The sequence below is a fragment of the Strix aluco genome, chromosome 1 (assembly GCF_031877795.1).
Source record: "Strix aluco isolate bStrAlu1 chromosome 1, bStrAlu1.hap1, whole genome shotgun sequence".
In the NCBI taxonomy this organism is placed as follows: domain Eukaryota; kingdom Metazoa; phylum Chordata; class Aves; order Strigiformes; family Strigidae; genus Strix; species Strix aluco.
Genome location: NC_133931.1, coordinates 100,100,132 through 100,388,489, shown reverse-complemented (window position 1 = coordinate 100,388,489; position 288,358 = coordinate 100,100,132). Strand labels below are relative to the sequence as shown.

The following is a 288,358-nucleotide window of genomic DNA, read 5'->3' as shown; positions in this document are numbered from 1 at the left end:
AGATAAGAATGCCTAAATTCTTTGGATTTGCAAAGCTCTGTTGGCATCTTGTGAATTCATGTTTGCATGGAGTCTGGCAAATCCATTCTCTGAATTTCTAACATTGATATTTCCCCTCCCTCTGGTTAAGTGTAAGGGATGACCAAAAAAAAACAACCCACTTTGACAAAAGTTCAATGATGTTTCTGCATGTGAAGTTCTTGGCAAGGTGTTTCCTCACCATCTTTCCTGCTGCACCCTGGTCTTCATCATGGCTTTGCCTGGGGTTCCTGTAAATGCTGAGCACTCACTTGCCCGCTGCACTGCTGCAGATTGCCAGCAGCAATGCTCCTGGAGCTAAGCACGGATCCAAACAGCGTAAGCATCACCAAAGGACATTGCAGGTTGCTTTATCAGTCTCCTTTATTTTTTTCCTTACAAATTCCTTGGCTTTCCTATGACATAGCAATGTGATAGAAAATGTGCATATCAGACAAAAATCTCAGAGTAAAGTGAGGCATAAAATTTTAGAAATAAGTTTTCCACTAAATTCATAGTCTTCTGCTGTGGTAAACATTTCTGCTATGCTGTGTTGATGATGATTAATAGAGGACTTAACACCAAAACAAACAAGATATAAGAATGGTACTCATTGTCCTTCTTTCAGCATATTTTTCTCTAAGCTCTTTCCAGATTAGAAACTAAATCGTTTTTCAGAACTTAGGTATTTCCAGTTGTGGAATCAAAAATTATATGAAACAAATTATTGAGAAATACTGACAATAATCTCTGAAGCTACAGAAATTTTCAAGCTATGACTAAAAGGCGAGAGAGAGTTTTTTGCCTAACGAGAGTGTGAAGACACAGCCGCTTCTTTTGAAGGACAGTGTGAAAATTCAGACAAGCCTCCATCTTGCTCCAAATCAGTGCAGAACAACATACATACTCAAGATTTTCTAGGGAAGGGTATCAGAAAAAGTTGGAAAAAGAATCATCCTTCTGGAGTAGGGATAACTGGCTTTCTGAAGTGGTCTAAAGACAGAGATTGATTCACATCCCAAGGCAGTGCACCTGGACAAATATAATTTCCTGGATGTTAACAGTTAATAATGCCATGACTAGCACAGTAGCAGCAGATCACATCTGGCCATACTAGAGTAGCTGTGAGACAGAAGTGACAAACTTTCAGAGTAAAACATTTCATTGATATTGTATAAACTGGAGCTAAGAGATACTGTAAAACAAAAGGTGTTAACTGCTGGGAGACAAAGCTGATGAAAGTGGGAGCACCATTTGAACTGCACCCTCAAGACGCCTGGCCTCCTCCAGGAATCTTTAGACCTACAAAGAGTTTGATGTCAATTTATTTCCTCTTATATATTTTTTTGATCTCTCATCAGTTTTGCACTGAACCCAGTTTTGAGACACTCTTCCTGTCTTAGCCTGTGTCTGGAATAATTGTCTGTAATTTGCACTAAGAAAAGGGAAACTAATTTCTTGCCTCTGGTAGGAGACAGATGCTATGCAAAAGCTGTGTGACTCCAAGCACTCAGCCAAAGGCAACACCCACAGGGGTAACGACAAGAGAGAGAAATCTCAGGATCACTAAGAAAGATGAGAACATGGGGGAAACGGCTACTTTAATCTTTTTCCTTGTTTAAACAGCTGAAGGGACAACACTTAACATACTTAAGCCAGAAGAGACCTGAATGCTCATGTGGTCTGACTTCCCATGTAACACAGACTAAAGAGAAGCATCCACCAGTTCCCGCATCTACCCCAGAAACCTGTTCTGAGGCAAGAGAAACTTTTAGTTGGAGTAGCCAAACCCCTACTCAAACACAGAAAAGTCATTTTCCCAGAAAGCTGCAGGCCAGAAAGAAGGAGAAAAGATGTTTTTCCCCATCTTCAGGCCTCTTTGTCCACTTTCTCAGGTTCCTCGGGAGCTTATGAAGAAGTCAAAAGGCTTCTCCCAACTCAGGCATCTGTGGCATTAATGCAACACACTGGTTGGATGACAGGAAAAAAAATGTCCCTTTCCAATTCTGAGTTTTGTGTTCTCAGCAAGACATCCTTTCCTCTGCCACCTCCTGATACCCTCTCCTACTCCTGAAGCAAGTATTTATTTTTCTCTCCAGAAAACGCCTTGTCAATCAACCCCAGATCCCTTCCAGACTCTCAGTCCACCTCAGAATCACACAAAGGAGCATCCAGGACTGTGCAAACAACACTCACTACTCCCATCTGGTCATCTCTGTCCTGCCCCACACCCACCCACTAGTCCCTCTTCAGAGCAGCTGAAATCAGCTAGGGAGGCCCCAGTGCAGCTCTGAATTCAGTTTAATCTAAGCCTTAAAATTAGTTTCTGCTTGAAATGTATACCTGATTCAATGGGAGAGCTGCTGCATCTGTGTCTCCCAAAAGCTCTGGTTCCTTTTGCACAAGTTACTGTCTATGGGTCTTGCTCCTCCCTCCTCAGAGAAGTCAAACTGGCACCAGATCTCTGAGGATGCACTCACAGAATCACAGAATCACAGAATTGTCTAGGTTGGAAAAGACCTTGAAGATCATCCAAGTCCGACCATCAACCCAACATTAACGGCTCCCAACTACACCATATCCCTAAGCGCTAAGTCGACACCCTTTAGGAAAGTTGTTGCATCAGAGGCCACTTTGCTTCAGTCCTGACTTCACTGCCTGCACATACACACAGAGAGAAAGGACAGGTACAAAACACTTATGATTTCAAATCACTACACAAATGTTCCTGATCCTTTGCTTTAAATCAAATGCTTTCATCCTTAGAAACTTCTAGTGGTGACTTAATTTTGTAATACTGCTAACTACCATACCCAGAGTATTCAGGATTTGGGACCTAGCCGATCCTTCCCAACAAACACAGCAAGAAAGCAGCTAGAGCCCTTGTGTGATGTGTTTTCTCTTACTTTTTTTTTTTTTTTTTCCTGTAATAAAAGAGATAACCTGGGAGTTAACAGGAACTGAGGTTGATCTAACAGGCAAACACAACCACATATTTGTCATAGCTGTCATGTTATATCTCCCACATGCATATTATTGCTCCACTCACTACCCTTTCCACTGGTAGGAGGGAGAAACTACTGTCCCACCGTGATGTTACCGGTTTCAGCAGCATAAGATGAGTTTTTCATTTCAAGAAGAAATGATCCATGAATCCTTCTCATTTGTTTTTGGATTGCATGGGACCGTCTCTCTTTCCTCAGCAAAAGAAAAATAGTCACTATTCTTATTTTTCACCACTTCGATTATTGATTGTCTCCTTGCTGGGGAAAGAAAGGGATAGATTCTCTTCTGTAAAACAAGAAATGACCCAGTGTTGGAAGAAGTTAACCCAGGCATAAAACATGAATTGCTAAAGTTTCCTTTATCAATACTTCTTTCCTTTATCACTGCTTCTTCAGACAGGGACCTCCTGAGAGTCCCCTCATAGCTGGCACCTGAACCTGAGACCTCTGGGTACAAATGTATGAGCCCTACCTGCTGCATTAATGTAGGATCCCTATCAGCTGTCACTTAGAGTAGGCCTAGCATGATCCTTCAGGCCCCCTGGCTCTAGGTTAGAGACTGTTATAGCTTTGAGCAGTGGGAGCCCATGCTTGTGTATTTTATTGATCTGAGGACACACTTAGGCAACACTTTTTTTCTTTTAACATTTATTTTACAATTCCTTTCATAACCCAGCACAAAGGTGGAGGCTTGCTCTCATGTCCCCAAAGCAGATACAACCCTGAAACAATAGCAGACAACCCCTCTGCATGCCAGGGAACAGTGGGAAGCCTGGAGGTGTTTTTGAAGCACCGGTGCAGGTGCTAGGAGGATAGAGACCAGGAGCATCCCATACACTTGGCAGCCACCTTAGAGGCAACTGAGAAAACTTGCCAGATTGTGAACGTTCAATAACAAAAACATTCCTCTATTTAAAGAATGATCCCGTTAGTCACCTCAGGCTTGCCCTGGTAAAAATCTTGTCTTCTACTTTTACAGTTGGACTGCAGCCATACAGACATCACACACATGTTTTGCCCCAGCATTTTTTTTCACACATCTTTAAAAAGAGAGCTGCTTTAAATTGCTTTCAAGTTAGAGAGTATTTTGTCCCCCAGACAATACTTCAGTTTTCTATAATCACAGATAAATGAAGAAATATTCTGGTAATTATACTAGCAAAGAGCAGTTGCTTTCAGAGATAGATATTATAAAACGATCCTGGGAAACTGCAGGTGAAGCAAAGAGAAACTGTGCTCAGTTTGCTTCCCCCCTCCCAGCTCTGGTGAGGGTTGCAACTGCCCCATCTTGCTCAGGAAAGGCACCACAGGCTGTGGACAAGCATCTCCTGTTGCCCTTAGTGGAGCCAGAGCAGGGCTGGGCATAAGAGCTGCCCAGGAGCCAACCAGTGGGGCCAAAGCCCCCCACACCGAGGTGAGGGAGCAGGAGCGTCTTTGAAAGAGTCCCTTTGCAGGTGCTGCTTTGCATGTCTAGGCTCCCACTGACTTTCTCCCTCCCTATTTTAGCCAAAAAAACCTAGTCTAGTTCTGCCACCAAGACAGTCACCACCAAGACTTCCCCTCAGCTCTTCAGCGATGACTATTTTTCTGTCTGCACTACTGGGGAATAGCACAGATCTAGGCCCTGATTCACCCCATTTTGTACCCACAAGCAAATAGCTAAATGCTGCTATAGCAGCATGCAGCATCTTTACACACACCATGCACAAGTGAAGGCAGGACAGGAAAGGATTTGTAAGCCCAGACTCCCACAAGCTTCACTTTCAGTGAGAGGAGCCACAAGACATAGGAGGCTGCTGGTCGTCTCTCAGAAAAGCCAAAGCATTTGTTAAAAATGCTCAAAAATGCTGGTTTTGCAGATTTGAAGGGGAGGATGGCAGAAGTATTTCTGTCAGTCTCCACTGTCTCTGCTGAGACCATCTGTAACAGAGGAGTAAAAAAAGGAGGGCACATGAGATGCAGCCCTTGGTGCAGCATGTTATAATGATGCATCTCCTGGAGACACCGTTGCCTTCAGATGAGACGTCTCCCCAAGAACACTGTCATTTGCAGCTTACTGCAGGTGTCAGGTGCCCCGACTATTGTTATTATTATTATTAGATATTTGCAGAGTGCCAGCAGTGCACCTGGTGCTCATAATCAACTCAAACAAGCTGCCGATTTTTAACAGTGGGCCGACTTCATTTCCACTTGTGAAAATTTGCCTATTTGCTTCTTCAGGCACTATCTTCTCCAAGGGGAAATATGCAATATAGTTTTGTTTCCTTCCTCCAGGACATTTGGTACCTGTTATTTTTTTAAACACACAACAGCCCAGCTCCTCACCACAGTAAGCCAGTCTTTTTTATCTGTCATCTCTTCGGGATCAGATCGCTAATTCACGTACAGGATAAGACAACTGCCAAATTATTATACTACAAAGAGAAGATTTTCAGACACCTGTCATCTTGATGAAAGCAGCACCATCAACTGACCTTTGCCAGTTCAAGGTCGATAATGAGACAAGTCAGGCAGGAAGAGCAGCGTGTGCTGACTCCATTAACGCTGGCTGTGTGCACACTCAGTAGCACTGCGTCTCCTGTCAATTAGTGTGGGTAAACTAGGGACTGCTGATTGCCAGAGACATGGCATAGCGAGCTGCTGCTACCTTTACTTCTACACCCTGCTGCATTTTAATTAGCTCCAGTCCCCTGACTATTTCTTCAGAGCTTCATTACTGCTGTCTTCAAGAAATTCGAGGCAAGCCTTTTACGTTGCACATCGCTAATGAGAAGAAATGTGAACATCCTCACCATGGAGTTTGATAATGCCGGACCGTCTGCATGTGCGCGTGAGGGTGCATGTGAAGATTTAAGGAGCTTCTCAGCATAATGCAGCATAAACATTGCTCAGAGATGGCAATAGAATAGAATTGAGTCAAAGCTGACAAGGGAAGGTATTCCCAAAATGACCAAAATCACAGGATGGAAAAATGATGCACAGTCCATGATGTGTGCAGGTGAACGTGTGCGTGCCTGCAGAAGGTGACATTTCAGTAATGGTTATTAAAGACCACCCACATACACTACAGCTCAATAGCATAAGGTCATAAGTTTGGAAATAGCAAGTTCCCCCAAGGGGCACCAGCTCTGCCTCACACAGTCCACATAGAAGCCACCCATGTGGCAGCTGTGAGAGTTGGTGGATGAAGGACTGGAGCATTATTCAGTCATTTCCGAGATTTCACATGGAGCACCACAGATTTTCAATGGAAAGCCAGGTGTTTTATGGGATTTTTTACTGTATTTTTAACATTTTTGCAGTTATATTGATAGTATCAGCCTAGTTGTACTAATTTTCCTTGAGTTTCAAGTATATTTGAAGCAAATTGTGATTGACAACTCAGTCTCTATGGCCAAGTGCTGGACAGACCCACTTTCAAATAGCTTCAGGTTGAAATATTACGGTCTGTACAGCACTCCCTTCACAATGCACAGATGTGCTTGGTGCAGGTCAGCTCAGTGAGGGATTCATGTTGACGTTTTGAGTCAAAATCTTGGTTCCATTCTGTTTTCCCAGCTTCACCAGCTGACAACTCCCTCAGCATATGGGTGGTTCTGCTGCTAGTACTTGGCTCAGGCATCTATATATCCCAGTTATAGCTCAATATGAATATTACCCAAGTCCTACTCCCACCCTGTATGACCACCAGTATTCATTTCCTCCTTGCAGCAATAGCTATTTTAATTAACTTCTCTCATACATCACTCATGCCCTTACAGACTTGCAGCTAATGAGACAGCAAACATACGTTAGGATTGTCTTCCTCAGTGAACACTGGTACAAATCTTGTAGATGCAACAGAAAGTTGTGATGACAGCATACTTGCTGGAGATGTGATGGAGAAGTCACAGGACAGTCGGAAGAAATTCTGGTTTTTACATGGCTTCAACAGTGTTTGGACCAGAGGCCCGGTGGGAAAGGAATTAGGGTTTTATGGCTGACAGTCCTTTTATTCTCAGCCTGTCCAGAAATAAAGGACGGGTCTCCTCCTTCAGTTCAGTGGCTGCCTTTACTGCTTTAGAAGGACAGGTTCCTCAGAACAATTTGTCCCTGGGAAATCCCCCTTACAGTTAGTGACCTACTTTCATTTGTTGTTTATTGCTTTCTCTGCATTGAGCAAACTTAGACCTAGAGAGAGTTGTGGATTGAAACTAGCTTCAAAATCCTTTCAGTAAAGCTGCTTTGAACATGCACCAGCAACATCTGCTGTCCTCTAAGTGACTGCCCATACACCAAACCAGTCCTCCTGGAGGGGATGCTCCCATGACTGTGAAATGGAGGAAGAAAACGAAACCCAGAGAAGCTGGCTAGCCACAGGGGAAAGCTCTCATCATCTTGTAAGGAAGTGGCGCAGGACTGTGCCTCTCTGGTGAGCCTGTAGCCTTTGCAAACCAACAGCCCAACCTCTGGGGCTGTGCAACTGCATCCTGCTGCTCATCACAGAGTTGTTCTACAATGGCACACTCCGGCCTCAACATATATTTCCATCATCAAAAAAACCGACTCAACCACCAACCCAAATCCAAAACACTGCCTTCCCCCCACATATTACACCCTTTTTTTATTTCCTTTGAATGACTAAGAAAATAACACTTTGCACCCAGGCATGAAATATGGTTTGTAAAAGAAATATCACATCATCAAAACTGGGTTTGTTTTTCTAAAGTGCCTCTACCTGATGGGGTTTTTGTCTTCTCTGAAACAAGAGCCTGCTGTCAGCCTCCAGACAGCTCTGTGTATTTCCCCAAAGCTAACTGGAAAAAAATTGTCCTTTCTTTCTCAAGGCAAATAGCCACTATCCAGAAAATCATGGACACCCAGCACTGCTTCTCCTTCTATTTCTCACCCACGAGTGGTCAGATTGTTCAATATTCATGCTGTGCCATCTAACAAATGCTTGTTAGCCACCTGTGTGGATATCTTTAAAACAGTAACTTTAAAAAACACCCACCAGCATCCAAACATATGGATATGTGCCTGAGGGCTGAATACATTCTGTACATTCAGTTATGCTCATGCCTGATGCAATCTGATACTCTGTATATGCTGTTGCACGGACACGCCCCTGCATCCTCCTACAGGCCCTTATACAATGATTGGGGATCGGTCAATGGGTATCAGTGGTAGCCACAATCTAAATTCACTTTATCATCCCAGTGTCAGGGCTTTATCGTGCAGCCCTGATTGATAAAGATATAGTTGACACAAAGGAATTGTATTTCAAAGGAAACACAAGGAAGTTGTATGGACGACAGCAAGAATGGGTGCATGCCAGTTGCCACAGGGGAGCATCACTTCACAAACCTCTCAATGGAGCAGGTGAAGCCACTTTTACCAACTCTGGCTTTTCTATTAGAAATCTCTTTTTATTTATTTTTCATAATGCTCCAGCTGTGCATGTCTGCACAGCATAAGGATGACTTGAGGAGCTTAAAAACATAAGTTTTAAGGCTCAAAACCAGAAGGAAATCACCTCAGATCCCAAATTTCTTCTCTACAGGTGACAGGATCGCTGCCTAGTGTCCTGGTTTAACCAGGATAGGGTTAAGTTTCCCCAGCAGTGGGGGGGGAGCTCTAGCCGGGTTATTCAGATACCACGTGGATGTCACATCCTGGCGTGTCACATCCTGGCGCGGGAGCGCGGGGCTCGTGGTTTTATACATCTGCTCCTCTCACTCCTGTATTGGTAGATATACTTTGCTCTGTTCATTGTTATCACTGTTATTCTTATTGTTGCTGTTTGTTGTGTTGCTGTTGCTCTGTTGTATTAAAACTGTCCTTATCTCAGTTTCAGGGCTTTGTATTTCACTCCCTTTGTGGGGGAGGGGCAGTGGCCGTGTGGTCTCAGACCCTGGCAGGGGCTAAACCATTACACCTAGAAAAGTGCTTTTTTTCCATGCTTGATTAAAATTTTTCCATTAAGATGAACTGGTTTCTTGACAGAAAACAGTATCACCAGAGTTAAGCCTATTTCTTCCCCCACAAAATTGGTATATCTTCAAGGGGAAAAGAAATAGAAATTCAAAATCAAACTATTTTTGCTACATACTTCACTGAAAGACAAAAAAGACAAAATATTTCTGACATGTATTTCACTGAAAACCAAAATGTTTTGACTGCAAATATTGCTGAAGTGCCTCAAAGGCATGCTGGTTCATTGACTCTCTTTTCCCCCAAGGGGCAAGCAAGATTTGCTATAGCATGGCGAGGTGAAGGACTCCCATTTTGCAGCACCACAGCTCTTTGAAGGAGGATGTTTCCTGAGGGAAGATTTGGTGGGATGAGACAATGGTGACTATAGAAAGCACATAAGTTCCTCAGATGCCTGAACTGAAGTCCAATGGCAGCCTTTCAGAGTTGAAGTTGCTCTTCTGGCTCAATTGCTTCATCTGATCCTGGACATTATTCAAAATTCTACTTTTCCCACAGTTTTAAACAAAAAGAGAAAAAAACCACTCACATTTGCACAGACTCTGCAGTTTTGCCTTTCCTCAAGCTCCCTCAGACCATGTTTACTGGCAAGCCAGATAGTGGGCAAAGGGCATACCTTCTCACACTATGCATCGCAAGGTATCACAACAGCCATGAGAATTACATGTGAAGGACCAAGAAGTCAAAGGAAATATTCCCATAACTCTCTCCTAACTGGGCTGTACCATTTCCAGCCTGCACAACAGTATCTCTTTCCCTGCAGCACTGACAGGCAGGACCCACAGTGCCTGGACCACAGCTCTCTGCATAGCAGCTATTTTTCCCAAAGAAAGGCATCTTGGAGCTTTTCAAGCTTCACATATAGGTAAAAAATTGTGGATGTCTGTCACACCTCATGACTCACTCCGCGGCTCTGGCACATCCTGAAGTCTCCTCAGAAATGCCTGTCACCCTGCATCTCCTCTACTTGTCTGACAGCTTAGTAAGGGTCTGGATTCTAATAAACAGAAGATAACACAGCGGCAGCAGCATCCAACCATAGGTATTTACCGTGCCTTTAAAGACAGACACACATAGAAGGTTTCCTTCTTGATCATAATTAAAGACTATTTTCATTCAAAAAATAAGTGACAACTGAGGTAAAAATTTGCTGTCATATGCAGGTGTCTAAAAAAATAAAATAACAGGATTTTTGAAAGCATGTTGGTACCTACCGCCCTTTAGAAATAAGCTGATAAGATAAACAGAAGAAAGACAAAGCAATGATGATCAAAATAAAGGAAAAGAAGGATTTAAGGATTTATGTTTGCCCAGTAGTCAGCTACATAAATTGTCTGTGAATGAGGGTTTAATAATGTTTTAAAACGTGTTTGAGGCATATCTAGGCTTGCTTATTTGCCAGGGAATAATATTTGTGCCTTTCAATCTGTCCTGTTCTAAATCACCCAAAGTAGACTGTAATGTTGCTAGTAAAACAATATGAATCCAAAAAGAGCAGGAGCAGAAGAAAACATCCCCAGGTAAAGAAAGAAGAAAGAAAAGACATGGATGGGTTCTGAAGCTGAGAGTAGTTCCTGTAAACTAACAAATCACTAAACGCATGCCAAAGAAGCAGGAGAGAGAAAACATGTGGTGTAGTAACTGTTGTGTGCCTATAAGAGATTTATTTCAAGAACCTCTCAAGAGCCAGTGTTATCTGTCTGCTAGGAGCACAGGGATATTTAAGCAACATGAACCGTTAGCAAGGTCTCTCCAAAGACCCAAAAAGGAGAGAGTCCAAGTGGAAACCCGTATAGATTTTCTGTTTCTTCCAAGGTTTATCAGATTGCCCTGGGAAAAGATCCAGGAAAGAAGCAAACACGGCACTTTCTCAAAAAAAAAGTAGAAGCTGAGAAAAAACTGGCCTAAACTTGAGAGATTCAGGGCCAGGTTGTGACCATCATTTCATAGCTTGGTGCCTATGCCAGCTGCCCTTTATCCTGCCAGCCTGCGTGGGTTCACCTCTGAGCTCCCAGCTGCACATGTGGCTCTTGCTCAGCAGCTCCTTGCCCCTGCACTGCAAACTGGGCACACCACATGGGACGAGCCATGGCTGACCAGGTTTTTGCAGGTCAGGGTGTAAATGAACCAGCAACATCACTGACTGTCAGACTTGCTTCATCTGCCCTCAGCAGCAATGACATTGAGAAACAGCCCAGTAACCACAGAGCTGTAACATGCCCCTGTGTCAACATGGTATTTCACTTATCAACTCTTTTGAGGTTTGTTCACATTGGAAGAAGCTTCCCCCTGAAGATAAATGCAATCTTCTGTTAGTTCATTATCTACAGCTCATGGCTGGACTGTGTGAGAAAAGCCAAATTTCAGCATGTGTTATAAATATGAGGGATAATTCAGGATACTCACTTTCTTACCTCTGCCACAAAAATGAAAGCAATTTCTGCTGGGCTTGTGCTACAAACACCAGTTCTGTGCGGTATCTGCTTTTCTCTAAACTCACGTAAATTAATATGGAGCATCTCCACTCTTCAATCTCTGTCTATGCTTGTGTGCTACAGAGAAGGATTTGGCTCTACAGTTTTAAAGGTGCTGTGGGAATCACCATGCTAAAGCAACACAAACAAGAAATACGTGTGAAAAAAATCTCTTTGCTTTCTCTCTTCCCTGGCAAGGAGGTAAAATACACAGATAGCAGTCTCCCCAAAAATAAAAAGAAGAAAAAAACCACTAAAAGCTATCAAAGAATAGATAAATCAGCAGAAAATAAGAGGAAAAAAACCAGACCTCAAGACCCTAGTAGTGCTCACTATGCAAAGTGAGAATGGAATAAGTTTCCATTCTTTTACTTCCCATTAAAATGTGCTTTTTAGCACACTACTGACCATCTTTTTTTTTGGTTGTTTTTTTGTTTTTGTTTTTGGTTTTGTTTTGTTTTTTTGATGGATAGGTTTCTGTGATAATCACTGGTAAATCAAGAATAAAAGTCCACTTGGTCTCCTGGGCCTTGGCAGAATTATTTTAAATTCAGCAGAGCAGGGAAAAAGGAGGGAAGGTTCTCATTTTCTGTTTGAGTCTTGGATCTTCCTCTAGTATACGACAACCCTGCGTGGTTTCAAACATGCTCATTAGGTGCTGAGCTAAAGGTAGCTATAATTAAATGCAATTTTCCATCTACTGCCAAGGTGCACAGGTTTCCAGGGAGCCAGCTCCTTGTCACCTTTTCTGTGTACTTGTGGCTAAATATGAATATTAATGAACTGTCAGTTCTCCTCACCCTCCCTTTTCCCAATTTATTCACAACTATTCTGTCTTTCTGAAATGAAAGGAAAAAAAAAAAGGGCAAAATATAATTAGCTTCTCTATAAGCCCTCAGTCTGGTCTGGCATCAGTGACAGAGCATCCCATTTTGCCAGTGGACAATATACTGATGAAGAAAAGGATCTTATTAAAGATGGGGGTTTGATTATCTTCAGCAGCCCTGACAAGCTTCAGAGAGCCCTAGAACAAAAACAAGACTTCTTGCTCATGTTCCTAGCCATGTCATTCAGAGAGGATGTCCCCCTGCCTAGAAATAAACATTCTACCCAACTTGGTCACATTTCTTGACTGAAAATCAGCAAACTCTCAGAGGGAGTGAGGACAGAGGATTTGGTCTAAAACTACTGGTGCTAATAAGAATAATGACATCTCCCCTCTGCCAAGCCATTGCTTCTCTAGAGCTTGCAAATTAGCTTTAAAACTGGAGTGGAAATTCATAATAAATCAAGCCACGTCCTTGGTACAGCCTGCCAACACTGCACACACCAGCCCTCCAGGCAAACTCTCCTCTCACCAGTCCTAGGCCAGGCAAAGCCCCCATGCTAGGGCACAGCAAGCTGGTCTGTCCTGCCACGGGCTGACCCCAGTTCGAGAGACAGAGTCAGGGAGCAGATGTGTCATCACAGCCTGTCATCTCCTCCCAAAATTACACCACCTCAGAGAACCAAACAGCAGTGCAGCACTTCTCCCACCAAGGAGAGCAGGAGAACCTGTGATGAAAAAGCATTCACAGAATAAGGTGCCCTGACACCTACTGGGAGAGGGCTTCACGGTGACGGGGGAGGACACCAAGGACGCAGCCTGAAATATGAGTGGTTACTCTCACTAGCCTCACAAGGGGCTGCCACCTCACCAGGAAGGAGACCAGGCTTCCCTTTCTTCAGCCTGCCCATCTTTCCTGGGCCACATCACTGAAAGAACAGGTTGAGTCCCACCAGCTCTTTGGTGCCTGACCCTACTGAGCACCACCTCCACTGAGGCTCATGGCAGCAAGAGCTCCCATTTCCCACTTCCCCCTCACCCCCCAAAAAAACCTGGTCATAAAGACTGTTCTGAGGACCCTCACAGTGTGGTGATTCATCATTCATGCCCAGCTGAGTTAAATAGGCTGGTTCATACCATGCACAGGTACACCGCCAGCTCCCTCCAAATTGGGGCACGTATCACTGCATCTTGCACTCTAAAAGCACGCTCCCCTTTTCACACCCCCACAAAAGGTACAGGCTTTCACTGAGCATGTCTGGGTTTGGGCTGAAGAGCGTTCCCCAAAATACAATACAAAAAGCTGATTCCAGCTTTCTCCAAATTATTTTATATTAAAAATTAATTCCCTTTGACTGTGTTCACACCTCTGTGATGTTTACTGACTGAAAACATGATGGTAAATGTGTTTACTGAAGAAACATTCCCTGCACTGGCAAATTCTGGGCAAATATTTGTGGTAAGCAATTTTCAAAACTGCAAACCCAAATATTTATCCCAGAAAAAGGATTCTAGAAGTCCACTCAAAGGACAGAAACACACCACATAAACTCTGCCTCCCGCCAGCCGGATGGCTGCCCAGCAGCTCTACAGACAAAGAATCCTTCAGAGGGATGCTGGGGGTGCCTGATAAAATCCCAACTTGCTTACAGGCAGACCAAAACCCAAAGGAGAAGAAGGACAAAAATTTATGAAGCAAGCAACTCATGGCAATTATTTGTTCAGTGTGACCATGCCCATTACCTTTGCTGAGACAAGGAAGCACACTTGTCTGAGGGCCTGACACAGCTCCACCAAGGTTCAGATGAAATGGGGTCTATTCCCTTCTGTTTCTTTGGCAAACAAACAGCAGTGGTGCTCACTCCAAATTACATTTTGTAGGCTATGCCCTTAGAAGCAGGGACAGAAGGATGGTCGCCATTAGACCTCAATTATATATGAAAATACAATGTAGGAAGTTGTACATAGCTACAGAAAATGCCCTTACATCTGCATAAACCAGAGGAGAAAAAGGTAGCTTAGGAGGCAAATTATATACTAGATCCAAACCAAGCATCTATATGTTTTGTTTGGTATTTATACAGAATTTATCTGAAAACGAAGGTGCCTTAAGTTGCCAAGGGTAGCAGATATTTTTTCTGCAAACTACTGCCAAGAAGTAAGTTAAGGGGGAGAAGTGGAGAGGGAAGTTCAGCTCCTTCAACATGGAGAGCCCGGTGTCCAAATACTCCAAGTTGACCCACTCGCAATAAAATTTAAAATACTTAACCCAAGCGGCTGAGGCTGCAGCTGATTATTTTTAACCTCACCAACAGCACAACGATCAAATGTCTGCAGCAGAGTTCAGCCTTCCTAGCGTGTACCTTTGCCTGTCACCTACAAGTGATACATGGAAACGGCCAAAAAACCTACCCTGGGCCAAGACTGAGAAACTGCAGGAGCAGGATTCATTCAAGGACTTTGCCACTGCCTCCTCCAAATAAACTGAGTGGTTCAAGCTACCGAACAACCTGTTCCCGCAGCCCAGTCCTGCCTGACCAGCCCTCCCCAGTGCCCTTTCTCATACAGTCACCACGGAGGAGAGGGCTTGACCAACCTGTGGCACGATACCCTCCGAGTAGTGCGCAGCTCCTTCAAAATCAGTACCGCAATGGGAGCAGCGGGAGGAAACATACTGCCCCCAGCCCAGTGCAAAAGCCATGCTGTTCTCTTAAAAAACAAAGGGTTTTATTTTTCAGAGATTTCAGTTCTCAGTTCTCTTTCACAACCTAAAATTTCATTCTTGAAGGGATTCCTTGAAGGTGCTTTAAGCAGAACTACGCATAAAAAGCCCAAATGGCTGACAAAAGATCAATAGTGTTTTTCCCAATGAGACCTGTGAAAAACTGTATTTTTAATGTGCACTTTTAACCTCTCAGACTCCCTGTCTCAGTGACTACCACACAGCATATGGTTCTAGCAGTCAGAAGAATTAAGCAAGTATCTAAGATAATGAAGCAGTAAAACCCACAATAGAGATTAAACTCTCTGGAAACCTGTGAGTAACTGGAAAAGGTTTAGAATGATGCTTCATTGCAAATCAGAAAACAAACAGAAGACAATTTTGTTTTAAAGCAGCTGAGAATATGAAGAGACTGTGATATTGTGAAAGAATGTGTTATATACATAAGGCAAAAGAGTTGACCATCAAATATTGGGAGGACTAACCTATCCTTGTCAAGGGAGCAGAGGGTGACAGCAGCAACACAGCTGGCCAGAGCCTGCTGGGGGAATAGACTCTTGGGGCTGCAATGAGAGTTTGTCAAGGAAAGAGAATTGCCCAGTCTGGACTGGCACTCACACTCCTCCAGCAATGTAAGCACGGTAAAAAGTCCAATGCACCTAATGGGAAGCACCTGCGGCAGAAGATACAGAGCTCAGAGCTGAGACTGTGGGTGCAGAGGGCCTGGCAACTCTCTCCATTTTGTGAGCATGCCATAAGTAGCCCGATGAAGAGAAGGATTTGAATCCACAATGTTGTTTCCAGAGGCAGGCACAAGTCGCAGGACATGGTATCTCCACATAGGCCACATTTGCCCAAAATTCTTGTGGGGAGGAGGCTCCTGCCCACCGCCCTGGCACAGCCTCAGACAGGAGAGCACAATCTGAACTCCAATACAACTCAAAGTTGCATGCTTTCAGCCAGGATGCTGTTTCATCTGCAGGTACACCCTCTGAACCACAGCATGGCAGAGAGCATCTCAGAGTCTCCATGGATGACATGCGGCTGTGAATTGCCCTTGTCCTGTTGACCCTGGGGAGGGAGATGCACACAAGCACATTTTTCTGAAGATTTTGCAGGAATCCATTGCTGTGTAGCACAGATACTCGTGTGTCAGAGCACAGGCCAAGTTGCTAATTTCTAACTTTGCGAAGACTGAGAAGGCAAAGCCTGAGTGATCTAAGAGCAACACAAACTTCCCTACTGCAATATCATAAAAACTGTGCCCCTGATAAAGTCTCCCAACATTGTAAAGCCTTCCATATATTAATTAGCTTAATTATTTGTGAGTCTCTGCAGCCTAATCATTAATGCACCATAATTAATGCAAATACCAGTCACTATGGCTGCATCTATGTTACCTGCTGAAATATGTATCACGGAGTCTGGGGGACCTGGGGGATCATGGTATACACTGCTCTCACTGGGCCTGGGTTTCCCCTGCAGAGGTTAGTGTGCACCTGAGTTTCATCCTAAGAAAACATGCCCACAGGCTGAGGAACCAAGAAGTGCTGCTGCATTCAGTAATATGATGTATGTAAGGACAGAAAACTTCACTAGCTGCCTTATAAGCCCATGCAGAAAGGTGGACTCTCAAAAGCACCTTCTGTGGGAGGCCAGCTAAGAGAATAAAAATACATTTTCCTTATTGCTCCACAAGGGATGAAGACTGTTTAAAAAGAAGTAGCCAATAACAGTAGTAGCAGCAGACAGTATTTTCTGGAATTAAACTGCAAAGCAATATTTGCAGAAAACTACATATTGGTTCTAACTCTGCAAGCCTCAGAAACTTTTCCTTGGTGTGAGTCCAAGCTTCCACCTCTGCCCTACCAAAGCTGATCAAAATGGACAGCACAAGCTATTCAAGAAGCTCTTGTTTTCAGAAAATGAAAAATGACAGGAGAAACACTTATATCAGCACAATCATTTCTCTGGTTCTTTCATGTTCCTTCTCCAAACTCTGGCTATTAAATAGATCACTCTAGCTAGGAAGTTCTTCATATAAATTCCTTACCTATACACCACTCCTGACTGTTTGATGAGGCTGTCACCGTCCCAATGCCACAATGCTTTTTCAGAAAAAATGTGGGTATTTTTTCAGATGACATACTATTTAACAAAAGACAAGAAACAACAAACCTCCAACTTCAGATACTGCAGAAAACTATCATCCTGTGACCAAGAACCACAGAATGCCTGAGGTAGGAAAATACTATTTATTCTTGTAATAGATTTTATGAACAAATCAAATGAGGTGAGATGTTTCTGAAAATTTGATCATTCATCACCAAAGCCTTTTCCCATCTTGTACTCATCAGTTCTACTACCTGCCACTGCTGAAAATATGTCCCCTACATAGAAATAGATATAACACACACACAAACACTTATGTGCACACACACTCCAAGCAAGTGGCTGGCCACCTTTGGAAAGCAGCAGATTTATAAAGATGTGAGGAACATTTAATCAGTTGTTTTAATTTGCTTTTCTTTTAATAAAAAACTACTCCAGCTATGGAATGTGAACTATTACCTACTTCTTAGATGTTGGATTTAAACTATTCTCCCCTCTTCTTTGTTGTCCATCTCAGAAATAGTCTTAATATAGCTGCACAGGATATGCTTTGTATTTTTCAGGTTTGATTTTGTCTGTCAGAATAGAAATGACATTAGAGATATAAAAAAAATCCCAAAGGTTTGAGTAAACAGATAACTTAGATACCTTCAAGCATTTTCTGAGGCTTTGGGAAAGAAGATGCTGTGGTTATAAAAAAGCAGTTTTAATCCTGGCAAAGTTTTGCATGTGTATATACATGTTTGTATGTGTGTTTTAATGTCATGAAATACCAGAAAGAAGTTTTGGGGTTTGCGGGAATAAATTTTCAGCATTTTTGCTCATTTAAGGGAGGGCAGCCAAAAAAAGTCTATTCACAGAAGTTTGGCAGCAATCCCTCATGGAGACAAATAAGTACATTACAAGATAGCGCTGTTCCCTTTCCACTGTACAGCAATGTAGGATTTCACACTGTTCGCATTGCAGAAGATTGAATGAAATTTATCAGTGCTGAAAAGGATCATTAAAAAAAAAAGAGCAAAACCCAATCCTCACCCTGCAAGCACTTGAGGGTAGCAACTGCTGGTGTGGAGAGGTACTATGATGGGATCAAAGAATGGAGGATTTGTCTGCCGGGGCCGTACCATTGCAGGCTGGTTTGTCTCTTGCTCACCAGTGGTGTGGTCAGTCCTGGAGTCACTCCACGCCTTGCCCTTAAGAACTTTCAGTTTTTAAGACTAAAGGCAGATAGTTTTCTGCTGTTTGTGGCTCCTGAAAAACAAAACAAAAAAGTAGAGTAGAATTTGTCTCAATTACTCTTCACTTACTTGGGTGGCTGGTGATCAAACAAGGCAGTTGATAGAAATGGGTTTTGGCTATCTATCATCAGCCATTTTCAGGTTGAATGGCACCTCGCTCTGAGGAAGTAATTTTGCAATGATAAACAATTTCAAAACAACTTAAAATATTGTGAGACTCCAGCTCTAAAATTATTGCCCAAAAAATAAAACCACAGAGGTTATTTTTTAATTCTCTTACCCCAACATCGTCTTTTTTTCCCCTGCTCTGGAAGATGCTTTTCCTGCATCTCTCATTCTTCCTCCATTCTCACCAGCTGTTTTATCTCCCTGATGCACATGAACTCCTTCTCAGTATCATCTTACAAATTTTCTCCTCTGTCTGCCTCACAACAGTCTTAAAAGATACTCTCTCAGATATCAGTCTCCCTGGCCAGACCCTCTTCAGCTATCCTGCCCCTCCAGAGGCTCTCTGAATGTTGTGGTGCTTACAGGATATGCTGAAATGCATTGCATCTTTCTGACCCCCAGAGAAGCCCTGCACCTTCTGAGGTAATAAGAAAGCTGAACTGCAAACCTGGGAGGGAGAGCATCCTGGAGGGACACCAAGGTGGATATAATTCAACATCATTCTTCATATATAATAAAATTGGCTTTGCTAGAAGTCTCACTAAGTCTTACCCATCTTTCTGACTTTAATTTTCATAGAACTGAGACACAAAGATCTAAACTGAGAAAGTATTCAGGTTTGACTCTAAAATTGGTCATATATTTGCAGTGGTATGGCACTGCAAAATAACACAAGTGTGAAAATTTTTTCAATTAATGAAGCAGATTTAAAAAAAAAATTAGAACAAAACCCTGGGGTGACCATTATTATTTCCTTTAAAATCTCAAAGATATTCATGAAAACAGCTAGCTTGTTTCTAATGCATTGGGAAATTAAAAAACAAAACAAAACAAACAACTGCATATAAGACTTATCACATTAGGGTAGTTTTAAGAAAATGGACCATAACACTTTTCTGGCAAGTGATTTGGCTGTGAAAATACTTCTCTTGCTGCCCTCATACTGTAACATTATCAGGCAGGCTGGTCTGTTCAGAGATAATTGAAGTAGGGTGTTTTTTTTCCTTTTGTTTAAATGTAATTCTGAAGTGGTTTCACAAACACACTCAAATATTACCATACTGAATGAGAGGCAATTTCTAAAGTGTATGTGTTCCTTCCTTCCAGTGTTGGTACAAGAGGGACAGACGGGTTTGAAAAGGCACTTTGCATCCCCCCTGTGCCATGCTGAGATGAAGACCTAAGCTCACACTTCCACATTGCATTCAACAGCTTAGACCAAAGGGGCTTTATCTTCTTTTGTCTGTTAGTTTTTGGCTTTATCTGGGTCAGATAGTCTGGAAACAGCCATACAGGTTAGAAATAGTTCAGGAGATGAGCTACTGTTCTGGGAACTAGAAGGAATTTTTTAGGACTGCCATTTTTTAGCTGAAGTCATGCTGATTGTTGGGTTGGGCTTGGAAAGTCACTGCCCTCATGGCAGATCTCTCTACAATAGCAGCTACTGCTTTAGAGGAATTTGCTGACAAGAGAGGTTACATCTATACTAGTAAAATATGGATGACCAGGACCATCCTGGGGCAGCGAGGCCAGCTGGCAGAGCACAGCCTGTGTCCATACAATTGAATTCTCCTACCTTTACAAAACACATTCAAGCCACTGGTTTCCACAGGAGCTTTCATTAGCAATATTTGTTTCCCAGTACACACACATTATTTAAAGCACTTGTTCCTGTTGACATCACAACACCTACCAAAGGACAAGGATGGGCCAGTGACAGATAGCCTGGCTGATGGGTACCCAGGTGCTCTCAAAGACAGGTCCCTCATGTTGGCTCTCTGAAGGCCATCTAATGGGGGTGCAAGAAGAAAAGGGGCAGGAGAAACATTTGACTGTCACATAGCTAGGTCTAAAGGGAACATGGGTCTACACCCAAAATTATAAACCCATCAGGCAAATAAAAACAACAGTATTAGATGCAGCATAAATACTCTTACAATTTACCTGCTCAGAGAACGCTAGGGAAAGGCAGCACTAGGAAGGGCATCTCTTCAAAATGGTGCAAGACCACTGCACATGCAAGAAAGCTCTGCAAAATCGCAACAGACTCAAGGGCATTCCTATTTTTTAATCATCACAAAACACAACACCAAAGTGTCCTTCTAAGATAAATGTTGGGGTGTTGTGCCTTCTGGTTGTCAGTGGCAAAACTCTCACCATCATTAATGCAGACACAGTGTTGCATAACCAGTTTATCATTTAACTGTCCCCATGCTTTCTGCAAGCATGGCATCATTCTTGCAAGCTTCATCGACACAGATATTGTAGAATCACAGGAGGCAGAGCTGGAAAACACCTTGAGATGTCCCAAGGTAGGACAAGCTGTATCTCAATGCTGTATCTAGCAGATTCTTGTCTCCCCTGCTCTGAAAAACAGCTCACTGAGGATGCCTCCCCAGCTCCACAGAGGTTCTTGCCCAGTTCCTCACTATCCTCATGTTTCATATTCTTTCTCACACAGGTAGTTCTCTCTGCAGCTTATGACCACTACTTCTTGTTTTGCCTGCTGGAGGTGTAGAGAACAGATCATTCCCTCCTCTTTCCACTTGAAAACTGTTATCCTGTCCCATTTCCCAGACCAGTCTATTCTCCCTCAGAGTAAGCAAACCAAATCTTTGCCTTTTTTCTTCTTACACTATGTGTTTAGGTCACATTTTCTAGATATCTTAATCTTGCTTTACTCCATACTCTCCAACTGATGGATGGCTTTCTTGAAGCACAGCGCCTGACACTGGACATGAAATAGCTTTACCAGATTATTTCATGTCTTTGTCATTTACACATCTCAGGATGGTCTCTCTCCTTTTCATAACAGGCTGACATTGTTCACACCTGCTCAGATTGTGATCCAACATAGTTCCAAGATTCTTTCTGGAAGAAACCAACAGTTTCTCATCCCATATTTAAATGAATTACTTTATTTTGCCCACTAGCTTGCATGAGGCACTGTGGAATTTCATCCTATTTTTAGGAAAAGTCTTCAATTTGTCAGAATCACTTGTTGTGCTTGCAGTCTCTCAGACTTGTTTTATCCTCAGACATACTAAGCCTCCCATGATCCAGGTCATTAAAGAGACCATTGGATGAAACTGCACAGAGAACAGGCACTTGTGCACTACTCACAAGGGGACATTCCTAAAGAGCTGGCACTTTATTATAATTCCATAATATATATTTTGAAATTCCCGTCCCCCTTTTGATATCAACCACCACTCTTCTGGGCTGTTTCAAATTCACTCCTACACAAACACTGTAATAAGAAATTAAAAAGCATTTTTTAATTGATAACTCTGAGCTTCAGCCAGACAGATGAATCTGAGATCTTTAAATTATCCTAATTCATATCTGTGTGGATTCACATTGACTACTAGATATTTTATATCCCTTTCAACCAGCAAAAAGCTTGAAAATCCCATGACCTTCTTTCTGATGCTTTGCATCTCCTTGCTGAAGGTAAGTTTTGCACATATTCTGAATTAGCACTGTATTATTTATCTTTTACTTTTTGACTGGCACAAACTTGCTTCTTCTGTGCTGAATTTCTTGCAATCTGAGTCTCTGTATTTGATGCATCAGATCTGTATATTAGGGTTCTCTGACAGACAGGCAGCGTGCTGCTCCTGGGCTGAAGAGAGAACTGTGAGTCAGAAACTCTTTAGTTTCAACCCTAGGTTTTGCCATATAGACGGCTGCATAGATCTAGGCAGATAGTTTAGCTCCCTAACTTGTTTTACTGCCAGCCAGTGTTAAAACAACAGAACAAACAATGTTGTCTTCCTTGTTTTCAGTAAAAGTCTAAAATTAATACCCACAGTGAATTACACTTAAGTACAATTATTCTTTCAGATTTTCAGTGCATATTTACAAACAACATCTTGGAAATAGGCTACCAGATCTTCAGCTGGTACAACCGTGAGGCTCCACAGATGGCCAGGACAACAGTTCGTGAAGGCATTATGTTATCGAACTGTATTATGTTATCAGGTTCTGTAAATCCTATTTGACAAGATCTGCTATAAAAACAGTTTCTGCACCCATGAGCTTTACTGCTAAACACCTGCATTTAGACTTTTTTCTCTGCCCAGGACAAAAATATTTTAGAAGCTGAATCTCTTAATGGAATTGATGTATCAAGGAAGAGCAGGTGGATTTCTTAAAAAAAGATTTTAAAAGGCAAACAAAGAGAAGGGAAGCAAAGGAAGGAAAGTGTAGTTTCTATAGCCTTTCTGTAACAAAATACTAAAGAACAACTGTGAGAAATCAAACAGGAAAATTAGGAGCTACAAAAACTGGACATAAAGCAGAATTAGAAGTAAAAGAAGCAGAGCAGGAATACAATCTAGAAGGTCAATTGATAAAATATGTAGCAAGCGCTGAACCAACACCAATCAATACCGCTCAGTATGAACCCAATCGCAGCCTAATAACCACATCACATCCACTTCGTGGTACTATCTATCACAGCAGGAGGCAGTGGCAATTCAACTTTCTGCACACTCAGATGGACTGGCCTCATTCAGGGCTCCTGGTGCTGTTTCATGCTGCCATTAAGGCAGCAGGGCCTCTCCACAGCGGGTGACACCATCCCTCAGTTGAGCCTGCCAAATGGATGGGACAGAAAATCTGGGGTGGGAAATAGGCAGGAAGGTGAGAAAATGAATATGCAGCCAGTGGGATTTGGGCCCAAATGAGGAGTGGCTCATGATAGATTGCAAGGAGTTCAACACACAGACCAATGTGCAGGGGCGTGGAGCAAATGCAGAAAGAGGAAAGGTACATGAAGCGTAGAGGAACATACGCTACTGAATGGCTCAAAACACATTAGCGAGTGGTGGAAAATGGTCTGGAGGAGCAAGGTGGGATATATTTTGCCCTTGGTGCTCCATCTCCAGCAATGAAAAGTGACTAAGAAATGCAACACCACAGATCTACGCTCCCCAAAGCAAGACTGGGATAGCAAGAGCACTACTGAGTGCAATGCCTGCCAGACCTCCTGAACGGGAGGCAGCCTGCTCCCGGCATGGAAGCCTGAGTGAAAAAGAGCACCCTGCTGCAGTTTCCTCCTGTGCACCCCTCTGATCACCCCAGGAACAGCAAAGGAGTCTTAGCTTCACACCTTACTGCCCTCTGGGTTGATCCCAGGGTTCTCCTGCAGGCCCCATGTCCTAAGCTATATGCAGGAGGGCAGGGAAATCCCACTGCCCAGCTCTCCAAAGGGTTTCAAAAGGTCTGAGACTTCATCTTAAGTTTTGATCTAGCATTTAAAACGTTGATTTGCGTCACAGACTACTGTATCTTCCCCAAAACGCTGGTGGACCTCATTCAAAATTTTTAGATGGAAAGATAATCAGCAGTATATATGCTCCACAAAAATACTGCATTAATGCTCAAATGTGAAAGCACAATTGATATAGGCTGCAGTTACTACTCTGTACCCAAAAGGGACTGCTGAAAGAAAAAAAGGAAAAAGCAATCTGCTCTTTCTCCAGTTACCCTTATTCCAGAGAAGGATTAGATGTTTAATGTTTTCTTATCTATACAAAGCCACAGCAAATCACCTCTTCCATCCTAAACTCTGCCCTGAGCCTGGAGGCTCTTTAGGCTACAGCCATCATGGCATGCGGGTGCCTGTTACTAGCAGCGGGCGTGGGAGCAAGAAGGCTGGCACTGCCAACCACCCAGGCTCACTCCCCTGCCTGAGCGGTGCCCGCGGCACAGCCAGGCCAGGCACAGGGTCGCTTGGCATGGATCCGGAGCAAGTCTTGCACTCACACACCTGTGGATCCGCTGGAGAGGAGTGCAGCCCCTCAGGCACCACGCCTGCCAACGCAACACACACAGATGCTATCGAAGCAGTAGCCCTAGGAAAGACTGGGAACTGATTTCCTTGGTTTTCTCCACACCTTTTTCCTGTCTTTCAGTTGATCCCATGCCTGGGAACAAAAGTGTGGGTTCTTTTTTTTTCTTGTTTTGATTTTACATTTTGGAAAGGATAATCATCACTGTCTGACAGAAATATCAAATTAACAATTCTGAAAATTCTTCAGGTTAATTTCTTAAAAAGAAAATTAAATGCATTTGACAAATCCACAATGAGATGAAGAAGCCTCACATTTCAAAACATTTCATCTCACCAAAAATACCCTTCACAATCTTAACCTGTTTGAAGCACGACCAACCAGCAAAGCAGGCTTACAGCACTCGTAAACTAGTACAGTCCTTCATATCACAACTAAACTTTCAAGAAAGATGCTCTACCATATTTTTTTTTTACTTTCAGTAGCAATGGTGCTATATAACTTATGGGACACATTTTGAGAATACCATGTGTTGCTTATACTGGTATCACAAGTGTAAGGAAATAAACCTTACTGCATATATTTACAAAGCTGTTTGCAAGATTTTGGAATCTGATTAATCAGAAGTTCTCTCCAAATGAGAAAATTAAGAAATCACAGGGAGATTGAGAAGTGGCACAAGAGTGGAATTGTCTCAGGAAATTAATCAAAATGCAAATAATTTGACAGATATTATTTCTTCTAATTATACCCAGATACTACAGCTGACAGAGAAGGTAAGGTGGCTTTTTACATAACAGTAAAGCACAGGACACCTGTCACCAAAATCTATTCCATAGCTAGTTCTTGTAGTATCTCAATTAAGACAGTCTATGATAAGAATCACAGATAAATAACTCTGTACATTTCCTATTCTGTGGCTGTGCAAGCAAATGAAGTCCATAAGCTGCTAAACTGGAAAAATACTGCCCTGTGTGCTCAACGTCCTGTCCAGATGCAGGGAAAATTCCAGCTGAGATTGTTATCTTGACCCATGCCCAGCTTATGCTTGCAATACGCTTTTGTGGTCATGTTATCCCATGCTATTTGAAAACACAAAACAACTTTGTTGAGTTTCTAACACCCATTATTTCACCATGCCATGTGCTGTTAATCTTCAGTGCTGAGGATGGCTTTGTTTCGTTTCAGAGTCATCGAACTAAACTCAGTCCATTGGGATTAATTCATCACCAGCAACCCTGGCAATACTTTTATGCTGCTCCAAATACTGCCAATGTACAGTTCAAACACACTCGTATCTATGTTCACGCTTGCCCACACACACTTAAAGACATGTGTATATAAATATATGGGTACACACAGAAACAACTCAAATACAATTCCATCATGTTTTCCTTTAAAAATAATTTTAGCCAGTGGCATTGCAAAATCAGCCTGGCCTATAACCAGGAGCCTGCACCTGCACAGATCCCAGTTGCAGAACCCCTCCTGTAATTGTTAAGCAATTTGCCTGTTAAGCACCACTGGCAAGAATCTGGCAGATCCTATGCTCAGAAAAAGACATTTGTTTGGCTCATATGTTACCAAGACACTGCATTATTCTTCAGACTATCTTGAAAGCTGCCTGTTGCCATACTGGCAAAAGGTTTTGCTTTCCTCCTCAAATGGATTAAATGTTCCTTTATTTCCAAGGACCACAGCCCAGAAGTACCAAATCCTTCCTGAAATGGTGTTCCTATCCTACACGTTCTTCCTATATTTGGAGACGTAGGAAGGAGCAGGGCTCATCGTTCCCTGCTCCCACTCCTACTCTTCTATAGAGGCTCTGAAAAGGGAGATGAGGAACAGTTCAGGCTTTTTCTCTTGAAGAGAACAATTACTTTCCATTCCTCCTCACTTCACTCTCTTGACAGACTTTTTAGTTAGTCTTTCACTAATGTTATTATATCCATCCTGGTCAATGCAGCTGACATGGGCAACAGCAGTGAAAATGCACTGCAGCTCAGGCTATAATACATGACAGCAACCAGACTAAAGATGACCCACAGGCTGTGGGTCCATGCTGTGGTTCCTATGGCTCTCTGAAAACCTCATTGCTTGGTCTTCACTGGTACTGCCCTGCTAACATGTGCTACTTATTGCTGGCGTACAGAAAAACATACCAAAAGCCACTGGCAAAAGACATGGTGCGGATAAGCACTGTAACATGACTGCAAATAAGGGCTCTCAAGGAGGTCAGGGAAATGCTGGCAAAACAGATATAGAGGTAGGAGCTGAGAACCATTTTCCATTCATTTGATTCCCCCAGCTTCCAAGCAAGCAGAACTACTTATTTACAAAAACGTACAGAGAAGTTGCACCAAAGATGCCTGATTCAATCACTAGTTACTCCACATAATGTCCAAGGTAAATTTCAGCTGCCTGCTCAGCTCAAAAAGGAGCAACAAAAATTAGTCATATTCTCCATTTCCTTGAGTTTCCCTTTCTTGATTCCTCCTCTTTGGTCCTGTGCAGAAGAGAGAAAGAGGTCAAAAATAAGTGTGCAGATCTCTGGTGAGATTTCTGGTGGTAACCACAGAATCACTTCTCTTAAAATAGCTACCTAGCTCTATCTGTCTAAAAGTATATCTGCTAGCCTGAACCAGTTGTCCTCTGTAGTCAGTGGGGGGCAATAGGTTGACAGATTCACCCTCTAGAGTGAACATCTCAGACACATACCTTGGATAAGATAAAACAAACTTTGGGGATGCATGTCTCTCTCAATGTTAATTGTAGGAGGATCCTGGAAAACTTCAGTTTATGTGCATTTATAAGGGTAATAATATACAAATGACTGGCAGTGAAAGAGCTGAAGCTAGATCAGAAGGATCTGGCCTTTAATATCTTGCAGCCAACATAAAGCACACACAGAAAGGCACGTTGAGCCTGGAGTGCTGATTGCTATAGAAACCACAGTACCATTTCTGTGTCTTTTACCTTGATTCTTATTTCCGCTGTAAATTTGGGATAAATAAAAATCTGGGCTACCAGTCCCTTACTTAGAAAATTTTTTAAATAGAACAAATTTTGAGGCCATTCTTTGCCTTTCTTTACAATTTCCACACACACACCCCAGATGAAAAGCTTTCTAGCCATGCCATTAATCTGCAGGTACTTTAGTGAGGAGATGATGTGCAGGTTTAACAAACTACTGAAGATCAGTGCTTGAAAAATGAGGACCATTGTTATTCCATGCCTTGCAGATTATGAACTGATAGCTGTAGTCTCCATCCTTTGCTTGCGCTTCATAACTTGGAAATCTCTGCACATTTAGAGGAGCATTCAGTTAAAAAGAAAATGGATTTCTCTGTCTAATTAGTCTAAGTGCTCTCTCCTAGCCTTTGTCCTTGTCTTTCTGGGATCTCATTTACAGTGCTATTTAAAAGGAGCCACATCTGCTACAGTGAGCTGTCTGTCAACTAAACATCCCATATCAGACACAATTTTCTCTCACCTTTTACTTATAGTTTTCAATAACAAGATGATAGATGCAGATTTTAGTCAGCAGTTTTTAAAAGTTTGCCCTCCTTCCTATCCTCTTCCAGCTTGCAATATAGTCTTGATTTAGAGACACCATGAACACAGAATAGAAAACCTGGATTATTCTGGTCTCCAAGTTTGCTTTTCTTTAGATGACTAAAAAAAAAAAAATCATCTTGGTCTTTGCATGTTTTAATTGAAAAGCCTGTTAATCGCTCAGTAGCAATAGACATATGTCTCACTGTAAATTTTACATTCACCACTAGCAGTTGCAGCTGGTGTTGATTTAGTGTTACCCTGATAACCCTGCTGGGTGGTTTTTTACTTGATTTACATTCCCTGTGAAGAGTGGAGGTAACATTTCCAAGAGAGCAAAAACAAAGTGACCTTACAGCTAAACTCTCCTTCTTACAAACAGCAAAGCAATGGTTTTTACCATCTAACCTTTAAAAGTGGAATTCTATGGGTCATCCTGAGCAACACTGCTGCAATGAGTTTTGTTTTCATCTACCAGCCACAAACATTTAGGGGCAGCTTTGGATGTTTGTTCATTACTTTGTTTTTCTTGGTCAGTGTTTTTTGCACATGCATACAGAAACGTAAACACAGCCTAGGGGAAGGAGGCAGACCTTGTGCTGCCAGTTGGCTGTAGGCGTTTCAGAGCCCACCTCTGGATGTGCTCTGGGTGCACAAATCATGGCACCACACTAAAGGCTGCTATGCCACCTCCAGCCCCTCAGCCATGGTTTCCAGCCCAGTGCTGGGCAGAGAAGTTAACCAGGTCCTGCAGTCTCACCACGCTTAGCTCAGAGGAGTGCCCACGTCACCCAGCCGGGGGCTGCCACTCGGACTCTGCTGCACTTTTCAGGTTGGATGTTCTCCACAGCAGTGCACTGTGTTGCTTTTATGAGACAGCTCTTTCTTGTGGCTCTTTTGTGCATTTAAGCTATGAATTCTTAATATTGGTTATGCCTGGTTCATCAGCGACCTGGTTTTACTAGGTCTTCAGAGGCTCTGTCACAACACAAATAATGATTAATAGTAACAGTGAAAACCTTTGTCTGAAATGCCTGTGTCTTGTTTGTAATGGATAGCCGGTCAATACTTTAGTCTTTGCAAATTTAGCATCATACAGGGGAAAAGAACAATTTTTTTTTTCAAAATCCATTTTCTATCAGTGTGGCATCAGTTACTTGCTGCTCTCTTGTGTACAAATTCTGGTAAATCTGAAGTCTAAGTTTTAATCTAACATTGTAGTCTCAGTTGAAACGCAGACATTGCCCTTCCTGCATAAACTGTATATTAAAAGCCAGACTTAATATTCCTTATGAAAATCGTGAGAAGAGCGAGCAGAAGCAGGGCTCAGACTTTATAAAGACCAAGATGTGCCTCTGGTTGAGTGAAACATCTGTGATAAAAGGTGGGTCAGCATGCAGGGTTGCTAACTGCTTCTTTATGTCATTTTCCACCGTTTCCATTTTAGACAATAAAACTCCATTGGCACCAATTGATATTTAACAACTAATGATTTGAAAGGTTTGGTCTTTTTGATTGCAGAAGGATATAAACTAAATTTTGACACATCATCTTGGCATACTCCTTAATACCTTTAGCTCTAGTTTATACTGCAGGGTGGGTGTGGGAGATTCAGCCCTTATCTGATCGGACGGAGTCAGCCATAGAGCAGGAAGTCTTTGCTGCATTTTATCTTACAATACAGATACCTTCTCTTGGATTGTATTTTGGCTTTGCCAAGTTTAGTGTGAAGCACAGCATACAGCCAGAGGGAACAAAATCTATGTTTTTAAACAGTGTTCCTTAATGAGCCTGCCCCAAATTAAAACAGCCTCTGTTATAACTTCAAAAACCTTCCCGCTTCTCAGAGATACACTGCATATCTCTCGGAAGCAAAGTTCATGCCAAAGGGCTTTTTCCTTTTTTTTTTTTTTTTTTTTCTTTTAGCTTAGCTGCCAAATGCTGCATTAACTCACTAGCTGAAATGCTGATTCATCAGACCCTACTCGTCAGAAAAGCCTGTGTGCTCTCAAATAGAGATTGCTTTCTTTTCTGGGAGTTTAGATGCCTCTTCTGCGACAAGTTTTAAGCTTTATGGCCTCAAGAGATACCTCATCCTTCTTTGGTTCTGGATTGACACCATAGATTTAGACCTATTGGCTACCCTTTTGAAAAGTCTTCTGAGTGGAGGGGCATTATTTTTTATTAATTATTGTTATTATTTTATTAATATTTTTATTATTAATTATTGGCTCTTTTACAAAAGATCCTCATTTGGAAGTTGGATCACAGGTGTTGCCATCTGTCCATCTTAAGGGGGATATTTGTTTTCAAGGGACCCTAGCTCAGCAGGCAGACATTCTTTAATTGAAACTGAAGCAATTCACAGTGCTACCAGCTCCCTTGATTTTCTGATTTTACTAAAATCACAGGATTTCAGCAGTGAGCTGGAAGTTAAGAGAAGACAAAATTAACTCATGAGCAGAAACAATGAGAGAAGAGCACAGTGCAGTAGAAACTGGGGGGAATAGTACTGGGTTGGTATTTCAGGGCAAAATTAATTACTGGGCAGAGGCAGATGATGTGGCCTAGAGCGTGTCCAGTGGAGGGCAAAATCACTTTGCTCAGTAAATATAAAAGAGCTGACAGTACTAATTTTCTCATATGAATTTGGTAAATGTAAATAAAAAAGAAAATTACTATTATTTGTTTTTAACCTCAAAAATGCTACAAAATTTACAACCTGACTTACAAAGCTTAAGGGTCGGAGTCTGACTGAATCTTTTCAGAACAAACAGTTTAGATTAAATTCACTGCTAGGCAGACAGCATATAGGGCAAAGAACATGACAAATTTCATAACACTAAAAAAAAGGGGTTGTTTTTTTTCCCCCCATCTGATTCACCCAAATTGGTGATGAAGAGATTCCAGCAAAATTATCCTTTTGGATTCAAAGTTATCTGATTTTGACCCGATTCTGTTCAAATCCAGCTCCTGTTGCTATTTACAACGTTATCAAGTGATGGTGTTTTTTAAAACATTGTAATTCCCCTTGCACTGGTATTTTACGGGCTGAAATCCCATGATCCCTCATGCAGCTGTCAAAACCTCCAACTTTCCCAGGACAACTGTTACAGTTTATTTAAGTGCTGTCAGTGCCAAAATCTGGGGCATTCTGGAAATCTGAGGGTAGCACAAAATAAACTGAAGCTGAGCGTCAGAAAAAATAAAACAGGGAATATATTGCTCACTGACTGAGTTAATATGAAAATGAATTAGATAATGAAAACATCCTTTGAAAAGAAGGAGCCACCACCAGAATTTCTGTTTTTACTGCAAAATTCAGCACTGAAAGTCTGCAAAAAGTAGGCACTTCACCCCAGAACTGAGGGCTGGCTTTGCACCACTGTGCAAATATAGCTTTTGCCATAGGACAGGCATGTTCTTTTACAGCTTAATAAATATGGCAGTCATCCAGTCACGTCCCAGAGGTGCCAGATCTTTACTTTCCCCACTTAGCCCTCACTGTCAAATACTTGCAGTGACTTCCACAGGGCCATTCGCAAGAATGGGAGAGCTACCAAGATCCAACCCTAAAAGACCCAGGCAAGACAAGCAAAAAAATGGGTGAATCTGAGAAAGGTAAGAAAAGCAGGACAGAGATCATAACAAAAGATTACAGATGCCTCTTGCCTTTTCTCCTTGTATGTTCACAGGTGACTTGATTGAGAAAAACCTGGTCCATCCCAGCAGCAGCAGCACTGTGGAGGTCAGGTTTGGAAGGTAGCGATGAGATCAGCCAGGACCCAATGTATCATTAGGCTTTTCTGATGCATCTTTCTTTGTAGATTTGTTGGCCTGCTGGGCTGTGTAGGCTTTCTGATACAAAACGTAGCATCTGAAGAAAACACATTGATCAGTCTTAAGGTAAACGCAGGGTTACAGATTTAGTTTTCAAAGTTTCCTTTCAATTTATTTTAAAAAAATTAAATTGGTACTACCAAATCTAATGACAAGGCTACCCTGCTGAGTTTGGAGCCCAGAAAGCTATTGTCTCCCTGGTCTATGTATCCTAGACTGTGCTAATGTTTTCTATAATGCAGCTAATAACCAACCATCAGCAATAAATGCCTTGTCATCTCATTGTCGCACACAGCAATAGCTGGAGCAGTGATACTGACAAATGAACCTGCGTAATCACTTTAGATTTCTTTGTTACATTTCACAGTGTGAAGACTGCTTCTGCTCAGCACGTCACAAAAAAACAAACAAGAGCTATAGCTGTCTCTTCCATCAATCTCAGCTTATTTTTGTAAGCCCTCTGCCCATACAGCCACAACCCCACCACCACTTGTCAGCAGATGGGAGAGCCAATGGTTTGGTGAAGAGGAGATGGATAGTGGTTAGAGTGAGATGGATGGACCTCTGTGCTCTCCCTTCTCCTTTGTAAACAATTTTGCCTTGAAAGACCAAACATGCAGGGGGAAAGTGAACTTTTTTGTACTTTCCATGGCTGCTTCACACGGAAAAAAGAAAGGGGGGGGTCTCTCATTAAAATCCAGTGGAGTCTGCCATTTTCCCTTTTACCTTTTCAATCTTTTTATAGTTTCAAATCATTAACTATCAGCATGAAGCTCAAAGGTAGCGCTAGCCATCTATGAAACAGTGACACATTTGACAATAATGCTTTTGAAGAGCTTGTCACATCCTCTTCCCAAATCAGTCTCATTAATGCTCAGACTGTCTCTCTTTTCTCCCTGCTTCTTTTCTCCTGATTTCTCTCTAATTAGCTGGTTTTTTTATGCTCCCTCGTTCCACAGTTTGAGCTTAAAAAAAAAAAAAAAAAAAGAAAAAAGAAAGGAGGTGGATGTCATTTCCATGAACCCCAAGGCCAAGTTAATCAGCAAAATTAATGACTCTATTACCCATTAGACTTGGGGCTATGGTGCTTATATGGCAGCACCCAGTGTTCTCCAATCCCATGCTTCTTCACTTTGCTCTGACAAATGTAAACTTTTGCTCTCTCCTGCAAGCACGCTCCCTGATCCAGCCAGCCCACCATGCTCCCCTCCAGCCTGCAGTGGCTGCTGTGACCCAAGAGGGCAGCCTGGCAGCACTGTTGCCCTCAGTTAGCTCTGCAATGAGGAAGGTAGCAAAATTTAGCATCTGAAACAAAGGAGATGGGCAAAAATGAGGTGGTATTGTTTTTTCTTCTCTCTTTTTCGGATCTTATCTCCTAGCACTATGCCCAAGCTGTGTCAGTCCCACTACTGCAGTTCTCCATGTGGACATCTTGGGGCCCTGACCTGGAAAAGTGGCTGGCAGCTCTCAGTGCTTCAAAACCAGCATGAGGCACAAGACCCTGCAAAACAAGATGCCTGCAGGATTTTTCCTCCAAAGCGCTTTACCTTCTCATCTTCACAAACTGCCTGTGCAATGGGCAAAATGTCACTTGCCCTTTTGTGGAACAGAAATGGGAGCAGAAGGACAGGCTTCAATGCCAGGAGCAACCAAAGGGAAACTGCTATTGAGCCCAGACTTGAGCTCCTGATGTCCCTGTCACTGGAGGACATGACCACAAGGATGGCAGGGAAGGGCTTGCACAGGCTGGGAGTCCCTCTGGACAGGCAGTGCGTTCCCCAAAAACCTTTCGCAGGGTTTATTTTGAAAATCCTCTCTCAAGACCTCTCACAGCACAGTGTGCCTGAGCGTTTCTGGCCTGAGCTGCCAAGTCAGCTCCTTCATCGCTGGGGTGGCAGCGCAGGGGCACCCAAGTGCCATCAGCATGGGAAGCAACATTGCACTTCAACCTACTCCTCTCTCGCACTGGTCAGTGCGGCACTGCTGCGTAGACGAGGCTGGGTCTCAAACTGTGTCATCAGGGCAGCCTACTCTCAGTCTGCCTTTTCCCACTTTTGGCAGTACTTCCACCAGGGGACAAGGTAATGATATTGTTTGCATCACTGGAGGGAGAACGTGCTCAGACCCCAAGCTGAAGAGTTTCTCTTTTTGCATCACTGAGTTTTGCACAGAAACTTTGGGTTGTTTTTTCTTCTCATGTTCCAATTGCTTGAATCAATTTTAACACAATTGCATTGCTACACAAGCAAAATGCAGACAGCTCCTCTCTCCCATTCCAAGCTACCTCTGTACAGAAAACACCGTGTTTTTATGGTAAAAAAGGGATATGCTAAAGAAGGACTTCTCTTGGCTTGAAGAATGAGGGGGGCTTAAATTCATTTTAACACTTGCAACAAAACAGAAAAAAGCACAATCCCTAGGAATGATTTGCACACCTGCTCTAGTCTGCAGCCATGCAGCCTTAAAAATCAGCGTCATCTCTTTCTTGATCTCACTAGGAGTGAATCGACTACCAGCAAGAGTTTCCTGTTGAAACAGCACAGCGGGACATCATCCACAGGACTCAAACCTCCCAGAAGGCACAGGAGCTGCCCCGAAAATGTCTGTGTTGCTTCTGAAAACATCTCGATCCTTTTAGCCTGAATGATTCCTATACTTTAAAAGAAACAGAAAGTTGAACTTTCCCCTCATGTATATCCTTGTACCCTTTGCACGTTGAAGCGATCTTGCCAATACAAGTGCAGCCTCTCCACCGAGGTCAAGACCCCCTCTCTGCAGAAAGGTGTGGGATGATACCAAGCCCAAGCCACAAGACGTGTAAGCTGGTTTTGCAGCAACTAGCAGGGACATTTTTAACTACCAGAAATTAAAACAAAAGGCAAAAAACAAGTACTACACATACTACACATTGCCAATGCACCCAAAAGCATCCAGGAAAGACAGATACCATTTCTTACACGTACCGCTGTACTGGGTCTGGCTGAGCCAGAACTGGTTTTCCCCTAGAGTAGCCCTCATGGTGCTGTGTTTTATGTTGGGAGCTGGCAGGGTGTTGATAGCACAATGGTGTTGTGGCTACTGCTGAGTAGTGCTTACACAGCACCAAGGCTCTTTCCAACATTTCCCCCCTCCAGTGGGACAGGGTGGGCAAGATCTTGGGAGGGGACACAACCAGGACAGCTGACGCAAACTGACCAAAGGGATATTCCATACCATATGGCGTCTGCTCAAGTATAAAGCTGGGAAAAAGGAGGAAGGGGGGAGGGGTGTCACCCTCAGTCCTCCAAGACAACCACTACGCGTATCGGAGCCCTGCTTCCTGAGAAGGCCCGACATCAGCTGTTAATGGGAAGTAGAGAATAAACCTGTTTTCTTTTTGCTTCCACGTGTGGACCTTTGCTTCCCTTTGCTTATATTAAAACTGCTTTTGTTTTACCCACAAGGGTTGGGGTTTTTTTCCCTATCTTATTTTCTTTCCCCTCTTTGCTGCGTTGAGAAAAAAGGGAGAAGCGGGGGGAAGCAATAGAGCGACTTGGTGGGTACCTGGCATTTAGCCAAGGTCAAACCACCACAACCGCCCATTAGCTCCATACACACCTCTTACCACTCACACATCGCCTTGCTACAGCATGAGCGTAAACAAGGGTCAGCCAAGACTGAACCCTGCCTTTTCCTTCTTTGTTGAGCACAGGACTGAACTAAAGGGGACAAAATTTGGAAGAAGCATCAAAGTGGCTGCATGAGGCTTCCTGCCCCTCCAGAGAGTGAAAAGGCTGAGAGCATGACCCCTCCAAACTCCTATGGACCAGTAGGTTTGGTCTCTTACTGGAATTTTTATGTTATAACTTCATTACAGTCACCCTGTTTCCAGCTCTGTCCGTGATCGTTTCTCTCTCTGGGTGTTCAACAGTGGTGATTTCGGTGCCATGGACTCACCCCTGCACCACATCCTCTTCCCCTCAGGTATGAGGGTTTGTGCTGAGCCATGAAACCCATGCATGCTGCTTACACAAGTGCTGAGCAAATGCCACACTAAGCCGCAGTGTACCAGCTCCTTTCTATTAGCCAAACAGAGTAGTTTGCAGGATTAAAACCTTTACATTGCAGCTGCAGCATTGAAAATGAACTGATTCAGATGCAATTATACTTTATGCAAGCAAGCAAAATCACCACAAACAGTTCTGTGAGCTTGGTCACTCACTGGTGCAAGCCCTCTCCTCCTTCTCTCATAAACTAGGACATTGCACATGCAGCCATGCCAGGTTCTCTGATGACAAATGGAAAACATGGTTGCAAAAATACACAAGATGCATCTAGATGTTAGGAAGCCTCAATATCAACCACTCAGCCACTCTCCTGTAACTCATCACCATGGAATAACAACAAGCAACCAAGCATGTTCTCCACATCTCACTGCCTGTAGCTTTTCCCTTCTTTGGGGAGGCATTCCACACACTTCCTAGATGGCTCTTTTCCTTCTTCCAAATGTGGCCCTGCTCTGCAGCCATCCTTGCTTTTGTGCAGCCCTGCCACGGGAGGCTCTGGAAGGAAGGACAATGCAGCTGTACCAGGATGCTGTAGACAAACAGCTGCTCAAGAAATAAGGCTACAGAGAACGTCAGCTCCTCCACACAAGTTTTAACTGGCTGTTTTGGACACAGGAGTTATCAAACCATGTAAAAATAGCTTGAATGTGGATAAAATAAATGATAGAAAACTGAGTTGTTCTTCTCCTTTCCTAAATACTTGTTGCATCTCCTTAAAGTCATGCAGGTTCTCCCTGAAGGGTTCAATCCTCTGAAGCAAATGGGAGATGCATCTGAAATAGATTAAGAAATCACAGATCTGGCCTCTTTGACACTTGTCAGTGCTAGCAGCTGTGCCCCAACAGCACCACTGTCCTCACTACCAAAGTATCACCCAAGCCAGCTCTGGCAGTGTCAGTGGCAAAACATACCTGCTGCTATGTGAGTGCTCAGGGTGTCTCTCAGGTTGCAAACCCACTGGAGGTACTGCAGTCCTGGTGTCATCTTCCAAGGCTCAGTCCCCACTCCTTCACAGTCAGCATTGAAACCAACTTTGCAGGCTGCTGCACATGGGCACTCTGTAGAATTTTCTTATATGAATTTCATAATGCAGCAAAAATGTTGGCCTCAAATTTCCCTGCAAAATAGGAAGAAGTTATTTTAGCGGTCACTGGAAGAGAATAATAATCAGTGAAAAAAAGTAGGATAAAATCCATGAGTAAAAATCGAGAAGCAGGCTAGCCAGTGATTAGCATTAGCAATTCTCCCACATGGAGACATTATTTTGCCACCGTATTTTTCACGCACTGTTGTTTCAGATTCAGTGGACCGATGTGACTGAGCAATTGTTCCCCTCACCCAAAACTAAACTGACCTGAGAGAACATCTTTGATTTTATTGCCTTGCCTTGAATGCCTGTTCAGAATTCAGTGCTTCTTTAGATATATCTTTAATATGCACTTTTCTAAAGTGCTTTCAACAGTAAATATAGCAGACCAGGGATAAATTTGGCCCAACACATTTAACCACATGAAATAGAGCTAAGACACAGGGGACATCCTTGAGTTCCAACTCATCTGTCCCCCAAAATCCATAATAATAATATTTTTATTTTAGCACTAATACCTGAAGGCCTCTAGGTACTTTAAAAAAATGTATAGAGTAGTAAAAGCAATTTAGTCCCCGATACTTGCATTTTTAATTCATGGTAGATTATTATTCCTCCCCACACATATTGCTTTAGTCATCTACATTTTTATACCCTTTCTTTTTACTGTACAACTGAGTTCTTAACTATATTTATGGACTGCTGTATTTTCCCTGTACACCTATGCACCTTATTATTTATTCATAATCTCCCATTTCCCTGTAAATTATTGTTCGCAATATATTTTTAAAAATCAATAATAAAGCTCAAACTCCAGATTTTTACTTTTTAAACTAAAGAAGAGACTGCACAGGGCTAAGCAACGTTTGGTTTACACATAGGAGCGAAGACAGGATTTGGCCCAAGAATACATCACTCCAGGTAGGAGGGAACCCATTAAGATTCACACTGCATCCTGACTCTCTCGCACGCCAACAACAAGCAGGCACAGGTATCAGACGACTCCACACTTGTTGTGAGGAAGATGTATTTTGCTAGCACAGACATCTCATTAACGATCAAAATTCCTCGTAGCGGCAGGTTAGCCAAGGCTTTAACAGCACACTGTGTTGTTTCCCAAAGCACCTTCCTGGAAGCAAGGATGCCCTTGGCAAGTCCTTCCCAGGACTGCTGCCCCCTTAGACAGCACCAACATGGGTAGGTCTGCATGCAGCCAGTCAGTTCAGGAGCACCGTGGTAGTAATTATCTGCTTTGTAAATCAGCAGTACTGGATGTTTAAAAACATTGCACTTCTGAGCCTGGTGTTTTTCCATGTCTTGTTCCCTTGAAGTGCTTTCCTGGAGAGGAACACTGAGTACAGTTAATCTGAATTAACTGCTAAAATGGATTAGTTAAAAATGCATTAAATCTCTACGTATGTATTCTCCTTCAGAATTAACTTGGCCTTTATGAGACTTATCTTACTCAGAATTAACTTGGCCTTTATGAGACTTATCTTACTTTAATTCTGAACAAGAGCATCTACACAGGGATTTAATGCAATTTAATTGATCCACTTTAAATTCAGATCATTTAGTTAGTTTGGATTTCTTTCCTTCCACATACCTGTGTGGACTGACCCATGATTCAATATGTCTGAGGGATGGCTGGCGGAGAGTAGGAATCTGCACAGCGTTGTACCTGTTTTCTTCAGAGATGGTGTCAGTTTCCTATTTACATGTACATATAGGCACTCAGAGAGCATGGCAAAACATCTGCACTCCTTTGAACTTTTGACAGAAATCCTCTTGAAAGAAACTTGCTTCTGAAAACAGCCAGGATCCTTTCCATCACAACCACACAAAGACACTCAGTGATGGCCCTTAGGAGGTCCATGTGGCTCTACCAGGACTGACACAAGCACTCCCTCCACACAAAATTCAGATATCCCAGTGGAAGGAGGCAGCTCTACCATTTTTTCTAAATTCCCTCCTAGGGGATTGAGTCACAGGGAGACACAAACATTATTTCTTATAACACCTTCTATTCACTGAACTGTTATTACCAAAAGGACATGCCCCAGCGTTGTTGCTATTTACCAGCTATTCCAGCAAACCAAAAACAGTTGTCTCCCTGGAGTTACAAGAGACCAGTTAGTCCCACCTGATTGTCTGGTTCTGGCAATGCTGAAATGCAGATCATTTAAATTGCTTAAGAGAAACTACCATGTCTCTCCAACTTTTCTGTCCCAGAAAGAAGGACGAATGAGCTGTGAACACAAAACCTTACTGGTCTGTCTTCAGTTTTCACTCTTTCCACATATATTCATACTGATGCATCTAAGCCTTCTGCCTCTCTATTACATGTTTCTCTTCAGAAGTCACATCTTTCACTGTTCATCTCCTAAGAGTAGCCACAATATCATGTGAAAGGCAGTTGTCATTTCTCTGCTATTCTTTTGGGGTTCATATCATAATTCAGAAAGGCCCAGACAAGCCTGTAACTTACAGGATTTTGCAAGTTTTTCCTGCACACTGCCCTTCCTAAAGACATTTGAAATAAAATCCTCAAAGAGAGGCCAATGAGAGTCAAGAAGATCCTGCATTAGGTTAGAAAGAAGAGAGGTGTAGGCTGTGTCACTTCCTTCTCACAACATAGCTACATGCTCTTGGACTGCATGAGGAGAGGAAAGATGGCATTTTTTACAATACACATGTCCACAGAATCACAGAATTGTCTAGGTTGGAAAAGGCCTTGAAGATCATCTAGTCCAACCATCAACCCAACATTAACAGTTCTCAACTACACCATATCCCTCAGCGCTATGTCAACACGACTCTTAAACACCTCCAGGGATGGGGACTCCACCACCTCCCTGGGCAGCCCATTCCAACGCCTAACAACCCATCTGGAAAGAAATGCTTCCTAATATCTAGTCTAAACCTTCCCTGGTGCAATTTGAGGCCATTCCCTCTTGTCCTATCACTTGTTACTTGGTTAAAGAGACTCATCCCCAGCTCTCTGCAACCTCCTTTCAGGTAGTTGTAGAGGGCGATGAGGTCTCCCCTCAGCCTCCTCTTCTCCAGACTAAACAACCCCAGTTCCTTCAGCCGCTCCTCGTACGACATGTGCTCCAGACCCTTCACCAGCTTTGTTGCCCTTTTCTGGACACGCTTGAGTAATTCAATGTCCTTTTTGTAGTGAGGGGCCCAAAACTGAACACAGTAATCAATGTGCGACCTCACCAGTGCCAAGTACAGGGGTAAGATCACTTCCCTGTCCCTGCTGGCCACGCTATTTCTGATACAAGCCAGGATGCCATTGGCCTTCTTGGCCACCAGGGCACACTGCTGGCTCCTGTTCAGCCAGCTGTCAGTCAACACCCCCAGGTCCCTCTCTGACTGGCAGCTCTCCAGCCACTCCTCCCCAAGCCTGTAGCGCTGCTGGGGGTTGTTGTGGCCCAAGTGCAGCACCCGGCATTTGGCCTTATTGAAACTCCTACAGTTGGCCTTAGCCCATCGCTCCAGCCTGTCCAGATCTCCCTGCAGAGCCTCTCTACCCTCGAGCAGATCAACACTCCCACCCAACTTGGTGTCATCTGCAAATTTACTGAGGGTGCACTTGATCCCCTCATCTAGGTCATCAGTAAAGATGTTAAACAGGAGTGGCCCCAAAACCGAGCCCCGGGGGACACCACTCGTGACCGGCTGCCAACTGGATTTAACTCCGTTCACCACAACTCTTTGGGCCCGGCCATCCAGCCAGTTTTTTACCCAGCAAAGCGTGTGCCCATCCAAGCCGCGAGCAGCCAGTTTCGCCAGGAGAATGCTGTGGGAAACAGTGTCAAAGGCCTTACTGAAGTCAAGGTAAACAACACCCACAGCCTTTCCCTCATCCAATAAGCAGGTCGCACTGTCGTAGAAGGAGATCAGGTTTGTCAAGCAGGACCTGCCTTTCATAAACCCATGCTGACTGGGCCTGATCATCTGGTTGTCCCACATGTGTTGTATGAGGGTACTCAGGATGAGCTGCTCCATCAGCTTCCCGGGCACCAAAGTCAAGCTGACAGGCCTGTAATTTCCTGGATCGTCCTTCCGACCCTTCTTATGTATGGGCATCACACTGGCCAATTTTCGATCTGTCGGGACCTTCCCAGTCAGCCAGGACTGCTGGTAAATGATGGAAAGTGGCTTGGCGAGCACCCCAGCCAGCTCCTTCAGCACCCTCAGGTGTATCTCATCCAGTCCCATAGACTTGTGTGTGTCCATGTGATGCAGCAGGTCACTGACTATCTCCTCCTAGAATGCAGGGGGGGTCATTCTCCCAGTCTCTGTCTTCTGGCTGAGGAGGCTGGATTCCCTCAATACAACTAGTCTTGCTATTAAAGACTGAGGCAAAGAAGACATCAAGCACCTCAGCCTTTTCCTCATCTTGTTACCATGTTTCCTCCTGCGTCTAAGCAGGGGATGGAGGCTCTCCCTGGTCTTTCTTTTGCTGCTCACATACTTATAGAAACATTTCTTGTTGTCCTTGATTGCTGAAGCCAGATTAATTTCTAGCTGGCCTTTAGACCTCCTGATTTCCACCCTGCATAGCCTCACAGCATCTTTGTAATCACTGTGAGTGGCTAGCCCCTTCTTCCAAAGGCCGTAAACTCTCCTTTTCTCCCTGAGTTGCAGTCAAAGCTCCCTGTTTATCCAGGGTGGTCTTCTCTGTCGTTGGCTTCTCTTACAGCACCTGGGGACTGCTTGCTCCTGTGCCATTAAGATTTCCTTCTTGAAGAGTGCCCAGCCTTCCTGGACACCTATACCCTTCAGGACCATCTCCCAAGGGATCCTGTCAAGCAGGTGCCCAAATAAGACAAAGTCAGCCCTTTGGAAGTCCAGGATGTCAGTTCTGCTGCCTCCTCTCCTGGCCTCTCTAAGAATAGAGAACTCTATTATTTCATGATCACTGTCCCCTAGTTGGCCTTCAACCGCCACATCTTCCTCCAGTCCTTCTCTGTTCACAAAGAAGAGATCCAGCAGGACACCTCCTCTGGTCAGTTCACTCACCAGCTGTGCCAGGAAGTTGTCTCCCACACATTCCAGGAATCTCCAGGACTGGTCCCGCTCTGCTGTGTTGTATTTCCATTGGATGTCTGGGAAGTTAAAGTCTCCCACAAAAAAGGACAAGTGATCGTGAGATTTCTCCTAAATGCCTATAGAATATTTCATCCACCTCTCTTTCCTGGGTGGGTGGCCTATAGTAGACTCCTACTACAACATCTGCTCTGTTGGCCTTCCCCCTGATTCTAACGCAAAGACACTCTACCCTGTCTTCACTACACTTGTACTCAAAGCAATCATAACAGTCCCTAACATACAGCGCCACCCCACCACCTCTCCTTCCTTGTCTATCCATCCTAAAGAGCTTGTAGCCATCAACTGGCACACTCCAGTCATGGGAGACATCCCACCATGTTTCTGTAATAGCCATGACATCATAATTTTCCTGTTTCATCATGGCTTTAAGCTCCTCCTGTTTGTTACCCATGCTGTGTGTATTGGTATACATGCACTTCAGATGGGCTAATGTTCTGTCCCCTTCCCCCTTCAAATCTAGTTCAAAGCTCTGTCAATGAGCCCAGCTAACTCCTGCCCCAAGATCCTTTTCCCTCTCTGGGACAGGTACATCCCATCTAATGCCAAAAGGTCTGGCATCCTGTAAACCAACCCATGATTGAAAAATCCAAAGCCCTGACGGTAACACCAGTCTTGGAGCCACAAGTTCATCTGTTGAGTTCTCCGGTATTCTTCTTCATCCATCCCCACAACTGAAGGGATGGAGGAGAACACAATTTGTGCCCCTGACCCCTTAATCAGTTTCCCCAAGGACCTGAAATCTCTCTTCATTGCTTTAGGCCTTCTCCTGGTAATGTCGTCACTACCTGTCTGAAAAACCAAGAGAGGGTAGTAGTCCTCACTATCATGATAAGACAAAAAATTCCATCACTATATTTTCAGATTTTCCATCTGTCTGTTCAAACAATCAAAGCACTTTTCCAGGCCTCTGCTACTCCCCTTCTCAAGGCCTACAGACTCCCCTCTACAAAGGGTACCCATCCTTTTTGATAGCATAACCTCCTCTTCCTTCCAAGCACACCGTAATGTTGGTCTCCAGCTTCACGTGCCTCACACCTTCACCTATGCACTCTAGCCTCTTGCTTTGTCTCCCACCAGCCATCTCTTCCACATTGTCACAAGCACCAGCTTTGCTGCCTGCTCTTCAGCTTCTTGTGATGATATTATAACATGTTCATCAGTACAGGCCCTTACACAAACACCCTCTCTATGCCTGTCCACCAGGTTTATCCACCAGTTCTCATTCTTCTCCTCTCCGCAGGGAGGTCCCATACAACCAGCCCCTTAGTGATGGCTGGGGCAGACAGCAGCCACACAACGTACAGCGTTTTTATTGCAATTTCTTTCACAGCCTTGAATTATTTTGCTTCTCTTTGTCCTCCTTCCCTTAAGCTACACAACTTTGTATATGTGCTTGTATAGCACCAACCAAGCACCGCTACCTCCTGAGTCCCAGTCACTCCTACTGAAATGTAGATGTTAAGTGATAGCATCTTGGGATACTGGAAATACCCTGGACGTTAAGATAGGTGTTGCCTTGTCTCACACACACATGCACACAAACATTAGGTGATCATGTAGAGCTTAAGTGAGAGGCACTATCAAAGATATAGTTAGTGAATTGCCCTTTTGCTTATATCTTGTTGCAGTAAGAATATCTGTCATTCTCTTAGTGGTTTGCTGCTTGGAGGGTGATTTTAATTAAAACGTAAAATGTCAAACATTAGTAAGAAGGAGGATAACCCTGTGGGGAGCGAAGATGAATCAAATTTATTAGTCACTGAGCAGCAGGCTGGTAGCCCTTCACTTGGAGAAATTTTAAAAGGTAGTTAAAGCAAAATACAGAATCAGTCTAATCTCCCCCTGTACTAACTAACCTTCTGAAAAACAGTATCACAAGTTTCCACCAATTCCAGAAATTAAAGACAAATCTGCTACAGAGATTAAAACAGCCTCATTTTGTGTGTGCAGGACACACTAAAAGTAAGTCTCATTTATGGACTGTAAAGAAAATGTCTCTCTTAGGGATATTTCTCCCTGTTATCAAGAAATGGCTGTGTTTGCACTGTACACAGTGTGTAACAGGACTGTAAGAGCCACTGGCATTTGGTAGCAAGCATGAAAACCAGCCCTTGGGACTATTTTTTAGGGAACTGTTTCCAAGAGCAGAATTTGCCAGTCCACACTGCTCAGGAGCAAGGATGACTATAGACCCCTCAGACAAGCGTGGAGAAGGTCAGGATTGTTCCACCTGTCCTCCTACTGACACAATATTCTCTGCAGTTCTGCTTTATGCTGTTGCTGAATCTACTGGATCATTCTGTCTATCTTCCTTATCATCCATGGACAAATAGCTTCTTTGTTATTTTCCCTTTAAAAAGAACATTTCTGGTGTACTTGTTGCTAGCATCAAGCTAACAAACATTCACTTTTTGTTTTCTTCTGTTTTCAAGTTTCAAACTTAATAGATTCAAAGGAAGAGTAGAACAACATCCCAGCTATCCCACAGATATATTGCCTTGTGACTTATGCCCCATACAGATTACTGAGAAGTTTATGAGGACGTTGAGAGCCCTTTACCTTATGCATGGAGCTAAATGCACATAGTGACACAGAGATAACCACACCTTGCAAAAAAAGTGCTGTGGGTGGGTGTCTCCAGCTGGATTTTTAGCTCCTCCACAAATAGGTGGTGGCATTTGCTCTGAGCACCTCTATGCATGGCAGAAGCTGCAGATTTTCATTGATAATCATGTCCCTGGGTTTATTTCCAGCCCCTCCACACTGTTTACTCATAGGGCGGGGTACAAGCACTCCACCCTGGTCATTCATGGTTCACACACTTGGGCTGTGCCCTCATGGTGAGCTGGTCCTTAGTCGCACCGCCTTCACGCTAGGGCTAGGCTGCCTTGTGCAATAAATCCCCTCCTTGAGAGGGCATCAGCTGCTACAGGAGAAATCAAGGCAGCCGTCTCAACAGAGAAATTAAACAGGAGACAATTTTTGCACCATCGCTTCATTATGCGGTGATTTTTTTATTTTTTTTTTTTTTTAAACTTATGATGGGGTGTAAATTCTGGTAAAGGTTTTGAACAGCTTTTAGCTAAGAGTCCTTAAAATTAAACTGTTCCATTCAACTTGAAATCTAATTCTATATAGCAAAAAATACAGGCAGCATTTGGGAGGTGGGGGGAGAAAAAAGAATAGAGCAACAATATAGAGCTTACAAATTACAACCAAGTGGAGCTGTCAATAAGATCTTGCTCACCATATTGTCACAGAATTTTCCTTCTGTGTCACGTTGGTCATTACTGTAACACTACATGAGAAATCACTCCATCTGTTAAAAAAGAAAAGAAAAGCAGCTGCTATCCTCTTGCAAAGATGGAATTAACAAACACCCAGTAACTGTATTTCTTTCAACTTTTGCAGTCACAATTTTAGTCCCACTTTATTTGTGCCACACAAGTCACCAAACAGGTCTACTGCCATTGTAATAAGGCCCTCAAAAAGCTCATTAACCAACACAAGAGCTACCTATGGAAACTGCAGTGACCATGACAGTTTAAAGTTCCTGCACTGATGGTTTGGAGGTCTTTGGGATTTCTCTGGTGGTGGGGGAGAATATGTTAACATTTTGGGGAGGGGAGCACTAATCCAGTCACTGCAGTAGAACAGGAGAAGGGATTCAAGATTATTTTCCTGTCTTAGCTTTGTGGTTGAACCAAGTGAGTCCATTACATCCAGCCACAGAAAATAAAAGCATCTGAATGCATGAGGCAGAGGAACCTGTAGCAAGAGCAGCAGGCTGTCAGCAGAGGCACTCAGGCTGGGGAGGAAGCCTGGGCTAGGATTTTATGATTTACCATTAACACTGAACAACACATGGAGACCCTGGGAAAAGGTTTCTTCAAGATCAGAGCTAGGCTGTATGTATGAAGAAAAGGGCTGGTTGGGATCGCACCTATGCGCCATACTTTCCTGTACCTAAATTAGGCTGGAGGGTAACCTGCAGCTCCTGCAATTCATGGTACATTTAAGCCAAGCTCAGGGTGAGCCCAAATCAAATACCTAATGGAGACCAAATCCTAAATCCGTCACATTTCTCCTGTGAAGGGTGAGATCACTAAACACCACTTACCAAAAAGAACCAGTAGCAAAACCAGACACAATAACCAGTGTATTTAAATAGCTATTGAAGAACAAAGGCTGGTTTGAGTGGTATCAGACAGAACTGTACTTGAGACAGTAGTTGCAGTTAAATGGAGACAACTGTTAAACAATGCCCCAGGCAAGCTCCAGCCTGCCCGGGGGGACGCTCCTTCTTCTCCATGTTTGCATGTGCCTCCTTGACCTCCTCTCCATCCTCTCAGGCTTGGCTCTGGAGGTACACATCCCACCAATGGCTGCCTTCACGCTGACAGGTCCCTGCACCAGCTTGACCCATGACCAGCTGCGGTCAAGAGCTGGGGAGTCACAAGAGAGTGTTCAGATGTGCATCACTGTAGCCATGTCACCCTTCTTACGCTCTTCACCAAGCATCTACTGCTGGCCAGGGACGAGGATAGGAGTCTCGTTAGAGGCATGATCTTACAGCGAGTACAGCTGCTATCATGCAAGGGTGGTTTGGCTTTTTCCCACCAGTTTAGACTCTTTTTCCTGGCAGGTTGCTTCAACAAGCTTGTAGCTGCATCTATGCTGGAAGAGAAAATACAAGAGGCAAATGCAGTTCCAGCTGTTTGAACAGAAACTCACTGAACTCAAAGAGGGTTCACTCCAGGGGCATTCCTGATCCATTTGCTATCCTGTAGGACTCTACAGTTCACTGGGGGGTGCTTTGCAGCTATTCTGTGGCAGAAGGAAAATGCCAGTAGGCAGCATCGTTCCAACAATCTGCAAGATGGTACTCTAATTTTCTGGAAAGAATTAATTTCTTCATAAGTGCGTGAGTTGTATCTGTTCATCTGGTCTGTTAATTCATCCAAAGGCTTCACCATTCTAATAGGCTCAATGGCTACTGTAGCTGATAGGATACCTCAGAATAATCATTAGAGGTACTCCACCAAATTGGATATTATTTACATTACAACAATACAAAGAACCAAGTGAGATCAGAATTCCACCGTCTAGCACAAGGAAGTAATAAAAATCTAGTTTCAAAGAATTTTTATGGAGAAGGCAAGTAATGGGTGAAGGGAAATTAAGGCACAGATATTTGAAGTGCTGCTGCAGGAGGGTAGCAAAGCAATAGACTCACATGTTTTAAGTCCCACTGATATATTTATAAACAGGACCTTCATGTTAGTATCAATGTAAGGCATTCAAATAAATTGTTCTGCTAGTAAAAGTGATCTAAAAAAACCCCAAAAAAATCAGCGTCCATTAAAGCTAGTCAGGAATTTTTCAGAGCTTGAATCAAATGTCACCAGAGAAGGAAGTAAGATTTTTTTCATAAGAACCCATCAGTTTCCAGAAGAAACAAAAAACAAAGCAAAGCAAACAAGAAAACCCTTTCTGGGAAGCTTTCCTCCAACCCAGGGTGAAACTTCTGGCCATGCCTAGAGAAAGCCCTAAGGGGGAATAGCCCACTCTGAGATGATTCAGAGCACAGCCTGGCCTAAGGTTTCCCCCACTTCGGCGCGCCTCGTCATGGTGGACCAAGTCCTTCTCATTTTCCCTGCACCCTTTTGCAAGCAAGTGCAGCTGGGCTGATGCAGGAGATCAGGTTTCCTGTCCCTGTTCTGAACAGGACAAGAAGAAACTTTAAACGGGTGCTTCCAGTCAAAGGGTTCCCCCCATAGGACTTACCTGAAGGGCTCTGGAGCCTCAAAATCAGCAGAGTAGTCAGGTTTCCTGACTACCTCTGCTACCTACGTGCATGGGGTAGAGCCACTGCCTTAGCATATATCATGGGTTTTAAACACAACAAAATATGCTGTAAGGGATGCCTGACTTTCCAGCTCTATTGTTTTTACCAGGGACAGGCCACAGAGTTTGGATCCATGCAGGCATTTTAAATACCACAAAGTTTGTTATTGCCATTTATGTGGCTTTAGTTCAAGCCATCCCCCGTTTTGACAAGAAAGGAAACTGTCATTTTGAGGCAACACAACATGAAGGCATTCAATGCATCTGCCAGTCTGCCATCGTGTAGTTTTTCAGTGTAAAGGGTCAGCAAAACCACTGCACCACACATGAACTTTTACACAGCCGTATTTATTGTGCAAATGAAAAACTGTTTTACACAGCATGCCTGACCAAGAGCTTGGCACCACTGCAAGAACTGGTCTATGTAGCAAACTGGATTTTATCGCAAGCTGAAAGACTCTTAAAGTCCTTGAATACAAAGAGCTCCATTTAGAAAGAAATTGCAGTGTGTAAATATAATCCACAATCAAGGCTCTCAGAGTCACAAAATAGCATGACTATATCTCTGATTACTAATTTAATCAGGCACCACAAGCACTTAAGTGAAGAACCCCAACCAGACAAAGGGAGCTCCTTACAGCTGTTTTTAGCAGGCTGTATTTTGCAATAGACATATGAGTACAGATCCCAGTTTGTAAGTGATCCCATGTCTGAGGGGCAACACTTACTAAAACAAAGTGAAATTGCACTGACATGAATCGCAAGCATCTGCACAGACCCAATCCCGCACTGGTAAACCACGTACTCGCCACGTTATGAGCAAACACAAGTCTTTGCACCATTTACACTGATTTCTGTTTAGTCAGGATGATCAGAAGCTAGAGCTAGCTTGAATGACTGAAAAAAAAAAAAAAAAGATACTTTTATTTTAAAGATCCACCATTATTACCAATGCAGGAAATAAATGAGTCAAGCCAAAACCAGACAGGTGTCTGCTACAGATCCAAGTCTTATTCAGACTAAGCAAAAGTCTTAAGTAACCTGTACTCTGCAAAACATCTGGGGAGAGCAAGACCTGGTGGGAGTTTTGTGAGCTGAGACCTCCCTACAAACTCCAGAGGCATGAGGGCCACCACTGTTCAGCCCAGGACAGCAGCTGAAAAGTCCTCCTGACCTCCTTCCCCTTCAGGCTCCTGAGCAGTGTCTGGGAGGAAAAGGGGATCTAATGTTGCTTTATTCTTTTTTAAACTGACAAAGAGAACACAGGTCTCTCCAGCTAGATGTTAGCCTTAAATATATCTGCGGATCTGGGTGCCAGAGAATAAAACAGTGTGAGTACATAGGCAGTCTTTGGTTTTTAGCCCACTTCCCTTTCTCCTTTATTCACCTTGTTCTGTCCACTTTCACTGAAACCCTCTATAGCAATTCAGCTACCACTGAGCCACCTTCTTCATGGCGCTGTGCCACAGACTGCCAATCCCATACGGACATCTCGGACGCAACAGGGCAGCCAGAAACAATGCAACTTTTACACACCTATTGATAGCTCCTGCGACCAGCCCGTTATTACTTACAGACATGAATTATATCCATTAGCTTAATTTTCTGACAATATCTCAAAGTGATATAAAAATATCTATATGACACATACCTTCTCCCCCTCTCCCACCCTCCTCCCCACTCAGCCCTAAGCAAGCAATGGGTGAAAAAAATTCACAATGTCACATAACATGAAATCTCTGCTTAGTCAGATGTATTAATAGCTCAACCCGTTTTCTGATGTAATTGCATTAATTGTTCCTGTCCCAACTGACTTTCCAGGAGAAAAAAGAAGGTTCATTTAAATATTAAACATGGAAAGTGTTAGGGTTTTTGTTACGGCTTTGCGCGCAGATGTGAAGCAGAGTGCTAAATATCAGCACTCTGCCTAGTTGAAGGCTGTTGTGTTAGCAGGAATCCTCACCTATTCGTACAAACTAGCATGTACCAGATGGCTCCATGGGAGTCAGGAGGCTTGAAATGGAGCAATCATTCAGTCTGCAGATGGAATATACAGTACGTTCCCAGTTAAGTAAGGGGCTCATTTATTCAGATAGATTCTGCATATATGGAGCGTGTCTCAGAGGACAAGCCCATTTCTGTCTCTAGTTTTCTAGCAAATTTCTAAGCTAGGTCCATCCTCCATCATACTTCTGCTACTAGAGTCCAGAAAAAAAATCCCCCTTACTAAAAAGGTGGAATTTTGCTCAAGCTGTGCTGAAGAAATACACCAAACACAACATTTGCAGGTTTTTTTAAATCTTCCCAATATGCAAAATAAAAGGTTCTCCAGTAATTTTTTTTCTTTTCACTCATCATACAAACATTTGGACAGAACCTTTTAATTCAGTGCTCCAATCAGAGTAGAACTACATATTTATATGCTAGTTATGATTATTTATCATCAGAAAATAAATCAATGAATGCTAATTAAGACCTGCAACAGCAACAGCCACTGTTGCCATGCAAAGTCCTAGAAGAGAGTCAGCCATGCCTGCCTTTGACGTCTGCAGTAAATGAAGCACAGAGGCAAGACGTGCCTTAGTGGAAAGAGGCAAGAAGGATCCTGCCTCTTGAACAGACATCCAGAGAAGTCCAAGCTAGAAGTTTCTGACATGGGATTGTCATCATTTGTATAAGAATGTAAACTAGAAGCTGCCCTGGAACAGGATTAGGGACTCAAGGTATTCAAAAACATTGCAAAGCAACCTTGCCCTCAAGGATAAAGATCAAATAAGCATTCTAGCCTCAGATTTTCAGTGGTCTACTAAAACTTACCTAGGCAAATAATAGAAGAAAACAATGAAAAAGCATTTTCAAATGTCTGAGCGAAAGATATTCACTGTTTCCAACTGTAAGGCTTTGTAGAGCCAATTCTACAGGAGAAGGAGCATGAAGAGATATCTGGGTTTTGATGTGCTTTAACCAAAGTCTATGAAAACACAAGAGCTCACGTTCCACACAGAAGGAGAAAACCTCCTCTCTATGCTTTGGGTTCACAAGCAAAGTGATTAAAAACATGCAAAGCCTTCCTCTCCATACCAAGTCTAAAAGTAGGTCCTGAGAGCTTGGACAAACCATGACCTAGATCCACCCCCAGCAAAGTCACTTCCCACCTTGGTCCTCCTAGGACACCAAGTTGCTTCTACACACACAGTCTTCTTTGCCGCTTCCTAGAAGTACTGGCACTCTCCCCGCACGAGGGTTTCCAGCAATTATTGGCAGCCTCCGCAGAGGGGAAGGAATGGCTTCCAGGCTGGCAGACCACTGGATGTTTCTTCTGCCCTCTCCATAGTCCATGCTGCTGCTACCAACTGGGGGACCACTCACTTGGTTATTTATTTTTTACCAACAGGCATAATCTTGGCTCGCAGTACCTGACAGGCGACGTAGCATGTGATAATAGTATAGTTTACAAACGTGAACTTCACAGGGAAAGTATTGATTTATCATAACAAGCTGGAGGAGCAGAAAGAGGGAATTGTTAAGGGACTGTCTTCTATCACTTTCGAAGGATGGGAGGAACTCAATTATACCCAGCAGCTTCACCTAATGTAATTGTATTCGCTGGCTGTTTCGCTTTGAAGTACCTCTCCTGCAGTATGTCTTGGCAGTGTATTCTGCCACATCAAAAAGGGAAAGTTTTACTACCTGTGATTTTGGAGGGCTCATTAAAAACACACCAAGTAGAGAGATGGAGCAGAAAATTGTTATCAAATCCTCTGGGGCTTTTTGTTTTGTGTTGTTTTTCTTCTCAGATCACACAGAAGCCCATGCACTTTGTGGACTCTGTTACAGAAACGTTGATCGCATGGACTGCTGTTAATTCATCACAGCTTTGCTAGGCTACTTGTCTTCATTTGCCATGAACACAAACAAATCCTACACACACCATATCAAATCTGTTCTCCTGAAAAGACACATTCACTGGTGAAACAAAGAGAAACGTAATGGCAATTAATAAACTAACATTTACTGCACTAATTAGCATCTCCTAGAGGGCTTGATTATGTGTTTACACCAGTTAGATACAGCTCAGTATGAGAAAATACCCACATTTCATACATCAAAAGACATTTCTTTCATATTTCCTCTTCCATTCTTATAGTAGTGAAGTGTGAAGACAAGAGCATGAAGGAAGGTATAATAATTCATTACCTTGTCTCCTACTGATTTGTACATTCAACATTTTTTTGGAATAAACACAAAGTCATAAATTAGCTTGTAGCAAAACAGAATTAATTGAATGTCTTAGTAGGATCATCAAACCAAGGTTTAAAGTCAATTTATCTGCCTGGGATTTTGCTAATGTAGCTTCAGCTCATTAGGGTGAAAGCTGATGCTGTGGATGGGATGCACAGGCTCACGAAAACACAGACCAACACGTTTTCCCTATTTAGGGACAAAAATCTCTCATACGTGTCATGCACAAACACAGACACATGCATACACATATACACATATTTATATTCAGAGAGGAAAAAGTGTGAGCCATGAAATGAGTGCTCTCAAGAAAGAGATCTTTATATCAAGAGGATAGTACAAGGATTTCAAATGTCTCCTGAAGTCATATTTAGAGATTGTCCTGAGTTTCCTAGGATCCTTACAGCGCCATGTTATTTCCTGAGCTCATGAGCAATGCAGAAGCCAAATTAGTAAGCAATGGATACCAAGAGACAGTTTGGTTACATCAGCCCCTCTACCTTAGAAGTAATATTCTGAGGCTGGAAACAGATGTGGCACAATTAGGACACAGAAGTCAGTACTGTGGTTTTGGGAGACGTTCTGGTAACAAATACTGTATTAATCTCTGTGGATACTTCATTACAGCCAGAATGTTTCCTGTCAGGAGGGCATTCGACAATAAACGTTCCAGCTAAGCAAGGCAGATGGAGTGCGGCAGGAGCAGCCTGGCGCGGAGCATGCCATCAGCTCCTTCAGCCTGCTCCTATAGGCAGCGGGTTGGTAGGGTTTCCTGAGCTAGTATCACAGAGAAGCAGGACATAACAAGCACCTCAAATGCAGACCAGAGCTTGAAGCCTATCCCAAGCACTCTGTGCTCCCAGATGTGTCTTCCAGCAACAGCAACATATTTTTACAAGACTGGTGAAAAAACCCACAAGGGCTCCAAAGCAGCTCCTATCTGTATCTGGCTAAAGGAAAACTCCAATCTGACAAAAGACAAAGTGCAACCACTGGCTTGTCATTAGGTGGGAGAAGCATCACACACATAGCAATTCAAACAATTTACATCTTGGGGAAGGAAAAGACAATGCAACGCAGCACTTTAGCACAGCTTCAGATGAAGTCAGTTATGGTTGCATAGGCTGATGCCAAAGGCCGAACACAACACCTGGCACATGAACAAAGTCAGTGCACTGAGACAAAGAGTCGAGAAATAAATGGTATTTCAAATCTACCAACCTGTGACACACAATTCACCAGCTGTGAGCAACTCACTTTTGTCACTGCATACATACCTCATGCTCTTATTCCTGTTTACTACTTGCATTTCAGGAGGACTTCAGTCTCAATCAGCTGTGTGAAGAGCCACATAAGTGTACAGTGGCAGGAGGCAGTACCTCACAGTCTAGTAAAAGGAGGAAAGAAGCTGCAGCAATGATGAGAAACTGAATGATAAGACCTCTCAGAAAGGGTGACAGCTGTTCAAGTAACATCTTTAACACACTCTAAACACAGGAACGCATCAGATTGTCTACCCACCTAAAAAGATACAGACAGCAGAGTGACAGAGGCAGCAATCTCCAAAAGCACTCATGTTCATATCCTCCTGAACCGGGCACTCTGAAGTTTTTGATAATGCCACCAGGCACCTTTGAATGGTTTGCTGAGAAAACTTATTGTAAGAACTTCAGGATGAGGGAGAAACTCATTACCTTTAACCACAGCCTGTAGATAGAGCACTTCTTAATTTACTGGCAACCCCTGAGAGGTGTTACCAGGGGCCTTACCTTTCTCCAGGAGGAAAGCAGGTGCCCCAGAAGTTTTCCAGCTTGTCACCACTTTTGCTCAGCACGCTGGCCCTGACCATGGACGCAGACCATAAGTCTGGTGGGTTTGCCACATCACTGATATGGGGGCAACACTTTGCCTGCAACCTCAAGCCATAAGATCTAGCTCCTTGTGTGAGGAGGAGCAAGTTGTCCCAGGCTCAACCTCAGTTAGGTAAAATCAATGCCTGTAGGTGGTTTAAAACACATAACAAAGGCAGCTGGTGCTCAGGTGGCTCCACTGGACATGCAGTCCTGACTTCTTCCAGGCTGGCCTGCTAATTCTCAACAAAACTGGATCAGTTGCCACTCTGATATCCCAGGGGACAATCATGGTAGGAATGGCCTTTTTGCACCCTGGGCTGGCCAGAAACTGTGACCTCTGCTGCAGAAGGTGGGATTTTTGCCATTTTGAAATCTTTGAAACTTCAGCCCCAAGTTTCAGAGCTTTCCAAGAATGGCAAGTCAACCCTGAAAGCATCCCCATGCTTCAGCCTGTGCCACGCTGAAGTGCTGTGAGCACTCAGACACATAACATGGGTGCATAAATATGTTTGCTCTCTCTTTTGCCTGGCCACATATTCATTACCCCACAGAAGCTGTAGCCCCTTCCCAATTTACTAATCTGTTTGCTAGAGACAGTACAGCAGCATCTTAAATGCGATATATCCAGCTGGGAACAGGAAATGCAAATAGCTGGCAGCACCACTGCCTTCCTCTAATGGTCCCAGCTTTCAGTTGTCTTCTCCCTCGCCAGCCGTCTGTCCTTCTTCTGCGAGCATGGCTGGCTACAGACCATCTGATACAAAGAAGATGTCTGGCACCTCATGCTCTAAATAGACTCTCTGATGTCGCCCCTCATCCTTGCCAAACACCCCAGCACTAGGCTAGATAAGAGAGAGCCAGGGCTGAATTGTGTATACAACTGTATTACCCAGGACTAATACAAATATTTGGCCATATATTCAACCAGCGTTGAACCTAGCACCACTAGCTGTAATGGACCAATGCCATTTCACATCAGTCCTCCTAAACAGGAGCAAGCTGTTCACAGCACGTTTAGCTGTAGATACAAATGAACTTCTAAAATTCTTTATGAAAGACCTATTTTCCTAGTACCTTAATCGTCCCTTCTTCAGTCACATTCCACTTTCATTTTATGGAGGGAACTTCGGACTAAGAAGCCTTATAAAGAGTCAGCAATAAAGTAGAATCAGGACTGCTCTGAAATCCAGCCTATAAAGTATATTATTCAGACTCCAAACTCCCCCACATTATATAGACTTCTCAAACGCAACTGTGTGCCTTCAGAAGAACATTTATGTTTGTAGTTTCCCATTCTGTGCACACAAGTCATGCCTGCCTCTCCCAGAGAGCAGACATTTGCCTTTCTGCTGTGTCCTCCGATGGAGAAAGTGACTCTGGCCCATGGGGCAGGGCAGTGCATAGGTTCTACGTAGTTCTTCAGCAGCTACTTTTTGCAGCTATTTAGAAAAAACAAGAATTACAAAATCCTGGATGTGTATCTGCTTGAACAAAATTAACCTGTTTGTTTTCTTGCAGTAGAAATGACCCCACTCTAGTTAATAGAAAGATTGTTTATTTTTGGTGATTTTACATTTGTTAGAAGCTTGAATGTCACTCCAGCTCCACTGCTTCCCTGTCCCTCCCTTTCATGTGATCTGAAAGCAACTTTGGTTTGTTTCTCACTCACAGCAAAGCAGAGCTGCAATAACAGCAAATGGTCCTTGGAAATCACAGTCGCATTAGGCTTCTGTTCAAATAGCTTTTAGGGCTGCGATAATAGGAGGCATTCCTAATAACTGGTGACTCAGTGAGACCCTGCACAGAAGGCCTCCAAATGACAGTACACAATTTAGAATTTAATCTAGAAACAGTGGCGGTGATGAGATTCCAGCTGGGGACCTTCTGGTCTGGAGGCCGGTGTTGTACCAAATAGTCTAAAGCAACTACTTCACCCGACCAGAAAGGAGATGAATCCCTTCTCTTCCCCTGAACTCCACAACTTTCAGGGCGGCGTTTGACCTGTGAAGCAGAGAGCGCCTTCATTGCCACCTTGACTCTGGAGACTCACCACCCTGAACCACAGCACATTAAACTGCTATGTGAAGAGTGTCCAGTCATGCAGCATTAATATGAAAGTTAGTTCCTGAACACTGAATTTCAGCACACTTCGGTTCACAGGCCACCCGTATTGTGCTTTTGGACTGTCCTTGGTCTGCTATAAATCTAGACTGGATGCTTGCCCAGAGAGAACAAAGATAGAGTTCACCCCTCACTCTCTCCTCCTCCCAGCACACTGCTTATGTTGAAATCACATGATGACCTATGCTTAGCAACCCAGCTCACATAAAGAAAAGGTTTTGGTTTTGGGGAGGAGGAAGCCACGACCCCAGTGGCAAAAGTAGTATATTTTATTTCTTAAAACAAAGCCTTCAAACCCTCTATGATATACAAAGGGAGGGAAATTCAGCACATACTTGTCTCTCCAAGAAGGGCCGTGATCTTTGGGTGGCCTCTGGAAAACAGTAAATGGTCAGAGACAAGCACAGTGCTTGGAAAGGGAGAGGATGGATGAGGGTCTCCTGGGTATAGGCATCCCCCCCTACATTCCTACTTAAACATTCCTCTGATGTGCCCTGGTAGCATCCAATAAGAACGGCAGAAAATCTCTCACGCACGCAACAGGGAAAGGACACCACCACCTCAGGAAAGCAGGTTCAGAGGAGAAGCGATTGTGCTCAGATGGTTGGGTCCCATTTTGTACAAAAACCACTATGGACTATAAACTTCAAAAAGCCAGGACAGCATTTACTGACTGGTGGGCAGACAGAACAAATGCCAGTGTTTTGGAATTTTTTTTTTTTTTTTTTTTTTTGTACTATCAGTGGTCTTCCAATGGGGTGCAATATTTGCTAACATAGAGTAAATTGAGTTATCCACTGATAGTTCAAAAATACAAAGAGTTCATTGCCCAGATATCTCTATTTAAAACAGATTTGCTTTTGTTCATCAGTGTAATGCACATGGCTGAGAAATGGCAAGGTGCCAAAATGAAACTGCTCCTAATTTTCAGAGGAGGCCACCGGCTAATTACACAGACTGCAGGTGTGAAGAGAGAAGCTCAAAGTAATCAATAGTAGTAATTAATCTGCTAGACTGGAGCTAAAGAGCTAACAGCTGGACATCAGAAATGGACACATGCAACAAGATCAGCAATAATTACCTCTTTAAATATTGAATTTCCATAGCAACAATTAAGCATATAAATAAAGGCTTGAAATCAAGGCTCCGAGGCATGATGCTGAATTGCAAACACAACATTCTCCAAATCAACCCTTTTAATAAAACAGTAACAATATGCTTGGGCTGGGTCGACTGGTCTCTGGTGCTAGCAGAAGCTCAGCTTCTGCTGCCTCCAGATTTTCTGGCTCTTCCTCCTTGCCTGCTTCCAAACTCACAGGTTCTGCTGTAACTTCTCGTCGTTCAACTAACATCTAAAGAGATCTAGTGCAACACATGCCCACAACTCAACCCCTCTCTTCTAAGGCTGTCCACCTTACAGCTTTGTCTTAACCACCCTCTGGAGTTGGTTTCCTTTCAAACACTCTGCTGAGGCACCATTTGGGTCAGGCTAGCAGTACCATCTTGACTGGGCAGTGTCAGAGCACTAGCTGACAGGTGACCTCACTGCAGCCTCTACCAGGCTGTCACATGGATCAAGTGCCAGAGTGACAGCTCTGCTTGGGAGAAGTTTCTCTGAGCATCCTGCCACTGTGGGAAGTACTGCTGCCGCCTCTCCTGGAAGCACCCAGAGACCTCTCCTCATCTCTCATGGCATGGGCCCACAAGCTCACGCAGCAGCATTGCATTCCCCCAGCACCTTTGTGGGGTCTGCAGAACCTGAAGAAATGGATACCCGATTTCCCACTTGGCTTAATGGCACAGCTTCATCACAAGAGCGCTCTCTGCCATGGAGGCTGAAGATGCCAGGAAGCCTTCATTAAGCTCAGGCTAATCTTCTCAATGAACTTTACTTTCTGACATATACTGGCTAAAGACCACCTTTGCTTATCTCAGCAGAGATGTCAAGGGCATCTTCTCCCTGCTCCAGAAAATTCAGACCAGTGGAAGAGGCACAAATCTGTTCTTCATTATGTTCCCATGTATCTGTGGGACCAGAGATGGCTCCATGGATCCTGACCTCTGCAGGCTGCACCTAACCAGGCAGCAACCACACACCATGTTACTGCACAGTTTGGAAGAGTTTTAGCAATTGAAGCAGCCAAGGCCAATCTGCCTGTAGCTCCACCCTGCTGGTAAGTTTACTGCAGGGATGAGGTGCTTTCTCTTTCCCAAGAGTTAAATAGGGTCTTTCCAACATCTTTGACAGGCCACATATTAACTCACACCTCAGTAATAAGACAGAAAAAAAAAAAAATCCACCCAGCAGCTATGAGCAGAGGCTATATATATGAAACACCATCAAAAGCATTATCCTCCCTACATCTGCTTTAGCACAAAGAAAATTAAATCACACTTGCAGAAATCCAAAGACAAAAGAAAACCTAAATTATATACTTTGTTTTGATCCCTACATTTCCAGAATCAAACCTAGACCTACATGAAAACTTGGGGAACTGTTTTTAGAATTTTTATCTTAATTTTTTTGCATTTTAAACATTTCTTTCTCCAATCATTTATCATCTCAGAGTTTTCTTGCTTTCCAGGATTTTTTCTTTTCTTCCTTAAAACAGCCAGAAGTAAGGGACCCATTTCTATAACCTAATATTGGCTCCAGTTAGATTACTCAGTTGAGGAACAGAAACCCCTTGAACTTTCCATTGGTTTCAGTGAAACTTGATAAAGGTCCACATTAACTGCTATTAAGGTAGGATAGGGACCTATATTTTTTGCCTCAGAAGAAGGCGTCATTTTGTAATTACCCTCATGTATTGATTCCTCCAACCATGCCAGCAATATTTCTCAATCTCCATGGTCTGTAAATATTTCTACACACTGTATTTCAAACTCTTCTGTCGTATTGATTTGTGATGTACCTGTCAGCTATGATATTTTACCAGTACAGTGCTCTTGCAGCTTTGGTACTGACTGTGTTTCCTCCCTTTCTAACAAGCATACAGCAGTTCAACTCTCTGTGAAGAATCATTGCCAAATATTACCAACATATCTAAGCTGAGTTTATTTAAAAAATAAAGCATTGTGCTTGACTAAGCGACACATTTGACTTGATATCAGGCATATATGAACTATTAGCTCAGCGCAGCCACTAGTCCAAAACCAGTATGATGAGGCTCACCTGCTTCTCTCCCACACTTTCCTCCATAGAAGAAGCAGCTCAGCCCTCCATAGGCAACACACACACCACTGCCATGGAGAAGTGTTTGGGAGAGGTAGAAAATGGAAGAAAGCTTCTTTCCAAGCTCTTCTCTGAGCAGCACCTACACCATCTGCTCTGGTGTCTTGGTGGTCAGGTGCTGAGGACTGATGTCCAGGAACCACAGAGGTGCCTGGCCCTGGTGAAGAGGAGCCAGGCCAAGAATAGAGCAGATAGCCAGCAAATGAGGCTGCCTGACAACAACCAGCTGGAAAAAAGCAGCAAATCCAGCCCTCCAGTGCCTCATACCTTACATCTTCCACAGAATCATGCATACATGTGGTGTGAAACACTGCCATTCTGGTTCAGGGGTTGAAAACAAGGAGCCCACAGAGACATCAATGCTGTGTGGCTGAAGAGCGGGGTTTACTCTTAGCTCCACTACAGCTCTCCCAGGAGACTTTAGCTAAATCGCTCGCACCTACCTTGCTGTACCCATTCATCACTATGTTGGAAAGACACGTGAAGAAATAATGTAATCTTCTTTCCTGAATCTCCTAGTTGGCTTTCATGAGTGGGAACCAATTTCTTAGGGAAGTTTGTCTAGGTTAGACAGAGGAATCAAGATTATTCTGCCCCCAAAATGGACATACTACACACAGTGGGGGCCAGGATCTGTGTTAAGGTCCCTCTCTATCACCATACAGCCACAACAGTGCTCACTGAATCAGGCTTTCATGTTGCCCAGTTAGAGGGGAAAACCAGTACTTGACCCCACCCCATCCTATCCTCAGTCTTTTTCTCAGTGGCTTTTATTTTGCTACACCAGTAGTCTCCTTCACATAGGGAAAACAAAATTGGAAAAAGCCTGTGAAACACCTTCTCTCCCTCCATCATTCAGGTTATATCAGGAATCACTATTTGCAGCTCCAGGAAACAGGAAGGCAGAGAAAGTGGGATGCCATCATCTCAAGGCACAAACATAGTAACAGCGGCTATTCACTCTGCCCAACTCTCTGCCCAACAGCATATTCAGGTACCAACACTGAAGAAGATAAGTCATCCTAAGCTGCCCATGTAATGAGAGAGGAAGGTATGCCTCTGAATTTTTGCTCAGAGGACTGTTTTAAACTTCTGTTTGTCCTCTCCTACCTGGGACACTAAGCCTCCTGAAATGCTTATTACACATAGTTCAGAGATAGATAGGGTTTAAGTCAACGTTAACATATGCTTAAAGGTGGTGTTCAAATCTAAGTATTTTGATGGAGCAGCAATTATTAAGATACATAGTGGAAAAATAGTAGTTTTTAATATTAGTACAGCTGGAAAACAAGCTAGGGATGGGAAAGGGATCCTTCAGTTTCTTTCCTATATAACCATCTTTTGGGGAAGAAACCACAATAAACTATCAGGTCAGTGTCAGTTCATCAGAAGAAATGCCAAGGCTGCCTTTCTCAGGATATTTTGAGCGCATTCATGCTGGAAATACGCAAGAATAAGAAGTCTCATGACATTTCTGCCAATTCATGTCTGGATTGCATTATCATTTGAGAAAGAGACTGAGCCACTCCCAGAATGGGGAGTCATTTCCATGAAAAGCTGTGAAACAGAGCCAAAGCTTAGAGCAAATCTAGGGGGAAGCAAGCACAGCACAGCCCCCAGCCCCTGGCTCACCCTGCAGCAAGTGAGGCAGCCCCCCTCTGGGTCCTGCTACTGGCAGCTGGGGGCAGAGCTGGGAACCCTCCACTCTTGCTAAAGCCAGGTGTTTCTTTTCAGTGCTGAAGTAGGAGTTTAGAAGCTTAACTTCTAGACACTTCTCTTAAAAAAAAAAAAATCAAAATCAACAAAAAAAGCAAAAAAAACCCACCACAATTTGGCATGTCCTAGTTCATGTCTCCCTATTAAGGGCATTCACTCAGGCTCACATCAGCCTTGGCCCTAGTTGTTGAGAGAAAAGCTCTCCCATAGGAAAATTACCAGAAAAAAAAAAAAGTCTACCTCTGCTGCTCTAGCTTGCACCTGACAGGAGCTCCTCTGTTCCCCTTGACCAGAGCAGAAGCCTAGAGATACTAACCTCACTGGGCAAAAGATAACCTCTGCAAATACTTCTTGCGCAATATGAAAGAGTTTACAAATCCCCCAGCCAGTACAAGCTTGCACACCACTCTACAGAATCAAGTTGACTTGGGTTAGGTACATATATGCCATGTGCAGATGTATATATGTGTATATCTACACCCACATGTGCACAATAAACAATTTTATAATTATTGTTTCATTATAAAATAGCCTTTCAGAGAAGCATATCTTTTTTAAAAGTTTTAAGTTTAAGTAGACCTCCTCTCCCTGTATTCTCCTGATCAGGTTATAGTTTGCCTCTGCATGATTAGCTCATTAATTCGACCTGTGGTTTCCATACATCTTTTGACTTTCTCATCCCACAACATGCAAAGTCACCACGTGTACACAGAAGTGAGATTTGCATGTACAGTTGGTCCTCTGTCATTGGCAGATCCTGACAAGCGCATTCTCTAGCAGGGTTCATGTGCCTCCTGGGCTGGCAGACAGCCAGTAAATTCCAAATCAGGTTGACCAGCTGCATGCAGCGTATCAAGACACAAAATGGATGAGGAACCACAGTGTTGTGTACCAACAAGCAGGGACCATGCCTGATAGCAGGAGACACAGAAGCTGGCTGCATAAAAATCTCACATCTGTTTGCTTAGCAAATGCCATCCATATGAAATAGTATTGACTAGACAGAAAGATTTGCCAGGTACTTTTTAAGGCATCTCCAGCCCAAAGAAGCCACCAAAATGACCCTACAAATTGTTAAGCATACTTTAGGTTTATTTCACTGACAATTTCCCCTGATCATACTCCAACCTCAGGCAGACCCTGAGTACCTCTTCCCTCACATCTGTCCTAGCCCTGCGCAGACTCCATTGCTTGTGACCAAACACAAAAAGCAAATCATCCTTTTATGCACGCTACGTATGGTCAGTCATCTTCAGACTAAAACCCTGAAACAGGACATCCATGGGATACTCATACCTTGGGTGGAATAAGCACTGACGTTCATATTCCTGCATGTCATCATAAGGTACTTGTATAATGACTTTGTGCAAGAATATTCATTTTATCAGACCAGCTAGGCAAGTACTATCATATCAGAGAGCTGCTGCCAAGTGAGTGTTAAGGTAAAAATGTGTATCAGTGTGACACATCACAGCCTCTAGATATTAATGGAGGCTTTTCAATAAGGTCACGTGTCCAGTGCCAGCAGACAGGCAACTCCTTGCAACCCTTGGAAAGAACCCAGTGCTTAATACAGACAGCCATTTCAGGGAGACTGACATGATATGATTATGTCCTGTATTGAAGCGCAGCTCCACAGCTAAATGCACTACCCAACTCACAAGGACTGAGAACTGAACTTATTTCCGTTTCCACCCATCTTCAGCTGAAGTCATTGCATAGGAGTGGAGGTATTTTCACTGAAATAACAGGTAGTCGAGTCTTTTTCAGACTTAGTACCTTGCAAAGCACTTAGACTACCATACTTGGAGATTAAAAATGCACAGGAGAATCATAGGAGTCCTCTACTGTGACTGTGCAAATATCTGGCCTATATAAACCCAAGTCCTCATTGCTGGTTTCATTGTCTTCCTTCCAAGTGTTATTACATCTTCTCAGACTTGAAATGTAAAATACTCTGGGAGTGGAACATTTCCTACTTTGGTCTTACACAGCATCTAGCGCCATGATGCTGGAGCCCCCGTGCTACCAAAACACAAATAACATCTTGAACTCTGTCATTGGGTACAGGATTTATTGCTGCTGTTCTCGTTCAGGCTGATGCAGAGGACCCACAGTCTAGATGACAGCTCTAAAGATAGGACTCTTGATTCTCCAGATCCATAGACTGAGCTCCCGGTGCTGCCTTGAACAGTCCCGTTCCCACTTAACAGGATGCAGCACAAGGACTGAACCTCTCCATCCCACCACGCATCGCTCGCATACATGTTCGTGACCTCTTTCTCTCCCCACAGGTTAATGTCTTCAGTATGTAGCAAAACTACATGTGTAAATGCTTGCCATGCCATTCACACAGGAAATCAAAACTGTTTATTCCTGCAACAGGCAAATTGTGGGCTAATTTATACAGATGTATTTATTCAGTGACTCATTAACAGTAAGTATCAGGAATCTAATTTACTGCAACATCAGCCCACAGATTGTGGCAAATTATGTTACACAAAGAAGCAGGACCCAGGTCTGTCAGAACTGACTTTTAGAGTTGAGGTTTATTTTTAGCATCCATTTCACAGCCAGCTTCCATCAGCAGTATAGATTCTGTCTGTACTCTCAGCCAATGCTTACCCACCTATCTTCAAATCTTTTTTATTATTACTAGTATTATTATTTTTTATTCTAGTGACAATTTTTATATATGGCAAAACATAACTGTTCCTGAGGATTAAATAGGAAAGCATGTAGAGTCAAAGCGTTTTAAGAAGCACCTCAATAAAATGATTACAATAATCGATTCCTTCTTCTTCTATCAAACCAAAGAAATATTGCTGGGGTGGTATAAGGAAAGGAAATATTTAACTTGATCTAGAAACAGCTTTTAAAATTTAGATTTACTTTGCCTAGTAAGCAAGTGCAAGCCAATCCTTTTCTTCAGCCTACCAACTTGAAAATGTTTGTATTTAAGACACTTGTAATGAAAGAACATAAGAAGTAAGGACCAACACACACACACTGCAAAAGGAGACCATTCTCCTTGCATGAAACAGTCTAGTGGCCAAACTATTCACCCCAGAGGTAAAAAAAGCTCTTCCTTCCACCCAATTCAAAGAAATTACGCCATGGTTTCTACCCATCAAGAGAAAGTTACAGCCATCAGGTAGGCTGCAGGGTATTCTGAGAAAAAGTTTTTCCTTGAGTCTCTCCCCTATTGGAGCTGTTCTACTTCTCAATGAATATGTATGGATTCATTAAGAGACACAGAAAGCGAGACTAATTAGTACACTTTAGCTGGGAAGGCTGGTTACCCAATCCCAGTCCCTGCTCTAGTGAATATCTCATTATCTGTACAAAGAGGAACCAGGGGCAAGAGACAAGTTATAAACATTCCCCTTTCCAAGCCAGAGCATCCTATAGCTTGGCGAGCAGAGGTCTCACGTGCACAGCCACATTGTAGTTGAGTGCCCTGAGAATCAGACTCAGCACTAAAAGGAGATCTGTAATGATCAATCTAATCTGGAAAACCCTTCCCCTCCCCATCTTTAAGTATTTAAGGGGAAGAAAAGGAGAAAGGCAGAAAAGTCCCATTCTTATTTCAAGACGCACATTCAGAAATTGAAGTCCCAAAAACCAGCAGTGCCTCCCAAAAGCCTCAGACCATAAGTCCCTTTCTTACTACTCCAGACCAACACCTGTTAGCTTAGTCACATGCTCACAGAGTTTTAAAATGTAAACAATATGTATGTTTTAAGTGCTGTGGTTTTCCTCTCACTATGCCTTTCCCAGATTGACACATGCAAGCTTTATTATAAGCATTCATTTATTGTTTGCATTTGAATTTATACACAGCCCATAAAAGATTAATACATATCCACGAAGATGACTTCTATATCAGTCAGATCAAATTTAATGAAACCAGTCAAGTAAGTAGGTTTTATTCTAACATTATCCTACCACGTTATACTACCCTGAAAGTGTTTTAATGTATTTTGTATGTGTTGTGAAATGCTTTTCTGGTCTCTTGCCACTGCACCCTGGTGAAAGACACCCCCTGGTTAGAAGAGTTTGAATAAATTACTAAATCCAGCACAAAGGAAGAAATCCAGTACAGAAATCGGGGAGGAGGAGAAATCAGTGTGGGGAAAGAATGTATTCTTAGACACAAACTCCCTTGCATAATACTTTGTTCAATAGATCGTATTTTTCTTTAGCAACTGAGGGAAGAGGCTTTTTGCAGATTAGAACATTTTGAGCATTTGATGGAAGGCAGGGAAAGTTTATTTATAAACAGAACCGCAAAGAAACAATAGGCACTAACATCTGTAGTCACTTGTGAGTTATGTTTCTGAGTGTCAGCCTGAGAATATGAATTATGTCTTTGCAGACCATCCAGTTCATCACCCAGCCCAGGTCAATGAAAAGTAAGAGCCCCTGCACTACCTTTATTTGTCTTCAAGACTAACCTCATATAAGACAATGGCTGTTTTGGGGTTTTTTTGAGAGTAGACATATTGTATTTCTGAAGAACTTTTAAATCATGAAAAAAAATAATTTCCTCTAACACTTCTTTTTCTCTCCACTGAAGGTATAAAAACAGTGCTCCACCTGCTAACACTCACAGACCAATAACTTAAATTTTTGGCACTTATTTATAGACTCAATACATCCATCCACACCTGCTTTTCCCTTAATTAGTTGGCTATCCAAAGGCTGCAGACTGGCTGCTGCCAGCTTCCTGTACTAATAGGAAGATCATTTAGGGCTGATGTAAAAGCACAAAATAAATAAATAAAAAGATCTCATGCAGAAGCACTAACAAGGAAAATATTAACACAAAAGGGAAAAAATTAACAGAAACTGACAGGAACATGCATTGTTGGGGAGGATTGGTTCCTTGGTTTTCCTGGATTATTTTTTAAGTCAAATCTGAGAAACATTTAAGCCTGTAAAGGTCTGTAGGGTGATAAATAAGCAGCGTGGGGCCCCGATTCAGTACTGTTACACTACTTTCAAGGAGTTTTGGATCACCACAAAGGAGATGAAAACTTAACCTCCTCCCACTACACATCTTATAAAGAGAGCTATTGTGGTGGTATGAGTCAAACTATTATTAGATTAGCTATTAGCCAGGGGGAGGAAAATGCTTGAGAGAGATTTATTTTTCACAGTGCTATCAGCTGAGTTGCTAGAATAGTAGGCGTTTGAAGACTAAAATGACAGGAACATTGTAAGCACCTAGACAGGCAGGGTATTCCCCCCCCCCCCCCCAAACACAACACTTGGGGGCTTATTTTTCCAGGCTAGTAACACATTTACTACATTTAGCCAGCATACATCCTTGCAAAAAAAGTTTGTTTCTCATCCCCAGATAGGGACCTTGTTGAGGCAACACCCTGTTGCAGCTTGCACCCAACCGATTTCAAAGGATGGGATTAGCTTCAGACAAGGGCTGTAGGTTGCACAGAAGACAGTGTGGTTTTCTTCAGTGCTCTGCTGCTTCTAAGTCCCTGCCTTATCGCATAGGGTACAGTACCCTGTACAAGGACATCCTCATCCATCTTATACCCTCCAGACAGGGCCGTAATTACAAAGTCTGGTCCTACCACTGCTCAGACCTTTCAAGGTTTTATTTTTAGGAGAGCAGCTCAAGTTTTACTGTTTCCAGGGCTCAAAGAAAAAAATTGTCTTGTGGTGCGTGTTAGGACAGGAGGAAAGGAAAACTGTGTAATTAAATACCTAAGGATGAAATAGAACAAGTAGGATAGTAAGAATTAATTACTCATCTGAGGGTTTGCTTTGACCTGCTATTCTACAGTCACACCTATTTTACTATTATGTTTCAATAACCCATTTTGTTCTGCTCCAAGGCTCAGACCTATGATATTACATTAGATGAATTTCCCACGTTGTTCTTTTCTGTTTGGGAAGTGGTATAATTATAGCGACTGATTTGGAGAGCAATAGTTTGAAAATGTTGCCTGAGGCGTACTAAAGTCCCATGACTTGTTAATAAGTCACTTCTCTCCCAGGGGCTTTTTTTAGCTGCTTCTTGAAATAACGTTAGAGCTTCATTGCAACATTTTCCTAATATTGTGGGTATGCTGAAAACCAAGGATAAGAGGAGGCATTTGAGTGTATCTGTTGCAGTGGAGAGCCAGTTTAGCTCTCACAACCTGAGAAGCCTTTCCTGCTAAAAGGTTGAGTCTTCAAAGGTGTCTGAAAGCTCTGCCAACTCGGACTACCTGCGAATTTACCATGCCTCAAAAGGGCCTGTTTGTCAGCCAAAGTCGGGGACTTGTGAGCAAAGGTGACTCAAGATGCCTCTGTGAGACACACAGCGTGGGGCTTAAACATCCCAGCTCCAACCCTACCCCTTGGAGAGGGCTGTGCCAGCATCACTATCAGGAGCTAACTGCCACCCCTGCCTGCCTAAAGGCTGCCAAGGACAGCCTCCAAGCAAGGGCATCACGGACTCTAGTGCATCCATGACAGTCCAGACCCCTCTCACCTACCAGGAAGGCGTTTAACACATCTTGAACCCATCTGCAAGTGCCTCTGGCTTGCTCCAAGCTTGAACACCAGCAGGATGGGGGGTACATGCTCAGACCTGGAGCCCCAGCTCTTCAACACGTGCTGGAGCAACACAAGAGCCAGGACTCAGTCCTGCGTCAGCTCCAGAAACCCAGCTTAGAGGAGACAATCACAGGGGAGCTTAACACACAGCTTCTAAGGTATTAATATTTTAAGGGCATGGGAAAGGGACCAGGCCAAAGATACAGGCAAGTTTTACATCTTTCCTGAAATATGGGGAAGGGAAATGGAGATGCATCAGCCTGCTGTCACAAGCTTCAAGCTGTTACAGCCACCACAAGAAAAAAATCCTGAGGACTTCAAGAGACAGACCACAGGTTTGAATTCCCTTCTTCTTCTGCTAGTCCACTGATATTTCAAAACACAACTATAATTTCCATTCCACCGTAACAAAATGTATTTTGTTACACAAAAAAAGAACACAACCACTTAATCATAAGACATCCTATTTCTTCTTTAGTGAGATAGATAGATAAGGTAAAAACCTACATGTTAACTTCAACTGCTTAAGTCACCACTACTTTCAACAAAAAAGTCCCAACCAAAACCACACATTCCTATTACTATTGAATAAACCTAGAAAGTTCACTGACAAATATCTTTGTTATCAGAAAGTCTGGGCTGCCCAGTAATATGTGCCACTCTGAATAAGCAATCCTTTGGAAATAAGAAAATTCAACTGCACAATTGTCCCCTGACCTCAGTTCCCCTATAACACACTTTATAGATGCAAGGAAAGGGGGATGACCACTGACAACAGCACCCAAAACCTTTCTTTTGCTAATGCTAACTGTGCCATAGGTGTGCTGTACCAAATGGAAGCTGCACACACCTCTCCCCCACCCAGCTATGTGGCCTACAGCAGCACCTCAGCCCAGTGTTAAACCCATAAGTCAATATTATCTTATGCCTTGCTGCCATTAAATCCCCATTTCTAGATATTTGTCTCCTTGCTGCACCTCAGTGCTGAAATGAAATTCTCAAGTTCCACCTGGCTCATAGGTGCCTTTTTCCTTTATGCATGCATATACACACACAGGTATGTGCATTCAGCTTCTCTCCTTACCTACCCTGAAATTTTTTCCTATTATCCTCCAAGCTCTGCCAAACTCCAGCTAATCCTCCCACCATTTAATACTGCTCTAGCTAATACAGTGACTGCAGCTGGAGTGGTTGCAGATAATTCCCAGTGAGCACTACCAGCTCCAGGGGGGCAGAGTTAATGTTTTATTGGCATGTACCTTGATTCTGTATTTCCTGGATTTGAATTTTCCACTTGGAAAGGTCTTTGCTACAACTGGGTCATCTTAACTCTGCATTAATAAGGATCTTTTTTTTTTTTTTCCTTGTAACCCTCAGAGCTTCTTTGTGGTAAGGTAGCTGTAATTATCTTCAAAGACTTTATTTCAGAGTTTTTACCATCTCATGTTGCATATCGTCTCTGGAATCAAACAGATTTGTAAAGCAAATTACAAATCCCAAATACTGAATGTAGAAAGCTATAAATGTAATTTGACCAATGAAGACATCTACTTACAAAAGAGCACATCTCTGCAGCATCAGAGAGTGAGAAATCCCTGTACTAGGTGTGGGAGAAGAGGCTCTGTAGGTGCCTGGACAAGAGGACGGAGCCAAGAGCTCTCTTTGTTTTCAGGCAAATGTTCAATTTCTAGGAGACATACTCCAGTCACTTTAAAAGAAGAGGGTGATGGCAGTGCAGCAAGTTTGAAAGCCCTAGTGGGCTTTCAACCACCACCACCCCTAGGTATGTGGGATGAGCATCACCCTCACCTTCTGCCCTCATGGGCAGCCTCACTGACACAGCCCACTGGAAGGAATTGGTGACCTCCCCCCCTCCATCAGCTAAGCAGCACCTTCCCCCAGAGCAGCTGGGCAGGGTGGGCACCTGTGGTGCGACACACCTCCCTGAGCCCAACACATGGCCAGCCAGCAGGAGCTGCCACGACAGAAGCCAAGCAGACTCCGCAAGGAGCTGCGCAGTGTTGTACAAGCCCTACCAGCCCAGCAGTGTTGGCACTTTAGTCTGTCAGCCCAGGGACAAGCCAGGCAAGCTCATGTCACCATCTAGAATAAACATTTACAAGGCCTGGTTGACCACCCCCTTCAATCCTACAACCAGTCATTATGCCCATGGGGAGGCTTCTTCAATCTTATGCCAAACCAGAGCATTATGAATGTATTCTGGTGGTTTGGCACAATTTCAAGATTCTCCCTTGATTCCCCCAAGCCTTGTATAAATGTAAACTTTCTGCTGAGACTGAAAAGAGGGCGAACCAGGTTCTGCAGCTTTTCCTTTCCATCACTGTTCCGCTGTAAATCATTATACAGCGGGAAAGGCAGGAGAGCATATGGCCCCATGGTTGCCACAGAGATGAGCAGGCAGTGCCAGACCCCCCAGCTGACCCTGTAACAGGTACCTGTCCTCGTAAAGGGAATGACCCTGTTAGAGGGCTTGCAGCATGCCATCAGCATCAGCAGGTACCAGCAACGCAAGAAGTGGCAAGAACCCCTCCTCCTCCAACCTCCATGACTGCTCTTTTCTTCATTTTTCTGCAAATTGACCAACTCTCCAGCCACGTAGCAAAGGTTTCTTCCCATGTACCCTGTGTGTCTTCCCACCCAGTGTCTAGAAGAAAGTCTAACCTGACATGGCAGCAATGTGAGCCAGCCCAGAGCATTTCATCTCAACATATGACAGCCTCACCAGCACTATTATATGTGAAGCATGCTCACCCACACATGAACAGTCACTCTCAAGCGACTTCTTCTGGGGTGGCTTAAAAGCAATCCTAGGTTCAAGCCAGATATAGTATATATTAAAGCCTGGAGTTGGAGTTTTCCTTTATCATCACTTAAGAACATGACAGCCTTCACTAGACCAGACTAAATGATGTGGACAGAGTACTTCATACTGACCTTGATCAGAGGTTGCTCATTCAGCAGTACAGGAGATGTCAAAATTCGGCCAAGCAGCCATTTCTCCAGGATGACCCAGTTGTTTCAACAGTGACAACCGTTGGGTAATATACCACTTTTCCCTCCCTCTCTCTCTTCCCCCCCCCCCCCCCACTCCAATGTCACTGGGAAAAAAAATCCTTTATTAAATAAAACAGATAGATTTGATTCATTCTTTTGAATAAACAGGCTTGAGCAAAGCCTGTTTCTTAGGAAAATTCTCTCACGTCCTCTATGTCCTACCCTATTCTGCTACAGTACAACTTGGATTTTAATTCCTCAATGAAGGTGTTAGGCTTCTGCATTCCATACAGAAGTTTTTAAGTAAAGACCTCTTTTTATCTATTCCTACAGCTGCTTTCTTACAATTATGTTAGCTATCCGTTTATTTTCCTGTTTGGAAAAAAAATAGTCAAACCAAGCAACTCACCATTATGTCTCTTAAAGTATATATGCAGTTTTCTATAAAGCTTTGCAAATTCTACAGATCTTCATCCCCCCCCTTCTCTTAATAAGACTCATTTTAAAGGCACCAATATTCCCAAGGAAATGGTGCTGCCTTCTCTTACTGCACCAGAAAACACATTTCAAACATAAACAAGCTAGCAGCAACCATATCTTTGTTTGGCAAATGGAGTAGTCTCATCACTTAGTCCTGTTCATAGCAACACACAAAGGAGTACTCTGTAGCCAGGGGTAATAGCTGATCCCATAATCTGGCACTAACACTTAGAAAGATTAATTACCCTATTAAGATCTTAGACACTACTAAGAAAATCTTTGTATAAACCTTTTAACTCACAACAAATGCAGCATATTTGGTGCCATCAGTTTGTTGCACAATAAAGGTTCTCACCCTCCCACACTTGTTCAGTTTTGTCTCTGTCTCCCATACTATATAAACACATGCACACGTGCTCACACACACAGCATTTGGGGTTTTTTTTTCCCCCTTTTTTTTTTTCCCCTCCTGTTTTCCCAATACAAAGGAATAAAGTACAAGTGTGTTTGGAGCAGATAAAGTAAAAACTCCTTCTGTCCCCAAATTGGCTGCCTCAGAGATTAAGCAGCAAGAGCAGACACTTGCTGATTCAAAGGCTGCTGCTGTGTCAGAAACCAGAGGCACCTAAGCAGATTCAGGTTGTAATCCCTACGCAAATTATATATCCAAAAATATGAGGAGGGTTAAATTATTAAAGTGTGTTATCAAAGACACCTTCTAAAGTACGTGTTACTGCATCGTTACTGATTAGCACCATCAGATGACAATGCAAAATAGCTCATCACCTTGGCATGGCCTCCCACTTCCACACTATCTCTCACTCTGTCCTTCTCCGCCACATCGTCACCAGCAAGAAAAGCTGTAACAGTGTGAACAGACTTAGATAAAGTGAATGTGAGTCATCCAGCAATGTTTAAGATCACCATTATTGCCCTGGCTATCCATAAGTCAATCATGTGCGATTAAAGTCTGATGCAAGAGAGAAACACATGTTTCGGGCGCAGCCTGCGGGGAAGCAGCCAGAGGCTCTACCCTGCTGGGAAGCAAGTGGGAGGATGCAGGGAATAACTCTTTACCTGCACCCTGCTTCTCTTATTCACATCTGGGAACTAAGAGCCAGACTTTCCACTTGGGAGACTCTTAGGCTGCAAGTCAAAGATGTGGTTTAACATTTCACAGTCTTTTTCTGAGGGAGCACTTCCAAAAAAAGCATCATAAAATCTTTGATGCTTCTGTCTTGCAAATTAAATGGTGGAAGCACCTACTACCCTAGATCCTCAGTGCAGCAGGCATCGGCAGTAACTTCAGATTGCCAACAAACCGCCCATACTACAAAGATCACATCTGCTTTGATGCATCCCCTCTGAATGCTTGTTGCCTGAGCTTACTATTTTGATTTCAAAATATATCTGGAGAAACTGACCTTGGGAACATACTAGGAATCCAAAAAAACAACATTCACATCCTAAAACATAGCTTTCTTATTGCTCATCACAGCTTTTCTTGATAATTGCTAGGCCCAAGTTTGTTGAGGATGATTTCATCTGTCAGCGGCTGGTGCGGGTGGGTGAGCGGCCATTATTACTGGTACATAGGGAACATCCAACACAGATACAGTCCTTCACTGGGAGTTGTCTGAACAGCTTTTTTATTCACATCAGACATCAGCCACACAAGTAACTGCTGCTTTCCAAATCAGACCCCAATGCCCGAGCAGACTCGCCACATTTCCAACGCTTTCCCCATGAACACCCTCAGTAGGGTATAACCCAGTCTCACTATGCAATCACGTTGTTCATATAAGCATTCAATGACATTATTTGCAGAAGCCTACACCAAGGATGACCCATTTCTTCCTCCCTGACATCTGGTAGGTTTTGTGCGACTCAGTGGCCAGGACAGAGCGCAGTAACTCTAATAATCTTCTGCTGCCGCATCCAGGTCCCGTTCAGTGGCTTATGGCCCACGCTGCTCCTGCCGCAGCGATTATGGAGACAGCAGTTGTGCTGTAATTAGGATCCTCCTGGGCCAGACAATCTGAATTAGCAGCAGAGGCCAGCTGCTCCACTGCCAGCCACATCTTTTTGGCACACCCCCTTCTCGGGCACTCGTCCCCTCCTGGAACCCATTCTCTCTTCCCGACCGCCAGCAACACTCAGGCAGGCTTTTGATGAAGAAAATCACCTCCTTTCCACCACTGCTGGCCCTGTCCAATGCTGCAGCCAGCCGAGGCTTTCACTAAGGAAGGCTGAGCCTGAAGCACAACCCAGCATCCCCATGTCCCATCCCACAGGGACCTGCTGCTGTTTCAGCCCTTCCATGTTGTTTTCACTACCAGAAGCCACATTTTACACATAGTAGATGTACACATTTCTTTTAGTATCAAAAGATAAACGAAGAAGTATATTCAATATTGCTCTACCCTGTCCTTTTCCCCTCCTGATAATGACCCAGACAGTTACAAGTGTGATCACCTCCAAGCCACACATTAAGAAGCTCTCATTATGGTTTCATCTTTCAATTTTTTCCAGAGTTAGAGTCCTGCACCATTCATGCTTCCTTTCATTAAGGGGGAGGAAAAAAAAAAAAAAAAAAGCAAGCATGGACTTTTTTTGTTTGTTTCCTACTGTTACCAACAATATAATAGCCTGTACATTAAATAAATAAAAAGATTAAATACAAACCCACACATGTGCCTTTTTCACTTCTGATTCGTTACTCTGTCTGTTCATCCTCTGTTCAGGCTTGAGCAACAGACAAGCCATGGTCACGTTCATTCTTGGTCAGTTTTACATCTTTTTTTATTATTACAAATTATTTCCATGTTGCAATTAATCACTTGTCCTTTTTTTTTTTCCCCTAATGTTTAAGATGAAAGAAAAAAGGTATCAGTCTACTGTCATCCCTCAAGAGCATCCTCTCAGGAGCAACACAATCCCAAGAGATGACAACACCCTTGGCCTGCAGTGCTATACAGCATGGTGCTATGACCATGGCCACCATAAGAAAATCTAGAAGAGAGATGTGCCCTTGGTCTGACATGCCTGCTTTCACCCTTCCACATCTTGTAGGGGAGATGGATTGTCCCCTCAGCAAATGAAGCTAAAACCACCGTAGCTAGTCAGTGACATTCTGGTGAGGAAAGCTGACCTTAACTAGGTTTTGTAATCCCAAGTCTAGGGGAGGTTGGTAAAGAGTTACCAGGTTTCATGAAATAGGTTCTGAAAGCAGGAAAATTGTTCTCTAGTACTTCCCATGAGGGCGGGTTGACTTTATAACTGTGTTCCTATTCCTACGTTGAAATTTTCATCATCTTTCTCTTAAATGAATTTCAAAATTACTTTTGAAGAAAAAGTGTCTATACTACACTGCTTCAAGAATACCCATAAATTTCTATCACCATTTGCTTTTGTTAAAGTTTTTTTTATTAAATTTGTTTTTTTAATATATACGTTAGAGAGAAAGAACAATCTTTCCTTAATCTGCCTTTTTTTGAATGGTTTGATTTGTCCAAGCCACACTAAACCAGTCACATCAGAGATTATGAAGTTAAAAGGCGTACAAGAGCTGATAGATATTTAGAAGGAGAATATATTTGGGGACACAATGCACCCATTCCCCCTCAGTTCAGAAGGGCACAAGCACACCGCTGTACAGCGTTCAGCGCCTGCCTTCACCCCATGGCACGTGTTAAGTTCTCTCAGCCCTTCACCCACCAATTTAGTTACCACAGGGGTGGGATGCAACTTCTTCGCCACTGCACTGCAATTTTACTTCCCACAAAAACTACCCCGGGGACCATGGCCAGAACTTGCCGACACTCTGGAGATGCCTGCAGCCCGCCTTGCTCTTGCTGTTCCCCTCCTTCAGCGGGTCCCCAGGGCTGCGCAGATCTTCCCAGAGCACCGCTCCCAGGCCCTGCTCACAGCAACCTACAAGGATGCGCACAAACCCTGGTTTGGCACCGTCGGAGGAAGACAACCCGCCTACCAAAGTTTTACCTGGTTCTCATAAAAAACATGTTAGAAGAGTATTTGCTGCCCTGCCTGCAGCAGATGGACTGATGGACTGAAGGGGAGACCGGAGAGGAGCGCAGGGGGGTGATAATTCCGTGTAGTTTCCCTCCCTCTAGCGATGGAAACCGAGATTGCGGGTCACTCTTCCTATGCTGAAAGAGGACATGAAGAGGCTATAAGGAAATCCCAACATTTCAAGGCACCTCGCATTACACTGGAGGAACGGGATGACTCCTCAGACCGGCTCCCAGACCCCAGTGCAGGAGGTGCGTGCAAGGAGACCACCACGTCCCAGGCCTGGGGCTCAGGGGCCCGGTTGTTCGATCTCCACTTGCAAAGAAACCCTTTCTGCCAAGAATTAGGGGCAGGATTCCCAGCTTTGACCCAAGAGGCATCCGAGCACATTTCCTTACACAGATAAGAACAAAATGGGATGATAAACGTGAACTGCTCCGGCTCTTTCGTTGCATTTTGCCTGGGTTTAACAATTGCGGGGCTCATAAAAGAGCATGTGTCTTCTCAACACCACTTGGCAAGGCTTGTCAAATATTTACAAAATGTATTTGGTATCCCCTGCTAATAATAGCCCAGTAGGTCCCCAGATAGAGTGCGAGAGACTGTGGCACTCTTGTTCTGGTTGCTATTTCGCAGCCTTGCTTCACAATGCTGAAAGACTTCTCAGTTCTTGTAAAAGGGTAAGAGACAGGGAAACAGATTGCAGAGGTTCCCGAGGCTGTTATTTTAGGAAACACTGCTTCAGTGGTGGAATTGCACACTTTCTCCAACCACAGTTGTGTGAGGTCTCTGGTCTTTACTTACTTTTGTTCAACTTACTTGTTGAAACTGAGAATAAAAACCCTTAGAAGCAAACAAGCTTGCTGGAAATCTTCCTTGGGCTTGCCCCTCTGTAGTGAAAATTACTAGTTTTTAACCACACTACATTTCTGATACCAGATGCCAAAACCAAAAAATGCAATTTCAAAACTCCCTGTCCCTGGCAATGAGCCATACGACTAAAGCTCACCTATGCAATAGGCAGAGCCAGAGCCTCATCCTTTGCCATAGGGTCAATCCTAAACCACCTGGAGCTACTCAAATTGGAGGAGAGAAAGGCCACATTTATATCTTATGCTCTGGGCTGAGAGCACCAAACAGACCTTGTTGGGAGTGCTTCCCAGCAGGCACGTATAGAAGAAAACATGCTTCCCACACCCTTCTTTTGGTCTGTCACACACACATGGTCCCTGGTGGCCTGAAGTCCCTGCTGGGCTAGGAAGAGGAAGTCAACAGCATAAATCCTCTATGAAATCTCTGTGGGAACAGGGACAAGGAAGAGCGGTTACTTTGTATTGCCCATTCCTGCAACAGCCTAGACACAGTCCCTGTGTGGGTCTCCCATCCCACTCTACATCCTCTCCCCCAAGAGCCACACCTCTGGCTCCTCTCTAGGGACCATGCAGACATGATGCCAGAGCCAGCACCTCAGCTAAGATGAGGACCAGAAGGAGACCTGTGCAGCTGGCTGGGGATGGTCACTCTTGCCTGCACCACACTGATGCCCTAGAGATGCAGGACACAGTGGATCAACAAAATCCAAACTCCTGCCCTGACAGGGGGGGTCAGCCCCATTTTCAATCCTTGTATCCATCCACTAATATTAGAGAAGGATCAGGCCTGCCTCAGCTGCAGGTCTTACTTGGTGCAACAGAGCAGTTACAGCCAATGAGATCCAGGTCTCAGCCATATATTCCCTCTCTTTAAGCATCACTCAAGCCCCACTCAATCTCAGTTTGACTCCAACATTCAATTAAATGCTGTCTTAAGTGGAAACACTCCTGTGAACTGGGCTCAGAAATGCAGTTTTCCCAAAGTGCATTTTAGGAGGAGCAAACTGAAGAGAACAGCTGCTGTCAGGCATGATGCTGAAGGCACCACCAAAAACCACCTCTCTGGGGCAGTGGGGTGATGAGCAGTTTGGTCCCAGATTAAGCTGGTAGGAGGAAGATTCTCCTTCAATGCATGTGCTGTTTGGGGTTTTTTTCCCTTCCTTCATAGTGGAGGGGGAAGGAAGACACACAAGTCATCAGCTGTATTTTGGTGCCAGAAGCATTGACAGCAGTGCTCAGTGGTGGTAAGGGTGCTCTGTGGGGCACATCTGGGATTCCAGGAAATCTGGAGTGGGGCCAGCCCTAAAGGAGTCACGTCTCTCTCCTGTTTTCAAGAGCACCACAGCAGGCACACCAAGGACACAAACATATTTTGCATGAAAGTCTTGCATAGGATGGCAATGCAGCCCAAGCAAGGAGATATGATACGTGTGGACACACACACGTGCCCTTCTCTCATGGTTTTATGCACAGTCTTCATACTAGGCTGTAAACTGGTATCCCCAAACCAAATTGATGCTTCATTATTTAGAGTACCCCACATAGCACAGGCTTCAGGAACTGCACAGAAACCCTCTGCAATGCATTTGGTGTCCCCTGCACTGCTGTGTTGCCCTGAGCTGAGCCCAGGTTCTTGGTGGGACAGAAACGTGTCAGCTGAAAAGCCTCTGACAATAGCCATGGGTTTTCACCCATCCCCAGTGCACAGCAAGTGGCACACAGGAAAGAGGTAGGAGATTCTTCTAAACAAGTCTAAAAACTCTCCTTAACAGCCAAAAGACATGTTAACAATAGCACCAAAAAGAAGCAATGATGACTCTGACAGTTAAGGGAAGAGACATGTAACTGCAGTGGGATTTCTAGGAACAGTTTAATTTCTCATTTCCTTCCAGATTTCATGTGAAGAGCTGGAAACTAGGAGGATGAAGCTAGGCACAAACAGATGTCCCAAGGACATGGCAGAGCAGTTTCTCCAGGCACAGTTCACTGCAGATGTGTTGAGTACATCCACATTAGTCCAAGGATGTCTCTGCACACTATTTGAATTCAAGGGGATGGAGTAGGGTTGCACAAGCAGAGGCTGTGCAGGGAGGCCCTAGGGCTCACCCCATCCTCGGTCACCCCCATTCTTCCCATTTAGGCCAGCACTGGCAGCCCCTAATGCAATACAGAAGGCCAGGTCTAACCACCAGCACTGTAGTGCTCATGTTGGCTGAACTGGACTTTGTTGGATTTGATTCACAAGCAATGATCTGCCATAAGTCCTGCTCCATCACATCCTACAGTGACAAGTACTTACTTTGGGCTGCTGGTGGCTCATCCTGATGTGCAGGTCTTTTTGCTTAACCTTTTTCATCCAGCTGGTCACCCTTAGCCTCATCCTAGATCTTGACTCCCAAAAGCTTCTGCTGGCAGCCGCCACTGTCTGAGAGCACTCATCCACTGGCATCCCATAGGACCCCCAAGACCTACAGTATTAGCAGGAACAAAACCAAACACCCATGCAAAAGGTGCATATCTGAATCCAAATTGCATCTGTCTCTAAACTAGCCAGATTGAGCCTCCAAGGACATCACCACAAAGCAAACCCACCTGTGGCATCACAGGCTGGAAGCCCTCCAGATCATGGTTATTTAGGTGCTGGACCCAGCACACTTTGGTCCCTCTCATCTGAGCCGTTGAGAGCCTGTAGCAGCATGGAACCACATGCTTTTTGGGTGACTCAACTTTCACAGTTCTCAAATCTAAAAGAAAACCTTGAAAGAGTGCAGGAACAGTCTCATGCTCCATTTCAGCTCAGCTCTTCCAGTGGCAACAAGCGTACATGAGTGTGAAAATGAATGCATGAGGAAGATGGGACTGCAAAATGTACATCAATGCATACGTGGTCTCTATATATTTCATTCACAATGGTTAAAGCATCACCCAACAACATTATCACAGTAGCATTTGACAAACCAAGAGCCACTCCTGGCTACTATAGTAATTTTCTACACAGACAGTGTGATTTGTCCTTCAGAAAACTTCACAGCCTTGTCATGAATCTCTATGATTTACAGTACCTGCTGCTAGCTGGAGCTCACAGATGGAGCGCCAGTACTCCAGACTGACAATATGCAGCCAGTAACGCTGAGCAAGGATGTGTCACCTTTATAAAGGTTGAAAATAGGACAAAAATATCAGAGAACAGAATAAACTTCTGGGAGAGGCTATTTTAGTCTTCTAATCTGAATATTCAGGCTTAATTTGGTATTTTACACTGGGCCAATTAGACACCCACAAAATGACAAAAGACTGGTTTGCCACTGATGAGTGCTCTGGGTTTGTAATTCTTCTGTCAGTACACTTAGTCACTTGCTATTTCATGGTCAACTTATGGGTATCTTTCCAGGGGGAATATATTATCTTAAAGAGATACTAATTAAAACTCCACCAAGAGACCATCCTTCCCCAATGATGTACCTAAATTTGCTTAACTAGATTACTTGCCATTTTCAAACACCAGAATTTCAAGTTATCTACCAAAATTAAAGTTACCTTTGTACACTAGGGAAATGGTAGGGGGAGGGAAGAAAAGGGGGAAAACATGTACACACATGCACACTCCTGGCTTTTAGAAATAATGAATTTTGTTATACCAACATCAGATCATCTAGAAAAAAACAACAACAACAAAAAAAAGCAGCTAATTGTGGGATTAACCAGCTGTATTTAGCTGTTCGGCAAGGGAATAGGGTGCTCAGAAAGGAACAGGCAACTGGGTATCAGTGGAAGTCTCTGCCACAGCAGTACTGTGAGCCAACACTTCTCTGCTTGTGGCACAGTTTGGAAGGGACTGCATTCCTGTCTGTCATGAGCAGATCACTTAAAAAGTGATAAGAAACATTTCTAAAAGAATGATGAAAATTGTCAAAACATTTTAAGCGTTAAAAGCAACAAAAGATTTGATGCTGAGTTTTCCTCCTCTGCCCAGCCAGAACTATTGTCATCAAGGATGCTTGAACCTTCTCATAAGAAATAGCGTTTGTCTTCCCCCCAGCCCCCCCTTTTACATTTAAAAATAATCTTATAAATTTTAAAAATAATCCTGTATGTTCTAGACCTATGACATGTTTAATCAAGGAAAATGAGTCCTTCTAGCAGCCAAAGTAACTTCTAGCAGACTTGCTCACACACACATTACTCTGGACATTAAGAAGTAATAAAAAGTTTTCAGCAATCTCTCACAGGTGCTAGAGACTTGAGAAGAAGGACACACAAGATGATCCATGCATGTCATGCACGTGCCCACTTCACACACTGCAAATCACAGAAGAGGCTAAAACAACATCCAGCCCCACCTCAGAGGTGTGACCCCAGCCATAGCTTAGTTTTAACATTAAGAACCTGAAGTCTGGAGAGGACATCCTCACAGCTATAAGCCTGATGGGCCATGCTCTGTGGATGGGGAACTGCAGATCTCTGTCTCAGTCACAGCATGCACATGAGTATGCAATGGCACAGACGTGGCAACCATTCAGCAATTCTAGGTTAAGAGCAATAATTAAAAGTATAACAAATGGTCAGGATAGATAGACCTTTATCTTTATCAGAAGATATTTAATAACAAATAATGTACCAAGCCTACACCAATACCAGCCTTCACAGCAGTTGACCTCCAGCTTTCTCTCAAACACTACCTTCCCAGAGGTCAGAGCTTTTCCCAGTTTAGAGCATGAACAAGCTAAGTTTGCCCTCTAACAAACCCAATGCTGACTCAGGAGCACATTGCCAAGCCCTCGCTGAGGGGGCAAGTGGTGATCGTGCCAGATCTGGCTCCTGGGGCCCTCTGGTCCCACAGGAGTTTGGAGAAGCAGCAAACATCAGTCACAATCTGATGGGCTGAGGAGAAGGTTCAGGGCATGGAAAGGGTCTCAGCTAGAGAGGTGTCTTAGAAGAGATCTGCATCCTCCAGAGAGCTTAGAAGAGCATGATTTTTCCTAGGAAGAAGGCAGCACCATTTTGGAAAGGGTGACCCATTTCCAAAAAATAACAACCAAAATTAAGTTGTGTCATCATTTTCTGTTATCCTTATGCCTTTTACTTCTCATTTCCCCTCTTAAAGAAAAAAAAAAAAAAAAAAAAAAAAGAAAGAAGGAAGAAAAAGGCATTCTTAGAGCTAGTATCACATGTTTCCAAGACAGGCAGAAGCTTTTTTCAGGAGACCAACAGATCAGTCAAACACGGGACTAGTCTTTTTTGTGACTCCCATCAGGAGTCTTCTCACCCTGAAAAGCCTTCATTGTGCTCTCTGCAGGCAGCAGCCGATCCAGACCTCCAGCATCTGATGAACCCGAAAGGATTGGTGGCTGGAGGGTAAAGGGGACAAGAAGGGCGACCCTCCTAAATAACTTCTGCAAAGTGATTCATCCTTTCACTGACAGCATTAACATCTCTGCTCCTGCCAGCTGGGCAGCTGCTCTGGCCCTCCGAGCAGTGAGGGAATGTTTTGTTCCAGAGATGGAGAAAGGGGGGCGCAGGGTGGGGGGAACAACCCTTCTGCGTGCATATGAGAGTGCATGTGTAATTGCCGTATGATTTCAGCTATTTTGACCTAATAAGAGTTACTGCATTAGTCACTAGCTTTGGTACGAACAGATGGATTTGCAAGAATTTAAAACAGAAGGGGAAGGAAAGAAAAGAGATGAGCTATGCCACAGACCCCAGGGCAAAATGCAGTCCTGGCCATGGGAGGTGGGAAGGTCCCACGCAGTACGGTCCCACTGTGAACAGCAGACCCACAGCACGCTGGGCTCACTCCAAGTGGTGGCTTTCCACCTCTGTGCACTAAGGTGCCAGGAGACCCCATCCTTCTTCCAAATGACCAGACTCGACTGCTCCACTTGTGCTGAAAACGTTTCTCATGCAAAAGAAAAAACACAGCTGATGTTTTATAACGATTTTTTTAAAAGCCTCAGTGTTTTTGTCAGATTATAGGATCACAGTTTTCAGCTCTTCATCATAAAGCTGCAGTACAAGTCAGTAAGGCTTGCTTGGGGCACAGACTGCCCAGTTTTGTTCAGGGAGCATACTTGGTGACTGGCTGATCAGAAAAGACATGGCAAGGAATCAAAGCAACATTGCTTTCCTACCCTCTGAAGCCTCTAGATTAATGAAACCTGAGGCTCAGGTCTAGAGGGTTGAGCCCACCAGCATTAGGAAAGTAGATTCAGTGCATCAGGAATGCTGTTCCCACAGCCAATATTTACTTTTCCAGAATGGAGCAGGCAGGCTTTGCCATCATGCATGGAAATATGGACAGTTCTCTGCTAAAAATACTTCTTAGCCTTCACCCTTTCCTCCTCCCTGCAGCATGTCCCACTTTCCCCTCCAAAAGCTGCCTTTCTGCATAGGTCTCCACTGCCAACAGGACACACACATCTCTCCTGTGCACACACCTGGCTTTGGCAACACCCTCTCCTCCAAAAAAAAAAAAAAAAAAAAAAAAAAAAGTCTTCTCCACTTGAGAGCTCCATCTAAGCCCACAGGAAAACTCCCACTAGCTTTCACCTTAGAGTATTAATTCACACATTCTTCCTCTGAAGCCACTAATTCCACCCCACCCCCCCCCACCCCCTTCTGTGACCATAGTCACGCTTTCCCTCAGGGTCTTTCATGCAACCAGTGAAAGCAATGCAACATCCCATGTACCTGCATCACAGCATTTACCAAAGTATAAACACAACCATTCTTGCACAGGGTTGAAGGTGGGGCATGACAGCACAGAAGACAACTCAGTTACAGCACAAGAAGCACGTGGACCACAACATCTACTGTTTGTGGGATGCCTCTTCCCGAAAACATGGAAGCTGGGAACACTGACATCATCCCCGAATGTTGACCCCGAGCCCCAGTGTACAGAGAAAGGGAAAGAGCAGCATCTTGCACTAAATTACAGGTCTGAACTTCAGTGACAGTGTCCCCACTCGACAAAAACTTGTAAGGACCTGCCCAAGCACGTACATTTTCATTTTGAAATAAAAAGAACAAATTTGGGAACATAAAGGTTTTAAATTGTTGATTGGAAGATTTGCATGTAGACAGAGTATTGTTTTCTTCTCCTGGCTCCCTGGGTAGCAAAACAGAAAAATTATGTGTAATTAAAATGGAAACAGTATCAATTAGCTGTGATTCTCTGAGCTGTGGAAAGAGTAAACCAATGAGGAAAGACTGTTCTTGTCCTCTGGCAGCCTCTTCACATCAAGATTATTTTGAAGATATCTTAAATCCACTTAAGCATAAACTATGCAAACAAAATTTAAAAGAAATTGGTGCAGGTGGAGGGTTATTTACTAGCCAGTGTAATACTTGATCAAACGTATCCTGAGGAATTAACTTGATTGCTAGTACTTGAGCTCATTTCATTAATGTTACATCCTTGTCCTCCTTGAGTTATGCCCCTGAAGTTTAAAGTCTAATCTAGATAGGGCCAGGCTTATCTTTTACCTCTATAGAAAGTGCCCTTCGTGTCAACACTTTTAAATACTCCCAGAAAAACACAAGAACAGCAAAAGTTAACAAGTTACTGTATCCAGTCACACACAAAATCACGAGCTTAAAAACAATGAGGTAGACTCCACAAAGACATTGCCTGTAAGTCCCATTAAGCACAAAACATACTATTGCACAATAACAATCATAATTCTGACATAAAGGAGTGGTTTATTCCTTTAAAAAAACAAAAACAAAACAAAACATACTTCTGGTTTTGATATGGACTTATTTTCTCCTCTGAGATATTGCCAAGTCAGAAATTGCATCAGTTAAATCTATTAAGTCACTGTAAAAACAGCTTGTCAGTATTTAAGAGTAATATACCGAGTGCACAGATCAGCAAATATTAACATTCCTGTTTATATTAGTGTTTCATATGAGGAGAGTTGGACCTGAACTTGATATAGACAGATACTTCCAATGGTTCTCTTTCATGAAAAGAATTCCCAACATGCTCAAAGTGAAAGACATTATTTAACACTTTGTGGTGCAAATCCTACATCTTGACTCAACCTTCCACAAGCCAGCCATTTACTAAAACACCACCAGCACATCATTCTTCCATCGTCTTCATGCATATTCTTTGACTCAGCACCTAGGGTATGTACAGAACACATTTGACAAAAAAAAAAAAAAAAAAAAAAAAAAAATCACAACTGTATTGAGTCACCATTTGAAGCCATTTCATAACACCATAAGCCATGTGAAATAAGGACAACTTCTTCCTGACACAGGGATGGTTTGTACTGGTTTGCTGATCATTTTGTCTTGATAGATTTATATTAACACACCTCACTCAAAATCATTTCTTGTGAACAAATAAACAGCAACTTGCATTCTGTAAAACCTCAGGATTAGTCTGCTGCTGCCAACCTGGGGCTTTTTGGCGGTATCAAGAACACACCTTGGAGCTGAAAGGAGCAGTAACTGTGCATGGCCAAGAGGAGCCTCTGCTCCATGCCACAGTTAGCCCAATACTGTGTGTCCTGCCCATTCTCTACCATGGTGCAACCCTGCTGGCCTTCCTCCAGGCAGGGAACATACCGCCTCCATATCACCTGCCAGCACCCTTTCAAATTCTTTGTCCAGCAGTTATTTGTGAATAATTCTTTTAGTGCTGACACATTTTATAAGTTGGCTGCAGATAATTAACAAATAGGGAAAAAATACAATTGCATAGTAGAATAATTCATTGCTAATTATTCTCTCAGGTCTAAGAGAGCTGCTGACCTTCTTGATACATTTCTTTTAGTTAAATGAGTACAAACAGATGCTGACCTTCATCAGAACAGCACTGATATATTTCCTGAGGAAACACAAATGAGAGTGTAAAGACATGACCAAACATATCCCAGCCAGTCACAAGTTAGTCATTGAGAGCATTTTTCCAAAGTGCTTACTAGGTTCTGATGCTTTCTATTTTGAGGGGGTAAAGGGCACGTCACACCTCTGACAATTCAAGTACAATGGTCTTGGAGTTGAGCAACTGAAAAACCCAAAGACATAAAACGAGTGGGTGTTTCAGATCATTTCAGCCATTATTTTGCACATGTTATTTGTCAAGACAGCTTCTGGACCATCGTTACTCATCATTTGCATCAAGTTTTAAACTAGGGACAGCAAGAACTGCGGGTTTGAAATGTGACACCACACATCACAATTTAATGAGGCCTCTAGGGCTACGTGCAACACAGCCTCATTCCCCCTGCACATACAAACACACTCACACGGTGAATCAGAACCGAGAGCATCTTGCAAAGCACCCCAGGGCTTTATTTAAAGGAAAAAAAAACCTGTGATTTGTCAAAGACACTACAGCTCCCTGGAAGGAATGAGATCGTCTTTCCTGAGTATTTGTGCTCATGGAGACTTAGAGATCCTTGTCAGGAGTGGAAAATGGAATCGTTCTGGTTTTTAATTCTGAGGAGCTAGTCATTTTAATGGCGAAGTTTCTACAAAATCATTTTTCTTGACCTGAAAGGGTACACACATACAGCCTCTGACAGATGTGAAAAGCAGTTAAGTCAGTATAGATGCTCCATTCAAGGCCCTCCTGAACAGAGATGCCAGTGCTACATAAAGACAGGTATTCATAGCACCCTCTTAGAGCAATTTCAGCTATCCAACTTGGACATTATTCACAGCAGCTAAACTCAAACTTAAGATTCCTCTACAGTCCCTGGAGCGAGGAAACCAACCAAGCGCAGCTCTACCTACACTAAGCTAGGATGGGTTGGCTGAGGACCACTGCTTCCCATCAAGCACTTTTTGAGACACAAGTTAGCGACCTGTGTGCAACAGACCTCATACAAAGTAAACCAGTCTAAACGCTTTATGATGGGTTTCATTTCCCAGCTAACAGGGCTACGATCAGGTGCTTTAGGTAGCTTTGAAAGCACAATAGAGAGTAAAATGACCAAAATATCGTGTACTCTTTCACCTGGCTGCTGAGGTGAGGAAAGAATCAAAATTGCAATGACAAACTGTAGCTTTTAATTTTTAAGGAGGAGCTGACCAAAATCGCTCAGCACAAATCCAGGTCCTGGTTTTCTTCTAAGGCTTATCAAACCTGTATGCACCTACTCATTTGTGTAGGCTCAAAATTTAAAAGCTGAAAACATTGAGTAACATTGTTCTAGCTTAAAAATCATTAATTACAGAAGAGAGACTAAGCGTCATCTTTCAATTTTCACAGCCCTATCTTTCTGCAGGCTCTGCATGTATGATACATACATAACCTACTGGATCTGCCTGGTTTTCCAAGTACAGACAAACCACCAGTGTACTTGTAGCACCTTGTTATGAAAGTTAGTACCTAACTCTACATTTTACACAGAACCCAATACATGGGAATTAAGGGCTTTAATGCAGGATTCATATTTCGTATGTGATGCTGGCTTAAGTGCCAATAGGAATAGTGGTCTGATAGACCACTTTATCCTAGCTATGTCAGGGTGTTGCACATCACCCACAAAGCACTGGTTTTGACCTTTTGAAAGGCTGATCCAAGAGCCTACACCACTGTTGATGCTCCCAAACAATGAGTTGGAAGGGCTAGTGGCTTTATCAAACCCCACAGCCCTGTGATGGCTGGAGACTCAATAGCTGAAACACAAGTAGAAAAGGTAATTCATGTCTATACTGCAAAGGAAGGCAAACAAAGCCTTAAGGTCTTCACCACCTGACCCCACATATCATTTTGACTCTGGGCAGTATGTAATCAGCCCCATGTCTATGGTACAGATCCCCCATCCAGAGCTCTGCCCCTAAGGACATCTCTGATGACCAGGATATTTCACAGAAAAATCAAAAAGAGATAAACAAACAGAACAAGTCCTATCAATTACCCAAGCAGGGAAAAACCCTTCCTGGCAAGCAGGAGTGAAGCTTGAGATCTGTTCTGCAGCCTGTGCCCCAACAGGAATCACAGCACTGCCACCCTGTCAAAAGAAACCCTTCTTTCCTGAAGATCCACAGAGATGGCAATGAATGAAGGGATCATTGTACCAAGAAGCAGTCACTGTGTCCACACACAACTTTATCATTAAAAAAAAGCCACAGGCTTTTTTGTTTGTTTGTTTGTTTTCTTTTTAAAGCTGCAAGTAAAGCCCTCCTCTGCTGAGCTGTTCCTCTGTTTGCACTATTCAAATACCTGGAACACCATCTCTCTTATCAAGATTAATCTCACATAACCAGCAGGGACCTGCCATCAGTTTTTCCACAGAAAAATTGTTCTGGAAAAGGTGTCTACTTCTTCCAGATATAGGTACTTACATGCAATGATACAGTTCTCCCTTAGTCTGTTTCTGATACACTGAATGCACTAACCTCTTTAGATCTCACCTCATACACAGATTTTCTAGCACTCCCACCATTTTGTTGGACTCCCTTTAGACTTTCTTTGCACACAAGCACTGATTCTACTAATAGTTCAGAGTTGAACTATGGTCCTTTCAACATGAGCTTGACAGTTATAAGTAGAAGAAAAAAAATTTTTAACAAAAAAAAAAAGGAATATCAAGAAGATAGGAAGTTAATTTTCCTGAAGGCATAATATTTATTTGACTCTTTACCAGTTTAAACAATAAAGTCCCTCTTACAGTGTAGGTACAAACTGTCATCTACTGTTCCCAGATTAATAACTGGCATATGTCTGGATTAACACATCCAGCTAAAGCAGGGTACAGAAGGAATTACAAGACAAAGAGCCTAGATCACCTGGGCAGCACAAGTGAACACAGCACAGCATATTTTGCATGCCAGCCAGTGAGACTACATTGAGTTTAACCACAGGAAGAAAGACTTGAAAATACTAAAACAAAAATCAGTGTGACTTGTACCTCAACAAGCAAAGCACTTAAATGTCCAAAATATAGAAAGACACACAGAAAACACTCTCCTACTGAAAAAACAATAGAAATAGTCTTTCTGAAAAATGCAGCTTCCTTTATTCACAATTTTTAGCAAAAGTAAAAAAGAAGGCACTCTACTACTCCATTTCACAAACCTAAGAGCAAATAAAAAACTCCTTTAAAAACATGCACTTACCTAGGGCTTTTCCCAAAACTATTCTGCTTTCCCTAGTTGCCTTGCAGAAAGCCACCCTACTTCACACAGCTAGCAGCAATGAAGCTCCCTTCACAAATACCTGTCTTGCTCACTACAGACCTTTGTGATCCTAAAATCATTAGTTTACAAATGGAAACAGCTGTGGGACTGAAGGAGTGGCAGAACTAGCATTTCTCCACCCTCTTTTCTCCTTGCTTTCATCTTAGCACTAAGAGATGCAAGCACTTAGAATGTGTTTTATGTTTTGAGATGATTCACTTTTACTTTAAAACCATACTTTCCTTTGTTAGCTTTAATGCTCTGTTTGCATATTCCATATTGCTTACAGAGCCAGATTAAGAGGCCTTGGGAGAGAAGGCTAAATTCCACCTTTGCTTCCACATAAATGTTATCTATTATCCCTGGGGAAAGCAAATTCAACTTTTGCAATAACAATAACATAGGAGGAAGGAGTTTGGAGGAAACTGGATTGGACCAAACCTCACTCACTAATGAGGTTTGGGAGTGCAGGTAAGAAATAAGGTCTGTGTCAGTGGCAGAAGGTGCAGGTGGGATGCTGAGAGCAACTGAAGATTTTGGGGCTGGAAAGAGACCCAGGGGCTATGGGAGTCAGGCTGACCATGGGAGACAGCTTTTCAGGAAAGGTCTTTTTCTCTCCCCTCAGCTTGCCATTTCTCCAGCTTCCATGACTACTCTCCTTGCTCCCATCCCTTTTCCTCTTATTCCCCCTCCTTGAGAAAAGGCAGAAGCTCAAGGTGTACTTTGAAGTACTGGAGATCAACATTTGTTCATCTTCTTGCTGTCAACCCCCTCACATGCTCCCACCTCCTTGCGGCAGTGGTCAAGAGCTGGGCAAGCACAAGGCAGCAATGGGCTTCCTGTCTGGCAGGGGCAAGGCAGGCAGGCAGCACAGGAAAGCACTTCTTGTGGACCATGAAGCCCACACATGCAGCCCAAGTGCTGCACCTGCGATGGTGAGAGCCCTTCTGAGCCAGGGAGGGAGGAGGGCAGGTACAGCCGGGCACATAAGGACTGCCGGGGAGCAGCCACACCTTGGTGATGCCGCATTCTGCTCTCTATTAATAGGGTAGCAGCTTCCTGCTCCTGCAAGAGTCAGAGATGCTTTGAAGTAAAATCGGCTTTTCCGGAGACTGATCAAAATAGAAATCCAAGCTGTCTAAATCTGCAATGGAAATTTCAATCAACACCAAGTTTTTAAATAAAATTTGGACTCTATTCTGGTTCAAAATGAATTGATTAAAGAAATCAGATACACAAATAAGTCTTTTGGTCAGCGTTTGCTCTACACTAACTCCAATAATACTTCTTGTAAAATGAGCATTAACTCTCAGAGATGCCAAACCCTCACTCATGTTGAGACACTGCTGAAGATACCAGCAATCAACCCAGAAGAAATAAAGAACCACTAGAAAATTTGTGCAGGTAGAGACCCTGTTCTCCAGCTCTGGCAACTCCCGGTCAGCAAAATTCAGCTTCCCAAAGAGTTAATGTTGAATGGGCCAATAAAGCATGATTGATTCATCGATAACGTGGCGCTGCCTTTGGAAGAGGGAAGAAGCCATCTCAAGAGACAAGCGAGGCAATTGTTTGCTTTCTCTGGTGTTCGCAGAGTGCCCTGCGGTAACCCTCGTGCTCTGAAATACTCATATTGGTTATTTCGAAGTTGGGTGCAGAGCTGTGCTTTCCCATGGCTGCCACTAATGACTTGCAGCTGTTGCTAATCTGTGCCTCTGATTTCCTTTGATTACTATGTGTATTGATGCCTGTGGTAAATAGGCATCTGCCAGGTGCCAGCACAATCAGGGGGAAAATATAAAAAGTTCCCTGTTTCAAATTCAATGTGACATTGTGCTTGTCGAGAGGCAGCCGTTTAACTATTTAGGGGGGAACAGTTTCCTGGGCTCTTCATCAGCCTCCTAGCTATGGAGAAGATTCTTGTGCATTTTGGTGACGGCAATCCCCCAGCTCTCTCAGCCCCAGCTGTAGGAAATAGCCACAGGGAGAAGTTGGTGGCTACGGGAACCGTCCCAGCCGTATAACAGCCCACGACATGTGAGTTTGGCTTCACTATCCTGGAGAGCGAGGGCTCTCCAACTCAATTCACCTCCCCTCAGTGCAGCATCCCAGAGCCACACGAGGACCTCTGCTCCTGTGCAAGGACTCAGGCTGGCCACAGCCTGCCGCCCCTTTCTCCTTACCACGCTCTGCTCCTGCTTCGTACCATGCTGAAAGGCAGCAGGGTGCCTCTGCTCATGGTCCCAAGGTAATAAGAGTGGAATGGCAACTTCCCACAGCCCATTAGGAAAATATCTCTCTTGCTGGCAGCCAAGGCTAATGTTAGATTTTCCAGAAGGAAGCATGAGGGTCTCACAATAAGAAATGTCCCTGGAAGAGTTTCCCCAGCAGACTGCTGTAGCAAGACCTGTTACTAGTGCTTTCATTTTGCCTCAGCCCCAGAGCCCCTCCAAGCAATTTCTCTGGGCATTTCTCATTCCCCCTCTGTCGCAGCAGCCAGCTGAAGATACCACACAGCTGCTCTTCACTTTCATCCATCATCCTTCTTCCCAGTAGCAGGTAATTATTTCCAGCTGTTAATTATCCAAGACCATCACACCTGACCCATATTGTTTGCCTTTCATTTGCACCTCATGTGCAGAAAATAAATAAATGAAAGCCTCAGCAAGGCACTAGTTATGTGTTGGTGCTAGAGAAAGGAGCAACCTATCCTCTCAAAAGCTGGTTTTGTGGTTTGTTTCCTTGGGGTGTGTGGGTTGCTATTCACTTATGTGCTAGGCTGTATTTAAGGGACAGCAATGAGTTGAAGGCACAGGCTTCCTGAAGCATACATAGGTGTCAACAGCACTGGCTCATTTTTGTTTCTCTATCTACTCAGCTTGCTTTTCTTTGTGCTGTGAGCTGCCCTGGGTTCAGGAGGGTGGGGAACCCATGAGGCACAGCAAAGGGCATAAGCCCCTTTCTCACAACAGTGCTGGAAGAGAGTCCTTGATATCCAAATTTACAGCATGTAAAGTGTTTTGGTTTAGGCTTGTTCTATTCCCTATTAGAAAGAAAGGAGCGCTCAGCTTAGGAGGGGCCAGTGATGTTGCACCTGAAAAGCCAGAGGGTACGTGACTGCAAGAGTTATGTTCTCTGGAGCAGAGTTGTAGCTGTATGCTGACACTTCAGACCTCCTTCCCACTAGGAAAAGAAGGCTGGAAATGTAAGTCATGTATCCAAATACGCATGCACAATTTCTATAGCTAAAGCAGTTCACCTTAGCTACCAAAAAATTAAGAGTCATCTGATACTACCATTTAAGTTTTGTGGAAAGTGCTAGATTTAACTCCTTATAGATCATCGGAAGAGGAAAGCTGAGCATACCTACCCTCCTAAAACAAGGCAAATAAGATGCCTTAGAAATCAAAGGGCTCTCAGTTAAAAGGGATGGGGTTGAACTCGGTTTCAAAGAGCCAGGATGACAAAGGGGGTTGGAGACAAACTGATCCAGGTGCAGAAGGAGAAAGGCCCTTCGTAGGTGTGCCATGATACGCAGCCCATGGGAGTGGGAGAATGGGGTTTTGAACTAGGGAGCAAGCTACAGGAGACTGGGATTTTGAATAAAGATACAGCCTTCTAATTGCTACCAAGTTCAGGATAACATAACTTTGTACATGGGAGGTACGTTCTGACTTCAAAGACAGCTGAATTCTCTATCAGCCTTTTCTCCTAAGTGGAACAACTTTAAAGACCTCAACTTTTGGCTTTGGTCATTATGCAACATTTAGCTGATGTAGAAAAAGCAGACTGATTTTAGTAATTGTCACTGAACAAGAGAAAGCAAAAAGTCCTGTAATGACTACTACACACATCCAAAGAGTTTTTTTAGCTTAAAGACTGGGTGACTTTGTGCTTGGGGCAACACTGACCCTCAAGACTTCAGCCAAGGAAGACCTTGTGCTTCTCCCCTTTTAATCAACACTGACACTCCACCCTTTGTCTCCGCTGTAAGGCAAGTCCCTCCACACTCCCAGCTCTGGGAGGAAAAGATGGATATTGGCAGAGTGGCAGAGCACAGTTCGTGGCCCTTTGTAATTAGCATATTTCAGCTCACTTCAGAAAGTCACATATCCTTGCTCAGATGTGGCTGGGGACTCAAGGGGGCAGGAAGGTTTTACATTTCACCAATGAGACTCCCAGAGGTTTTGCCGAGTACTTACTAAGTTATTTAGAAGGAAAACAAGAACCCTGCTGGGCTTATCCTTTGTTTCAGTCCTGCTCTGGGCTCAGGCACCTGAGCTGGCAGCTGCATCTCTCTCTAATGGCATGAGGGAGAAGGGACATTCACACTGTTGTCCCCGCTGGCATATCCTGTTTCTGTAAGCTCTCATCTTGTAACTAGCCTAAGCTAGTCAGCACTGTGTTTTTCAAGTTAAGAAAAAAAAATTCTGAACTTTGGCATCAAAACCCCACTGGAAACCAGCCGTTGCCAAGGACATAACCAAGCCCTTCAGCTTGGTTTTCACTACAGCAAGATTTCCCAGGAGAAAATGCCCAGAGGACTGACAGCAAGGAGTTTTCTTAGGATTTACAGTCTTGGAGACCTGATTTCTGCAGCATTAACACACACACACTCCCCCCATCCCCTTCAAAGGTTATTGACAGCCCAACACCACCTTTGCTGGGAGCACACTTTTGTTCCCAGCCTTCCCGCAGTGTCAGGGTAGGAGGGTGCCTGAGGACTGGCTGGATCCTGGAGGCGCCTTGCAGGCTCTCCCAGGCATCCCTTCCAATGCAGCAGCTGGGAGTACAGGGATGGACAGGGCCCAGCTCCAGCCCCAAGCTGAGGAGAGGTACCCTGCCGTGGGGAAGGCATGCAGGGTCACTCCTCACAGGGGAAAAGTGGGGACACAGAGTCTGTCCCTGCTTTCCTAAATGCATTTGCATGGTTACACTGTGTCCTGAGCATTGCTTTGTCCCCCAGGCATGCTGGGCAGCACTGGGTCCTGGTGAGGGTAACAGCCCCTTTTATGGCTTCCAGCTCCACGAAATAATGGAGTAGGGCAAGTGCCGAGCAGTGGACGGATGCACTGCTCGGCTTGCCACTCTAATCTCTTCCCACCATACCTAGGAACGGTTATAAAGATAAAAGAGAGGCTGAAAACTGTTATTGTATCAAAGCAGATCTGTGGTATCCAGATTTTGTGCAGTTCTATTGTATTCTCCCGTGCTGGCTCTCTATTTTTAAAATCTAAGCTAGGAAAAATAAATTACTCTCGACCTGAGTGTGAAAAAGAGTTTTCTTTCATACTGACATCTTAACTTTATCTGATAATGAGACCCAAGTAATTTCCTTGAGTTTCAGCTGCAGCAAGTAATGAAACAGCAAAATCTTTCTTCACTGATTAACAGTATTAGGCTTCTAGGGAACTGAAGCAATTCTCCAGTCTCAGGGAACATTAGAAATTTGCTGGTAACCCTAACCTCACCCACGTCCCCTCTGCCTCCCCAGCTTCTAACTTATTATGTTAGGTTGGCAGCACTGCAGCGGAACGTAACTTCCCAAATCATTAAACTGATTTAAAACGGGGGGGGGGGGGGGGGGGAGTTTATGAGATTTGTGTTCTTGTTTTCTAAGGTTTCAAATCCTTAAGGGACACAATTTCAAGGTTTCTTTACAACCAGGAGAGGAGGCCTGCTTACGCTCCCTTGGCATTTCTAGCTGTGTCATCTCATCCAAAGTACATGAAAAGTCAATGAGAGGCTTTCTATTAACTTCAATGGGCTCTTGAGTGGTAGGCTTCTGGTCAAATGCCTAGCATCAGTTTCATCCATACAAAAGCGTATCTACCTATAAGGCTATAGCTGTGTTCAGGCTGTGTTATGAATCCACATAATTTTTAATTTTATAAACTTGACATCTTCTCTTACAAGTTTTCAGAGATGTCAGTACATACTCCAAGTCTCAACACTCATGTTTCACAGTGAACGTCCACCCACAGAAAGTGGCTCAGCTAATCTCCAGTTTTCTTTTCGCAGCCAGGAGACCATAGGCAGTCACAGGCAAAAGTGGTCACATTTTGAAAAGAATTAAAAGTGTTGTGACTGAGACAGATTATGACAATAACCCATAGCTGTGTTACAGAAAGAATAATCTAGAGTCTTTGTAGAGAAACTTTTTGGAAAATAGCTAGTAATTTTGGTGCCAAATTGGATGTAAGCATCTGTTTTCCAGATTATGAATACCTGTTCTCTCACAATAAGATACCTCTGCAAGTTTCAGAGGCTAGGCATAAAAAAACCAAAAAGGCACCCCAAAGTTTACCCCAACCACTTGGCTGTAGGCTGCCATAAACTTTTCCTTTTCAGTCTTGAGATAATTGTGTAAGATGAAGCCACAGGCAAAACTTCCAGAGGGTTTGTTTCATTTCCAAATGCTGTATCATCCTTGCTGATGCTTGTGGACCTGCTGCTGATGGTGCCTGCGCAGCCTATGGTAACGGAGCATGACGTTAACCTTCAAGTCTGTGGCAACCACATGCCTGCCTACTACTGAAGTCAGTTGCACATATTCATGCATAAGCCCACTATTTGGGTAATAATTGAATAAGCTTTCAAAAATAGTTTAAGCAAATTAGTTCCTGACACATTGCACATCTTGAGCTTTCCATTTGTGGCCTTTCATTCACAAGCGATCATCCACAGAGTGAAAAGAAGCACACTTCACTCTAATTAGGGAGGAGCTAATTATCCTCAATCAATTAGATCCTACAACACTTATCTGTAAACAGTTGCTGGAAAGGTACATAACAGATTAGTGACTGAAGACCTAATTAATAAGGAATAATGAGCTCCTTCCTGCATGAGATGGAGGAAATGTGCTCTCACTCCTTGAAAAAGCCCAGTGATAAGAGCCATAAAGCTGACCACAAACGTGACAGGAGTCATTTCGTACATAAGAGTTTTCTAATTTTACATCCAATGTGCTGCGTGTGCTTTCCCAACTTCCCTGTGCAGCAATGCCATGTCACTCCACATGCCACTGTTGTGGTTGTGCCTGCCTGGCAAATATATCCAGGTCTACAAAGCCTCCCCCCAGGAGAGTAGCTGTGAATGTTTTATGGTGAGCAAGGGACCATGGAAATGTAGGGACCTCACACTCTCTCTTCTGGGTCTTCCCTGCCACTAGCGCAGTGGGTTTCTTCTTGCTCTGTCTCAGGGCTCACAGACACCAGCTGACCTTCACTGTATATGGGAAACTTTTCACATACACACAATCCATCAGTACTGTGTTTCCTCCCCTTCTCTGGACTGAAAAGGCTTTCACCTATTGGACGGTGTTTTCTGAGCCTTACCTTGCCTTCTGAACCTTGTTTTATTGCCATATTTTGCCTCTATTTTTCTTAAAATGTGGTTTCCAGCACTCTCCTCCACCGAGGACTTAGCACTGCAGAGCAGAAAGAAATACTTCTCTGCACATCCTACAAGAGTGAGAAGTACCTTTTTTAATGACAGTAACCATGCTACCAACAGCCTGAGGCCAGAACAGAGCAAGCCCTGTGCTACCTGAGGTCAAAACATTATTTTTAGACATACAATTTGTTCATATACCAGTGAATTAGTGCCATAACTAGATATATGGATTAAGAAGAAACATCTGAAGGAATCGACTAAGACTCTGGCAGTGTGGCAGAGGTCACTCTTCTCTGAATAGAGATACTTACAGACCCGATGACCGGTCATTTCTCCTGTACCATGCTTTGCTACCTGCTTATAAGACAGACCGACAGACCCCAGAGTCTTACTCAAATCAAGATATGCCACATTCACTGCTTTCCCCTTACCCATCTGGATGACTGTCCCATCAGAGAAGGGAATTGGACTGGTTCAACATGACTTGCCCATGACAAACCTATGTTGGTTTGGTTTTTAATAACATTTTAGATCCTCTTAGTACTTACAAGAAGGAGCATTAAATAATTTGTTCAGGTGTCTTTCCAGGTCTCAGTGTTAGAAAACCTGGTTAAACATTTCCAGGATCTCCTTTCCGCACCTTTTCAGAGATAGGAATCATCCTGGTTTATCTTCAGATCTCTGAGATCTCTGAAGTTAATTTCCTCTTCACCTTATTCTGCTGATCTGAATACACTCAGCTTCTCTAAGTTTTAATTGATTTTGGCCAGATACTTTCTTCACACAACTGCAACAAAAAAAATGTTGAATTTTCCAGCCCTTATGCCTCACCTGCTATTTGTACTTCTTTTCATTAAAAATTTATATTTTCCTCTGTCTATTTATACAAAGGTGTCATTTTAGATTTTTTCCTAATTGGTTTTGCATGTGATTTTTTCCTATCTGCACCCCAGCATGTTTATGCTGCTTTGTTGCAGTCACTGTCAGTTATGAATCCCTGTTTCTACCTATCACATAACTCCCTTTCATGTCATGGTCTTGGCTCCTGGTGCAGTTGGATGCTGGTCTCCTGCTCGATTTCCTCTTTCTTTCACATCAGGATAGCTTACCATTCTGCTTTTGTTAACGGCAGTTTCAGTAACTGACAGTTCATTTATCTTCAGGATTATCTTCCCAGAAGACACACGTTTACCTGTTTCCCAGGCTTGTTGACGTCTGCTTTTTGAAGTTCATTACCCTTTGTCTGCTCCTTTCACTCCTTTCTTTCCTCAGAACAGCAATTCTGTTGTTTCATGGTTGCTTTCACTCAAATTGCCTTCTACCTCTGGTTTATCTTCATCCATTTCTCCCTTGCAGAGTCAAATCTTAAAACAGGCACTGCTCTGAGATTTCCAATACTATAAACCCTGAGTTTAGATTAACAAAGATGAATAGACGTGCATGGAAGTGATGCTCTGGTGTTTAGGCATCAAGGTGTCTCGCCAAGATGTCTCACTTACCCCCATTCAATGGAGGAAACACATCAGGTTACAGTAAAACCACACCCCTGGATTCCTTTACAAAAATGTTAACTTTATCAGTATTTAATTCAAAATATCAGGAAATATATATTCTACAGATCAAAAAATTATATCAGTCAATCAAAAATCCTATGAGTGTCCTATGAAATTTGTTCTAGCCCACATCAAAAGAAGTCTAACTTTGAAGCCTTTGAAAAATTAGGAGAATAAATTATTCCTGAGGAATATCTGGCTGAGGTTACATAGAAGCAAAATGCAACAAAACAAAAAAAAAAAAAAAAAGAATCTGTTCAGAACTCAAAACCCCAGAAAATGCCCTGATAGTAGCTGCCCTCTCCTGTTAGTTCAGGAATCCCCAAATACTTTGTAAGAGAGACCTGAACCCAGGCTGCTTCAGTTTACACCAGGCAGGTCTTGTATGGAATGAGGTGACAGAAAGCCAAGGCATGATCAGGCTGGGAGGGGAGCAGCAGTGGAAGGGCCAGGTTACCCCAGCCCATTCCTCCAGCATATACAGTCACTACAAACATCAGCATTGTTCCTGAAGTGTTTGTAACTCTGCACACCCAGGAACAGGCAGAATGGAGGGATGGACAATGATTTAATGCACACAAAACCCAGATATACTGGAACTTCAGGGTGGTGTTTGAGGAAGGAGTGTATGACAGAGCACTGATCATTTTCTGGAAACATTGAAAAGACCAATTTTAGAAAGCAGCAGAGGAAATGGAAAGAAAATTTCTTGCTTCTGTGAATAGTGATCCGTTTCTTCTGCTCAGCATGAGTAAGGCCTCAGCTGGAGTACAGTCTCCAGTTCTGGGCATCACACTTCGAGGAAGATAAGGACTAATAGGAAAGTATTTAGCTGAGCACCACAAGAACAATCAGAGGTCTTGAAGGAATTGCTTATGAGAAAAATCAGATTAAACAATGCCAATTTAATTAGAGGAGAGAGAACTGAGAAGCAATGGAAAGAGTTTAAGAATTAAAAGATTTTTATACAAGAAAATCTGTTTTTCATACTGAAGACAAGGAACAGATGTCCTGCAGCACCACATTAGTGAGGAAAAAAATCAAGTTAACAGAAATGGGATTAGTCTGATTAAACACAGGTGTCTACACTGTAGGCATCTTCAGCTGAAGAAGTCGACATCAGTGAAGGTTAGGCTGAGATTCATTTTGTCCTCAGTAGATGGTGGCAGACAAATTCAGCTCCACTGAACACAGAGACTAGATGTCCATTGAACATCATGGCAGCCAAGACTGCTAGGTCAGAAGAGAAAGTGAGAAGTTGGCAGAGATGGCTCTCAGCTTTCTAATGAGGGCAGCTAGCACAGGAGCAGGCAGCCAAGGCAAAGCAGTGGGAGATTCACCCCTTCTAAGGGCACTTAGACAAGCCTGAAGCAGCAAATATTTCAGAGAAGCTGGACCCTTCTTTGGGAAAGTGGAGTGGAGCCGGTAACCCAGTGAGGTCGTTCCCAGATCTCCTCTCATATGTTGAAACCAACATCCAGGGGTGGTCACTTAAGGTGCAAGATCTGTATTGTCTCTCCAGTATGACACAGCTAAGCGGCTCTTCTGAAGAGTTGCTCGCATTTGTTCATTGTCGGTGATCACTGCAGCGAAATCGCTGTTCCACAGACTCACAGACCCATGCAAAATACTTGTGGCTTTGCCAAGGATATAGTAACCTATATTTGTCACCTTCAGTGTATCAAGCATCCCTTAACAGAGCTGCAAGCAAGCAGCAACTTGCAGTGCTGGCAGCAGTAGCAAAATCAAGTTGAAATAAAGCTTGTGATGATCTTGAGTTGCAGTTAGAGAACCAGAAGAGGTAGACTGCCATTGCTGGTCAGAGCACATGGTGGCAGGTAGTGGCACAACCAGAGAGATAGGGGATGCCTGTGCTAATTTATAGTCCCTTTCAAGCAGTATTTTTAGAATAGAGCCTCAGTCGGCAGCGATCTGAGATGGGCTGTGACTCATCCGGTCTGTGCAGAGAAATGCCAGTGGAGGGCAGGGGGGAAAGTCTTTCTCGTCTACAGCTCTGCACCTCCACCAATTGCTGCAGGCAACCATGCAAAACTCATGACATTTGCTCATGTCAGCCCTAGCCCACACTAAAGAGGGCTTGTGAGAAAACAGCAGGAGGGATGCCCAAAAGAGAGAATGAGGGAAGTCTGGTTTCACAGAGGAGGTTTCATTCCAGCCAAAGACCAGCATTGTGACGATGTCCAGTGCGACAGGCACAGAGCAGCTGGGACTTCTTGGGACTCTCATTCAACCGTGCATCAGGCAAAAATATAACTGCACTCAAAATAGTTTTACACCAAAAAAATTCCCCTGTGTGTCAAGGTGCAGTTGAAAGCAGCATTCATCAAGTATCTTAGTAATAAATTAATACGTAAAATTAATTCACTACAAATATTTATCTATTTAATAAGAATACATGCAATATTTAGCTATAATATAAGTACAACAAGGCTTCAAGAAGAATATGTTTTAAAGGACCGTTATTAACTGCAAAACAGGGAGCCTCGGAATACAGACCAATCAACCAATCAATCAATCAATGCTGAGCTGCCTGTTCAGTTAGATCCCTCAGACATCAAACTCTAAGCAAGCTGTTCTGAGTACGACACTGATAACCTTAAGTAAACCGATACTCCAAGTCTCTGGTGAATTTGAGCCAAATTCCTCTTCCAGATCAAATCCACCACACTTAGGGTTAGCTCTGCCTTTCCCATGCTTGGTCCCACAAGGCACAGCTGAATGGCGCCAAGGCCAAAAGAAGAATTGCTGCTCTAGACCCAGATCCAACACATCCACACACCCAGGTGCTGTGCAGTGCCAAGCCACCACCACAGAGCCCCTCTGCCACCACAGCTGCAGAAGAGCCAGGACAGCATAAGCACACCAGTCGCTTACACCAGTATCCTGGTCACTTCTGCAAGTATCTGTAGTTTGGAAGAGGTTCAAGAAACATCTGAGCTCTGATTTTATGGGGTTTATAAACAAATGCTAAATTCAGAAACATTTTTAATCCACCCATAGTTAAAATCCAGCTTGTCAAACAATTTCCCGGGGCAGGGCCAGCTCCTTTCTCAACTAGCCAGCTCAGCAGTTGTCCAACAGTGCCCAGAAGCGCAACTCCCCTAGGGCAGAAATCAGGGACTCCAGCTGACACTGATGAGATAGACGGTTAAGGACTGGTTAGGATTACCGTGTCAGGAATTTGTCCCTCTTTACCTGCCATGAGAACTACTAGACAAACCTGATGGCAAACCACCATTGTTTTCCACCTCCAGGGCACTGGAAGAAAAGGGGGATTTCAAGGGCAAAGGTGTTCTCTTTTGTATGAAAGTGAGCATGCCTTCAGACCCATAAAGACTCAGGGAAGAGTGACAAAATATTATTGTCCAGATAGAAACATTGATTTTTTAAAATACCTGCAAGGCATCATGATCCAGTGAAGAAAGGAAAGCCAGTCTTTCACCACCAAGTCGAACAGAAAAGCGAATCTCTGTGGACGTGGCTGCCGATGCCTCCAGCTGCTCTTCTTACCCCGGGAATGCTCCAGCTGGGAATAAATTGATCGCAATGTTAAAAACCAACACGATCACGTCTGTTTTCTTTCTGCATGTATCCGCCACTAGAGGTCATGGCGTACCTTCTCCCCTGGAGAAGGTTGCCCTCAGTTAAACCCCGGTGGCTGAACACTACAGAAAATTACATACCTTTAAATCAATATCTGAGGAGTTCCAGCCCGAATGACTGATAAGAGACAACTTGCAGAAACTTTAAGCCTGCGATTTTTCCTTTCTTAGCATCCAACACTCATCCTGGGGGCTTTAGGTTTGATACACAAACGTCAGCAATTGCACTTAGGTTTCTTGTCCAAATCTTCTGGCATCCTTTCAAGATACAGTCAGGCTATTTATTTTTTTCAATCCATTCGTTTAATTCAAACGATGTCAGAAGATTATAGTTTACCTGTGTACACCCAAACTCCAAAGGACACCCACAGCTTTCTGCCTGCCATGCAAGCAAAGCAAAGCATTTTCTCAGATGTTTTTGGTTAGTTTTACATGGAGTTTTAAAGTCCTGATCTTGGTTCTGATGCAGCTGGCTGTGAAGTCAATCTGAATGTTTGCCATACACGTGGTTCCTAACATGAGGAAAGGCTGTGAATGGGAGTTTGTACCTAAAATAATAATTCTCTTTTTAACTCTGCCTCAAGTGTGACTTCACTGCAGTCAGCTTCTGATTTGTTTTTTGGGATCATTGAAGCCAGTAGGTCATTTTGCTGTCCGCAGACGTATTGGGTGGGAAGGGAGAGTAGAGGGCAAGAACTTGAGTGTCACCTCTGCTAGGGTCTACTCCTCAGACCTTATTCTAGAAAACATTAAAAAGTAACACAGAACAGCTCTGGAACTGTAAAGCCCCTGAATCCTTTGCTAGTTGCAAGGAAGACAGTGCAACCACTGGGGTTTGTTATCACCAACATCTGAGACTTGTGAACCATCATCTAATAAGTTTGGTGTATGTGTTACTGCTCTTGTTAGGCCCTGAGCCCAATTACTTATGGCTTAATTACACCATAATTTTGGGAAAGACATTGCATTTTGATTTGGCAACTCCAAATGATGGAGAATTCACCATGTTGCCCAGGCAAACTGTTCCAAGAGTTAAATACATTTCTTGTTACAAATTGTGTCTGGTTTCTAGTCTGGACACGCAGTGTGGGTGCAACAGTGTGGGTTTTGGATAATGCTCCACAAGAAATAGTCTTTTCCACTCATAACTTGCCATTATTAAGCCTGTTGGGTGGTGCATGCCCAGGGTTTGGTATTTGTGAGCTAAATTTCTCCCGACTACCTCATTGGGACAAGTCAAAGTGTAAAACCCTTGCTGTGCAGTGACTCTCGGTCTTCAAGCGTGACCAATAACAGCTACACTAATGCAGAGGATACACTCGTCTAGTCTATAGCACCCAAAGTTGTACATTGCTCCAGAATTAAAGCCCAGATGTTGTGTGCTCAGATGTTTCACAAAGCTGCACTCTTGATGGGAGCAGAAAAGGAGCGACGCACTGGCCATCAGGAGCCAGCTGGGCCCAGCAGCAAATCTGCTTCCCCCATACTGCACCCTCCACAGCCACAAGCCCAAAAGCTTGCAGGAACATCTCTCATGCTTCCTACTGGGGAACAAAGCAGGGCAAAACAGGGGTTCATTAAACCCAGATGGGCTTTATTAGTTAAACAGTGCCATGGTATGTGCCAGGGAAGGAAAAGGTCAGCCTGCATGCATGTAGCAGGGGTGGAAATGCCACGTGTCTTACCATGCAGCAGGGTGGGAAAGTCATTCACCTTGAGGAAGTGCACTGCTCTTTGGAGAGCTCTGCTTTTTGTGCACCTTTCACCATCTGAGAGTCATGTGCAAACCTCCAGGAGCTCTTTGACTTTGCCTCTGTCTGATTTTGTACCTCCCCAGTGTTCAAAGAGTGTAGCAAACCTATCATTGCAAAGACAGATTCACCTTCAGAGTAGGGAAGTATTATACCACCATCTCCTCACGGGGCTGTCTGACACATGAGCAGCCCCATCTCACCACTCCTAGACCCACCTGAGTGCACTGTCAGCTCCCCTTGGTCACACACACATCACCTTCGTGTGTCCAAACAAGCCTCCAGACTCCAAAGAAGGGGACCATCTTCTCCAATTCCCTGGTAATAGTCTTTAAAACATTATAGATGGCTAAACAGTCACCACCTTTTTCAGACCACTGCACATTTGTTCTCTTTTTAACAAGAGATCATTAACCTCATTTTAAAAATACACAGATTGGAGGGCAGTAGTTAGATTATTATATTCCTGTTTGGCTACATGCACTGCCCTTGGTGCCAGCAGTTTACATCCTATCAAGGATTTAAGATCTTCTGGGATTATGGGAAGGTTTTCATGATGGCTGAAAGCAAGGGTCACTCCAAGTAATTACTGCGGCTGCCCCCAAGGACAGAAGCAGCAAAAATGATTTATCACCATTGGCACCACAGCTCCCTGAGGTGCCAGGGAACAAAAAGGACTGAAGCAATGGTAATGGGATACCTGCAGTATTTCTAGGCGTCATGCTTTCAAGCAGCTAAAGCCCTCATAGTGGGGCTCCCTGCAAAGCTTCAGGCCAGGAGGAGGGCACAGGGAAAGGGGTATAAGGAAAAGTCATTTTGTAATACTCTGTTTCCATCACTGCTCTTGCAAGTTGCTGTTTGGAGGTGGAGGGGAGAAGCCTGCTAGGTGCTAGCAGAATGCAAAGGTATTAGTTCTTGCCAGGGGTATTTAGTGACACAGGAGAAAGGCTTGCATACCCATAACACATTTGTACTGGGATGAACAGGCCACAGCAGCAGCACACACAAAGAAGCTCCAGTAAACTTCCCAAAAATGTTTCCAAGGTAAAAATATTCTCTTCATCATGTTATTATTTCAGAAGTACTAAATGGACTCCAAAGTTTTAAGGTGAAACCTTGGCCTAATCAAAATTCATAGGAGCTTCTCCCTTTGGTTTCTGCAGAAAATCCTCATATTTCCACCTGGAAGCTTGAAAAGAGTCCAGTTTTAAAAGTTAATCTTAACTGTAATCCTATTAATTTCCTAGAGCTGCAAGGGCCAAGAAATCTGTGATCCCAATAATCCAATCTCAAACAATCAATCGATGTTCTATTTGTCTTCCTTGTTAGATCCTCCCTACACCTCTCCATAGGAAAATAATCTTATGGGTCACGGTCCATCAATATTAGGTGAGCCTGAAGTGCTTGAAAGTTCTAAAATAAAGGTCTTTTTTCCCTTTTTAATGGGATCACTCCAGTTTACTCAAAGTTTTTATCAGGGGCTTCTCACTGTGTCTGTGCAGACATTACAAGGGCACCGTTAAGAGGAAACCAGCAAACACAGGTGAAGCAAACCTGCTCCAACCTGGAGCAGCAATACTACAGAGGGAAAAGGCAGATCTAATTTTGTCTCTACTTTGGGAAATAACCTTATTCAATGACAACTATGCTTCATGACTAATTACCCACCGAAATCTGTCTTGGAGTGCCAGAGCTTCCCACGGTTGTTTTGCAGGAGATACAGAAAACAGAAAGACCACGATATTTCAGGATTATTTCCCTGCTGTTTAACTTTGCAACTTCAGCGGCTCCGTTCGCAGCCCGACACTACAAGCAGGCGATTTTTGACAGTTTTATACCCCTGAAAGTCACTAGATGGCAGCAAGAAACTACACTTGGCAGTCTGACAGGCCGCCTCCCACCTGGGGGTGCTCAACTTCCCCCAGGCCGCGGGCAGGGTCAGCCTTTTGCTCGAGGGCATCAATCCCTTTTACTCGGGAGACCTGTCCCTTGGGGTACAGCTTGCTGCTCACCGTAGTCCAGCGGCCTTACAAATAGCATCCTTCACGCACACTAAGATCAAATAAATTGAGCACGAAACCTCACAAGTTTCACAACACAGGCAAGTGTTACCTCTGCAACTAGTTGGAGGGCTGTTTCCATTTCCAAATTACTCTTTCTGCCCTTTTTATCACCCCTACCCCGCATCACTTCTCGCTTTCCCAACAGTGAATGTACATCCAGGGGGCGGAGAGGAATCTGCTTGGAAGAGCCTTCAGCCACCCGCATCTCCAGCCCATCCCAAATCAGGACCTCCAGCAGGAAACACCTCCTCGGACCATCTTCCTACTGACAGCCCCTGGTTTCTTTAGTAGACGCTTTCTCAAGCTGCATGTAGAAACAGCAGGGGTCATACGCACTTGGTGTAAGACAGCGGTGCTCTGCACTATGCTTTCTGTAAACTTTCCTCAGTTACCAGCCATCCCTACTTGGCATTGCCTCCCCAAACCAAGGCCCTTCAGCCTCCCCTTGGCCCCAGCCATGACCCACTCTCTCCATCTCTTCCCCTCAGACAGAGCTGTTTTCTCCCAATGATAGTTTTGGGCAGCCTTTCAGGGGTGTTCCCCCACTCACTCACTGCTTCAGCTCAAAGGTCTCTCTCTTTCACCAGCCTCTCTTTTACTTTATTTTCTATTAGACCCATCTTTTCCTTTATATACCTGTACTGATTTGCATGACAGAATTGCCCTCTGCTCCCCCAGCTCATCCCTCCATCCTGACATACCTACAGAGATACCATTCTCACCTGCCTGGTGGTGTGGAAGGCCAGAGGAGAGACCATAACTGGGATAACCCACTGGTTTTGTTTCACTCTGTTTTCAGTATTTGCTTACGGGCCACAGACACCTTTTGTCATCTGCCTGGCCACATATTATGCAGCATTTCCCCACACGACAGCTCTTCTCAAGAGGCAGGAGGGTCACCACAGTGTAGCAAGTCTTCCCATACATCCTGCTTTTGCCCACACATTGGGTGCCTCCTATCTAGGGGAGGAAATAGCAACAAGGAGTAGGCTGTTTAAAATTTATGGCAAAAAATTTATGGCTCCAACTCTCCTGTGACATAAGAACTAGGAGCAACAGGACTGCTCACGGTTTTGATTTCCCCAGCTTCATTTCCTACATACAGGCACCCAGCTGTGCAACCTCTCAAACTATGCACACTTCAGAAGCTTCTCAGAGCAATGACAACCACTGGCTACCTTGAAAGATCAGCTTAAGGGCTTTCAAGCACCACCCTAGAGAAGCTGAGGAGGTTGTACTGGGGTACAGCATCATCTGTCATGCTCCATTTTTAAGCTCATCCTTTAGGCAAAGATGATGAGACAGGACTGAGGTGAGTCCTTGGTCTACAGCAGCACAGTGCTTATGTTCGTGCCGTACAATATAAAACATGTATCCCCTGTATTCCCTTCTGCATGCTGCCTGCCTCTTCCTGAGGGGCTCCAAACCTGCTAGCACCAATCTTGAATCCTGCCAGCACTTGATCACAGAAAGTAAACAGAAACACATGAATCAGTTATTCTTGCAGTCTCGTATCCATAATACCCACCTTGCAAATGCTCTACCAGCAGTAGGAGAGATGATGAACATCTCTTACCTGAGGAGGGATGAGATCTGATGGACAGCTAAAGCTCAATTTACAATTCCCCTTGACATCAGATGTATTTAGCATCATGTGCATCTAGTCCTCCTTTTCTGTCCTCTCCTCTCCCCAACACCCCACTCTTGATACTTATGCCAGAGCAGCCCACATCTGAGGAAACCCCACAACTCATCTCCCCTCTGCAGCCTGCTCTGCCACAGGTGCCCAGTGCAGGAACCAGTATCCATGACAGCAGCCTTCTGCAGCCAGGACACACCTGGACAGGGCTGGGGTGTTAGTGGGGAGGTTCAGCACCTCTGAGCTAGAATCCCAACCCCATGTCAGAGGGTGAGTGTATAAGAGCTGTCAGTGCTGCCAACAGGCTGGAATCTTCAGAAGTCATTTTGCCAGACCTACACTTTGTACCTTAAAGCTGCACAGACCTGGCCAGACCCCTCTCCCTTCTTTGCTAACGCTGCCCAGGTTCCTTTCTTCACTGCACTGGGTTTATAAGGACTTGGGGCAGGGGGCGGCATGAAAAATGTAGTATAGTGTAATCAGGGAGTTCTTTCATACTATCCACATGTGCTTCTCCCTCTCTGGTAAAGCTGCTCCTTCACAGGCTTTTGATGGCTCACCCAGCCCCAGCTGGTCTGCTCCTGTACCCCTCTGGTATTTTCAGATGATCCTGTCCAGAGAGCGCCCCATTTCCCTCAGGGACTGATTTCACCCATCTGATGTCTTCCTGGCATTTGATCCAATCTGCTGCAGCACAACCCCACTGATATTTGCACCTTGTTTGCTGGCAGTAACCAACTTCAGCCACACCAAGCTTTCCTGTCTGACCCAACAGCAGCCCCAGGGAGCCCTCACAGGTTGCAGAAGGGAGTCACTGGCATTCCCAAACCCTTTGGAGTCCACACCAAGAAAAAGATTAAGCTTGTAGCAGGAAAAGGGTAACTTTTCCATCTTCTGGTACCTACCCAGAGATAGACAGGCAAAGTACTGGCCACCTTCATCAGCTTCATTTAGCAGCTGCTGGAAAGGTCAGTCCCCGGCCCTCACCATGGTGGCTGCTTCTCCAGTTACAGAGCACACATGCAGCTTTGGCTCTAAAATGGTGCTTGGCCAAAACCTCTGGGTTAGTTCTCTCCTCTGCCCTGTTGGCAAGGCAGCTGCCTGCCAGAGGTGCAAGATCATCAGCCCTTAACCCTGCTCCTTGCCATTGCCTTGGGCCATGCCTGCAGAAAGGGGAAATCAGCAAAGAAATGTTCCCAGAGAGCCCTTAAGTACACAAGGGAAAGTCAGGTTATTTCCAAACTCATAAAAGCTCTGTTCCTGCAAGTAATAGTGAAAAATCCCATACAGAGAAATGTCTGAAATATTTGAGAGACATACTTTAACTTCCGTGGAAAGGAATGAACTCCACTTTGCTCCCACAAAGCCTCACACATCACAGCTGAAGTGCACAGCAATCCATGTTATAACCCTTGTGATCTCAGTTAATGGGAAGTTGCAACACTCCAGCAACTTAAACCATGTTTGGACCTGTCAGATGTTATGGCATTTGGAAAACATAACCTACATCCACTGGCTGAATTTGCTCCTGTCTCCAGAGACTTGTCCACTGCAGAGCAGCCAGGGAGGGGAGCGGAGGTTGCATTCAGCCATGCTGCAAATAGGCATTTAACCTTCTCATCACTGCAAAGGGAAAATTGTTGTAATTGAATCCATGTAGGGCCAAACCTCACCACTGGATCCCATTTCTATTCCCACTCTTGCTAAAGGTCAGGGAACAGAGAAGTGGACACCATCCAGCAGCTCACATGGCCTCATCCCCTCCTGCCCCTCTCTTCCCAGACTTGGGGAGCGGGTGCTTGGTGAACCAGATGCCATGGAGTGCCCCATTAGTCAGGCAGCAAGCCCATACACAAGCATGCTTCATATCTCTTTGCAACCCATGTAAAACCCTTGTGCTCACTGTGGACACCCTCTAGGCATGGCCCAGATGTGGATAAGTGCATGACTGTGGTGGGACTGCACCTCCAAGAAAGGGTGTCCTACTTTCTGGAGCAGGGACGTGACTCTGTTCAGTGCCTCAGCTTCACCCTGCCTTGGGGCCATGCATGAGAGTTTTTGGGGAAGCCAGGGAGGAGAACAGGGAGACACAGGACATTAACACAGCTTCCCATGATCCTTCAAGATTCACAACAAGGATACTCAAGTCAGGTCTTATGCGGTGGAAGGTGTTCACTGGCCAGGACCCCTCCTCTGCAGGGTCAGCTCAAGGAAGCTGCACCCACCTGAAGCCTTAATACAATCTAAAAATTCCCCTGAAGAAGTTGGAGAAAGAGAAAAAGATTAGACACTGATGTTCAAGATGTCAACACAGGGCTCTGTCCCACCCTGTGCTGGATCCATAAGACAAAAGGGAAAGGCCCACCCAGCATGACCTCTGGGTACATCCCGTGACAGCAAGGCAGAAGGGTCCCCACATGCCACCCCTCCAGGGGTAGCTGTACCTATCCTGTGCCCTGTGGAGCCTGCACCAACACCCAGCTCAGCAACACGTGCAGTTCTTCATGGGGTAATACATACCATGGTGCCTATCATCTGCCAGTCCCTGAGAGACCCATCTCTCAGTCACTTAACACCCACCTCCAAAGTCCAGGATTACCTCTGATTTCTCCAGGAGCAGAAAAAGTCTGTCAGTGTGCCCACACCAACTATTTCCCAGCAGACACTGAGCAACATTCAAGGAAAAACAGCTAAATCACTTTATGAAATCAGCCTGCCAAAACCCCATATTGGTTTTTTTTGCCTTCAAGTCAGGCAATTATTATAACCTGCTTTTAATTTCCTTGACCCTATTTTGTCTGTCCACCCATGTAATCCCTCCAAGTTGTTTCTGTGCCATGACATAGGCAGGAGTTTCAGAGCAAGGAGTGCAGCCAGCAATCAATACCTCTCACTCCACAGCATTTCTGGCAGCTCCATCACTTCCCGGGAACAGAGATGATGTAGCACAACCTGCAATAACACTGTGATGGTGGGTATGACAGACTAGGAGATGCTTTAGAAGTACAAGACAAATCTCTTTGTCACTCATCACTGTCTCCCCTTTCTCTTCTCACACTTTCTCCTTCGCACAAGTAACTGGTGAGCAGTCACTGATCCTGCACTGCTGCTGCTCATCTCACACATCATACGCCCCATGCTCCTCAGAGTTGCAAGCAGAGTGGTAGGTTGTGTTTCACCTCAGGATATTTGACCCTCAGTATTACCAGCGAAGACCAGAGATGCATCAAATGGTGCCCATGGATTTACTGTGGGTACTGCAACAGTAAATGGCAAAATTCTACATCTGATTCAGTATTCGTTTTTTCTTTTTCCTCTCTCTTTCCCAGCTTGGATTTGTACATCTTTCCCCCATTGCTTTCCCAAAGCACATGATGTAAGTGAAACACAAAGAATACAGCATGAAACAGGGCAAATGGTTTCTAGTTAAACCCTGGTTAAAAAATAAATGGTATCTTTCCTTTTAGTACATTAGCATCAATTTTTTAAAGCAAATCTTAGGGAGGAAACAATAATATATATGCTGCTTGTTGCAGTCCACAGGATATAAATGCATCTCTCCTCCCTCTGTCCTGCCAAGCCATGGGAATGCTGCAGCCCAGCAGCAGCACCAGCAGGCCCATGCTAGTGGCAGCTTTACAAGAACCTTTGGATGTGCAAAATCCACTAACAAGAGGCAGAGGACATAACTTCAGCCAAAATCATTCTGTCATTTCAAAGAATGAGTTGGGGCGGGGTGGGTGGGTGTGGTGTGGACATGATTTGCAAAGAGCAAAATAACTTCATCTTCCCCCAGCAAAGCAATGTCCTTCATAGCCCCAGCACCTTATCATCCCTGGGCTTCTCCAGGCCTTGGATGGCTGCCATATATTTTAGTCTCACATATGCTGGAGCATAATAATTTCTGGGAAGAAACTGGTCACCTCAGGTGTTCCAAGATCACCATGTGTATATAAATAAATAGCGAGATAATGACAATTATATGAAATGATACTCTACATGATTGTATAATGATAACTTGTGAGTAATGGGGTTTATAATAACACCTACATTGCTGAGGCCATAAGTAATCCTGGTCGCCAATGGTGCTAATCCTTCCTGTGTGACCTCAGCTTAATGACAGTTACAGACACAGACTGACACAAAACCCTCAGTCTGAGAGGTACTTGCCCTCCCAGAGGAGTGGAAGGGGAATCACAGAGTACTTTGCTGCTCCTGTACAAATCAGTCAGGGGGGCAGGGCAGGGAGGTGAGCTGCAGACATACCTCCCTAGGAGAGTACATATGATGGGGGCACGTGCTCCCCTACAGGGCACCATCACAGCCTGTGCTGAAGAAGCACCCCTAAGATGACACTTACTGCTGTACCCCACGACAGCCTGCACAGCCTCCAGGGTCTGCTGGAGCTATGCCAGAGTGAAGGTGTTTGTTGTTCATGTAGCAAAGCCACTATTAGCCTTCCCTTGATTTTAACTGGAAGGCTGAGTCCAGCAATGCATCAGTAACATCCAAAATACATGGGCACAGGACCAGGAGGAGACACAAGGTGCTTGGGAAGGGTGGGGGCACCACCCTCCTCCCCTTTGGATGTCATCAGCTATAGACGAAGCTGCTGAAGGGAGGTGGGCATGCAACCTCATCAGTCTCTGTGCCCACCACCATACAGGGCTCTTCTCCTGCAAAGTTGTTGTCCCACAAAGGTTTATACACAGGCACAAACTTGGCACAGACCAGCCTGACTGCAGTGGGACACACACGAACATATAACACTAAGCACAACCGCAGACCCAGGTCAGAGGCCATCCAAACCTGAGCCACAACTGGGAAGAGTAACCAAAATGCTCAGAGGTATTATGAGCCACCAGAAGCTTAGAATTAGGATTTTGCTTTTAATTAACTAAAACACAAGCTCAATTCTAGCTGAGTTACCCCCTGTTATCTACATACATGCTCTCTTCTTCAAATTCTTTATTGAAGCCATATGCTTCAGCTCTGGCAGCTGAACTGAGTCATCTTATCAAAATTAAGATAAAAATAATGTAGTCTTACACATTACTCCCATTAAGTTTTTTCCTACACATAATCCATACTTTTAACGTGTTTTTCTTTCTTCCCCTCTCTGCAGTCAGGTTTGTGTTTTCTCTGCAACATTCATCCCTCTAGGGTTTCCAGGGGTCTTTGGAGGGGCTCAGAGAAAGGGCCTTGTCCCACCAGGAGCTGCTGGGAAGCAGCTCTGAACAGAGCCCTGGAAGGCAGGAAAGACACAGGGCAGCAGTCAGGCCTCCCCCTCAGCCCCCAGACCACCCTTCTCTTCCAGCCCCAACATGAACATACTCCTTGTGAAGTACCTTCCACATGCCCTGTTCAGGTCCCCAGCTGGAGCCCAGGACATCAGGAAAAGCTCCCACAACCACACTCATGCCCCTTGTGTTCAAGCATCTTTCTAATCACCTTTTCAGTCTCAGACCCTTCCCTCCTCCTCTGCCTTCAGCAGGGTCACATCTCACAGACATCCCCATCCAGACACGCCCAGGAGCACGTGTGTTCCAGAAGCAGCGTGGATGGCACCAACAGTGCAGCATCGAAGGAAGGCAGGCACTATCAGCAAGGAACTGGCTGTCTAGTAATTGCTTCTCACAGATGTTGTGGCACCTTGGAGGGTGGGCACAGCACCCTGCAGAAGTGTCAGTGCAGGAACATCAGCATGTGCATCCAATGTGAGTGTTGGGCTGGGTCACCTGTTAAGCCTCCACCCTGGTGAGTAGGGAGCCAGTCCTCAGTTTCTCTCTAAACTGATCTCATTTTAAGCACACTGGTAATTTTACTGGCTCATCTGGATGTACTTAGGTCTTTGATGAAAGAAATTGCCTCTTACATGGAGGAGAGAAGTGAAAGAAGCAAATTCATAACAAAACTGTCCCTTCTTCTTGCTGTGGAAGGCCCCTGTCTGAGCTCTGTACAAGTGATGAACAGGTCCCAGCCAAACTACCATGCAGCAGCACAGCCCTGTGAAGGAGGCATGTCTGCTACCTCTCACAGTGCTCAGGTAGAGCAGTCCTCTGGAGCAGCTGTACTGGCTGGGCCAGGTGCCAAATTCAAATAATCCTGAAGTGCTGCAAATGTGAATCTCTTACCCCAGCTGGCACTTTACCAGTCCCCATCACTCAGAGCTCAGTGCTCCCCTGCCCTTGACTGGCCTCCCCACCATGTCAGAGGACACAGCCGTACCCACACAGCTCACGGACTGACTAGGAGGCAGGCAGAGGGGCTTGCTTCTCTGTCTTCAAAGGATTAACATGCTGAACCATAACATCAAACTTCATTTTAGTGGCCAGCATAACTGCTCCTGAGCTGTAAACTGAACAGGTTGTTCCTGGCAGGCACAAACAAGAGCACCCCAGCCACTCCTGCCAGGGGCGCACAACAGAAAACCTGCTCCTCAAAGCAGAGATTAGGTTTTAAGATAATGTGGAAGCACAGGGATGGTCTGAGAAAAATTAAAAAAAAAAAAGAAAAACAAACAAAAAACCCAAAAAAACAATCAAGAAAACCCACCCAAAAATAAAATCAGAAAAGGTGAAACAGTAGGAGAAAAGCCTAGATAAGAGTTAGTGTTGAGGTCACTAGACCTTGAATGCCAGACACCCTGTACTTTAAAGCATCTTGGACTTTAGTTCCCAACACCTCAGCTGTCCCCACCAGGCCAGCTCAGCACTACTGCTGCTGCACACCCAAACAGCCCAGCCACAGAACAGGCACTTCTGTCTACAGCAGAGCAGCATGAACAGCTGTGCCACTTGTCTGGAGAGAACAGGTAGAAAGAAAACCCACAAGCATCAAAGTCTGTATGAGATACATGATATCAGTGAAGTTACTGACCTCCTTCTGTCCAAAAAAAAAAAAAAAGTGATTTATTGGATATCACTCATCTTCATAAATAGGATTAGTAAGAAGTAAGAAACACACATACTACCATAGGAAGCACTATACAGTTGGTGGAAGAGAGGAGAAAGTTTTTCTACAGCCACCCCAAGCCTCCACCCTGCCTACCAGAGTCATCCTGCAGCCAAGCAACCCAGACCACATACCAGGGAGATGTGGGGTGATGTGAAGACAACACAGCTCAGAGGCAGGAGAGATCAGTGTAAAACCCAGCCAACCCACCACTACCAGAAGCACTCTGCTGGTTTCTGGGCCACCACAGCTATACCAGCCCCTGCTGCACCTCCTCAACCCACCAAGAGGGACTCAGGTCTGTCCGCAGCCCAGAGCCTCCCTGTTACCACTTTAAACCCTTGTCCCTGAGGAGCCACAGATTGCTGCCTCCCTGGTCATACCAAAACTTGTGGGTGACACAGGCTGGAAGCCCCAGGGCCTGTCACATTTGAATTGTTTGTATTTATAGCCTGAGAAAAGCTAGAAGTTTCCTTTCCAATCTGATTATGTTTTTAAAATGGCACTATCCCACTGCAGTGCCACCAGCATTATAATGCTACATACTTCAGCTCACTGTGGTAGCAGACACACTGCAAGGCTTCTCTAGCTGAAAGACCATCACAAACAACATCCCTTCCAGTCAACAGCTGAGATTGCAAAGCATTACATCAGCAAAACTGAACACCCAGAACAGATCAATTCCCCTCTCTCAGCAGTGCTGAAAGCAGAGAGAGTTTATTCAAGCCTCAGCCCTGCAAGGAAGCAGATATCAATGCAAGTCTTCCCTTCATCTCTCCCATTGTGTACCTCACTGTCCACTCTGCCTGGAGCTCCCAGGGAGACCAGGAGAAAAAACCTCCAAATGGGAACAGATACAGTTAAAAAAAAAAAAACACCCACCCTTAAAACTTTCTCAAGAGACATTCAGCTGAGCTAACCTCAAGGTCCTGAACTACCTCCTCTAGTGCTGTCCTAGGCACCTTCACAGACTGCTCCCCAGAGTCCTCTTCCTAGAGCCTGACCCACAAACCCCCATCTCAGACCAAACCAGGCAACAGGATGCTCAGACACACTCATATGGGGAAACCCAACAGCTCCCAAGGCAGCTTCCCCACCAGCTGTAGTGTCCAGGATGAGGAGCAGCTGCTGGAGGTAGCAGAATTCTCTTGCCTCTCACACGGGCAAGAACACAGACTACCCAAGCACATCTAGTCACCTGGGCTTAAATTCAGTTTGTTAGCCAAGACCCGGGAAAACTCAATTACTTGCTAATTGGCCAGTCCTCTAGGCTTTCTTAAAGTCTGGCATTTTGACACTGGCATGGATCTCAAGAAAGCCAGACTGAAATTACCAACTGTGCCTGCTAATGGATTATGCTAGTAAGAGGTCAGCATCAGGAAGGATTTTTCATTTCTTTGCTACATGGTAATACTAAGGAAAAAGACCAGGTTGTCACTTGCTCAGAGGCTTTACTCTAACCCTTCTGTGGAAACTTTCTGAAGCCTCAGTTTAAGAAATCAGAGATCCTACAGCTTTCCCTTTTTGGATAAAATACAGGCACATCTTTGGGCAGGTGTAGACACTGGGCTGTTACTCACAAACTCTGCCACCGAGCATCTATTCCAGCATCCCTGCTGAATTTTAAAGTGCACGTATTGCTAGGCGCACTGCTTGCTAGCCCTAACTCAGGTTAGGGAAAGGAACGACAAGAAAGGATTTATTTTCTATGTTGAATATCACAATACAGATTTGCAGCCTTGAGTGTGCCTGTCGGACACCTGTGAGGCTCAGCATGGCAGTGGCTGGAGATGTTGCTCACTGCATAGCTGTTAACAAGCCAGGCTCTGGGCTGAGAAGCTCAGACTGAGAGGTCCCATGCAAGAAGTAACCAATGGTACCAAATGGAACATGTTTGCTCTGAAAAGTATGATTTTATGGGTGGTTTTGGTTTTTTGGTTGGTTGGGGTTTTTTTAAATTCTGGGATATCCCTGGAAAGCTCTGTAGAAAGACAAGGCTTTTTGTTATAATTTTCAGTGATTTCTGGTTTCCAAAAACTAAAATGTTTTCAGATTGGAAGAGTTGTAGAGCTTGAAAGAGAAAGGAGCTACCATGCAGGCAACAGGCTCAAAGGCAACTGGAAAATGTACTTGCAAGGGCAATCCTCAGAGGCCGTTGACGCCTACAGAGGAGGAAACATCCGGGCCCTGCGGAGAAGCGTGACAGAATGATGATAGGATGGGCAGCATCACCCAGGGGGTCACCTCAGAGCAAAAATACTGACGTCCTTGCTGGGAGACCAGAGGAGGTGTTTCATGAGGGTGACGTGGGTGTGTTTACGAGCCTGATCACAAGGGTGATCAGGCAGAGGGTAGTGTTTAAGGCAACACTCACCCCCATGCAGAAGGGGGTGTGGGTGGGTGGATGGCTGTTATACACACACAGGTTAAGAAGGTAAGTGACGTCTTTTGTAATCTCAAAGAACATGAGCTTAAAATCCAGGGATTTGGCTACAAATAAGCCTGAAATAAAAGGCTGTTGAAGAAAACTAGTCTTCATGACAAGTACAGGAACGGGAGGGAAAATTGCATGTTGAAGCTGGGATCAAATCAAATTTGAAGCCATTGACTTTTTTTTTTTTTTTTCCTGAAATGGTCAGAAGATGTTTGGGTTGGCAGGAATAGTGGCAAGTGCCAGTCCTCCACACACATTAAAGGAGTGAACTGAATGTGGTAATTAGTTCCCACTTCTGCTGGAGAACAAGAGTGTGTAGAAGATGTAACCATACAGGAGTCATGGGGCCTCTGGACTTCCCGCTCTGCTGAAAATTGCTCAGACTCATCTGATCTGGAATTTTTAAAATTGGAGAGAAATTCAGAAGTGTCAAATTTTTCTTGGAAAAGCTTTGCTGGGTTTTTTCTTCAAAGTTGCCAGGTGAGGAGCTGGCAGTTCACTCATCTACCAGGTGGGGAGCCAGGCAGTTTGCCCACCACTGGCAGCTGGTAGGCTGGCAGGGCACCAGGCTTGCTGGCTGCCAGCAGCTGGTGTCCATCATGAGCTTGACAGAATTGACACATTTCCACCACAAAGCTGGTTCCTCAGTAATCAGCAAGATCCTCTGAAGGAAAAGTGCCATGCTGGAAACCTTTGGTCTGCTTCAATACATCACCTACGTTACTGCGAATTGATGCATTGTCACTGCTTTGCTGCACGTTCACAGAACAAGACCAGACCCTCCCCCCCCCCCCCCAAAAAAAAAAAGTGAATAAATAAAATTACTTTGTTTAAGTGGAATAATATCAGTGCTGAATTTACTCTGAGCAAACAGGTGGGAGAAAAAAAATGTACAGGCATGACCAAAATTTTGAGCTGTAGGTGACAATGGTGACATTCTCCTCAACTCTCATCTCAAAAACGCATCCTCAGAGGCAAAGCTCTCAAGACCTTTCAGATAATCTATTGAGGTGAAAAGCCCCACAGATGGCACGCTGGGTTTTCAAGGATGTGTCACCCAGGTAGAAAATCCTACCTTTGGATGCTGAGTAATTGTAGCTAAATTGAAAATATTTAATAGTAAACATCACCTTAATATGATGATGAAAAACACAGCTGTGATTGTCTCTCACAAGCACTGCAGGATGTGGTGTGTGAGAAAACTATGTGTATCTGAAATTACATGACAGGGTGTAGCGTTTCATCACGTCCTTCAGAAACCCAGAGCAGGAGGCTCAATTCTGCTGCAAGGACAGGTGCAAAGGAAGAGAAAGGGGGCTCTGAAACAGCAGACTGTTCTTCATGCAGCCTCCCACATAGCCCTGGCTCCTCCAGGTTGCTTGTGGTACGCCCCAGGTCAGGGTCTCCACCAGACTCTGCAAGCGAACAGATTTATGGTAATCCTGCACCCCACTGGGAGAGCAACCACCACCACTGCAGCGGCACTCAGGAGCTAACCAAGAGCCTGCCCCACTCTCCTTCAAAGGATTTTAATGTCTCTTTTTTTTGAGAAAGCAAATGAGAGTCAAGATTCTGATCCCACCTCTTCAATCCTCTTTTATCCTCAAAATTCCCATTAAGCACCCCAGATGTGTTCAAATTCTTCCCATAAATTTTCTATGTTCATCCTTTTAAAGGTAGTTAAGAATTACAACAAAATGAGACAATGTCTTTACGCTAATTTTTTAATGTTGCACATACTGCATTTTATAACATCAGAAGAAAAAAAACCCCAAAGTAAACATTAAAGACAGAAAATAAATATATTTTTATGAATATATGCAGAGAGAGTGCAAAAAATTGCATCTGTAAAATGTTTAAATGCTGAATCATACAACAAAAAAATTACAAAAGCACTTATTTCTTTATACATGTCAGCTTTCCTCTTATAAACACAAAAATATTTTAACAAATCTTACAAAGATCAAACCCTTTTGCCCTTCACCGGGAGAAAAGTGGTGAAGCGTATTACCTGGAGGAAAAGAAAAAAACCCAGATAAACAAAATGTAAGCCTAAACTGGTACCAGGGAAACAACATCTAGACGCTGAGGAAGAATTCACCCCTGTGTGCCGCAGCGCAGGAGATGAGCCCCCCAAAAAAGAAAGGGGGAGTGGAGTGGAGCGTGACTCCTCCTGCTGAGACAAAGCTGCTCTTTGCTGTGCTACTCACCCCACACGGCAAGCAAGTGCCCTCTCTCCTGCTCCTCTCAAGCCACGGCTTTATTACAAACAAATGCATCCAAAAGCAGCATTGGTCCAGCTGGGAGACCTTAAACTGAGAAGAGATGGGAGCACTGCGAATAGCCTGGCTATAGCCAATGCCTCCGTCTGCAACGTGCAGAGCCAAGCACCTGCCTCAGATGGGGCAGGACGGGGGTCCACGAGCGCTGCCGGTCCACACCACCGCTCAGAAACGCACCTCGGTGTCAGACTCAGACACTTTGAATCACACATATTTAAAATACATACTTTTTTCAGAAATAACCAATGCTGTGGCAGTTAAAGAGTTCTCACAAGGTGACCCCTGACCCATCACCTTGACCCCTGTGATGCTAACATCAGCATGGTATGTAACAGTTCTGCTTTTTTTCATTCACAAGACTTGCTCATTAGGCAAAGCAAATGCTTTAGACCAACCAAGCTCCAAGTAACTCATATGAACTGAGGTTTCTTTGAAGCTGAAACCGGCCTGTAGCAGAGACAGGAAAATGAAAGGAACAGAGATTAGCTGTGGAATTTGGGGAGTTTTGGGGGTGGGCAAGTAGTTTTGGAAAGTGCCAGCTAGAGACAGGGACCTTGATGAAACTCAGGGATACGCACGCGCATGGCAAGACGGCCCAGCATCATGGCTGCGGTGCAGCACCGGCCCAGCTCTACATGTGCTGTACAGCTGGCAGCACTCATGAAGCCGCCTGGATGAGTCCCTCATGCACCACATTCACTGTACAGGCCCCAGCAAGTGGTAAAGCTCAGGCACCTTCTTGAAATTTAAGCAACTCACTGCACACGGTGCTGCAGCATTGCACATTCAACCTGACTGGAATCTCCCAGCACATGGCCACCAGAAGCTGCTGCTTCTGTTTGGACATCCAGAAGGCACAAGCAAATGATTGAAGTTCTTAATTTTCATCCAAGAAAAGACAGAGCCTCTTGGGCAGAAGAGGAAAGAACGAGGTTGTGTCCTCTAAAAAGCTGGTGAACCTTGTCAACCAGTATCATCTCATATAGCCCAAATTGTGATGGTCAATAACATTCACTGCTAGGAAACTACCATTCCTAACAATTGAAATTTGCTTGATTCAAAGAACTAACTTGAGTGATCATAACAAAACCTCTGATATAACTAAAAAATAGCAGTAAACATTTACTGTGGACTGCACCACATCATAGGAATTTAGCTTGCCAGGAACACCATAACCTTCTCCACAGGAAACAGAAGAGGAAAGGTTTCCAGTATGAATGCAACTAAAATAAATCTATAGTATGATAAAAGGCAATGCCACTTCTAAATTAATATTTTATAATTACAAATTATAAATTATATATGAATTTTATAACTTAGAATTATAAATTATAAAAACACATTGGTTCTGAGTAACTTGAGTGTACTGATACAAAACAGACCTTTGGGCTTCCTGTTCAGCAAAACCACTGAGCTCTCACTTCATCATTTTACTAACTAGAGGACAAATAAAAATTAGACTGAAGTTTTCCAGAATCTTAGCAGTAAGTTCACCTTCCAGCAGACCATAGAGAATCAACTCTCACTATTCCACAAGAGGTAAATTTTCACATCTTTATTGGCCACCACATTAATTAGGGTCTAATCCTACACACTTGTGTGAGAGAAGTCTTACAACTGTTTTATAACTAGCACACTCTGCTCAACTGTTTTCTTGTATTTTTAAAATTATCTTACCGTGTACCTTAGAAAGCCTCCAGGGGGTTTGAATCCCTAAAATATAAAGCCATACAAGAGAAACTTTTTTGATTTATATAATAAAAATATGTATATATGTTTTTTTCCCCAGCACATTTCCAAAAAAGCCTGCTCAATGATAGAAGCATCTCTCCTGTGAAGCTCAAATGCTGTAGGGCTCCTTTATCTACGAGTTCTAACAAAGCAGTCCTTATATAGGTCTTCTAGGACAACTTCTTCAGTCTGAATGAGTTTTTCTAAACAAGCCAAGTTTGGAATTTCTATCTTTGGTCATTTATCTCAGCATCAAATTTCTTATTAAAACCTGTGAGAAAATTGTTAGAAGGTTTTTATCCTCATACAAAGAAATCTACTAAGAATCTCTGACCTGAGATAGCGGATGGAAAATATGATCTTAAAAGGAACTTTTCTGAGAAAGATGAGAGTGGCTGGGAGAAAGAGATTACAGTGCAAAACAGATTTCAAATTTTTAAAGCGGCAGGTGCACTACAACACAACCACTCACTGTGGTACCAGAGAACAGAGCAGCCAAAAGTTGATTTCATTGTCCCATTGTGGAAATGCAGTTGATATCTATCCACTTGTATATCTTCAAGCAAATATGAAGGCAATATCCATTTTCTCATAGTTCATTCAAGTAAAACTTACATACATTTTAAACTTATCTTTGGACTTTACGCTATGTTACTGGACAGACAACAGTAAGTAGCATTTAGCATCATTAAAGCACCGTAACAACATTAATTACTGTTCCCCTCATGCCCTTGTTTGGGGTAAGTAACACCATGCACAATTAATAAATCATGAATTACTGAAAGGCAGCATTGACCATTTCCTATAGTTCTAGAACAGATACTGCAGGGTAGTACTTATGCTATATCATGACAAATATTTTCTTTTTATTAACAGGTGGTTTTGGAAACAGGTATTATCATCCTCATTTTAACACAAGGACATGAGATGCCAAGTTGGATCCTCAGCTGTATTTGACACAGCTCCAGTGACTGCTGGGAAATTACAATGAGATATGTGGCCATGGAGATGTCTAGCCAACTGCCATAAAAATCCAGATTTCCAGCACTGGTCTCTAGTTTTATGATCTGACCTTTAAATATCTAGAGCCCAGTTTTCAGAAGAGCTGAACACCCCTGGTTCAGAGGGAATACTGTAGCTGCCACTTTTGTTCTCCGAGGGAGACACACATCTGTGGACTCTATCAATGTAATGTAACGTAACCAGCCTAAAACCCCCAAGGTCTCTCTCAGTGGTTAAAGGCCCCAGGGAAAATTGGTGATGGAGCCAGGGTGGGCAGTGTGCCACAGACCCCAGCTCCTGAGCAGCACCCTGCCCTGCCACAGCTCTGAGCTCTCCCCTGGCTGCTACCTGCACACCAGCCACCTGCCGCAGGGGAAAGAAGAGAGATGGTAAGAGCAGTGAAGCCTGGTACTAACATGCACATCTCACAGATGGAGCTCTAGAGGATGGATTTACATCTACATTGATTTAGAAGAGTCACAAGTAATCAGGGTCCCAGTTTTGTTTCTTTCTCCCTAATTTCTGTTAGTATTATTTGTCATGCTTCCAATAAATCTTTCATAAAGTTCCTTTAATTTTTCTTATAAAGTTTAAAAAAAAACCCACAAAACAAAACCAAATCCCAACACCATATAAAGGTTCTCGCTAAAATGGTTCTCTGGAAACTGTGAGCATGACCATTTGGGGCAAAATAGCTGCCTTATGGAAAACAAGGCAACAGGGCCCTACTGCTCCCAGCACTTCAGCACAGGTAAAACTCTACTTGGCAGAGTTAGCGTGGCCACATGAGCTGGCCAGGTCAGGATCTACTTAATGCACATGCTCAAGTACTCCCATGCAATGAAAAGCCAGGACACAGCCTTTTAAAGAAAATAATCTTCATAAGACTTCTATTTTCAGTTCTAACATATTACTAGAGCTTCTTGAGCTTCTTTCTTGGTCAATTTAGGTATCTATACGGCAAAGGAAGGTGTGCCTGTAGCTCATGCTCTCCTTTATCCAGCTTTTATGTAAAGACCCCCAACTGAAGCCTGGTCCAATGCTACCAATCTGCATACAGGCTCCTTAGATGCCTGGACTGGCATTCTGGTTTTCAGGTTGTGCTACCACCTGCACACAACTTTTGGTACCCCCACCTGGCACCTAAACTGGCACCAGCAATAAAATGTGCACATGGAAAAGACACACCATCCTTCTGCTCTGTAGGAACTAGTCTCTGAAAGGAGTTACCCTGCACTCAAACTGAGGAGGTAAAAATAAACTGAATAGTGTTGTTCTCCCAGAATTTACAGCTATGCACGTGTGCAATGCTTTTATAAAAATATTATCATTTAAACAAATTCCCACTCTATGGAGAGATCTGCATTAACTTAAAGACAGCATTTAAGGAACTGAAAAAGGTCAAATTTGTATTACAATACAAGTGGTGACCTTGTGTCCATTAGTGTATTCTGGACAAGACAACTGCCTTCAACTGTATTTCTTTAACAGAGGGAAGAACTTGGCAGTTTCATTAACACAGCAGTATTAATGAAAAAAACATGAGACACCTTCATTCCATTAGGCATTTTAGCAAAAACAGGATAAGGGAAAGAGGAAGAGGACAAGGAAATAAACCGGACTAGCAAAGAGTGCATTGGACATAGGTAAGACCACAAAACATGAAAAACCTACAAATTTTAACATGCAAAGGATATTGGTACATTGCAATGCTGGTTATGGTTAAAGAGACTGTACAGCTCCTATATCTTTGTTCTTGAGGCTTCATTAAAGACTTCCAACTGCAAGTTCATAAATAAAATGGAAAGGACAGTAGTGCCATAAAAACGTAGGTATAAAAATAGTGCAAAGCCAAGGGCTGGACACTTTAATCTGTCACAAGTACCCCCAAGCACTATCATTACCGCTCTTAAAGAAAACACATACAGAAAACATTCTCTATTTATTATAAATGGCAGTTGCCTGCATTGCACTCTGTATTTAGAATGTACTGACTACCTTTCTGTTTCCCTTTGAAGCTGTGGATGAGAATAAATTTAGCCTTTCACACTGGCGAGCACCACCTGCCCTCCAGTCATGACTGGTAGCAAAGTCAGACAGTATTTATAAAAGAAATCAATTAAAAAGTAAAACAGACATATCATTTAAGGCCTTTGTCCCTGCTAGTCTGCTCAACAGACTATACTTTCTTAAAATAAGAACACCTTTCACTTCTGTTACAGTAACCAGAGAGCGAAGTTAAACAAAAAAAGGTCACATTTATGGCTGCCAAGAAGGCAAAGTTCCTGAGGCTCGGCCAAACGCAACAGCAAAGATGCTCCTCGCAGCACTCTTCGGGTGCCTCGCGCTGTGTGCGTGGAGGAGGGCAGACGGTGGAGGGTGAGCCCGAGATGACGCTCGGGCTGAGCATCTCTTATCAAAAGGGGTTTGGAATTACAACAGATTATATAGTGCAAACTCATATTACTTCTCACAGATATAAAATGCAAAGATGGGAGTCCAGAACAAAAGCCACCACCGCCCAGGGTTGTGAGAAGTACCAGCCGTTAAGGAAATAAACTCCAGGAAGCAGAGCCTGGAGTAACTCCAGCTATGTAACTGATATCAGGGTCTGAATCAGTTTGGTAGTGAGGCACCAAATTAAAATGAAGGGTTCATTAAATGACAGCCTTTCAGATTTAGAGTAACTAAAAATTATCAGTCACAGAAGTTGTTAACCTTGAGTGGGACAGAAGAAATACCCACCAATGGACGGAGCTTACATTTACACAACATTTCCCAAGTATTCACTTCAGCAGGTCCATAAGGTTGAAAGGAGGGTTTGGCTTAGCTTGGCCTGAATCAGTTTTTCACAGGGTTCTTGATGCCACCCCATGTAAACTGTTGAAAAAATATACTGACTGGCTAGAAAATAAACTGTGCATTCTGTACTCGGTATATCCGTGCACATGTGGCCACTCTATGTACGCACAACCAATATTCCAATACTGCACACAAAACAGGAGCTGTATCATGGCCTTTCTTAATATTAGCTTCATGGTGAGTTTACTACACCCATGTTACTGACAAAAGCCATGCCCAATGACAGGGAAATATACATACTTCTAATATTTCAAGGTAGATATGTCATGTTTGATCTGAAGAAACAACAGCTTTCTGAAGGTAGTCCAGTCTCTCAAAAGAGAGCTCTACCTTAGTTAGAAACAGTTTTGTTGGGTTTCACCTCTGTAATTGAGATCAATAGTATATGTCAAACTGATTTCAATGCTGAAAGAAATGCCATGGCAGCCAGTTGACAGGAAACTGTCAAATATATTTTCTTAACAGTTTGTTACCTTTAACGGGACACAAGCTAGCAGGCAGAAGAGCTTCATCAGGCTTTTCCCTCTCCCCCTTTTATAAAATACCAAAACTTTCTGAGAAATCTGTGTATCACACCAAGAGCCAGCAGAAAGCATGACAGTAATGACTGGGTCTGCAAAGGCAGAGTAATACTGCAGGATCAAGTCATGTGCAGCTGACGGAAGATGGTAAAGTTCTAGCAGTCTTGAAAGATGGCTCATATTTAAGGGTATGAACTACTGAACGGTGTCCCATTTTCCTTTTCTAAAACAAAAACTTATACATATGTACTGCACAATTATCTAGGCTTTTCCCACACTGGGACTTGTTAGTGATAGAGTAGCCTGTAAAGAATAGGCACTTATCCCAAGAATTGGCAAAAAAGGGAGTATTATTTGGTAGGTATGGCACCAAATACAACCATTGTGCTTTCTCACATACATATGCTGTACAGATGAAGGCTCAGACACAGAGTTTTAGGTTGCTGGTGGGCTGTGTTTTTTCTTTTTACTTCTGCAAGATTTGCAAATGCAGCAGATGATGCATGGAGATGCCACAAGCAGCAAGGGAGAAGTCACCAATGCTATGATACCTAGTCCAACGAGGATCCCCACAACCTGAAAGACATGGTGGGGAAAAATATGTATTTAGCTAATGTGGAAAATAAAATATATGCATGCATGCATAAGCACAACATAGGTCACAAAAAACAGATGAAAACATGAAAATAATCATCCTGATGCTTCACTGAAGGGTAAAATCTCTTTGCTTCATGCATGCATGAGAGCTCTGCTCAGCAGACTAGGAACGCACCTGTGTTCTGTTCCACATCACTGAAGCACGCGAGTGGCCCAACTTGTTTCTGCAAGGGCCTCTGTCGTAATGTCTTAAGAAGATATCATTCTGAAAAGCAGAAGGAGAAGCTGTAAGAGCAGGTTACAGTACTGCGGGGAGAGGTTCAAGACTGGACTGGAAATACAACTTTCCTGACACTGCTTTAAAATTACCAGCTGCCAGCAGACAAGTTCACCTGTCTTCCAAATAATTATCTAGAGAAACTTCTTGCAGTTTCAAAAAGTGTGATGTGTTTGGGACCTGAGCTATTGTATAGCATCTTTCCTCCCCCACTTTTAAAAAGCATAAGCATATGCGTTGCACCTATTGCACAAATACCTAGTTTGTAATTTGGTGATGATAAAGGGGCCTGTAAAAAACAGATATTTCTGAAAGCTAGAAAACTGGGGGATCATCTTCCTGAGGTACATTCTGTTCTCCTGCTGTCCCTAGACTTTACAGTAATTTTCTTCCTAGGCTTAACAGGAAAATTTACAAAGTAGGAAATCCCTATTTCCTTTCTCTTTTCCCATTAATACTTATTAAATTATCCATTTTTTCTTCATGAAGTGACTAATGAACTGCATCACCCTCCCTTAGCCAGCTGCGCTGTAACCTGACGCTGCTTCCTTTTATTTTTCAGCCCTACTCTTTGGTTCTGCAGGTATTACCTTCATCTACACCTGAAGCTCCTGTAACCCTGCACATTTAAAAAAAATACATTTGAATCACACAACTACAGTTTCTTTTTTCTTTCCTCTTCAAACTGACGAAAACTTGGTAAGGGCATGTCTGTAGAGTCTGTGAGAATCTGAGAGCCCTCCAGTTCAGCATGGTGTTAAGCAATCATTGTGTACTGTATGTACTCTGAGGCAAGCCATAAGACTCCTGTTGAAAAAGCTCACACACACATAAATGGGACATGACGCTAAGCGAAACCTGTTTAGCACGCTGAGAAAAGGAAGGATGAAGAATGAGGAAGTCTCATTGTTTGCTGGCTGTGGAATACAAAAAAGAAGAAAAGAAGAGCCATGCAGCATCTAACATTTTATTTCAAGTGCTGGTAAAGTCCTTTCACACTCCCACAGTTGTTATTGGTGACTGTGTCAAAAAGTGAAGCTGTCACATGCACAAGCACATTACTTCCTGTACTCTTAATCCTGCTGGGAAGCTTGAAGTCTAAACGAGTTGAGACTAGTTGGTATCAATTGAGAAATAACTAGCAACCTGCACTTCATTATCCATGTTCATAATCCAACATTTTTATCCTCAAGTCTACTAATCAATCGTTCTCTTCAGCAGACATGGCACTAGAGGTGGACTAGTAAAGGAGACCTAGTTCATATGAGCTTTTGATGCACACACCTGTGAAATAACTCCCTTCACCCAGTACCACAGCATTTTTTGGACAGGCTGTGACCCTTGCAGTTGGAGCAGGTGAAAGACATTTCCTGGCTCTCAATCAAACTATTTTACTGCGCTGGAAGAGGGAATCAGAGAAAGGTAGTGCTGGACCTCCAGAAAGAAACCATTCTGTCCCACTTCCCTCTAAGAACTAGTATGGGACCCACAGACACAGCTAAAATCCTTTATAGAAAAATAATGTTGATATAAATAAAAGCACTGGATGAATGAGAAGAAAGAAATGAAGTTACAGCTGAATTGAATATACTAGGATCTCAACGAGTTGGTGGAGAGCTTGTACAGGGCCTCAGACTAACCCCAACCCCATTACCCTTTATCTAGCTCTTTTTTTCTGCAGCACTTACATCCAAGTTTTGTAGACAGTACCAGCAAAATGTGTGCTTGCAGTTCTTGCACATCATCTGAGCACAGCCCTCATTTCGTTCAATATAGATCCGACAGACTGGGCACTGCTTAATTGGTGCCTCTGTCTCTGTTCCAATAAGTGACCTAGAAGAGAAGGGAAATATTAAAGTGAAATGTGAATGTAATTACTGTTGATATTCAGCTCCACTGCCTAATGTGTACTGTGCTTATTTTAGAGAGCATCTAATGTTGTTGTCTTAATGCACTTAATGTGTGAAGCTTGTTATATTCAGTACAATACACTGAAGCATGCTCAGTACTAGGTGTAAGATCATGTAAAAGTGAAACTCCATTCCCTTGGACTTTTATGCTACATAAAATTAACACTCACTGTACCCACAAATGTATCACCTATAGCATTAAAAATCAGCACTTTGTAAGACAGCTTGTACCATTCATTTAATAGGACTGGATTATGCAATTTATAGCACTGTTGCTGCCTGAGCAAAATAGCCTTAAACACCACTGTAGCCGAAGATCAAACCTGGAGAAGAAACATTATGGAGAGAGCTCTTTGGCAACTCCTCTTTGATGAAGTCTCTAGTAAGCAGAATGCTCAGATTTTAAGTTTAATTCCTTGCAAAAATAATAGAGAACTTTGAACATACATGACTGAACTTAATCTGATTCTGAAAACAAAGATGGATGGCCACAGATATATAATTTAAAAACAAAAGTGTTTTCTTTCTGTAGATTAATGCCTTATGTAACCTTATCTGTAGGTTGTTTACACCTATGCAAAATTAGCACAAATCAGATTTCTCACATCAAATGGGACATTTTACACCCACTCTGTTTAAGAGTTAAGATTTGGCATTCGGCTATGCAGAGATTCTATAAATATTAAGCAGGGGTGATTTCTTAATCACAGTATAAGCAAGGTTTGGATCCTGGAATATTAGTGTATTGGATCTTTTGTACGGGCACAAGACTTAATTCTAGCAGGCAAACAAAGCCTTTAGGCAGATTCAAAGCCCTGGAGGACTTCACCTTTTGGAAGTGTCAGTGGCATCACAAGTTTGATAAGTACCCAAATAATATTAAGTATTAAAAAGTAAAATGTATCATTTAAACTAATATTTAGATTGGAATCGTATTTAGGAAACACTAGAAGAGATGGAAAGTCTCAGAGAGGCACCTAAGATGTTAGAAGGAAGCTGTTCCATTAAACTAATATGATGCACAGAGCTAGCACCCTGTGCCAAAAGGAAATGAAAGATCATGTTGCCTCCGTGGATTCCCCTCTTACCCCTGCTCAGTTGGTACTGGAGTAGTTTGGTTTTCCTGGCATAGGTGCTTCAGGTGCCATGCCTCCTTGCAAGAGGAGCAGAATGTCTGGCAACAGGCCGGGCACTCCACTGGCACCGGAGCTCCGGACTCACTCGGTGTAATATGGCACACTGCTTGGCAGTCAACTGCAGGGCACCATGTTCTCTGGGGGTCCAAGTGGACTTCTGAAACGTAACAGAGAGAGAAATAAAACTGTTTATACAGGCCCCTTCTCATTCCAGCAACACATGTCTAGGTATGCAAGACCCAATTCTATGTGCGGATGGGAAAGTCGAGGCCCTCTGTGTCCGTGCCCATGGGCATTCAGGCCTAATTCTCTTCTTTAGGCAGGTCTGCAGTTGTGCACTGCTAAGGCGGTTACACTGGAAGTATCCCATGTATGGCAATACTGGACATATTCTTAGCCTTTATAGGGAGATACAAAGATGAACATAAGTGCTGCTTGCTGAGAAGCTTGTATCTTGTGACATTAGACCATTCCATGTCTTTCATGTGTGCAACCCATGCAGTCTTTCATGTAAATAGCAAAAGGACTGTCATTAAATTAACGTCAAGTTACTTTTCATGCCTTATTTCATCCCCTCTATCTACAAACACTGATTAATATTCACTTTATGATCATTATTTGTCAGGTATCAGATTACAGCAATAGTCAAGGCAAGATTCAGGGTGAAGACATTGAGTTACAGACATCACTGCATCACAGAGAATGTTAAACATTGATTCTTCGTCTCACATGCCAACCTTTGTTCAAGGAATTTGGGCTTGCAACAGAAACCCAGCTGAAACACGTTCACTGTTAGGAATGCCCATTGTGTGTGCACTTTCTACTGGCTCAAGTCCATGAAGTGCAGCCAAACACTCCCACCCTGCAGAGCCTCCTTAGAAAAAGGCTGTTGTGCCTGCAGGAGCTATCTGCCTCTCCTCCTTCCCTGGGAGCTCTCTGGTACCACCACTGAAAATAAATAAATGGAGGGGATATCTCAGGAACAGGTGGAAATCCCTGACTGTGAGATGTCAAAAGCCATTACAATGATCTTCTGTACCTCCAGCAGATAAAATACTGTCCCACTTGAAACAAAAGGCTGCACAAAGGCCCCAGACATATGTTCTCTGGCAAATTTTGCTGAAATAGTTGAAGGCACTTCCTTCTATGCACACCCCCCTGCCTGCACTGCTCCTCTGCAGGAGGGTGCTGATAGCCCACAGTGAAGGGGGCTAGTAGATGGATATCTAGCAGATGCTCCAGTCAGCATGAAAAACAGTGATATCAGTTCAGTGTCCAGATACCCAGAAACTAGAAACTGCACAACTAGAAATGTGATCAAAGTAGTAAAACTCTCCTCCAACCTCTCAAGCATTTAGATACACATGCTGAAAACCTGGGGGGAAGGACACCCCACAAACCTCATCACCTAATGTGCACTAGAAACTCAGCTCTTTTCCAGTATGCTAAACCTCTCTGTTCACCTTGAAAACTTACAGTTTGCTTAAAGCCATCCCTCCCTCCTCTTTGTCCAGGACACTTATAGTGAGGAACCATGTAAGGATGATCATCCTCTCTGCAGGCTTCAGGACACACAGGTACACAATGTTCTGACATCAGGTAATTTTTAAGTCTGTCTCAGAGTGGTCTGGCAGATGTGGAGAATTTCTACATCCATGGCAAAGGCTGTCATTTGTAACTTAGGCAGTGCCACCAAAACACCTGTACCATCCACCTCCAGCCACTTCATGAATCTAGTTGCATTCTTTTGTCTTATTCTCTTACACGTGCTTCCTTTACCCCCCAAAACAAACAAACATTTTGCTCTCTACTGAATGAAAACCAGAACAAAATAGTTTGCAGCTTCATTTGTGGGGAGAAGAGAGACATGGATGGGCAGTAAAAGTCATTTTACATTTTTATATACATTTAAAAGTAATGCTCTGACTGAGAAATCATTGTTTCTGTAGCTACCCTTAGTGTCTCTTAAAGGATACTCTGAACTGGGTAAGACCATGGCCTAATACTGGCTATTGCATTTAAGTCTTCATACAGTAGGTTCTATATGCTTTCTGCTGATAAACAGCAGTTAAAATGAGATAAAGCGCAGTTCCTGCAGATAGCTGCTTAACATACTGAACTTTGGAAACCTACATTCTCTTATCCTGGTTTTGGATGAAAGACAGGATGTCTGGTTTTGACATCACTGGAAGGAGGTGAGTTGGGTTAAAAATCTTACTGATCTTTACAAATTTGTTGCAGCAAGATGTAATGCATGAGATGAAACTCTGTCCTCTCCCACTTCATTTTACAAAGAACCTACAGATGGCATTTTGCAATCCATGCTGTCTCATACTGTTTGGTTTACCACGGAGTACAAGCGAAACCAGAAAAAAATAAAAAGGAGCAGCCAAAAAAAAGGAAAGAGGCTATCATATTGCTCTGACAAGCTGCTCCATCTTTTGGTTAGGGCCATTTCTCTCCCAAGCCTTTCTCCTGCTTCCCCATAGACAGTTCAGCCACACTTCCTCCATTCTCAGGAGGAAAGCCTTCCCAAACACTGCCAGTACCGGGCAGGGATCTGGCCAGTTTTCACAAAACACGCGATCAAGCAGGTGAGATGTGGGAGACAGACAGAGGAAATGCAGCACCCTGAAGAAAGGAGAATTTCTGGCTCAGGAAAGGTACTCACTGAAAGGATGAGCCTAGGCCTTTCGTAGAATATTAGGAACACCTCCTTTTGAAATGGACTACTTTTCAGTCGGGCATTAAATGGGGGTTATCATCTACCACTCGGTTTATTGGACAATTGTCACAGAAATAGAAATATAATGCATGTGTCCTAACCACATCTTTTCCTCTGTTTTGCTACTTCTGATGACCACATCAACGCCATCCTAAACAGACATAGAGCAATTCCTGTTTCTTCTATTAAAATATACCACATGGAAGCTCTGTGGCTAGGTCCTGAATGGATGCAGAGAAGTTACAGATATGTAAGAAAGCTTGGTTTCAAGTCTGAAAACATTTGCATTCTAGTAACACAAAAACCACAAGAGAATAGAATATTTTGAGTGCATTCCTTACTAAACTAAGCAAGTGTCTACAGATATACAATTGTATGCCAATTACTTCTCCCTGCTTTTTCACCCAATATTATTTGTCCATTTTTTTTAAAAAACAAGGAAATCTATTTTATTAAAATAGCTAGCACAGATGGGGGATGAGGAAAATAGCTTTTCAATGTATAAGTCCTCACTCAGGTCTTCAAAATTTTCCTCAAAATTCATCTCATGATGGAAAATGTCCAGAAGGGTGAGAAGCATTGGCTTTACCAATAACTTGAAGACTGGTAAGCAAAGACTACAGAGCAAGAGCAAGTCTTTCAACTTACCCAAGAAGCTGGTTATTTATTTCCAGCACTTCTAGTAAAGCAAAGGAGGTGCTGAAGCAAAGATCTCAACAGAATAAAGCCGAGAAAAGAATGGTCTAAATATAGGAACTGAAGGGTTTGAATAAAGGGCTTTGTTGAGCAGAGCAAAAGTCATGAAGGACACCCTAGTACCTGCCTATTTTAAGGGAGGAGAGGGCAGAGTTAGGCAGTAGTGGCCTCAGTTTTCCATAGCTCTAGGTTTGAAAAGCACTAAGTTGCACTAAGGTTGACACAGACACAAGGCACACAAGAGATCTCAGCTGCCAGGAGTCCCTGGGCAGATTCTGAGTCAGAATTCTGCCCCAGCAGCTGCCAACAGCAAGGTTTATTGCTAGTTACAGAAAAAGACTGTCAGGCCAGCATTAGCATTGTCAGGGCAGGCAGGCTTTGCCCGGTTAGGGTCACGTCTGAGAACAGAGCTTCAGGTCAGCAGAAGCTAATAAGCCAAGTCCAACTGATGAGTCCAAAAAGGTCAGCTTTGGGGGAAACACTAAATCTTCAATAGGCAAAAGGTCTTAGCCAGGGTTGGGATCAGTGCTGGTGTCCAGGTCAGAGCTTTAGTTAGCAGGAGTTGTTCCCAGGCGTCAGTAAGCTGGATTTTTTGCTGGAGCCACTAGTCAAGGCAGAAGGGCTATGTTTAAGCCTGCTGCTTGGATGCCAGTTTTACTCATCATAAAGGAGAAAGGACAGATCTTAGAAACGTAAAGAAGAGAGGTAGTGGAGGTGGAGGAGGATTTGTCAGACTTAGGCAAGAAAGAAAAGTGAAAGAGGATTTAAAAAATAGGCAAGTTTTAGGTTTCTGTGCGTGGGAGGCAGTAAAAAAGAAACAAAGAGATGCAACAGGGAGTTGGAGAAAAGATCATGAGTTCAGCTTTGGCTAGTTATAGAGGAGGAGATACCAGGAAATCATTAGTTTCACAGTCTTCAGTTAAAAAAAGGTTTTACATAAAACAGATTAATGTATTGCAAGAATGTCTTTCTTAGCCCTTCAATACAGTGATTTAACAAGCTCTGATTTCCACTGTCTAGGGCTGTAGAAAATCTACTGCTTGGCTTACACACTGAAGGGACTTCCTAAGGAGTTAAGGAGAAAAGACAGTAAAATAGGAGAGAGAAATAAAAAATGAAAGCAGGGTTTGGGATTTTTTTTCTTTTTTGGCCTGAGTGCCTGCAAATCATAGCTACAATCTGCATCTGCCCATGAACTCTGAAGCATACTTGGGTACACTTGTTTTGCAGTTTTTGTACTGCATGGTCATTCAGCGCGACTCAAGCCAGATGAGATTCTGTAAAAACCCATATATTCTTCTATCTGACCATCTTTTCAAGTGCATTACTGTGCCTAACTTTTATGAACCTCTGCATTTTCATACACATTCCCAATCCATCGGCATCTAAGCATGCATGCAAAGCAAGAACACAAATACAGTCTTTCAATGAAAGTTTGAAAACAGGCTGAGTCAGGGCAGATCAGTCCCAGATACACTACCCTGCAAGCTACCACGGAGCGAGTTCTTTGAAAAACACTTCAAGTTCCAGCTGAGATTTTCAAGTTAGTGTCAGTCTTTAAAACCTCATTTTTCTGACTAGCAAGTTTCTTCCTCAGCCTTGGCAAAGAACCATCTCCTGAAGCAGAAGGCTGACCTCTGGCATAGGAAAGCTTGGCCCCAGTAAAACCTTCAGTTTCAAACTACTTTACTAATAGGCCTTACTCAGTAATGAGGGGTCCAATTATCCCTCAGGAAAAAATAAAATATACTAGACGAATGTACATGAAGATTCTACAAAAGAAAAGCTCTCTTACAGGGATGTTTGCAGAAATCCCCATCACACTGCAGGGTCTGTCTCCCCGAGAAGTTGTGAAGATCACTATGAATGTATGAAAAGACTGTGCGCACGCTGCGCCAGCCTCTATTCTCTAGTTCTACCAGTACAACCACAACTTCAAGGACCCAGGATGAGCATGCTGCAAGAAGAACGATGGAGCCTCAGGCATGCAATCTGAGAGTGTTACCCACAAGTCCGAGTAAAAGTGTGGTACTTTCAGTAAGATGCCACTCTTTTAATTCTGCTCCACTGAAGTAATTTCAAATTCGTCTTTGGAGCACAGTCAGACCTAGTGATTGCTCTTAAACTATTTCAAAACAAAGACATCTTCTCTGTCTCTTTCTTAACTCACATAACAGGCTTTGTCTTTGAAGTACATAATACTGCTGCCCCCACTGACACTTTAAAAACGAAGGTAATAGAAACAAAAAGGTTCACACCTCGTTCAAACTTCAGCCTCTTGTATAACTGAAACTGGTCAACAGGCACCAAACAGGCAATCTGAAATGAGAAACAAACACACAGAAAAAGCATTAGAAACACAGACCTGAAAAAAAACAATAAGCACCCTGTTCTCCCTGTTCTACACACCTGCTCTCCTGAGCTGGCTCTCAAATCCACCTTCTCTTACCGCTTGCTTTTACCACCATGTTCCTCCGTACCTTGAATTCCTTCTCCAAAATGTACAGTAGTTCTTGACCTCTACTATTTCAGCCACACAGCCCGGTAGTTCATCCCACATCTTTCTTACCATGCACAGGAAAGCCTTCTCTATGGATTCCGTATTTATTTCAGGTTTCTGAGTTTTATTTCACGTTGGTTTAATGTAACAAAGAGTGATGGCTTGCCAGCCTTCAACACTACAGCATGTTGTTCGTGCACAAGAATACAGCTGAAATGAACAGTTCCTCATTCATGTTTCCCAGTCTTAATGGCAGGGGTCACTTAGCTCTCAGGAACTTAAAAGCTAGTCTGGTTTCCATTTTTTATTCACTTCATGGGTTTTGAGCGGAGACAGTTAATGTCATTGCTGTTGGAATTTGCCTTAGATGCACACCAGCCCGCTAGGAACTGGACAGAAGTTAACAAATTCAGCTTGCATAGACAAACAGGCTTTGCTGATACATTTTACACATTACCGTAATTAAACTAGCAACCTAAAAGGCTAAATGCTCTAATCTCCAATTATCAGTCTACGTAAGAAAACCAAGTACCCTATTTAAAGCTAATAAGCAAACCTGCATACAGGGTAAGGAGGGGTTGGTTCGGAAGAAAGTTCACAGACATTTCAGGAGCCACATATTTGTTGCATTCAGAATCTTGAGATCATTCTCCTTATTTGATCCATTCATAATATTGTACCAGCACTGAAAACATCTTTCTCTTTTACTGAAAATAAACATAGACTAATACTAATACAAGACCTGATCATTTGAAGCACTGTGAAACAGTGTAGAACTGACAGCTTCAAAATGAAGGGTTCTCAACCCTCACATCCCACCACAGTACTTCAGATTACTGTAAAAAGCAAAATTTTGCCCTCAGTGAAGTGGACACTAGCCCTTGCTATCCTTCTGGGTTGTGTGGCATGGCACTCGTGAGAAGAAATACAAAGACAAAAAAATACATTATATATTCAATATCATGCTTTGAATACATTTGGTTTTGTATATGGAACAAAGAAAATAATATATCCATTTGTACATTATAAAACATGAAAATGCTTTATTAAGATCTCAAATCAATTTGAATTAAAATACAATTTTGAAGCAGATGTTTGGATTATTTATTTGACCTAAACCAATGTCATACAAAAAAATCTTGACATCAGTTGGATTATTAAGTGTTCAAAGATGCTTAAAACACTTACAGTTGAAGAAATCAAAGGATGTAAAATCAAAATGGGAAACACCAACAAATCTTTACAAATCATATTCTTAGCCTGGTAAGTCAGCCCTGGGTCAAAGGATCGTCCTCATTCAGTTTCTGAATTCAGGGTGTAAACTGTTTTTAATATGAAAGTATTTGCATGGCTAAACAATATTACATTAATATGACTGCAAGACACAGATAGCTTCCTGGGAAAGTCTTCACCTGTTCCTCAGAAGTCAGCTGAAACACTCTTGGAAAACAAATAATAACCAAATGGGGAAAAAAGAGTGAAGTTCAGCAGCTTCAGCAAAGGATTAAGCCAACCAACAAAGCTATATAAAACTCACAAGACACATCACTTCAGTACTGCCCACTTCTCCCCAGGGCAGCTTCAAATCTAAATAGATCTGGAAAACAAAAAGAGTCATCTGCTTTTCTCTAGCTGGCTGAACATTGGCAACTACTTTAAATTTTCCTTCATTACAACTAAATTAAAACAGAGTCTCAATGCTGTAAGAGCCACTTGAGTGAATTGTTTAGTTGTCTGGGGTCCTTCTGTGCTTGCTTTTGCTTTTAACAAACAGATTTTCAAGAGCAGTTCTATTGAGTCCAGAATTTCCCATGTATTAAAAACCAGCCTTTTTGATTACAGTGGGAGCAGAGTTAAGAGTTTTACTGCAGATTTCAATAAGAAGCAGTGTCAATGCTGAAAGCTTCCCTTTCTCCTATTGAAAACCTGACCTTACCATGCCAGCCTTCCCTGCTGGTTTCACACAGCCTCACTCTTCCTCCTACACCCTTCCTCTTCCTATCCTCTTCACAGCTCAGCTCCTCCCTCCCCGCACGAAGCTCTGGGTGTTGAACACAAGCGGTTCGCAGTCCGTCACCTCTGCCACCGACTCCACCAGGCTCTGAAAGACCAGCTCCTGACAGCACCCACATGGAGGTCAACCCAAGTGGTGCTGAGCCGAAGCCTCCCACAGATTTAGTATCTTTAGGTATGAGGAAAGGAATGCACAATCTGCTGCTGCCTGAATTTAGTGCCACATCAAAGCTGTATGTGCAAACTCAATTGAAAAAAAAACCGAAACGCAAGTATCAGGTCCCCTAAAAAAGCAGCAAATCCTTTCCTCAGTGAACTTTTAATCTCATTTACACTTAATCAAGAAGGACAGCTGTAAGCATGGTAAGGGGATTAGGTGTTTATCTCCTCCTACTTGGCATCAGAGTCTAAATGTTCCTCTTCATACAACTTTTCCAGCCCCACCGGGAGTTCATCCCAAACACCTCCTCTCCTGCAGAAGCACACACGCCTCTGGGCTGGACAGAGGATGGAGATCTAGGGAGGAAGCAAACCAGCAACCCAGCAGATGGCAAAGGGCCAAAAGAGAAAGACCATAAGCACATCAGAAAGCAGATGTTTCTTATTCTAAGCTATGAAATTATTCAATGCAGCAAGAAATGCTACAGAACAAGTTTTTAGGCCTTTTATTTTTTTTTTAATATTGGGTTATGGTTACAATAAAAACCTATGAAGAAATGAGAAGCAAGAACTCTCCTCTCCTGAAAAGATGTTGAGTTCAGACTTATCGGACTGTTGGGAGTTGAACTAAGTTTTCTGGTTTTCTATACCCTGTAAGCAACACCTGCAGTTAAAATACTATTATTATAGAACACAAGAACATGTAGGAGCTCTTGCTAAGAACAGCAGCTTTCACCTGAAGTAAAAATACCCATGGAAAAAAAGCAAAATTTTGAAGGCTTACTACCACAAAAGGCTCTAGCTAGACCTTTGCCAAGTGTCCAAAAGATTGCCCGGCATGGTACGATAACCGGGGGTGCTGTTACTACGCGAGACAAAAGAGCAAAGAAAGGAAAATGAAAGGGTTTTAAATAATTTGGTTCAGGTTACACGGGGGCAGACTGTTCCTTGTAACCCAGGCAGTGCAGTAACTAGGAGCCAAAAAAGAACAACTCCCCTGTTTTTAAACACTGGCTACCACACTGGAAAGGGAAAATCACTACTCCACCTATTCTCAGGCTTTCAAGGGAGATGCAAGGAGGCAATCAAGAAAACTGAATAGATCCTACTTCCTTTCACACCCATATGAATCAAACCTCAATAATGCCGAGGGAGGGAAGTTCACCAGGACAAGTGCTTCTCCCCTTCCCGCTTTAGCAGATACGTAGCAAGGGCAGATCCTGCGCACTGGCAGCAGTAACAGCCACTTACAAAGTGTTGCACTGCCACCTCTGCGAAGGTCCCACTCACAGAGGCACTGTTTAATTTTGCAAGGAGTGCAAAATAGTTTTAACTTGGGCTGTGGTTTGTTTTTGAAAGGGGTATGGGAGTTCAATCTCTCTGCTGTTAGAAATCACACCCACACCTTTCTTCATCAGCTACTGTGCTCAATAGAGTCATCTGAAATACTAAATTATTCATTTTCTCTATTAAGGAGCTCTTCTCTAATTTAGTGACAAATAAAAACAAAATTAAGACTCTCTCATTTGCTCCCCTTGGATTTATTTAAAAATGAGTAAATAAGAAGAACAAAAATTTTAATTTTTGACCCTGAAAAAGATAGGTCAGCCTGCAACATTTTCTCACCTTCCTCCTCATTTTACCATTTCAATCACCCCTGGAAAAATGTAAACCAATTTTCAAATTAAAAATAAAACTGGTACTTTAAACTGACTCCCAGTGGGATTTTTGTTCAGCTATGTATAGAATATAACGCAATTAAGAATTCTAAGATCTGGGTCACTGTCCCATTTCAGTATTGCTTTACAAAGCACTGACAACCCTCTGTCAGGTTAGCCCTGGCGTAGATCACAGATCTACACAGACAGAGGGACAATAAGTAGAATCTCCACTGCATGCAAAGGGGTAATTCTCCTTGTCAAACTTAAGAGGCAAAAGAAGAGCCCCAATCAGTATCATCTCCTTTACTGCCTGCTGCACAGTTTCTATCCAAACCAGATTATGTATGCATGGATCATTGGCATCAATTTTACAAGCTTCAAAACAATACAGGAATCAGAAATAGCAAAGCACAATCCCCTAGACATTATCCACGTGAGTATTGCATTAGAAATCCCTGTATGCAGTTGAGACTTACCCTGATTCATAGCTTACACTGATGATTGGATTTGCACCAAGTAAAACCATTTCAAACCATGATAAATTACCCCTTATTTAGATTAGGGATATTAACTGGTCCAATTAAATCAATGGAGCAAATTCCCAAGAGAGACAGGAATATTCTAGACAGAAGTTGTCTGCATGGTTAAAGAGAACTGTATTAATAGAAGATGCTCCTTCTACCTTCTGCTTCCAGGAAGGAATACAAATCATCTTTGGTTATTGTACTATTAGAGCTTGAAAGGACAGTTTTCTTGTTTAACCAGACTGCTTTTAAACTTTCCTCTTTTTTGTGTAACCAGCTATCTGAAACAAAGTTTGTAGCCAAAATCATTGTCTTCCCATCACCAACACCCACTTATTTCTACTTAAAACCAACTATACCACAAGCAGCTGCAATCTTAATGTAACAGGTCAAGGTATGACCTAGGATTGCACTTGATTTCAAGCACTCTAGTGGAACAATTCCTTCTGCTTGAATGCACTATTTGTCAAACCAAAAAAACTGCTGGGGAACCTACCTGTTTTAACTAGATTTTGTTAAAGCAAAAAAAAAAAACCCACAAAAAAACCCAAAACAACAAACAGAGGGGTTTTAGAAAACATTTTCAAAGTACTGAAAAGTACAATTTTCTCGTTCAAATGACCATTCATTTTAAGTTTTTTAAAAATAAAAACCTGGAACATTTTCTTCTGAGGTCCAGAGGGACACAAATACCAAAAGTAAAGAAGCCTTAATTGCCAACATCTCTTATACACTGTGAATAAGCAGTTTACGCTACAAACACTGATGAAATACTCAACTGTTTCAGAGAGACACATTCCTAATATTCACATTTGCTCATTCTTCATGAGAGACACAAGAAGAAATTCTATTCCCTGTTTAAAATGTCAACCAGAGTTTTTGCTGCCCTCCACCCCTTGAAAGCAACACAAGAAGTACGTGTCTCAGAATCAAGGCAAGAGCTGTGAAAAAGCTCTCATAATTTAGTACCAAACTAGATAAACTCTGAAGAATTTTATTGAAAAGATAAAACAGACTTAATTCACAATGAAGACAAATAGGTCACTGGAAAGCACTGAAGAAATGTTACACATCTTGAATAAGGACCTTGAGAGAGGGGAGTAGAGGAACTTTCATAGCTATAATGTGTTATAAATTGCTTACAAGCTTTGCTATTAATTGTTCAGTTTCCTTATCGAAGAGAGCTCAATCCAAAATGCACTGAAGTCAATGAAAAGGCTTTACTTCACTTCAAATTATGCCTAAATTCACCTTATCTCCCTTGTGCAGCCTAGGGCAAAAGGCATTTAAAAAGCAAACAGAGAAACCACATTAGTGAACATAATTAGACACAATTTAGGCCAAAGTATAGAAACCAATTTAACACCCTATCCATGACAAAGACAGTTTGAACTGCTACTTTTTCTCCAAACTGTAACAGTACCTGCTAAACATCAGCCACAGCAGAGTGTGAAATGGACCTAACATGAAAAAGACACTTTTTAAAACCCTGATGCTAACACAGGGGAGAACAAAAGACTAATTTCCCCCACCTCCCCAGTACAGGCAACACATCATTCCTCATGGCACTGTCCTGGTGAGGAATCTTTTCCTGCCAGAAGCCAGAGACCAAACATCCAGACCCTCCAGAGCTGAGAAGGCTCATACGTTTACACCAGGAGTTTCAGAGTGTGTAATGAATAAACTGTAATTCTAAATAGTACTTCCATGCCAAACAACAGCCATATTTAAGCACATTCTCTACTATCTGAATAAGGTTCTGTTTTTAAATTGAAACGAAGAAATTAACAGTCAGATTCCAATATGTTAAGCAGGTATTCTTTATTAGCAGCACTGGGGTTGCCCTGGGGATTCTCCACCATAAGGGCTTCCAAGAACTAGCAAGGGACATCAGTTTACATACACACAAATAATACACATTCATTAGATTTCCTGGAAAGGGGTATCTTATAATAATGAGTTCCTGGAATTAATTTACATAGTCTGAGCATGCATAGTAAAAATAGAGTGAGGGTCTTCGAAGAAGTATCACAGAATCACAGAATCATCAAGGTTGGAAAATACCTTGAAGATCATCCAATACAACCATTAACCTAACACTGACAGTTCCCAACTACACCAGATCCTTAAGCGCTATGTCAACCCGACTCTTAAACACCTCCAGGGATGGGGACTCCACCACCTCCCTGGGCAGCCCATTCCAACGCCTAACAACCTGTTCTGTAAAGAAATGCTTCCTAACATCTAGTCTAAACCTTCCCTGGCGCAACTTGAGGCCATTCCCTCTTGTCCTATTGCTTGTTACTTGGTTAAAGAGACTCATCCCCACCTCTCTGCAACCTCCTTTCAGGTAGTTGTAGAGGGCGATGAGGTCTCCCCTCAGCCTCCTCTTCTCCAGACTAAACAACCCCAGTTCCCTCAGCCGCTCCTCGTACGACATGTGCTCCAGACCCTTCACCAGCTTCGTTGTCCTTCTCTGGACACGCTCGAGTAATTCAATGTCCTTTTTGTAGTGAGGGGCCCAAAACTGAACACAGTAATCGAGGTGCAGCATCACCAGCGCCAAGTACAGGGGCAAGATCACTTCCCTGTCCCTGCTGGCCACGCTATTTCTGATACAAGCCACTTGGGAAACAAACACAAGCAAAACTTTCATGCATCACAGTTTAGTCTTAATCAGAAATTCATTGGTTTGAGCCCTTTCAATAATAGCTTTTAAAGGCCACATTTTCACATAGAACAGCCTTTATAGATAAGAAAAAAGAATAGAGTGCTCATACATAATCTGTAGTTTACATACTAATCTTTCAGGTTATTAAATGGGATAATCTATTTTTTCTATTGTTCCTGGGAATTCTGGGGGGTTTTATTCCTTAAAGAAATAGGTATTTGGTAAAATACATAAGCAGTTCATTTTAACCAGGTTGGGGGCCTGTTTGCTTTTCAAGTGGAAGGTCTGTGTTTCAAGTGCATCGCCAAAAGGGAGCATCAGAACACTCATTCATCCACGGGACACTAATGCACATTCGGGCTGTTTAGTCACTCTGCCTTCAGCCCAAAAAACACCCAAGGATTAAGCTAATGGTCCATTAATACATGCCCTGGAGTGTTCTCCTGCTTTACTAACTGGAAATACATCTCTATAATTCCTATAGCATCATAATCCTATTTTAACAGAGCAGAATTCTTCCTCCCATTTGTTAATTTTCTTTAAAAGAACACATTTTCAATAAAAACTAGTTGTCTCCAATCTGGTGCAATGGGTGGGAGGGACATTGCTACGCCCCCTCTGTATCTATGCAGAAGAAAGGAGGAAGGGAAACAGCTGGCTACTTTCCACAACAGCTGGATTCAGCCAAAGAAAAGCTCCACCATACGCCTGCATGCCATAACAAACATAGCTGCAACTCCTAGGCCCTGATTCAGCTAAGCATGGTGTTTCAAATGTATGCTGGAGAGGAAAGCTTGAATTTTTATGGAGAAAAAGGCATTTCTGGTATTGGGAGTTGCACTGCCACTAATTCCGTTTGAACAGGATTGTATACTTCTACCAGAGTTATGTCATCTGTATACACAGGGCTCAAGGGAAGGCAGAAGATAAGCTTCTTTTCTTCAGTTCAGGATGGAGATCTGATTCTCCTTGATTTTATCCCTGAAAACAAATGCAGAGAGAACACACAAAACCAGCCAAAATCCCTTAGCCATCTTTTTTTCCTGGTTTAGTTTTTTTCCTGCTTGTGTTCTTAGGCCTAGCAGGGACCTACCTGGCTCACAAAGCAAGCAAGCAAGAATAGCCGCAGGACAACATCACATTTGCTCGCAGTCTTCTGTGGCCTTCTAGATGCACAAAACAGCTAGTACATCTGAGGGTTCCAGCCACACTGCCAACAGCTCTTCCCCATGTCATGGGTTTGATGCTAAGCCCAATTCAGAAACTTTACACCAGCTCTATGTCAGGCAGGAGGTTGCTTGAGCATTGCTGGGAGGCCATCCGGCAGTCTGGCAGGGGCGGCCATCTACAGCCCCCTTGAACCTCATCGTCCCAAGCAGCGCAAGAAGGTCTAAGGAGCACATTTTTCCTCCAGTTTTTCCGTCTCCAACTTTCAAACTGGACTTTCCAGTTTGAAATCACTTTACTCTGGGAGATCGTGCACGTGCCAGATGTGCTAACAGCTCTGCATAAACCTTATTTAGCTTCTGAGCTCTCTATCTCTCCCGTATCTGCCTTGGGAATAAAGACACTCTTCATATCTCTTAAGACCTACTTCCACGCAGTGCTGTGCAGATACTTTTCTTTCCTTATAACTATAGACTCTTGTGTGTTTATATTGGACTACAGATTAATTGTTGCAGCCCAATATAAACGCATACGAAGAAATTCTGGACTTGTGTACCATCAGTTTGAGTTCTTGCTCTTGAGTTAAGAGAGGCACAAGAATTTCAGTGTTTGCAGTCAAATCAAATCTGATTTAACTGACCGTGCTAATGAAGGCTTAGCAGTTCTGGGATACAGGGTATTCTGGTTAAGTCACCTGCATGGGTAATTCAGAGTTTGTCCGGATGCCAAGTAAGCCTTTCCTCAAGGCACAGAGGGAGGGAAAAAGGAGCAAAATCCTTGAAAAACATCTGTTTGTTTCTAGTTCCTCTTGTCAGTCAGGCTTCTTGCCAAAAGCTCATTAAAGGTAATTGAAGGGAGTAAAAAGTGTATGGTTGTATTTATTATGTAGATAAAGAAGTTTTGGGGGCTTACATTAAAAAAAAAAAAAAGAAAAAAGTGTTGATACCTCTGCTTCTTGTAGGGTCCCATGGTTCAAGCATACCATGTCTGGACACGTGATAGGAGAACCACAACCTTCTTGAATTGCCAGCTGCATGTACTGTTTTAGGCACTAAAAACAAGTAAAGAAAAGGAAAAAAAAGTTATAGCCCACATGTTGGTAACAGACAGATGCTAGAGATGCTGCACAGCTACCACCTCCACTGCCTTAATTGGCTGTCCTGAAGCTCAGGACAGAAAACATCAATTATTATAAGCGTGAATGCTACAAGTCATTACATTGGAAAGAATGCAACAAAGAACAATTAATTATGCATGACTTCATCTGCCGAGCATTGCGTTTACCCAAGTCAGCAAGTCGGTCCTTTCAGTGCTAACAACCCCTATGCTCTTAAACTGGGATTGGAGGATTTGAGTGAGGGGGAGTATCCTTCATCTTAATTAAACAGGCTTCACTCTTTTGTCTTTCCTTCTGTGTTCTTAATTCAGACTCTCAGCCAGCAGTCTCCATTGTAGGAGACCTCATTTACAAGAAAGAGACTACTGTTCTCAGCTGCATAAAAGGGGAAGGGGGTTTATAACCTGGTTAGGAGTTTATAATCTGCCCTTGTAAAATGCGCAGCTATCAGTTCTTCCCCCACCTCCTCCCTCCTCTCTTGCCCCCCCCCCCCCCCCCCAAGATCAGGTAATTTCCATGGTTTATCAGCCTCTAGTCTATTGAGCAAGAGTTCAAAGTCCACTTCCAGCATGGAGGCCACCTTATGAATGTTTCCAAATTGTTTCATTACATACAAATGGCAGGCCTCCCCCCTCCAAGGAAAATAAGCCCTCTGATCTCCTCCCATTTTATTTAGCATGACAGTTTCAAATATATTCAGCTTGTCTTTTTAATGCATATTATAGAGTCTGCAGTAAAATCATGACAAAACTGGTGCAATGGACCAAAGAACAGTGCTTGAATTGTATCGCCAAACTGCACAAGTAAGTGAGCTCACTTCTAAATCAAACAAAACAACGAAGTCTCCTCAAAATAATGACAAAGCTTACAAATCACTTGTTAACAAAATAATAGAACATGGATTTCTGGCAGATTTTGGTATCAGCTTGCATAGTTTACTGTAAATGAAAACCAACATATTTTACAAGCAGCAGGATGAATGCAGCTTTGTTTCCTACAAAATTGTATTTCATACCCACGTGATAAACCTCTCCTCCTCAGTACTGCCTTCTTCCCTTATTGCCCCATCAGTTTTCAAGAAATATGTCAAAGCATAAGGTCTTTGAGACCTCTCTCTGCCTCTCTGCCAACTTTAGGAACAGGCATTGAGTTCAAAAGCTACTAGGTGGGTTGTGGGAAAATCACAGTCTTTCAGAGCATTGGTTCTGGTAAAGCCCCAGGACTCCACAAACCATTTTTTCAGTACTTGTAGGCATTTAACATTCAAGTCTGCATTAGTTTGGGCTGTTCTGAGAAGGTCTTGCATATTGTGCTCTGATTAAAGAAATTTCCTCATTTGTATTTTTACTGGAAAACTGGTACTCTCTTAAATGTCAGGATAATTAGGACTTTTACAAATGGAAATGAGGTTTCCTTATTATTCTGTCTGTCTCTCTACTGAAATATCCACGTCCATATGTTTTGGTTAATTCTGATGAACTATATGGAGACATTAGTTCAAGCAAGTAGAATCAGCTTAACTTAGTGGCATTTTAAATGAGCTTACTTTTGATTAGTAAATATTTGAAGTGTATTCATTTAGAAGAACATAGGGGTATAACCTAAATGGTAAGCTTTAAATATCTAGTTCATTAAGCACTAATGGGTTCAGTTCCAGCACGCACCCCTATAAGAAAGCAGTAGAGCAGGCTGTAAGGAATTTATGGTGCAAGTAGTATGTGGGAGGTGAGGGAGATACTCACAGGTGAAGAGCAAAGAAACCATCATGTCAGTAACTGAAGGCAGTACTGGCTCCCTAGGGAATATCAGCCCAGATTTAACCAGAAGCTATTCTTTTATTATTCAAACAGCAGTCTCAGTGCCCTGTCCCATCTCTTCACCCATCTCTCCCAAAGCCATCTAGGCACAGTGCTTATAAAAAGTCATTTTAACCACCAGATCAAATCACCCCACTAGCACACACAGCTCCTCCACAGAGCTGTAAGCAGAAGCAGGTACATAACCATGGAGGTGCCTGGGAGCAGGTACCCTAAAGACATCGGAGTTGCCAGGGCCCTGCCCACATCTGCTGCCACCATGTTCAGGACAGTGGCAGCAGATGACACAGTGAAAGCCAAAAAAAAGTGTCCCCAGAGCCCAGGGTGGCTCCCAGTGCCATTACTGATGCAGATGGAGACTATGGGTGACCTGCTCCTGCAGCCTCACATTCATTAAGCACCTGGCGTTGCCCCCATGCTTCAGACCACATCACAGGAGAAATGGGATATCAAGTGCTCACTCCCTGCACAAATTTCCTCCCTGGTTTGTGCCTGTATCCAGCCTCCACCATGACAGATGCAAACAGAAAATTCTGCCCTCTGAGTCCCTTCCCCAAAGCCTGCAGGCACTGCAGTGTGTTGGGTGCGCTTCTTAGATAAGTGGGTGATGCTTCAGCAGAGCCTCCTTACATCTCACCCCCTCTCCTCATGGGAGACCTGATTACTTTCTGGATCAAGTCTCGGGGCAGCATTTGGGAAAGGCGGAATGCTTCCCCCCCGCCAAAGCATTTAGTGTGTTTTAATTCGTCAGCAAGCATGGGAGAGCAACCTTTTACTTTCACTGAGATCCTGTCTTCTGTCTCCTCTGTGGTGCTGCCCGGTATTTAGTAATTTGTTTTGACAGCATGGTGCAGTGGATTTGTATTCTGGGGGCAGCTCAGGTCAGCTGGTTACAGAGGGAGGACAAAGCCTGAGAAGTTACTGCAGGCCTAGCAGCAGCCCAGAGGCTTGCTCTTAATTTAGACTTCCAGGACAGAAGCTCAGAGCACTGACAATTACCCTTCCGTGCAAGGATGGGCATGAAGCTCTTAAGGAGCTTCGATCCACAGTATGGATTTTGCAATCAGTTTCAATATGCAGTATCTAAATCATTAGGGGTACCAAGCCAGGAGAACAGACATCTCTGAGGATTGCTAATGCATCTGGATTCTCCTTCTCTTCTAGCTCACCGCGTGGTTGTAGGTGAGGATAGGTGAGCAGCGGGAGCCTTCTATGATAATTTTAGAGGGAGATTTGGAGATTTTATAATAGGTCTGTGCCATGCCATGGATCTTCAAATGTTTCACAGAAAACCTCCCTGTTAAATAGTTTTTATAGGTATTAAATCTTTTGCCTTGATTTTCTGTGCTTGGAGAAGGTACTGTGGGTGCAATTCAAGAAGCTGATGGACTTAAAGGTGCTGGGAAACTTGAAGGAAGCATTTAACATTTAACCACTGAAGGATTAAACTTCTTACCTAAGTTAGTACATGAATAAAGATGTGAACTTCTTGTTCCCTCTTTCACAAGTTAGCGGCAAAGAAAAGACAGTGGAAAATCACTAAAATCTTAAAACATGCCTTCCCTTTAACAGTAAGACTGTTTTTAGAGGGGTTTTACTATTATTTACAGCTTGGCTACTAATTTAGCTACTTACTTGAAAAGTGGCAAATAAAAGTATCTGAAAAGATATACAAGCTGCAAATGTGATGAAAAGAAGATTCAATGTCTATATAATGAATCATGACTGACCTTCTCAGCAGTATGTCCTCCCACATTATGGAGAATACATTATACAGACATAAAATAGTAAGACTTTCTATGCATTTTGTCTAAAAAAATCAGCAGTATCTCAGTTAGGAAAACTGCACACACTACATAGGCTACTTAATTGCTCTACATAGTGAAGGTAAAATCAAGATACTCAGCCTTCTGTGGTATTCGAGTTCCCTGAAAGGATCTTAATCTTGACATCCAAGAAATCACCAGGTCTCAACACCCTTGGGCTACACTCTCCCACCAATTTCCCACAGTGCGGTGACTTATAAGCACAGAGAGCAGTCAGTGGCTGGAGAGGCCATACCACAGGACCTGTGGCTTACAATGACAGTCATACCATCATCTTACTCTCCATGGCCAGAGCAAATCATCAACAATGACCTTCCTACCAGCACAGTGAGGTTTCCGCGAATGTGTCACATGGTCAAGGCAGAATTGTTGAGGCAACAGACTAAAAATCTACTGAGGTCTTGCTGAAGAGGTCTGAATCCTGCTGACTACAGATTAAATTGGAGGTTTGGCTCTATTAGGTTCACCCCTCAAATAAATGGTAGACACCAACAAAAGGAATTTTAACTTCCATACCTGCAGGTATGCCCTAATCAGTTACGTTCAGTTTACTCAGGTTTTCCCTACTGAGCAACTCTTTCATGTCCATGTCTGTGTTTTGGGATACATAACAAAATACTGATGCAATCAAGCAAGAGGAATCAATTCAAATGTGATAATGTAATTCCACCAGTAAAACTCAGTACACGTAACAGAAGGTTTTGGTGCTGATCTAGTTTTGCCAAGAACATTTTGCTCCTGATGGACTATTGTCAACTTCAGTGGAAAGAGTACTACAAGTAATTTTTTCTCTGCGTGAGATTCATAATGTATAATCACACCTTTTTAAAATAATTTGCTGTCTAAGCATTTTAGGGCAAGAATTTTTTTCCTCTTACATTGTTTTTGTCTTTCAGGCTGTCACCTTCCTCTATTTAAAAAAATAAGGTCAATATCCATCTACCTACTTCACAAAATGCTACTCATGAGTATCTAGTAAGTTAAAGCCTGTAAAGTACCTGGATCAATTTATCATGCAACATATATGCATTTCTTTTTTAGTTTGCAGGACTTGTTAGATTACAATTTAGGCAAATATTTACATATGCCCCAAGTACACATTCCTCTCCTGGAACTAAGGCTTTGTTGAAAGTGTATGTTGTAACATGAGGGAATAATCTTTAAAAAAACACTGAAAAGCCCAAACTAATGCACAAACTAATAACATAAAAAATTCCTTCTTCAGTAATAAACACTTCCTCTAATCTTTGAAAGTGTTTTCTATGGTCAACTGCAAGCCCCAGGAATAGAAAATTCTGTTCAGGCTATTAATGGATTCTTCATTTCAACACTTCTCCTACATGCTGCTCTAATTTCAACATTTTTTTTTTCCCAAAGTATATTGTAAGTAGGGGATTTTTAATGTACTGACAAACAAAAAAGAAAACCCAGCCAAAAAGTCTGCTTGGCAATGTATTTAATCTGCAAAGGGACCGTAACAGTTCTGCATTTTAACATAAGAATGAGTTCAAAGTATAATTTCAGTATTATGTTGCTAGGTAATGACGTGACAAAGGCACTATATCCCTCTCACTGTGAAATCTTATGTTTCTATTCAAAGCCATTTTCAGATAATCTCTGTACCAGAGACAAAAGATAGATCTGTCATTCCTACATATTACTTTTTCAAGTACCTTGACATGTTCTATTACCTTGTTCATCTCCCATCTGCATGCAGCTCTTCAGCTCCCTAAATGCAGCCTCATTCATTTGGGATGCAAAAGTATAAAAGGAAACCACATATGTGATGTGACAAAATGGAACAGGTAGTTTTATTAAGAAACATGGAGGGATGGCTAGGAAGAAGAAAGAAGTGGAAAGCACTGGCCTGTTTTCCTGTTGAATGCTACAGATATTGCTGCTAGCCACTGTGCAGCATTTGACAGAGGACAAGTACAGGTATTTGTCTTTAATTAAATTGTGGAAAGGGAGAAAAATGGATCCACGGTATTTCTTAACCAGTACTAGGGCATGCTCTGTATTAAATATGAAAATGCAAGAAATGATTGAAGGCATCTTGCCAAAACAAGAAGGTCTTTCCTACTAATGTATAACTTGAAGACAATTTCAATTTCAGAAAAAATAAGAAAACCTCAGGTTTCCATCTTAAAATCCACAGGACTGATTCAAAATGTTAAATCCCTCTTCCAGATTTGTCCTCAAAACTGTATTGGTTTGGGTTTAGGGTTTTTTTAGGATTAGTCTTTTTACAAATTTAAAATTTGAGCAGGGTGGGGAAAAAAAAAAGACTGTATATGGTTTGCATTCCAGAGTGTCTTATGATTCAGAACAAATTAACAGATAGGCATTTAGTTTTAGTTTCAGTTCTGGTCAGTGTTTGTATACTTTTTGTTCAATAAGACATAACTTTCATTTCTTTCTTGTCATTTATAAATGTTACTTCTTCACTGCATACACGAGACAATGTAGTAGTCATGTAGCTTTAAATGGAATATGTAGTATTATTGACTTCGATGAGACAGTTCATGTCAGAATTCTAAATTTAACCACCTGATCCTCTCAGCATTTAATCGTGTACTCAAATAAATATACACTCCCCCCCCTCAAACAGTACTCATAGTGTTTATGACAGATCTACATAATGTTTAGTAATATGTTCATCCTTGTCATGACATCTGCACTTCTGCATGTTCAATCTCTAAAACGGGCCAGTCACTTTCAATGTGTGGTAACTGAACTCCTGGAATCTCTCAACTATTTCTCAACAGGTCTTAAAGTTAGATGAATCAAGTCTATTGGCAATTAGCTTGGAGGCATCTGCACTTCCCTCAGAAAAAAAATGTGAGGCTTTTCCAATTAAATAACATTTTTTAAAACTACACCACAGAAATAGCTATTTATTAATTTGTTAGAAATAAACCTATGATAGACACAGTTTAAAGTGAAAAACAGAAGTCCAGTGAAACATGCATTTGTATTGCCCAATCTCTATTTTAACTGCTAAGGACCAGATGCAGTGATAAATGAAGTTGCTTTCAAATGGATAGAAGATCAGGCCACTTAAGAACCCTAATGAGAAAGATGCTTGAAAGAAAGTGAAAAAATGCCCCTTTAGCCTCAAATTACACATGGTCACCTCGTGGCTCAGTAGGAGGGAAGGAGTAACATCATTGACAAACATTTTATTTTGTCATGACCAAGTGAAAACACCAAGCAAACATGACAATGGACCAGAATATATAATGGCCTCCAGCTGCTCCACAAGACTATTTTTTAGGGGATCTTTCAAGTATTTCTGAGAAATACATTGTCATCAGCTTTGTCTCAAAAGATCTACCATCAATGGTGCTAGATTCTGCTCAGATACATAGTCTAAAAACAATTTACACATGGCCTTCCACATCCTGGTAGTCTTTCATAAAAGTCAGGATAGGTTCCTGGTAATTATGGCCATGAAGTGGTACCACCAAACAGAAAAGGACCAGAAAATAGGACCAGAGAAACTCACCCTTCCCAAAACTGAACCAGCTGTGAATACCACTTCTCTTGCAAACAAATCTGTGTCAGGCCAAACCTGGCCTTACCAACAGCTACAAAACAGACATGACCATGAGGCTTATGTCACAGGCTGGCTCAGTTACTGTGGCACTCTGAGGCATTGACAACTTCCTTCACATCTGTTTCTTCATTTGTTAAATGGAGATAACACCAACTTCACAGATGCAGTGCTGTCATTAAACATGTTAGTTCCCTCTTCTTCACCTGTCTTCCCTTGGCCACCATCCAGATGCTGGCACATCTATCGACTTCAGAAACATGTAGCTCCTCTTCCTGAATAGTAGCATCCATCAAAAGGCAATGGGTACATTTGTGCTCTTCTGGTACCCCTACTAACTCTGCCTTTGGTCTAACTCTGCACAGAAACACATGCAAGAAGTTCTTAAACCATCTAAATTACTGTAAAAGTGCTATGTGTTCAGCGCCAATATTAGCAGGTGTGGGAATTTTCTTTTTTATAATTTTAAAACAAAGCTATTCTGAAAGATTTCAAATGTTGAGCTGGGAAAAAGAATCCAAAACGTCAAAACTTGACAGCTTGCTACCTGTGATGGAAGCACAAAACAACCTGAGGTGAGCTTTATATAAAGTAAGTGGGGCATTGCACAACAAGGTCTATTTAGGAAGAGGAGAAGGTAGTGTTCTGGTGCAGCCATGAGTACATGCAGGTGTCACCTAGGATGGGGGAAAGAGGAGGAAGAAGAGGGGACCAAACCCCTTCTTGAAAATTAGCACAAAGAAACAGAAGACATACTGAAATCCAGTATTGGTTAGATGAAAGCAAATCCAAATTTTCTCTTACTCATAAATTTTACTAAGTAGTCTTTCACTGGAATATTCATGTACATTTATTTACTCCATTTAGCAGGCATCCCACGCTCTTTGTCATCTGCCTCCTCCTTGTCCTTGATCTACTTGGTCTCCTCTGCTCTCAGGCTTTTCTGCCCATGCTTTTTGCTGATGATGCTGACCCTTCACATCAGTTTGTCTCCAGCTCTCCAGCATCCCCCTGCAGAAGCGATCTGAGGTTTCACAGCACTAAGGACATAATGTCAATATTTAGTCACCCGAAGGAGGCAGGGCAAGGTACACCTGCTCTTCAAAAGGTTAAGGAAAGCAGAGGAGCCTTAGAGTGTCCTGCTGGTGAAATGCAACAGAGAAACTCCTATTTCTGGAAGGGTTTTCCCTCACCCTCTAGCAAAAGTAGCTGGCAGTAGCATGCAAGCCCCTCTCTCAGTGGCTGCAGCCTCCCAAGGCCCTGACTCACCAGGCAGGCAGCTGCCCAGGGCACTGTGCTGCCAACAGCAGCAGAAGAGCCTTTTTTGCCCGTGTCTAGCCCTGGCCTTGCTGTCACACATAGCTACAGCGGAAGAATCTTGTTCTTCCAAATGCCTTTGGATCACCTACTTGTAGAACAGACAAGACAGCACAGAAGCTACCTGTGCTTCTAGTCACCATTTCACACTTGACTTCTCCTTTAAAGGTTGCATGAAGCTTAATCTCATTTAGACCACACTGTGTGCACCAAAATAGCAAACAGGTGGATCATGATATTTGTTTTGCACATTTTGTAACTCAGTTACTTCACACACTTCACCGAAGTACAAGACCCAACAAAGAATGTGCTTGGAAAAAGGGAAGGGTGAATCATGCTAATTCTGTATAAACATGTGCTGACAACACAGAAGAAAAATGAAAGTATCTTCTGTTTTCAGAGTTTGTTACATGTTGTCATAGGCATCTTGACACACAAGATGGATATAAGCTGCTGCTTGACATAAATAGCAGCAGTGCCATTTATTGCTCACCTGGCTCTCATCACTCTGAAATGCTTAGGAGAGGGAAAATGAGGAAAGATAAAACCAAACAGAAGTGGTGCATGGGGAAGAAGCTGACACCAGCTTTTTTACTGACCCCCAAAAGCACGTTTTCCATAACAGCACTGCACTGGTTCCCTTCTGTCATCACTGCCACCAGGGCAATCTTACCACACCTGGTAAAACCTCGCCTCCATGACTGCTTACAGGCTACCAGACTCGCACCGAGTCTTCCATAGCGCCCTTAGTATTTCCAGTATTATTGCTAGTCCTGCACTCCTCAGTACTGCTTCCAAAGGGTAACTCATGCTGTGCCAGCTACCAGAGCATTTCTAGTAAGAGAAAGCGAGGTGCATGCAATCACACCATTTGTTGTCTCTCCCAGGTGTTTTCTCAGTTTCAGTCCGGTTTTGAAAACTTGGGAATCTCCAAGATGTATTACTTTCCAGCCAGTCTAATGAGAGCCAAAGCCTGGGCAACACCCAGTGCCCCCTCCAAAGGCAAAGCAGGGAGGTCAGCCTGTCCATTTCTGGCAACACTCCTGACTCTTGCCTGAGGCACCACTGGAGCTATCTGGGGAAGGAAGAAGAAGAGCAAAGGACACAAACATGTAGGAAAATTGACTAGAAATAAGTGTAATATTAAAAATATAATTTTATAAGTGTATAAATCAGGATGTAATTAATACTAGTTTGCTTTGGACTCAGATATAAGTGCACTGAAATACTCTATTTTGTAACACTGTAATGGTGTAGCCACATACAGTGTTGTAATTATTTTATGTACATATGTGAGCGATGTGACAACCACAGGGGCAAAAACCTCTGTAGTTGCACATGGATGCACCCAGGGAAGAAAAAGTTGCAAGGCAACAAGATAAGCACAAGGGACTGCAGATAGGAAGGACATCCCACCAAATATACAAGAAGGATCACTGGCAAGACAAAAAGTGAGTTAAGCAGCATCAGGTACACATGAGATCCCCTCCCCTTTAGGGAATGGGACAAGTAGCATTAAACTGTGCAGCTTAAGCAATACATATATTTCTGAATATATATATGTAGGAGTGTGCACCACAGCATGGCCCTCTGCCAAGGTTTTATAGGTATAGAAAATGACCTGAATAATATAAAGTGCAGTCCTCTAAAACTTTTGCAGGTAAAATATACCTCACAGCCAACCCTCTTCAGAGATCAGTGTTTCATTCAAAACTAATATAATCCAAACACAATGAAACCAAGCCACCAGGTACACTATAGCTGTTTCCAAATTCTTGGGATGTATAAATGTGTGCTTTATCTCACATTTCAGTGGACTCCTACATCAACAGCAACAAATGTTGAGAAATACAAGGCTAATGCCTCTTCAGACCTGACTGGGCTACCAAGTAAGATGGCAAGTGTGTTCTGCAAGCTGTCTGCTTTTTCTGCTTCTTATTCTCTAAATAGAGAGAGTACAAATGTTTGTAGCTATTTGAAAAACTCCTGTCTTACTAGCAACATTACACCAAAATGCAAACATACACCTCCTTAAACACAGTTTACTTACTTTGGCTAGAATACAGCTTTTACGAGGTATAATGTTTATTACAAGAGTTTCTAAGGTGAAAGAATAGCTGTATACAATTCTAACTCATTTAAATTCCTTGGTTTTACAGGCTACAAGTAAAAAGGAGATATAAGCTCGCCTCCGCAGATGCCTAAATAGCAACAATTTCCAATTATTTCCACAGCCAAAAATGCTATAGTGAAAAACATTCATAGATGCAGAATCATCATTACAGTTAGCAAAAAAACCCACCCCACTTGTAATAGAACAAAAATTTAACAAAACTAACAGTATCACCTTAGCAGAGCAGAACCTGTTATGTCCACGTCAAGTCCTTTTCTATTTCAAATTTAATACTACTCTTGGATCTGTATAATTAACCTTAGTGATAGAAAATTAGAATAAGCTATACAAGCTGAAAGCATTGCTAGCTGAAAAACTGATAGGGGCTCGATCCCATAGCCCACAGTTGACATTCTTCCCCAATATCTGTCTTAAAGGTAGTGTGAAGGTATCTAGAAGCCCTAGCATGGGTGGGAAGAAACTTAGGGCATTGCATACCAGCGCAGCTACTGCAGGCTGTGCCCCAAGCAATCCCCCATGCAAGCCCTGGCACCGAGGCACTCTGTGGCAAGGTGCTTCTGACACTGCTCTTTGGAGGCTGCCCAAAGTTGCAACTCATACAGCCTCCCAGAAACTGCTCTGGATTCAAGACAGAAACCCATATAGGCAGGTTAAAAGTTTCCAGCATCCCCTTTGTTATAGAATGCAAAATCTACATGTCTCATCAACTCAGACACGTCCATCAGAAGGATGTTCAGACAGAGGCAACAACAGCCAGACAAAGGGTAGACATGGAGCATAAGTACACTTGAGACATATTACGCCCACAGAAATAAATAAAGCATGTCTAAAGGCTTCTCCCAGATGCATTCGGCACTCACTCATGGCTGGCTCTTGGTTTAGACAAAGTCAGTCAAGTTTGCACAGATGCCAAACAACTGTGACTGTCCTTTCCATTTTGCTGTCACAGCACTGGAGAGCCAAGCTCCAAGTGGATGCTCTTCCTGCTACTGGCCAGGTAAGGGGTGTATGTATGGGGTGGCAGCTGTGGCACCAACAGCGGACAGGTGGGGACAGCAACATCCCCAGCCATCACTGACTTCCCCCTTTAGCCAGTGACCTGGAGGGGCGGAAAGCCCAGCTCCCCCTGGCACAGTCCTCAGCAGTCCTCCCCTCCCCAGGGGCAAAAGGGTTACTCTGCCCAGCTAACACTGAGGTTAATGTGCCATGATAATGATATTCATGATATTAATGATAATCAGAGTCACTGAATTCTTGGTCAAGCATGGGACCACTCTAAAGGTATCAACTTCCACATTTTTTTTTTAAATTTAAAGCAATATCTTCATTCCTACCTGCTAGGTATGTTCCCTAAAAAATTTTGTTACAAACTAAAATATGGAAATGTTTTGTGGAAGTTGGTATAGAAAAGAAACTTCATGAAGTTCAGGCTGAAAATGCATATTAATCTATCTTATCTTAGTTTCTTGAAACACACAGCTAGGTTCTTATCCCATTTAAGCTACCCTGAATTCAGAGTAAGTGAAGATATTCTCACTCAAGCTGGCTTCACAAATACCAGATTTCTTTCATGAGTTCAAACAATCAAGGGCAAAACTTAAACGTACTTGCTTGATGCTTATCCACAATTTGTTGTTAAAAGTAAAACTAAGTAAATTTATTCTCAAGTTAAAAAAACCAACATCCCTCCAGTGGCTTCTGACCTGTTTCCAAAATCCATTAGTCAGGTACATCAAAGTCACTATTGCCAGAGAAATTGGGTCCATATTCCCATGCTGACAAAGAGACCAGAAGAATACTAATATCTGTAGGGCTTTTATCAGCTCACTCAACCTCCACCTTTATAATTTCCACCAGCTTTATATGATCTGAATTTGTGGGACAGAAAGTCCTCACTGACAACTATAGGCAATGCCTGGGCAACATCCGCGCAGCACTGACTGCAGACGCAAAGGTTCAACAGGCCAAGGTTAATTTTTGTTTAGGTTTTCTGCTCGCCCTTAAAAATTACATGCAAGACTTTAGAGGCCTCTGAGTACTCAGAAAATAATAAAGGGGAACCAAAATCTCACAGTTATCCTATGATGTTTCAAGATTTTACTTAAAAAAAACCCACTGAGATTGCATATAGACGGTGTATGTTCTCTGACAGTCTTAAGATGCATTTTTTTCCCATTTTCTACTGGGATTTATTATTATTTGTCTGTTAGAGTTATGAATTATCAAAAGCAGAATGACAGAGAAATCTTTTCAATAAGGCAAGACAGACTAACACCAAATGCCCTCTAGGAAAGCATCTTCTATCAGCATGGATAACAAATGCTTCTTTTATGGGACAAGCAGTCCCATCTCACAGTTCTGTCTATCTCCCATTACCCTGTTCCTGTAACGTAAAGGCGCTGCTAGGTCTTACCGATGTACAAAAGATGCAGCTGCATTCCTGAAGAGTGGTCATCTTATCCAGGGAATATTCACAGAGACATAGCTTGCAGGTGAACAGGGGCTCCAGAGCTAACTCTCCAGCTTCCGACTCATCAGCTGTCATGGTGTGTGGACAAGCCTTCCCAGCAGAGTCCATTCACTCATTAATGGTCCACTTAGCCTGAAAAGGGAAATCAACAGCTGAAACATCCCACAAGCCATGTAGTCACTTCTCATTGACCTGAAAATTCACAACTCAGAGCTATAAAAACACCTGCACACCCAAATGTCATCTTGGTGCCAGTCTCACACTTCGGGCCACTCAAAACTTACAAAGAAGGTGTCTGAGAGCCCACCTCCCCAAAAGGCCTGAACAGGGTTGGGTTCTCAGAGATCATTCACCTTGCTGGCAGAAAGAACCTCAGTCAGGCCGCTTATCATTATATCAAAAAAAACCCCAACCAAAACTCACACAGATGAGACATTACCTATGTCATATGTAACAGTATAGTGGTCAGAGTCCTCATCAAAGTCCTAGGAGCAGGAATCTGACTTGGGGCAACAAATTCTTAATTTAAAAAGTAAACTGTGTTCATATGTACATACATGTATCACTGTGCCCTCTCGAATGAGTTTCAGTCATACACCTCCCATCCCTATGAATCCTTCAGTCTTCATGGCACCCACACCATTTCAGTGGGCATCTCTACTCCCACCTTCCATCCTGGCTGGTGGCTCGGGAGCTCTCCTGGGCAGTGCAAGGTAGTAGCAAGTAGAGATTCCCACTTCCTAGGCAAGCACTTCAAACATTTAGCCTAGCCTGTAATGTAAGTGGTGGGTACCATGAACTCAACCTTCTTCATGAGTTGTCACTGAGATAATGAGCTAGGAGTCCATGGCAAGAGGGGTTGCAGAGGCATCTAAACCTAGGAAAGAGTTTCAGATTGCATATCCTACTTCATATGGGGTTGGAGCTTAAATCCAACCAAGTAAGCGTATTCCATGTGCAGTCTTTTTTTCTGCATTCCCTTGATTATGCCAGAAAGCTGCCTGCTCAAGTCTGTAGCTTTTGTCCATCCCACTCAGCTGCATCCAGCTCTTCTATCTATTTCACAGGGCTCTTGGGCATCTAACTGAGGTTTGTGAACCATGAACTAAGTGCACTAGCACTTTGAATAGCCACGTTTCCACCACACATTATGTCACAGCAGTGCTTGGGGAAGAAATTTCTATCCTTTGAGAAGTAACAAATGGAAATATCATGCTCCCATGTAATGTAAACACTGCACCATAACCATAAAAAATTTCAGGACCCTCATTGTTACACAGTAACACTGAAAGAGAAATTAAAGAGAATATCCTTGTGCTTAAGCTAAAACAGCGGAAAGCAAATTTGCAGATTTTATTTACCTCAAAATAGACAGTGGGGTTTGGTGCAGTGTTTAAGGCACACAAAAATCTATCCCCATCTCCAAGAAACTTGGCTCAACTTCCACAAATCTGCTTCTGAATACACTTAACTGATGGCAAGAAGGCCTTCACATACAGTTTCTTACAAGCAGAGACCTAGTGGCTGGCTGCACACAGCTGCTTCCACCAGCGCCAAGTAAGAGCGCAGCTCTACTGAATCTAAAAAGCTGCATCACAAATGGAGGCTGCACGAACATGAAAACAACGGAGGATCAAGACCTGTGCGTGTGCCTGTCAGATCTGACATCTCATGAGGCAAACAGGAGACTCGAGCCCTTTGGTCCACTTCTGCTTGCCTCCCCTGCAGTCCTGAGTGTCCTCCTGGCAGGGCTGTCAGGTCACATTTGGCAGCACGTCACTGCTGCCGTTCTTCTGCTGCTCCTAGCGTGGCCAGGCTGGCTGCAGCCAGTCAGTGCATACGCAATGTGCCAGCTTGCAGTACCTGCTGAATTCCTCCCCAGAGGAAGAAATTATGGTGCTCAGGAGCTCAAGGGGTCAGCGTATGTGAAACCTCGCCCCACAGCTCGCACCTCACAACCTGACGCACAGCCAAGCCCCATCCCCAGGCCTGCCCTGTGAGCCTCCTGCCCTGTGTTCCCATGGGTCTGCAGGAAGACACTTTCTCTTCAAAAGCATGAAACCACAACAAATCTGGGTGGGAGCACACTTAACCTCTTTTAATTTTTACACTTTGCAGTTTCCTAGCCTAGCCTGACAGAGAAGCTGTCAGATGTGTCCTTTGGGATGTCTTTCCTGTAAGCACCCTGTTTTAGAGACACAAGAGTCATAGCCAAGATTCTGGCAACCAAATTCCTGGCCACAAATCTAAAGCAAACTCTCGCTTTAATGGCTTGCTATCACTACTTCAAAACATATGCTGTGCCCACATTATTCTTGGCACAATCCCCGCCTGCTACCATGATGCCCCCAGAATTTGCTCCATACGGCTGCAGAGCTGGAGCTCCAGCATGGCCAGAAGCCCTGGAAGAAAGCCTCCCTCTGAGTCAGGGACTGCAATACTCTTCTGTAATTACTGCAATGGGGAGGGGGGAACAGTGAGTCACTGGAAATGCTAGGGCAGATCAAGAACTACCTGTTATTTAAAACTACATGCTAGATGTTATCTCAGTATTTAGGAGGATTGTAACACATTTACTCAGGTATGCTTTTCAACATCTGTACAGGTAAGCTACTCACCCCCACACTGCACAGATCTGACATTTCTTCATTTACACAGTAAAAGGTAGCAATGTTAAGAGGAGGGATGTACAAAAGAACAGGTAGGAATATTTCAGGATGTGGGAATGGATATAAAATGGACACAGGTTTTTCCAAAGTCAGTGTTCTTTTTATAACCAAAAGGGTTATAACCCCGCATGCTTTTATTAAAGCAGCAGCAGAAAGATTCAGGTGTATGACTGAGGTTTAGGGCTAGGGACCAATTTTAGATGGCCTAAATCTGGCTCTCGTTGTGATGGCAAGAGAGTTTGTGCCAGTGAAGAGCAAGCTTCTGATACACCGCTCTGCCCTACTAGTGGTCAGATGCCACAGTGTGATGGCTGTGAGGACTCATTATGGTATCACAGGCACCCTTGTCCCTGAAGACTCTTTGTAGGTTAAATTCAGTTTTGCTCCCTGTACCCCCCCGAGCTCCTCCTTCCCTCATACCAGGTTGCCAGAACAGGGCTGAGGTTCTCCCCAAAACAAGCAGAGCACCCTATGGAAATCTCCAGCAGACAACATCAAGCAGACCTGGCAGACCAGAGGATCCAGCCCCCACACAGCCCAGGCTGCCTCATCTTACCACAGCCTCATTAACCTCAACGGGTTTCAGCAAATGAAGTGAACAGGATCGGAGCCACAGAGACAGCTGTGTGGCCTGCCTGCACAGCCCCTGGAAGAGGCACCATGGCTGCCAGCAGCAGCACTCCCTCCATGCTTCCTAAGGGGCCAGCTTGGCCATAAGTGGTCCTCCAGGTCTGGCTGGCACAGGCAAAGCCATCCTGTTAAGTACCTGAAAACCTGACCGTCAAAGAGAGAGCAGATGCATGGCCTACACGGCCTGCTTTTTTCCCAAAGCAACCCAACCAGCTAGTCTCTGCTTCTGCTCACCAGAATTGTGACTTCTGCTATTGCTGCCAAGAGAAGCATGCAAGGGGAAAAGTTAATGGTTACGGAAGAGGGTAGCCAGTGGCAACTGGGCTCTGAAGAAAAATCAGGCCGGTGGAGGAGGTTCATTCCCATGATCAGATCAGATGGTGTAAACAATGGGGAGAGAAAGATGCATGTCTTCCTCCTGCTCTCACCCTCTACTCCTTCTCCTATCCTTTCCTAACATTTTAAGACACACTGTCCTCTCCCAAACTTTCAAACCATCTCCCCAGATTTACTACCCTGGCAGAACTGACTTTTCCATACACTGCAGAGAAGCCATGAAGTTCCACCTCAGTTGCTCTGAATTTTTATGGCTTTCACTTTACTAGGCTTAGTCCCACAGACTGTCATTAGTTAATTATATATCTATTGGCTCTCTTTACAGTGGCTTAAAATTCCTACTGTAATTACAAGTGAGTTGTCAACAGTTTAGTTTGAAAACAAAACACCTAGGATGTATGTGTCATGCAGGGGAAGAGGGAGTCACTGAAGAATGAGTTCGGGACAAAGAGCAAATGACCATTTCATATTTGGCTATATTAATAAAAGTGACCTGAAATAAAAGTAAATGGAAAGTCCCTGAAAAAGCAGACCCTCATATAAATAAAACTCATTTCTAAGCACTAAGGTCTTCCCTTTCATGCTCACAAACACAGATGCCCCATTTATGATAGAATCCTAAATAAAGCAAGAAATGCATCACTGAAACCAAAATACAGCACATAACTCCTCACAAAAATCTCCACTGAACAGCAACAAAGGCTCCATGAGATGTTGTGGGATAAGGATAAAGACATCTCAGGGACACTCTAATCCAGAGGAACATACTAAACTAAATTCTGCACCAGCATAAGTCAGTGGCAAGGAAGGATCAAACTGACCCTGGTGTGCATGAACACTCATGAACTGTGAAGATCCAAGTGTTTTTACATACTTCTATCAGCCACCTACATACACACACACACAGAGATCATACTCCTTTTACATTGCACAGAATTTCCTGGAATGGGATGTATTTCCTCAAATTGTATGCTGCTCAGCTTATAAGGAAGAAGAACTGTTGGGAAGACTCATCCTTCCCTGGCTCTGACACTAACGGTGTTGATGTCATAGAATAAGGCATGACCAGAAAGTCTGAATGAATGTGAGAGCGCTATATGGGGTCACTCCTAGCAGGATGTAAACTGCACAGTCGCCAGGACCACAGTTTGTTGAGTGCACAGACCTGTCAACGTTTCCATTTCATTTATCTGCCTGTAAGCAGTTTTGCTTTGTCTCTGGGAGGTGACAAAGCTTTGTGCTTTCACGTAGCACTGAAATGTCTCAACACTATCCACAAGCAAGAAAACAGAGTGTGCTCAAAGCAGAAAGAGAAAGGGCTTGGGGGGTGGGAAGGATAAGTACAAGCAGAAACACTAACACAAAAGCAGTGGAGATTTTAAGCGAAATATGAAAAACACAACAAAAGCACTGGAGGAAGGTGTACAGAACTTGTCTGCCTTCAGGGCCTCCTAACACCACAGTGTCTGGTGTCTGGCTTTGAAAACGACTTCCTAACAGCAAGCATCTGCTGTGCCTGCTTCTAGACAAGTACCTGTTGCAAATCTTGATAATAGTGTCCTGAAGTGGAAACTATTAACTACCTGAAGTGGAAGGGAGAGAGCAGCTGGGTGGGTGTCTGGCAGCCAGCCAAGGTCAAGCCACCACAGCTCCATAAAGGTGTTAAAAATTGATGCAACCTAGGGCTGAAACTTTCCTTGCGAGCATGCACTGTAAGGTAACATCCTTTTTACAATCATACAAAGGTTCATTTGAGCCTGCCCAGCTGCCTCAAACCAAGATTACCAGGCTCAAAGAACAAAAGTTACTCTGTGTATGTGATAGAGCAAACAAGCCAGGCAGTCTCCTGAGTTGCAACATCAGAAGGATATTGTCTGCGTGCCTGCAATCAAGTCACTGTACTTAGCTAAAAAAATGTGTCTGAATGTGACTTTCACCCCTTAGAAACATCACATAAAATCATGAAAGCCTCTGCACTCGAGCTGAAGGAGAGTGAATGGATTATATTCAGCACCATAAGTCATCCTTTCATTTTTCACATGCTGCATCCAACAGAGTTCTTGGAGAAGCTACTTCAAGTCTTGCATTTACAAACAATTCCGATTAAGTTAGTAGAGCTCTATGCTTTTAGCTCAGTTTGGAATTTAAGGGAAGTCAAGAAACATACAAACATGAGATGCATTGCTCCAGGAAACATTCATGGAACAAAAAGGATCCTTTATGGTTTTTTCCCTGTGGGCTGGTGTGTGCCCATCCTGTGGGGCAGGGTGAGCCTGACAGTCCCCTCTACCCCAGTATTCCCCAGGTTTGCCATAAACCAGCACCCAGGCATGGACTTGCATACACATGGTGGGACCGTAAAGAGGTTGAGATTAGGTTTAAGGTCATGTGTGGACCTAACACATAACATAGCACTTCCCCATTTTGCAAAAACCATTTTAGTATCAAAACGAACTCACAGCACCTGTGCTAAGCTCCTGTTTAGTGTAGCAGGTATTAACTGAACTTTCTTGAAGAAACATTTGCAAGCACTGTAATTGTTTCTCATGCCTTAGAGATTTTTTAAGTACTCCACCCATTACGAAATTACTTCAATGCCATATAAAAACCTGTTTTGACATCGTTCAGCTCAGGATTCTGTTGTTTCCTGCAACTAAGGTTCCCCCCTCAAAAAATAAAATAGAAAAAGAAAACTACCTGAAAAATACATGTTCAAAACCAATGCTAAAAATCAGGCCCTTGGAGAAAAAGAATTATAGAAAGATTTAAAAATTATAACAGTGATATTAAGATAATGGGGTCAGATCACAGAAGATATAAACTGAGCTATGAAATTAGGACATGTGAAGACAACTGTCAGAAACTCACATTTCTATCAACTTCAGCAAAACCCCATCATTACCAGTTTCGGTTACAAGTGCTTAGCTGTTCCAACTCTCTCAAGACAATGTTATTTAAAATTCACTTCTAAGGCAGCTTTTTTAAACTAAACAGCTCTGCACAAAGAAATAGTCTGAATCAAGCACACTAGTACTTCTGTGGTCTAACAGACGGACCACAATGCATTAATTTCTCCTTCTTTTGATATGCACTGCCTACAGAGAGCTACCTATTTAGTCCATACAGCATTACTTATCAAGCAGTGATTCAGCAAGGCTGTAAACCATATGATTAAAGTTCCAATTCAGGAAAGCCTTCATCTTCAAGAAGGACATTTAATCATATGTTTAAGTGCTCCTGTGTACCAAAGCCTGAATATTTTGCTTTATTGCAATGAGATTATTAACAAGTTAAACAAGTACTTAGATTTTCTGAAATTGTGATGCCAAAAAAAAGCAACCAGATCTGTGAATAGAAGGTCTAATTTTAAATACATTTTTAATATATTCAGAATTACTGTATTACATCCGTGCTTTAATACAGCAAGCACTTGATTACATGCATGTACAAGGAAAACTCATTTCTGGATTACTATAATATGCTACCCAGCCAAAGTATTAGAGAGAATAGAGGTACTTCAATATCTGTTCTCTTTGAGCAGGGCTTAAGAAAAGTCAGATGTATAATATTTCATGACAGCTTTCTGCACTGTAGAATTTTTATTTTAAGAAAACTTGTTTAAAGAACAAGCAGCCTAAGTAAACGTGTTGTCTGGTACATGCAAACACACCAAAGACAATTTCTCTCACGTGTTTTCATTGGAATGCCTGGGGAAAAAAAAAAAAAAAAAGAGCCCTTGAGCTGCTCCTCAAGAAGCACTGGCTGTATGGAGTATTTCCATATCATGCTAGCAACCAAAAAATAAATATATCAAATACTTTGAAAGGAATGTAGTGAGTGGGAAGCCTCTTACACAAAAAAAATTAAAGGACAGACTGCAGTAATTAAGAATATTATCCAGCTTCCTGCCAGGCATTTTTGTACCAGCGCTTTAGGATGCCTAAACCATACATTGAACAGCTTCCCAAATCTCACATTCACTCAATAATTTAAAATCAATCCAATAAATCAAAACACCATTACGGCACATGTAAATCAGTCCCCACAAGTCTTTGAGATTACATTTGCCAGTTAACATCTCCACTGTACTGTAATACTGTGAGGTAAGAATAACTTCAAGATTTTAGAACATCACTTACTCACAGTAACTTCTAGCAATCCTACATCAATATGTCCTGGGGGAGTTTATTTGCAAGAAGACCATGGTTATTAACTGAATATAACAAACCACTTCTTTTTCCAAAACAGATGTGACTTTGCAATTGTGGGAATCCTTTATGTGTTTCCTTGCAATACTGCTTTAGAATAAGCAAGGGGAAAAAAGTGGGCTTTTCCCCCTTCCATTCCTAAAAAGCTGGGGAGTCCAAGAAAAGGGAATCTGATAGCTAATGGTGAAAGAAATGCGGCTACTCCCAGATGACAGGCAACTAGGAAAAGCACTTTCTGATCACTTAAAGATAAAAACATGAAGACTAAAACAAAAATAATGCAGCCTGTTACTAAACCGAAATACATGATCAAAACATGTTCTTTGTCTCTTTTCAATACTGACAGGAGCCACACAATGGCAAATCTACTGAATCCATGAGGATGGGAGTAAGCCCTTCTGCATGAAATGAGGTCAGACCATCACATTGCACAAGCCACCACCTTCACTCAGTTCTGCTGGAACTGTGCTTGAACTAGGACATATCCAAGTCCAGGACACATCTCTGTCAACATGGGCAGGCTGGAAAGCCATATCTCTCTGCATCAGACCTACTGGATGTGAGTCCTGGGCTGGCCTGTGGACATCAAGTTTGGGATGACCCAGATGTATCAAACTTACTATGCCTGAGTATCGTGAAGGTGCCAGCCACAGGCAGCTGGTTATGGTGATACGTGTGCTCCCGCAGGCAGTAGCAGAATTCCCCTAAAGTTTTATGTTCACCCTGACAGTTACGGAGCTAAAGAAAGCTGGTCAGCACAAAATGCAGTGAAACAGGCAAAGTGCAGCCAGACAACAGACGTTGCATATTTTGGCATCAAACATTTCCAAATACTTCCAAAACACATTGAAACAACAAAATTATACCAAGTAGAACTCCAACTATAGGTTACCAGGTCTAAGATTAGATTCTAAAGTTTAACTAAGTAACACCCCCTATTCTTAAAGACACTATGCAACATCTGTTAATGCTAAGCTACAAGGAATTTCCACCCAAACTAGTTTGGTGCACTTTAGTTTTAACCTCCTGTTGACAACAGGTAATATACCACTATTAAATAAAAACACACTCTTCATTACATTAATGACAAAACAAATGCTAGGTCTTCCTTTCTGACCACATGAAGGCTTTCCATAACTGTAGCATTTACTAAGTAAAAAGGAATCGAACTTTTGGGAGGTCGAACGGGTTGATAACTTGGCTAGCTGTCTCAGCTGAAACAGGAATAGGAAGTCAGATGTAACATTTTGCCTTTGACACAGAAAAAAATGTTTATTTTTGTTAATCAGATAACAAAACCTTGGGATATGTTAACTCCTTGAGCTGGAATGTTTACAGTTTAGATAGGGCATGTTCAGAAGATATCTGTGACATTGGCCTGTTCTAACATCAAGGATTTTTAGAAAACATTAGTAAACACGCATCGTTAAAGTGAAAGCAATGGAGTGTTATTTGACAAAGGGACCAACTTTATCTGTTTGTTCATAGTATGTACTCTTCTTCTCAGAAGAAACTAACTGGGGTGTCAGGCTCCTCTGGCTGGAGATGGCTCCTTTTTCAGAGCAGCCAATGCTGTGTTTGGAGCAAGCAGCATCCTGACTGCAAGGCAAGCAGGTCAAGGCAAGTGGAGACTTGACACAAGGCCAGGCCTTGAAAGCGACAGCAAGAAACTTCTTCGGGCCAAGGGAAGCATGCAGAGTTTGCCAGAAGCCAAAGAACAACTCAGCCGACCGAAACAACAAAATTGATCCTCACTGAATTCTGCAAATACACTATACACTAAAAAAAATTACTGAACACCGTCTATTGGAAAAAATTAACACATATTTAGGTATTTATTTTTATAAGGGATGATCTGAGAAATGTTTTTTTCAGTGCTTGCAATAAGATCTTTAACATCTCTGTCATTGCATTTTGTCAAGCAAGGGAAACAGCAAACTTGCAAGATTATGGTCTTTGTTCACTACAAGCATCAAAAAGCACTTTCACACAACTTCAGATTTACATCAACAGGAATCAAAGAATAAGTTCATTTTCCTTTTAGAACAGTTTTTATGTGACTGCTCAGTGAATAAAATTAATAAGTATAATGTTTTAATTTGTCCCTATCTAATCTTACAGTCAAATATGCTGCCCATTATTATAGAAGAAACACACTGTTCTTGGTAACCAAGATAAAGGAGGTATAACATTGAAAACTGCCCTTGATCCAAATACATCTCAATGACTTAGAAAGCTCCGGGGGACACACTACCCAGTGGTAACTTTCAAGTCTTAGCTACAATAACATTCGGTGAATCAAAGACTGGGAGTCAAAACTGAAGATTAGACCTCGGGGAAGACACCATCACTAATATAAGCATTTTCCATTAAGAAAACAACATGAATAGCTAATGACTATACCGGAGTTTGACAAGAAACAATACAGTCATTAAGAAGCAACTGGTGAGGTTTGGACCTGGACATGAGCAGGTTGTTTTGAAACTAAACACATGCATTTACTGCTTCTTACAACTGGTCATTACACTAATCAGAGTGTATCCCTAAGCCACTCCTCTGCCAGTTCTTAAATGAGCCCTACCAAAGTCAGCTGCAAGCAGAGGTGAGGAAAGGGCAGAGACTGAACAAGTCCCAGCTCTGGGCAGATCTGCAGAAGCAAAAAAGAGAAGTAAACTCCAGTAATAATCTCCTAACTGAGTTCCTCTCTGCTTGTCCTCTCAATACGCACGTTTGCTTTCCCTCTTTTCCAGCCCATGCATGGCAAGAGCAGTGAGTCCAGCATGCTGGGAGACAGCTCCTGGGAGGGGGTCTGCTGCAGGCGTTTTCTTCCATATTTCCTGCTGCCCCAGCTCAGAGGAGCCCCATGGTGCCCACCTCATCAGTCAGGATGTGAATATAGGGCATCTCTAACCTGTGATAGGCTTCACATACACACTACTGAAGTTGCAAACTATGCTGCAACAACAATAATAGCTTCAACTACAATTAGTCCTATGCTCTTGGCTAACTTAAAGAGCTACATATTTCTAAATCACCTATATATTCCCAGATTTATAAATAAACATTTTTAACAGAGCATGATCTATTTTGCTCTGCATCTTATTAACTATATGAGACAAATAAGACATTTTCTTAAAACTTGAGCCAAAAAGTTTCGCAGCAGTTCAGCGGATGACACTGTCTATTATGAGACATAATGTTGTCTCATTGCTGCCCTGCTCTCTCCGACCTGACTTTCTACATCCACCTTCTGTCTCTGTGTTTCAGGCTCTAAGGGCTCACAAGAAGGTTTCTGCTTGTTCAGTGTTAAGCACAGGAAACACAGTTTCTCAGGGGCTCTATGCAACTACTTAGAAATCCAGATGGTACTACAAGTCACATAATAAAGCAGAAGTATACATCAAATGCAGTTAGAGGTTTGCATTCATCATTCCCTCATTTCAATTCCAAATTTCAACCTTCATTACAGAAATCATTTCAAAGGAGAACAGCAACCTGTAAACATACAAGATTTCAGTCTCAAGAGCCTTCGTATCTGTTAACAACTGACTAGTCTCTACATAATCTTAGCCATGAAGTCGAAGCCCTGCCAATGGGAGTGTTTCCAATGGCTCCAATGGACCTGCTTATGTGTGCAAAGATAAGCAACTAGGAGCAGTTCAAAGAAGCTGTCCCACCTCCCAAACACTCAGAAAAATTTGTATCTAGAACACAGCGCTGAGGAACTCATAGACTTACTATTACTATAGGGTGACAATCTTAGAGAAACCTTTCTAAAGACATCTTTCTGCTAGCTGGTTTTTTAATTATGACCATGATACCTAATCCTCCTCAAATAGGCATTCTGTCCTCATTGTTAAGGAATTGGGAAATGGAGCTACAGCAAGAATTCTCAACTCTTTCTCTACTCCCCTCCCTACAACTTCATGTTTCCTTCATTTGTTGGCCCATCCTCCCAAAATGTGGGAAGCTAGGTCAACAAGGGGGTTGAAACTGGTCAAGCCATGTACACTGCTTGGGTATTTGCAATAAAAACATTGACCAGTCCAAAAAACACATGTCCTTAAAGTAGTATTGGATAAATTAGATATATACATATATGCGGCTTTTACTCCACTCCAGGCAAAGGCCATGACTGCCTTTCCCACAAATCCTCCCCAGAGACTGTGATGGAGATTCCCCACCACTGAACCCATCAGTGCAACTGTGAAGAGGTCAGGAGGGTCCAAGATTGCATCCTCTCTGTTGTGCAAAACTTCAGCAAGCCAGTTATTGATGGCCCTGTGGATGTTATCTTAGCCCTATAATGGGGAAACTCCATTGGGGTTCCAAGACCTGTGGTTAGCTGAGGGTTCACTGCTCTGAAAAAGCTTCAAGTGAGTGCCATGGTAAATAGCCCACAGGATCAGCTTGTTCTCATCTTTGTAACTTTCATTTTTCTGAAGGGGGAAGACCAGTTTGTTTTCCTTCATCATTTCCATACCTTTACCCATCAGAATGCTTCCAAAATTAAGCACAGGCAGAACACATGAACTTTCCCATCTACTTCTCAGACATAGCCAGTGCCAGCCTGCACATCACAGCTTCTACTTAATCCTGGAATTGTCTTTGCATGCAAATAATTAGCCTATATACTAGATGTCATGAAATGTGTTTTTCCTTCTATGTACATAGAGGTTTAGAGCACGCAATTTTGAATGATTTGCGGCTATATATATACATGAGCAAGGAATTCACCCCTAAGTCACAGCAGCACATAGTACATAAAAGCATAAGTAGAGGTAGCCTTGAAGGACCCATTTCAGTCCCTGAACACAGAGGCAACAGCTCTTGTGCTGCAATGTTTTCTCCTTTTTGCAAACATATAGAGCACATAAAGGTTTTCAGTCCTGCACATTTAATCCCTGGCAGCCTGAAGATACAATAGTTTGTATAACCAAACATGAATATCAAAGCTTCTGTCAGACATCCAGACAGTGTCCACTCTTTTGAGCAATGACTCACATCTTAAACTTTCCTTCCTATCCTCATTATTACAGCAAAGTGAAAAACAGAAAAGCTCACAAGAGACACAAATACTGGCATTCTCAATTAAAAGGGAGAAACATGAGCATGACAGTAACACGGTATTTTCTTCCTTCTAGTAAAAAGTAATTTTTTACTGTTTGTCTCCTAATCAGCATCTCTCATCTCTCCTTCAGACAAAAAGCGGGTAGAACAACTCCCCATGACAGCTGTGTCTACAACAAGCACTAGCACCCAGGAAGAAACCCTGTGCAGGGGATGTGTTCTAGTGTGCACAAACTCACACTCACAAGTTGGACTTTTCCACAAGTAATATGCTGACTGTAGTTTTCATGAATGGCACATCTTGACTTCACCATCTTCACTGGTAACAGCTCCAGACCAACACCAAAAAACACCCTTTATCAAGTCCCAGTTCTGGAGCCACACAATAATCCCAACTCTGACTCACCCAACTGCCCTTACTTATGGTCTTTGAAGTCTGTCGGACAGGTACAGAATTTCTCATTAGGTTTTATATAAACATAATTTATACAAACAGTCGCTTGACTACAGCATGTCTGAGATTGCCCTACTTGAGGGAGGTTAACCGTTGTGTAGCAGGAGCCAAATTCACATGGCCCAAATCGCTGTGCCTGGTGCTGGCTGGCTGGCTTTGGGACTCCAGATATAATGATCCACTTGGAAACAAGGATGCTTGTAGGTCCCATAATTGAGTGGCTCAAACTCCACCGAAGTCAAAACTGTACTTGCAGGCACCAAGGACATTCAAAGAATCAGGTAAGCTGATGCCATTTCTAATTATGGATTATGGATTTTCCCTTGGAGGCTGAGTAAATTCCCCTAGAAATACAGTACAAAACCACCCAGCTCTTGGGCAACCCACAATATTTTTTCTTCACTAAAATAAAATAAGAGGAACAAGAAATGGGGAACACTTATGTCATTGTGTGCAAGTATCAACACATACAAAGAGATCTAGGAAACTGCACCAACAAAATGTGTTTTATATAGACACATTTTTTTATTTGAAAGCGTGTTTGCAATGCAGTTAACCTAGTCGTGCTCTCAAGCCTCAAAATTTCCACTCAGCACCTCAGCTTTTCCCTGGAAGACTGAGAGTTGGAAAAGTCCCACTTCAGCAGGAAGTGAAGGATCAGGTCCTTTGTAATTTGAGATACTATCTCTTTTTTTTTTTTTTAAATGAATGTTTTAGTATCTGCTAGCAATGATCTACTTTATGAATGTAATGCCCACTCAGTTCCCATTGAGCTGAAACCATTTACAAGAAACACTGAGAAAGATTACTGAACACTATTTTCTAACTGATCAGCACAAAGTTATTTGGCACAAGCATGTCTGTAAATATTTGTCCATGACTGGGTAAATTCGCAGTGTACGATGGCCCTCAGACCTGTACTTGTCTCTATCAAGTGAGAAGGCTCATAGTCTAGCACTGGACCTAGAACTACAAAATGCTAACATTGCTATCTTTCCCTCTGGATCTGTTCTTTTTCATTTTGTTCAATGTTCCTCTCCACAAACAAAAAGAAGATTAATTTTGAGATGGAATGAATGTAAGGTTATTCCTGGCTGTTGGCTAATGAAGAGAATTTGTGAAGTGCATTACACAGGGCTGGGCTTTGGCATGGGGAAGCCAGAGGGAGAGCAGGGAACTGTACCCACCCCCCGGTGAGCACGCAGAGGAAGAGGACAGATCCAGACCCATTTTCAGCCTCATGAAGCTGAAGGCAACGTCTGCTTTGGTATGTGCAAGGAGGTCCAATGGACTCAGTTCATAGCAACACTGGCAGCCTGCCGCAGTATTTTGTTCACATGTGCTTGTGACATCTATGGGCCCAGAGCTGTAATTATGGTCTCAGATGTCACAGTACTACTAGCCCAGGAGCTATTTATGGATCTGATACGTACAATCTATAGGCACTGTGTAGTTTCAGACACATTCAAGAAAACTCCCCACTCAAGAAGAGAGACAGCAAGTCTATAGCAGTTTTTTGAGCTACACACCAAAGCAACACAGTCCACTGGGTCTCACCACTAGAAGTCACTGAAAGGTCTAGACAGGGTGAATTGCAGGCATAGGGCTCAGACTCATGCCACAGATATTATCAGAGCCATACTAATGAACTGGGAACCAGGTTAAGTATCAGCCCTGCTTGTTTTTCTGTAAAGTGACTTGCTGCTTCTCACAGTTGCATTTTAAACTTAAGATGATAAATAAGGACAAGTATATATACTTTCCCCCTCCACGAGAAGGGAAAGGCCAGATAACCACTTGTGCGCTGTTTATTTAATTCTACAAAGCTTTTAGAGAATATAGTCTAATCCAAGAACCTAGCTAGAGAGAAACAACTTCATACTGTTTGCTATTTATATTATTAACTTTTGCTCCAAAGCATACCACCACATAAACAAAATCACTAAAATGTCACCATCTGTGGGAAAGAAGACCATGATAATCAGAGAGGAGCATGCAGGATATAGTTCAGCACAGGGAACAGAAACTATACCAGGTTGCCAAATACTATTCCTACATGAAGTGTAGGGAGGTTTCTGTGTCCTTGTATGAGCAGACAGCACCTTGTGTTAAACACCCCCATCAGACAGTAAGATGTATGGGAGAAAAGGAGTCTGATTCTCATCGTACTGGCTTGGCTCTGGAATAGTTCTAGTTTATTTTGAAGGAATACCTCCCACTTTGCCACAGCTTTAGACACTCTGCAAACACACATTTCTCAATCCATAATCTAAAGCATTACTTTCAGCAACGTAACTGCAGCCCCTTACCAAACGTGCTGTATTTTTTCCAGCATAGCTTATGTTCACTGAGGGAAGGGTTTCAGCCACTTTCATGCTATGACAACAACCCATACACCCACTCACATTCACGCATAGACAAGTCCTAAACATGATTCTTGTCCTATATATTTGTCAATATATCTGTTTTGGAAAATATTTAAGGACAGGATTTTGAAGCTTCTGTTTCTGTAAATATTGGTATCCCAAAACCCTTAACCAAGACCACTTGCCCTTCAGGCTGAGGGTAGCCAAACATACTGTGTTGCTGTGCCTGCTCACAGTCAGTTGGAAAGCTGCATGGGGGTATTTCAGTCATGGCCTGTATCTCTGCTAAAATTTACTTCTTAAAAGCATTCAGTGTCGACTTACCAAGAGGATGGGAAGTCACCCTACAATGCTTCCTTAACTAGAGTCATCCTAAATATTTTACTACTTACAGTGCTCTCTGAAGGAAGATATTTGATATTGCTGTATGCAGTTAGGAAGCAGAGTGCCTTTGTATTACAGAAAATACAGAGCTTTATAATAAGCCAGACTGAAACATCTTCATTACTGAAGCAGCTTTGAATTGCGAAAGCCTTATGCTGAGAAAGCAGTGAACACATACCAGTAAATGCAATCTTCTGGGTTTAGTGTAAAAAACCTAAAAAATGTAAACTAGAAAATAAATGTATGGTATATTTAGTATGTGCTTACATAAACCACATAACCCTAAACCCTGAACAGATTAGAAGCGTACATTAACACTTATAATACAGATCAGCATATTTTTCCTTCCCAATACCAGCTGTACAAGACTGTGGCAGAAGAAATGCCTTCAAACTAGGAGAAAATATCTGCATTTTAAACTTGGGCTCCATCCAGCTTAATCAGATGTGTTTTCAGTATGAACAAAGTTCTTGTATTTAAACTAAAACAGATATATGACTGACGGTATGCCATCTTAGCAACTGCTTTCCACACGGGATACGTCCTAATACTGCAGCATTTTCAAACACTTCACACAGATATGTCTTTAAAAGTTACACTGGCAAAAGTAATTTCACCCTTTTGGGAAGTACTTGATGTCTATTTAATTTTCTGTGCCTTTTAACAGTCAGGACTCCCAAGATTTCCTTTTGCCTCAGCTCTAAACACCACACAGTTCAATTTTAGCAAGTAACATTTATGTTAGCTCTTTAATCATTCAGTTCTTACCTTTTTTTTAACTAACCCTTTTCTACTTTCTTCCATTAGAATCAAATGCTGGCTTTCTGATGTTTTCAGGGTATCCTTTGCTTTTAAGGAAAAAAAGAAACAGAAAGCTGTATTCCAACGTACCTTGAAAGGAGAGCAGCGTTCACTGCCAGCTGTGTGACTTTTCAGTAGCTGCACTCACACTCCAGCGTTCCCAAGAACCACGATGTCACAAACCCCTGAAGCTCGCAACCAGGAGCGGAGGCGGATTGCTCTCGCACGCCCTTCCTTTTCCCCGGGTATCTGACAGCTGTACACTTTTTAGGACTGCAGCAGGACTTGTCTCCCAGCCCCTTTGCCACTCTGATAAATCATCCCCTCCCTGCTATTAAGAGCATGCTGCCATTATATCTTAAAAGCACGTCACAGCTTGTATGCAGTAGCTGTGGGAAAGCTGCATTTATTTATACAGGAAGCTTGAGTACAGCACTTCCTACTTCCCATCTGAGTCTCAATTCAACTGCAGGTGATTACTTAAACCCTGTCAGCTTCCAGCCAATGTATGCCCTACATTCTTATTTGGATATCTGTGCTGCTTTTAATCATAACTCTCATCTGAGCCCAGGCAAGATAAAACCGAAAGAGATAAGGCATTAGTCGCAACACTCATAAAAACCCTCCCAATTGCCATTTAACCTGTTCTAGGGTAGCAGTTTGTATAGTAGCTGCCCTACCAGCAGATGATGTCTGAATCATTGCTGGCTTCTGCTTATCTCCACACATGAAAAATGCCATCTGAAAGAAAAGTGATTTCCTCACGTTGGAAGGGAAGGGAGCAACAAATCTAAACTCACAAGTAAAGTACCAGTGTAATTTCAAATCTGAGTGCTTAATGATGATGGTGCTCTTCTTATTCCACCAATACTAAATTTTGACTCTTTAAGCTGGGCTTGTGTGCAAGAGTGCCTGGAAATTCTGCAGTTCTGTACTCCAAACCTACGTGTGTGATTCACACCAGCCAAGCAGCAGGGGAAGGTATTGTGCCACATGACACAGAACCCTCAAGAACTTTTCCTGCTGTAGGAAATGTACCACACCCACAGATAAGAAGTACAGATATACTGGAGTGCAGGGGGTGAAGAAAAACAGAGGGAGAAACAAATATAGATGCTAATCTATGATTTCCTCTTTATGATGAAATAAATTTACTTTGTACTTCATACACTTATTGCTAGCATTTTGCCTTCAGTACTTTTCTGTGAAGACTGATGTATAAGCATTTCTTCCAGGATGTACAGAAGCTCACAGCTGACCTTTCAGTGATTTTCAGACAGTTACACTACATCAGATTAATTTAAGGAAAAAGCAGAAAGCTCATGCAACTTTAATTCAGTCTCCTTGCACCTATGCATTATACCTTTGCTTGAATTATCATCAGATAGTCTTTTCTCCTTGGAATAAGTACAAACTTTATCAATCTATTTTACATCAGCTGTTATATATAATTTTATATCTGGGGAGGAAGGGAATAATCACCAGAAAAAATATAGCAGTTCCAACATGTGGGATCATGTTGATACCTACAATATTCATCAACAGGATTACAATAGGATTAGGCAACCTAGAGCCATGTCACAGATATTGCCACTTGAGCTAGTAGAGCATTTCCCAGCAGCAGCAGACTTTTATCCTCAGCAGTAACCAATCCTAGACAGTACTCAAGAAATAGCTGGGGCTCAGAGCTATTTTTTAGGCTGCAGAGCAGTAGTGAAAATGTGGAATTCTGTGTCAAACTTCACAATTAGAAAAGGAGTCTTCTTCAGTGGTTAGATTTTTATCCTCCATCTTCTGTTCTAGTATGAAATAGCTTAAGCCTCTATCACTGTCTTTTCACTACCTCCCCTCTCTTCTCCCTCCCTCTCTTCCAGGTCCTATATTTTCTTCCTGCAGCTGCTACCTTTGCTACTCTGTCTCCATCACACAGGTACTTCTTAGGCCACAGATGAAGTGCAGCAAGAAAAATCTTCCTGCTCTCGGCTCCCGTGCTCAGCACCACAGCACTTGAACAGCAAAAGGACCATTATCTCAAGGAGGAGGGTAGTGAAAGAGGGAAGATGAAAGAAATCAAGTCATTCATGCAGATGTAGTGAAAATGGCAGGGCAGTAGGTCCAGAAGTAGAGCAGGGCAGCTGCCAGTAGCAAAGTAGCAAAAGTAGCATCTGGTTTGGTACTTCTTGCTGGCACAATGAAACAAAAACGAGCTTCACTGCAGTAGCCTCCACCAGTCAAGAGAAACAACTGCAAATAAAGGCTAATCATCTTTCCTTCAGATAAATGATGAGGCCAGCTTGTATCTAGGGGGGGCTGTTCTTTTGGATTAAGAAAGCTAGATAAGTCCATTAAAATGCAGATAAATTCTGGAAACTTCAGCTGCAAACATCACATGATATTTTTATCCGGTTTCCTACTATATATCTCTATGCATGAAAGTTATAATGTGACTGCACAAACGTGTAAAATGCTTACAGCAAAATTAATTTCCCTTAAACATCACAAAAGTGGTGAAAAACATCATGAATGTTTCTAAAGACATTTAATTTTCTGGAAAATACTAAGATGCACTTGTTCGAAGCAGTCCACTTCTACAGTATCAAATCCTAAACTGCGGTCCCTGGATTTACATGCAGGACAATCACTTACTGATCCTCTGTGAACAGCTGGCTATTCCCTTGATTCCATCTTCACTTCTGTATTTGCCCCTGCTTCTGTGCTTATACAGGATCTCCGCAGCAAAGAGGAGCTGAAGGTGATGTGGCACTGTGCAAGACCTCAGGCTATAAGGACTTGAGATGATCAATACCGATGATTCTTTCCATTGTCATCACCAAAAAGCATGAGCTGGACTGTTATGAGCTCTTCTGTCAAAATTATTTCTCTTCCAGCTATACCTCAAGCCCAGGTACTTCATAGTTTCACAGAAGCACATCTTCTTGGCAAGTTAATTTTGTGAAGGGTTATGAGTCATGCTAAAATTGCTACCCAGCTCAAATCCCTGCATTTCTTAACGCAGATTGATTGATTTCCTTTTTGAGCCAACAAATAAATAAAAAACACAAGTTCAGAATGTTATGCAATGCCAGTCAAGGCACAAGCTAAGCCCTCCCTATTTGCTTTCTTCTTCGATAACAGTGACATAAAACACAAAACTGAGAGGCTCCAATTAATTTTTTGGACACTCCTAACTGATGCTTTTATAACTCCAGGGCTGGAGGAATGGCTGAGCCTCCAAGACGATACATGCCAAAATGCAACATCACCATGAATTTTTAGTTGAGTTACTAGCCAGTTAATTACTAACATTGCTGCGTCATACTTGCAGCTACTTGAAATACTTACAAAATGACTAAGCCACTCTGGCATTAACTAAAATTACTAATTAATTTATGACATAGGTAAAAAAGTAATAGCATGACCACTGAAAAGATCTCTCACATCCCACAAACAGAATTCTATTAACAACAAGTGAAAACATTGAGTTGTAAAATAAAAACAGGTTTTGTAACAAGCTTTCTAAAACCAGAGCCTAAGAAAAATGTGTCTTTATCCACTTTACTTACTGTACATGCAAATGATCCGTTTTCCTATAAATAAAAAGTATTTGTATATGCAAGATAGAGTTTCACAAGAAAAATAGATACTAATGTGTAACATAACCAATGCTGAAAACAAAACAGAAAGGGTTTTTGGACAGTGAGTATACATACATTATCTGAAGTTGCAAGTATGACACCCCTGATGTCATGGGCTAAGAATAGTTTTCAGCAGGAACTATTTTAAAGGGGGATTACAGTATCAAAAGTAATTTGTGGTACCTTCATAAGCCCAATGATCTGAAAAAGGAATCTATTCAATATATATATTTATATAATCACACTATGCTAGAAATCAGATGTCAGGGCAAAAAATACAGAGCTATGTAATATTTTGCATGCAGACAAGCTTTACTCAGAATAGCTACAAGAAAATCAGGATCACATCTTTTCCTGTTTAAATAACCTTATTGTTCTGCAATTCTAACTTAGTACGCAAGTCACTTACTGACAAACCAGTCTTGAAATCGTCATTATTCCCTTTAGCTAAAACATAGCAAAACTTTATTATAAGGTGTTTTGTATTGGAGTGAAATAAATCAAGTTAAATTATTTGGAAAGAATCTAAAGACCTTTTTATTTCACAGTAAAAAAGTGAGTGGGATGGCACACTGTCTACTGAACATTTATAATCAGTATGATCTCAAAACACGTGGATTTGTCTCAGAGACAAAGAAAAGTAGAAAGTGACTTACACTCATCCTGCTCTATGAACAAGACAAAATTCATTAAAATTTGCTGGCACAGGAGACCATCTCCAAACAAAACATGATCATATGGCTTCCATAAAGCTCTGTATTTCTTCTCTATAGATAGTTTTTCCTGTGTTTATACTTTGAAGAACTTCCTGACATACTGAAAACTAGCTTTTGGTATTTGATCCATACAGAACAGTGACAGAGGAAAAAAACATACAGCCTCACCAGAAAACAGTGAGAAGACAGCCTGCTACCCCAGTGGGGTAGCTGCATTTGGGGTCCTTAGAAATCTCAGTTTAAATATCCAGACCGATGGCTTTGACAGTACGTTACTGGAGTTCCAGTGCAACTTTTGCTCTCAGGATCTGGAAGCATTAAGAGAAAGTATATTTGCCCCTACAGGAAACACTGCTGGTGGCAGAGCTCTATCGGTAATACCGCCAGGGGCACTCATTTTGCCACCAGCAACTGAACAGCTCTGCAACTGCTCTACATAAATGTTTAACTTCTGCTAACTCCTGCCTGTTCACTAAGTGTGTGAAGACCCAGCCTGCAAAAAGAAAACAAGCTGAGTTGATGTGTGTCTGCCATAAATAAAATGTTGATGAACTGCAGACATCCAGTCCAGGGGAAGCCAGCACAACACCCTCAGCCTAGCGCCCATCCTCAGCCACCTCTTTGCACTCAGATGCAGGGAAGAAGCAGGTTACTGTCGCTCTTTCCCTTGACCTTCTCCTGTGACATGAGATGTGCCAGTCATCGGTTCACAAAGCAGTCATGTCCTTCCCCACACGCACAGTGAGCACAGACACACACCCTCCAGATGGCAAGAAGACCTGGCACATCAATGATGTGATGGCACTACTTCTAGTGACACAGCAGCAGAGGATGCAGGACACCTCTCGGGCTCAGAGGCCACCCTGTGCAAGTGGGTCCAGTTCCCCAGCTGGACAGCACACATTGCTTCCTCCAAACCAGTGCTACCTCCTGAACTGCTGGAAAAAAATAAAATAAAACCAAACTGCTTGCCTTGCTCTTGTGTTCATGTGCAACATATACATGGAGCTGCTCAGTTCTTCTGAGGATCAGGTAACAGGTGAGAATTTCTAGCTGCGAAAAGAGTCATTTATAAAGTAGCATCGAGGGGACCATATTACATACATACAGAAGAGGAAACACTTAAGTTGTCCTCTTCTCCTGCTCTCTCTTAAAGTAAGCAGACGTTTTAGCAAGATATATAAAGACTGCATGAGAAAAACTTAACATTTGGTTAAATTAATTTATTTTCTATTAACTATGCTCACAGCTAGCTTCAGAGCATGGCACAGACTTTCAATTATGCACAGGTGTTTTTTTTTCCTTTTGACTGTGTGCCCAAAGTGACACAATCTGTTGACTTTTACCCAGGGTTTTGGTAATGCACCTAGAATTGCAGTGATTCCAGACATCGGAATCACCATCAGTTTAAAAACTGAGAGGGCAAATCCTGGCAGCCAACACAGGAAGCTTCCTCTGCAACAGAAGAGGTCACTAACCTGTCCTTGTCATGAGAAAAAAATGTGCACGCTGTTTTCACTTCTCCATTTCTGCTGCTGCTTCTGTCCTGCCTCAAGCTCTTAACTGTCCTTTTTTGGAAATATTAAGAGAGCTTTATTCCTTCCAACCCAAGCCGGTCTCTTAGGTCATGGCTTCACCTTAGCCTGGTGAGGCTCTATCTACAGGCTTAAAAGACAGCTAGAATGGGGGGGCTTAATAATACATTTCAGCCCAGACCTTGTTTTAACTATACCTTCTGGAGTCGGGGATGGGCAGGTCAGAGATGAGATAGAGCTGAGGCATCTACTTCTACAGCTATTAAAGCCAACGATGGGGCTTCCACAGACATCCAACAGGCAGGACCAAGGTGTGGAGCTAAAGCATACCTTTGATTCATCTCTTTTCTCTAGTATTTAGGTATGCCTAGTTATGCAGGGAAATGCTGGAACTGAAACACACCCATATAGGAAAACCAAGAACTTCTCCCTCTCTCCCAGCATCCCTCCCCTTACTCAACTTCCAAGGAGGGTTCCCCATGCTGTTTCCCTCATCTTTACAGTCTCCTTTCTCTACCCTAGCTTACTTCTCCCCTATTTATGGTGAGACCTGATGTGAAAAGGTTTGTCCAGATCCACTTTTCTCCCTATGGAATTTAATCATATGGTTAGATAATCTCAACTAATAAGAGTTTTTAAGGATTTCAGCCTCTCAGTGTGCCACAGTAGGGCTGTTTAAGTGAGGCTATCTTCTCCCTGTTTTGGTCTGGCCACCTTTGCAATGGCAGCATCCAACAAGGACACTTGCACCACCTCCCAGATGAGAAGCAGCAACTTCTTAAAACACATGCAATTCTTTGCTGTCATCTTACCATATCACAGCTGCAGTAACAAAATCCAGGATTGCTCCACATTCAGGTCCCTTGTTAGGATAAAAATTTTTCCCCTCCTCTGCTCAGAGCAGAGAAGACAGCAATTAAAATAATCTCTTTGAAAGGACATCTTTAACATGCACCACCTAGCAAGCAGTTCTTAAATTCAACAATCCCAAAATTAGAGTAGTAGGAACTCAAAAACAAGCAGATTGCTTGCTTCCTGCAAGTGATGAAATGATTTATTCAGTTGCACTGAAATAATTTGAGGGGGTTTAACTTCATGTTGTTTATTTTTCTGTCTGTTACATTCAAGTGCCGCGTAAGTTTATTAAAAATATGTGGGTTTTACCTAGTAATTTTTTAAACATCTCTTATAAAACTACGTATACCCATTTGGGCAGATTGAATCTCTAGGAAAAGAAACATAAGTTTTATGAGACTGAGCAAGGACAGAAGGGCAAGAGGCGTACCAAAACCTTTGTTTTTCCAAACACTGCTAAAATCCAAGCAGTGTTTTCTGCTTCACTACTATCTGCGGTCATTGAAGAAATGACAAGTGAACTCATCCTTTTGTTAAGCATGATTTCATCTGTGAAAATCCACTGGCTCCACTAACTCCCCTATACTTGTCAGGAAGAAATTTAAAGAGATTTAGGCATATTCTCCAACTTTTTATTTTATACATACATATGTATTTCCCAGCATATGACAAAACAAACTAGTCAGGGGCAAAATTTATCAATAAATTTGTTCCCACAGAGAATCAGTTCACATTGTATAATATAAACAAAGCTCTGAAGTATAAACTCTGAATCTGTATAGATTCCATGAATTCTATGACCAGAGTATATGAATTCAAAGTGAAGAAAACATGCTCAGTGAACTCTGCTTATCAGTAAATAACTAAATTCCTCCTTACATTATCCTTAGGATAACTGTCTATATGATTGCAATTTACAAATCTGGGGAAAAGGCAACTTCCCAAGTCACAGGGAGTGGAAATGCTGCATCATGGAAGAAGAAAAAGAGGCTTTAGACAAGAGTAGAAACAACTGGTCTACGTGCAGGGAGGAAGTCCTGACATCTCTCCCACTTCCCATATGACCAAAGTTAGGTCAACTCCCACCTGCAGGAGGGAGATGGGAAGAAACTTCCAGGATCTTGAAGTGTGCCAAGGAGGTATGAGAGAACATGAAGTTTAAGGAGGAACAGGGGCCAAAGGCAGGGAAACGATTGGACTCTCTTGAATATGAAATTAACAGCACGAAGAGACTGAGCTCTCTCCCTGCTCTTGGTTCATGCATAGAGTACATTTGCTATACTAAAAAAAAAAAAAGCAAGTGAAAGGGAGGAAAAATCATACACACTTACAGAATATTTCTAACATTTCATGAAAACATACCAAAAAAAGGAAAAACTATTTCAATTTTGCTAATTGATTTTTTTTTCCCTTCTAAGACCAACTCTTAAAACAACCTTGTAGCTCTGTATAACTTCACGGCTTTTTGAGCAATATAACCAAAAAGATGACAAACAGCATTTCCCAGTAGCCTCACAGAAAGCAATCTCAGTGATGGAATCCAGACATGTAGCATCTCCAACATCCCTGCTGGTGAGCACAAACACCTCACCAGTCTCTGGGTGTCCCAGGGAGCAAGCTGCCACAGGCTTCAGCTGTGAAAGCAGCAGGAAGCACCTCTCTGGGCTGATGAAACTGGAACAAATACACTCCTTCCTACTGAGCAAACCTCGGATAAATTATCCAGCACAATTTGGTAAGAACCAAGAAGTTCCACCAGAATATGCCATAGAAACAGGGTTTACAGTCACGGCTTCTTGTCTTTGGGATAAAAAAATTATCAGAACATGACATGATATGTAGCACCAAAACTTTGTACATAGAAAGAGAATTTGGACAGCAGGAGAAGATACCTTATTTCCACTATGGTTTTATTCCTGATTCTGGTTTCTGGCAGTTCTGTTTAACTGGTTTTTTAGGAATAGTCATTTCTCTCCTCCCAAACAAAATGACAGGAAGCATGAATCAAGACTGTTTAAAACCGAAAATAACAACTTCCTTTGCCCTTATTGATAACATTTTTGTTTTTGTGACCTGAGTGGATATTTGTGTGTGTGTTGACTATGGGAAATCTTTTTCCAGTGACTCACTATTTTGATGCAATATTTTACATAAAGCCAACAGTTGATCTTTTGTGTCATTTCTTCTGCTGTCAATAGGATTAGGAGGGAGAGGAGGGAACTGAAAAACATGCAGGAAGAATAAATAAAACTAATGTTTTACAGGAAATTAGATGGATGTTCTGCTGCAGTTAGTTTCCACTAAACACAGCAGAGTATGGTGTGAATGGAGATAGTGATGGTGAAGGAAAAATTCCAAGAATCAGCTTTGATCGTCTGTCCAGGAAACACAGAAGTTATGTTAGCTTCCTTCAACTGGCAACAAGTACACAACAAATCTTTTGTCATTTAGTGATAACCCAAATGTGCAACACTCCACATACCATGACGTTTTGAGTTTGGATACTATTATGGGCCGAGAGGCCCATCTATCACTCAGACCACCCAAAGTGTGTCACTGATGATGTATCAAGGTTTAAGATTCCCTCACATTAGAGTGTCCCCAAACTGATGACCAAGATCTCTGCTGTCTCTGTACCATCAATTGCCAAACAATTTTATTTTTTCAATTGAAAATTCTATGGGAAGATTACAAAATGCTGATGAATTTAAAATAATGAAGGGTTTGATTGTTGTACAAGTGTTTCGAGGCATGTTGCTGGAAAAAAGTCAATGAGAAAATTACTTTCTTCATTCAGAAGATAAACTGTGGTTTTCCTCAGGAATGAAGATTTATTAATTAGGTAGATTTTATGCTCCAAACTTGTATGTGAAGAAATGGGTGAGTAGAACAGCTGATGAAGCCTGGTTTCTAAGGATTTCTGCACCTTAACACTACTAAAACAATAACCTCCAGCTCTCTGATATCACTTACAATGTGCCCCTGGACCACAGGAAACATAAGTTATGACTTGCGTTGACCCACATGCATGCTGGTTAGTAAGCTTCATATATGATGGTGGTTTTTCTGACTGGATGCTACCAGAAAATATACAACAGTGGAGTGCTGCCTGCCTTTTTACATCAATGGCTTAAAAAGTTGTCAAGTGTACCAGTAGAAAAATAGTGTAATCCACATGAGCTCCATCTCTCTAAGATATTTGGTTAAGCAGAGACTTAACTGAGCTCAAACCTTTAAGGATTAGACTGATCATTTCACAAAATTGTAGCAAAAGTCACTACACTCTACCAGGTACTCTTCAGACCTGTGACTAAGTACAACGTTTGTGTCTTGTGGTTACTTTTCTGTTTCATTATACACAGTAAGAAGCAATGAGGAAAAGCTTTCATTTTACATTCTGGTTTTGACCAAGGGAAGCCAATTTCAGGAGTTCTGAAATAGGCTTTCCACCTCCTTAACACAAAACACCCGCAGCACAGATACAAGATTTAGATTTTTTTTTTTCTAGGCTTTGCCATAAACATCCTCTGACCTTGGAAAGGTACACTAATTTTATCATCTGTAACACCACAAAAAAACCCTTACTTACTTACTTACTTGTGTCCCAAGTGTCTTGTATACTTTGTTACAGGCTGTAAAGTGTCTTGCATTCTATGATTCTATGATTTCCAGGCTAGATGGATTCAAGCGCAAAGCAGAGAAACAGAAATGTTCAACAGGGAAATATGAAGTGAATTAACAGAATGAAAAGTTAGTCACTACAAAAAAGGTTTTCTAGTGAACATCACTGATCTGATGAACTGGATTATATTTGTTTGGAACACAAATAATCATTCAAAAAATACAATGTGTCTACATGTGGCGTATTTCAATCGATCCTGCCTTAGCTAAGGTACAATAGATAAATGCCATACATACTCTAACTGCTTGAATACTAGATGTTAATACAAAATTAATACTGAATGCCCGCAGAGGATGCATGGGATCAGGAGGGGCCACTGATACCTCTCATTTTTGAATCTCTCCCTGAGTTCTTCCTTCCAACTTCCAACCATCTTCCCTTTGACTCTTCAATGTATGCCATGTATGTCTTGTTATCTCAGCCACACAAAGACTTTGGCAGGCAGTTCCTAAAGCTTCCTGACTGGTCATACCTGCACTGCCTGAAACCTGGCTAAATCTACTCTAAAAGTCTAAATCTTTTCACTTTTTCTTCAGAATGGTTATTTCACTCAGTCAGCAAAATCCCAAATATCCCACTGTGAGTATGGCAGTGTTCTGCTGATCAAGGATGCCAATAAATTCAGACACCAGGGTAAAAAGAGTAGGCTTATTTTACTGTTAATAATTAAAGGATATAACCAAGTAATACAGAAAATAAGCAATAAGAAAAATACAAAATAGTACACTTAATTATTACTATATACAGTTAATTATAGAAAATAAACAAGATAATGCACCTAATCATTACTACATGATGGGGAGAACAGTGATTAAGAAAGATACATCACCTCTTGCATACGTTACCAACATCCAGATCTGCAGACACTGGGGAGCCCCGGTTGCAGCGAGGGTTTGGAGTATCTTTCCTTGCAAGTGGGAAGTCCTATGCAACGCGTCCATCCGTAGGTGAAGCATTCAAAGTCACGGCAAGAGGGTCCAGCCTTATATACCAAAAAAATCAGCAAGTCAAAATGACTCACACTTTTCTTTGAGCGGAAACATCTGGTTTCATCTTCCTGTTGGTTTCCACCCAAAACCTGTCCAGGGCTCGATGGGGAGAACCAAGGGAGTTTCTAACAAGGCCTGACACTGAGGGTTTTCAGCCTTGAATAATGCTAAACAAGGGAAGTTGGATACACATTCTCACAACATTTCATTCTCACTACTGATTACATTTTGCCTAAGCTACATCTTTCACTAGTGAGCTTACATATCTCGTTAATGATCAGATACTAATTAATAAACGTTAATGGTAATACAGATTTTACTAATTAGCAGATACTAATAATGGATAATGTTTGGTGGTGAGGTTCATCTAGATATCAACTTTGTTTCAGGGCCTATTACTCAGGCCCTAGCACTACAGGCAGTAGTATATGATTTTTTGTATCTGTAGAAATATATAACATGCTTCAGTGTGTCTGATCTTGGTTTTGCCTTAAAGGCTTTCTTTGTGAAATGTGCTGAGCCAACAGTTTTTCTATCAGTATATACATCTGAGTTCCTGTTTCACTGGAAATATAATATGCATGACCATGATATTTTTATGCTTGCCATTAATGTGTGCATAGGATTATCAGAAAGTAACTCCTTTAGGTAACACGTATTTGACAATTTCTAACTGCTAAGATTTCTACTACTAAAATGTAAGTAATGACAAGAGGCCATATTTTGTGAGACTATGAGAAATTAATTAAGCAGCTTGGTATCATTACATTTTAACTTATCGATTTTCTGTACTCTATTTCAAACTGTGGTCCCCATGCAAGGCATAACCCAAACACGCAGGAAGCTGCACTGTCAGAAAGAGTTCATAGCCTGAGTTGCAATCAGAGGGAACAAGGAAGAGTTGTGAAACAAGACAAGAAAAGTAAGACAGGAGAAATATGACTGGAAGAAGGTACAAGCTACCTTTGTACAAAATGAAATGATTCAGAACATCTGACATTTCTTCTTCAGCCTTCCTTCCTCCTCATCAAGAAAATAAATAACTGCAATTCTTGACCAACATTAACTAGTCATCACTGTTGGCTAGCCACAGGTAGAAGTCATAGAGGAAGTGAAGAAGCTGAAGGAAGAGAAGATGTTTCCCTTATGAATAATAAGGCAAGGTGCTTTTTTTACAGAAGGGGCCACATAAAAGATCATAACAATATAAGCAAGGCTGATATCGTTGGCAGAAGATAAGGGAGCAGCAATAAGTTATGGAGGATCTGAAAACTAGAGAGGAGAAGCAGCAGTCCTCCCTGTGAGAGAGAGGGCGCTCAGCATGAGCTACAAGTCAGCGTAGGAACTGAACAGCCACAGCTGAACAGCCACAGCCACCACCATAGGATGGTTGATGGCAACACCTAATGCCTGAGAAACACTAACAACCAAAACCACACGTTTCCTTTCACTGTTTCCAGAATTGCTCATTTTGTCACTTAAAAAAAAAAAAAAGAAAAAAAAAGCTTTTTCAAGCAGATTTTATGAATTGGGCAGGACGCTTTTCTGGACCCAAGAGCTACATGAAACGCTTCAGCATTAGTTGATCTCAAATATTTTTCCGTCAAATGTTTCTCCTTTTCAAAGTCCATTTGAGCCATTTAATCATCATGAACGCTGCCTTTATCAAGCCTGCTTTCAGTCAAGTGGCAGATTCTCCATACTGTCTGGCAGAGCAATTGAAACTTAATGTGTACAGAAGGGTACCCTGCTCCCCCAAAGCTCAAATCTCCTCTTGAGCATTGCTTTGCAATGTTTTTAGACTCTGGGAAAGCTTTTTGTCTTTGAGAAGTGATACAGACTCCAGAGCTCCTACTCCATTTCCACCTCCTCTTTCCAAGTGAGAACAATTTATCTTTTTCCCAGCCAGCCCCAACTGAACAAGATTTCCTCTTTTTTGGGGTTTTTTTTTCAGTCCCTTCCCACCATACTAACACCCAGTACAAGAACACCTGATCAGTCCATCTGTGCTCCCTGCAGCCCTTCAGCCTTTTCAGGGCTGTGCTACATTTGTAGGCTTCCTCTCACAAAAACTGCCCCATATTGAATAAAACTGCAGTACAACTAGCAACAGCTGACAGCAGAGCCTAGCCCAAAAGTCAAAAGGCTCACACAGCATGTTATCAACATTTGGAGTGTTAGACAACCTTTAGTCAAGTACATATGCTATGTACTGTGATCATACAATTGCATTATTTTTCTTAATATCATACTCAAAACAAATCTGACTGTTGCTAATGAGCTTTTCAACTTCTGTAAAGGCAAAATCACTAATGCACACTAGTACTGTGTGGGAATTTCCAATAGGCTTTCCAAGGAGGAAAAAAAGTGATAAAGAGCCCTCTGCTCCTGTACCCCATCTCCTTCAAAAAGCTGCTGAGCAGAGTGCTAAATGAACACGCTAAGGTCACCTGAAAACTGCTCTGACTGGTGGCTCTTCAAGAACAAAATAAATATTGAATACTTTAAAACACTGTTCATATTTAATATTTACCGTAACTTAAAAGGGGAATAGTCAATAAAATAGGAGACTGCCTAGTCAAAAGCTACCACAGTAAAGAACCAGAAAACATTAGAGAGTGCAAATTAAGACCTGTTGTGATAACTGTGTAGTGTCTGGCATCAAGAGACTGAATAAAAACACACTGCTGTGTAAAAGCAGTGTAATGTCTGAAAAGATGTGCAATTAGGACCAGCTATCACAGGGTTTAACACATTATCTCTTCAGACTCCACCAAACAGGTTCACGAGGATCTTTGTTAACTGAAATCAGATAGGCACTGCTGGAGGAGGAAGTTACTGGTGTTTCCAACTGCTCACTTGTGGGATAAATGCCTTTCAGATCCAGAGCACCAAACACTGCACCAAGCTGCACTGCAGCTTTTTTTTTTGCCAGACTGATAGTAGCTTGCTCACTAAGGTTTGTTCACCCCTCCTTCTGCCTTTTTTAAATTTTGCTTCCTCTCTTCCCCTATATTACAATGTGCATTACAATGTTAAAACAACTACATTTGTGAATGTTAAAGTATCCTTTTGAATTCATTTGCCAGGAACCAGCAGAGAGGAGTTGCATACAAGGACCAAAGATGATTCTTCAATCCCCTCCGAAACTGTGGCTCTTCACAGGTGCATACCAAGCTTGATTTTGAAATTCCCCTTTGATGCAACTACATACCAGTTTTGATTTTAAAGTTCCCTTTATGTAAAACTACTGCCTGGGCTTTCTTTTAAACTATTGTGAAGAAATACAAACACAGAAAGCTATATTTTTATATCAATATTCTAGATGCACGTAAAAGGGAATATAGCTTTGCCCTCATGATTTATACTGTCAATAGAAAGCTTTAAGTAAGTTACAGTAATATTATTCAGTTGACTTTACTTTGCTGGACAACAAACATATGTGAGCTATAAATCTCAAGAAACAAAAATGTTTAGCTGTAGGCACTTTTATATCACCAGTGGGTTTAGGTATGCTTTCAACATTTTGTCTATTCAATGCTAATGCCAATGGATTAGGCAGATTGGATATGCCTACCGGTGCAGCTTCCTGATAACTTACAGGCTTTCTATCCACAGAAGACCCTCAATAATTCCATTTTCTGTGGGAATGAAAATGTGTCTTTGGACCAAAAGAAAGCACTGTCATCGAGCCATTCACTGAAAGTTTTGTTAGTATTTTAAGAATACAACCATATGTCGAAGCATGCCTACCATTCTGTAAGTCACCCTGGGAGCAGCAGGACTAATGAAGCCTGGTTTCCCATGGAATTATGTCCTACATTTGGCACCCACAGTGTAACACAGTCCCTGAGTCCTTCAGTGCAACACAGCTGTATTCCATAAGCTCCCTCACAGCAGTCATTATTCATGCAATACCTGAACATCTCCTTCACACACACAGCTCTCTCCTTCCAAGTGTCCTCCCACAGCATTCCTCCACCACCTCCTCTCCACATCTTCCCCCTTCCTAGAGTCACCACCCTCATCCTCCCTCTTCCATCCAGCTCCTGCCAGTCTAGTGCTACATTTGCACTGATGGGTGACCAGCAGCAGTTGAACAGAATGAATTAGACCTGAGCTCTGTCTCCTCCAATCTGGCAGGAACCACTATAAGGTAGGCAGTGAGTTCCAACATCGTTAGAGGGTAGATGGATGGACAAAGGAATAGATAAGGTGGTTGCACACACTGTGTTTTCTTCGGAAGTGAAAAATCTAGTCTCTTCCAAAGGCTATTGGAATGTTGCTTGGCGCTCCTCTTCAGGAAACACATCAGCATGGCAGAGTTATCAGAAAATTCATCCTTCAAAAACGTCATGGTATAATTATTTTTCATTGCGCAACTTCCACTTTTAGAAGCTTATTTACACAGTTAACTCAAAAGAGAGAAAATAGCCAGTAAGTTGTTGCTGAGTTTTATGCATTTTACTGAAGCCTTTAAGAAGCCATCTACAAATATTAGTGCTGTTGCCTCAGACTGAGGTCCTCAGCCCTATCTTCCGCCTACAGAAAGGCCTTGGCATGACAGAACAGGATGCACTATGCAATTCCTCAAAAAAAGATGGGCTTGTGGCAAGTTTTTCGGTTTCTTATAGCTGTGAGAGATCAGGGTGATATCAGCAAGAGATTTAACGTGGTTTTGGCTGCTGTGTTATGACAGAGATCTCAATAGCAGTCAAATAGTTTTTGCATTTGTACTTTTAAACTGTCATGGAGTCTAAAGCAAAATTTGCTCTGTGGAGGAAACACGCAATCTGAAAAAGTTTGGACTCTTGGCAGAACCAACATGGATAGTTGGGAGCGAGCCTAGAGGATCCAGCCTGTCTTTGGGAATCATTGGACAGGCTGTCCCTTGAAAATTAAATAAAAGCCAAGAGTGGAAAAATAGGGACACAGTCATGGATATTCTGGGTTTAGAGAGTGTGCCTGTATGCTTTGCATTGGACTAAAGGTTTATCTTTTACCACCACCCACATAAAATTTCCTACTTCCAGCTGAACTACTCAGCTAAAAACTGGGAGCCATCAACTTTAGATAATGGACAGAGATAAATTTGTCTATATATCTATCATAGAAAACTATTTAGCTGTGATTTATAGTGGCCAACACCCACTTTCTTAGATTATCAATAAAATGCACTTCTATGAAAAGGGATTAGCACTAATTACTGCTGTTTATATGCTTTAGTGGATATCTGTGGATTTCATAAACTTAATCAAAACCACAGAACCACAGACCTTATCAGCATTTCCACCCCTATTGGCATACAAAGTAATGGGAGTTGGTTTTGGACCATTACCACCAGTTTCTACCAGCAGAAGTCAGGGCCTAACATGAACACACTGCCTGCACAGTGCTTTCTTCCCTTCCTTTTCTTTCATCCTCTCTCTACAATCCAGGAACATGTTACCTTTTCCTCTAGAAAAAGCCATGCCTTTGAAGGACAATATTAATATAACTTGTTCTAAATGAAAAAAGGCATTAAGGCAAATAATACTATACATGAAAGAGGATTCCCCACATTTTTAAGATCCCCAGTTGAATTTTACAGAATCGTCAAGGTTGGAAAAGACCTCGAAGATCATCCAGTCCAACCATTAACCTAACACTGACAGTTCCCAACTACACCAGATCCCTCAGCGCTATGTCGACTCTACTCTTAAACACCTCCAGGGATGGGGACTCCACCACCTCCCTGGGCAGCCCATTCCAATGCCTAACAACCCGTTCTGTAAAGAAATTCTTCCTAATATCTAGTCTAAACCTTCCCTGGTGCAATTTGAGGCCATTCCCTCTTGTCCTATCGCTTGTTACTTGGTTAAAGACGCTCATCCCCAGCTCTCTGCAACCTCCTTTCAGGTAGCTGTAGAGGGCGATGAGGTCTCCCCTCAGCCTCCTCTTCTCCAGACTAAACATCCCCAGTTCCCTCAGCCGCTCCTCATACGACATGTGCTCCAGACCCTTCACCAGCTTCGTTGCCCTTCTCTGGACACGCTCAAGTAATTCAATGTCCTTTTTGTAGTGAGGGGCCCAAAACTGAACGCAGTAATCGAGGTGCGGCCTTACCGAGTACAGGGGTAAGATCACTTCCCTGTCCCTGCTGGCCACGCTATTTCTGATGCAAGCCAGGATGCCATTGGCCTTCTTGGCCACCTGGGCACACTGCTGGCTCATGTTCAGCTGGCTGTCAGTCAACACCCCCAGGTCCCTCTCTGACTGGCAGCTCTCCAGCCACTCCTCCCCAAGCCTGTAGCGCTGCTGGGGGTTGTTGTGGCCCAAGTGCAGCACCCGGCATTTGGCCTTATTGAAACTCCTACAGTTGGCCTCAGCCCATCGCTCCAGCCTGTGCAGATCTCTCTGCAGAGCCTCCCTACCCTCGAGCAGATCAACACTCCCACCCAACTTGGTGTCATCTGCAAAATTCCTGAGGGTGCACTCGATCCCCTCGTCTAAGTCATCAGTAAAGATGTTAAACAGGAGTGGCCCCAAAACCGAGCCCTGGGGGACACCATTCGTGACCGGCCGCCAACTGGATTTAATGCCATTCACCACCACTCTTTGGGCCCGGCCATCCAGCCAGGTTTTTTACCCAGCAAAGCGTGTGCCCATCCAAGCCGTGAGCAGCCAGTTTTGCCAGGAGAATGCTGTGGGAAACGGTGTCAAAGGCCTTACCAAAGTCAAGGTAGACAACATCCACAGCCTTTCCCTCATCCAATAAGCAGGTCGCCCTGTCGTAGAAGGAGATCAGGTTTGTCAGGCAGGACCTGCCTTTCATAAACCCATGCTGACTAGGCCTGATCCCCTGGTTGTCCATTATATGACTTTTAATGGCACTCAAGATGACCTGCTCCATGACCTTCCCTGGCACCAAGGTTAGACTGACAGGTCTATAGTTTCCTGGATCATCCTTTCTGCCTTTCTTGTAGATGGGTGTCACATTTGCCACCCTCCAGTCCAATGGGACCTCCCCAGTTAGCCGATTTCTTTCATCAGAAAGGTCTGAACGTACTTTAAATTTTTGGTCTGTTGTTAATGATCAAGCTTGGCATATTTTTTTTTTTTACAGAATATCAAAATGATACATTTAATTACATTTTCAAGATGTTTTTAACAGAAATGTTGTTGAATGTTCCTTGTCTACAACCAGGTTTTTTTTCATAATTTATGTAATGCATAACAAAAATACTCTCCTTCAGAGTCCTGTATCAATCTTAATGATAAATAGTGGTAGTAGTTTATAATTTATCCTCAGACAAGTTAGCATTTTAGAATTACTCGACTCTTCTAAACATAAGCCCTTCTCCTCTAATAATGTGAAATACATTAATCTTTCCTGACTCTGTTTGGCACAATTTAGCTTCCTTCTGAAATGTTGCAATTCTCGGCAATTATTTGAATTTTGCTCTGAGACCTAGAATCGCAAAAGCTAAAAATACTAAAATATGCTATTTCAATTAGGAAGTGTATATATACTAATTCACACTAGCAAGAACTGAGTAGAGTTAACAAATGAGCTCAAGCCTTCCAAAATCACAATATTTTCTATTATATTCTGTATTCAAACAAAGTCTAGACAAATAGAACTAACCATGACACAGAAGACTGAAATAATTTTTAAATATATTATGTTCTTTTCACTGAGCATTCATTTTTTTCAGCTTAGTGCAAACATAGGCTCTCCTTAAATCCTAGACTGCATTCATGGGATAAACTACTGATTATATCAAAGGAACTTTCTCTTTGCCAAATTATTTGATACCTGGCTGGCATTTTCACTAGCCGAGTGTGTTTTGCAAGCTTTATAAACTGTGCTGCAGCCTATGCTATTTTGGTTCTATGATATCTAGAAGCAGCAGCTGAGACAGAGCCAAGTCTGTCATTTTCTAATCTAAGTCACCACATGCATCGTGCTTCATCAGTGACAACAAGTAGAAATATAGCAGCCAGAGGTGTCTTAGGCTGAAAGTGTCTTTGGCCATATAGTGTCCAGAAGTCATGTCAATGAAGTTTAACATGCACAGCTCTAATTTGTTTTGTGTACAGCAAACTGAACTACGCATACACACTCAATGCAGACCGTGTATTCATCCTCAAAGAAAACTGAAATTACTTTGATTCTGGTGATTGTCAGGTATAAATCAGCAGTGTTTAGGGAAAGAGAGCCATGCTATCCTCCATGGACTCACTTCAAGGCTCCTGCTCCTCAGCAAGACAGGCAAAACTAAAAGTTACTGCCCAATTAACCAATTTTGTCCTCATCCCTGGGCCAGCAACATGCAATTTGGAAAGAGCAGCAGAGCAGGGGTATAGGTGGGGTGGAGATGCTAGGAGAGGGGTTATGGTAGACAGTGCAGTTATGGACTGCAGGGGAGTAAGGGTGAGGACCTGAAAGAGGTTGGGAGGGATTCCCAAATATACCTAGGGGGTGGATACCAGCAAGGAGTTGCAGACTTCTGAGTGGGGGAGGTTTAGGAGCCATCAAGGATGATTTGGGCCCATTGCAGGTTTTCTTCTCCTCCTTTCCCCGTAACCTCCACCCTCCTCCTACCAGTCTGACCTCGCTACAACAGAGCCCTCTGCCTGATGCTTTTTAACACTGTATCCTCTTTCCCCATCTCTCTCCCTGGCAGAAAAAGTGCCCTAATTCCCCTCCCATTACCCTTAGATACATTTCTCCATACATCCTTTTCTCCCACTTCCTTTCAGAGTTTCTGGCGTATAAGAACAATAATGTGAGCTTGATAGGTATAAAATGGACCAACAATGTTCTTTCCCTGCTCTCTCTGCAGGCTGTTCTGGTCAGTTAACACTCCACTTACCATCAGCTAGAATCTTCCCTGACTGGTTTAATTCTTCCTTGTAAATTCATAGCCTTCTTTTGGATAATGGACATTTTGAGTCACCAAGTCTCAGGAATCTGAAAGAAAAGCCAAATGGAAATATCTCTTTCCGATCTTGAAACAGTTCAAATAGATGTTCTACTCTTGTGCCCACTACACCATTACATTTCTTTACTTTCAAAAATTCCAGTTGGAGCCTGAATGTTTTGTACAGAACAACCACACCAGCAGCTAAAAATAAGCTGCATAGACCTGTGACTGGAAACAGTACAGCAGGGCCAGGAAAATCCAAGAAAAATGGGGAGTGTTTGACAGCCACAGAAAGTCTCTCAAGTAAAATTACTCTGCTGCTGCCAATATTATTTAACACAGAAAAATCTTCACTGGTTTCTAGGACATTGGTCCCACGAACCAACTATCTCTCAACCTGTCTTTCAAGTCTCATTTGCTTCTTCAATGATTGACTTGCCATAGGGAAAAAATGCCCTTCAATTTTCTAAACAAGCAACCTACGCATTGTTCTCCACAAACTCTTCTTGAAACGAGTGTGTGCATTTGTGTGTATGTAAAAGCTTTACATTTCAAGGCACAGTTGTATTAATTTTGGTGCATAATTTCAGGCTTCCCTCTGACAATATAAAATTATGCTGCCTAGAGTGATGTAAATTGGGTACCATAATAACTAATTCAATTTGTAACGTCTCTCACTTTCTCTAATATCAATTATCTTCTACAACACCACAGTGTCACTGAAAAACACTAGAACAAATTATGCACAAGAACCACTTTACAAGGAAAAATCAAGAGGATGTATGAAAAAAATATATCTGATTAGGAAGGCTGTGTAAACCAAGACAATGAGATTACTGTTCCACTACAGTTTTTAGCATGGTCATATTTTATGGTTTTTCCCATCAACATAGAGCAGATTTTGCAGCTTTCACCCCCCCAAATGGTATCAGTTAACACTGGAAAAAACACACTGGGTCCGAACTTCAGTCAGTGTAGGATGACAAAGCCTTTCCAGGCTGCACTAGAAATTCACATCAGCTAAAAACCATCCTTGGCATCCACAAAATGTATAACTTTTTGGAAAGCAAGCATGAAGCGATTGAAAAACACTTCCAAACAAGCATAGCTACATTTTACATTCACCTCTGCATACAGTGATCAGGTATAATACAATGCAATGCAGATTTGGCCTTCATAATAAAAGGGCTACTATAAATTAACTACCACATAAGGAAAGAAATTTAAAGGTGGACAGACAAACAGAAAGAAATATAGACCATGTAGTTATCTTAAAATAAACCACTTGGAATGAGAACATTAAAAAAAATCTTCACTGCTAATCAGAAATACGTATAAAAATTTAAATCAATTAGATGACTACATATACCCCACTTCTCAAAAACTCAAATTCTTGCTACATAACAGGCTATGCTTCTCTTCTTTCAAAGACACGGATTTATTTTTTCTTGAAAAGGCTTACACTATTCTAATGAAAACTGTGATTTTGATTATCTAATTCAAGATAACAAAATGCCTCAGACTTGTCCTCAATTATAAACATGACATTGTATTATTTTGCATTAGTCTAAAGAGCCCTCTAGTGTTCACCTACTGCAGGCATAATAAATTATTTCAAATGACTAAGAAACTTCCTTGCAAATATCTACCTAATTAGCTCTACCAAACACCTGTAGCTAGCAGAAAGAAAGCAAATTTTAGGCACTGGATGATACATCTGCATGAAGAAAGTCATTTAAATTCCATAGTTAAAATTGTTTATCGGGATAATATTTCTATATTATTTTCTGTATAATTTTAAAGGACTCATGGGTTTAAACAACATTTCAGCCAACCATTAAAAATATTCATTGATATATATTTATTTATATATAGAAAAAGATACTTCAGTCTTCAAAATGAACCACCTCTCTCATTCAGTCACCACTACTGAAAGTCAGTGACTAATGGGTCATGCTGCAATTATCTCCAAAGAGGTATTTTTCTATAGAGGTTCTGTTCAGTTCAGTTCTTGAAGGACTACCCCATTCCAGTTTAAGCGATGAACTGCAAAACCCTTCCACCCATGTTGTGGAAAAAAAGGCAATATTAGCTTCAGATTTCTTACTCATTCACATGCCCCACTCCCTCATCTGGGTCAACAAGATTGCCTGTGGAGATAAACTATGAATCGTACCACTGCGCTACCACAGGCTGTAGAAAAAGCTGTAGAAAAAGCGCATAGAGAGACTATACCTTTAAGCTCCCGATCCACCATCTGAGAAAAGATTTTAACCCATTCGTCCATTAAAAAGAGCTGCAAGACAGAGATGTGTGCAATCCATAAAACAGCACAAAATATTCTTAACATTTTGTCCAGAAGGGATCTACTGATAGACACACGCCATGTGTACCTGTAGGGTGACATATACTCGGGACACAAAGAATGAACAATCTCAGATATACACTTCATCAGAGCAGTGGCTTAAGTTGGGTAATAATAAATGGCATCATCTATCTTTGTTACATCTCCAAGCCAAAGACATAATTCCTGAAGTACGGTGTTACTGGTCATTCAGACACCTAAAATATATCAAACCTCCCACGTGAGCTATTCTCCCCATTATAAGTCTCTCTGGTGAGTATTCTGTCTTAGTTACTGAATGTCCGGATCCTCCTGCTCTTGCCTGCTGCCACAGACACTGTCCAAGGGGCCAATGAGATCAGGAAATTTTCCTGCTGAAAATTAACCACCTGTCAGATCAGGCCCATAGTCTGTCTATCATGTGGCCACACAAGGGCCAACGCTGGCACAAAGCAGAAGCTAGAACTCATGAGTAAGGAGAAAGGGCATAATCATCTAATTTGATGGCACACTGTCCCACAGGCTCCACCACGAGTGTCCTGACATCTGATCATGGCTCCTCTCCTTGTTTTGCACCAGTCATAGGTAATACACAAGTCCCTGCTGCTATTTCTCATGAACTGCCACCTCCAGGCCCTCATTTTTCTGGACAGCTAGAAACGTCTTAAAATACAATGAAAGGCTCTCCAAGCTCCATCTGTGTCTCCACCCTGATGATATCTACCTGCCCCATCCCTGGAAATATTCCAGGTCACGTTGGACGGGTTGGATATAACACTGTTGCTATTGGAGACATCAAACATTCTCAGGAGATTATGAGTTTACTTCAGCTCTTACAGTTCTCCTAGACCCCACTACTCATTCAAAACTGTCCAGGACATTGTACCTCTAACATCCATGCCAAGTGTATGGAATATATGTGCAAAGACAAAACTTCTGTGTTCTTTAAGCTATAAAAGCATAACTTCTGTGGACTGAGTGCTTACACTGATACTTCCACATCAGTTTAATTAGCTTTGATGCAGCTCTTCAAGGTGAATTTAATGAAGATTCTCAACTATTTTTTCCTGTAGGATACTTGTTCTTAGCAAGAGAGGCAATTCTTCATCTACACCAAAGCTTTTTCTTTGGGGACATAATGCAATAAGTACCAAAGTATTTTGACATTTTATTCCTCTTTCTTTCCTATAATTCATAGTGGCTTTTTATTTCCACTGCATGGTTGCAATTGAAAAAGAACAAGAAACATAACCCTGCAGTGAAATAAAAGCAAATATATTAAATACTTGTATAAATAATATTAGATTTCTATAACTTCTGATTTGTAGAAAGCCTGTGCACAAGTTTTGAGAATAAAGTTTGATAGCAAAGACATCCCCTCTGACAAGACTGATACTCATCCTCAAGATATGCAAGACTGTCATTCCAGAGTCCCTTTAGATTTGCTGTAGTCTAATGATATATTATGTACAATCAGAAATGCTGCTAAAATAATGGGATTAGGAAGTTCAGCCTTTGTCTGTGCTCTATAGACATATGAAAAGCCATTTAGTAACTACTTGCTTACTCTTCAATTAGGAATAATATAGAATATGTGACAGTCTTAACTCCCACATTTATTTACAGGATTCTTACTTTAGGGATTTGAAAGGATATTTTTGTGTTGCAGTTACTGTAATGACAAAAAGCGTGAATTATTTTAAATATGGAACAAAAATGTCAATTCACTGACATCAGTTACAGAGCATTTGTACAAAAGTTTCAGAACTGTTTATAACTTCCTAGCTTTAGCACAAGTTGGTTATCTAAACATAAATGAAATTTATGTTTCACATCAGTATTGAAACGAAGAAATTAACTCAACAGTCAGAATCCAATATAACTGTTAAGCAGGTATTCTTTATTAGCAGCGCTGGGGTGGCCCTGGGGATTCTCCACAATAAGGGCTCCCTCGAACTAGCAAGGGACATCAGTTTACATACACACAAATCTGCTTGACAAACCTGATCTCCTTCTACGACAGGGCGACCTGCTTATTGGATGAGGGAAAGGCTGTGGATGTTGTCTACCTTGACTTTGGTAAGGCCTTTGACACCGTTTCCCACAGCATTCTCCTGGTGAAACTGGCTGCTCGCGGCTTGGATGGGCACACACTTTGCTGGGTAAAAAACTGGCTGGATGGCCGGGCCCAAAGAGTTGTGGTGAATGGCGTTAAATCCAGTTGGCGGCCGGTCACAAATGGTGTCCCCCAGGGCTCGGTTTTGGGGCCACTCCTGTTTAACATCTTTACTGATGACTTAGACGAGGGGATTGAGTGCACCCTCAGGAATTTTGCAGATGACACCAAGTTGGGTGGGAGTGTTGATCTGCTCGAGGGTAGGGAGGCTCTGCAGAGAGATCTGCACAGGCTGGAGCGATGGGCTGAGGCCAACTGTAGGAGTTTCAATAAGGCCAAATGCCGGGTGCTGCACTTGGGCCACAACAACCCCCAGCAGCGCTACAGGCTTGGGGAGGAGTGGCTGGAGAGCTGCCAGTCAGAGAGGGACCTGGGGGTGTTGACTGACAGCCGGCTGAACATGAGCCAGCAGTGTGCCCAGGTGGCCAAGAAGGCCAATGGCATCCTGGCTTGTATCAGAAATAGCGTGGCCAGCAGGGACAGGGAAGTGATCTTACCCCTGTACTTGGCACTGGTGAGGCCGCACCTCGATTACTGTGTTCAGTTTTGGGCCCCTCACTACAAAAAGGACATTGAATTACTCGAGCGTGTCCAGAAAAGGGCAACAAAGCTGGTGAAGGGTCTGGAGCACATGTCGTACGAGGAGCGGCTGAGGGAACTGGGGGTGTTTAGTCTGGAGAAGAGGAGGCTGAGGGGAGACCTCATCGCCCTCTACAACTACCTGAAAGGAGGCTGCAGAGAGCTGGGGATGAGTCTCTTTAACCAAATAACAAGCAATAGGACAAGAGGGAATGGCCTCAAATTGCACCAGGGAAGGTTTAGACTAGATATTAGGAAGCAATTCTTTACAGAACGGGTTGTTAGGCGTTGGAATGGGCTGCCCAGGGAGGTGGTGGAGTCCCCATCCCTGGAGGTGTTTAAGAGTAGGGTCGACATAGTGCTGAGGGATCTGGTGTAGTTGGGAACTGTCAGTGTTAGGCTGGACTAGATGATCTTCAATGTCCTTTCCAACCCAGATGATTCTGTGATTCTGTGAAATGATACACATTCATTAGATTTCCTGGAAAGGGGTGTATCACAATAATGAGTTCCCGGAATTCATTTGCACAGTCTGAGCGTGCGTAGTAGAAATAGGGTGAGGGTCTTCGGTGGTCGAGGGAAGTATGTGGTCTTCTACACGTGTCTGCTCTTTCCAGAGCATGAGCTGTGAAGTAAAGTCCAGGTGTCCTCTTCCTAAATCAGCAAGATCATCCCCCCTAGATGGTATCTCTGTGTCCTTTTGTTCAAGTTCCCCTTACTTAGTTTGCTCAAGTGCCCCTTGAAGGCTTTGAGTCTGCCATCAGCGAGTTATATAGGGAGCGTTTTACTTTTGTCTAGACAGACAAAGAGGCCTAGGGAAAACAGTTGAGGAGACCTTGGGAAACAAACACAAGCAAAACTTCCGGGCATCACAGTTTAGTCTTAATCAGAAATTCATTGGTTTGAGCCCTTTCAATATTAATGATAATATAGATTAATTTTAAAGAACCCTACTAGTCCTACTTCCCAGAGACTATAGATGCCCAAAGAGTATTTTGTTAAAACAAGCAATAATTTCCAAGGTCAGGAATGAACTCAGCATGTTGTTATTTGACAGGAACATTTTCAAATACTTCCCATGACTCGAAATCATGTTTGGCAGCTGCTATCAAGTCAATTGTCACAAACACAAGGTTTCATTTTCACCCTGAGATAGCCTAAAACTATCAACCAGTCTATCCCCTGAGAAAGACACAGTATTATATACCCAATTTAGTCAATATTCTTTCCTCTCCTCCTTAAAAAAAAGTCAAGGTAAGGAAAAACACATGCACTACAGATTCCTGTTGAGAGGTGACTGCAGAGGGCAACTCAAGTAAGCAAGCATATTTTCTTCACCTGAAACTGAAAAATGCAACATGAATATTCATCTGCAAATGCTTTAAAGAGAACTGCAATTCTGCAGTTACAAAGGTACTTCTGCCTTTATCTTTTAAAAGTACATTGAACAGAAATCATTTGCAAGATGTAACTTCATACTTTCTATTTCATACACCAACCTTTGACTAACAACCTATTTTTCTTTTCCACTTCTAAAGAGAGATTTCAGAAATCAACACATTTTCTTTCTGCAATCAAAAATGTTTATGGATCTCGTAAGATTTTACACTGATCTCTTCAAATGTCCCTAAACCTTACATGCCAAAAGAGGAGGAGATTTAAATACTTGCCCAAGATTCTTGCAACCCATTTCAGGTGAAATAAAAGTCAGACATTAAAAATTTTATTACTGTTTCACGTAAAGTCAAGTCTTTTTATAAGAGCAGATGTGAACTGAACTCACAGTTGAAACTGAAGCTATTTCAAATCCTGTGCGACCCAGACCAAAGCAGGGAACTGCTGCACAATGGTAGTAGATGCTACCGCCATCATCCTGTCTGGCAAAAATCAGTCCGTAGACCCGGCACACAATGTTCACTTCTAGCTATGGAGACTTTAAAGATAGCAGCCACTAGTCCTTCACAGACCTCACACAGGAAACTGGTGGGATGATACGGAATTAGAGTGGTGTTAAGTGAAATTGAAATTCAGCACTTCAGAGCAGATAATAGTAAACCACCAGAAAACTGGCAGCCAAACTCTTGGACCTCCAGAGGCAGATGGAGTGCCCACCTCTAAGCAGTGGCTGCTCTCCTGGTCCAGCAGTGCTGTTCCCAGCACACGTCCCAGGGGCTGCCTGCAGCCGTCCAGACTTCAGACAAGTGCAGTTTTAATTCCTTGCATTTAGTGTTGTCCCTCATGGCTATATATGACACGATACACAATATTTGGCACAGAAATCTCTAATCTTTAAAGAACATTATGAAGCCTGGTTTTCTTATGTTATTAATCACAGCCTTGTATCTATACTTGTCCTTCCTACAAAAATACACCATTTATGTTCATGCCTTCAAAGCACACATTTAACAACATTGACATAATAAAAGAAGAAAGCAATGTGCTAAAACTCAAAGCTCCATACATTAAAACCAAGTTTTCTCTTTTAAAATAAACATAAATGGAAGAGCAATAAGATTTGGGAACTTTTAAACATGTTCTTTATAGCACTCATGATACACATTTAACTATTTGCTCAAAGTTTAATTAAAAAGTAGGGAAAAAAAGCAATTGCTCTGGAAAGTTGTCCGGCTCCACAGTGCTTCACTGTGTACTTTAATGTCTCTGACTAACATGGCATGGAGTTTTCTTCCCTTCAAGCAGTTCCCTTTTCACTGTACCCTGGCTGAAACCTCTCAGCTTCTGATAGCAACTATACACTGAGAAAAACTAGTGCTTGTTTCACCTTCAGTACTATAGAAATACCATACTAAAAAGAAGTACAAAAGAAAAGGATATTGGCTCTTTCTATACTGATACTAGTATAGTAGATAGTAAATCATAGTATAGTGAAGTAAATCATAGTGTAGTATAGGAAAGTATAGTATAGTAAATCATAGAATGGTTTGGGTTGGAAGCGACCTTACAGATCATCTAGTTCCAACCCCCCTGCCATGGGCAGGGACACCTTCCACGAGACCAGGTTGCTCAAAGCCCCGTCCAACCTGGCCTTGAACACTGGCCAGGGAGAGGACAGCCGCAACTTCTCTGGGCAACCTGTTCCAGCGCCTCACTACCCTCCATGTAAAGAATTTCTTCCTTATATCTAATCTAAATCTACCCTCTTTCAGTTTAAAACCGCTACCCCTTATCCTATCACTACACTCCCTGATAAAGAGTCCCTCCCCAGCTTTCCTGTAGCCCCCTTTAAGTACTGGAAGGATGCTAGAAGGTCTCACTGAAGCCTTCTCTTCTCCAGGCTGACCAACTCTCTCAGCCTGTCCTCCTAAGGGAGGTGCTCCAGCCCCCTGATCATCTCCATGGCCTCTTCTGGACCCACTTGAGCAGGTCTATGTCATTCTTATGTTGGGGACCCCAGAGCTGAACACAGCACTCCAGGTGGGGTCTCACAAGAGTGGAGTAGAGAGAGAGAATCCCCTCCCTCAACCTGCTGACCACACTTCTCTTGATGCAGCCCAGGGTACAGTTGGCTTTCTGGGCTGTGAGTGTGCATTGCCAGCTCATACTCAGATTTTCATCCACTAATAGCCCCAAGACCTTCTCCACAGGGCTGCTCTCAATCCACTCATTGCCCAGCCTGCATCCATGTCTGGAATTGCCCCAACCCAGGTGCAGGACCTTGTACTTGGCCTTGTTGAACTTCATGAGTTTTGCCCAGGCCCACCTCTCAAGTCTGTCAAGCTCCCTTTGGATTGCATCCCTTCCTTCTAGTTCCTTCTAGTACCAACCACACCACTCAGCTTGGTGCCATCCGCAAACCTGCTGAGGGTGCACTCAAGTACAGGTAGTAGTCCTAATCCCAAAATAGTATTAGTGAACAAACAATCCACTCTTTTCTCAGAACACTTTCCCCTTTCCCTAGTTATCAGGTTGTCTGAGTTGCACTTGAACTAACAGCTTCATATTCCAAGCTCTTCTGCCAGAGGACCAAGGGAGGAGAATGGATAATTAATTGGCAAATGATAAATCACTGCTCAGTGGCATTCACCCAGGAGATGGATGCAGAGAGGCAGGAGCTCAGCAAATCCAGACACCAATATTCTGGATGATGGGGGCCCTCAGGGGCCATAAATTCCCTCCTGCCATCCCAAGAGTATCAGCACATGCATGCTCTCAGTCACTCTACACACTGTACCTGCAACCTGCACTGTAACTCATTCCTGGGCACCCTCATACACTAGTAGAACCTCGTGAGCTGATGGAAGACAAGAGGACCATCAGGGCTCCCTTAAGTCCTAGGCAGCAACTCAGGACAAAGTAGCACATGCATGTGTCTTCTGAGGACAAGGAACCAGGATACAAACCGAACAAGGGGACTAGGAGGTAATGAGCATGTAATCAGTGCTGAAGGGCACACTGCACTGTCTATGACTTTTTTTAATGCCTGCCTTTTACAGCTTTTGCAAATTAACACACTCGGCAGGTTGGTAGGAATCTGAGTAATCTACAACATAAAATAAATGTATTCAAATGTCAGAACAACTAAGTACAAGTTCCATTTTTTAGGAGACATTTTTAATAGCAAAATTAAAAAAATTACAGTTCTAATATGTCCACTTTTACTGTGTCAAAATCTAATGTTTTAGTCAATAAATAAAATGTAGAACTATTATTTGTACTATTCGTGCTACTTTACATTTGGTTGTAAACCCACAAAGTCAGCTAATCTTTGTGGATACTGCAAAATCCCATGATTAAGATTGACTTTATAGACACACAAAAAGAGAGACACATTTCATAACAGAGCTAAAAAACTGAAAGTATTCAAAAAGATTGGAAGATTCAAACACAGTATTTTGTTAATGACAAAATATTTCTGATTCTTGTTACATTTTCCCTTCATGTCAAAGAAAACTTGATTCAAAAGCAAGTAACTGGAACTGTGAGGAAAGAATGAAAAGCACCACTGAACTGAAACTTTACTCATAGTGTAATTTATTATTTTAAATATTTAGATGTGATGTAATATAATGTCTCCAGCATCTTCCAATCTGGTGCAACTGTGGGCTTGCCCTGAAAGAAGAGCTCCTGTTTGCCTCCTTTCCCTCACACCTACCTTCCTTAGCTTCCTCTCCACCAGATCTAATAACTGCATGGCCACAAAGACAGTCCAGCAAGCTCATCTGACAGAAAACTTGGTCAGTTTTCTGCCAGCCTCCAAAAAAGAAATAACAGTTTTCCATCAGACTAGTTTACTGGACTTCTCTTGCCCCAGGAACAGTGGAAGTGTATGAATAGCTACAGAAATTTAACAGAAATCCACTTCTTTCCATGGGAACTGCAGTTATACCAGACAGCATCACACCCAGCCACATGTTCACGGTATAGTACTGACCGAAACTGACCTAATTTTATGCTGCCCTCCCCCAAAAGATGGTCCTGACTTCTCATTTGTGCCAGAATAGCACTGGTGTAGGCAGATGACCTGTAAGGTCTGGAAGCTGATCAGAGCCTTAATCCTACAGTGGCAAAAAACCCAATCCCTTTCCAACTGGATCATGTCTATTATCCAGTTAATGAACGCTAGCAGTAGCATAAAAGAGGGCAGTGACACGTGGTGGGTGGGCAGGGGGAGGACAGGGACACCTGCTCCAGCAATAGCACAGATTTACAGACTTCAATGCAAAAATCAAGGGCAAGCACAATTCCTCCAAGGGCCCAGCACAGAGGTAAGGAAGGAGAGGAGCTCCATCTCGTGAGGCAAACAGGCACAGACCGGCACATTCACTCTCCGTAAACCTGAACCAGTCCCCATTGCGATGGATGAACACCCAGACAGACGTGAAACTTCCCTGTGTTTTACTGGGGTTTATGGTTTCCGCATCCTTCCACTTCACAGTATTATTCTTTTTCTTCTGACAGTTTAATGAATGATATAGCAGAGTGGTCCCACTAAAGCAGCACCACTTCTGCAGTAAAGAAACAGGAGTTGTCTTCCTAGTCCATTACTATTTACTAAATAAACCCAATCATTTTACTTTAGCTGGGTTTTTTCTTCCCATCCCCATCTTATTGTATACCAGAAGCATCTGGAAATCTCTTGCCACATGAATGTACAATAACTGTACATGCAACATTTATCCCTTCACCCCTCTCCTCATCAGCTATAAATAAACATAAGTTAATTCCTTTTTAAAATAACCTATACACTTGCATTTTAAAATATCCTAAACCACTTGAGTGTTCTTGGACTTTTTCAAATGTATGTGAAAATGCCAACTGGCATAAACAAATATATACAAGCTTACATATTATACAATATTTGTCAGAATAAAATGCAACACAGAAAGGCGAAATGTGCCAGTTCGCAGCTCCACAAAGGCAGAGACAGAATGCAAGTAGGGAAAAAACTTTATTAAAAAAAAAAAAAAGTCCTAATGTACTGTAAGGATGAAATATTTCATTTACATGAGCAAAAGACAGAATATAAACTATTACAGGTCTAGGAACAATACTTATACAAGCCTTAACAGAAGAACTCCAGGCACAAAACCAGGTATCCCCAGAAGAAAGTAGAAATCAACACCTAGTAGCACTTCTAAAAAAGCTGTTTCCAACTGGTCTGAACTGTTTGAATTCATTTTCAAGACTATTTTCCTGAGGTCAGGAGCAGAGACCACGCCAAAGAATGTGATCTTTTTCGTTAGTCAAAAGGGAGTATTTAGTTTGGGAAACACCAGGAATGTTTAAGGGGGCATATTTTTGGGCTTTTTGCAGGTTACTACCAGGAAAATTCCAGATTATTTGGACTAAACTACAGGAGAAGAAAGTGATGTGTAACTATTTAAAGGTTATAAAGAAGTTTAACATGCATTACTACACACTAAGTATGAAAAGTAGTCAGTGTTCCTAGCCAGAACAACATAAACGAGAAAGATTCCGTATGTTCATCCAAATCAATCTGCACGGACTTTAACCATAATTCCAGAGAAGGAAGAGTGCCTTATCCCACCACTAACTGCATTCAGAATTTCCTCTTGCACACAGTTTCTACAGGATGGTCTCACTGCATGAGTACCCTTGGCATCGGAGGTGTCCACATGAGAAGCAGACCTTTGTATTGCTGGAAGAGTGTAGAAAGATATTCAGGGATACATGGCCTTGCACGAATGAGAAAGGACTCTTACAGCTTGTCTACACAAAGAAGCTGCTTTGTATTAATTGAGGGTATGAATTTACAGCACATATTCAAATGGTCAATAACTCCTTCCACATGCAATGTGTTGAACACTTCAGGATAATGAACTACTTCACATTCAACAAGAATATTCAATACACCCCAAACAGAAGTCAGTGTGGAGCAACGGGTGTTGTGTACATCCTGCCTTATTCCATGGCAACTTCTCTTGGAAGACACACCTTCAATATCAGGAAAAAAGAAACTTAAAAAACCCAAATCTGAACAGTTTAACTTAACACCTTCACTTTTTGCAGATTTCTAGGACAGAGCACACTCCCACTTCAGTTTGTAGACAGAAAGCTCATACACACAGAGATGCTCATGCCACTGATGGAAGTCCTGCCAAATCCTGCAACTGAAGATGTTGGGGAACACTGAAGATGTTAGCCCTTTTTGCTGCCTGCCTCACCTTCTGCCAAAGATGGCCATTGCTGCAGCATAGTACGCACTCTGTCCATGCCTTATGACTCCCCAGTTCAGAGTCCACTGTATTTGCCTTCTCTGAACATAAGTTTGCACTATGTACCATTTGTGAACTACCCCAGCTGCACAGCAAGTATATATGTTATTCTGCTACTCTTTGTCCAGCAGCCTAAGGAGAGGAGCAGAACAGAGAGCTAGACGTCCTAACTTCATTGTTCACCCTACCAAAACTTAGCAGGATTTATTAGCCACAACCTTCAGGAAGATTAATTTGAATAAGTTTGTAAAATGTATTAGTTAAACCATAGAGTTTAAAAGTGACTGAAAAATTCTTTTGTTTAATTTACTTTAGAAGTCAGCCAAACAAAAAGCCACTTCCAAATAAAACTATCCATAACAGATTTGAATGTGATTTAATTAATACACTTTTGAAGTTAGCTCAAATTAATACTCCAGAATGTCCATGCAGTTAATTTGGAATATTTTTTCTGAATGTTCCTATGTATGCAAGCCCAGCGACTGCTATTCATTTTTCCTGAGGCAGGAAGGTAGCTGTGCAGAAGTGTGAAGTGAGAGCATTTCAAGCAAGTATTTTTGTAAGGCACTCACAAAAATGACAAAAATGGCTCTGTTGCTTAGCTCATTTTTCAACTGAATTACTTAACCAGATGGAAAGCCAAGATATGTGACCTTCTGTGCCAAGTAAGGTCACTTCTTTTTTTTTTTTTTAATAGAGTTTTAAAAGTAGAAACTACTCTGAAAAGACAGGCAAAACTTTCAGTAAAAACTCAAGGTGAACACATTTTCTAAAGGATAATTGCACAGGCAATTAAACATACAAAACAGATGTAATCTAACAGCACTCAGATCTCTGAGAAACAAACATGTATTATACCATCCCTGTATTATTGATCATCCTGATACATACTGCAGGCCAAATTCTTCCTTGGCAAGTCACCTCTCAAGCACACCATAAAAACAGAAAATTACACACCTACACATTTTAATGGAGAAATAGCTAAATTCCTACTCTGATGAGAGCCATGGCATTTGTTTTTAGTAAGTCTTAACCTCTATAGTTAATGCTAGATTCTGATTTACTTTTCAGTATCCATATTCCCTCCCAGCAAAGCCTGGAGCGGATTAGACAAGAGGCTTGAATTTACAAACTGAACTGATGTTTGTATGTCAGAAGTGACACACAGAAACTCTCTGCAATTGAATCACTCAACCCGCATACTCCCCCAGCTGGCTTCAATAGTGGGATACATCAGCTCACAATTTAATGTGGGCAAAAAGACTTCTCAGAGTAGCTTTACTCAGGACTCCTTTAAAACAGTTGAAGGACTTTAGCAGGCTTCAGGACATAACAGATCTTATACCCAATTTTAATAAAAATTAAGCAGATTTTTGATGTTTAGGACATATTTACTTTTCAAGATCAAAATAGGAAGCTATATAGTTCTATAGTTTTATAGAACAAGCAGATCTAATAATAGTATGTATTACAATTTTTTATAAAGCTTTAAAACCTCTTACGGAGATATCAGCTATGCTACATTATTAAAGTCCACTCCTGCACACAACTATAGAAACCTTTAGGTATGTGAATATCCCATCTTTATTTGGGTAGGCAAATCAGGTAACCACTTGCATAGGTATTTATAGCATTGGGATTTCAGGACCTATTTCTGAGAGGTGAGAGGCAACTATTTCTTCCAACTTACCAGAGTGTTCAGGTTACAGAGCTCATGTGTGATCAAGGATCTTGTAATCAATGCTGCAATCCACCACCAAAAAGTCTAATTCTCATCAATAATAAAAGCTGCTTTACATAGTGGGTATAGGTATTTCTCTTGAGGCCTAACTAAGCATCCAAGGATGCCTCATCCCACCAAAGGTAGAGGCAAGTGCAGTATGTCTTAATTCATGCTCATTTAGAGCAGTTTAAAAGCACAGCAGTACAAGCCTCACCACATGGCAGCAAGCAGGGTACAAGTCTTTCAAAAAACAAATGGCATAAAGCAACTAAGAATAAACTGGAAACGGACACCAGATTTTTAAAATGCTTGTTGCATCTTTTATTTCTAAAGTAATTAAACACTCAATGAGAAATGGCCAGGCTAAAACTGTCAAATTATATAGTTGTGTTTGCATAACAGCAGCCTCTTTTGCCAGCTACATTTTAAACGGGAAAAGTTGTTTTCTTCGTTGTTTTGTTGGGTTTTTTTTTAAATCAAAACCAGGCAAAGGACATTCCCATAAGCTTTCCAGGAAAGTCAACCTCTGGACTAAAACCAAACATAAAAGTTTCAGCAGGAAAGGAGACTGTTTAATTAAGTTATGAATGTGCAAAGACAACATTCAGACACAAGGCGATGGTGCAAATTCTTATGTAACTTTCAGTTTAGCAGGCTACTACAGACTACTGCCTATTTTAACAAGAACATAGCATAACAATTTATTTCAAAAAAACTCAACTGAATTCAATGCACAAGCATTATATTGTGTGCTCTCTACTTCTATCTGATTTTCATATATTAATCTTCAGTATCAGGAACAAATGCTTAAAAAGCATGAAAAAGTGTTCTATTTCACAAAGACACTTTTGTCCACACAACTATGCATGTTTTGTTCCAAAAAGCAGTACATAATTTCATAGAACCACAGGATTTTGCCAAGTTTAATTTTGGTAAAAATGTTAATTGTCAAAGTTTCAGTTTATTTATAAAATAATTACTTGAAGAAGCTAGGATATTTATTTTGAAATTTCATATGCTGTATCACCTTCTTGTAAGCTGAAGAAGTACAACAAACACCTGCAACAACAAAGGCTCTGTAACCAGAAAAAGAGTTTGAAGTATCCTTTGAAATTATTTTTATAAAAGCTGGGAAGGGTAATATCTGAAATAATCCAGAAACTTTTGTAGAATATGAACAAACCCAGGATCTATTTTACCAGTTTTTAAATCCTTTAAAATTATTGGGAGTAATACACCTCTCTGCGTATACTGGATCATTAATAAGGTTTAAGCAAGACAGTTGTTCAACATAGGCCTGAAAAAATCACCATCCTAACCAACATGTTGAAAAAATACCAATTTTAAAGCTAATTTTGCATTTCAAGGTCTCCCTTCAAATCTGCTTACAACGTACCTAAAAGCGTTGAGTGAGGATACAGGAGACATCAGACCTGTGGATACCTTCACTAACACCTTTTTGCTCTGACAATAGGATATCTACAGTAACAGCTGTTCGGTCGATTTTGCTGAAATCCTGAAAAGCACAAACAGTGTAAGTTCTAAAGTCACTCTCAGAAACTAAAGCAGGTAATTTTGTCACATTTTTCATGCCAGCAAAACATGTATAATAAAATGCATACATGTTTGAAAACAGAAGAGACTATTTGGAAGTGAAAAGTCATCAGCGAGACAGCTTATACTGGATGTACATTTGTACAACATATGTTTGGTTTTCTGTCCTACAGCTGTCTGCCACAAACCACAACCCGGTGTTTCTGGTGCTAAGCTGAAGCATAGTGAGGCTGCTGCTCCATACACTGCAAAACCAGAGGGAAACAGAATGGGTATCATAACCATTTCTAGACAAAGTATCCCTGTTAGTGATTAAAGGTCCTGTGGGACTGCACAGTTTGATCAGTTTGCTCTTTTATACTGACTTTTAGGAAAGATGTAAATTTCCATTTTTTTCCACTGTCCAGGCAGTATGGATGGGAATCAGCAGACCTGTAGGCTATTTACAGTTCTGGTATTAAATGATATTCATACCATGTTATTTCTCATTTTACTAAGTCATAAAATTAAAAAAACAAAAAAACCCCAACAACTGACTTTACCTGATCAGCTAGCCCAAATTTGACATCTTGGAGGTTGTTTCACTTAGAGAGACTAATTGGTAAAGTCCAGTATTCCATTAATAGAAACTTATTTCATTACAACATAGTATATGGGACTGAAGAGGATGGGATAAAGGAAAAGGTGAGACAAAGGAAAAAAAGTTTCCAACTAGTTTATGAGCTGTTCTGTCACCAAGTATTTACACTGTTATATATGTAATCGAGGAATAAATATTAACTAGCAAGCCTGTGAATTTTCTGAAAAAGCTCAACCAACTACCCACAGATGCATGTGAGTAGCAGTGTGATGTTATTCCTGGAAAGTCTATCTGTAATGCCCACATTTCACAAGTGGTATCACTCATCTCAGGCAACTGAGGACTCAAATTCTGCCTTCTGTGACATCCTTACAATAATTTTGACTTCTACTGGGATTGCCATAACCAAAACATTTTACAGAGCAATATAATTTTTAGAATTACATCAAGTAAAATAATGTCTTGATACTGCCTGCAAAATAAATAGGGTAACTAAAGCACTGATTTCCATTTAAATGGATACTCTAGTGTTTGGACCAGGAAGGCTTAGCCCAACTTTACAGGAATTACTTAAAAAACTATATACCCTTCCAATAAACATTTTGAGAATTTTTATAGCTTCCATTCACTAGGCATCACACAATGTTTCATTTTTTTGAGCAAGCTTCAGAATATTCCTATAAATATTTTCTCCATATTATACCTACAATACCCAGGTACAGAAACCTTCACTACTTTGTCTTTGATGACACAGGAGGTGACTAATAGATTCATACACATAGGACTAGAGAATTGTCTTCTAGTTCCATACTCAAAAAGTCTTTCCACTTTTTCAAAGATGAAAATGTAAGCAATACTTTGTAAAACACACTTAAATCTCAAGCAAATGTTTTCTAAAACCCATCAACACATGTAAATACATGGCTTTGTACTAGGAAGATTTAAGAATCTATTTCTGTTATGGTCATAAGAAGCAGCCTGAAATATAAAAGTCTTTCTTTTTAAAGGTGTCATGCCCCATATAAAGTTTACAACTACAAGCTTCTCTTCTGTACAGAAAACTAAAAAAAATGTTGAGCAGCTGTTCAAGATCAATGGGTTTAAATCAATATCTTCCTCTACAAAGAACGTCTTAAATCTTAGGATTAAAATTAGGGAGAACTCAAATTCTACAGAACTGACTGCAGCCTTCCCAGTAAATATCCAGCCACTTTCTCTTTTTGCATGGCAGCATCTTTGTTCCTTTATACCACACCAAAGTAATGAATGCCCTTGAATTTCGCTCCTGCTTGTTGTGAGCAAAATCTTTCTCATGTTAAAACATCGGGTGGACTTTTATCTTACCTATTATAATTCCTGCAAGCCATATTGGTCTCTCTGGTAATTACCAAAGTACAGTCTTTATTTTAACCTCTTGTAAGGAAGAAATTTTTATCACCATGTCTATAGCTGCTAGTCAGAAATGATTAGTTTCACAGCTTTCAAACCCTTCCACATCATTTGAATGCACTATACAATGGCACATTTCAAAATGATGGGTTTCTTCAGCCAGCTACATCCATTGGAAGAGGTGGTGAGTGATTATTCAGCCCTCGCAGCCTAAATGTACTCTCCCTTTTACTCTTTTTTCTTAATCGTTATTGCATATGGTTACCTCTTGGAATTATGTAATGCATGCATGTCAGTGCAAATCTATCATGCTCGAGACTTCAAATGAGAGGCACCAACTAAAATTTACTTGGAAAAATGATAATTGAAAAAGCAACATGGTAAAGAAATGTAGTGACGGAATCACGATTACAGATAAAAAGTCTTACCTTTGTATAACGTTTAGATTAGGCTGCAGCTCGGGAGACTTTAGAATATTTACCTTAGCTTTCCCCTTCATATGACAAACAGTTGAGTTTTGAATTCAAAAATCAGCCTTAAACTCTATGTTTTCTCCAAAATAAGGATACTGCTATCAAAAGTGATACGTCAAATAAGCATTATCAAATTTGTTTCCACTTAAAAGTACTGTGACAATATTAAGTTTTCACTCATACTTAGATAACAAATGTCTGTATAACAAAAGAGATGGCGCATTTTCCCTTTACAGACTTTAATAATTTAAAATATGTCTTTCTAGGTTATACTGCAAACAAACTTTACCTAAACACACCCTAAAGATGCATTAACACAGAACAGGATCAAATCAAGGACCTGACTTACAAAACAGTAAATCTTCCGTCTCATGCTAAATCCCTGCAGCTCTCTACAGGCGTCCTGTAACTTTCTGTGGGGTCCTAGACTGTGGAGGAGCCCACCTCACACTAAGACGAAGCTAGGTGCAGAAATCTGTGAAGCCTCCTGAGGTCCAGCCACCAAAGAGGAAAATATGAGCTTCCTATATTTAAGTTGTCTCTATTTCAGAATGTCATTACTGGAATTCTTTAAGACTTTTTTTAACTTTAGAAGTCCTTCTCGTCTTGACTTTGCAAGGCTATTTATGTGTGTACATACGAAATAGTTTCCCTAAAGCTTTCAGTTCTGTCATACCAGAATTTCCACTAAAAAGGTCATCGGAACGGAATGCTTATAGCTTTTACCCACACAAAACAGCATTGTGGTTTCTTGCCTCTACTAAAAACATGTGTTACATCTATAATTCCAATTCTTCAAGTCCTATTAAAGAGGAGAAGCAGTTAAATTGAGCATTATCCAATTTACATTCAAATCCTGTATTAAAAGCCTGGCTTGAGCTGACAACAGTCACAAAATATGGCAGAAGCTACTGATCAAATTCAGTATCCAGTTACAGTCAGGTAAATCTAGAGTAACAGCTCTGAAACAAATAGAGTTACCATGGTGTAAAGTCTGAAGTAATTTGGAACAGAACTTGGCCACCTGGCATTTACTCACTTCACTAAACCTAAAGCCCTGGAAGGGTCAAACAATGAATAACTACATAATTTGCGAGAAGAAATGCCTAGAAACCCAGGATACAGAGTTGAAATGAGGATAAACGCTTTGCTTCCAAGCTGAACTTTCTGGATTTTGTTAGTCTAAGCCAGGCCATGGATATTGATTTAATATGCCATGAATATTTTCAGTGTGAAATTCCATTCATTTAAAAATAAGACATAATTCATACAGAATTCACATGGCAGGCCCTGGAATTTTAAAGTAGCTTGAATATAACCAGCAGATGTATAAACCTTTAAACAAATTTAGCTGGGATTTCTTTTTCTATATAATAAATGTAATTGTTTCAACTATGGACTGTGAATACTTGGAGACTTTAATATTTGTTTCTATCTCCAGCTTATGTATTTCAGAACAAATACTAAGAGGTCAAATTTGAAAAGTGAGAAGACTGTTCACAGCAGTAGTCTCTTCCAAGGCTTAGAAGCTCTTGTCAGGTTGCATTTGCACCTCACGTGTCACAAAGCATACCTAAAGAAAAGGTATGTGGAAAATACCTTAAAACACCTGTTAAAATTACAGAGAGCACATACTTAAATGAATGTTACCTAAAAAAATTAAAACCTTAATTAAGCTCCAGAATATTACTTCTAAGTATGTAAAATAAAACCCCCACTGAATACCACTGCTACGCTATCTTAGCCCTGGAGCAAACCATGGAGCAAACCTGCATTCAAAAGCTGCCGGAGTCGAGAGGAGTCGCACGAAAACCCCGAAGCAGAGAAAAGTTCACCTCTTTTGCAAAAGACAACGCAAGTCACACACGTGCCCCGAGGCAGCGATCACCGCCCGTTCACCTGAAAGGCGGGGGGGGTGGGGAATCCGCTCCCTGCGCAGCTCCTGCGGGTGTCCGTCGGTGCCGAGGGGCAGCCCCGGGAGAAACGCGAGGCGACAGGGCTGGCAGCGCCGCGCCTCCCGCTGCCGGGGGGCGGCCGGGGCGGGGAGCCCCCGCCGCCGCACGCCGTTACCTACCTTTGCCCCTCGCCGCGACGCGTGAAGCCCGGCGGCGGTTGTCCCCTGGACACGGCGCGGGTGCGACGGCGGGGGACGGCAACTGGCGGGCAGGCGAGCTGCTGTGAGCCCCCGGCCCTCCTCCTCCTCCTCCTCCTCCTCCTCCTCCTCCTCCTCCTCCTCCCCCTCCCTCTCACGCACCTGCCTCCCAGCCGAGGCGGCTGGCGGCCCCGGCACGGCCGCGGGCGGAGAGCGGAGGAACCGGCGGCCCCGGGAGAGCGGCGGGCGGGGGCGCTCCCGCCGCGGCGGCCGATGCCGGCGGCGCGCCCGCGCCCGTGACTGGCTCCAGGCGGCGCTGCCGCCGCCTCTCACAAAGGGCAAATTCATCTTCCAGCGCCCCAGCGCCGCGGTGGAAGGGCTCGGTGCCGGCTGAGGCCCGCTGCTACCGGGCGGTCGAAGGGGCAGGAATCTCACTCTGGAAAGAAAAGCCCCTTGTCTTGTGGAAAGCGTCGAAGTATATCATTTGTCATGTCGATAAATTATTACCAAGATCACCTTAAATTATTAGAAAGCTACAAAAAGTTCCTCTTCCTCGTTTTGGGGTTTTTTGGTTTTTTTTTTTTAAACACAGATTGCTGGTAACTACACGCCATGCATGTAAAAAACTACCAGTTTCAGTTTGTAGCCCAACTTGGTGATGAGCTAAGTGCAAACTTGTCCTAGTGCAAAGTGTTTTCCATTTACAATGAGTTTTAAAATGTGTAATTGTAAATTATCAACCGCACCAAAACGTAGAGACCTGTCACGTAAAAATTTACAGACTCAAACCTTAAAGCGTAAATGAATTGACAGGATTTCTTTCTCTAAAGCGCAAGTTACATAACATTACATCGTTAACTGGCACGTACACATGCTATTCATTGCAAAACCGTCTCAAAAGTAGCAGGCCAGTGAGTGAGCAAGCACTCACCACGGGTCAGATGCTGTCCTTGCAGTGCTTCGCTAGGGAAACCGTCCTGCTAACAGTGCCTGATCAGCGAGCAGCGTGTGGGACCTCCCTGATCCTCAGGGTCAGCAGAGGGACGCAGGAGAGTTTACAGGGCTGTTGCCTGCTCCGAGTTCCCAGACCGTACCTGTAGATCTAAATACTGGATCTAGTACTAGATCTACATATTTCATAGAAGACATAACAGCCATGTATGCTTTGACTGAACGTACAGTTGGAGATGGTACTAAACTCACACAAAGCAGGAATTTTCAAACCCTGCAGAGTAAGAGTTAACTTCATGGTAACTGGAAGGTTAACAGAAATCCCAACACGGAGCTCAGTCTGACAGAGTACAGCATTATCATTCACACAGAGATGGAAAATGTGACTTTATGTCCTATTTCGATTCATTGTCTGTCTCTGAAGTTTCTTATTACTTTACAATTTTCATGAATCTTTGCATGTACTTACCCTGAAACACTGGCCCATATAGAGGTTTCTAAAATATAGTGAAACTGCTTAGATCTATTCATACCAATCACTCATGTCAGGTTTGTGAGAATTCGTATTTAACAAGGACAATTCTTTAAGCTTCTTAAGGGTAAGAAACAGATGACAAGTGTGGATGATGCAATAGTCTGCTAATCCTGAAACATTTAGATAGGGAACGAAAAGGGGAACACAGGATGTCAGAAGGGAGCAGGACCCCCTTAGGAAACACTTTGCAAAACAGATATTCTTAGCAGTCAACAAATGTAAAATGTCTTGCACAAATATGCAGTGAACACTTGGATAGTCAGCATAGGTTATTAATCACACCGTAACTTAACTACATACTGCTCAAATATTTTTCAAGTTTCTCCTGTCTTGTAGATTGTGTTAATTAGCTCAATGATCAGCTCATATTTAGATTCCTGCTTTCAGTAGCAATTATATAACCCTTCGATTCAAAAGCCATATAATGCTTCTAACGTTAATAAAGATGTACTTGGCATTTACACAGGACTTTCCTCAGCATTTCATAGACAAGCCACTTTGACATTTCTAGGAAATATATAGTCACGTGACTGTTACAGAGAAACTGAAGTGTGTATGTATGTTTGTGTGACTCATACAAGAACACAAGGCAACAGTACCTACATTATTAAAGACTAGCATCCCATAATTTGTTGCTGTAGTATTTTACTCTGTGGATAAAATTCCTAATGAGAGTTACCCAGTACTCAGGGCACTTCCTCTGCAATCTACACATGACCTTTTCTGTAATTTTGCCCACAGCAGATCTGTTAGTTTCTGCATTGATGGCAGGACACTGCAGTAACCAGTCACTTTGGAAACAAAATAAATGCAACTGTGGGGGACTCTGTATGCTTTGTTAAGCCTACACTTCTATTCCCAAAAGCTTCCCAAAAACTGCCGTATGCTCTATACTGAAATCAATGTTGCTTGCTAATACAAGCTGCTGTGAACTCACTGAAACGACCTGTTTATATTAATTAACACAGAGGCTGGTAACCATGTTTTAAAATTGCACTGCCTGGTGCACTCCAGCATACAATACAAGCTTGTAATGTGTCTTCAAACGTGCCAGCTTCTTTTTACAGCACGTTCAAACCATTTTTCACCATTTAATTCAATTGAGTTATGACGTCTAAGAAACATACCCTTTGATATCTAAAAGTGAGCCCAAGGTACCTCCAGGATAACTATGTTTTATGGAACTGGTGTTCGCAGATGGAGCTTGCTGTCAGAACTAAGACAGTGTCCTTAACACTGGGACTATGGCAGTATAAGAGTAGCCTCTCTGTGACGGAGTAAGAGCAGGCTATAGTAAGCAGCTCTGGCATTAACTCTAAGAACCTCATAGAATCACTTATCCCTTTCCAATTTAGGCTTCTCCCAGAACCAAGGTTTTTAAGTTGCATTTAGTACCTTTCACTACGCTGTGTAAACACCTTAGATAATACTAACATTTTATACCAATATTATTATCTCACATAGGTCTTTCAACTCTCATCTGAAACTGTATCAGTAAGTTAACTTGGTCAGGTTGCCTGGAGAAAAGGCAGTAATATACAAGTGTCGACACAGTGAAGCATCCCAAAGCAGTGTATTGAGAATGAGCATTCTTACTCATAGCAAAAATGAGAAAATACAACAGTTTCGGTCTCTTTTCTTGAATTTAGCAATTTCCCTTCATCTGAATCATCTGAAATTTTCTTCTTCCAAAATTTGCCCACTCCTTCTCCCAAATATCTAGCTTTGCAGATTTTTTTTTTAAAGTTTCTTTAATCCATATTGTCTCAGTCTTGTCTGGGAGATGCAACAACCAACTATGAAACTGTTAACAGCATATTGAAACTAAATCAAAAAGACACTGTGAAGGGCAGAGAAGGTTTCAAAAACAGAATCAGAAGTTAGTTAATATAGTTGTTGAAGTTCTGTCAGAAGTGTGTGACAAAATGCAATTTATGTCCACTAAGAGTGTATCAGTTCCTAAAATACTAAATTCAGTCTATGTTTAAGTGTGTGCCTGCTACTAAAGTGATGTCTTCACTAAAAGGATCAATGAAATAATTATCTTCTATTTCTCCTCAAGATGCCGCTCTAATGTGGCATGTGTAGGACATTAACATAGGTAGTTCAATTAGGTAAATCACCTCTATTGGGTAAACAGATCCCCCTTTACAAAATAGCAAACTAATTTATCATTCCAACCTGAAGCACGGCCTTTGGCTGTCTTCTGTCAAGATTTTGAACTAATCCAAACCTATTCATCTTATAGGAAGTAGTCTGTCGTCTTCAAACATCTGTCTTGCACCATTTGTGTAGCCCATGACTTAATGATATTTTTGTCTCCTTATTGCATGTTAACTTCAGGCTTGTCTAATTATGTATTGTTGGTAAATAATTTACATTTTTCCTTTTTAAGACCACCACCATCTGTGATTGCACCAGCTTTAAAAAAAGTGAATCTGCATCTCTGTTGCCTAAATTGGGGGGTGGTTAATATACACTCCCTGGACTTTCCTTTTGTACATAGTATATGAATTGCAGTATTTCCTAAGTATTTCCAGATTCAACTAGTTTGTAGCAGTTATATTGCACATATTTCCTAGTTTTATTCCCAATTTTACATGACTATGCTTTACACACGCCTAAGATTAACAATTCACATCAGTGTGACCTTTTTCGCACTTCCTCTCTCTTCTTACACCTTTACCTGGTCCCTCCCGAAGAGCCACCTGCATACAGCTAGTCACACCTGCCAAAACGCTGCTGTCAGTAGCCATGTGGCTTCGAGACAGTTCCTGGGCACTGGCTAGCTCGGGCTACTTTCTTCTCCAACTGATTTTCTGGGTACTCCTGCTCAAGGCGCGTCAAACCCAGCCAGGTGTCCTCTCTGGTTTGAAGATTTTGTCTTACAATCTGTCAGGCCACAGCACGGGGAGTGGGACCAGGCCGTCGCTCTTTCGGGGGCCCGCCTGTGACCCCCACATTTTACAGGGGTAACGAGGAGACCTCACTCTTCAGCCCCGGCTCCTACTTCCAACGGCCGCTCTCTTCCCTCGGCAGCAACCCCTCAGCCTGTCAGCACCGCGGCCGCCGCCCTACGCTTCCCCGGCATCCGCAGCCGGAAGGAGACGCGGCCGTTACAGCCAAGCGGGACGGCCGAGCCCCGCCCGCCCGGCCACGAGGCGCACGTCCGCTTTGAGCCGGCACCCGCGAAGAGCCACGGGCCGACAAAGCGCCGGTGGCGGCGGGGAGGACGGCGGCGGGGCGGCCGATCACCCCTCTCCACTCCTCAGCGGCGGCAGCGGCCCTCGGGGAGGCGCGCGCTGCCTGCCCCCCCCCGCCGCGCGCCGCCTGACGTCACGGCAGGCGGGCGCACGTTACGCACCACATCCACGCACCCCGCCACAACAGCCCTCCCTGCGCGCGCGCACCCTCCCCTCTCCGGCGGCCGCCGCCTCCCCGCGCCGGCCGGGCTGCGGGCGCTGATTGGCCGCCGCCTTCCCGCTTCCTTCTCCCCGTCCGAGAACCCGCCATTTTGAAAACCTTGTTGATTCCGGCTGAGAGTGACCGGCCGCGGGACGCGGAGCGCGCGCCTCGGGGGGGGGGGGGGGGGGGGCGCAGTGTGTGTGCGTGTGTGTGTGTGTGTGTGTCACTGTGCGCCAGGGCGCCCGGCCCCGCCCCCTTCCCCCCCGCCCTCTCCCTCCTCCGGTAACTGCCGCCTCCAGCTGCCGCCGCTGCTGCCGCAGCCGCGCCCGAGGAAGGAGCCAGAAGCCGCGGCTGGAGCTGAGGTGGGTCCTGCCGCCATGGCCATAAGGGCAGCCGAGAGCGCACTCCCGCCTCTCCCACCTCGCCGCGGGCGGGGCGGCCCAGCGAGGCGGGGACGGGGGTGACGAGGGGAAAGGAAGCGGGGCCGCTGCCCCGCTGGGGGGACGCCGTGTGCTGGCAGCGGTTGGGGCCGACACCCCCCCCCCCCGCCCCGGCGCCGCGGGGGCTGCTGCCCGCCCAGGCCTCCGCGGGGCGCCGGACTGTGTTCTCCGCCCGAGAGGTTTCCTGGGCGCTGTGTCCCGCCCGGCGGCGAGAGTGGGGCGGAACGGTCTCGCTGCCTGCTGGTTCGGGAGGGGGATGGCACTCGCCGCTGCTCCCGGCCGCCCTTCTCCTTGGCCGCCGGCTCCTCTGGGCGGTCGCCGTCGCTTTCCCGGGCCTCCGGCTCGCAAGTCGGAAGGGGACAGGTGGCGAGTCCGTGTACGAAAAGTCCTGGAGGAAGGTGGGAGGTGCTGCTGTGCACGAGTGTCCTCGAGGCGGCTTGTGAGATACCCTCTCCCGGCCGAAAGTACCTCCGACTTTAATCTTCCTAAAGGCGTATCCAAGTACTCTTTTTCCCTAAGCAAGGGGTCCTCCGCACAGACCTGGTTGCTGAAAAGCTAAAAAGTCTTTAACTTTCCTATTCCCCTTCTGCTCCCGTTTGAAGGGGAAGGAAAGACAACTTGTAGTACTTCGCTTGCTTTTTCACTTGTGCGGACAAGCAAAATTCAGAGAGAAATACCGTAAAAAAGTTGGATTACTTTTATGTGTCAAACGAAAAGAGATTTTTTTTTTTTTCTCCTCACTGATTCAGCAAAGAGTAGTAAACTTCCTTTTTCCCCTTGCTGTTGGTAATATAATTCATGTTTTCTGTCATTTGGAGTGCTGCTGTTCTCTGGTACCTGCTAATATTGCACATAAGCAGATGATTTAATTGTTGTTTATTGAGTCTGACCTCTTGCAGATAATATTGGGTTTAATATCGGAAAAAGAAAATCGTGTTATTTTTTCCACAAGGGCTTGTACAACCGATGCTGTATTTTGTTCCGGATCTGTAAACAGGGAAGGATTTTGAAAGCTAGAAATTTTCTAAAATAAACAGATATGGTTATCTTCTTATGTTAGATAGCCATTTTCTGTCAGTAGGGAAATGGTACTCACCAAAGTGCGATATTTTAACTTTAAAGTTAACAAACCATTTCAAATGCTAAAAAAAGGCTCCATTTAAATGTGCTAAGTATGAAGCATTTATTCTTTTTTGTTGTAGATCTGCAGATTAAAACCAAAAGGCATTCTCAAGCCCTAAGATGTCAAAGCTATTTGAATTCTGAAAGCAGTGTTAATTTTTTTCCGAGTTGCTTGTAACTTTTATTTTTTATTTTTCTGTTCCCATTTCGTATCAAAATATGTAGTTTGTTTAACTTATTAGGAAACTTGTACCTGTAGCTTACCGTGATCAGAAATAACTATTCAGTTTATAATATGGTGCACTGCAATTGCGATATCTTAAAATATTACGGTTCTTAATAAATAACAGCATCAGCTGCTTTGAGTGGGTGTTTCAGAATGCTTCACAAAGCAAGCTTGAAGACTTGTGTGCAGAATTTACAACCTTTTAAACTGTTCTTAACCAGGCTAGTTGCAGAATGGATGGCAACTCCTCCTGAAAAATTGTGTGTATGCAGAATACTTTAGTGTCTTAAAGAATGTGAACAATCACAATATGAGTACTATTACATTACTTCTACTGTACAAGAAGATGTTTTTCAAAAGCAAGATTTCATGTATTTTTTATGTATAATGCTATATTGACGATGGTCTCCCTGACTGCTTTTTACAGGACCATACACCATGTCTTCTGTTGTTTCATCAAAAGAAGATACAATGTCATCTGAAAAAGCAGATGAGAAACAACCTGAAACTGAAAACAAAGCTGAGGAGAGTGATGAAGATGAAGAAGAGGAAGAAGAGGAGGAGGAAGAAAAGGGTACTTGTTTTTCCACTGAATAAGTTGTCCTTTAAAAAATGCCAAGCTTACTGAATGCAGTCTTCTGTGATCTCAACTAATTGTACAATTATTGTTTGGAAGATTCCATGGTATCTCTACCTCATGGGTCATAAATCACTTCCCAGTAGACTATAACAGGCAACACTAGAAACAGTGATGCTGATGTTCCTTGGGAGAGATTGAAGGAATTGCCAGCATCCTGGATTCCTACGCTAGGGCGTTGTTGTTGTTGTTACAAACTTTTAGATTACTATAAGAGGTAGCATCCTTTATAAAATTATTTGTGTAAAAATGCATATCCAAAAAAGAATCCTTTTTTGCCTGTAATGCTCTGAAGTGATCCATGTTTGCGGAAGAGAGAAACTTGAAAAATCTGTGCAGTAGCTTTGGAAACAATACAGATGTCTTTGCTTAATGACTGTGAATTAATTTATTGGGTACCAAAATTGAATTATATCAGAGGGGTTATATTCCATTTGACTAATTTGGCCAATAAAAGTTGCGGCGACATCATAGGATGAGCAAGCAAGGCAGATTTTGTGTTGTGGTGTGTAATTGAAGAGGGTAGTCAAGGAATACAAGCTGTGATAAAGGAACTACTATGTGAAAATGTTAATTTCCATCGTGAATGGCACCTGTTTTGCAAATGAAAGCATCTGTGGAAATAGAGCTGCCCTATGGCACAGTGATAACCAAGTCACTGATGGTCTTGGATTCTTAAGAGCTGAAGTTTGTCTTTAGGAAAGGTAGTAGAAAGAAAAGAGATTATGTCCTTTGGGAAACAAGAGAGTAGTAATAAGAATTAGATTTTTAGAAACGACTGTTATTTGTGTACACGCAAGTATGTTTTGCTCCGTTTTCAGCAGATACGTATCTGGTTTTGATTATGTTCATACAGATTTTGAAGCTGTTTTCCGATGTTAAAGCCAGGTTAGTGCGTCTGTTTAGCGTTAAGGATAGTTTGATTTGAGGTAAAGTATTTTACTATGAAATGTTTAGGTGAAGCTTTGGGTTTTTCTCCTGGCATGGTATCATTAAAGTAGTGGTGTCCAGTGTATACGTAGAACGATCTAAATGCATTCATCGCCAAGCAGTACCAGAATTACTGGGAATAGTATTCTTGTAGTATTTGTGACAGTCATATTGTGCCCTGCTGAGTGTCACACTGCGTAGCCCTGAGAGGTGTGGTACAGTCCCACTGTGCTTGTGCTTCTGCCTCTCCTGTTGAGATGTGTGAGCCCTCCAGTCCAGTAGTGGGAAGAGAAAGTGCCTGCAGGCATACTGGACTCTCCTTTTGCCCATCTGGTGGTAGTATTCTCCCCGAGAGAGCTAAAGTAGGCCTGTGCATGCAGGGCCTGTGGCATCCCAGAAGGAGACTATGCAAACAATGTCAGTTCTGTACCTCAGAAAGGCAGTGAAGGGAGAGAAGGATGGGTTTCTGAAAATACATAGTGCTGCAATCTCCATCATGGGGTGAAGTTCCCTTTAGGAAATGCCCTGTCTTGTCTTCAAGGTTAAGTTGGATACAGGATTGTGGTTAAGAACTAGAGACTCATCTAGATATATATATATATATATATATATATATATAGCTCCATAGAATCCCATTGATCTATTAGCCAAAGGTTTGAAAGTGTCATAGTACCTGGTTATATCATTACCCATTCTTGGTTTGCCACTTCAAAGATTCAGTATTGTATTGCCTGTCTCTACAGTCAAATCTGCTCACGTAATGAAGAATGTTGCATTTAAGGAAACTGTTTTTTGCAGAAAAGAGTCTCATTGTTGAAGGAAAAAGGGAGAAAAAGAAGGTAGACCGACTGACCATGCAAGTGTCCTCATTGCAAAAGGAACCTTTTACAATTACACCAGGTAAGCTTGTCCTCTCGCATAAGAATTGTGAGTGTTAGGTATGATAACATAACCTCTTAAAAGATCAAATTATTAATTTGTTGTAGATGAAACCTAGAGTCCTAGACATGTAGATGAACTAGATGTAGATGAACCTAGAGTCATGATCCATTTTAAAATAGTAAGGCTATTATAATTATATGCAAACCCTCTTTTATTCTGTAACATCAATTTAAGCCATAAAAGTTTTATATAATGCCTAAACTTACCTGAAATAGTGTCTTCAGTATCTAGCCACCACTAGCAAAGGCAGGAGCAGCTAGAATAAAAAGAAATGCCATGTTATTGTACCCTGGTCTAGGTAGTATAAGCAAGGAAGATAAAAAGACTGTCAGGATGCCTAACTGACAGGAAGAGGCCTGCTTAATGTTTGACCTATTATAATGGGTGATGCTATTCTGAAATAACTTCTTTGCTTTTTTAAAAAAAACAGTAGATATTTGAAGTTATGAACACATAGGTAAATATGAATGTGATGAATAGCATAATTGATTTTAACTGTTTCAGGAAAAGGACAAAAACTCTGTGAAATTGAAAGGATACAATTTTTTCTGAGTAAAAAGAAGACAGACGAACTTAGGAACCTGCACAAACTCCTCTACAACAGGCCAGGCACTGTAAGAATTTAAAAGTCAATCTTGTGTATTTGTTAGTTCTCATGCATAGTGAAAATGTTTGTAGTATAGTTTTTTACATTTGCACGTGTGGATCTACTTCTTAAGTGTCACTTATTATAAGCTACTTAGAAAATGAATATTGCAGAACCAGTGAAGCAAGCCCATAATTTTTCTAGCTCTTCTAAACTACTCTCCCTATAAAAATCCTATGGGAAGGTCTACTGAATTGCATCTGCTTGAATACAGGGCTTTTACAAATTTTTTAATGGGGGGAAGGGTGGTTTACCTTATGAGGATGACTTGGAAGTAATTTATGGTTCACATGCTAAAAGCTGCTGACCTGCGGATTATAGTCAAAATATCCATGTAGTTACTTTGTTCAACAACATGTAGTTAGTTACTTTGTTCAACATAGCTTTTTCTTAGTACTTCTGGTTTGTTTGAAACCTGTTTGTGGGTTTTAATACATTGCTACCTACCTAGTCATTTTCCCATTTAGTTTGCACAAAACAGTAGAAAATAAAACTACATTATATGTAAAATCTTAATAGTGATTTTTGTCACATTTATCTAAGTTAATTAAAATATTAGTTAAAAACTGATATGCTCACTTTTTTATTTAAGGATGAAACTTATAGTAACAAATCTTTCTTGGAGCCCTTTAGCGTGATTGTGCCTAAAATTTCAGAGTAAATATATGACCCATTTTCTCTGCTAATAGAGGTAAAATGGATGTAGAGAAATTAAGGCAGATTAAATTTTACTGTTTCAATACGCTTGCCGTAGTTACAGGAATTTGTTTTTAATCTCTTTGTGTATTTTAGAAACTTGAACGGCTAGCACAGAAACTAGGACCTGAACAGTGCTAGTACAGATGCATGCTAACTGTAATGTCTCAGACCACTGCTGCAAATGCGAGGCTTGTTTAAATGGCAAAGAAAGATCTGTTGCCTCAAGTATTCAGAGAAAGAACAGTATATATTCATTAAAACCTACTTCTGTGAATTATGCTATTTATTCAGTATGGCAATAAACCAGACCAGAGAATTTCTGACTCAGTGCCTACAGAGTTTTGCAAACTTTTAGATTGTCCTGCAGTAGAATTTAATTGTTTGATAGGAAAGGTACAATGGCAGAACCATGTAACTTTCTGAACTAACTGGCTTTACTGTGGAAGTCCTCAAACTGCATTCATTTACCCTTCATGAAACCAGTAACGCTTTTCTACTGTCTTTGGGTGGAGGTACTGGGATACCATTACCTCAGAGTCCATCTCTCCCATTTTAGACTGCAGATCTGAGACGTAACTGATTTTAGAGACTGTATTCTTTATTGATTATGCAACATGCTACTAAGAAACTTAACATCTCAATGATACTGTTATTAATAATTGATTTAGTAATAAATAATAATCTAATCAACTAATAGACACACAACTGTTTACAGTTTTATAATTATGTGCAAATGATATAATTGTAAATTGATACTTAACACTCCTAAATCATACTAATTAGACACAACTGCTGTTGAAATACAGCTCTCACCCTTCCCTCCCACACAACTTAATTGGTTGCAATTCCACCCTGCCTTTGCTCTGCCCTCGCACATCTAGTCTTCTGGACTGCTTGGAGAGCCCAGCTGGATTGCTGCAGTGTCCCAGTGGTTTGAGTCCAAATATATGGAGATATATTTATTTGCTTGCAAATATATCAGTATGGTTTAATCCAAAACTATATTTAATCAGAATTGTAAGGAACTCAGAATGCTGTTTAATATAGTGTAGATCAGATGTTGTTCTGTATGTGCTTTGGGTGATAACTAACACTTTCAATAAAACATACCAATACCATCTGCAGATTTTCTCGAGGTGCTGGACAGAGATAATTCTCTTTGGAAAAGGATCTTAGCTTTGTTAAAATTGTAAACTAATGGAGAAACACCAGGAACAAAATTTGTACAACTATTGAAAATGAGTTCAAATTATTCTTCATTAGTGTTAAAAAGATCTCAGAAGAATGAAAGATTTGGGGTTGTTTTTTAAATTACTTTTTGATAAAAGGAAATGGAGTGAAAACAAAGAATATATTTGGGATCTTGATGGGAACTATTTTCTCATTATAAGGGCTGTTGCAATGAAAATTCAACCCTATTCAGACTCCAGGTATAATGGTAGAAGTTGTGAATTGGGTGGTGTGTAAATGCGAAAATTGGTCATGCTAAACAAAAGGTTCAAAAGTACAGTCATGGTCCTGTGTCAGACTTTAGAAAAGGAAGTAAAGCAAATCTGCTTTAGCAGATTATATAGTAAAAACAAAATTCAGTATTCTATAACAAATTACATGGCATGAAGCATGCAACAGGCTTCATCTGATCATAGCTGTCCAAACCTGTAAATGGTCATGCAGTACATTCTAAATAAGTTTGAAATGGCAGGTGATTTTACCTAGTAAGTTATTAAAAGGAATTATAAGTACCGAGATCACAGGAATTTAATTGTAGTTTAGCTGTCATGAGATAAATACAGGCATAATCTGTTGTTGTGGTTTAAACCCAGCTGGCAGCCAAACACTATGCAGCTGCTCACTCACCCTCCCCCACCCTGGGAAATGAGGGAGAGTGGGTAGGGGTAAAAGTAAGGAGACTCGTAGGTTGAGATAAAAACAATTTAATAATTGAAGTAAAATAAAACTAACTTAATAATGATGATAACAGTAATAATAGAAAATACAAATGAGTAATGCACAATGCAAATGCTCACCACCTGCCAACCAATGCCCAGCCTGTTCCTGGCTAGTGATCCCAGGGAAGAGAGAATCCCAAAACTGCAATCCCAGAAGCGAGAGCCAGCTTCCCGCTCAACCCTCATCTATACACTGAGCACAATGTTGCATGATATGGAATATTCCATTGGCCAATTTAGGTCTGTTGCTCTGGCTGTGTTCCCTTCCAGCTTCTTGTGTCCCTGTGCACTAGCAGGACATGAGAAGTTGAAAAGTCCTCGATTTCTTAGCGGCAACTAAAAACATCCGTTCATTATCAATATTCTTCTTGTACCAAATCTCATAGTGAATCCAGAACACAGCACTATTCTAGCTACTAAGAAGGAAAAATTGTCCCTATCCCAGCTGAAACCAGGGTATCTATGTAGGTTTAACTTAAATGGTATAACTTTTTGTCCACAGAAAGCTAAAGGCTAGAATATGTTTTTCTTGTATGAAGAGTTAACAAATGTAATTGGATTAAATCTTTTAAAGTACTTGCAATGGAAAGTAATCTGTGTGTTCTGTTCTAGGTTGCTTCCCTAAAGAAGAATGTGGGTCAGTTCAGTGGGTTCCCATTTGAAAAAGGAAGTGACCAATACAAAAAGAAGGAAGAAATGTTAAAAAAGTAATGATCACTATTGCTACTTAACATAGCTTGATTTGTGCTATACACTTTCTATTTTCAAAATTTTACTTCAGATTAAATTTAAACTTTAAGTAGAGTGGTTGTTTTCTAGAGCTCTATGATCTGTTTTGAGCTTATTTTAATCACCCAAACTGGTCTCTTAAGACAACTTGAAATGTATTTTAAAAAGTTAAATTGTGAACATTTTATTCACAATTCCTAGAGTCTTGGCTTTAACTATTGCATGCTAACTAGCAGATTCTTCTGCCACGTGAGAGGAAAACATTATTTCCCCAGGGCAAGCATAGTGTGAATACATTGTGCTCTATTCATGGTGCAAACTTGCATCCTTCTGTGCCTCAAAACCTTCCTCCTTCAGAATCAAAGCCATTTCTGCTTATTGTGTATTAAACATACAGTCTTATTCCTAGAATTGCTGTAGCAACTAGTCTAATATTTTTTTTTACTGTCTCCCCACTTAAGCTCCTTCTCTGTTAACAGGAGAAGCTGCTGCAGCTTGGTTTTGACTGGACTGAAAGGGTTTAAAAATACCATTGCATATTTGTGCAGCTCATTGTAACAAATGAAAGAACTTGTAACTCCTACATGACTGATTCTAAATCATTTTTTTCAGTGTCAGTTTGTTGATAGTGGGAAGGCTTCCAGAATTTGAAACTTGCAAATCTTCCTTCCTCAAATATGCAGTTTTCCAGGAGTAGGGTTTGTCAAATACGTGTGAATCTACAAGACAAACTCTGTCTCAGGATGCAAGTTTTGACTGTTTCCCGCTGGTTTAATTGGATAGTGTTTCCCCTTATCTGCGAAAAGTCACAAAATTAAGTATTTTTGTACATTTTTTCATATTTTTCATATGAAAGAACTGCTGGTTAGGTTTTGTTACCCCTCAGTCCTCAGCAAATATTCTGAAAACTGTTTGCATTGTCACTCTTACTGAGCCCTGTGTGCTTGTGTTACTGTGGTAAATCTGCTGCTCTTCATAGCTATGTATGAAACACTGCTGATTAGATTATTAATTCTGACTATATGGTTGATTTCTGCCCACGCTGTACACTTGCATGCCATCATGTTTTAACAGTATTGAACAACATGAACAACAGACAAAACTTATTTTGCAGAATCTTGCTGTTGAGGTTATAAACTAAAAAGAATGAGGGTTGAGGTTGCTGTGTGGCTTAGAGTTCTTTGATTTTATAAGTCAAAACTAGTTGCTATGGCAGTTACTGACTCAAAACTTGTGTGCACTTGTTTATTCCACACTTGAACTGCTTTTTAATATTTAGTACGTTGTTTGCTGTTAACCTGCAGATGTACCTTTAAAGCGTTAAAAATATGAAAGGATTTGGGAGGTGATACTTATTCTTTGTATATATTAGTTCTAAGTTAAAATACGAGGACAAATGCCATGTGTAACACAAGTCATAAGGAATTTTATTTTTATTTATTTAGCAATAGAATCATAAAATAGAACCATAAAATCCTAAATTCGGTATCCAGGGTCCTGAAAGTCTGAAACAAACTTTGATGCTGTGCAGTTTTTAAATCTGTTAACAAGTTAAGTGGTTTTAACTCTATAGTAGTATTGTCTTTTAAAATGCAAGAGGCTGACTTGTGATTATGCAGGAATACCTTACAACTATTCAGTGTATCCCTAAAAGCTAAGCAGGAAGGCTTTCCACGTGTTAAGATCGCACAACGTTTTTTATAATCTCGTCTAGAAAAATGATTGCAAGATTTTACTTTATCATTAGAAGGATGGTGGGTGAACTGTACTTTGAGGCGGGGTGATGCACCAAACCAGTTAAGATTTCCTGTTTCCATGCCCATGGGAGAACAAAGTTGTTCTGTCCCCTAAAAGTCTGAATTTAAGGGGACAGTCTGAAATTAAATGCTACTTTAGAGAAGTTGTAGGCCATGGTGAAATAATTGCACCAACTTTTTAAATATACAGTGAAAAATAAGTTTCCTTTGACTTTGATTATTAGAAATAGCTATTACATTTGTGAAAAATGGTCAGACAGTGAAATCCACTTTTCAGGCAGCATTGTACAAAATAAGTGAAGAGGAAAACAAACATTTGAAGGGAGGTAACAGGTAGAATAAGAAGGGTTTTTACTTTTTTTTTAAAATCTCATTAAGCTTGCATTCTGATGTCATACCCTCACAGGATTTGACTTTTTTTTTTCCACTTTTTTCAATACCAGTGGGGCAATTGATCCAAGATCCTTTTGGAGTAAAGGGGGTGAATGTCAGAGTTTCTCTTAACCTTCTGTCTTTATCAGAGGTACTTCTATAAAGGGGTAAGGAACCAGAGAAAATAAAAGCCAACCCCCTACTCCCCTTAGAGTTCCAGTCTTTTACCCACTGTATTTGTTTTCCAAGATGGATTCTTTCCAGTGTGGTAAATTAGGAGAGATTCTGGGGAAGATTTTTTATTTAAAGTAAGATTTTATAATTTTTTTAATATATCCTAATTTACACACATGTGGATTTGGGAATTTTGTTTTACTTTGCTTTATGTAATATGGTGGTGGTTCTTTGCTTAACTATAGGTAAGACTGGAAGCATAGTTAAGTGTGTATATTCATGTCTGTTGTCAGGTTGCAGACACAAATAAGATAGCAACTTCTAGCAGTCAAATGTTGACTGATTGTTTAGGATGTCATACTGAATCTTTTTCTGGTGTTTTGTTGTGTGTTTTGGTTTTTTTTTTTTCTCTCCAGATTTAGAAATGCAATGTTGAAAAGTATCTGTGAAGTTCTCGACTTGGAAAGATCAGGTGTTAATAGTGAGCTGGTAACCAGAATCTTAAACTTCTTAATGCATCCAAAATCTTCAGGCAAGGTAAGATGCAGGTTGTTATGCTTGCTTTTATAGCTCTGTTCTGATGAAAAAATGCAGCTGTCTCTATTGCTTATTGTTTGCTTGTTACCAGTGTCGATACAATTACTGTTCTAACTTACTGAAGTAGCAATGGCTTCTTGAAAGAGAGTAGCTCTACTCCTGCAGGCATCCATAACAGGGTAAGGACTTGCATAGAAACCATATGCTTACATGTAAGTACACCTGTTATACACTGTTAGTACACAAAAGTTTGTGTGGTCAGCACATGAAACTAGGGATATCCATACCCAAATGCCATAAGTAGCTTCTGCTTTGTGGGTGAATGGAGGGGAATAGACATAATAAGTGAGCAGAAAAGAAAAAGAAAAAGTAGGAGGTGTCAGAGCAAGGAAATAAAACATGAAAGGACAGCAGAATAAGCTGTCAGATGTTATCTGGGTATGCTACAAGTTGGCAAGTGTATGCTATCACATTTGGTCGTCACAAAATGGAATTTGTTGCAATACTAGGAAAACTTGCTTTAACTAGTATGCGCTAGTGTATTAGATTCAGTGCCAAGACTGCTAAACTAGGTTATTAATCTTCTTGGACTTTTAGTTTTTAATCTAAAAGCAATACTTAAATGTTGCTCAGGAAATTAAATTTATTCCCAGCAAACACTGGTAAGTGATATGAACAAGGAGTCTGCATGCTGTCTTAGGGACACTGGTACTGAGTGACAATAGAAGGCAGTTTTGCGTAAGACATGACAGAATTCCTGTCTTTAAGTCTTCTGAGGAGTTGTCAGCTAATTTGTTACCAGAATAAAAAACTTGCTTTCATGGGTTGGGAGGGTGTAAGTAAGTTCATTCTTTCTTGCTTCCCTTCCCTAATCCTCAAGCTTTGAAGATTTGTTTGGTTAGTGGACTGGAAGGGGTGCTTAGCTTAGAACTGAAATTTCATTTTGCTCAACTCCATCTCTGTAATAAATTTCTGCTTACTGCAAAATGTTACGGCTTAAGCATAGTACATAAAATAGCCCTAGGTTTTGTTATCAAGACTTAGAGACCTCTATATTTGTTTACAGTTCTTTCATGTGATTTGAAGGTATTTATATTTTTAAAATTCACTTTTGTATTTCTACTTGGATTACACACATCCCTGTCTCTCAGCCATTGCCAAAGTCCAAAAAAACACCAAGCAAAGGTGGCAAAAAAGAACGCAGTAGCACTGGAACAACAAGAAAAGCAAAACGCACTAAGTGCCCAGAGATCTTGTCAGATGAATCCAGTAGTGAAGAAGATGAAAAGAAGGAAAAGGATGACTCTTCAGAAGAAAAAGAAAGTGAAGATGAGGTAATGAGGTTTTTTTACTTGTTTTTCAACATAGTGCTAAAAACATTTGTCTGCAATTTGTCATTATGTGGTTGTTATCAATTGGTAGTTCTTGGAACACAGAGTTGGGGGGTAAGTGATGTTTAACTGAATGAATGGTTTGAAAGGAAAGGGAACACATCTGCAATTTATAAGAGATTTTCATAATTTCTTAGTGCATTAAAGTTAGAGAATCAACAAGATAGAAGGCAAAGGTTCTGATTCTTGGATGTATATATGCACCTTAAAGCCATTTGCTGTATGTCATTTTGGGGCAGTCAGGATTTCAAACATAATTGCATTTCTTGTATCATCTTGTGTTGACTTTATTGTAATTTCATAAAAATTCCCAATATTTGTCTTTTTTTTTTTTTTCTGTGTAGGGTTTGATTGGATACCTAGGACTTAACTTTGAATTCAGGAGAGGTCCCTGACCTACCTGGCTGCATTGTTTTGGATCTTGATTCCATATTTCTCCTGGTTTTTATGTCCTAACCTCTCTTTTAGGGTTCTGTGTCATGGATGGCAAAGATAATGTGAGCAACATAGTAAGCAGCCTTACAAAGATCCCTGCAATCGCTGAAGTGTTCTCATCTCGCTGTATTTTCTGTTCTCTGTTTTCTTTGAAGCTTCTTTTAACCTTGCATAGTAGGAGAGAGATGAACTTTTTACTTAAATAGAAAATACCTTTCCCTGTGCATTCCCTTTCAGCCCTGTACTTAGTCACAGAATAGACACACCACGTGGAGGGTCAGTACAAGTGTACAGCTGATTTGTGCACAAAAGTGTACAGTGATTTGTCCATATGCCTGAAGCCTGGGAAAAAGAAATGCAAAGGAGCTGCAGGCTCCATCTTATCCTATATTTTGATTTAGATGGGACTGCCTTTTTTGCCTTAATCAAAGCCCTGCAACAAACAGCAATTAGTTGACTGTTGGTGTCCAAGGAAATTCTTTATGTAAGCGATGGAACCTTTGGCTGTAACGTAAGACCATTATTTACTTGGGTTATGTTCTGTCTATTGCAGTGGAAGTGTGACAGGCTGTTAAGTAAATAGTCTGAGCTATAGAAAATAGTAACAAAAATCTTTTGTTGAAAGGCCAATTTAGGTAACTTTAGCAGTTTGTCTCATCACTGTCATTTTGATAGGTGTTGGTTTTAATTTTAAAAGGTGATTCAAGGAAATTCCCTATGCCTTCATGAAACAAACTTAATTCTTAGGTTGCCTTTTCTCTTTCCCCATAAATGGCAAATTGAAAGAGGGCTGAAATACTAAAAGTTAATTTTGTATTTGTTCATCTCTTCAGCAAAACAAAGGAATATTGCTTTCAGAGGCAGGAGTTGTCTTTTAGAAAATTTTTCAAGAACTCAGTTGTTTAAAAAACAAACAAAAACTCCAACCAAAACAAAACCCCCAAACAAACAAACATACCTCCCAGTAAACCCTGTTGATCTAACTGGATCTTCTTTGCCTTCTTTCAGAAGGTAGGTGTTAGGTATGTCTGCCAGGCAGAAGCTGAGTAGACTGAAGTCTTTGGAAACGGAAGTTGACTTGCATGGAGTAAAAACCTAATTGTTACAAAAACACTAGTATGTCAAATTAGTTTGAATATTAGGAAATGGGAAATGTCTGTGTTTGTAGAGCTTTAAGATTGCAGCAATTAAAAAAAAAAGTTAGGTTTATGACACCCTTTAACATGCTACAGGTGGAAGGATGTAGGCAGCACATCTGCTCTGCTGCCCCAACTCCACTGGAATCTTAGGTGTGGAGTGGCTGGAGTAGATTGTCCTCAGAGTTGCATGTCTCTCTTGACTGCAACTCTCTCTTTAAATGCAATCAAACAAAAAAATCTTAGTTACTTAGAAGCAAAAGATACCTGAAATGTGAGTGCCAGGTTTAACTTCTGACTTTGTAGCTGGTGATGGAGTTTTAGCAGAACCTCAAAAGCTGAGAAGTTAAACTACAAACATTTATTTAGAAATGGGGTGATCCTTGAGTGTATTTTCTGAATTTCAACAGTGAAAGCTTTTATCCTTCATTTAACACCGTAGAACAAATACAACTATAACTGAGCAGCCCAATATAAATAAATATAATCTGGTTTATTAAATACTAGTTTCATGAGTTGTACCGGGTACTAATGGGGGAAGCAGTTAAAAGTTATATGAAGTAATCTCAATTGTTTTGATGTGGTAGTTTGCTCAGTTGACTACACTGCCATTTTAAATATAAATTAGAATTACAAATTTAGTAACTACTGTTAATTTGTTTTGTTTCATGATGTTCTTTGTCTGAAGTATAGTTTATTTCTGGTTAATGTTCCGTGTTTGTTTCTGTCAAGAAAGTTTTCAGCCTTGTCAGAAGTACTCTCTAAAGATTTTTGTGTTAAGCACACATTTGATTTTTGCCAAAAATGCAGTGCGCTGATGCGTGTGTACTATATGTATTTATGTTCCAAATTTCTTCTGTTGATGTTAATGCAATAATTTTTGGGGGTTATTGTAATTAGTCACAATAATTGTCCAAATTATGGATTAGCTAATGTAGTAGTGTAGAAAACTATCTGCATGTAGTTTTAGAGACCTATAGCATCTAGAAGTAATTGAATACAACATACCATGTCCTTTTTTTAAAGGAACATCTTTAAAGTTATTTTACAAGATAATTATAAGTAATTAGGAATAGAAAGTTGTAGCACAACCAAACTACTAGTACCATCAAAAAACTCTAGCTGTTTTAGCTTAAGAGTCCATGTAGAAGGACAATGTGAAATTTAAAAGGAATACTCTTTGTGGACATACTCCCCCTATGGTATAGAGGTACAAACTGCTAGTAAAATATAGTAATTAAACTTGCTGATTTAGTTCTTACTGACAGAAAGGATAATTTCCATTGTGGAAAAGAGGTATGGATTGTTTGGGTAGAAACCATAATTTTAATCTTCTGTTTTTCTTCTTTATAGCCCCCTAGAAAAGCATCTAAAAGAGAAAAATCTAGAAAGATGACTTCCAAAGCCAAGAAAGCTGTGAAGGGTGCAAATGTCAAGAAGGCAGATAGCAGCACTACTAAAAAAAATCAGAACAGTTCTAGAAAAGGTAAGCGCTTTAAATCTTTCATCCTACATTGTCTTGTAGCTTAACTGGCATGCTTATTAGAAAGAAAGCTTTAGTACCGAATTGTGAAAGAAAACGGATTTGGTGAATTTTTGGGTTTGCTACTTGATGTTTCTTTCCTTGCAACAGTAATTAAAAAAAAAAAATCCTGATTTGGGTATACTTTATGTAATTTCTGTTGTGTACATATATACTTTTTATTTGCATATAAACTAAAAGTGTCAACCTAGTTTTCCATTCTGCTGGAAGAATGTTAGCAAAATTCTGTTGGTGCCTTTTTATAGTGACTTCATGTGAATCTTACAATTGATTTGGTAGTATATATCCTACTATGTATGTCTTGCTCAGCAGTTTGATTTTTGTTAACATAAATATGGGTTCTGCATGCATCCTGTTGCTATTGGGTTTCTCATATCTGACAACGTGCATAGAAGATATACATACATTGAGTTTCTTAATATCTATGTAAAGATTGCGGCAGTGCAGGTGGGGACAGACTAGTTTCTTTCTAAGCAGCTTTGCAGAGAAGGAACTGGGTAGGGCAGATGGTTCTTGCAGACAACGAGCTGAACCCAGTTCAGCAGTGTGCCGTTGTGATAAGGAACACTGACAGCACCCTGGGCTGTTCAGCAAGTGTGTAGCCAGCAGCTGGAGGGAGGGAGGTGGTTATTATCCCCTATTCAGCACTTGTGAGCCTGCCTCGGCCGTGCTGTGTCCAGCTTTGGGCTCCCTGGTGCAAGGTGGGCATGGACACACTGGAGTGAGTCCAGGGGAGGGTCACCAAGACAGCTGGGGGCTGGAGCCCACCATGTAGGAGGGGAGGCAGAGCGAGCTGGGCTTGTTCAGCCTGAGGAAGAGATGGACAAAGGGGGTTCATACTGCAGTCTGCAACTACCAAATGGGAGAGTATGGGGAGGGTAGCACCAGGCTCTGCTTGGAGGTGCACAGCGAGAGGAGGGGAGTGACAGACACAAGCTGCCACCAGGGAAATGAGTTACATGTTTAGGGGAAGAAAAGCTTCACCATGAGGGTGGTCTCACAGAAAGGGAGCCTGGAGCAGTTGTGGAATCCCCATTGCTGGAGATGTTCAGAGCTCAACCTGGCAGGTCCCTGAGCCACCAGCTCCATGTTGGCCCTGTTCCGAGTAGCAGCTTAAACCAAGTATTTCCAGAGGTCCCTTCTCACCAGAAATTCTCTGGCTCTCTGAAGTAATAGCCATATCTCTGTCACAACTGTAGTATGAGTTATTAATGCAGCATATATCCATACTGCAAACAGTTCATTTAATGCCTGCATTGGCATATGTATACTATAGCACAAACATCAGTTCAGATTAATTGCTCTGCTTGTCAGCATATTAAGGAAAGGAATGGTTAAACTCTTAGGCTATGCTGAACTTCTGTCGTAGCTTTACTTCTCAGCAAACTGGCCTGTGCTAAACTCGATGTATTTTCAGATTGGCTGCTGGCAGTATTCATGTAGCTAACTCTGTGGATGTTTTATTTTGTCATCAACATATGCAACATTTATTTTTTTATATATATTTTTTGCATATAGGTTATGTAATATTTTCATAATTTCTTCTTTACTCCTTCTGCATTTCTGTTTTGAGTGTATGTTCGCAGTGCAAAAATCAATGTCAAGTAGGTCTTTCTGTAAGCTCATTATCTAGATTGTTTGGCATCTGCTCTGAATTGTGTCTTGTTGGCAGTAGAGGAACTGAGTAGATGTTGGAGTCGTTCAGTCTAATTTTTTTGCTGCTGGAAAAGATTGTAGGAGTGTCCTGTGCCTCTTAACTTCCTTTATGATTCTCTTCATTTGTTGTCATGGTGTTTCTGATAACATGTTTAGTAATGCAGCATTGCAAAATTTCAGGATTCTAGTGTGCAGTGCTACTGGCGGGCGGGGGGGGTGTGGTGGAATCCAAACTCCTTTTTAAAGCAAATAAGTACTTTTTTTAGGACCATAATACCTCAACTTAGAATTCTTGTAATAAAACTTTTTGTAGTTTGATAGATTAATCTGTCCCATACTTTCTAGAGTACATATTGATTTGTAAACTGATAGCTCATCAACACTGATGCGGATTCATAAATAAATGTAGTACTGATAGCATTAGCTTTGTTTCTAAATACAAGGTCTGGCAAGATGTCTGTTATCAGATGTTTGGGGAAAGTTCTAATGGCTTCTGTTTTGGAGGAAGAAAGCAGACAAATAGAAAATCTTTCATTACAATTCAAATTATTCTTCATATTTAGAAAGTGAGTCCGAGGATAGCTCAGATGATGAACCCTTAATTAAAAAGCTGAAGAAACCACCCACAGATGAAGAACTTAAGGAAACAGTCAAGAACTTGTTGGCCAATGCAAACTTGGAGGAGGTCACAATGAAACAAATTTGCAAGGAGGTAAGCAAATATGAGTTTTGCAATCTCTCTTTAGGCAGTGGGTTGTCTGTGAACTGACTTTTGTCATCATTTCAGAATGGAGGCTTGCACTGTGCACACTGCTTCAGAAACAAAGTAGTTTTGCATTGATTTATTTACTTGCTAACAGCTATAACAAGAAGAGCTTTAATCTTAAAATATGCAACACTGATATCTGACACTAGAAAGGAAATCTCCAGAGAAGAATTAGCTACATGGAAAGTAGCAGTATTACCTCCAAAACAACTGCCATGTATTACAGTGAAAATATTTGAGGTGTTGAGATGGTGCAGCAGCTTGCTGCTGTCTAAAGGGGAGGGGCTGTGTCCTGCTCTCTGTACATTTCTCCTGCTCACCTTGCTCTCATTCTTCATATGTTCTCTTTATGAGTCCATTCAACTCTCATCTATCAGCAAAAAATGAATAGTTCTCAGCTGAGTTAGTGAGTTGAATCAGTTCAGCAAGGAAGCCATTAATTGTCAGGACAGGTGCCAGGAAGGGACCACGTGGTCAGAAAAGGGAAAGGTGAGGAAAAACAACTGAAATACAGACAATGCTGTTACCATAACATTTTCTACAGTCAGTTATTTCACATGTTTGTTTTCCTGGTACTTTCAAGAAGTTGTCTTGAGAAAATTAAACTAGAAGTCATTCCTATGAGGAAATCGTATGTTTATATTTTGTACAAACCTTTTGTCATCTTTATAGTCATTCTAGAAGTCTGAAATTTGGAATACTGAAATAAAATATTCTTGCATTGGTTGTTAGTGTTGGCATCTTTTTTTTTTATTTGGCTGGTCCTCTCCCACCCACTTAACAATAGTTGTAGAACAACAATTCAGATATGTTTACTTTTCTATTAGGATCAGAATTTTACTTATTACTGAAAGATAAATAAGGCTTGGGATTTGGTATTTGTTTAGCTTCCTACACAAATGCAGGGGTATCTGACTACTTAGAGCATGTAAGACAAAGATTGGAGAATTCTTGTTTGCCTGACATGGCAAGCTAGGAGTTCCAATTTGTTGATGTGAAAAATTATAGTACCAATGTTTAGTCAGTGACCAAACAACAACAAAGTATTTAAATATTTATGTTGTCAAAATAAGGACAGGAAAATAAGCTTGTCACTTTCCATAATAAACAGAGGGCATGTTGGCAGTTGTAATACTAGAAGTACCACACAAATTTTTGCCCTAATTTCATTTAAGCTTCTTCTATTCATACAGTACATTGAATGAAAGTAATTTGAGGTTTGTTTTGTGTTTGTTTTTTTTAACTTTTTTTAGGTGTATGAAAAATATCCTAGTTATGATTTATCTGACAGGAAAGACTTCATTAAAAAAACAGTGAAAGAGGTAAAGACTTTATCATTTAGAAAACATTCTGGGTTGGGTTTTTGTTGTTTCTTCAGCCTATTAGAAAGTGGCATGGCATCCTGTTACACTAGTATTAATAGCCTCCTGTATAGTATTGGAAGTTTAGTGCTCTGATATTTATTTTCTTTTGTATCCCTCTTTCAAAAATAATTGTTCAGACTTTATTGTCTTAGCATGCCACTACTACTCTTGTGAATTACTTTGGTAAGCAGAACTAAAGTTAAAGCCATCATCATTTTTAATGACTCTTACTCTCTGAAAGCTATGCATTTGCTTTAAATAACAGTCTTGGCTGCAAGGTGCACTATAATTGATGCACTGACCACATACATTCATAGGTAACAATGCATGAAGGTTGTATAAGCTCTGCGGACCTGCAAGCTCTGACCATGAGAGAAGGCAAAAGAGGATAATGATAGCTCACTTTTCTCTCTATGTGCTCCTGGTAGCACAGTTACAATGTTGCCTTTGAGTGTGCCGCACTGAAGATTAGGCCTGATCTAATGTACTCATGACAAAGCGTTTATTGTTCAGTTTGTGGTCGGTAATTTGTAAAAAAAAATTCAAGTTCAATTACTTTTGCCCCAAAACTAAAAATGGTACTAGAGAAGTGAGGTTCACTTAGTGGAGTTAAAGTAACTTTTCTTTCCCTTGTGGCTTCATTTGCAGATGTTGATATATGGCTATCTAGAAATTGTTCTGCTTATGTGCTTTGCATACATGTGCCACTATCAGCAAAGGCACAAGAGAGCAATTTGTCTGCTGTAGGGATGTTCTTGTTTTTTTGTGATAGCAAAAGTAGAGTGTATTTTCTTGATAGTCTGACGCAAAAGGAGAGGCTGTATGTAATTGGACTGAAAGAAAGAAGAAAACTAATACACTTTTCTTTTCAGTTGATTTCATGATCTGATTTGACTGTGGGAAATGAAGATTCCTGATTTTATGTTCCCATGGATTTGAAGATCTGATAGGCACCAGCAAAAGGAATGTGTCTTACCCTTGTGGCATTTAGTCAGAGCTGATTCTGCTGATCTAATGTTAAGAGTGTTGATGTAAATTGCTTTGTGTATCTTTTAAAAAACAAACAAAAAAAACCACAACAAAAAAAACCCCAAAAAACCACCAAACAAAACTGCATTTGATGCAGTTTAGTTGAACATACTTAAGTTTCATGCATGGCAATAAATGTTCCCTTTTTTATAGTTTTTGTACATTTTGAATTGCTTTGTACAACTAGATTTATTAGAACCATCATAGCTCTTTAGTGTGGATTACTAGCTTGCAGGAGACTTTAAAATCAAGTAAGATGAAAGCTGCTTATCTGCACATATACATGCAGAGACTGGAATATTGCAGTGTTGGTTATAAAGATATTTTGAATACATATCCATTCTGAAAATAACAAGAGTTAGTCACATGGTAATGTCTTTTATATTCTGATACATTCTACAGATGCAGAATTATTCTAAATCTAGATTACTGTCTTGCATGTGTAGGCACTGAGAGAACTGTCAAAAGCATGGTAACTAATTGGCATATAGATGTTATTTTTGTACTTTGAAAGGCTTTCTGTTGTGTATATAAAGTTATTTCAGATTTCTTTTGTGCAAATCAGTTTTTTAATCTTGTTATTTTAGGATTTATGACATGAAATGTCAGTGTTGAGCAGTGAGGCTGTGATGAAAAGTGGTATGCAGAAGTTTCATGAAACTACAAATAAGTTGAGGTTTTATGATGTTTGTCCTATGTTACCTTGTACAGAAACTAAACTGTAGTTTTATACTTAAGCTTTTCAGCGTTTAACTTTGTACAAAAGACTACAGATACATTTGTTTCAATGGCTTGACATAGTAAATAAAATCCCTCCAAAGGCTATAGGAAAATCTCTAAAGTTGACTTTGCAAAAAATCTTTTACGTTAGTGTCTTGACTTGATGGCTTAGCATCTCAGGAGTGGGTATCCAAGACATACAGCTGGGAGGCTCGATAGCTTTGGAAACCCACGGTGGAGCTTCTGAATCGGGCAGCACTGATGTATGTGGTTAAGCTCCCTTCTGTAGGGGAAAGCTGTTCTGAACCTGAGCCTTGGTGCCTCAACATGGACAATGGTACTTTTAAGCCTGCAGTCTTGAACTTTGGCCCACAGCTTTTCAGATCAAAGTGAAGTCTTCACATAAATTGCTGTTGTTTAGGTTTCTGTTCTTCATACACCTTGTTGCTAATATGGGAAGTCCTACACTTAAAATCATTAAACTAATAGTTGCCAATGTGGGCTGCCATTAATGCCGTAAGCACAGTGTTCTTCTGACTGTAATATTGCTGGAAAGACAAAGCATATTTTTTGAATTTTATTATTGTACAGTTGAGAAATAAGGGTTCATAAATGATCTAAATTCTGAAAATGTTCAGCCAGTTAGACTATTAATCTTCACATACTTCTTGAATTTCTTTACATGTAATCATTTATAATAAGGCTGAATGTAATGGGGGGCTTTTATATTCAATAAATGTCTTTCACAAAAATGTAAATCAATTTTGATGATCTAACATTTGCTTAAATGTATAGTAAAAAAAAAAATCTATACAGAAACAAGGTTGTTGTCTTTATCTCATCAGGTAGAAACTATTCAAGCCTGATTCAGCAGGCTTCTCTACTTTAAAGATACTATTGCTGAAATGTATGTCCTTGTACCAGGATAAGATTTTATATCTTCTGTGAGGTTGGTTTGGTTTTGTTTTGTTGTTTGGTTTTTTTCTGAACTATGTTAGTATAAAGAACACTTTTTAATTAGCAATTAAAAACATCAAAAGTTTTTAAGTCCTGCTTAAAAGCAGAAAGTTACTTGTGTCAAGTTTTTTGGTGGTTTTGGATGGATTTTCTACAAATACTTGAACTGCCTTGTGATTTTTATGTAAATATACCATTCAGTTTTAATTATGTGGGTCAGGAAGTGTTGAGTGATTCCCAAATATAAACATTTTATATAGTGTAAATTCTAATGAAAACTTACAAAAGCATTACTTGCCACGTTGGAATTGCACAGATGGATGGAAATGAACTCAGCATCCTTAAAATACTTTGTTTAAATCTCTTAACTACAACTCAGTGTAGTCCTCAACAGAGAAGAATGTCTGAGCTGTTTTCCTGCTAATCCATACCAGTCTGGCTGCAGCTGATACAAGATTCCGGTCCTTTCTACAACTGGGGGAAAGGCTGCAAGACAATACAAAAAGGTAAATAAAATGTCCTGCTTTTCCTGATGCTATTGGATTAAAAACATAGCTGATCAGGGTTCTAAATCCTGTACAGACATGCTCATAAAACCCAGGAACTGGCTAATTGGATAAAAGGTAACTGAATAAAGTGTTCAGGTATATACCTTCCAGATGCTTAAGATTGTCCTGACCATTGTATTCTAGAAAAATAGACCTCACATCTTGATTTGATTGTTTACCGCATAATTCCTACAGTCCAGTGTATTGGTTCCTCTGTTTAGTTAAGTCTTTAGTATTCAGTATTTTGGTCAATGACCTTGCAAAACCATACAAATTAACTTGAATGGCTTGCTTATATAAACAATTGTTCTTATGAGAGACCTTGGCACTTGAAGTAACAGTGTATGGGCCCTGTAGGAGAAGGGAGATGGAAGAGGGCTAGATGGGGAAAGGGAAGAGTAGAAATTCTGAGTGAAGAGAGGTTACATGTCTTTAGGAAAAAAGCTGAGTTGGAGTTATGTGGTAACCATAGTATACTGCTCAGGCACGTCTAACCAAGATGAAATTGGGAAGGCACGATGTTAAGTGCCATCCAACTTTTTTCCAGAAGCTCAAATAACTTCTTGGACCTGAGCAGGCTGCTTATAGCATCTGTGTTCTTTACATTATCCTGTTCCAGGGCACATGACAACCCAAGATCTATGAATGTCTGGGGTTAGATTAGCCAGCACTAAGCTGACCTTAAAAATAACCCTTTTGGAGGCCAGTGCTTAATCTGGACAAATAATGGCCCTGGCAGTCAGCATGGTGATGCCAATAAGGTTTATTAGCTCTGTTGCTGTTTCAGAGAGAGGGTAGCTCATGGCCACTTGGGTAGATCTAATTATTTCTGTTTCCAAACCATAAAGTTGACTATAATCAAGTAGCCTTGACTGAGCTAGAGGAAAGCATTCCTGAAACTACCTCTGGTGGTTGCTGTTATTATTCTAGTTCCCTTTATTTAGGGAGAACAGTGGAAAAATCTGTAAGACACTGTAATACTGTCTGGAAACTTGCAATAAGAAATTTACTAAAATCAATGTTTCAGTTGCTTAAAGTTAACAAACATCTTGAATGCTGACAAGTGTGTTAATTTCCTTCTGAAAGAAATGTTTCTCCTGCCTTTGAACTCAAAAATATTTATTCAAGCAAGTAGCTGGAAGTTGTAGGTCTAAAAGTTTATTTAGGTGGACCTTGACTTGCAGGAGGAATGGGCTGACAGGAACCTCATAAAGGTCAACAAAGGCAAATGCAACATCCTGCTTCTGGGATGGAATAACCCCATATAACTGTGGATAGGGACAGACTGGTTTCTTTCTAAGCAGCTTTGCAGAGAAGGAACTGGGTAGGGCAGATGGTTCTTGCAGACAACGAGCTGAACCCAGTTCAGCAGTGTGCCGTTGTGATAAGGAACACTGACAGCACCCTGGGCTGTTCAGCAAGTGTGTAGCCAGCAGCTGGAGGGAGGGAGGTGGTTATTACCCCTATTCAGCACTTGTGAGCCTGCCTCGGCCGTGCTGTGTCCAGCTTTGGGCTCCCTGGTGCAAGGTGGGCATGGACACACTGGAGTGAGTCCAGGGGAGGGTCACCAAGACAGCTGGGGGCTGGAGCCCACCATGTAGGAGGGGAGGCAGAGCGAGCTGGGCTTGTTCAGCTTGAGGAAGAGATGGACAAAGGGGGTTCATACTGCAGTCTGCAACTACCAAATGGGAGAGTATGGGGAGGGTAGCACCAGGCTCTGCTTGGAGGTGCACAGCGAGAGGAGGGGAGTGACAGACACAAGCTGCCACCAGGGAAATGAGTTACATGTTTAGGGGAAGAAAAGCTTCACCATGAGGGTGGTCTCACAGAAAGGGAGCCTGGAGCAGTTGTGGAATCCCCATTGCTGGAGATGTTCAGAGCTCAACCTGGCAGGTCCCTGAGCCACCAGCTCCATGTTGGTCCTGTTCCTAGCAGCTTAAACCAGGTATCTCCAGAGGTCCTGGGGATAAGACGATGGCAGTATTATGTAACTTGCCATGCCTTTTAACCTAACCCTGTTCACTGGCCTGCACTCAGTTGTAGACTTGCTACTTCACTTTTATTTCTGATCTAAGTTTTAGACAGCTGGTCTAAAAGGAAGACTTACCTCACACCAACTATTATCATGAAGGACTGTCATTCTTTGGGGAAGTGTGATGAAATCTACCAATGTACTTTATTTTAAACACAGCGTTAGTATTTTGTTTCCATTTTAAAGATTGTTATTCTTTGAAGAATTTAACATTTTTAAAGACCAGTGTCAGGTGTAATGAAAATAATTTCCTGCAGGGAGTTAGCATTAGGAGAACGAAGCATGTTCTTGGGATACAGGCATGGACGTACTGCAGCAAGTGCAGAGGAGGGCCACAACGATGATCAGGCGCCTGGAGCACCTCCTTTATGAGGACAGGCTGAGAGAGTTGGGGTTGTTCAGCCTGGAGAAGAGAAGGCTCTGGGGAGACCTTCTACTGTGCTTCCAATACTTAAAGGGGGCTTACAGGAAAGATGGGGAGGGACCCTTTATCAGGGGGTGTAGTGATAGGATGAGGGGTAATGGTTTTAAACTGAAAGAAGGTAGATTTAGATTAGATATAAGGAAGAAATTCTTTACATTGAGTGTGGTGAGACACTGGAACAGGTTGCCCAGAGAAGTTGTGGCTGCCCCCTCCCTGGCAGTGTTCAAAGGCCAGATTGGACCAGGCTTTGAGCAACCTGGTCTAGTGGAAGGTGTCCCTGCCCATGGCAGGGGGGTTGGAACTAGGTGATCTGTAAGGTCCCTTCCAACCCAAACCATGCTATGGTTCTGTGATACAACCTTTGAACTACTAATCAAGTATGATGGGGTTAGGGGAAAGCAGTGAGTCTTCCACACAGTAATTCCACACTGGTTCAGACCTACATGTGTTATTGGTTGAAATAAACTTTCAAAGGGAGCAGGAATATGATTTCTAAGTAAATTCAAGAGAAACAATGGAGATAGGTGTTATCAGACTCATTGTTTGTATTTTAAGTGTTTTGGGTATGTAGTCAGGCTTGCAGGTGCTTAAAGTGATCCGTGCTAGTAGGAACCTTTCATAATAACCATGATCCTATGATGTATTCATACTTAAATTATTCACCATAAAGTGGCCCTCTGTTTTTTTTTACAGCTGTTTTAAAATTATGGGCAGTGCTTCTAAACAATTATCATTTTAGCTTAAACTTCCTCTGGCTAAGGAAAATAATGATACAAACCTATGAATTGCTTTGTAAACCTTTAAGGTGAAAGACACTGACTATTATAGTATTGTCCAAATCACAGCAAAATTAGTACTTAGAGCTCAGAGAAGGCTGTAGAGCACCACTTTTGAGGAATTGTGTAGCTGTAGGAATATACTAAAAATCTTAAAATCAATATCAAATGTAACAAAGTAGGCTTAGCCACTACTTAAATTTAAAGGAAAAAAAACAACCAGTGAGCATCCTGTGGATACTTTCCAGTTTTATTCTGCTGCCATAACATAGTCACACAGAAGAGTTGAAGTGTAACAGATCATGCTCTGCATTCAAATATTTTTGATAACATTTAAACAAATCTACTCAAAGAAAATGTTTCCCAGTTCTTTATTTGCAGGGAATAAATTAAACACAAAAGAAAAAACACATACATGCTTGAAATAAATTTTAACATAGTATTAAAAAAAGTTTTGGGGAACATTAAAGAATGAAGTCTCAGAACCAGCCTGATGTTCTTACACATTTAAAATGAATGTAAATTAAAATGGAGCTTACTTTTACTCCTCAAACTTAAGTGCAGCACAACACAGTTTAAGTGCCTTGGCACCAAAATAATACACAAATAATTAATAATAGACTAGGCCATTGGTAAATTTATCATTTGTTACCCTTTTTTAATGCTGTAAGTGTGCAGCACCTAAAGCCAAATGTGACTGTTTATTCACGTCCATCTCTATTCTCTAGAATAAAGCATTTATCTACCTGCAAAGTTGTAGACAGATTTAAAACCTGAAGTAAAATTAACAAGATGGAAGCATATGCCTAAAAATCAACCATGTTCACATGAACTCTGGACTGCAGAAATGGATGCTGAGCTCAACTTTCCAGACAGTTCCTACCTAAAAATGTAATGTGTTTATATGTTGTTATTAAGCTGACTGAAATTTTGACCAAGGTCAGCTGAAGCAGCCATTGAATATAATGTTTTGGGCTTGTAGTAATAAGCTCTGTTCCCACCTTCAAAAGCTCTTCTCCAAATAATTTTCTCCTATATGATAAACTGGGAAAGAAACAATGCACACATATGCAGCTCTCAATCTTTCCTAGTTATGCTATAAAATGGCCTGGAATAAATGAAATGAACAAAGTGCAAATGATTACCAAAAGCAAAATCTGATGTCTGATTATCTTTTATCATCTGAGGATTTTATCTTGCTTCTTATAGCCTTTAAATTACAGTTTAATACTTGGAAATACTTTAAAACTGTACATACTAGCATTTATGTAGAGAAAAATTATGAACAGTTACACTTTTCATATTAATCCATATATTTCAGCTTTAAGAAGCAGAACAGAATATATATCTGAAAAACATCTAGTTATATAAACATCTTCACCTTGTAAATTAGAGATTAAATAAAGATATTTAACAATACTAAAAAAACCTCTAAAAACAAAACATTAGGTATCTAAAAAGAAGAATTGCTTTTATTCAGTAGGATTTTTTTAAGGTTGCTTGTTGTTTTTTTTCCCAAGGATACAGCTTTATGGAAATAACTCAAAAGTTTGCTGTGTCATTTTAAATAAAAAGATAGGGAAAAAAAAAAGTCTATGCATGAGAATGAGGGTGGGAAAGAATAAGTGCTTACTTCCCTTCCAGAAATCATGAGGTCTGAAGTTATACAGGAGGTGTGGGGGAACAGATCTAAAAGTTGGTTTTAATCTTTTTTTTCATTAATACCATTTTAGTGGAATGGTATTATGATGAGATACCCTGGTTGTGTCTGTCTTATTTCTACTGAAGAATATTTTGTTTTCTTCCCTGTCCCATGGAAAAGCTATTAGATAGATGCTTAGCCCTTACTGAATTACTCCCTCAAGTTGTTTTTAATAATACTTTAATAAAAAAAGAAAAATAAAACTTCAAGTCAAAGTGCAAGCCACCTTGTTTCAGCCCTTCATAAAAGTGTTAATATTTTTCCTCATTCATCTCCACTTATTTTTTAAATATAGAAGCTGAATGAGCCATTAGGAACTTACAGTCCTTCAACCCCCACTGTGCACTCATATCAGTAGATAGTTTCTTTTTACTCAGCCCAAATGAATTTGGAAGTTTGTTTTCAAAATAATCATAGAAATATAGTATTTTTAAGCTGTCTTGTTCCTACATGATCAGAAGCACTAAGCAAATCTAAATTTAGCCTATTATTGTAACAAGGATGTCTCTGGATAAGTAGCAGAGAGAATATTTCAAAGTTTTTTAAAGTAATGTAAAAGTTAATTTTTCAAGTTTCTATTAGATACAATAACCCTTCTATGATTGCACTGTAAACTGTTCCAGCCATCTCTTAAAGGAACAAACTTGATATTCCAAAGCCCACTTAGTGGAAGCTAAGAATATGAATAATATTATAGAAAAGGTTATTGATTGCAAGTGGAAAGAATGTTGAGTTCCTTCCTACAATAATTCTAGAATTTGTCTAGACTATTCAGGCTTTTGGGAGCAAGTCTGAACTCCTATGAGCATTATCAACCCAAGAAGCACAGTTAGTGGAAAATTCCCATTGTCATTACTAACTGCCAGCATTTTTAATGCTGTATGTTAACTTAAGTCTTGTTTTAATTAGACCTTCTGAAATGAAGGTTTACAATAGCATGACTTGAGCCATACAGAAGAGGACTCCCAACAAAACTTCTGTCAGTTAAGCTGTGGCCAGGACTCCAATGTCACTCTTGCTAGTAAAACCTTAGCTGGAAAAAAAACCCAAACAATATGTATCATCAGGGTTTAAAGGGGGGGTGGGGGAGAAAGAGGAAAATGAAGATGAAGATTTTATCTTCAGGTACCATATACTATATTTAAGTACCACTTAGGAAAAAGGCAGCAATAGGAAACTTGAAGATAGTTTTACCCACAGAAAACAATTAAAAATATAACTATAAACACAAAATTTCAGTACTTAAAATGCTGCTATTTTGCTTGCTTCTCGAACCCCACTCAAGTAAGCTCCTGTAACGGTCTGAGGAAAGTGCCTGTTTGTGGCCTGTATTTAAAAAAACAAACAAAGTGAATTGTTTCCAAAACTATTATAACAGATAGAATTTCAGTTTATACGATCAGTTGTTTTTCTTAAGCGTATACCAACATTTTTAAAAGCCATGGAGAACTTCTTGGAGAACTTAAGAGGAAATATTTAAGATTTTCTAGCAACTTCAAAATTTGCAAGCAAGTCAACTAGCAAAACTAGTAGTCTGTTTTTCCATCTGCACTTTAGTGGGGCAGGTAAGTTCTCTGCCTGTATAGAATGCACCTATACCATCAGCAGCATGTATTTGTTATGTTACCCACAAATGGAGTAAAGAAAGACAATTTGACTAAAAAATGTAAGTGGATTGTGTAGTCTTGTCATGTTCTGCACTTAGTGGTTATGCAGTTCACTCCTGACCTGAAATATGTGGCAGACTTTCCATGCGCAATAGTAATATGAATAAAGAGGGTTCTGTGTCAAAATGGAGAAACATTAGCATATTTGTGTAACGGAATATATGCTACCTCTAGATTAATGGTGTTGGTTAGCAAAAGGTGATCTTTCATAAGAAATAGTTCCCCAATAACCTTAATCAACAGTAACAAAGATACTTACCTCACCGGCAAAAAAAATTTTTCCTTGTATATCTTCAGCTATAATGTCATAAGCTTCACCGCTGCCCCCTGTTTTCACAAAACTATATGCCATCTGGAGCCAAGGGTCTTTGCTCCATCGAGTAACAAAAAACTTCACTGGGTCAGGAACCTCCTGCATAATCAAAATAAGTTATGTACTGCAAAGAAAAGCTCATAATTACATAGCTTTTTCTCATGAAGAGTTTCTTGTAATCTTTAGAGTATGTAATATTATTACAACACAGATTAGATAGCTTTCTGGAATCAAATTCCAGTTTTCTGTATTATATTACTAACCACAAAGATAATTTTGTTTGCTAGACTTGCCTGATGCCTGAATCATCACAGCTGCACTGTTTTGAATGCAACAAATCTGAATATTGTAATATACCTAGAACTACACGTGAGGAAAAAAAAAATCTCTTCAAAATACATAGATACTCTTGCAAACAGATAAAATACCAGTATCAACATAATTCAGCATGTTTGTACGTATAACGTAAGCACTGTTTATCTTGGTAAGGCATGATGCTTTGCTACTTCTAGCTTGTTAAATCTCAAAATGTAATCTTCCATTTTGGTGATAATTTTATTCCAATGGAGAAATACCATTACTGATCTAAGATCAGAAAATGAGCTGGCTTGAAAATTAGGTTCAGGGAGAAAACAAAAACAAAGTCAGAGTGTCTGTAGCTAAGCCATGACAGTAATACTGTGTATTCTTTGTCACATTGCAGCATGCAAATTCCACACAGTTCTACCAAAAAGAGCCTGTTTGAAGGTTTAGTCAGCTACAGCTGTGTCTTACTCTTGATCCTGTGACAAGTAAACCCCTGGTTGCCTCTTACACAACATCTGGTATCAACAAATAGACTATTCTACTCTGGTAGCACATGAGAGACTAAAGCTCAAGCAATCAAGACAATGGCTAGCCAAGTATGGCAGGTTTCATGGACATCCCAGAAGTTTGGGTACACCCCTGGAAGCTATCTTGTGTTTTGAAAATCCTGTTGCATTGTGGACTGAAATTCATAACTGCTATAAACCACGGAGACAGACATGAAAATCACTCTTCTAGACAAGAGTGGCACCAAAACCAAAGACCCATTTGCTACCTCTACTACATTCTCATGAGGTCAAAATAGCAGGTATGTGAACTTACATTGCACATGACTCGGGTAACTGTAAAGCCATTACCAAAAGTATGTTTTCTAGAAAAACTCAAGCTTTCAGATGCCAAAGCTTTTCCGAAATCATTAATCCTAGCATCTGAACTATCAGTAAAACCTGAGAGATCACCCACAAACATTCGTTGGGATCTAACTGCTCTTAAGTAATTTAACTAACACATTATTGTCTATAGAGTGTAATGTAAATAACATTGCTAAGTGCTAGTCCTCTGCTTGCCCCAGGTTTCTCTGATTTTCCTATTAGTTTTTATCATAATGATGAGCTGGGGGAAGGAAAAAAGGTAGAAATTTTTATCTAATGTTTTTTTACAGTCAGGATGTAGGGCCTTTAGTAGATCATTTTGCCTGTACCTCCATCCTAAGAGAGCTCAGGAAGGGTTGTTTCTTCTTAGAAGAGTGATGGATTGGTTTGGTTTGGGGGTGTTGTAATTTCAGTTGCTTTTTACATGGCAGGGGGCAGGAATCATAATCAAATTCATCTACCTTAAAACTGTTACCGTATATTGAAAGCAGTGATGACAAAAAAAAAATTTTGGAAAAAGTGGCAGCTAAGAAGTGTATTTGTGTTACCTGCCTAAAGTACTAAATTTTTATTTATTTTCCTTTCTAAAAGCGCTTTAAAGGGTGATAATGAATTGAAAAACAGAAGTGAACTACCGTTTTCTTTCAGACAGCTCTAAGATACACTAAAAACACAATGTTTGGTCTCTTGTCTGAAGAATGTGAATTGAAGTATCTCAAAAGAAGCATATTCCCTCAAACTAACAAGAAAAGAAAAATAGTTTAGAATGTCAAAGGTTTTCCTATACATCATGAAGTAATGCAAGTGAAAGCTTTATGTATGTTGGCAAGTTAATTCATCTCTTAATAAAAGAGGCTTCTCTTACCTGCTCCTTAAACAGCTCTCGAAGTACAGTCATACACTGTTGCAGTACTTGTTTATCATCTAAATTCTTAATGGTTGTCACAGCATCTCCAGTGACCACTGACATTAAAATGCTTTGTTTGCTCTAAAAACAAGACATTAGCATATGAGATCATTTCAAAATTATTAGGTCATTAATTGGTACTGACAAAGAGATTTTCAGCTGCAACGCAACTTCTGTTCTAGAGGAAAGTGAGTTTGATTCCTTAGAATAAAGGCTGCACATTCTACAAGGGGCTGTCAGCCCCTTTTACAAGTTGATGAATTAACTGAAAACTTCCTATCTACCTATTTAAAGGCTACACTAAAAGATTTGACATTTAGTGTGTTACTTTTTGTGACAGACCTCTTAAGCTCTAGTTTCATGCCAAAATTCCACCTCAGCTGTACTCCAAAAGGTTGTAACAGAGAACCTATTTAAATACTAGTTACATATGTTTGGATTAGGCCAATACTAAGTTCTGACCAGCAGATTTTGGCCAAATAAATTAAAATTCAGTTCTACTGATGTTTCCTTCCACTTCAAGAAACCTGCTACCATGCAGAAGTTTTGAAGATGAAGTGGTGACTATAGAATAGCACACAAGTTCTCAGCTCCTTGAAAGAACTCTCCCTCTCTTGTTTATATAAGGCAATTCTTCTGTTACTGAACTTGATAACTAGCAGAGAATAGCTATCAAGCAAATTAAGAATGTGTCTCTGGACAGCACCAGCACACTGAACCTCATGTAGAATGAGTTTAAAAGTACTGAAGAGCGCTTGTTTAAGGAAAGTCTTATACAGGTACAGATAGTGTAGTAACAGAGCACAGTATTCACAGGATGGTTCCTTTTGTAGTAAGCCATAAGGTCACAAAATGGCCTTTTAATTGCTGCCAAGTAGTGATCATCAGTTGTTGTAAAAGCATGAAAAGGTAAGATATAAATGTGTTATGTGTCTGCTTGGAACTGGCAAGGAAGAGAAACATGATGTCAATGCACTGGTTTGAATTTGTTTTGAAATTCATGAGTTTGGGACTGACCTTACAGACCTCAGTTTCATACAAAACCTAGTGCTTGTCTTTTCTTCTGCTATTCCACATAGTTATTCAGGCTAGTGCAAGCCATTAAGTGTTAATAAGCCAGCATGATCTTTTTAACAGCATTTTTAGCTGATTTAAAGAAGGGAACAGAAGTCCTAAACTGGAAGTGACTGGTAGACTTTCTCATATTAGTACATCTGTAAGTCAGGTATTACACACTTGTTTTCAGGATAGTTTGAGAATAAAAGCATTGAATATTATTTTGTATCCAAATGTAGGAAGATACTCCCATTTACTACAATGAAGTATCAATCCACTATTTCTTGATAAATAACACTGCTTCCACTTCTTTAAACAGTTGCAGGGGTGAGGAGAAGAAAAAAACTTTCACTGTCCAGTAATTATTGCACCTAAATGCCAAACAATTTCTGAAGTACCAACAGACAATACAGCTAGCATATGATACCTCTGGATCCATGTCATAGAAAACACTAAAGAGCCCACGTTGGCTGGAGTTGGGTGGAACATGACCAAAAAAATCAGCTCCTTGAATTTTACTGTCCCAAAATCTATAAGGAAACTGCAAGGCTATCTACAGGGGGAGAGAGAGAGAGAGATGGAATTAAAGCATGTCATACCACAAAACTCATAACTAGATATGGTATATGATGTTCTTCTAATTCCTTTTCCCCTTTCCACTCAATGGGACACTCAGTTCTATGAGAGGGTCTCAACAGAGAATATAGGGGCCTGTTCTCTAAGGGGAACAGGGAAGGAAAAAAACCACTAGTCTCATAAATTGCAAATGCAAAGACTATCAAATTCACAATGGAATTCACTATGGAAAATGCTCAAGAAATTCAGCATAATTTTTACAAACATAACATAGAACTTAGTGATACCCATCTCATGTGGGGATTCTGAATCTTGCCTTTACATTTCAACATTGTTACAATCCTGTTTCTGGCATTACTTCTGTTACTGTTCTGTTCTACGCATGTGTCTTGCTAGGGATCTTTTCAGGATAGGCTGGTTTTTTTGCACTGGGAAAGGGTAGGACATAATAAATCCTGAGAAATGCATAGCAAAAGCAACAGGGACAAAGAAGACAATGTTTCTATGAAAAGAAAATTAAATATTATCTGAAATTACTTACCTTCTCAATGACTCCTGCTCCCAAACTATTAATGGCTTTAATTTTTTTTTCTGACAGTGGAGGATTAAACTGAATGGCATTTTTCTGAAGAAGGGCCAGTGGTACAGTTGTTAATACCTGAAAGAAATAATTACAATCACAACAGTAGCAAAAGCTGAATACTGCACTTAAAGCCTCACTTAAAGCCTCCTCTTAACTATCTTGGATTATTCTTGTAGGATGCAGCATAATACTCATCAGACATCTCTAAATTGGTGTCTAGTTTTACTCCCCATTAATGGGAAACACATGCTTTACATTCAGGCAAGAACAGATCCTGCAGTTGACTGGTTTTAAGTTATTGTCTGTTGAATTGCTTGTATCAGAGTGGCTAACCATGCTACTAATCTTAATACCTCCTGTAAATTATAATCAATGGTTCTCACATTAACAAAACTTCTTTTTGAAAGGAGAGAAGACGGTCATTGTCTTGTTTCTTCTTTCTTCACAGATCCCTTTTCTTTAAAATATGCTCAGTAACACTTTTGATGTCAACCCAATCGTGATCAAATTTATGTATCATTTTGAAAATTACTAAAAGCTAAATTATGCAGCATGAAGCAGGTGGGGATACAGGGAATAAGGGAGACAGAGAAATGAGTAGTCAAGTCCTGCATACTAAAGGGAAAAATTGTAACAGGGCAGATTCACATGCTAAATGGAGTAAAGCTGACCAGGGAGTGGAACCAGAAAGTATAACTGTCACTTCAAAGCCCAGATAAAAATTTATTTGCTTCACATTTTTAGTACTACCTGTATAGTGCTTAGTTCTTCAAATCAACTAGTACTCAAAACTCAATCATGCTCAATGAAAAATAGGCTCTAGGACATCAAAATATGGGTTTTCATACTAGAATATATGAGTTTTCATCTTTGAGTGGGGAGAAACTGGACTAAATAGTCTTTTGAGGGGGGGAAAAAAAAAAAAAAAAAGACAAAAAGGACATGTCCTGTGGTTGTTGTGTTCCCTAAAATCCTTAATCTTGCAGCATACTGGGTACCTTCTGTGTTGTCCACACTGTTCCATCTGCAGTAGTGACCTGTACTTCTTCACCAGAATAATCAATACTCTGTACCTATTGAAAGACAGATTGAAGATTATACTACAAAATCTACGTATGCAATGCAGGTTCAGACAATAATAGCTAATATAGCACCAGTCTGTAAACAAGAAATTGAAGAACACAAGTTTCTAGAAAAATATTGAAAGGAAAAAAATAGCTTCCATGGAAGCTGAAAAAGAAAAATCATCGTGATTCTAACATGTAAGCTCATCATATCACGATATTTGAATACTGATAGTCCTCAAAGATTTCAAGAAATACTGAAATTGTCCTCTCTTTTCTTAAAGACAAGTTGAAATAATCACAGGCACAGATTTGCCTGGTCTAAAAGAATACGAAGATATGACTGAGTGCTTCAAAGCAATCCAGGATAGGCACTGCATCAACATTTTCCAGACTCACAGGGAAATTCAGCCGGATGTCCAGCCCTTCTGCCAATTTATCAATCACAGTAGAATATCCCACAGTTAGAAGAGTGTGATCTCCAGCAAACTGGGCAAAAAATTCATTGTGGTCCCATGAGCGTGCAGATACCTGTGGACAGAACATAACTAGCTGTCTCTACTGGTGAGGTGACATGGGTACTAGCAAAAGTCCCACAGTTTAGAAGAAGCCACCCTACTCCCTTCACAACTGGAAAGAAAAAGTGTATCACCAGAATATATGGCAAAACTGACAAAAGCAAATGGCTTATTTACCTAAGGCCACTACACAACGTATGAATTGCTGGATTAAGAAATGTCAGAATATGGGTAGGTCACTAGCATGTAATTTATAGTTCTGCTTGGTAGAGAAAACAAGGAAAGTACAAAAATTCAGGTGGATTGCAGTGTATTTATTTCAGTTTTCTGTCTCTAGCAAAAAAATCAGATCTTACAGACTTCAAATGAAAATGGAAGTATTTTCTTTCGCAACGTGAAGGGGAAAATAATATACAAAAAAATCTGAGTGGAATTTTTCTGTCATTTTGGAGGTCCTTCCATGATATCTTTCACTGACCTTCTCCCCACACCCCTGCAAACTCATAGCTAGTACAAAGTGGTATTTGTACTAAGCAATTACCACTTAGCAGTCAAAAATCTGAAGTAATTCTCAAACTGCTATTCAAACGCCTATTCCTATCACTGCAGTTGCATTTACTTCATATTTTGATTTTAAAATTGAAGGCAAGATAAGATTTTAACATCTTTCTTATTTCCCCTGGGTGCTTGTGAAGTATAAAATCTTGTCATACTGAAATATTTTCCATTGACTGCCCTGGTATAGCACTGTCTTGCAGATTTCTGTTATGTTCTTATATGCTTCTCAGTTCAGGTCAGATTTGTGCATCTGCATCCATCAGCTGTCCCCCTACTGTAGTACAATTGACCCTAAACATCTTTAACCCAAGGAACAGGACTGAGTAAATAATGCACTGCAAACATCATCATACTTCAATATTTCCTGAAACTGCCTGGTTAAAACTGAAGTCGCGAGGAAAGCCAAGTATCACATAGTCAACAGAATACCTAGGAGTGGTGAACTGGGGCCCACCGTCAGGGTGTTGGAACACTTCAGAAGTTAAATGCATTTATTTTCAAGATACCTAGCAAGGTAGAGAAATACCTCAGTTTTTAAACACAGAACTGAGAAGCAGAAGTCAAACACAACATCTGAGGAAAGGTAACTCTCCTGTGAATTCTACCACCCGGCATCTCAGCAAAATGCCCTACTCCACTGCACCATCTACTCTCAAATTCTGTGTTAAAGAGGATTTCACTGGAAGCATGTCCTGAACTCCCATCAGATCACCTAAGGCAGTGCTCGAGTCTGTCTCAGTGCTTTAAGGAACAGGTTAGGGATGTAGGAACAGTTCAGGGATAGGCGATTTTTCCTTTGGGGCCATGGGATGGATCAGGTTACTTCTCAGTGTTACTTCCGACCCTATTTTCTGTGAAGTTCAACCACTTCAGAACACAGCTGTCAAAACTCACCTGAGAGAGATTGCTGCCACAAGCATACTCCAAATTACTGAGATGGAACTGTAGTACTTTTTCTTCCAGCTCACTGAACTGGATACCAGATTCCTGAATAAAGGCTTTATAGATCTCTTGTATTTTTTCTGTGAAAGAACATGTTTAAAATGAGAATATATCACGATTCGTCAGAAGTCCTGCATTTTGAGATGCTATTCTCTGGATCACAAGATTTTCAATCTTATTGCTAATCTGCACTAAGATGCTTTTCTTCTCATAGAAAAAAAACACAAGATCTTTCCAGTGATAAAATACAACTTTGTTGTTTAATCGTAGATTTCCCTAGTACCATCTTCTTCTTCAAAAAGGAAACATACATAGCTTCAGGAAAAAAAGAGGATAAAATGATTTCAAAGAAAAAAGAGAAGAAAAAAAAAAGAAACACACTGTGCGACAGCACAGCTGGGCTAGCCAGTTGAGATAGGAAAGAAATTAATTGTTTAGCTATCATCAATATACAGCTGAAGATATTTCAAGGAAAATACACTTTAAGATAATGGAGAGTCTTTGTAAATAAGTCCTGCTTAATTTTTACAAAACCAGAAGAGCTGAGAAATTTGATCCAGAACTCACTGAAGAACACAGGAATTGCTAGTTCTGTTTTACAGAATCCTCACAGAAAAGATCTGGGAGGCAGACATTTCTGAGCAAGTTTATTTTCTGTTGTTGAATGTGCTTGCATGCAGTAAGTGTGGTGGGAGGCGTTACCAATGGAGATGGGACTATTCTTGCTAGCAAAAGGCTTTGATCAGGCTCTTTTTCAGACAGATTAGTCAAAAAGTATGAGAGTTATGACTAGCTATGGCCTGCTTCAGCAAAAAGCAAATCTTTTGAACTGCTAGTGCCACTAGTTATACTGAAAAAGCTACCTCATGAAAACAAGATACTACATCAGAAGTCATACAGTATTATAAAAGCCTTTAAATTAGGCTTCCTTAGAAGTTACAAGTGACATTTTGGTCTATGTGTATATGACAGTCAATCTCCATTTGTCCTCCACAGGGCCAGGTTATCACTGTTGGATTTAAGGTCAGATGTACAGCCAAGCGCTTCTAAAAATGTCCAATATAAAAGCCAATTTAATATAAAAATTTATGAACACAGCCAACATCTTCACTTTGCAATACATCTCCCACTTACCACCAAGAGGAACATCTTGATGCTGTGTTTTATCTTTTCTCCACTCAGAGACGACATCTAGGATGGCATTGAAGTGAAAGTCCATACGTTTATCTATAGTGGGATCTGTTATCCTTCCACCTTCCTGGATCAAGTCACATTTCTCCCCTAGTTTGTGCATTTTAATGCCAAGCTTAAGGAAAAAGACATTTTATTGCTTTTTAAGTATGGAAAAACCAGTGCCTAGCCTGCTGGAAGTTAGACTAAGGTGAATCCCTTAATCTCAGATTTAAATGATGCCACTTTAAAAACATCCACGACTTCAAATAATTAGTCAGATTAACTCAAACTCTTATTCTTCTAAAACTGGAATACCAACAATCCTTCTATCTGTTAGTTGCCCACAAACTGTTTTTTCCCCACTCTTCTATCCCTTTCTTTATCAGGGATTCCTAGAAACCTCATCTTCAACTTTCTTATCAGGCCAGAGGCTAGTACAGAGATGTTGGGTCTGGTAATCAAACACGATGAACGAATATCCTTCATTTCTACCTCTTCTTATTCTCTAAATCACCATTAAAATCAGTTATTTACTACAGCTTTCTGGTGCCTGATGTCCAAAGTTCCCTGCGTTCAGGAATTGACAGGATGTTGCTTGCCAGTTACCGCCAATTTTATTAACAAACAAGCAAAGAAAGAACTTATTTGGAATTAAACCTAGAATCTTGCTCTGCTTGTCTAACTTAGATAGAACACACAACAGAACTAAATCAGAATAAAGACGTTTTTATGTTCTACAGAGTCAGTCTAGAGAAAATAGCACAAACATAGTGCTAACTTCTTCCTAGGGCCTTGTTACTTAAGGCGCACTTCAGTGTTTTTCACATATCCTCATATCTCTCTAGGCTGTTGGTCACCACTGCAGATTCCTTTAAGATACAGTTGTACTTTGAATGAAAGGTGACAGCAAATGATCGCAAATGACTCCTCACCTCATAACTAAAACATGATTTTAAAAAAAAAAAAATTTCCTCATGACACTGTAGAGCACTAAACAGTTAAAACAGCATGGGCTGGATTTGCATGCCTCTGAACAAAATCCATACTCAAGTTCCATTTGGGAGAAATTCAGCTTCCTGCCCAAAAAAACCCCAAACCAAACCAACAGATAAAAAAAAAAATAAATAAAATCGAACTGCAGTGTGTTTGCATCAGTAGTTGTTATACATACTCATCTTAACTTGTGCGGAATTGAATAGAAATATAGAGGCTGAGCAAAGGCAAGTCCATCATAGAAGTATGTATTACCACAACACAGCAATAGCCTCCCACAGTAAAGACTTTCTCAGCTCTAAGGAAGTCTGCTGGGGACCTTTTACATTTCTATCTCCAGAGAAGGGGAAAAAAGTGGTTTCTTCTGGTTCTGAAGCTGGAGCTGCCTTGTTTTTCTTTACAGAATATGCCCAAAAGAGTTTTACAGCCCTTCGCTGTCCCCAGCTGTTACCAAATATATAAGAGTAACACAGAGTTTACTTACAACACAGAACAGTATTTTAATCATGTCATGAAAAAGGACTCCCACCCTTACCCAGCCACCCAAACCTGGCTTTAATGACAGTTTTTCACTAGTGATAATGCATGACCACTGCAGGGAACCCACTTGCTCACACATTAGTGCCATTGGGTTGTTGACACATCCATTGACGATTTGTGCACCTCTTCCAACAGTGACTCCTTTGAATGTCTTATCGTCCCACACTCGGCCACCAATTCTGTCTTTAGCTTCTAAGACAATGACCTATGACACAACACAGCTTAGTAAATTGTAAGATTTGATTATATTAAACATATCTATTCAACTCCAGAGCAAAGGAGAAAACAAAACACAGAAAAACCCCAAGCAATACAGCAGTTTTAACAATCTTAACACTTCATTTTCATTTCTGAATACAGTTCATTTATGCATTCAAATCGTCTTTTAAAGGTTACCCTTTGGGATATACATATATAAAATAACCGTTACTTTAAGAAATAAACCTAACAAAAACAAGCCTTCTTTTTAAAAAAGCTAAAGACCTATTCAGGAAACCTCAAAATGGGAGTTTAAGGCATGCTACAGGTTATTAAACACGATGATCCAGGTGCAGTGTCCATCTGAGGCAGTCCATACACATTCTGGAGAAATTTATTCCTGGGATATTCTAAGAAAACCACGCTCTCGTGTATTTCCATGATTCATACATACCTCCTTCAATATCCACTACTTGTCACAGACACAGGATACTGGACTAGATGGATGTCTGACTGAGTATGTTTACTCTTACTTACAGTATCTTTTTATTTTTAAAGAAAGTCTTTTTAGAGAAACTCCATCTCTCCAGAACAGTACAAAGCAACAGTGTGTATATATATATATATATATATAAAAATATATATATATATATATTTTATATATTTAAGAAAAGGTCCTGCCGGTTTATATTTGTGTATTTTACTGCAGGATAGCTTTCCACAGGACTTCATGTACAGAAAGGCTGCGCTGCAATTTGCTATTTAGCAACCAAAGAATGAGATAATGGGCCTATAGGATTCAGAGATTCATATAAATATATACATATATGAACATATAAATATATAAATCTGGAAAGTCAGATGCTCATTCATTTCCTTAAACTTCAGCCCTGCAAACACTTCATGTGTAAAGAGTCCCATAGATTTTCATAAGAATATTCTGATGTGTAGAATTGTTAACATGTAAATATTGTGAGATCACACTCTCAATGATAAATACAAGCGAAAAGGGAACATGTGATTTCCTTGTTTTTAATAAGCAACAAGTACAGTAAAGTGCAGAAATGAAAGAAAATTTCACCTCATTTAAACAGCCATCATCATCTACAGTCCCATTATTTGGACATGGGTATCTGTGTCTCCCCCATCCTCCCAACCCAACTCTATGTAAAATAATCACTGCATGCTTTGTTGAGTTTTAGATACAAATAAATGCTGTTTTCAAACAGCAGATTTACTCAGTAAACCCCCAGATTTTACAGATGAATTAGGATGCCCTATACATAAATGTATGTGGCAAGAATGTAATTTTTTTCATTTTGATGAACACTTTCAAAACAGAGGAAGTCTGATTTTTTAAGTAATGTACTCTAAAGTTTCTTACCTTAATTCCAAAGTTGTGCAGTTGTCGGGCTGCTGCTAATCCTGCTGCACCAGCCCCAACAACAATGACAGATTTCTAAAAAATAATAAAATATTTAAATAAATAAAAATAGTTAGAACTAAAATAGAAGTTATCATTGCACACTTATTTTTCTTCTTGCTAAAGTTAAAAATACCTGTAGGTTTCAGAAGTCTAGCCTCTCGCCCTCTAAAGTAATCAGTGATAACTTTTACAGATGATAGTGTATTTAATATAGAGAAAAGATCAATTGTAGCTTTGAAAATTGTTACAATTTTCAAGGACTTTAAAAGCAGATGTTTCAATTTCTTTTAATGTAAACAGCTGAAGTGATCAGTCAAGTAACAAAATCTAACTGAAGTTATCAGACAAGAAACATACTTTGTAATTTCAATCAGAGATTGGGTTGACCAGTAAAAACTAGTTTATAAATTAAAAACGTATACAAATACACTTTCCAAACATAAATCAACTTACAATTGCTAGGAAATATTCTACTACAGAATACATTAATTTGGTAAGTTTCTGTGTGCTGTCAAGCAAATTGCTAATCATAAATATGTACCCTTTAATCTTGCAAACCAACATGGAATAGGAGTTTCCTCACCTATGGAAGCAGAGGTGTATTACAAGGTTAAGCTATGAGAAGAAGCTAAGTGTATGGTATATTTTTCATACAGTTCCCATCCATCTGAAAAGCTCAAAGGAAGCACACAAATCCACAGGACTGAATTCCACAGATTTTAGTGGGAACAAAAACCTTGCTGGGGAGAGTCCCATGTTTGTACTTTCCATAACCATTAAAGGCAGGTAAGAACTGTCCTGGTTTCATCTGGGATAGAGCTAATTTTTTTTTTTTCCTTCTTAGTAGCTAGAATAGTGCTGTGTTCTGGATTCACTATGAGATTTGGTACAAGAAGAATATTGATAATGAACGGATGTTTTTAGTTGCCGCTAAGAAATCGAGGACTTTTCAACTTCTCATGTCCTGCTAGTGCACAGGGACACAAGAAGCTGGGAGGGAACACAGCCAGAGCAACAGACCTAAATTGGCCAATGGAATATTCCATATCATGCAACATCGTGCTCAGTGTATAGATGAGGGTTGAGCGGGAAGCTGGCTCTCGCTTCTGGGATTGCAGTTTTGGGATTCTCTCTTCCCTGGGATCACTAGCCAGGAACAGGCTGGGCATTGGTTGGCAGGTGGTGAGCATTTGCATTGTGCATTACTCATTTGTATTTTCTATTACTACTATTATTATCATTATTATTTTATTTTAGTTCAATTATTAAATTGTTAAATTATGAAATTAAATCTCAGTCTGTGAGTCTCCTTAACTCCAATTCTCTCCCCCATTTCCCAGGGTGGGGGAGGGTGAGTGAGCAGCTGCATGGTGTTTGGCTGCCAGCTGGGTTCAAACCACGACAGAACCATATGAAAACATACAATGTGTTTGCTTTTAGACGTAATTGTTACATAAATGGTTGGAATGATAGGTAATGAGCAAAAAATCCAGAACCAAAAAACTATGTAGTTTTATAGCACTAACAACATGGGGATTATTACAGCAACTTACATTGTGGTATTCTTTAGGAAGAAGATACTGGTCAGGGCTGACTGATAAAATCCCTGTATTAATTAGCCCTTTCCTTGTCATAAAATAAAGTATCCTCTCCATCTCCTGTACACAGCGAATACGCACAAGCCCCCGAACAATGATGTGATGGATACATTTTTGAGGGGTAAGAGCCTCCTGCAAAGGAGAAACAAAGAATAGAAAGTATTGATTTTCTAGTATTCAGTTTTTTCATGCGTTTACATCATATTTAAACTGTAAACCAGGTGATAAAAATTAATCATGAATCAGGCTTCTGACAGCGTTTCAAAAGCAAGTTTTGTGGAAGTTTCTTGATAGCCAGCTTTACACAGTAAGGTAATAATTTATTTAGGTAGATTAACATGGAATAAAAGCAAAGGAGTCTACAAGATACTCTCACAAACTCCATGATGTGCTTCATTAGTACAGGAGTGGTATTGAAATGCATCCCTGACTGCAAAATGAATCTACCTGGTGGCAATGCTCACAATGACATTCCAGTAAAATCCATTCCAAAATGGTATTCCAAATAGAAAACAGATTAATATCCAAAACCTTCAGATAAATACAGACATCAGTATCTGAAAGCTTCAGCATGTGAAATTCCAGCAATTCCACTGAAGGCAGCGTCATAGAGCTAGCATAAGTAAAAAGACAATCACTTCTCTGTCCAGCAGTCATATCATAAAGCACCTGCAAACACTGTTTAGAAATGTTCAAGCATCCCTTTAAAAATTAATAGCTGGGCAGACTCAGCAGAGGTTAACACTTTTAAAACTTTTGTATTTTACTGCAAAAGAAGCTCCTAGGCATTAAGACTCAAAAAAAAAAAATTTCTGGTGCGTAAGGAGATGTCTTAAGAAGAGAGTCTACCTCCCCAAAAAGCAGCTATTTTTGTAAACAAGCAAATGAATTATTATTAGCATCTCTTACCTTGCAGTTTGTGTACCACAGAGCCAAAATCAGGTTTCTCAAAGCCAAGTACATGGTAGGGTCTCGTGAATATTCTGGGAACTCATAGAGCTCATCCAGTTCCATGACATCTGGCCTCACGCAAAGTGCTTTCCCACATTCATTGGGCTGGTAAAAAGGCTGGAAATACTTGTTCATGCCTGCAACTGAATAAAGGAACACCACAAACTAGTCATATTCCACTGTATCTTCATCACATCCTTTTCCCTCTAAGATGATCCATTGACCTCACACAGATAAACAAGTACCAAAGCTTTCCAGCCACTTAGCCACCTTCAGAATTATTTCCTTTATATTGCTCTCCCCTCTCCTACCCTCTAGGCTGTACAGTATTAATTATTGTCCTGCCACCTGATGGGTATGTCTTGGACCTATCAGAGCTTAAGTTTTGTCAGAAAAACAGTATGTGCCCTCAGATGCCATGATGTGTCTGACAAGGAACAGGATCTAAACTCAAGTCTGAGGTCTAGCATCACTGTACAGGCTCATGCAGTACTCTGAACCCCTTTCATCTTCAACACCCAATACCGCCCAGAGCAGGTAGTAACTAGAAGTAATCATCTTCCATGTGCAGTATTGGTAGCTCTGTGTAATGAAGTTTTCCATTTATTAAGCAGATAAATATCTGTTGAATAGATGAACAGATTTATTTTCAGCACAAAAGGAGAACAAAGCCTGCTAAGACAACACAGAAGCTGAACCTTCCTCAAAGCACTCTCTGAGATGAGTATGGGAATCCTGAATTACCCTTCTCCATACTTGACCTATTCTGCAGATCCGCACTCCCAGGCTGTCAGTCTCAGAGCTGTCATTAGCAAAAAAATTGACCTAAACAGAATCTGAGTGCCTTAAGAAATCAAATCCTTTTCTCCAAAGCCCCAAAGATCCACAATATCAAAACTAGCAGAATCATGTTTTGTTCTGATAAATCTTCATTTCCTTAAAAACACAAACAATCTTTAAGTATCCATGTATTAATTTTCCATTTCTATAAACAAATGACAGATGGTAAACAAAAAGCCTATGCAGTCTGTGCTTACTCCCTAAAGGAATGCCATACAAAAGGTATTACCTTTATCTTACAAACGAGTAAACTGCATCAAAGTAGTACAGAGGCAATCACACAGAGTGTGCGTTAGTGCTGAGAACAGAACCAGTATTTCTGAATCAGGAGCATTATGTGCCTTATAAACTCCGTTATAAGACAGAATTTATCACACCTATTTAAGCAACAGAGCCCTGCAGATGGCCCTTACCAGTCAAATTAGGCACGCTCTTTAAGTGCTCTAACTTCACAAGGTTGGATTCACCAGGTAACCGATTAGTGCTGGTACAGGATGGACTCATGCCCACGCAGTCTGGATAATATGCAGCTAGAAAGGGAGCTGCCACACTGTCTTTCAGCAAAGGAGGGAGTATGAGCATGGAGTACCACCAATGGTCTGAAACTTCAGCCACTCTCTGGCCAAGCGGAGAAGTGAAGGAAAGAGGGGAGAAGAGAACACGTCAGTACTTTGAAAACGTTGGAAAATGAACCAATTCCCGCCCCCCCCTCCAAAACTGAGACCAAAAAGCACTAGAAGTACCAATCTCAGAATTGCAAGTCATAAAGACATTTTCTCTCCCTCTTTCCCCTTCCTCAGCCTGACACAGAAAACCTGTAGCATTAATCTCTTCTTCAGAAATAGGAATGAAACTTCACAAACTCCACACCCACGTGGCAAGCGAGCAGATGAGATGCCATGACAACACATCTATGCCTTACCAGGCCCTTTATAGAACATTTACAGTCATTTACGCATCCAGAAATCTGAACTTAGAAAAGTCTACGCTAACTGATAAATTTAATTTAGATTCTGCTATCCCCATCAAAGACCTTCTAAAACCCTAACAAACACTTATGATTCAGCCTTAATTTACAAATCAAACATGCATTAAGGAAACAAAACCACAAAGCTTCTACAAGAGTCAACAATAAGCTTGAATACGTTTCCTGGGACAGAGGTACCTCAGGTACACTTGTCAACATTGGCTTATTGAACATCAGATCATACTAAATCTAAAATACAGGGTTACTTGATCATCAACTCATTGAAACACCAACATACGTCAAGTCTAGTTTTGTATTACGAAGGAGAGGAGAGAGAAAATATGTTTTGATGTTCTCTCACAGTCTTCAAAAAGAGGTGACTAGCTTGACTAAAGATAGAAACCGCCTGAAAGACAGGGAAATTTTAGGATGGGGAATTTCATTTGAAAACTGGCAACTGAATACTGTTTTGCCTAATCAAAAATGAGAATTAGGAGTCAACCTTGAATCACAGGCCACAACTCAAAGACACCACAAACCACATTAAAGTCCATTGGTACAGTAAGGGAGAAAAGGAAAAAGACGAGAAAGTAGAAGGCCCTAGGCTCTGTTGCAAATAGTGCCTGACAGTTTCCTGAGCAAAATGCATAAATACCACCATAATTGGCCAAAGGACCAAGAAAAGGAAAGAAATATGCTGTGCTTTAAGATTGCTTTCATATTCTAGGACAAATGCGGAGGAACAGCCACTACTCACCAAGTCCTCAGGCATGGAACACTGGTCTGAGCCCTCAGTCTGAAAGAAAAGTGAACACTATCAGAGCTATTCTTAAGCTGTACAACAAAAATTAAATATAAAATGAAGTAATTTGTCTATGGCATAGTACTTTAAACTTAAAAACCAAACCAAAAATGTGTTAGCATTAGCCTTCTGTAGCAGAGATGATTATGTTAGTAAAAATAAATAGTAGAGAAATGCATAGTTAAAAAACACAACACACCACAAAGCAAAAACACCCCAGAAAATGTTTCTCATTTAAGTTAGTTTATACCGATCAGACATTAAAATATACATTGTATTCCATAAAATGGAGTGGAACACCAAAACAAACAAAAAAAAGCCAGCAGAATTTTATAGAAAAATCCTGGAAATATCCCATATTTTTCAGAGAGATCTTCCAGTCTAGACTATAAAAAAAGTTTCTCATTTATTTTAAGAGTATCTTTATCACAAAGTTTCAAGATTAATGCTGACCCTTCTGATTTTCATATGGACAGTATTTTCATGTTATGTTTTTAACTATATAGATTGTATGGCACTATAAGGACTCTTCCAAATTTCAGGAGTTATCTTCATGTCAAAGCTGAAAGTTTTCATGTACAGACTTGCTAGAAATTAATAAAAGGTCACTGAGCTTTTCAGATGCTTTCATCAATAATGAAGTATGGCCAAACAAAACCAAAATAAACATTTTGGTGTGCGTCCATTTTGTACATGCTATCATTCCATAGTTTCAGAGTGAAGTATTTCATAATTGACTGTGCAGGCAAAGATATTCCTGGTACTTCTTTCCTGATATTTCCACTCGGGAAACAGAAAGTCCAAAGAGCATGTAGGCCTGTCACCATGCAGCTCTCCAGGCCATCAGACAATCATTTTGACTTTACACACATTAAGCAGCAAACAAGAAGAAATTAATGTCTGCAAACAAGAAATATCAACTTGTTGTTAGTTTCAATATGAGCAAAACTCTTCTGTGTTACCTTGGTGGAATTGTTCAGCTTCATACCACATCTGTAGGTTTTTGCTATTTGTGGTGTCAGCTGGATTTCCTTTGTCAGCTGACGCCATTTACCACATTCTGGCTTTGTGCACTGCACCTACAAGTCAAAAAACAAACATGTTTTTACTTGTTGCTGTCTGATTACAGATAAGATTAATGAAGCATAACTAACCAATTAGAAAGCAGGGAGATGTGAGGAAGTTGTCAAACATAAGTGTTACGTTCATTCTCATGTAATCCTCAGGTCATAAGACAGACATTTGGCACACAGACACCTTGTGCCCATCTCCTGTAAGACTGAATCTCCCCACGGAACCTAACTCCAAAATTAATTAAACACTCAGTTACTATGGTCTTAAGTGGGTTTTGCAAGCATTACTGCAAAAACACACTGTTCACCAGTTCAAAAACAACAGCAACAAGGAAACCCACCACTAACAACAAATTTCCTTCCATTCCAGTCTCTCTTCTTCTGCTGTATTTACCAGAGAAATACAAAATCTGTTTTGGAAGTGTTTCACACTCGTACTTTCCTATAGCTGGCATGCTCTCTTTTCCCCACCAAGTCTTATTCTACCTGAACATCACACAGCTGCTACTTCACTGAAAAGCAACAGAAGGTTGTTCTTTGTGGGGTGTGGAGAAGGTTTCCAAGAATGGAGGAGATGATCAGAATTATAATCTTCCGCTTTTCCACACTCCTCTAATACAAGAAAACCCCCACAAAAACTCAGCTGACCTGCTGCTTGAACATACAATACTGGAAACTCACATCAGAACACCACATTGAAACATACCCTATTAAATAAATCACCCTCCATCTTACCCAGTAAGGAAGCTGTTGATCAGCCATGAAGGCTTTTGGACTGGGCTCACTTTTACCATTACTTGTCCAAATCCTTTTCCAGGCAGTGTATTTCTCATAACCATCTTTATGGCTAAGAAGAAAGAGGAAAGAAAACAGCTAGCACTCAGAAAATTGAGTATCTAGTTCATTTCTAGCAACAGCAGTTATTCTAAAATTAAACATTTATATAAGGACAGAGAAATAAGGCTGTAGAGAGTCCTATATTTTTCCTATTAAAAAAAGGAGAAAGTCAAGATTCTTACAACAGCAATAAGTTGCATCTTGACCACTATGTCCTCTTGATCATGAGCACACTTCTGGTATCTAAAGCCTGGACTGAGTCACAGGTACTACTGAACACATGAGCACCCAAAAGTCTCAGTTAAGCTGGACTCAACTCCCACTCAAATGAGAAGGAGCTTGGAGCTGAAAGCACTCTTGTGAGCCTGACCAGAGTCTTCATGGTCACTGAACCGCAAGAGTTAAATCTGCTCACTGATTTGATGTTACAGAGAGGCAAGGTCTCCTGAACTCACACTGTAAAGTGAATTTGCTTTATAAAGGAAAATAGATTTATTTAAAACTGTTCTCATCATTTAAAATTCTCTGATGTTGTTTTAAAAAAGACAAAAGCTTCAGAATAGCTTGGTACACACAAACCAGCCTGCCTAAAGTAACCAGTTTTGTTCATGCTGCTATGTTTAAGTTGTTGATTAGTCCATACAGCACCTGCAGTTTTAGCACCAATATCTAAGCCTCACTTTGAACTAAGCAAGCACAGAGGACGAGTCTTTGTATTAGTACATGTTTACGTACATGATGTTTCAACAGTTATAACATCTGCCAAATTTTAATAAGCAAATCTACCTTCGGTAATAGTGGTCAAAACATTCATTGCAGAAGTGCTCCCCACAGGAAAGATGATACCATCTAGATGTATACCCATTTTTAGCACATCTGTAATGCAGGAGACATAGAAATAGTTTTACAATACATTTAGAAAAAAAAAAAAAAAATCTTTCTATTGACAATAGCACATTCTAGAACGCGAACAAAACATTCAGGACAAGCCAGGGTTTTCTGTTACATTCACGAAGGCTGACTTGCACAAGGCACTACAGTCATACAAATAACAATAAGATCATTTCAATTGTCTCAAACACTTCCAGTTTCCAAACTAAGCAACACCAGATGCGAAGGAGGCAAAACATACACAATGTGCAGTTTTATAGTTGGTCTGGCTTCCAGCAACCGCCTGCTAACAATGGTCAACTGAGCCTGTCTTTAGTACCCTTTAAGCAGACGTTTCCTGAACATGAAATAAATTTGTTCTTACAATATGCGCTGTGACACACTAAGTGTTTTGCAAATGTGTAAGAAGAAAAGATCCCTCTCCATGGGAGCTTACAGTTCCCTTACTTTGTTCCATTTTGTTCTGATATTAGTGCAGGGGTGGGAGTGATCATTTAAGTTAGTATTTCTCTTGTACGTGTGATCAATTGATTCATAAATCATTACAACATCCCATCCCCAGAACAACTGACAAAACTATAAAGGCAAATATGAGCACAAAACAGATGTTGCCTATTTTTTCACATGACCGAGTTGGCTGCAATTTTAACCCAATGAGAGAAAACGCTGAGGAAGCACTTACACATTCTGGGCTTTTATTCTTTATTACTCTCAGGAAGAAATATCTGTTAGCAAAGATTGTATCAATCAGACAAAGCAATCACTCTTCACCTAGAAAACTCTCATTAAACTCAATGAAATGGTTCAAGATAAATGCACATGGTAAAAAACACAAGGTAAAAAGCAGTGACCTAAGCTACTAAGTGAAATAGCCATGAAATGATCTCATCTGAAATAAATAACGTTGTAAGTATGTACTGGGGGGGTGGGAGGGGTGAAATAAAAATATTAAAATAACAATTCAAAATTATGACTAAGCAGTATCTATTGTTTCCTAAATAAAAAACATAGTATCACCAATACTGATGTCTCAGGTGCTCATTTCCCCTCACAAGTCTCTTAGGCAACTGCCAAAACACTTGACTTTCCTAAGACAACATCCAGAATACATTGACCTCCTGCCACCAAAGAACAATCCACATTGATAACTAAATGAAGCACTGAATTATTTTAGATCATTGGAAAAATAAATAAAACAAGGAAAGTTTGCCTCTATTAACCAGCAAGGGTGGAATGCTATGTAATTAAAGTCTGCCTACTGTATAATGAGGTCTAACATGTCGCTTATTATCGATACACCCTGTCAGTATTGTGCATTCAGTATCCCCAGGGTCAGCATGCAAAAGGACTTCTGCAAGTAGCCATGAACAACTTGGGCACAAAGAGTTCAGATAAGACTGCCTCCCACTGCCTAAAATTTCAGGGTCAGAATCTCACCTCAGACTGCAAAACATTCCAACGAAAGAGTGATAAAGACTTTCTGCAGTAAACAGTGGTTTCATTTTCCATCTTGAAAGCAAATTTAGCTTCCTCAGATTACACTAATATGCTCTCAGTTTCACAGAAGCAAGATGTGTTCCAGAATACACCATTAATAACACAAATAAGCATATTCTAAAGATATTCTATATCCGAATTAGCAACTTGCACAGTAGAACATTATCCACAACAGGAATAACTTGTGACTTTTCTGGCATCTTAAGATACATATTAGTACCTTTCGATTCTCCCTCTATATTTAGAAACAAAGAGATTTTTCAGAATATAGTTAGGAGCCTAAACTTCAGCTGCAAGTTTAGAAAAGTCTGTGGAAAACACAAATAAAAAGAAACAAACCTTTCGGCTGCACTGGCAAAGCAAACAGGACATGTTGCAGTGCATCCAGCCTTTTCACACTTTCTATATTTCTTCTCTGACGCTTCATCATCATCATCTGCTGCTTCAGCCGCTTTCTTCTTCACCTAATAAAGAATAGCTGAAATCTGACCAGAAATTACACAAATGCATCTTCTATAAAATGGCAATCAGGCAGTTTTGCAGCTTGTGGGTAGCACCAAATGGTTAAAATGGTACTAATGAAAATTTTTGTATCCATTGTGAAATAGCTGCAGCATGAAACAGCTGTCAAAGTAGGTCAGTTTTTCTAAAAAAAAAAAAAACATAAACCAGTAAGGCTGGAAATATCATTTAAAGCTAAAAATGTCTTGCTTTAGTCTAACTGATACCATTGAAGGAATTATAAGCAAACCTTTCAGTTTAAATCATATTTTAAGCTCCATCACATGCTAATGAGTCAAGCCTCATGCGTTCATTCTATTTCTCCTTCAGAAAATCTCTTCTTCACAAACTTATTAATTAGTAGCAATCTTATCTGCACCTCAAATAAAATATTAGGGTAGGCTTGAGGCTTTTTTGGACTCCAGATACAAAGCTCTATACCAAATGTCTCTTCTGGGCCTCAAAGGTACCATGTATTGTGTTGTTCTACACCTCCATCTGGATGGGCAGACAGCTTTGGCTGGCTGTACAGAAATCTGTAATTGTATTTTTAACACATCAAGTTTTTACAGGTTATATCGAGCATTTATCTTTTCTGAATATTGTTCACAAATGAGTCACTTTGCCTGTTAACTAATTCTCCCTCTCTCTGGGTAAGTACTCTAAGTCTTAACTTATCCACAGTAAAGCCTGCTTGCTTATAAATATCAACAGAAAATAAAAAATACCAGAGTACAAGCCCATGTGTTTTTAAATTATTATAAATACCTGTCTTCCAGAACTTCTCAGAGGAAGGTTGTCTGGAGACTGGTCAGAAGAACATGCCTTTTTTTTCGTTCGTACCCTTCCAGTTGACATTGTATTATTAGATCTGCAAAAAAACATAGGCAGTAGTTAAAAAAAAAAAAAACTTACTTGACTTTGCAGAGCTGTCTAATCACCTGGGCAGTACAGCTACTCATAATAGTACTTCTGTCAGAGTTACCTAGGTAAGAATCTGTTTAGCTTGACTACTAATTCAGAAGGAAAATGAAAATGAGACATTATGGGAAAAGAACAATACTACTATTTTAAACTAAATTCGGAGTTAAGATTAGATCCTTGAGTACATCATGACAGGCTGTTCCAGATCAGCATACCCTGGATTTCAATAATCTGATTTGCATTACGTGAAGACCTGGACTGGAATTTGGGTTGGCAAAGTGAATAGACATCAGCTCATAATGCAAGCATTGAAATACCACTCTGAGTAACACTTGTCCTGCTAACTACTGATTTATTGGTAGCAAGAGATTTGCGCTGTAAAGCGCTTTTCCAAATAGTGTACTAAAGAGATGTTTAATACCAGGTGAACACCCAGTTCCAAGACTTGCACACCCTCCTATGAAAGTACATCAGAATTTAAAGTCTAAACTGCAGTTTCATGGCAGTTATAGGTGACTGGAATATTACAAACTTTGTTGTTAAGCATACTGTAGGAGAAAATAAAAGGTTTATGCCACAAGAGAGCTCTATAGCTGACTACATTAGAGGGAACACAGAAAAGACCAGTTTATCATGTAAGCTGGAAAGCATGCATTGTGAGAAAGTATGAAACAGAAATATGAAAGCGTATTTAAAATGGTATTATCAAAGGCATTCTTCTCACAGGGAGTAAAACACAACTAAAGAGAGTCTAGAAGAGGAATTAAATCTAATTGTGCTCCACCACATACAGAAAGGAAGTGGAAATAAACCCCTTATACTACAGCACTGCATCATGAATGTTATCTTGTTCTAATAGGAACCAGTTTGTAATTGTATTTTTTTTAAAATATATTTGAGACTTCTCAATTCTCTGTTCCAGGCTGCATCTTTCTTGTTCAAGCTGACAGTGATGGGCATAGTAGCAGCAGCTTCATTCAGGAATTCTGCTAAAAGTAGAGGTAACAGGAGAAGAAAATGGGCATTTTTACACAGTTCCAAATGAAGCTGATGTAAATCAAGTAAACTGGTGGTTTATTCTCCTCTGAAGATAGGATAAATTGACTTGGGAAGGGAAATCACATGATGATAACCACATAAATGAAAAATTAGTTCAGACAACCCAATACAAAAAATAATTTTCTTGCAAACCCCCCCATTATAACTAATTAGAGGGAGGAAAAAAAAGAATTAAGTCAATGTTTATTACCAAAAAAAAGATTTAAAAGCATGACTCCACCATAACTTACCACCGAAACCAGGACACACTGTATGGGGGTGGATGAGGTTGCAGAGTAGAGAAAGAAAAACCAGCCAGCTTAATTTAGATGAGATTTCCCTAAACTACTTTGTAACACCCCAGGAAATGGTGGCATTCTTCCTCAGGTGCTTTCCTTCTAGATCAGCAGCACAAAAGTATCTCTCTGTATCACCTTAGCTTTTGACGCTAGGTAATCGTTCCTACGTGCTGTTGCCTTTACAGTCGGATGCTATGAACCACCTTAGCACTGAGCAAGGCACTAGGCGACTCATTTTGGTGACTACCAGGTGCTGACAGTCTACTGCTGCTGTGAGGCCCTTTATCCAAAAAGTTAAAAGCACATGCAGTTGTTTCACTGTGTATATGGGGTTAGAAAAAGAAAAGGTGGCAGTTATCATTAAGACAGTAAAAATATTTAAGATTCAGAGACGCCTCCCATTTTGAAAGGCAAAGGCCAGTCATACAGAATCACAAACATATTTTTGCTGTAAGCACTACGGGCGGGGGAAGAGGGAGGTGGGGAGAAAGAGAGAAAAAGAGATCAGCTTATGCACATAACTGTAAGCAAGGCCATTGCTTCCAGTTGTAGGCCACTTTGTCCCCACTTCCCTTCCCAAAACAAATACCCCCCCAAATTTTTAAAGAACAAACAAACAGCACTTACTTTACTAAGCTTTACATGACTCTGCATCCTATAAGCATTATCTTACTGGCTGAGAAAATAAGCCCTTTAAAAGGGGAGAGAGATATGTAATACGCTGTCACATTCTACATTCTATAACGCTTCATCCGTCTGTAATGCGTGGCCTGTGCGGGAAAGCTTCGGGGGGTTTTACCTGTACAGTTGACGGCAAGTTTGGCGGGGGGGGGGGGGGGGTGGAAAACACACGACACGACGACACACGCCACGGACCACACACACCGAGGGGGCAGAAACCACACACATCAGAGAGAGAGAGAGGAAAGAGCCCGATAAACAAGGGGCGGCGGGAGCCACGCAGTGCGCTCCCCTTGAAAACTGACGCCGAGCCCATGGCCGGCGGCCGCCCGCCCCCACGCTGCCCGGGCGCTGACAGCCGGCGGCAGCGGGGTTCCCGGGGGCTCCCCGGGGCAGGGGCGTCCCCAGAGGGGCTGTCACCCCGGGGGAGCCCCGGAGGGAGGCGCGGTGGCCGGAGCGGCGGAGCCACCTGGGACTCACCTCGGGGCCGGGTCGCTCGGGGGCCGGAGACCACATTCACGCGTGTCCGCGCCGCCTCCTGCTAGAGCTGCAGCGGGGGAGAAAAGGGAGGAGAAGGAAGGGAGGGAGGGAAGAGAAGGAAGGAGGAGAAGGAAGGGAGAAGCGGGGAGGTGAGCAGGGGGGCAGCGCTCGCACCTGCCCCGCCGCCTGGGGACGGGGGGGGCAGGCGGCCCCCCGGCGGGCGCGGCAGCCGAGGGGAGGAAGGGGGTCACTCACCGCCGCCGCCATCCCCACCGCCATCCTCCTCCTCCTCCTCCTCCCCGGTGCCGAGCACCCTCAGCCCGCCTCCTCCTGCCGCCGCTTCCGCTCTCCGCGGTGCGTAGCGAGGGGGAGGGCGGGGAGGCGCCGCCCCGTCCCCGCAGCCCCCGCGGGACCCGCCGCGCAGGTACCTGCCGCCAGCCGGCCGGGGGGTGCCGGGGGGGGGTGTTTGGGGGGTTGCTGAGCCCCGCCGGGTCTTCCCGGGCGCCCCGAGCCGCTTCTCGCCCCCGTGGTCTGCCCACGGGTTTCGCGTGAGAGGGAGAAGTGTCGGCATCGACCTACTTACCGGCCCGCGGGTACCCCCGGTCCCCCCGGGGCAGCGGCGCCCAGCAGCCCCTGGGTGGCTTCCAAGGGTGCGCGAAACGGGAGGTCACCGGCCCTTCCGTCATGCTTCACGGGCCGCGCCTGAGCAGGCTTCGCTCCGGGAAAAAAAGTCTAGCCGAAGCCACCGGGAGCAAGAGTGTGCTCGGTCACGTTCCAGATAGCTACGTTTAAAGAGTCGCCAAATCATAATCATCGCTTAAGCTGTTCTAAATCTGTATTTGATTCTAGGGAGTAAGAGCCTGTTCCAAACTATTCATTGGGTGGGGGTAATTTTTCAGTTTTTCTCTTTTTTTTCACAGCTACGAGCGCTCCCTGGGGACGATGGACCGCTCAGCAGCCGCCCCCGGGGTCCTGGAAGGCTCAGACGTTGGGTCACAGAAAGACAGAGTGGTGACTGAGGAGGAATGGCTGCAAAAATGGGAAATGGGTAACATTGGGTTTCACAAGGAACAAGGGCATCCGTACGTGACTTCACTCTTCTGCCTCAGCTATTTAAAGAAATGCTGTGAGATTAATGACTTGACTCAGTCAAAAAACTCTTAATAGAAAATAGAGCATTTACAAAAAGAAAATTATTTTGTACAGGCACAGCTTGAAACAAAAATATACATATTTCTGTGACCTACATTTGTCAAAAAAGGTCAGAGAAAAGAAAGAATTGAAATTAATTTAGAACTTTTACTCTTGAATTAGGTTTTAAACTGTAAAGCTTGGATAGCTTGCCTAAAAAAATCTTACATTTTCTGATGCAGAAGCTCTGCACTGCTGTTCGTATGTCATGAAACTAGGGCCTAAAGCAATATGCAGAGGGCTTCAAAGCAATTATTGTGTACTGGAAGGCAGGGACCTAAGAGAGCAAACCTGATTATATAGTCTTTCAACCAATGAAACTTACATTTGAGACCTGTAGAAGTGATTTGATTGATACAAAAGTTTAATAATCACTCTGTTTAAGCTAGCTGTTGTGGCCCTCTTAAAGGTAGGTTGGTTGGTTTGTTTACTTGAAGAGACAAACAGGAAACAGAACAAACAGAAATGTGTTTGCTTCTAACAGAAATTAAATTTATTTCTAAGTCAATGGAAGGTGAATATTTTTATTTTATGTTTTTATTACTAACAGCGTGAAGCAGGTTGAACTAAGAACCTATGTTCCATCGTGGCATTTGTGTGCTACCTGGCATAGTGAGTAGCATTTGGCTTTCAGTGTGCCAGCACAAATACTTGCAGCGTTAAGTAAAACATATCTGTTCTCTACAGGCTCCTCCAGAAGTATCTGAATGTTCTTTTAAATGGCAGGAGTGGACTGAGGATATTTTTCCCGCTTTGTGGTAAAGCAGTAGAGATGAAATGGTAAAGCACAAATTATAAGAGCAAAAATCTTATTTGATGTGGGGAGGGGAGGGAGGGAGAGGGGGAATTCCCAACCTTATATCAGCCAATGGAGATGTGCCACAACTCTGCTCATGGGAAAACAGCCTCGCTGGAGGCTGAAGGGAGGAAGAAGTTTGGTTTCATTTGCTGCCGTTTTGTGTAGTAGCATAAATGGGATGGATAAGGACCTGAAAGTCCTCCTGATTGTCCTGAGGTCAGCTTGGGGAATGATGACTTTGTGATGGACAGAGTGACTGAAGCTGTGCCCTTACCACTGCTGCTTTTGGTGCCAATGCTTAAATTGCCTGTGATGAGGCCAGTTGTGCCAGAGCACATTTTCAAGGGACCATGTAGCATGTCACACTGGGAACTTCAATGATTTGGGCTAAATGTAACTTCCTCTTTTTTACATTTACTATTTTACTTTTTACTTTTTAAATGTGGGTTATAATTAGGGGCTGTATAAGCCAGTGTTATTTCTTGGAGGGAAGGAACACAAACCAAAAAGCCCTGACTGAACTGCATCTTCAAGGAATCAAGTTAGTCCCAGTTACCAGGTTTTATCATGGTAGCTACTTCCTAGGCTGACTGTGGGCTCTGATGCACGTTGCTGTTGCGCTGAGCTGCAGCAGTGAAGAGGTTACCGCACCCTGCTGCCTGCTCCTGCCAAGCCGCAGAGGCAGCTGGGTGGACAGTGTGCCTCAGCTGCTGCAGTTCAGAGCAGAACACATTTCTGTAAACTGAAATGGACTCTTTCTCTGTGTAACAATCACCTTTGTTTTCATCGAGTTCATAGAAATAAATTAATAATCCATTGAATCTAAATAAAACCTGTTAAGTCCTTGTCAGCTCTATGCTGAGTGATGCTAATTTAAGCTCGGATCATGGAGGGAAGGTGTTCAATAAAACATGAACACTCCAGAAAGTCAGGATTAGACATACCAGTGCATCCTAAAACCAGGGTTTCCCTACTGAATAAATGCTGCATGGGAGATATGCATTTGGTAATGGCCCAAGCTGTGAGCCTCACATAAACTTGGGACCTCCCTCTGCTGTGTGCAGGCTGGCGGACATGGGACACAGCGTTGTTGGTGTGGAAGTCAGCGAGCAAGCGCTGAAGGAGTTTTTTGCAGAACACAGTCTGCCTTATCACGAGGAACCCGTCCCAGAGATTTCAGGAGCAAAAAAGTTGCAAGTATGTTTCCTGCATTGTTGAATAATCTGGTGTAGTTAATCATGCAATGCAGGCATAACTGAGCAAACAAGTCATTCTGCTTTTATCCCTCTCTCTTACTGGTAATCATTCACCTCTCCTGAAGAGGTCTGAAAGGAAGGTCTGAGTTGTAATTTTGGACTGAGTAATTCTTCTTTTGAGCTTATTACTTTGGCCTTCTTTTGTTATGACATTGAAGCACCTGAATGTAAAAGTAAATGTATTTTAGAACTGGACAGATGCATGCCTTGATAGATCAGAACCTCCCCGAAGAGGATGAGGAAAGATACCTCAGCAAATTAAACCTGAAAATGTTTCTCACAGTTTTTCCCTATTACACCTAAGTATATATTTAAAAATAGTATATGTGTATATTTTAAGATATAAAGTATAAATATACACTTGTAAGTGCATATTGAAGGATAGTTTGCTGATAGGTATTGTTTTGTTTGCTTTTTATTGTAGAGTACCTCTGGGAACATTTCTCTGTACTGCTGCAGTATTTATGATCTGTCCAGGTAGGAATACACAATGTGTTGTACAATTCACTGTAATCAAATGTGTTAATACTGTCATGTTATTTTATTTGAGTCAGCCATAAAGATTTGGAATAGGTCCTCTCAAGAAAACTCTTACTAACTTGTATGAGAAATGTGAATAGCCAATCTCCAACAAAAAATAACTCTGGCATCTTTATCTAATGGTCAACAACAACTAAATATCTTTAAATGGGCTTCTTGTTCTAAGCCATCCTGTGAAAGTTATAGAAAAACATGTTAGCTTTTACAGTAAAACCAAATTATCTTTGACATTACTGATGGTTTCTACGAAGCAAAACCCTAGCACAATCCCTTACTCAGAATAGCTTAGTAAAAGTAAAGAGAATATACCTAGAGGTGTCTTCTTAGTCAGCTTTTCCTTTAACTAAGTATAAATCTATTTTTTCCCCAAACTATTGATTAACTTACGCACAAGTAAGCTGTACCCATTGATTATATGTGTCCCATGCTTTACTTAACGTGCTTTTCTCGACGGACTTACACTACATCACTCCAGTGCATGTGACTACATAATATATTGTCAAACACTGACTCTGCAAGTGTCTTGACAAACATGGCTTGACTTGCTAATATCTTCTGAGGGATTTTTAGTGCTAAAGTGTCCTTAGTTAAAAGACACAACAGAAAATGCCAAATACTTCAATACTGTCTGCACTACTGAGTCCTGAAAAATGTTTCAACCCATTGTGCTTTGTGGCCTCAAGTGTCACTTCCCAGATTTTGTGGTGGCTTTGCACCTGACCTTCTGCTGAAGTGTCAGCTGGTGGGGGAATTTTGAATATTACCCGGTTGTTCAGATACTACAGGAGGACTTGGGACTCTCTCCTGCCTCTAGCACAGAAGACTCTGCCTTGGGCAGTAATGCAGCTGGCATATTTATTTGTGCTCAGAAGCTTTCTGGTGGTGTTGGCAACAGGCATGTTTAAATCTGTCCTAAAATGTCCTCAGACCTAGACTGGTCCTGGGGTAGCTGGAGATTGGAGAGCATGCAAGAAAGCTGTGTTGTTTCTGGTTTTGTAATGTATCTTGTAGGAAGCTGAAGGTGCCCGGAGACCTGCACTACAGTTCCCTCCTCTTGCAGTTCTTACTCAGACATGATTTTACCTAGATTATAAGGTTTTGGTGAAGTTTTGTGTGTTTGTTTGCTTTTCTTACAAACAACTGTCAGGAACAAGGATTTGTTCCATGGCTGTTCAATAAGAAGAAGGAGGTCAAGTCTTAATCTTTACTTGGATGAGCTTTTCAGAGCTGCTACATATACAGGCATAACTGGTAGTTTAGGACACCAGAACATGGTGTTTACTGTATGATCCTTTTTTTAATCTGCATAAACTAGAAAAAAAAGAATATTCATTACTAGAGTCCAAAGTCTTTTAGACAACAGACCGTTGCTAAGACTTCTGCTGGTGCAGCTGACTCCAGTTGGTTTGAGTAGTGTATATATAACTAGTCCTGCAAAGTGAGTGCCTTGGAACAGATGGGCTGTATATGAACGTGACTTTGTAGATACTGCCTGATTTCTTCCCTGCCTTGCCCCTGCAGTGTAGCTGCTTGCTGTGTAGATCCCTATAAATCCTTCTTGCTGTGAGTTGACAAGTTGCCCAGAGATTGCTTAAGCTTCTTGTCAGGAATTTTTGAAAAATTCTGTTCTAAGTTTCGTAGTAAGTAGCATGGTGAAACCTGTAACTCCTGTCAGGGCATGGTGGAATAATACTATGAAATGAACCAAAAATAGGTAATTAATGACATTTTCAGTGTGTATTACTAATTCCAGTACATAGTTTGTCATCCAGAAAATAAATTTGCAGATACACGTTCTGGATACATGGTTTTGTACTGGGTGCAGTAATGGTGAAAATATGAACTGCATTCCCTACAGCAGTCAGCAGGTATCTGTGACTAGAAAAATGCACGCACTCTTCTAGTTTCTGTGTACAGACAATTTGATTAATTGCCCAGTAATTATGGAAATTAAACTTACTTCTCTCTTGCTGAGGCTGGCCTGCTAACAAATCCCTTTGATCTCCATTAACCTAGCATTCATTAGAGGAGAACTCAGATGTGCTCCTGACCTTTGTCAGAATGAAACATTTCAAAGACTCTTGCTAGTTAAAGAGTAACAGGAATTACTGCTCTTTGTGAGAACTCTGGGACATATGTAAAACAGTTATATTACACAACCATTGTACCTCCTAATAAAATTATGGCTGCAGACTTTAAAAAAAAAAAAAAATTAAATTGCATTAACTGAAACTACTAAACATATGCAGAGATAGAAATTCACAACTTTACTGATTAAATCCAGTGGGCTTTCTGCAGATATGTGAATTTCTGCTTTACAGGTTAATTTTTATTAGCTGTAGTAGTATCTAGACTGTGATCTCTTGTGCTATGTACCATATAAACACATAGCAGGAGATAATATAGGGCTAAAAGATTGGGTAGTGATACAATGAAAGGTACACCCAAGAGGAGCACCTCTAACACCTTGGCTTGATCCTGACTCCACATCAGGATGAAAGACAGCTGTATACCTTTTTTGACCTTTTCCTCATGACTTGGTTCTCCTCAGAAGGAAATTGGATGTGCAGACAGGCAGGGAGCACCCAGACGCTCATCAGGTCCTGAGATCTGGGCAACCAGGAGACCAGGACTGGGGTAAGGCCACAGCATGAGGCTGCCTGAAGCCTGTGATGTCTGTAGGCTCTGATGAAATCAGTGGGGAGTAAAATATATGAAATGCCTGTATGGAGCCACCTCCACCATTCCAGTTAGACCAGATTAAAGTTGGGAAGAAAAGCCAAGTACAGAAAACTTCAGGGGCTTGCCTAAGGTCATGCAGGCTATGCAGAGAGGAGAACAGCCCCTAAGCCTCAGAAGATCAAGTTTATCACCTGCCCCATTGGACTTTGCTTTGTCCCCTTCGTGCCCATTGCATGATAAGCTGTCTCTTTAAAAATCTCCTTTCATTTAAGAGGCTGGTTATTTAAATTAGATGCTTAGGCTTGGCAAACTTTAAAAGAAGTCTGGTCTTAAAAGTGTTATCATGTCTCATCACAGTAGAGTGGGAAGTACAGGATCAGCTTCTAGGTTAAATGCCAGAGACTTAGCAATGCCGTTGCAATGAAATGAGCAACAGGGAGGGAGAAGAAGTTGTTGTGGTTTAACCCCAGATGGCAACTAAGCACCACACAACTGCTTGCTCACTCCCCCCTCCTTCCCCAATGGCATGGCAGGGACAATCAGAAGGGTAAAAATGGGAAAGAAACTTGGGTGTTGAGATAAAAACAGTTTAAATTAAAAAAAAAAAAAAAAAGGCAAGGAAAAAAATACACAGCAATCAAAAAGAGAGGAAAATAAAACCCAAGAAAGACAAATGATGCAAATGAAAACAATTGCCCATTACCAACCAACCAACACCCAGGCCAGTCCCCAAGCAGCCCCCCCACCCCCAGTTTTACTGTCAAGCATAACGTCACGTGGTCTGGAATGTCCCTTTGGTCAGTTGGGGTCAGCTGTCCCAGCTGTGTCCCTTCCCAACTTCTTGTGCACCCTCAGCCTCCTTGCTGGTGCGGTGGGGTGAGGAGCAGAAAAGGCTCCGTGTAAGCACTGCTCAGCAACAACAAAATATTGCTCAGCAATAACAAAAACATCCCTGTATTATCAACCCTGTTTTCAGCACAAATCCAAAGCAGAGCCCCATACCAGCTACTATGGAGAAAATTAACTCTACCCCAGCCAAAACCAGTACAGAAGTGAAGAAAGAGGTGATGCAGTTGGACTCTGACACCCACCCAGTAGGCAGAAAGGTATTGCACAATTCCATACTCACTAAGTAAACTTACTTCAGACTTTCTTTAAAGTGATGCAATTTACATTATCACTACCTTACTCTTTAAACTCCTGATCTTGTAGGTGCAGCCTTAGTCCTGTTTGACCATTTTGTCTTTCTCTGCACCACATCACCAGCTGTCTTGGTTTTAATACAAGGCCTTTCCATATCAGAAACAAGGCTCTTCCTTCCCACCCACCCCCCTGCCCCCCCAGCCTCGATATCATTATCTCTAGTGTCACCATGACTGCTCTTACCACCCATCAGTAAAGGCACTTCGCAATAGTCTTAGCCATTTGCAGGTTTTGGGTGGTTGCTGAAGTCGTCTGCCAGCATACCCAGGAGCAAAAATAATGTCTGTGGCAGTGTTAAACTGGGGCAAGCAGCGGTGTAACTTAGCTTTTCTAACATTAAACAAATTGCAAGCTGAAGCTAATGGTCCTGGGCACGTAGCTGGGAACAGAGGTGTCTAAGATTACTGAGTGTGCTGAGTTCAATGATAGTAAAGGAATGAGGCACCTTCCTTAACCTGCATTTGAAATCTTGTGCGGGTTTTTGAAGGTGGCCAGGAATTACTGATGTTCTGAATGCATGTTAGTGCTGCCTCAAGGGTCACAGCAGGATATGATTGCCAAAATCCCAGACTTATAGCCCAAATGTGTTTAAGGTACTTTCCTTCCTCCTTACCGTGTCTCAGCGCACCCTAATGATGGGGAGATGCTGAGCAATTCCAGAACCTCTTTGGTATCACAGCAGGGCCGTGTACCAGGGGGATTTCATGGCTTCCAGCTCATACTGTTCTGGATCATGCTGGACCGCAACAAAAAGGTAGTGGGGAATCTGCATAGCTAGCTGGAGAATCCTTGTGACTTCACAGAAGTATCTGAATGAATATGAAGGTGCCTTTTTAGTATTTTTAAGCCTTTTCCTCATCTCCCTATAGCTCAATAGTTGGCAAGTTTGATGGGGTTTGGGACAGAGGAGCTCTAGTAGCTGTGAATCCATGCGACAGAGAACGGTTAGTAAATTTGATTTGTTATTGTCTTTTCTCTAATGTATGCAGTGACACGTTTTTTCTCCTGCCACTTGTGGATGAGTCCTCTTTCATTTAAAGGATAAGCCTACATGAGTCCTTCTCTACCACAAGCATCAGCTGCAGTCACAGAGTGCTGTACTCTAGATTTGTGAGCTTTCTTCAGGAAGCTATCCTGCCGCTTGGTGGGAAAATATGTCGTTTATTCCAACCCAGCAGAAGCAGAGCTGCAAGTCTCGTCTGAATTTTATTATTTCCTTTTCACCCCATCTGCTTCTCCTCTCTTTGTTCTTTTTCCCCTCGCTTCCTTTTATTCAAATTTTTCGTTCTTGCCTATAGCCAACCCAAATGTAGTTTGACCCTACCCCCAGGATTTCTTAATTAGATACGTAATCTTCAATTCACAATAATTTTAAAAGATCAGTACTGTGTTGTGTACTGTGTTCTAGACTGTGGCAGATGAATACTATGTCTTGTCTGTTAGTTTTGAGATGAGTATGCAGGGAAGATAAATGCTTGTTTATGAGTAAACAGTAACCTTTATTTGAGGTGTTTCATGTGTAGCATGAATTTCATGTTTATGAAATTAAAACTAAGCTTTGATTACTTTCTGTGCAGTTCAGTTCAAGTTGTGTCTGCACAGAAATACACATTACCTCTTCTGTTGAGTATTTTGAATGCTATGCTTGAATGTTTGTGCAGTTCCAAAATAACAAACTATAACTTTCTCCTTTTAGCTATGTCAGTTTGATGATCACCCTAATGGAGAAAAATTCTTCTTATCTCCTCGTTACGGTTTCATATGATCCAAACAAACACAAAGGTGAGAACTTGGCACTGTTCATGTTTTGATTTTGCATGCTATAATACAAATTGTATATAGACGTGGTAGATATATTAGTATCTTTCCCAGGTTTTTTATCAGCATAGCTTTGTCAGCTGATCACACCAATACAACTGTGTATTAAAAATTTTAGATGTTGACCAAGCTTGAGACAAAATTTGCTTTCTCGCTAGCATTCGGACATGCTATGGGTAAGTGGAGGACAGACACGGTGTATTAACAATGAAATGAAACTGGAAATATGGCTGTGATAATGAAGCTGGAAGAGCAAATGCTTAGAGTAACATCCGGTCTGGCCTAGGGAGCTTGAAGCACTCCCAAGAACATTGACTTCGCTCTGTTTACCCAGTACTTGCAACCCAACATTTTGCCCATCCTGTGCCTCTCTCCCAGCCACTGTCATGGTCTGAATATGCTTGGAAGAGGTGAAATTCTGTAAAATCACAAAATATTTTTTCCTTTTATAACTTTTATTACATACCAAAGTCAGAGGTATTTTTAAAGTTTTGGGGTTTTTTTAATTATTAACTCTCAAAAAAAATATTTCTTGCTGCTTTTGGGCTCTTCAGCATAATTATCCCTGAAAAAATAGGTCTTGTTATCATAAGCAACAATAGTCTAATTCATTGGTCTCCCTCTCACATTATTCAGCTTTTAGCTTTAATTATGCCATTGTAGTACAAAGAGAATATAGGCCGGATTCACACAGCGCACTGAGAGTGGTTGTGTCCATGGCATGTTCGTGACTTCTGACAACATGGTTACCAAGGCTGCAGCCTGGAGATGATGCAGCAGCAACACCTGAAGCTGTCTGGTGGCCCACCCAGGTGCCACAAGTTCTTGGACATGGTGTTTTCTGGTTCCTGCAGATGGTGCTACACAATGGGGCCCGATTATGGGCCAGGTTCTGGGAGTGATGGGGCTGGCTCTCCTGCTGCAGTGTAAATGTTTGTCTCCTTCCTGTGTCTTCTCTCTGATTAGCTTCACCTTCTTTCTTTTAGGCCCACCATTTTATGTTCCTGAATCTGAAATTAAAAGCTTGTTTGGTAAGTGATATTTCATCTAACCCTTGGGAATTTTTCCCAAAACATATAAACGTGTTTATATGCTTCTACCTTGCCCTGTGACAAGTGATAGAGAGCCATCTGCTTCTTATCCAAGGCATGGAGTCATGGAAAAATAATGAGGAAAACAAATACCATTTAGCCACAGGAATTTTGCTATCAAGGAAAATGCTCAGCTCTTCAAAAGATATGAAGAAAACCCAAGAGGCAGATACTACTGTCTCTTCCCTCCCCTTGGCATCTTTTCATTCTCCCAGGATTCATACTGTGCTCAGTGATCTCGTAGCTGCTGTCAGGCCCATTTGACCATTTTGTCTTTGCACCTCATCACCAGCTACTCTGGTTTTAATACAAGGCATACCAGTTCTACAGTTTCTGCTGTACTTTTGTAGCCAAAGAAGAGAAGTAACTTGCCATGCGAAGAAAATGCTAAATGTACAACTCAAATCCATCAAAATAATGAAACTCAGAATTATGGCGGGAATTTAATTTTAAAAGTTCCTCCTGATATGCTTTGATATTGCACTTCTTTTAAATTTACAACTTTCTGAGACCCCTGCAGCGTCTGTGTGCAGTGAGTCACTGGCATGGACAGTTGCATCCCAGTGCAAAAGAGACTCCTAAGTTTTCCCCAGTACATTTACACCACTGTGTTATAGGGACTGTGAAGAAATCTGTGGATAAGATTTTTTTTTCCTGATGATTTGCATTTTTCAGTGACTAATCATTCAGTAATTTGTTACTCTTTCCTCCTTTTCAGGCAACCACTGTGAAATTAAGTGTCTTCAAAAAGTTGATGACTTCTCAGACAGACACAGACAATGGGGACTAGATTATTTTCTGGAGGTGCTATATGTACTCAAGTTTGTAGCTTGATTAAAATTAATTAAAATAACTTGCCTCCCATCTTGCTTTTATTTTTATCTCACTTTTTAAAATGAGACATGTTTTGGCACACTCTTAAAGCAGGCTTCAGTGTACAGAAAAATGCCTGTGGAACATTTTTCTCCATTTTGCTTACCAAGTCAGCTCTCTTAACATAGCTGCCTTCACTGTCTTGAGATGCGCATAGCTTTTCTTAAACTTCATGCTCAATACGCATTCTAAAAATGTGTACTTTTTTCTTCCATATCAATTCAAATCATCAGAACTGGAAAAAAGAAATGCTCCCGTTCCTTTTTGGCTGTTGCCAGTCAATGCTGTCTGCCCGGTGCTCCGCAGGATGGCCTCGTTGTCTGGCAGCCCCGGGAGCAATGGCAGCTGCTGTTCAAATACTGTTTCCTGCGACACTGGCCTTGCGCCAGGCCAGGCAGCTGGGTGAGAGAGGCGGGAAGCTGGCGCAAGTTGCTTCTCTCCATCCCTGTTAGTCGTGATTACAAGTCAGATGAGCTGGCAGTGAGTGGGCAACAATGCTTGATGGCAGCTGCCAAGGGGGACCTATCATCGAGCAGGAAAGGGAGGAGGGAAGCAAACTGGATGACAATAAAGGAGAGAGCACGGGGAGAAAATGTCCCTGAGGTTGCTCATGTGTGTGCTGCTACCTCCCTCAAGAGCACAGCTATGAGTAGAGAAACCAGCGCAGGGCTTGTAGGGTGAGAGGGTTCAAAGAAAGCCGCCAGAGCTGCTGCCTGTTCAGCCAAACACAAACCTTCCATTGCGGGTCTTCTATCACTTCTGTATGGATACTACTGCAATTTTAAAAAATTACAAAGTTCGGGGCTCTCAAAACCCTTTCTGGCCCTGGCCTTCTCCCCTTTGCAGCTTATTTTAAAAAACGCTGGAAAGGTACAACTGCAATGTGGTGTATTACAATTCACCAAGTCCAGAAGGTGAGTAAAAGCCATGGAGTTTTTTAGAGTGTTGTAGTCCTGGAGCTGTGATGATGATTTGAGCACAGCAGTCCCCAAGCTACAGCCCGTTGCAACTCGCAGTATTGCTTGTAGCTACCAGCACGTCAAGCCTGGACTGACAGAGAGAAGAAAGGATGTCGCCAGTGGGCCAGGGAATGCTGGGAGCTGCTATTTTCATATATTTTCACTTCTGGCCAGTAGTGCGGCTACCAAGTTAAAGCATCTCCTTCCTCTCAGTCCAGAATTTTTTTCCAGGTGCAGCATGAGAGCTGTGGAAGTTTATCTCAGGCTTGCAGATAATGCAATAGCCGTGGCAGGCCAGGTGCTCGGCCCACGGCTGCGGGACGCTCGGCCGCGCCCTGCGCAGGGTTCCCACGTGTGTGACAGCCTGGCGGGGACCATGTCGCGCCCGGCGAGACATTCGAGGATGTGTAGGATGGCTCTGCCGTGCGTGTACCGCCCGGGTACTCTGAGAACAGGTTGTAAATGCGCCTTGCAGGACGAGCGGGTGCGGTCTGTGCACCTTCCAAGATGCGTGTACGTCCCTGTTTGAGAAAAGCGGCTGCTAGCGATTAGTGTCAGTATTTTAATTGCATTGTCAAAAGCTTCCCAGAACAGCAAGAGAAATCCGATGAAATTGCGACCGCATCCTTAGCCCGATACGGGCATCAATAGCACCAGCAGCGGTGCGATAACTTGGTAACGGGATGTCAGCACCGATGGGGAGGGTTTTACCGGAGAGGGCGGCCCGGGGGCGGAGCGGCGCTGCCGGCGGGCGGGTGCTGGCGGCCGCCATTACCCTCCCGCTCCGCCCCCGGGCCGCGCCGCAGCTCCCCCCACAGGGGGCGCCCGCCTGCCCCGGCCGCCACGGCCACCCCTCACCGCGGCGGGGATGGCGGCGGAGGACGAGGCGGAGCTGGGCCTGCTGGAGTGCCGGGTGTGCTTCGAGCGGTACGGGCCCGGCGGGCAGCGGCGGCCGCGGAACCTGCCCTGCGGGCACGTCCTCTGTCGGGGCTGCGTGGGGGCCCTGGGCGGCGCCGAGCGCCGGCGGTTGGAGTGTCCCTTCTGCCGGCGGGTCTGCGGCTCCGCCGAGACCAGCGACTGCCTCCCGCTGCTGCAGCTGCTGGAGGTCCTGGGCCCCGCCGGCGGCAGCGTCCCCTCGGCCTTAGGGAGGAGCGGCGGCGGGGCGGCCGCGCCGGCCCCCGCGGGCCTCGGGCTCCGGCTGTCGCTGGGGGGCTGGGGGTCGCTGGTCAACCCCACCGGGGTGGCGGCCTGCCGGAGGTCGGGGCGCCTGGCGGTGGCTCACGACGGCAAGAAGAGGATCCACGTCTTTGGGCCGAGCGGATCCTGCCTGCAGCGGTTCGGGGAGCGGGGGGATGCGGGCAACGATATCAAGTACCCGCTTGATGTGACGGTCACGTCGGATGGGCACGTGGTGGTCACCGATGGTGGAGACCGCTCCGTGAAGGCCTTCGATTTTGAGGGAAGGGGGGTCCTGGCCATCCGGGAAGGTTTCTGTTTGCCCTGGGGCGTGGACGCCACCCCCGAGAGTGAAGTCATCCTGACCGACTCGGAGGCAGGGGCCCTCTACCGCTTGACGGCCGACTTCAGGAAGGGGGAATTCAAGAAGTGTCAGATGATCCGGTCTCAGCTCATCAGCCCAAGAGGGGTTGCAGTCTCCCAGACCTCGGGTGCTATCGTGGTAATAGAGCACCTGAAGGCTCAAGGACCGAACAGCAGCAGCACCCGAGTGACGATATTCAGTGCAGAGATGGATCTCGTTGGCCAGATGGATAGCTTCGGTCTGAACCTCTTTTTCCCCTCCAAAATATATACTACAGCTGTGGCCTTTGACAAAGAGGGTCGTGTTATAGTAACGGATGTGTGTAGCCAGGCTGTAATATGCTTAGGGAAACCCGAGGAGTTTCCCACCTTTAACCCTCTAATTAGCCACGGGCTTTCTTATCCTGTGGGACTGACTTACATGGCAAACAATTCCCTTGCTGTTTTAGACAGCGGTGATCATTCAATAAAAATATATAGCTCCACCTGAATGGGTTTAGATGCTTACTGCTGTAGGTTCCAGCCGCTTTTGGCCATAAAGCACACAAAGCTCTGGTGTTAGTAGGCATGTAGGGAGGAGGAGGCATTTTCTGGGCTTTAAGTGAAATTGCCCCCTTTGACCAACATGCTGTGCTTCCTGCAAAACTTACATCAAACCTCTTGCCTATCCATGGGAGAAGACCTGGCCATTGCAGGCCATAGTCAACAATGAATCAACCAAACAATTTGGCATTTAAAAAGTATTCCGTATGTTGACAACCAAATGTTTTGGG

General features: G+C 41.9%; 5 protein-coding genes and 1 long non-coding RNA gene across 12 annotated transcripts; 4 read left to right on the top strand and 2 right to left on the bottom strand.

The window, feature by feature from the left end:
* Positions 1 to 117,226: 117,226 nt before the first annotated feature.
* RNF144B (ring finger protein 144B) lies at positions 117,227 to 193,427 on the bottom strand. Of its 3 annotated transcripts, XM_074829296.1 has the most exons (10): positions 193,376 to 193,427; positions 184,358 to 184,510; positions 183,436 to 183,519; positions 156,131 to 156,319; positions 142,897 to 143,001; positions 133,514 to 133,574; positions 127,787 to 127,991; positions 126,477 to 126,621; positions 124,687 to 124,776; positions 117,227 to 124,490 (listed from the first exon to the last, which is right to left on the bottom strand). In XM_074829296.1, the coding sequence occupies exons 4-10, from the start codon at positions 156,293 to 156,295 to the stop codon at positions 124,350 to 124,352; spliced, it is 912 nt and encodes a 303-aa protein (XP_074685397.1). In that variant the 5' UTR covers positions 156,296 to 156,319; positions 183,436 to 183,519; positions 184,358 to 184,510; positions 193,376 to 193,427; the 3' UTR covers positions 117,227 to 124,349. The 3 variants fall into 3 exon arrangements, with proteins under 3 accessions (XP_074685397.1, XP_074685408.1, XP_074685388.1); XM_074829307.1 differs by lacking the exon at positions 183,436 to 183,519; XM_074829287.1 differs by lacking the exons at positions 183,436 to 183,519; positions 184,358 to 184,510; positions 193,376 to 193,427 and adding an exon at positions 173,196 to 173,499.
* A 25,676-nt stretch (positions 193,428 to 219,103) lies between these two features.
* On the top strand, positions 219,104 to 241,191 carry DEK (DEK proto-oncogene). The gene is made up of 11 exons (XM_074829233.1): positions 219,104 to 219,286; positions 221,140 to 221,286; positions 223,078 to 223,179; positions 223,726 to 223,835; positions 227,128 to 227,222; positions 229,964 to 230,084; positions 231,236 to 231,418; positions 234,400 to 234,532; positions 236,809 to 236,957; positions 238,265 to 238,333; positions 239,248 to 241,191. The coding sequence occupies exons 2-11, from the start codon at positions 221,151 to 221,153 to the stop codon at positions 239,257 to 239,259; spliced, it is 1,110 nt and encodes a 369-aa protein (XP_074685334.1). The 5' UTR covers positions 219,104 to 219,286; positions 221,140 to 221,150; the 3' UTR covers positions 239,260 to 241,191.
* Positions 241,192 to 245,095: 3,904 nt separating this feature from the next.
* On the bottom strand, positions 245,096 to 274,236 carry KDM1B (lysine demethylase 1B). Of its 2 annotated transcripts, none has more exons than XM_074829206.1 (22): positions 274,218 to 274,236; positions 273,635 to 273,701; positions 270,981 to 271,083; positions 270,051 to 270,175; positions 268,110 to 268,199; positions 267,222 to 267,333; positions 266,376 to 266,492; positions 265,369 to 265,407; positions 264,058 to 264,262; positions 262,763 to 262,947; positions 261,809 to 261,985; positions 260,214 to 260,288; positions 258,699 to 258,836; positions 257,060 to 257,231; positions 255,878 to 256,005; positions 254,307 to 254,438; positions 253,842 to 253,916; positions 252,802 to 252,918; positions 252,112 to 252,237; positions 250,587 to 250,709; positions 248,490 to 248,642; positions 245,096 to 247,889 (listed from the first exon to the last, which is right to left on the bottom strand). In XM_074829206.1, exons 3-22 carry the CDS (start codon positions 271,068 to 271,070, stop codon positions 247,806 to 247,808), a joined length of 2,463 nt encoding a protein of 820 aa, XP_074685307.1. In that variant the 5' UTR covers positions 271,071 to 271,083; positions 273,635 to 273,701; positions 274,218 to 274,236; the 3' UTR covers positions 245,096 to 247,805. The 2 variants fall into 2 exon arrangements, with proteins under 2 accessions (XP_074685307.1, XP_074685318.1); XM_074829217.1 differs by lacking the exon at positions 274,218 to 274,236 and adding an exon at positions 273,890 to 273,942.
* On the top strand, positions 249,494 to 261,546 carry LOC141925320 (uncharacterized). The gene is made up of 2 exons (XR_012623822.1): positions 249,494 to 249,657; positions 260,912 to 261,546. It is a non-coding gene; the product is annotated as an uncharacterized LOC141925320 (long non-coding RNA).
* Positions 273,938 to 285,067, top strand: TPMT (thiopurine S-methyltransferase). 4 transcript variants are annotated; one of them, XM_074829262.1, is made up of 9 exons: positions 273,938 to 274,058; positions 274,555 to 274,682; positions 275,513 to 275,605; positions 276,689 to 276,821; positions 277,305 to 277,357; positions 282,175 to 282,249; positions 283,002 to 283,087; positions 284,110 to 284,154; positions 284,933 to 285,067. In XM_074829262.1, the coding sequence occupies exons 2-9, from the start codon at positions 274,660 to 274,662 to the stop codon at positions 285,046 to 285,048; spliced, it is 624 nt and encodes a 207-aa protein (XP_074685363.1). In that variant the 5' UTR covers positions 273,938 to 274,058; positions 274,555 to 274,659; the 3' UTR covers positions 285,049 to 285,067. The 4 variants fall into 4 exon arrangements, with proteins under 4 accessions (XP_074685363.1, XP_074685344.1, XP_074685353.1 ...); XM_074829243.1 differs by having other exon boundaries at positions 274,555 to 274,716; XM_074829252.1 differs by lacking the exon at positions 282,175 to 282,249 and having other exon boundaries at positions 274,555 to 274,716.
* A 1,837-nt stretch (positions 285,068 to 286,904) lies between these two features.
* Positions 286,905 to 288,076, top strand: NHLRC1 (NHL repeat containing E3 ubiquitin protein ligase 1). The gene has a single exon (XM_074829191.1). It carries the CDS (start codon positions 286,915 to 286,917, stop codon positions 288,073 to 288,075), a length of 1,161 nt encoding a protein of 386 aa, XP_074685292.1. The 5' UTR covers positions 286,905 to 286,914; the 3' UTR covers position 288,076.
* Positions 288,077 to 288,358: the final 282 nt, after the last annotated feature.

Bases quoted from the DNA above. Each gene is read 5' to 3' on its own strand.
- RNF144B (XM_074829296.1), bottom strand. From the start codon at position 156,295: ATGGACTCTGCTGGGAAGGCTTGTCCACACACCATGACAGCTGATGAG. The intron at 143,002-156,130 runs GTAAGACCTAGC...ACTTGTTTTTAG, and splicing joins GCTGCATCTTTTGTACATCG to TGCCTAAAACAGTACATGCA. The intron at 126,622-127,786 runs GTAAGAGGGGAA...CTTCTCTTCTAG, and splicing joins CCAGTACCAACTGAGCAGGG to GTCACTTATTGGAACAGAGA.
- DEK (XM_074829233.1), top strand. From the start codon at position 221,151: ATGTCTTCTGTTGTTTCATCAAAAGAAGATACAATGTCATCTGAAAAA. The intron at 227,223-229,963 runs GTAATGATCACT...TTTTCTCTCCAG, and splicing joins AAGGAAGAAATGTTAAAAAA to ATTTAGAAATGCAATGTTGA. The intron at 236,958-238,264 runs GTAAGCAAATAT...AACTTTTTTTAG, and splicing joins TGAAACAAATTTGCAAGGAG to GTGTATGAAAAATATCCTAG.
- KDM1B (XM_074829206.1), bottom strand. From the start codon at position 271,070: ATGTCAACTGGAAGGGTACGAACGAAAAAAAAGGCATGTTCTTCTGAC. The intron at 265,408-266,375 runs GTAACACAGAAG...CTTTTCTTTCAG, and splicing joins AGCTGAACAATTCCACCAAG to ACTGAGGGCTCAGACCAGTG. The intron at 253,917-254,306 runs GTGAGTCTGGAA...GTCTTTCAATAG, and splicing joins ACATCCGGCTGAATTTCCCT to GTACAGAGTATTGATTATTC.
- TPMT (XM_074829243.1), top strand. From the start codon at position 274,577: ATGGACCGCTCAGCAGCCGCCCCCGGGGTCCTGGAAGGCTCAGACGTT. The intron at 276,822-277,304 runs GTATGTTTCCTG...TTTTTATTGTAG, and splicing joins CAGGAGCAAAAAAGTTGCAA to AGTACCTCTGGGAACATTTC. The intron at 283,088-284,109 runs GTGAGAACTTGG...TCTTTCTTTTAG, and splicing joins TGATCCAAACAAACACAAAG to GCCCACCATTTTATGTTCCT.
- NHLRC1 (XM_074829191.1), top strand. From the start codon at position 286,915: ATGGCGGCGGAGGACGAGGCGGAGCTGGGCCTGCTGGAGTGCCGGGTG.